At 43.2% G+C, this 288358-nt stretch overlaps 1 protein-coding gene across 4 annotated transcripts; it reads left to right on the top strand.

Annotated features, from left to right (window-relative positions):
- The first annotated feature begins 46731 nt into the window (after positions 1-46731).
- Positions 46732-280458, top strand: MDGA1 (MAM domain containing glycosylphosphatidylinositol anchor 1). 4 transcript variants are annotated; one of them, XM_053382911.1, is made up of 17 exons: positions 46732-48395; positions 126420-126559; positions 130505-130679; positions 138629-138825; positions 146311-146443; positions 153915-154184; positions 155004-155333; positions 157495-157788; positions 191897-192166; positions 194845-194990; positions 226903-227080; positions 228135-228158; positions 237657-237809; positions 239596-239727; positions 272893-273017; positions 279230-279338; positions 279926-280458. In XM_053382911.1, the coding sequence occupies exons 1-17, from the start codon at positions 48254-48256 to the stop codon at positions 280012-280014; spliced, it is 2907 nt and encodes a 968-aa protein (XP_053238886.1). In that variant the 5' UTR covers positions 46732-48253; the 3' UTR covers positions 280015-280458. The 4 variants fall into 4 exon arrangements, with proteins under 4 accessions (XP_053238886.1, XP_053238888.1, XP_053238885.1 ...); XM_053382910.1 differs by having other exon boundaries at positions 46733-48395; positions 279923-280458; XM_053382912.1 differs by lacking the exon at positions 46732-48395 and adding an exon at positions 49401-49584 and having other exon boundaries at positions 279923-280458.
- The last annotated feature ends 7900 nt before the right edge of the window (positions 280459-288358 follow it).

Here is a 288358-nt window from a genome sequence, read left to right as displayed (position 1 = left end):
GAAGGTGAGGCAACCAGGCGATCGTGTTATTTGATTATTTAGGAAGCACCTGATTGAACCAGAATGCCACATAAATACATTGGTTTATTTCTCTGGTTTAGACCAGAGAAAAAGATAAGTGGGCTCCATTGTTGGTCCCACATAATTTTTTCCAGCTGCTATCCATGCTCTCCTCTAAGTATGAGCCATAGAAGCTACAGTATCATCTCCCTCTGAGCTGAGAGTTCAAAGTAGGGGCGGAGCGTGAAGATCTGCCCAGCACTGGCACTATTAAGTCCCAGAAACAAACTTTAGATCAGAAACTGACAAACCTATCTGAAAATTTAACTTTATCATTTTGGTTAAGGCAGGGGGTGGGTATAAAAAGCAAGTAATTGAATTGCATGCAGATTGCGACTCCTATTGCCTTTCTTTGGCTGGATGCTCCAGATTAATTGTTTCATCCTGCCTTTTTCCCTTGCAAGCATGGCATGCATATTAATATTAAGTAAAGCAAAGGATGGCAGCGCCAGGCCATCTGCCCATAATCTTGTTTTCCCCTTACCTCATTGGTACTTTGCCACTTGCCAAACAGATTAGGGTATTGGGCTTGTTCATTCCTGAAATTTCCAGCAGCGCTGAAACTGCAACGGCGCTTTGCCATCCTTACTGCTTTGTTTGTGCAGCAGGCAGGCTGCTTAGGATTGGCAAACGGCTGAGTGCATAGCTTACCCTTCTGTCAGCAGACCAGATGATCCCCTGTTCTGATGTAGCTTGCTCTGGCAATGAAGTGTAGCTGAGCAAGGAACCAGCGGGGATTCAGATCAAGCCACATACAAATTGTTTGGATTAGATGCCATCGTGAAGTGCTTCTGTTCCTGGGAGTGGAGTGTGGGGACCTGAAGACATACCCACTGTGAACTTATCCCTTTTATAAATGCTCCAGTTGCATGTGCTGAGTCTGACACAGACACAGACACAGACAGACACACACACACACACACACACACACACACACACACACACTGCCTCCTTCGAATACCTTACACAATTATCAACAAAGTGGGAAGGGTTGTAGTTCAATGGTAGAGCATCTGCTTTGCATTCAGAAGGTCCCAGGTTCAATGCCTGGCATCTCCAAGTAGACAGGAACTCCTGTCTGAAATCCTGGAGAGGCTTCATCAATCAGTGTAGCCAGTACTGAGTCAGATGGACGAATGGTCTGACTCAATACAAGGCGACTTCCTTGCGTTTAAAAGTGTGCACTCATATATATACCTTGCCTAGATAGTCTTTGTGAATCCAGACCATACAGCAGCCACACACAGTGGTTAACCATTGGCTCATTTTCATTGTTCTTCTTTGAACATAATAATAATAATAATAATAATAATAATAATAATAATAATAATTTCTTACTTATACCCAACCCAACTGGCAAGGCTTCCCCAGCCACTCTGGGTGGCTTCCAGCAGGATATTAAAGACACAATAAAACATCAAACATTTACGGTAAAACCTCCCTAAACAGGGCTGCGCTCAGATGCCTTCTAAATGTCAGATAGTTGTTTATTTCCTTGACATCTGTTCGGAGGGCGTTTCACAGGGCGAGCGCCACTACCGAGAAGGCCCTCTGCCTGGTTCCCTGTAACCTCACTTCTCACAGTGAGGGAACTGCTAGAAGGCCCTCAGAGCTGGATCTCAGTGTCTGGGCTGAACGATGGGGGTGAAGATGCTCCTTCAGGTATACCGGTACTTGGCTGAGGCCACATCTTTCCTTCCAGGTGCTGGCATTAATCAACCAAACGGGGGTCTTGTTTGTTTGTTTGTTTTTATTAGTAAAAACTATTAAAACATTCAAAAAATTTAAACCACCAATAAACTAAAAACACATCCACATTCCAAATATCTGTCTAGCAATAAGGTCTTTAGCAGATGCTGAAAAGTGCACAGTGAAGGTACCCCACACCAAAAGATCAATTTCTTATCAATGTGGCACCTGTAATAGTGCCAGGTGAGAGGGCAGATTTGTAGTAAGGAGATCTTGTGGGTAGACTGGGCTCAAATTATTAAAGTCTTTGTATAGTAATAGCAACACCTTGAACCTGGTTTGCTAGCAAATCAGCAACCAGTGCAGATCTCTGGACACAGGTATTATATGCTGATGAGACCTCACTCCTGTCAGCAATCATGCTGCAGCATTCTGCACTAACTGCAGCTTCTAGCTCAGGCACTACTAGGCTTTCCACACGTCAGGAAAATTCTTGACATGTCCTGGTTTTCGGGTGCAAAAATGTAATGGAAAAAGCAGCAGAAAGGGTTCCAAAAGTTTAAAATCATTATTCTAGGGGGAGACTTTGGGGTCTTCCTAAACGAAAAGCTCAACAATTTGAGGGTGTCAGGAACTACTCCCCCCCAGTGCCTCCATCTTGCCAGGATTCCAAGCTCATCTTGCTATTCCTCATCCGCCTCACCACTGCATCCAGGACCAGAGACTACACAGCCTCAACTGTTTCAGTTATTATTTAGAAATAGAGCTGAGTGTCTTCAGCAACTGGCAACTTTATCAAGTACGTTAAGAAGGTTGAGAAAAAGATGTGCGTAGCTACACAGGAGTGGACGTACAGTGAAGGATGGCCGCCTTAGACAGGCCTTAGACCTTTTGCTATAGTGAAGCTGTTACATTGCTGAATTCTAGCTTCAGTTTATGCTCAGCCCCTCCCTCGCTTGCTTGCTCATTCCCTCTCTGTCTCATGTATGAAAACAAGCTTTCTCCAGAGATCTCAAGTTAGGTAGAACTTGAAGATGAAAGAGAACTTTGTATCCATTTTACTCCCCAGTCAAACCAGGCACACATTCTCTGCAGTCTGTTTCTCTGTGGATTTCATTTCATCTAGCAACTGGGGGGGGGGGGTGTTAGGCTGTCCCCTCCCCCCTGTTTCACTGGTATGCTGTGACTCGGCAGCAAAAACAATTCCAGCCGCTGTTTCTCAAGGGACAACTGCCATGACACACCCCCAGTGTGGTTTTAAGGTTTTCCCTTGAAGTTATATTTGAAGGACTCTTCTCTAAGCTACTTGAGAAAAGACGTTTCCTCCTTATGCCTCCCCCCCCCATCTCATTTCCCCCCACTTTCCCCAACACGTGGACTGGATGAGGCCGGAAAGAGCCAGGTGTCTGCAGCACCAAGAGGCAATTTGAGAACTGCGGGTATTTTGTCTGTTTACTTGAAAGCACAAAAATTGTCACTTGTGTGAGTAATTTGCTGCTAATTATGAGCTTACAATCTGCAGATAGGAAAATCAGAGCCAATGTGCATTTTCAGAGGAAAAGGAAAATTACCCCAAGTACCATATAATTATGCACTTAGCTTAGCTTTGCTCCTGGATCCTTGCTAGCATCTTGTTCCTGCTTTGCATATCAGGACAGCTACTACCACCTATATGCCGATACAGGTAGGTCAGATTTGGTCAGAGATATGTTTCTCTGGCTTCCACCTGCTTTGCCATACCTGTTGCCTGTTGGCATATGAAGTAAACAGATTGCACAGCTCCAAACCAACCATTGCCATCAACCGTACACTCAAGAGGGAGCTGCAAGTGATCCCGTCTCTCTGAAGAGTGTTCCTGTGTGAGGCATGTTTTCAAACACTTATTTGGCACATTTACGTGTTGCATTTTAGGTGCACATAATGCATATTGCATGAGAACGCTAGAAGAGCCCTTGCTGGAGCAGGTCAAAGGCCCATCTAATCCAGCATCCTGTTTTCACAAGGGGCCTTGTACAGTGGTACCTCTGGTTACGAACTTAATTTGTTCCGGAGGTCCATTCTTAACCTGAAACCATTCTTCTTCTTCTTTTTTATAAGATATTTATTAAGATTTTTTAAAGTATTACAATAAAAATGAAAAAAATAACAAAAATACAAAATAAAAATAGTTAAAAACACAGAGATTTTCCATTGCTTATTTTCCTTTAGCTTGTTTCCCAGACCTCCTCATACCTCCCTTTTTTGTATTCCACTTCAAATTGTTGGTTCAGCAAATCCTTACCATTAAGTTTTTACCTATTTATAACCCTTTTTTCATATTCTCTTAAAGCATTACAGCTGGAAACCACTTAATTTCTATCCAACATCATTCTAAAATTCATTAATTTTACAATATTTCTGTAGATAGTCTTTGAATTTCTTCCAATCTTCTTCCACCGACTCTTCTCCCTGGTCTCGGATTCTGCCAGTCATTTCTGCCAATCCCATATAGTCCATCACCTTCATCTGCCATTCTTCCAAAGTGGGTAGATCTTGTGTCTTCCAATACTTTGCAATGAGTATTCTTGCTGCTGTTGTAGCGTACATAAAAAAAGTTCTGTCCTTCTTTGGCACCAATTGGCCGACAATGCCCAGAAGGAAGGCCTCTGGTTTCTTCAGGAAGGTATATTTAAATACCTTTTTCATTTCATTATAAATCATTTCCCAGAAAGCCTTAATTCTTGGGCACATCCACCAAAGGTGAAAGAATGTACCTTCAGTTTCTTTACATTTCCAACATTTATTATCGGGCAAATGATATATTTTTGCAAGCTTGACTGGGGTCATGTACCACCTGTATATAATTTTCATAATATTCTCTCTTAAGGCATTACATGCCGTAAATTTCATACCTGTGGTCCACAACTGTTCCCAGTCAGCAAACATAATGTTATGTCCAACATCTTGTGCCCATTTAATCATAGCAGATTTCACCGTTTCATCCTGAGTGTTCCATTTCAACAGCAAGTTATACATCTTTGACAAAATCTTAGTTTTGGGTTCTAACAGTTCTGTTTCTAATTTTGATTTTTCCACCTGGAAGCCAATTTTCTTGTCCAAATTATATGCCTCCATTATCTGATAATAATGAAGCCAATCTCGCACTTTGTTTTTTAGTTTCTCAAAACTCTGCAGTTTTAGTCTATCTCCCTCTTGTTCCAAAATTTCCCAATATTTCGGCCATTTGGCCTCCATATTGAGCTTTTTCTGGGCTTTTGCTTCCATTGGTGACAGCACCTTGGGGTTTTATTTTCCAATAAATCCTTATATCTTATCCAAACATTGAACAATGCTTTCCTGACAATATGGTTTTTAAATGCTTTATGTGCTTTAACCTTGTCGTACCACAAATATGCATGCCACCCGAAGACATTGTTAAAACCTTCTAAATCCAAAATGTCTGTGTTCTCAAGAAGCAGCCAGTCTTTCAACCAGCAGAATGCTGCTGATTCATAGTAAAGTTTAAAGCCTGGCAGGGCAAATCCACTACTTTCCTTTGTATCAGTTAATATCTTGAATTTTATTCTGGGCTTCTTGCCCTGCCAGACAAATCTAGAGATATCTTTCTGCCACTTCTTGAAACAGTCCATCTTGTCCACAATTTGCAGTGTTTGAAACAAAAACAGCATTCTAGGCAATACATTCATCTTTATAGCTGCAATTCGACCCAACAAGGAAAGCTTCAAATTTGACCAAATTTCTAAGTCTTTTTTCACTTCCGGCCAACATTTTTCATAATTATCTTTAAATAAGTTCCCATTTTTTGCTGTCATGTTAATTCCCAAGTATTTCACTTTCTTAACCACAGTCAGACCTGTCTCATTCGGAAACCTCTCTCTTTCAATCGGTGTTAAATTTTTCTCTAAAACCTTAGTTTTTAACTTGTTCAGTTTGAATCCTGCCACTTGACCAAATTCTTGAATTAGTTCTAAAACCCTTTTGGTACTAGATTCTGGCTCCTGTAACGTCAATACTAAGTCATCTGCAAATGCTCTCAATTTGTACTGTTTGGCTCCGACCTGTATACTTTTAACCAACCGGTCCCTTCTAATCATATTCAGCAGAACCTCCAGGACCGATATAAAAAGCAATGGGGAGATTGGGCACCCCTGTCGTGTCCCTTTTTCTATCTTAAATTCTTCCATCACCACATTATTTACAATTAATTTAGCCTTTTGTTCAGAGTATATTGCACCTATACCATTTTCAAAACCTTGGCCTACCCCCATCCCCTGTAGGTTCTTTTTCATAAAACTCCAAGAGATGTTGTCAAAAGCTTTCTCCACATCCACAAATATCAGAACTGCTTTAGTGTTTATATTCACTTCTAGTTTTTCCAGGATATCAATTGTGTTCCTTAACCTGAAACCATTCTTAACCTGAGGTACCACTTTAGCTAATGGGGCCTCCCGTTGCTGTCGCACCATTTCTGTTCTCATCCTGAGGTAAAGTTCTTAACCCGAGGTACTACTTCCAGGTTAGCGGAGTCTGTAACCTGAAGTGTTTGTAACCCGAGGTGTTTGTAAACTGAGGTACCACTGTACTGAGGATGAGCTGTGTGAATGTGGTTCTCCCATGAATCATAGATCTTAAGAACTCTGTCCGGGACAGTTTGTCTAGTCTGTGGAAATGACCTTTTACATTTAGAAAGAGTAAGGGCTAGAGAGCCTTTTTTAGGCTCATACATATTGACATCTATTTATGGGGCCACCACAGAACGAAAATAAGCCAAGAGTAAGTTCCCATTGCACATGTGAGGATGAAAGTCACAGGAGCCCATTATTTACCAAAGATTGTCAATACTTTGAGTGTGCAAAACAGGCCTGCCCACTCAGAACCTGGAGGATGGGCTGTAGCTCAGTGGTAGACCTCCTTCTCTGCTAGCAGAAGGTCCCAGGTCCAACCCCTGGTATCTTCAGGTAAGACTGGAATAAACCCTTGTCTGAACTCCTGGAGAGCAACTTCCAGTAAATGCAGACAACACTGAGCAGGATGGACCAATGGCCTGAAAGAGTGTATGGCGGGTATGTTCCTAACCTGCTTCCTAACTGTCTTCCTCACTATATTTCATCAGTGCCACCACTGACTGAAAAGGGGATAGGAGTTCTTTCCATCCCTTGCAGCAGCAAAAACATACTGCTCAACATACTGCTCTAGGCAGCCACCTAGAGTTGCCGGCATGTAACACAAGCTGTCAGTTCTGGCTAGGTAAGTGTTTGGATTTGGCTCTCCAAGTAGTACCATTGTGACTCTCAGGCTGATGCTGCAGCACTCAGTGTCTTGGAATTCATATGAATAAACCATGACTGACTCTAAAATATGCTTTTCCCTACAGAAGAATAAATCGACCACATTCATTCTTATTGTTGCCCTAATCTGAACGAAGGTCTCCAGAGGTCAAAGGGCCCGGCACCAAATTGCCTTGTGTGCAGGCTAAAAACCAAGCATTAGCAAGGCTAATATGCAGCATTACAAGTTTCCCATAAAGAGAAAACCCAAAACATTTGAGAGAATTAAATCATACAATTACTGGGATAATAGCACAGGGGGAGTGAAACATGAGTCAGAGAGAAAAGAGAGAGTCAGCTGAGATTTGAAATGAGATGAAGAGTTGATGAGGCGGAGAGCTACAGGAAGGAAAACGTTAAATACTTAATTAAATTTGCATGTGATTCCTTAATGGTAAACTTAGGGTAGGTTGAGAGACTTTGGAAATGGAAAAGACGTATTAGGTCATCTTGCCCATAAACTGCTTTGGTTAAAATAACTTTTTGCTCCCCCCCCCAACCCACATTAAATATTTTTAATTATATACCCTTCCTCCAGCCCCCAGGAATGTGAATATTATGTGGACTTTACTTCCTTTTACCGCCTCATTCAAGGCATTGGTACACCAGCATGAGCATGGGATCAGCAATGCACTGCAACTTTCACAGGATGTCACAAGTCGCCATGGTCTTCCATCAATGTCAGCTGAGTCCAAATATTGTAATCACATGGCAACACTGGTGCACTGGAGCTGCTATCTACCATCAACAGGGCTGGCACAGCAGAAGTGCAAGAAGTCATTATGCAGCACAGAAAGTGGTAGAATCATAGAATTCTAAGCTGAAAGGGGTCTTGGAGATCAGCTTGTTTTCTCCTGCTCCAGAAGGCAGAACCTAAACCAATGGCTTCAAGTTACAAGAAACGAGATTCTGACTAAACACCAGGAATAATTTTCTGGTGTTAAAAGCTGTTTGACAGTGGAACGCTCTCCCTCGGAAGGTAGTGGACTTTTAAGCAGAGGTTGGATGGTTATCTGTCATGGATGCTTTAGTTGATGTTCCTGCATTTCAGGAGACTGGACGAGATGACCCTTCCAACTCTACAATTCTGTGATTCCATGATCTAGTCCAATCCCTGGAATAAAGAATCCCCAGTAGATGGCTGCTCACTTTCTGTCTGAAGATTTCCAATGGGAGAAAGCCACTCTATGAAGCTGGTTTCATGTTGTTGACCTGCTCTTACTGTCAATAACTTTCTCCTAAAGTTTAGCCTGCAACGTAAGCCCACTAGATCTAGTCCTCTTGTCTGGGGCAGTAGAGAACAGATCTTTACCTTCTTCATTGTGGCAGTCTTTCGGGTATTTGCAGAATACTAACATGTTCTCATTTTCTTCACCAGTCTAAACATACTCAGCTTCTTTCACTTGTTTTCCATACTGCAAGCCACCTTCATTGCCCCCCTCTGAACCTATTCCAGTTTGCCTGTATCCTTCTGAAACTGTGGTGCCCAGAACGGAACACAGTGCACTGTATGTCATCTGACTAGTGCATATATGTATAGATAGATACAGAGATCGTTATCCAGCTGACCTCTCTGTTTCAGCTGCTTTTATGTGCTGCATCCTTTTCATGCCTTTGCTGTTTTATATTTATTATGTTTTATGCATGGATTTTATAGTTGTTTAATGTTTGTTATTAGCCTCCCTGAGAATCATGCATGCAATAAAAAGGCGGACTATAACTCTGCTTGAATAAAGAAATAAAATGGATTATGAAGCCAGCTTGAGCATATATAAATGTGTGAAGCAGACTTCTACTGAGTCAGATCATTGGTCTGTCTAGTCCAGTTAAGCAGTGCATCCTCTGTCAGCAGCCATCAACAGGAGCCTGTTGGACTCCAGCTGTAGTCAGTATGTTCACTGAGCAGGGATGATGGGAGTTGGTGGCCAACAACAACTGGAGGACCACGATTTCTCCACCCCTGCCCTCTAGGATTGTAGGTAGAAACCACTTTCCCACGATGATGTCACTGAAGTTTGCGATTCCTTGATTCAGAATGTGTTTCCCAGTGGCTTGTAATGCTCCGCTTCAGTTCACAATCGCTATCATCAGCATCATTTATTTGCATGCCACCTTTCCATAGTTAAACCCTCCTAAGAAGGCTTACAATGCAATTTGTATTTACTTACAAAATTAAATTAGGATGTCCATGCGTCTTACTTCCAGAAAGCAGAAGGTGACAGTACTTGTTATAGGTTGTGTCCCCTTGCCTGATTTCTATGTAACCCATCACTTTTTAGAAGTATAATTGATTGGGATGAGAGAAAGGGGATTTTCTGTTGTTTCACTCAGGTTGTGGAACTTCCTCTCAGGGTTGGTTGCTTTCAACTAAAATCCACTGAAACTAACAAACATGGCTAAGGGCTTATTCACACTTACCTTTCCTCCTGGCTTTCCAGGCATGGTCCACACTTTAAAGCTCTGTCGTCGTCTTCTTCTTCTTCTTCTTCTTCTTCTTCTTCTTCTTCTTCTTCTTCTTCTCCTCCTCCTCCTCCTCCTCTGACACTTTCCCCACAAAAACCCACTCTTTACCACTGAATCAAAGCAAATGGCAGTTCCCAGAAAACCTGATTTGCCATTTGTTGTGTTTCAGCTTTAAAGAGCAGGTTTTTGCGGGGAAAGCTCCAGGGCTAAAAAAAGGGGGGGGGCTCTCAGCAGTGCTATTTTTCTAGGGAAAGAAGTGCTGGAATTCACCATGAACACTGCCCTTGTTCTCTTATAATGGCAATGGGGCCCACCTGAGAGGTGCCAGAACTGAGTTCCGGCAAGTTCTGGCTGAAAAAAGCCCTGGCGCTCAAACACTGAACTTTAAAGTGTGGACCTATGCCCAGAAAGCACAAGGCAAAAGGTAAGTATGGATAAGTTAGGTCCATTAACATCAATGGATCTATTCTGAGCAAAGCTTAGTGGAACCACATCCTCTACCTTTTAAGCTTCAATATAGGTACTAACACCTTTTTATTTGCAGAGCTTTTGGTTTAAAGGTCTGTCTCCCTGTTTTATACTGAATTGTTTTGCCTTGGTTTTTTGCCTCCTCTTGGTTTTAATATATGAATCTGATTTTAGTAACTTGAACTGTCTTGTAATTTGAACTATTTCAGTGCATTTTACTGGAGGGAGGTGCTTGCAAGCTATTTATTTTACAAAGAAAAGAAGGCTACAGTGTGTGTTTTTTTAAATAAATCAGCTTTGTGGAGATGTGCTCTTGAGAGTGTTCCATCCATCTGAAAATATGCTTAATAACACTATAAAAGATGTGGGTTTTACCGCTGGCTACAGAGAACCTAAAGAAAATGGCACAGCTGTCACTTCTCTTATTGAGCTATTAATAGATTCTTTTCTTAACCCCCACACTGTCTGTACAGCTGAGCTAATACAGCAAAATAACCTTTCATGAATAATTGTTTGAATTTGTAAACAATTTTATTTTGCTTGCATTCACTCTCCCACTTGGCGTGCTCGGCAAATTCTTCCCCAAATGGATTTTTAATAGAACCCACACCCTTGCACACAGTGTGCAATGAGCTCCTCTGATAACTTTGCTTAATGCTCAACTCTGGCTGCCAAATTATAAAATGAAAACAAAATAAGACCTCCTATCCCATTGGGTTCTGTTGCTGGGCATCCTTGGATCAGATGGGATACCATGAAACTTGATAACTGACACTTTCAGGTTGGTTAACATGGTCAGTTGAGGTTGCAAGCAGCTGCTGCAAAATACTGGGTTTTGGGGAGTCCACCATCAGCAATGCATCTTGGACCAGACTCCAGGCAGTTCAGGGTCCAATGCAAAAGACATCGAGAATAGGCTTATGGGCAGTGCTGGTCTTGCCTAGAAGCCTCTAGGCCTTGGAACATTGCAAATGGGGATGCAACTACGGTGTGGCATGACCTCCAGGCCCTCCTTGCGCTACTTATTTTGTGCTACTCAGAGCTGGCCCAGCCATGTTGCGAATGAGGCCACTGCTTCGGGTGGCAGAACACCACTGCCCAAGTGGAGAAGCACCACTGTTCCCAACTTAAAGAAGGAGAATACTCTATGGTTTCAAAATTTCCAGCAACTTTGTATCTCTGAGGTATGTGGGAATCCATGTGCCAATTACTAATCCAGGGGTTGTGCACCCACTATACCTTTAATGCAATTGAAGCACATTCTTTACCTCATGGGATCCTGGACACTGCCATTTGTTAAGGATTACTGGGAACCGTAACTCTGCGAGGGGCAAGCTACAGTGCCCAGAATTTTTTAAGAGAAAGAATGTCCTTAGAATGTCCTTTAACAGTGTAGCATATACACAGTCTGGATCAGCGTGGGAAGGAAATTCCTCTTCTGGCTGGCTCTGCCATGCAGTTGGGGGAAGTCCTGCCAGAGGTAACACCATAATGGTGGCGGCTGCACTATATGAAGGAAGTATCTGGTGTCTGAACAGTGCAACATTGGTGGGGTCTTGGAGGGGGAGGAATCGCTTGTGGATGGAACGTATCAGGCCCCTGGGACTGGGGTTACCCACCCCTGCTATATACAGTCACCTGGGATTAAGTCCCATAGCGGGAACATGTATAGCATCATGCTGGAAATGTCCGGATGATTAGACCCAGTGGTTTTTTTTTCTTAAAAAAAAGATAAAAATTTAGGGGTACTCTCATTTTGACTCAAGAAAATCACCATTTCATAGCTCCAATCGGGAAAAATAAATACAGTAAATGGACAAAAGCACAAAGAACATGCATTACCTTATATTACACAGCCGGCTCACAGTAACCTCCCAGCTCACAGTAACCTCCACATTGGCATGAGGTTGGGTTCTGTCTGAAACTCAGGAAACACAAGGAAAGGAAGTTACCATCAGAGGTGGTAACAACGAAACTGACCAATCACTGTGCTAGATTCCAACTCCTACTTCACACATTATACACTCGCTTCTGTCTGAGACTCAGGCAACACTGTGACAGGAAATGAGGCCGCCATCGGGGGTAGCGACGGAACTGATGATTCACCGTGCTAGAGAAGAATTTTTTTTTTTTAAGTTTCTTCTGTTAGAGTCACAAAATGTTTAGGGGTAGATGGGGGTGCAGATGGGGGACTTTCAGCAGGATCTGGCCACCCTCATTATAGACCTCCAACTACGGTAGGATTGCCAATGACTTCACGCCAGCCCCAGCACTGTACACATAACAGCAGTTTCGTCTTTAGATATTAGCGGGGGATAATGTTTGTCTCTATGCTTCACCTGCTAATGCCTGTAAAACCACTGGTGCTGATAAAGAGAGAGAAGCAATGGCCAGTGGAAAAGTGAACATCTCCACTTTATTTCCTTGCAAATTTACCAGAGTCTGAGCATATGTACCTTTTGGAAGCAGAGTTAGAGACCATTTGGTTTATTTAGCCCAGTGTTGTCAACTCTGAGTGGCAAATTCAGCAGTCCAAGGCCCCTGGCAAATGTCTTTCCTGGCTCTGCTGCCTGGCAGGATCAAAACCCTAAAAGGAAGCAGAGAGAAGCAGCTGCCTGAGGTGCAAGATGCGGCAGTGTGTGTGTGTGTGTTGTGGTAGTGGTGGTGACAGCTCCATCTGTACCTTTTGAGCCTCCTAGTCCTTATCTTCTGTTGTAAGACACAGTTGCCCCTAAGCCAGCCTGGTTCTCTTATGTGTCAGGGTGGACACTGTCCATCATGGTCTAAAGTAAGGGGTATCACCAGACTTCACTATTTAGTAGAAGGAATTCAAATCCATGCTGGAAAGTTAGTTGTGCCCTGCAAATAAATCAGAATAAATTCTGAGTGAAGATGGGCTTATGCATTTACCTTTTGCCCCACTCTTTCCGGGCACAGGCCCACACTTTAAAGCTCTGTGTCTGAGCATTAAAACATTTTTATTTTTTGCCTGGAGCTTTTCCTGTGTAAACCCACTCTTTAGTGCTTAATCGGAGGAAACACCAATTTGTTGTTGTTTTTTACAGATTGAAATAGGTCATCTGAAGGAGATCTAGTATCCTTGTCCCTCAGTTCAGGCAGCAAAGGGAGGAATTCAAAATCACACTAAGGCTATTGTTCCAACAGGGCAAGCATTTTGGCTTGCCAGGGTTGGGGGGGATGATCCATTCTCTCCTCCACCTGCACACTGCTCTGGGAGTTCTCCTAACCCCACCCCAAGCAATTAGAGGGTGCAGGGTGAAGGTAGGGAGCCCTGACATGGAAGTGAAGGTCCTTGCACTGATGGGACTCATTAGTGGAATTCCATCCCCAATGTCCTTGGGCCAGCCTTATACCTAAGATCCATTGCACTGGCAATTCCTAGGACCAAACTGGGACAGCTAATACTCAACAAATATGTTCTACCACTCATCCATGATGCTTCCCCCATTTCAAGGAGGGGAAGAACACATGCCTTGCATTTTAATTTAGAAAGAATCAGGCAGTAAGTGTGGAGGTCAGACTCAGACCTAGGGTAAGACAGCTTCCCATGCTTAGTATTGTTATAGGATGGGGGCTACTTTGGGTGCCATCTTTGAAGTCCATCCAGGTCTGTGGTTTTATAGCTGTAAGATGGGATTCTGTAGTAGAAGGTAACTGCTGAAGTGGCCAAACCATTTAATGTCCCTAGCTAAGTCTCTTAGGCATCCTTTTTACATGACTAAAGAGTTATTCAATTACAGGTGTGTTGCCGTAGAAACAACTAGTTAGTGGTTCTCCCTAGCGGTGGGAGAACAACAGGCCAGGGGTTAGTATTGCCTGTTATTGCATGAAGCTAGAAAGACAGAGAGGTTCGACTTGCTCTCTGTGCCAAAACAAAGGTAAGGCTTGTAGCTGGCGGGGAGAAATGACTTGGAAACCTAATGGGGCAGTAAGATCCATTGGAGTGTCAATGTGGTGAGCCCTTCCATTTTATGCTCAGGTTGTTCTATATATGTAAATAAAACCATCTATCACAAAGACACCACAGTCTCTGGCAACCTTCATTCCAAGTAATCCCAACATGAAGTATATGCTGGCTCCCCTAAAGCATATCATTGCTCAAAGATTGGGGTGCACATAGGAGAATGTTTGTTAGCTTTTAAACCCATTTTACAACAAAGCAAGGCCCTTGGGTACAAGCAGCTTGTGACCTAAGCTTATGCATGTTTACCCAGAAGTCATTCTAATTGAAAGCAGTTGGATTTGCTTCCAGATAAATGTGCACTGGATTAAAATCTTTAATGAAGGATAGAGGGGTTCCGAATGATATTCCAGTTTAGAGCATTGAGGCTCCAGGGATCTTACCTAGCAACTTTGCTTCATGTAAATTAATTGTGAGTGAGGTTAACTCAGGATAACAAGCCTGAATTATCAGGCTTAGAAACTTGGGGAACTCAATTATGTGAGCTTGTTGAAAGATCTCACCCAAATTTCAGGAGCTGGACTTTTACAGTACGATACTTGAGTCCTTCAGAAATCCATCTGGAGGTCACAGGCCTTTGTCACAAGCTGTGCCAGCTTCAATTCTGCAGAACAATAATTAAAAATAACAAGAAGTGGTGTCATTTCTATGACGAGAAACCAACAAACGGAAAGAGGCTGTATACAGTTTCTCTGAATACAGTTTCTCTGAATACAGACAAGTTGCAAGATTAAGGGCACAATATTCCAGTTACTTTCCCCATGCCCAATCACTGGTGGTAGCACTAATTTTTCCTTCTCCAAATCCTCTTTCTTGATAGAATCTACCCCACCCCCGCTTTCTGTAAATCTTAATATTTTTGTTTGCCAGAATTATTCATATATTGAACTAAAAGTATTGGCTGTGGGACTCATCCCATCTGCTTCTCCCTCTATGGAAAAAATATTATTTAACTTAAGGTGGCAGTTATGTAATTTAGTTCTTATGTTCCATTATTAATGAATTTTATCATGAAATATTTAGACTCTTCCCCTGTTCTGCCTTTTGGAGCCTTGGTCGTAATTATGTCAGATCAAATTTTCTTCTTTTTTGAAGAGGTATTTATTAACAAATCTGTCCTCTGTGGCCCTGACACAAGACGTTTAAAGCTGCAATCCTATGCTCACTTACCTGGAATGAGCCCAGTTTAACTCAGTTTGATTTACTTCTGAGTAGATGTACCCTGGATTGTGCTTTAAATGGAGCAGCAATCTGTTCTATTTTTCCTGGAGCTCTTTCGATATTCCAGGTTTTGAGAAATTGACACACACACCCTTCCACACATACACTTTGATGACTCCACACTTGCTCAGCTCAAAAATTAATTCGGAGAACCCTGGAGTTGAAAGGTACCTCAAATATAATCTAGTCCAACTCATGATGCAAGAAACTCACTAATACATCAATCTTGCTGGGTAGCCATCCAGCCTCTGCTGAAAGACCTCTAATAAGGGAGAGCCCACCACTGTCCAGTTCAGCCAGTTCCACTGCCAAATGGGTTGTACCATCTGGAATTTCTTCCGAATGTTTAGTTTAAATTCTTCTTCTTCTACATTAAATCCCTTGGGTCCAAGGATTGCTTGAACCCTCTGGAGTAACAGAAAACTGATGCTGCCCATCTTACTTACCAGTTCCCCCTTTCCCAAAGTTACTCTCTTTCCCCGCTGTCCAAAGAGTACAGTAGACAGCTTTACAAAGCCCAGAAAGTGCCACCTAAGACCTCGCCCTGGCTATGCAGAGCTGTCGAACATTTGCAGCCGGAGACTGTGAGCGTTGCCACCTGGAAATATTTGTGGAGTCAGGAAAAGCACCCATTTGGTACTGAGCATGTGCAAAGGGGAACTGTGCTTCACAGCCGGGGCAAGACATTTCGCGACCTGAGACAGAGTGGCTGGCTCACACGCTGCTGCCTCTTCCTCTTCCTCTTCCTCTTCCTCCATCTTTTGATTTTGCCACTGCTTAGGTGGCTGCAGTGCAGGTGGGGTGAGCATCTTTAGGGTCTGGGAAACTACCATCTTGGAAGGATCCTTCCAGAGTGAGGCATTGTCATAGCTGTCAACTTTTCCCTTTACTTGCGAGGAATCCTATTTGGAATAAGGGAATTTCCCTTTAAAAAAGGAAAAAGTTGACAGCTATGGGCATTGTAGATGAGGTAGCCATGAAGAATACCTGCATTGCTGCTGCTTTGCCCCAGTACCAGCAAGTCTAAAGTATTAGACTGTGAAGGTTTTATTCATTCATTCATTCATTCATTCATTCATTTTATGATTTTCAGTTTTTATACATTTCAATAGTTTTACAATCTTTTTAACATTTCAAAACTTGACTTCCTTCCCCCTCTTTCTGCGGTTCCTTAAGTTTATTTTTAATATTTTATCCATATCCAAATTAACTTAATCTGCTCATTTATCCATCTGCTTTAAATAAAACTGCAGGTTATTACAATAATCCTGCCAGTGTTCTTACCTGTTTACAGTTTGTTTGTAAATATTCCATAAGCCATTTCCATTCTTTTATTAAAAGTTTATCTTGATTTCTTATTTTCCCAGTAAGTATCGCCATTTCTGCGTATTCCATAAGTTTTTGTATCCAGTCTTCTTCTGCTTCTTTCCATTTTGGGGTAAGTAACATTCTTGCCGCTGTAGTTGCATAAATGAATAAATTTCTATACAGTTTGTGTAGTTCTGTCCCTATAATTCCCAAAAGTTTTAACCCTGTGCTGCTTTTAAACTGTAAAGAGTACTTGCTGTAGAAAAGGGGTCCTAGTCCCATGTTTTGTCAGCCCAAAAATGGAAAACGAGCGAGGTCTCAACCAAAGATGAATGGCAACTTAAACTGATGGAATATTCACAGCTTGCGGATCTAACTTATAGAACAAGAGAACAAGAAGAACATTTGTTTAAAGAAGATTGGAAAATGTTTATTGAATATATGAGGGGAAATTGTGTACACTTGAAAACGTTGGCAGCATTAAGATAAATTATACAGTGTAAATAAGTTTCGATAGAAGTAATAATGGAATACTGAATTGTTTAGTTTATATAAAATATGCAGGGATTTATGCTATGCAAAATGAACCATGGAAAGAGAAGCAGCGAAGTCATTGGTATTTTAAGGTTGTCTAAATGAATATTCTAGATTGTAAAAAAGAAAATTTAATATTATATATAACAGAGAGAGAGGAATTGGGGAAGGAAAAGGGTCCTAGTCCAACCTTTGCCTTAACATAATTGCTTTTGATATGCTGGCAATTTATTTTGTGGAAAAACGTTCTCATCAAGTGAGCCCCTGTCTTCCTCTCCCTGGCAGTCCAAAGTGGGACGGTTTAGGCAGGTGGAGATTTTACTATCTGGTGCATAGCTGTCAACTTTCAGATTTGAAAATAAGGGATCAGCAGCCTCAAAAATAAGGGATCAGCAGCCTCACCTGTCCCAGGGACAGTCTATGGGATATCTAACAATCTGGGATAGCAGCGGGAAGCAGCGGGAAACGGCGCTGGAATAAGGGAATTTCCCGCAAAAAAGGGGAAGGTTGACAGCTATGATCTGGTTTGGTGGGAAGGGAACATGGACTCAGCTCAGAGAGCTTCATGCTGATGACCTCAGCTCTAACGCTTCCTGTGATGCAGCCCCTCTAGCCGTGCCATTGCCTGTCTCTCCCTTGGTTTTCTTCTGGTGTGATTATTCTCACTCCTGTTTGCCCACACAGATGGAGCTCAATGGATCCCTAATAGCGTACTTTACTTAATTAACGTGCAATTAGCTTAATGAATATTTTAACCTCATTATGTAGTTACTCATCTTTATCTGTTGCATAAGCCTGGTGCCCAGCCCTGGCCCATTACAAAGACAAGCCAAATTAGGTTTTCATTCAGCAATCGCTTCCAAAGAGGAACCTGCTTGAACGGTTGCTTCTCTTGGTTTGGTGAGGATGCAGTGAAGGGACAGGGGGAATATAAAGAGAAGGGAAGCTACACAGAGAGGGCGGGGAAAATATCAAGATACTCGCTGCCCTGGTCTCTCTCCACCCCAAAAATGCAGTCCAACGTATTTTTTAATGCTCGTGAAAGTGAGTAAATCACCTCAACACCAAACCATGTGTTGGCTGTTATTATATCATTACAAACAAACAAACCAGGCACAAGGATGGGAGAATTTTCATTGGGATCTAATTTGTTGAGTGAAACCACTGAGTGGGGTCATCTGGAGTATGTTGTCAGCAATATTCTGATGGCACACAGCTCTACTTATTGGCCTGATTTAAAACCCTGCAGGCAAAAATGGGCAACCTTTGTTTCCTTACTTTTGCTACACCTGAGAATCAATCAAATATTATTATTATTTTAAGGGGGGTATATAATTGATACCATTATGATTTTATGTGACTGGCAGGTGTGTGGCCTTCTCTACCTGTCAAAGGTGGCTTGTGAGCAGGAGGGAGAAAATGATCCAGCCCACTGCCTGCATCACATTCCCCACTGCTGCTGTAAATATCGTCACTTTCCTTCTGAGAACCTGCCGTTCCTTAACATAGATTTGGGGCATCTTTGAGAACACAGCAATGAACTCGCTTTAAACAGCAATACAACATTTGTCTTTGTCTTCCGTTCTGTTAAAGTTGAGTAAAAGGACCAAAAGAGAGAGAATTTCAAATCAAAGCTTTTCAATCACTTTCAGCCTCTGAGGTAGGTTTGAATTTGTTCTCCTCTTGCTGCTAATTTTCTTTTTCTCATAAGGTCACTTGTTGATGCTGTCTGTACATGTTGTGTTATGCTTCAAGGAATGTGGGTTGCCGTTGTGTAGGGCTCCATCCAACAAAAAACACCACACACAAAAACACCACAGAAAGTATTTCTGGCACAGTTAATTCTGGTCCCCTCTGCACCTTAGCTCTATTTGGGTTGTGGATGGATGGCTGGTTGGACCTGAAATTTAGAGGAGGGTACAATTCTTTATCTTCAACTATTTAGTATTTAAATTACAGTATTGATCCACCTTTTTTTTTTTTTTTACAAAAGTGATTTACAAACAAAAATAAACAACACACACATTAAAACCAGCATAAGAAACAGAACTGTGGGGAAGGGATATAAAACTCTTTCATATTTTTAAAAGACAGGACTGAAACATCCCACCTACAGAAAGATGCCACAGGTATTTAAAAGCCAAATGGCCTGGTGGAAAATGTTTTTGCCTGGTGCAATGATGGTGCTAGATGAGGTTCCCTGAGGAGAGCATTTCTCGTGTGGGGAGCCACCACTGAAAAGGCCCATTATTGTGTTGCCAGGACCTCTCATGGAAGACGTGCACAGAGAAGGCCTCAGATGACGGTTGCAATTCCCTCCCCCCCCAAAAAAAAACATGTTTCAGAGCCCAATGCTATGGAAGTCCCCCTAAGTTCAAGAGGCCATTTCCCTAGGTTAGTGTTGTCAAGGAGCTGGAAAAGTGCCTGTGAGGCAGTGTGGAGTAAGGGGGAAAGTTTCCAGATCAGAAGAAGGGGTTTTTTTTCCTAGATAAGCTTGAACCTCAGTATAACTTTTTCTTGCTATAATGCAAGCTTCAGTTTGAATGCTTTGTGGGATACTGGTAATTGCATGGAAGCCAGGACATTAATTCTGGAAACATTTTCATTCCCAAAACCTGTCCTCCTTGTCACAGCATTAATGCTATTTTACACAGTGGGAAATGTTCTTTCTTTGTTTCACAGCGAGCATACTAAGTTTAATGTACCAATAAGGTGGGATAAATCTATGCCCAGATATGATTCTCAAGAAGATATTTTGCCCTTCTCCAAACAAGCTACAATTTATGCTAAATTGGGTGGCAGTAGTCTTTCTATGAAGGAGAGAGAGAGAGATTCATTTGGTTGGTTGGTTTTCAATAGCATATTCAGGAGTCCATAGAGTTTTGCTGGCCTTAATGTTTTTTTAAACAGTCAGAACTCACGTCTTCATTATATTAGTATCTATATATTGCACACAGCTAGCAATCATTAACATGCAAGTGAAAAAATTAAAACTGCATATTCAAATGGCAAAGTAGAAACCAGAAGAAATGCATGAAACAAAAAAAGAAACTTCCAGCAGCAATGAATATGACTCTAACTAGAGCACTATACAAATCTACAGATATGACAGAGAAACCCTGCCTTAGCCAGCCACTTAAAAGTCAACAGGGTGCTGCTGCTGCTGGGACTATCCTGCCCTACAGAGCAACCCCCTGCATTTCTCTTGGAATGGACACATGAAGCATCTGCTTTGTGTGCAAAACATCTCATGTTCAATCCCTGGTTTCACTAGGTAGGGCTGGGAAATATTCCCTGTCTAAAATCTTGGAGAGCCGCTGCCAGTCAGTGTAGACATTACTGAGCCAGATGGACTCAGTAGAAGGTGGCTTCTTTATTTCCTATGTGGCCTATGTAAAGGTAAAGGTAAAGGGACCCCTGACCATTAGGTCCAGTCGTGGCCGACTCTGGGGTTGCGGTGCTCATCTCGCTTTATTGGCCGAGGGAGCCGGCGTACAGCTTCCAGGTCATGTGGCCAGCATGACTAAGCCGCTTCTGGCGAACCAGAGCAGCGCACGGAAACACCATTTACCTTCCCACCGGAGCGGTACCTATTTATCTACTTGCACTTTGACATGCTTTCGAACTGCTAGGTTGGCAGAAGCAGGGACCGAGCAACGGGAGCTCACCCCGTCACAGGGATTCAAACCACCGACCTTCTGATCGGCAAGTCCTAGGCTTTGTGGTTTAACCCACAGCGCCACCTGCGTCCCTGTGGCCTATGTAAGTTGACTGCAAATCAACTTTAAAATCTACTTTATATTTTGGAAAGTTGTTTATCTGTTCTCTATGCACTTCGACAACACTTAAGATGTTGTAACCAAATTTTGCATGGTGGTTTTTGAGATCAATGAGCAGGTTTTTGTCTACATCTGGGTACAATCGGATGCCACTTTGAATCATGATAGTGGGCTTTCTAAGCTGCACTGTTTTTATCTGATGATCTCAGAACTGCACTGATTGTTTTGGTTTCTTCGAATTCTCAAGCAATACTTTCCAAAAGCAAATGATGAAACCAACTAAGAGTAAAGAGAATTTCCAATCACCACCACCAACGCTGATCTCAGACTTGCAGCAGTGAAGAAAATTGGAGGCTATTTTTTGCCATTTACAAACCTAGATTTGACCTGAATTTATTGAATTTAAGGTCAAACTAATGATGATCCTAAATGGGATCTACAGTACAATCCCATGCATGACCACTCAGACATAATACCTATTCAGTTCAATAAGTTTTTCTCCCAGGTTAGATTGCAGCCATAACATTTTAGATCGGATGCAGAAGTAATGCTGTATTGATGCTGCTTTCGTTCATAGAAGAAATGTAGGCAGATCTTCATAAATACACACACACAGAGAGAGAGAGAGACAGACAGAGAGAGAGAGAGAGAGAATATCTTTTGGCATCTTATTAGCCCCTTGCCACTGCCTCTCTGATGGTTTGAATGTGGAGGAGGCCGTCAGGCTTCCCACCTTTCTGTCTGTGGAAACTCACTTGTGTGAGCTCTTCCCTGTCTCTATGGGAATCCTTGCAGAGGAAGAGCAACGGACATCAAAGATCTGTACAGAAAATCTCCAGTAAATATGCCACAGGAAAGTGAAGAAAGCAGCTAGCACTGTTTCCTTCAGGCTACATTTTTTGTTTTTTGTTATTGTTGTTTTGAGTCAGCAAGGTTAACCAGAGAAATAGAGCAGAAAGTTGAGATTATTGGGAACAGCTGCAGCCAGATTTTCAAAGCCTTCCCAAATACTTCAAAAGAAGAACAAACTTTATTTACACAATGCACACTGTTGCCTTGTCAACCCAGAAATGGCACGGCCAAGAAGGAAGAGAAATGACATAATATAGGAGAACAAGCAATATACGTTTGTGTGTGTGTGTGTGTATTCTGAGATGGGGACTTCTGTAAGATAAAAAGTAAAATAAAATAAAGATTGCACCTTTCCCTCTCCACCCTGTGGCAAATAACAATAATAAAAAGTCATCCTGTAAGGTGAAAAGTGCATGCTGTTATCTTAGTATAGGCTTGGGTTTTGACATTTTTACAAATCATAAATTCAGCTCTGGATTGACCCAGGACTCGGACTTCCAGGGCCAGTTTCATGAGTTGTGAAAGGTTTCCTTTGACAGTGTTTAGCTCCACTTCGGAGCGTGCCCAAAGTTCTCTAGTGAGTGGTCATCGCCAATTAATTCCACTGTGCCTACCTGTTTAGAAGCATTTTTCTTTCAATGAACACTCAGTGCCCCCCTAAATTAAGAGATAGTTGCTTGCGCATGCCTCGGGACCTGACCCTTGCAAAGCCAGCCTGCTGCTGCTCTGCTTGTCAGAACAGGGCCTTTCAAGCAGACAAAAAAAGCAAGAGAATCCGGGGGCCACAAACAAAGCCTATGAGGAGGCCTTCCCCATCATTCCTGGCCCTCCCTCTCTTGCCTCTCACATGTCCCTCTCTTTCTCCTCTCTCCACTGGTTGAAAAGTTTTTATTTCTGGCAAATGAGGAATAGGAGGTATGAGACATAGAATCACTTAGGTTGGAATGGATATTGTTTTCCCCTGCCCTCATAGGGAAAAAGTATTTTTTTCTTCCTGCATCACAATCATGAATCCAGGGATGGATGGTGTGCAGCTGCTATTTAGTGAGCAGAAAGCAAACAGGCAAAGACCAGCCACATGATTAACATCACACCTAATTTGGCACCATGTCTTAAGGAAAATCATGCAACAGTTTCTCCTGGCTTTCCCCCAGTACTCTCTCAGACTGAAGCTGCTGTACCAACAATAATTTTCAATGTAGAATTGCACCTCACTGAGACTGTACCACATGAGGGGAAGAGCCATGGCTGAGGGGTGGAGCCTTTGCATGCAGAAGGTCCCATGGTATCTTCAGGTTGGGCTGGGGGAGACTTCCTGTCTGAAACCCCAGAGAGTCCCTGCCAGTATAGACAACACTGAGCTCGATGGACCAACCGTCTGACTCAGTAAAACAGCAGCTTCCTACGTAAAACAAATCTCCTTATGCAACACAGTGTCTCTTGGTTCAAGATAGAAGATGGTGCAATCCAGTGCCTTCATAGTTTGCTCCTTTGTCAGTTGAGCTGCTTTGAGCCTGTGGTTATTTGCCAGCAACTCTCTGAGCCATGAATTGTCAGGAGTAGGTCAGCAATAAAAAACACCTGTGTCTGTGAAGTTAACTCTTTATTCAAAGAAACCAAAACAGCACAGGCCTAGTGATCACAGCAACTCTTCCTGGTAGGTCTTGCCCCAATAAGGCAGTTGTGAGGACTAAAGGTCCCTGCCTTCTCACCGCTCTCAAAGGCTCATTTCCCAGTTCCTTCCCTAGCAGCCTAAGGCTCTGTCACCTTGTATCTCATTGTTCTACTCTCTTCATACCTCTGTGTGTTCTGGGAGACCAGCATGGAGGGGAGCTGGTCACAGCAGGAGGGGGAGACTCCCTAGATTCTTCAGCAGCCTGCCTCATCTCTGCCTCTTGGGCCCTCTCCTCTCCAGCCTCCTCTTCTGCTTTTGAGCCTGGACTGCTCTCTGTCACAGGCTCTTCCTGCTCATTAAACCCTGTTGCCTCTTCACCTTCCAACACCTACTCCTCCCAGTCTGCTCCCTCTTCTCCCTCCAACCGCTTATTGTCATCCCACCACCAGTTCCCTGACTCTGAGCCTTCTTCCCTTGGGGGTTCCCCAGCTGGTGCTTCCCACCACTCTTCTGCATCCAGCCAGTCCATGACATGAATCATTGTCATATTCACATTCACACTTCCCCCAAAACTAAGACATTAAGGGCACATTTTTGCAGGATCAGTTACTTATCAAGATTACAGGGAGTACAAGAGAATTATGGTGTTTGGGTATTTGTTGTTGAACCCCAGCTTCCATTAGCCCCAGCCAGCATAGCCAATGACCAGGCAGGATGGATGTTGTAGTCCAGTAATATCTGATGGGCAACCGGTTCAACCGTGCCCCCTCCCAAGGCACTGAGAAGTGGCACAGTATGGCTTCACCACTCATGTCAGTCTTGTCCCTAACACATCACACTTCTGCCTATCAGATCTCAGGTTCACACTACACTGTGATGCCGCCATGCAAGCATATATTACTGTTGGCATGTTCCAAATGTGTAGTTCACCTCGTTGGGTCAGCATCGCCATAACACATTCTCAAACAACATGATAACACTTATTTCTGTCTGCAACTTGAGTTCTTTAAAGGGTATGGAAAGAGCAAAGGAATGCTTGAATCAAAGGTGGAAAGCTGCTCACTTTGAACCTGGCATGAAGTAAGTAAAAGAAGCAACTGGGTTTCTCCCTAGGCACGGAAGCAATGCATGTGAAACTGACTCATCTCTCCTGGCACAGACGGAGACCCTGCTGCTGTCAGATGCAGAGGGAGCAGAGTTACAGCGGTTATGGCAGCAGAGGACAGAACGGCGGCAGCAGAGAAGCAGCCTGTGTCCTCTTTACACACTACCATCTGGCTCTCTCTAATCATGGTCCACAGCTTGTTATTTTCCCTGGCCAATAAATAAAAAATAAAAATGCCCTGCTGTTATTCTCTGAGTGCTGCTTTACAGTGGTACCTCGGGTTACAGACGCTTCAGGTTACGGACACTTCAGGTTACAGACTCCGCTAACCCAGAAATAGTACCTCGGTTTAAGAACTTTGCTTCAGGATGAGAACAGAAATCGTGTGGCAGCACAGCAGCAATGGGAGGCCCCATTAGCAAATTGGTACCTCAGGTTAAGAACAGTTTCAGGTTAAGAATGGACCTCCGGAATTAATTAAGTTCTTAACCCGAGGTACCACTGTGTCTCTAACAGATCTGACTCAAGTGCAACTGTGGCCAACAAAGACTTGACTCCCTTTCTCTCCCCTACCTTCCCATCTACTTTGTTCCATGAAGAGTGATTCATTCATGTGACCTTGTGGAAGCCACATGAGAGAGAGACCTGGTCCACAGGGGGTATTACTGTTGTCCAGAAGACATTAATGTACACAGCAAAGGAACACTGTAGTTTCTGGAGGAAGAGGGTCATAGAACTTTAGCACAGCATTTCCCTTTGGCCAGTGGTTGATGGTCTCAAAAGATTTTTGGAAAGAGTAGAGGAAGAACTGCAAGGTTCCTATCCTTACAAAGCAATGTGCTTGCTTGTAACATAAAAACAGGCCAAAGCAGGCTCCTTGTCAGCACACTTTATGATGTGGTTTCTCATATAGGTTTATATTATTACATATTATGGGATAAATACAATCCACAGTGATGCCTCCTGACCCCTTTCATTATTTTTCAGATTAGCAGTGATTACATTTCGCAAAAACCTGCCCGGGGCACGGCAACCCCCATTCTATTTTACTTTCATACAACAAATCTCCTTACAGTATTTTCTGTCAGCCAAGCAGAACGAAATATGCAGTTAAAAATAGTGCATATATTCATGTGTATTTATTACATATCGTGGAAGATATTCTTGGTGCTATAAGGAACCTTAGGATATACTAAATACAACGATCCTGCTCTCTAGGGAGCTTGCCTTGTTTGTTTCCCTTGTAAAATCCAATGTCTGTAACCTGGTGCGTGTACAGTTTAAACCAGGATTGCCCAAATTTATTTTCACATAGCCTAGGTGGATCTTTCTGTACATCACTATGATTTACTTGACACCTGCTGATCTGAATGATTTACCTCTTCCTTTCCCTCAGATTAAATACATGAATATGCAATGGCGGTAGATGCATAGATGGCAGGTGTCAGGGCATTTGAGGACCACATAATCTGAAATTAGGGCCTGCTCTAGTAAGCAGGGCAGGAAGACGTGACCTGCTTGAGGTAGCTCCATTGGAGCACCTGTACTACCCCAGCCTTGCAGCTCTCCTGCCTCACCCTACCCAAGCTCCATCTTGGCACAGAGCAGTGATGCTGCTAATGGAGGCCAGGTCCACCTCAGCACCCTTCTAGGCTGTCTGCTCCTGCTCTCAAGTCTAGCCTACCTAACAAAGAGAACATGTGCCAGATTGATCTGTTCTCCAAAGTGGATAGAGAAAAGTTTTTCTCCCTACATTCAGTGAAGCTGGAAGCTGGAAGATTCGGGACAGATGAAAGTGCTTTCCCATGAAGATCATAGTTAAACTATGGAATTCGTTCTCACAGTGATGGCTTTAAAATATTAGACAAACTCATGGAGGACAAAGCTGCTAGCCACAATGTAGGGGTTACGCCTTACCCTTTCTTCTCCCGAAAATGTCCCGCAAGGTAGTGGGTACGGATTGTTCATTGGGGTTTACTCCTGAAGAGTTTCTCATGAATGTGTATAGTCAAAAGGGAGCAGAGGTTTAGGATCAGAGTTTTCCTTCTCCTGAATGGGCTACTTTCCCAGGTTGACAAGTCCCGTCTGTCCCTCAGTTCCCTCTGTAGCACATGCAAAAACTTGACCGTTGGTCCCACTATCAGTCTTGTCCACTCAATCTGCTGAAGCCTGTCTTTGCATGTCGGGGAAGTCCCTAACTCACCAAGGGTTTGCGACTCATTGGCTACCCTCATTGGCTGGTTTGGCCAGCCAGTCGAAGCTGTTTCCAGGGGGTGGCCGCACTCTTATGCTGACAGCTTCTAGAAGCCACAGGTGAGAGCGGAGTGTAGGGTGGGGACCAAAGGTGGACAGACAACCCCAGAAGGAGCACAATGTGTGCCCCACCAGAAGTACTACCCCTGCCCTAACACCCCACACACCCCATACAAAGTTTATGGAGAAGCTTTAAACATTGTTTTTTCTGTTATAGCTCTGTGTTAAAAAAACACAGAAACCAACCAAAACAACTGCTGCTTAGAATTCTGCCTCGCATTTCTTCAAACCTATCCAGCATGTAAACATCTTGCTAGTTGCATCTCATTGACAACAGAACATTTCCTGACACTTCTGAATAAATTGCGTAGGCATGTTTTGAAATTAAAATAATTTTAATGGTCTCCTTTTCAAAATGTTGGCAAAGTGTCTAGTGTTTCTTTTGTGTCTTCCTGCCTGTTCAATGAAAATAAATAAAATCCGTTTAGTTTGTGGGCATTTATTTATTTATTTTTACAATTTAAGGCATTAAAATAGGAGTAAACAAGAAGACTCTGAAGACATTTATGCTATTTGCTATGTGACCCAAAAATTTGTGCACAAGACATCACATCATTTACTACAGTGGTACCTCGGGTTATGAACTTAATTCGTTCCAGAGGTCCGTTCTTAACCTGAAACTGTTCTTAACCTGAGATACCACTTTAGCTAATGGGGCCTCCCGCTGCCGCCACACCTCTGCTGCACGATTTCTGTTCTCATCCTGAAACAAAGTTCTTAACCTGAGGCACTATTTCTGGGTTAGCGGAGTCTGTAACCTGAAGCGTCCGTAACCTGAAGCGTCTGTAACCCGAGGTACCACTGTATAGGCAGGGAGCAGGGTAAGATCAGCAACCTTTTTTTCTGTAGAAAGGGTAATCCGTGGGGGAGGGATCATGCTGGTAGGGGGCGTGGCCAATGTCAATAGTGGGTGGAGCCAGAGTTAACAGTGGGCATGGCCACCCCTGCCTCCCCACCCCTCTTCATCTGTATCCTTTGCCCCTGCCTAGTAGACTGCTATCAGATTATCATGTCAGTTATTGGACCAGGCCACTGTTGAAATTAGACCAACCCAGTATGGTCAAATATACTGTTTTGCTGGACTTGTAACAACTACACATTTCATTGGCATGCAGGGTCTTTGGAAATGAGTTAAAGCTGATGGCTGAACAAAGGAAGGTTATTTACCGTTTCCACAGTGGTAAAAAGTATACACTGGAGTCTGCTGAAAAGACCTGAACTGAGACCAGTAGTTGTTAAATTCCGCCATGAGTGATCTGCAGTCAGTATTAACAGTGAGGTAGTCAAGTGGTGAGGACATCTCATTATTTGGACTGATAAAATGCTAATCCTATGGAAAGCTGCAAATAAATACCTTCAAACTGAGCGACTAGGTAACAGAACAGCAGACGAAATTCACAGTTAAGTGATGTGCATTGGGACAAAAGAACCTACGTCTGACTTTATATACTTGTCCCAACAGGGTTTAAATTAGAAGTAATTACTCAAGAAGGAGATATGGGGATCATAATAGAAAACTCATTTGAAATGTCAGTTCGATGCAGTGAAGCGGAAGGGGGGGAAAGGCACATTCAGTGTTAGGAATTACTAGGAAGAGGACTGGAAATGAAATGGGGAGCACTGTAATGCTGTTCTATAAATCTATCATGCATCTGCATTTACAATATGTGCTCATTTCTGTTTATTCCCTCTTTAAAAGGATACTGCGGAGTTGGAAAAGATATATATGTATAAAAAGGGGCAACTAAATTGAACAAAGGGTTTGGAACACCATATAAAGAAAGGTTGAAGGGGCTGGAGAATTTTCACTTCGAGAAGAACATCTGAGTGGGAACATGACAGAGGTTTATAAAATTATGCATAGTGTGGAAAGAAAAAGAGAGAAGAGAGAATGGAGCACATTCTCTCTAAAACAATAGATTTCAAGGTCATCCAATAAAACTGGGTTCTGAACAGCAGGAACAAATGGTACTCCTTTTTTCACAGGACCATAATCAACTTCGATACTTCATTGCCATGGGTTCCGTTTACAGCATTAGCTTCGATGACTTTTAAAGAGCATCTCATCCCTTTTCAAGTCACCCAAGCGAATGCAGTAACCAGATCTATGAGTTAGGTGAATTCATGTAATTCACAGACTTGGATCCTAAAAATCCTTTTGGTGGCTCCGGGGTTCCCTTCTGAATCTTGTGCCGTGGGGTTGCAGTGGGAAGGAAGCGAAACTTTCCTTCTGTGAACTTTCTTAGGTTTTCCTCTACCAGTCTCCTTGTTGTGCCCCATCTGACATTGTCCAGGAGGGACCCCTTACTAGCCAGAGAGGCTTTTTATGGGGCACAATGGTTGCAGAGGAAAGGAGGAAATAAGAAAGTTTTCTTGCCTGAACTTCCTTAGGTTAATTTGTCTTAAGCTCCAAGAGAACTGTTCTTTCACTAGGCTGATAGCTAAGCAGAGCCTCCATGTTAAGAACAGTGTACCTCAGAGTAGCAGATGCTGGGAACAGGGAAGAGTTGAAAGCACAGGAAGGGGGGGTATTGCACTTACCAATCCCTAAATTGGGGAGGTGGAAGTTTCCATGGCACCTGCCTAGGAATGTGCTCCCCGCTTCCTTGAGCAGCAAGTTCTAGGGAACTGCTACAAAAGTTAGTTTGCTTTTGATGAAAGCAAACCCTGCATACTTTGTATAAAGGTAAAGGGACCCCTGACCGTTAGGTCCAGTCGCGAACAACTCTGGGGTTGCGGCGCTCATCCCGCCTTACTGGCCCAGGGAGCCGGCATACAGCTTCCAGGTCATGTGGCCAGCATGACTAAGCGACTTCTGGAGAACCAGAGCAGTGCACAGAAACACTGTTTACCTTCCTGCTGGAGTGGTACCTATTTATCTACTTGCACTTTGATGTGCTTTCAAACTGCTGGGTTGACAGGAGCAGGGACCGAGCAACGGGAGCTCACCCCATCACGGAGATTCGAACCACCAACCTTCTGATCGGCAAGCCCTAGGCTCTGTGGTTTAGACCACCGCGCCACCCGTGTCCCATACTTTGTATAGTGGCTTTGTAATATCAGCTTGTCAGGCACTATAAAGACAGATCACTATGGGAGCAGATTTCTAAGGCTAACAGCACAGCTTCTATTTCTGCATCAGGGTCCCACCGAGGCCAAAGGAACACCATACAGGTGTTTCACCTTATCCAGCTACTCTCCTGGCTCAGTGGCTCAGGCATAGAGAATTTGCTCTGCATGTAGAAGGTCCCAGATTCCAACCCTCGCATCTCCACTAGGACTGCCTGGAACAGATTGAAATCCTGGCTGAAAAGCAGTGGCCAGTGGGACAATACTGATGAACTAATGGGCCACTTTCACTGGTCCAAAGACATATCATGTGCATCTTTTCCTAAACATCTTTTTAAACCAATAAGCGGCTTTCAGAGCAAAGGAGGAGTAGGGGAAGGGTTGAATACTCCTTTTCCTCTTGGCTTGCTTTCCAGTCCCCTAGCTGTTTTCCCATCCAGAAGAGGAGTGGTCGTGTTAGTACATTGCAGCAATGAACAGGCTTGTGGCATTGTGAAGACTTAACTGTGGCACAAACTTTTATCCACCCAAGTTCACTCCATCAGATACCTATGAGAATGGCTGTGAAATAGTTTGTCTTGAAGCATTAACAGAGTGCTCTTTTGCATTTCAAGGTTATGTAGGGATTTCTTCCCATTGTCCAAAAATGGGAAATTCATACACATTTAAAGCACTTTTATGTCACTCTTAACAACCATGACTTCCTCGAAAGAATCCTTGGAACTGTGGTTAGTTCAGGATGCTGAGGAGGAGAAGGCACAGCCCCTGCTAGAGAAGAATGGCAGATTAAACTGATGGACAATGCAGAAATGGCAAAACTGACCGGAAGAATTAGGAATCAGGAAGACCAAAATTTCAGTAAGGAATGGGGAAAATATATAATTTATTTTTAAAAATCATCATAAACAATTAAAATTATTAGTAGGATTGGAATGACGCTTGTAGTTAGTTAAAAGTTGAACTATGGTTTTATTGGAGATTTAATAGAATTGGATTAACAGAGAAGATGCAGGAGAAAAAGTTAACATAAGGACCCACAAAAGGGGAGGAGGGCAGTCCAAAGGAATTTATGGAAATTGTTTTATTTGTTTGTAAATCCGAAAATCTAATTTTAAAAAAAAGGATGCTGAGGACACCCCCATATAGAACTACAATTCCCAGCACCTTCAACAAACTACAGTTCCTGGGCTTGTATTCAAGTAAGATTTACTCAGAGCTGACCCACTGAAATTAAGGCCCATTAATTTCTGAGTAAAATTTATTCCACTTCAGGCTTCTTTGGGGAAAGCCATGCCTGTTAAAGTGGTATGAGAGTGTTTTAAATTATGCTGTGGATGTAGCCTAGAGTGGGATGCTTGGCATAGATAGCTCTGCCTGCTCCTCTCCCTGCCCTCAGCATCTTTCTCCTGAGGTAACAGGCTCCCTCTCCTTAATGGTAGGGCTGGCCCCAGTTGCTGTGACAGCTGCTGTCCTTGCACAAGGCCTGGCTAAAAGTGCACATCTTCATTATACTTCCTTGCATATTAAACCACAGCATAACCATCTAAACTCTGACCTCCCCCTCCCCCCCAAAAAATGAATAACATTCTTATAGAGTGGAGGACAGTGAGTTGTTGTGATGAAATATGCATCACTTTATTAAACTTGCTGGGGATAATTGGGATGGTATGTAGGGAGTGTGAAATCCGTCACATCCTTGACTATTAATATCTGTGCATTATAGAACTTGAATTTTATGTGTGGTCTGACAGATTACTAATGTTCGTTGTCAATCAGAAATTGGAAATCATTTTGAAAATGAATGCGTGGTGGAGGTGGGGTTTTCCTTCTCTCTCTCTCTCTCTTTTAGTGTATTGTAATAAGAACTGTATCCGTCTTCAAAGGTTTTGGTTCCCCTTAGGGCATAATAGGGCAATAGCATAAAAATGTGCAGGAATAAAGCTTAGTGATTTAATGTGGGACCGTATGTGCATTAAAAGAGACCTTAGCCACTACAGACTTGTAGGGCTGGAGCAACGTGATCTCCCACATGGAAAACTATGTAGGATACCCTCAATGCCTCCACTGGGAGACTGTGTTCTGAAACAATCTACACCACTATTATGAGTGCATTATAAATATTGTTAAATAGCTTGTAACCGTGTCTCACAGGACTACCACCCAAGAAGACAGCTCCATTGTGTATAGACGGAAAGTAATTGCCTACCAAGGAAAACAAGCCTCTGCTATGTGAACAATAGGATATCAAGAACAACTGAAACAGAGGAGAAAATGCACATACTTGCTGGGGAGAACCACTGATGCTACAACTACAAGGAATTAAAAGCAGGTCCTTGCTGTGGATAAGGTCACACACTAAACGTGGGGCAGTTGCAGAGTTTTGTACCCTTGGATCCAGCACTGTCGTGGGAGGTGCAAGTGTCCTTAGCGGCTAGGACTGCCTTTTACCAAATTTGGTTGGTTACAGCTCAGGACTGCAATGCCTCAAGAACCACCTCTCTCCATATGAACCGCCCTAGAACATGCAACTATCATCTGAGGCCTTTCTTTGTGTGCCTCCTTCATGAGAGTCCGGAGGGTGGCAACATGAGAACGGGCCTTTTCTGAGGTGGCCCCCCATTTGTGAGATGCTCTCCCCAGAGAGCTTTGGCTGGCCCTTTCATTATATACCTTTAGGTGCCAGGCAAAAACGTTCCTCTTCAACCAGGCTGATTAACATCCGATGCCCTTTTAAATATGTTGTGGGAGGAGGGCTCATTGGTTAGATGTTCTTATTTTTGCTATGCATATTGTGGTTTTTATATTGTAAGTTTATGTTGTGAACCACTCTGAGACTGGTGGATGAAGGACGGTATAATACTAATACTAATACTAATACTAATACTAATACTAATAATACTAATACTAATACTAATACTAATAATATGCCTATTCCCAGATCAGGAAAACTTGGTCATCATTGTCCATGCATTAGTCACCTCAAGGCTGGACTACTGCAGTGTGTTGTACATGGGGACACCCTTGAGGTTGGCCTAGAGACTACAACTGGTTCAGAATGTGGTGGCTAAGTTGCTTGTGGGAGCAAACTACCAAGAGCAGATAACACCTTGCTTGCAGAATGTGCATTGGCTGCCAATCTGCTACCAGGCCGAGTTCAAGGTGTTGAGGCTAAAATATATGGCCCTATGCATCTCAGGACCAGGGGACTTGAGAAGCTGCCTTACTGCTTACATGCCCAGGAGGCCACTGGGGTCTGTGGAGGAGCTTCTCCTGCAAGTTCTTGCATGAAATCAAGAAGATCTCAGGAGTCAGTATGAGACTTGGGTGGTGGACAACTAGATGTCTCTGCTTGCATAGCAGACAAATATACACCTTAGCTGCTAACCCGCTAATCATTACCATGCTAATTTTGCACTTAAGAAATTAACCCTGGGAGCGCCCACACAAAGCAGATATGTAAAAGGACTTAAAGACAGCAACCTTCTTCAAAGGTCCCGCCCTGCACTACAACCTGCATTTCTTTCCTTCTGCCCAACACCCTTTTTTTCTTGGCTCTTTATTTTCTCTCATCAAGATAGCTGCTCAGTCAACCAATTTGTATTCCAGTTACACAGGTGCGCTTCTGTGCACTAGCTGCACTGAGTGCTTCTTATAAGAACATGAGAATCAGACTATGTACTTATAAGAACATGAGAATCAGCTATCTGGTCCAGCACTTTTATTCTAGTCGCCTTTCCCCCCAAGGCACAGCAGGGCCTAGGATCACGGCTGCCCATCTTTAGCATGTAGCTTCCACAAGCGTTTGGAATGCATTACCACCTGAGTCTGTTGGGCTTGCAGGATTGCAGACAGGGCGGGTTGGGGTGGAAAGACCTGTCGATTTTAATTCTTTCCACTTCTCATTTTTCCAGTCTTAAATTCAGCTCTCAACATTTTGCAGCAAAATCCTCATGGAAATTTGTCAGCGTCTTAGTGCGGATTTCTCTTAATAAACAAATTTTTGTATCCAAGTTTGCCTCATGCACACATTTTTTGCAAAGTAATTTTCCCTAATCTAATGCATTTTTGTATATTGTTTTCAATAATATCTTCATTTTTAATGCACACTTTCCCCTAGTCAAGCATTTCTGCAAGCATCGGTTGGTTGGAGAACTTCACTGCGCAGTTCAGGTAAGTGTGAATTCTGAAGGATAGCTGTGTTGCATTTTACACTTTGTTTTCGAACGTGTCAATTTGATAAGATTCTGCTTTAAATGTGTACAGAATTGGATTTTTCCTCCATCTGCAGGGGGGGGGGCATTTGATTTCTTTGGCTTTATCTTAGTGCTTATGGCTTCTACTTGCATTTATGTATTTGATTTTGGCATTTTTGAGCCAGGGGTTTTCTTTCATTGGGATTGCTGGCTTTCACTAATTGTAGGGGTGGTTCTACTTTATTTTTTCCAGTAAGTTATCTTGAGAGGGTTTGCACCCTTAAAAGTGATTCAAAGATAATATAATATAAAATAAAGATCAGTGGAGGGTGACCCATTAGGCTGAATGAGGCACTGCCCTACCAAGCTCAGTTTGCCCTCAGCCAGTCCGCCTTGTTACTTGCAACCTGTCCAGGGGGTGGCATTGACTGACAGCTTCCTCTTCCCCAGCCTCAGTGTTGCCACGGCAGAACTCAGCAAGGAAGATGAGGGTCAAAATTAGAATCAGCTGGCTCCCCTTCCAGTTGGCCTGTTTTCTGCATTGCCAGCCCCAAAGGGCATCAGCCTTCACTGCAAAAGATGCCCTTCCCTTCCCAGGAACAATATACATTCAGAATGCATGGGTGGCGGCACTACCAGTTCTCCCTTGAAAATATCCATCGTGCACCTGTTGATCCTACTGATTCTTATTCTCGCTCTAGCATTAGAGCTTTAACTCTAGACTCCCCCTCCACTTAGAAGCAGCTTTATAATGTGTGTCTCAAGGATCTCCTTTATCGGGCCAGACTTGAACAGTCGGCACTGCACTGTTCTCCACCGGTGGTCTTTGCACTAGTCGGTGCCACCTGTTTCCTGTTGTGAGGTGGATTCTGGATGCCTTACCAGACACAGCTCAAACTGTGCAGACTTCTTACAGTGATGCCGGTATCAGAGCTTGTAGCTCGGGCTGAAGCCATCTGCTTCAGGAGGCAGCTCTGCTCTGCGCTCCCCAACAAGGCAGCACGCTGGGGGCTCTGATCATTCAGCACACATTGAACAGCATTGCAACTGACGTGCCATCTGCTGACTGTGGCAGGGCTGGGAAAGGAGCAAAGAATCAAGGTCTGTATAGATCAGGAACACCACCAATCTATAAGGCTCACTTTCCAGTGTCACAACAAAAATATCCCTGTTGGTGAAAAATTACTATTATTATCTTCTCTCAGTCCTCGAGACAATGTAGGCCACACATCTAAACCAGACAAAAAGAGGAAGGAGGGATTTGAATTAGTGGTGTGCCAAATATTCATAAGGTTTGCTTTTGAGTGCAAAAGCCCCTGTTGGGAATAAATGAAAGGGTCCAGACAGACACCCCCATGCCTCACATTCCATCTTTCTCACCTACATTTTTTTAGGGTATCTTTCTCTCCTCCCTCTGCATCCCTGTCCCCCCACAGGGACATGGGTGGCGCTGTGGTCTAAACAACTGAGCCTCTTGGGCTTACTAATCAGAAGGTTGTGCAATCTGTGCGATGGGGTGAGCTCCCGTTACTCTGTCCCAGCTCCTGCCAACCTAGCAGTTAGAAAGCATACCAGTGCAAGTAGATAAATAGGTACTGCTGTGGCGGGAAGGTAAACGGCGTTTCTGTGCACTCTGGCACTTGTCACAGTGTCCCGTTGCGCCAGTTGCAGTTTAGTCATGCTGGCCACATGACCCAGAAAGCTGTCTGTGGACAAACGCTGGCTCCCTTGGCCTGAAGTGAGATGAGTGCTGCAACCCCCCAGTTGTCTTTGACTAGAATTGACCATCATGGGGTCATTTAGTTTTATCTTTTACACTGGATCAGATTTTGGGGTTGTGAAGGAGCAAGGAGATACAAGGGTGAGGGAAAATATATCCAGCCAACAGTGTCTAGTCTGCTGACGGTTGGATATTGTTGGATTTCATCCCAATTAATTTTGCAGCAGTTCAACTGTCAAGCCTTACCACCAAAGAATCCCAGAAACTAATGAGATCACTGGAGATATAATAATAATAATAATAATAATAATAATAATAATAATAATAATAATAATAATTTATTATTTATACCCCGCCCATCTGGCTGAGTTTCCCCAGCCACTCTGGGTGGCTCCCAATCAAATGTTTAAAACAAATGTTTAAAAAGTACAGCATTAAATATTAAAAAACATCCCTAAATAGGGCTGCCTTCAGATGTCTTTTAAGGATAGGATAGCTGCTTATTTCCTTCACATCTGAAGGGAGGGTGTTCCACAGGGTGGGTGCCACTACCCAGAAGGCCCTCTGTCTGGTTCCCTGTAACCTCACTTCTCGCAATGAGGGAAATCATGCTAGCAATTTGATTCCCGTTCAGCAACATCCAAGGTACAAGAAAAGCCAGTGAAAAGTAGTTTCCAGGGTGCATGACATCTTTATTCAGGGTCCTGGAAAAGCTATATTTCCTAGGGTCTCTGGTATCACTGCAGTGTGCAAGGTGCCTGTCATAGACTGGCTGAATGCACAGGAGTGGTGGGAGACACCAGCTGGGGAACCCCCAAGGGAACCCCCAGGGAAAGAAGGCTCAGAGCCAGGGAAATGGTGGTGGGATCACGATGAGTGGTCAGAGTGGAAGAGGGGGCAGACTGGGAGGAGGTGGTGTTGGAAGCTGAAGACACAACAGGGTTTAGTGAGCAAGAAGAGGATGTGGCAGAGAGCAGTCCAAACTCAGGGGAAGGTGAGGAGGGGGGGTTACAGAGATGAGACAGGCTGCTAAAGAATCCAGAGAATCTCTCCCTCCTGCTTTGACCAGCTCCCCTCTCCCCCTGAACATGCAGAGAAATGAAGAGGGCAGAGCAAAGAGAGACAAGATGACCGAGCCTTAGTCTGTTGGGGAAGGAACCAGGGGTGGAGCCTTAAAGAGTGGTGGGAAGGTGGGGACTTTCAACAACTGCTTCATTCTAGCAAGACTGGGAAGTGTTGCTGTGACCACCAGAACTGAGCTGTTTTATTTCTTTGAATAAAGAATTAACTTCACGAGAATCGAGCACTTTATTGTTTTATTGCTAACATAGGCCTGACTCCAGTTCCTGACAGTGCCAAAGGTGAAAGCACAGCTTAGATTGCAATCCAATCCAGAGAAGAACTTTTACAGACAATGGTAGCCATCTTGGAATGTCACCAATATGTGCAGGACAGGTTTGCATTACAAAGTAATTATGTATTTCAGAACCACCGTTCTTGCAAGAAGTCAAGGCAAAAAGTGGCTTCTTCAACCACATTCTACACTTCATATTTGGAATACTCATTTTTAGTATCAATATTAATATTAATATTGGTACAGTGTTCTATAAAAACTAAACAGCTTTTAACTGGAAATAATTAAAAACAATCTTTATTTTGAGCTGCCTGCCTTCCATGATGGAACGTAAACAGCACTGCAGCATTAAGCTAGTTACTAAGAACTGAAAAACAAAAATGGCTCTCTCCTTTTCAGCATGGCTACATCCCTGCGCCACACACTTCAGGTTCTGATCTCGCTAGTTAATTGTGACTAAAACCCATTCAAACTGTCAGAACAAGTTTGTCATGACTAACTCCCACTGCTTTCTGTGGAACCGAACTTAGTCACAACTCACTTTAACTGGGTCAGGACTCTATGACATGCAGATGGGATACGGCACTATAGATGGTGGACTGGTTTTTGCACGTATGTAGTGCTAAAAACAAAAATCCAGGGGTTTTTCTTTGGGGGAGGTCAGCTGGAAAGCTCCCCCTCTCACTGAGAGGTAATAAGTAATGAGAATATGAGGAGCGAACAATGTAGGGTAGGGTGATGAAGCAGGCCCATTCTTCTTAGGTTATTTCCAAAGCAAACACGCTGTGTACTGAAGAAGCATTAACCAGAGGCAGAAAATACAGATGAAACACAGATGATGCTGTAAAATGCATTTGCAAAAGTTACAGAAACAGATGCACGGCATTCTCCCAAGACAGCAAGGTGAGAACCTGTGAGACAAATCTAGCTCTTCTCAGTCTTAATATTCCACTGCTGCCCTTCGCTGGGAAAAACATGGGGAGAGCTAAAGGGCTAACACCCAATGTGCTCTCGCTCAGCAGAGAGCGAGATATTCCAGGAGGAATTCAGCTTGATTTATATATTCATTTGACAACAGTTGCTGATTCCAGCACTTCGGAATGGTACACTACTATTATCGGCCTATTATTATCAGTCTTTCACTGGAAGACGTATATGGAACAGAGTGCTGAAGGACAAAAAGCAAACCATGGTCCTGGTTAGTCCTGCGCTTCAAGGACTTGATTGATGAATCTTCCCAGTGCATTTTGCTTCCTTGGTGCCTCTAGTTCAGGATGAGCTTTCTGCTTTTCTCTTTCCTCAACTATTCTGTGACCTTTCAGAATTCTCACACATTACTGGCACCTTAGTTCAGAGCTGTGCTGCAGCATTATAGGAGCACATATATAGACACTTTCCCCCCGTCCTCTCCCTAGTGTGCGGACTCAATACATGTCCCTCTGATGCTTGGTTAAGTGCTTCTGATTTTGTTTTGAACTGTGCTTGGGTTCTTGCAAAAGAAAAAAAGAAATCAGATTTAAGAGCCATTTGATAGAATCTTGGGAATTATGCTGAGAGTGAAATATACTAGAGACAGGTGATGGAAATGTCAGATGAAGAGATGGCTGGGGCACATAGATAGCAGCTTCATCCAACTGTCACCGAGAAAGAAAAGAGAGTGATGGAGTGCCCTTGGTTATAGCTTGGAAACATCAGCACAAGAAAATTAATAGTATAGTAACTGGACCTTGGCATCTCCCAGTTCATCAGTCGTCTTTCCCACAGTGACACTGTGAAATATCTATGAACGATTTCCCCTTTGAACACCACATCTGTTCCAGAGGCTGTAACAACATCATGCAAAAATGTGCTGAAAAGTAATTATAAATATTTAAAATAAAGAAGTGGCTTTAAACTTGCGAAATGGGTTTGGGTTTAAACCAAAGTAAGCACAAGTAAGCACTTGTTCCCAACCAGAGGTTGGCTTGACTATGTTCTTTGTATATAAATTAGCAGCAGAAAAAGCAACAACCTTCCTTTTTTTAGTTTATAACATGTGGAAACTGGCATGATAACGGTTTCTTTATAAACGTGTAAGAAAAATTATAAGAAATGTCTCACTTTGCAATTGGAATACTGAAAGATAATATTTAACAAGTGCTACAAAGTGATAGACCAGAGCAAATAATTCATAACTTACCAGCAAATGTAGTCATTTTTACACCTCCCAGAATATCTGCAAACAGACCAGAGCCCTCTACATTTTTTATCATTCCATTAATGTTTTGTTAAAACTTACAGGTGGATTATGAACAGTGCACTCCCAGTCTGCTTTTTACAAGACACAGTTGAGTAATAAAGAAACCTAAGTCCACATGATATTTCCATTTCCTTTCTGGGTGACTACACAGATACTTCTCACACAAATATTCATGTGATTGAATATAATGGGTTGGTTGCTGCAAGTGTGTATAGCCTTTAAATTTCTTTTCTGCTGTCATTTTTGTCCTTGAAACCAAAACATGTAGATAGTCATGAAGTTATGTACAAATGCTGTCAAAACAAATTACTTTTAAAACACTTCAGTTAATACCGGTGCATCCCCTCCTCCTTTTTCTATCATTCACCCCGGTTAGTAAGCTTGTTACTAGCAGCCAATCCACAGGTAAGTATTGAAGACCAGAGCAATAGTTTCTATGGCAAAATCTATCCAGCAAGCATCATGAAAATTAATCCCCATGTTATTGGTTATCACATTGCATATAGTAAATTAATACCTGCCACCCTGCTCCTTAGAAAACAGTCAAACACCGAGTGCCTGTTTTTGGATAGAAAGGGGGATTCTAATGCTTTGTGCCACTTCCCCACTTCAGTAAGTTTTGTGGACATGTTGTTTCACTTTCCATTCCTTCCTTCTGTCCTTTTCTGCTTAGCATATTATAGCATATCTTGTCTCTCTGAGGCCAACCAGACACTCATGGGGAACTCACAAGCAGGGCACGAGGCTAACAACTCCCCACCACCACCACTGTGGCATTCAGTGCCTCTGATCCTGCTATCCATCCTTCTGTCCTTCAAGGCTATGGGGCAGCAGCCTGGCAAAGGGCATTATCTGTGGAGGGCCCTAAGCTGTGGGCTGTGCCTCTGGCACCTTCATTATACAGTTACCAGAGAATGCTGAAGACCCTCCATTTTACCCTGACTTTTAAAATACTCAAGGTGTATGTGTTTTAAAACCAGCTTATTTTTTTATTGTAAGTTGTTTTTAAGGTGAAGGGCAGGAAATAAATTCCCTTTAAAAACCATCCAAACTGGTGACCATTGCCATATATTGCAGAAGTGAATTTCATAGTTATAACCATGTGCTGTATGAAGAAGTCCTTTCTGTTTTGTGTCCTGAATCTCCCACTTTTAAGTTTCATGGGATGAGTCCGTGTTCTGGTATTCACAAGACAAAACACAAAATACAAACCGTATTTGCTTGAGTCTGATGCACCATCAAATCTAATGCGCACCTCAATTTTCAGAACCTTGAAACCAAAAACATAATGGCAAATGTAAATGTGCCATCGAATCTAATGTGCACCTTAATTTTTGCAACGTAATTTGGCCAAAAAAGGTGAGCATTAGATTCAAGTAAATATGGGAATCAAAATAGAAACAGTCAAATGCCACCCCCCCCCCAAAATAACACATAAAAACCATCAAAAACAATTTTATCTTTTTTTAAAAAAACCAACACACAATTAAAAAGCAGTTTAAAAGAATGTAAACCAGGCATAGGCAAACTCGGTCCTCCAGAAGTTTTGGGACTACAACTCCCATCATCCCTAACAGGACCAGTGGTCAGGGATGATGGGAATTGTAGTCCCAAAACATCTGGAGGGCCGAGTTTGCCTATGCCTGATGTAAACAGTACTCTCTGCTGGGTAGCAGCAGTCCTCCCCGCTAGGCCTGGTGGAGAAAGGCTGGAGCAGGACCCTTAGACTCTCAGCAGGTGTCTCCCCTTTTTTTTGCTAAACTAAATTTCCTTGTAAGGGTGTTGCTCCAGCCTCTTGATCATTATGGCTGCCCTTTTTGCGCATGTCCTTTCAAAACCTTCTAGTTACAATGTGGAATGCCTATCACTATTATCAAACATGCTATTATTTTTTAGGCAAACACAATGGACCCATTCTTGTATCACAAGCTGTGTACTAGTGCACACTACTAAATTTCTCCTATTCTATTCTGTTCCTCTTCTTTCTGGAACCAGGCGCAACAAGCCACAACCCTTGGTTTACTGTGCTGCATGAACCAGCAATCATGGTTTGTTTTCTTCACAGAAGTCATGACTGGTAATCCAACAACAAACCTTGGAAACAACCACAGGAGTTGGTTTGCATATCGCAGACTGCAAAGGCAAAAAGGGATTTTAGAAGTACATTAGAATTTAAATCCCCCCCTCCTGTGCAAAAACAAAAAAAACCCCACCCTTTATCAAGCAGTACCTGTAAGTGTAGTGCATTAAAATATTTAAGATGTGGGCTTTTGCAAATCATTTAAGCCTTCTGTCAGCTTAAAGAATGAAAGCGGTCTCAGCTACAAACCCTATGTGCTCCACCTCCTCCATTGAAGGGAAATTGGTCATTTTGTGAGAGCTATTCAGTCAACTCTTGCTCGCCCGTTGCTGATGCAAGCTAACTGCTCCTTTCCACGACTGAATGCCATTTATAATAGAAATAACTGCTTACTAATTAGCAGCTATATCTGTTAACTGCTTATTTGTTAGAGCATGAATTAGTAACCAGCCTTTGGCTGGGCTATAACGCTCCATAACCCTGGGAATAATTCTCGTTCATAGAGTAAATCAATACCTGCCAGCCTACCTTTTACAAATACATCCCCCCCCCAGGGCATCACATCTCTTTTGCAGCATGCTTTCTGATTCCAGCGAGACGAAGCAGAGCGATGGTGGCGACACCTCATAGCTGATGGTCCATGTTTTTGGTACTACAATTCCCATCATCCCTGACCACTGGTCCTGTTAGCTAAGGATGATGGGAATTGTAGTCCCAAAACAGCTAGAGGGCCAAGTTTGGTCATCACTGGTATAGGTACTGCTGCTCTGTGTAGACCATAGATGAATTAGTCAGTGAGGGGTACCCAGTGGCACTTTTGAACATGACGGATGCCAAGATGTTATTTCCAATTTCTGTAACTGATAAGGCAACCTAATGTGGTATGGTCCAATGGGCAGTGTGCTGAGCTTGGACAGCCAGTTACTTACCAAGCGGCTGAGGGCACAGTAATATTGCGTCCTTGTAAACAGGTAAGTCAAAGGCTGTAAAAAATTGGGCATGTTCTGGCATTACATGATGCAGACACTTTGCTTCCTAGATCTGGCCCAGAGACCACATTTGCTCTGAGTCCTGCTCCTCTCTTTGCTGCAAGTCCTACAAGACCGGCTCTTCTGGCCTATTTCCACCAGATTTGGAAGGGCAGGGCCCTGTCTGACTCCAGCTGCAAAAGCTGCTTCCCTGTGAGCCCTGCTTCTCAAGATGCCTATAGACCTCTGGGGTAGAGTACAGCTTAGGTGTTTTTTGTTGGGGTCAAGATTTACTTTTTGAAGATGCTTTTTTATGCTCTTAGTCATTATATTTGCATATTTACTGATAAATCTTACTATGAATTATGTGTGGATTGTTTAATTTTACCATATACTTACTGATAAGTTTCCATGTATTGCTTCTGATTACTTAACTTCTGTTATATTTCTGGAAATACATAAAATCTTTTGATCTTGTATGCTGCCTTGAGTATGGTTTGACTAAGGAATGGCAGCATACAAATGAACTGTGCCACCCCTGCCTCCTCATTCCACATGCCGTAGATGACCAGAAGAAAGCAGCAGACCGGGTGATGGGGTGGAGGGCAGACCACATGGCACATTCAGCTCCATCTTCCAACGCCTTGCCACCTCCACCATCTGATGGAGTCTGCCTAATGAGACATCTGGCTCTGTGTGTTTGCTAAGCAGCTCTGAGTCTGGTCTGTGGATGCATTTGGGACTACATAGTCTTAGGAACCTCATGGCTTGAGTTCCACAGAAGACAGCTATAAATGAAATCAAGAACTAAATTCAAACTGCCATACAAATGAGTAAAAAGTGTGTCTCGAGTCTCTTACATTAAATCAGAAATAGTCTTTGGTGAAATAAATCTGTTGGGCCTCACTGAAAGCCAATGTTTTGCTGACACTCAAGTGCTTAGAGTGTAAGGTAAAGGGGACCCCTGACCATTAGGTCCAGTCGTGGCCAACTCTGGGGTTGTGGCGCTCATCTCGCTTTATTTGTTAAGGGAGCCGGCGTTTGTCCGGAGACAGCTTCCGGGTCATGTGGCCAGCATGACTAAGCCGCTTCTGGTGAACCAGAGCAGCACATGGAAGTGCCGTTTACCTTCCCGCCAGAGCGGTGCTTATTTATCTACTTGCACTTTGACGTGCTTTCGAACTGCTAGGTTGGCAGGAGCAGGGACTGAGCAACGGGAGCTCACCCCGTCGCGGGGATTCAAACCACTGACCTTCTGATCGGCAAGTCCTAGGCTCTGTGGTTTAACCCCCAGCGCCACCCGCGTCCCGCAGAGTGCTTAGAGTGTAGAGATGCACTATCCTGCAGGCCTGCTCAAAAGCTTTTGATGCCTGAGGCAGAAAATCCAAAAACGCACTGGGCACCTGGAAATTTGATCCCTTTCAACAGTGCCCAATAACTGGTGCATGTGACCCGCAGGGCTTGCCGCTTTGGAAAACCCCAATGTTCAGCTACTGTTGGTTCCAACCAGCTTGCTTGTGTTCACATGTCCTGGCAGCTGCACTTCTTCCTCGTGGAATGAGAAAAGATTATTAGGAATTCAGCTGTGGAAGTTGGGATTCTTGGCAAAAGTGAAACTGAAGACAAACAAGAGGTTGGGCTGAATGCTGCTTCAGGCCCTCCAGACATCCTTTTCGTCGCACGTTCATAATGAGTTGTGCTCATGAGGTTACCAGGGCAGTTACCCAGGGCCATGACTTTCAGTGCTATTTTTGACAGCAAATGTTTTTGGGCGGTCATGCAGCTTTGTTTGCAAGAGGTGCAGAAATCTGCTAAAATCCTGTAGCTTTCTATACCACAAATTTCCTGGTTGTTTTTTGTTCTGCTGTAGAGTAAGAGTGCTCCTACAGACAGCAATTAAGTGTTAACATTAGCACTGCAGAACAAATAAAAGTGGGATGGTGTGTAGATGGTCCAATACAAATCCACCATGAATGCACTATTATTACATCAATGACAAGTCTGCAGGGGCCCCTTATTTGGATCCCCACCAGCAGATCTCACTACAGATGAGATTGCATTAGATAGGTAAAAATGAAACAGAGACAAACATATGGGGGCGGCGGAATCAAGAAGCACACGCTCCCTCCTTCTCAACCCCAGATGTCTTGTGACTTATTTATTTGTGCAAAAAACAAGAACAACAAACCCAGGTGGACTGATGCTGCTTGTTACAGAAAAAGTGTAAAATAATCAGTGTATCTATAACACACCTCCAGATACTCAGTTGCACAATGATCAAAAATATCTATTTCCTCACTGCTAGGAGTTCAGTAGAAAGAATAAACGTCTGCAATAACAGCCCCATTTCCTCACCATCACAAGGTCTCATGCTGAAATATATATTCCCCATTACTTGCAGGTAGCTCAAATCCGTTTATTGTGATGGGAGAAAATAATGCTTTACAGCGCTATTTTAAGACAGGGACTGGCTGATGGGAGTTCAATTATTTCAGGAAATGCATTTGGGCTGGGTAGAGAGTAAAACTTAACAGAACTATTTCTGCATCATCAGTTTCTATAAAGCAAGTAGGCACTTCTTGATTAATATTTTAACAGCCTCGCTTACATTGTCTGCACATCTTCACCCCATCATTCTAAAATGGGATCATTTAAAATGGGATCTTGGTGTAATTTGAAAATTAAGGGTTTGTTCCTTGAGGAAATTTTGATTTAACACTTCCCTCATCTCGGATGTGGAATATAAAACGTTCATTTATAAAAAGATTAAAATAGGATTGTGGGGAGGAGAATCCTCTTGACCTAATGAACAGGAGAAGGGGGAATCGCTGGAAGCAGGAAAGTTGCAAAATAAAATCTTGAAAAATGGAAACCAAACCTAGAGAGTCTGAAGGAATGGACCAGCCAGACGGCGTTCCAGGAGTTTTGCTCTGCTCTGTTCACCCGGGACACGACATCTTGCATAATCCTGCCCAGACGCCCACCTGCGAGGAAGGCGGGTGACTCTGGCTACAGAGCCTTTTGGAAGGACTTGCTCCACTGCCAGAATTGCCTACTGAGAGAAGTCCTCCCCCGACGGCCTCGAACGGCAAATTGGTCGCCTCGGATCTTCGCCTGTGGAGAAAGATTTGCAGCAAAGTGGGGTGGGGGTGGGGAAATAAAGGGGAAAAAGCAGACACACCGGCACCGCTGCTTGGGATTCTCCAGCACGCAAGCCGAGGGTGCATGCATGCATGCATCACGGGCCAGGCGTCTCCCCCGGGCGCAAAAGCCTCGCAGGAGCGCTACAGCGGCGTAACGCGCAGACACACAGACACGTACAAAGCGGAGTGGACGAACGTGCACCAGTACAGCAGCAGCAGCAGCAGCAGCAGCGCAAGCGGGTTGCAGACGCCCCTTGCATCGCTGATGGGCTTGCAAGCGCGGCGGGCCTTCGCGCTCTCGCAGCGCGAAATGAGCAGCCACACAACAGGTGCAAGCGCGCGCGCAAGGGGAATGTGCAGAGCGCACCGTGCGGATCCTTCCTCCCCGGCTGGATCCGCGTGCCCCTCGCGACACCCCCTGCAAGACAAACCTATAGATCGCGGTGGCTGGGGAGCCCAGACGCCCACAGTCGCCGCCGCCGCGGTCTGTTCCTCCCGGCTGGCTCTCCGCCCGCGACGCTCTTCCAGAGAACGAGGCCGGGCGCCGAACCAGTGCGCCCGACCGCGCTGTGCGCTTTAGCGTGGACGGCTGAAACCTCGGCCGATTCCTGGCATTTCCTTGCAGAAGGGGAAAGGAATGAAAAAGCGGGGGGGGGGTATAACCAGATAGATCCGTTTTCTGTCAGCCTTGTTTTGTTTTCTCTAATTGGCCCTGGGGGAGGCCGGGAGAATTGGATAGGAGGCAGGACTCCGCTGGAGCAGGGTTGATTTAATTGGCTCTCTTTCTTTTTCAAAACTAGAAGGGACTCGCAAAGATGGGAGAACGAGCGAAAGTGGAGGGGTGGGGAGGGTAGACGGAGGGAGGCAGCCGGCTTAACAGGCAGATCCTGGAGGATTGCAGGCTTACTTCAGGATAGGGACTGCGATTAGAAGAGGGCGCCTACTTCGTGCTCGAGCTGAGCAAAAGGCTCAGGAGATCGGACTTTCCTCCTGAGTCATCTTGGCGATCTGGGGGAAAGGTGACTGCTAGTACGAGAAGAGAGCGAGTTCTCCCGGCCGAGAGACCCGTAAGTTTCTGGAAGGCTGAGCTGCCTTCTAGAGCAGATCACGGCGAAGCAGGTATAGAGTTACACCGCGCAGAGCCGCCTTCTATAAGCGGAACAGAACTGGGGGTGCAGTATTGTAGTTGTGCGCTTGCTATATATACACACGTTCTTCTAGAAGGGGGAGGAGCCAAGGCTTGCCACTCCCCTATTACAGTCCGTCCTTTGCAGTGAAAAGCCGCTTTCTGCAAGTTTCTCAGTCCTCTTGCCCTAATTCACTCCCCTCCCCTCTTTCAGAAGTTACATCCAAGATGGAACGTTTCTGTCTCCCATCTGTAGAGAACAAAGAGAAAACAACACATTAGGAAAAAAGAGATTTTATAAATTGCAAAAGGAGAGGGAAGAGGGAGGGAGCTTTCCAGCTGCCAAAACGTCAGTCCAACGCGCTTTAAAACTTTGGATAAATCTGACCCGCTGATTCGGGCAAAAACGAGAGCAAGGGGGCAGAGAGGTCGAAGGAGGGGAGGGAAAGCGCGACAAGCGGAGCGAGTGTTGTGTCTGGCCCTCGTTCCTCCTCCTCCACTATCAGGCCGGCATGCGATGCACTGCAACTGAGCAACTTCGGCCTGGAGAGAGCGGAGCTCGGCAGCTTTGAAGGAGCTGGGAACGAGAGATGCTTCTTTGGAGGGGGGAAAACAGCACACACAAAACCACCACACGCAGCAAAAGTCATCCCTGCATTTAATTAATTCCAAAATCGGGGGGAAAGGGAGAGAAAGCAGCTGGAGGCAAGAAGAGGAAGATTACCTATTGCCCCAGCAGCTGCCTCTCGGTTTCCTTCTCCGCACCTCCCTCCCCATCTCTCACACACGCGCGCACCCGCCTCCCCTCCCTCCTCGCGCCCCCTTGTTCGCTCCTGGGGTTGCAGCCAGAGGCTCATTAGTAGGAGGGAGGGCGAGGAGTCCGTGTGTCTCCCTCGCTCTCCGTCGTCGTCGCATCTCAAGTTGGCCCCAGTTGGCAGGCGATTGAGTTTGGGAAGCTGGGGAGTTCAGAAAGCACTTGACGTCTCTCTCCCTCCGCCCCCCCAACAAATACGACTCTCTCTGCTTGAAAGGAATCGGAGCACAGCCAGAAAAGGGGGGAAACCCGCGGAAGTTCTCTGTGGATTTTGCGTCGCCACTGGATCGCTTCGTCTTGTGCCTTCTGGTTTTGAATCGCCTTGTTATTTCGTCGCCGTTGCACGTCTGGGCGTGAAGTTCTGTTTGTTTTCTTCTGGGAGGACTCCGGGATCCGGCGAAAGGCAAGACGGGGAGCGAGGAGAGGGGGGAGGAGAGGGGGGGAGAAACCAGATCCCTCGCTGGCTTTTCCTCTCCTCCCTTCCTCGCACCTTTTACACTTGCAATTACTGCTCCCCGTTTGGGGAGGGCGGATATTTCTTTTCGTTCAAATTGACTCGCTCCCTCGCTCTGTTGTGTGTGCGTGCGTGGAGGAGATCGCGAGCTTCCCGAGAAGCACTGGCTGGAGTTGACTTGGCTAAGCCGGGCTGAGGCGCCCTGTGCCCGGCCAAGGCTCCCTTCCTTTCGCTGGATCCCTCTCTTCCTGCTTCGAGCCCCAGGAAGTGGTGGGCATTTTTCATGTACAGTATATCTATATATCTACAAAAGCGCAAAATAGCAGAGCCGGTTCAGGAAAAGCCTCCTCGCCTGCCTCTCTCGAATCCACCGCCTGATGCTGTCTGGGCTTTTTTTGGAGGTGGTGCTTGGGCTGTTCTTCTTCGCAGGCTATGAAGCTTCTGCCTTGAAGATGGAGACTATTTGGGTTTTATTCCTCTCTCTGGTCCCGGTGTACACCAGGGGACAAGGGGTCTACGGTAAGTGACGCGGGGTCCGTGTGTGTGTTGCACGATTTCCTGCTTTGGGGGCGTGCAGGGAGGGGGCTTAGCTAGGCTCAAAGTTTTTTTTCCCCAAAAGCACCTGCAGCAGCAAGAGAAAGTAAATGGTGCCCACAGAGCGCAGGAAGGAGCGAGAGGATGGATGTAGCAATAGGTTCCCCCACCAGCCCGGTTCGCGACTTCGTAATTCCTTGCCTGTGTGCTGTTGCTGTCGCCGCCGCCGCCTCTCTCCCCCCCCCCGCTCCCTTTTCCAGATTTACGAGGCGAGAGAGACGCCGCCGATTAACCCTTTCAGAGGTTCGTCCTGGGCAAAACAGGGGAGGCGGTGGGTTGGGGATGGCACCAGGATACCCGTGCCCACATGGCTCGGCTCCCTTCAACTTGTTGTTGGTAAAGAGAGAGATGCACTTTTCGGTTTGCGTGCGTAATGTGTACAAAACTATGTCCTCCTCCTCCTCCTCCTCTTGGGAGACGAAGCTGCTTTCCATTTCGTTGGGCTGCTCAATATTGCCCTCCTCCTCCCGCTTTGAGTCGCCCATTCCTCTCGGGCGAAGCACCCGCTGCCGCCGCCGCCGGTGCGAGCTGTTGCGCCCTCCCTCCCGCTTCGGTTACTTGTTGACGCTGTGCCCGCACAGAAGCGGGGTTGCAAGCCAAGCGCGGGCCTGAAGCGCCGCCGCTGCTGCTGTTGGAGACCGGCCGCCAGACGGGCTTTCCTAAACGGTTATTAGAACCACATTGCCAAAGTCTAATATGGTTGCAATCCGGTTTATGCTTCTAGACAACCCCCAGCGACTTCTCTCGCGCGCTCTGCCTGCACCCACGGCGCCCGGGGAAGGGGAATCCCACCCACGCACCCCACTCCCTTTCTTGTCTGGGGGAGGGGGGGCGGGGGCGGCTGGGGAAGTATATTCAGGGGCCCGATTTCCCCTCCAGCTCTTTCGTGGAGGCCGGATCGCCAGAAGGGAAGGCAGCGCGACCCAGTCGCCATGGAGCTCCCGCGATTTTGAAATGAAGCGGGATGCGAGCGGGCTCTGCAAAGCGGCAACGCGCATGCACGGCCGCTGTTGCTGTTGGGAGAGCCCCTCGGGAGTTGCGAGGGCCGTTTGGGGAGCCGGCGTGGAGGTGTAGAGATGGATGCTCGCTGCGCAAGGCGGCGAGGGCCGTGGGGGTAAGAGAAAGCGCGCCCCTTCCATCCGCCAGCGTTCCCAGCCCCTACCCCTTTTCCACGATCCCACTACAGCTGCCCCCCCCCCGTTTGCAAATGGATGCACTCGCGCGCGCTCACACGTGCACTTGGCCGGGCAGCTGGCGCGCACCGCCGTGGTCCCAAACAAGCGCAAGAGTCGTTTCCTGTCGGCCTCATCTAGGACCGGCCAGTGAGGGACTTACCCGGCGCAAGAGATGCGGCGCTTCCGCCAAGGCTTGCGTGTGCAGGTGCGCTCACGCTGCCCCGGCTTCTGCATCTCAGAAACTCCTATTTTACTATATTTGTTGCTTATGGGTTTTGTGTGTTGTTTTTAAAAAGAAGAACTTGCCAGACTTATCGAAGTCCTGTTTTGCCTTACCATTTCATCGTAATAAAGTCAACCTTCAGAAGAAGCGTGTCTCTCATTTCCCCACAGGGGAGAGGGAGAGTTAAAACAATAACAGCTGAACCAGCATTTAGCTGGAACTTACCTATGTGTAAACACCACCAAGGCTGAGTTCGGTGCAGCCTATTCCCCACTGCCGCTAAATGTCTTTGTAGGTCACTTTAATTATGCTTTTCTTTTCTTTTTAAAGGGAATTTATTCTCCTCCCTTAGGGCTGGGGTTGTTAGTTGGAGTCTAGTTCTGTTTTGTGAAATTACTGCTTTAAATAGATGCTGTTTTGCTCCAGCTTCCTCCTCAGCCCCCTATCTCTGTGTCTGTCAAGGGGAAGGGAGAATGGGGGGATTTAAGGTCCAGAGGGAAATTAGGAGAAGCACCCGAGAGCGGTGAGACGGGGTGTATAATGTCTTTGTGGCGAGAGAACCATTGTGTGCGCAGGTTTTTACATCCCCATGGGTGTTTTATATGCTCCCAGGCAAACTTTTTATTTTTAATTAGCCTGGCTGCTGCAGTCCAAGCAGAACTACTGGTGGGCTTGCTTTCAAAGGCCTCTTCAGGCCCTTTAAGATTGTCAATCTTCCTACACCTCTGGCTTCTTTTTAATACTAGACCCTGGGTTTCGCTCCTCAGACTCAGGGCTTCTTTCTTTTCTAGTTGATTCCTTCTTTCTTTCAACCCTCTCCATGTTTAAATCAACACCCTGATGGTATTTTTTAGGGAGAAAGAGAATGCAGGGTGGGGGGAAACAAGCTTTGCTGTAATGGAGGCATTCTCTAAAGCTTGCACTATACACAAGACTTTCATTTATTCTGCAGGGTTTCTCTGGCTCCCCCAAACCCTGGTTGTACAAACACGAACAAAAATCTATCAGCTTTCTCTCTCCCTCTTTCAACTATCTATTGAGTGAATGCTGGTTTTAATATAGAACAGAATTTTCTGTGTGTATGGCTCAGGCTATTCTATCGGCACACTGCAAACTTTCAGTATTTTGTCTTTTCACAAGCCTTTCCTTTCCAGGAGCTTTCTCCGATCACAGCTGCTTGTTTAGAAGGTGAAGCACCAGCTATTAATGGCGCTTTGGCGGTGCTGTATCAAAGCTGTTACACTTGCAAAGAAACTTAAAGCAGGATTAGAGACTCTGCAACCCCCTGCCCACCCCACAATCCTCCTTCCCTTTGCCCTAAATGCTGGTCTTGAGCTGGAGCCTCAAGCTATATATAGTTGGAGTATTTCATGTTCTGAATGTTTGCCTCTTGTGGCACTAAATGTGGAAGGGTTGGGAATTCAAATGTTGTATTTCAGTACGCTTACACACACACACACACACACACACACACACACACACACACACACCCCTTGAATGTTAGGCAAGGAAGGCAGACGGTGAGGAGGGGGGGTCACATGCGCTGGTATGAAGGCTATAAATACATTCTATCAATCTGAATGTAGTAAGTTTAAATCCGATTAAACCAGATAAAATATCCATTTGACGTACCCTTTAAATAATAGGCCACGTGGGCCTTTCTGAAAGCCTCTGCCAAGGTTTATTGCAAAGGGTGGAATAAATAAAATATATGTTACAGGCAGACACTTGGAGTGGAGACATGGAATAATTGGGAGTCCAAAGTACATCTAGCTTGCTCACTGCCTGAAGAGGCTTGTTACACAAATTGGTGTTTGATACGATGACTGAAGGGTGTCTGAGTCCCAATAATCTTCCTTTCCCTCGTTATCCGATTCCTTCCATTCAGCTTAAGCTGGCCACAGAAAATTGCATGTGCGCACACCCCTCTCCTATTAAAAGCTGTATAGCTGTTTAAAGAAGGGCTGGCAAATGTCAAATCTTACATGAGCTGCTGGTGATGCAATAGAATCCCTGTGCCGTCTTTGACCACGTTCACACATCTATAGAAAGCCAGTTTCCTCTCCCTTTAACCATCCTCTTGTATGATCTGACTCCTACTACACATTTGTCGTTGTGAGTTGGTTTATACTTTGTGGGGGCCACTGAAAATTGCTGTGTGTGGAGAGGGGGATTGCTGCCGTGTATCCCAAGAGAGATTTGTGCTGCCATAAAGGAAATCACCCCGAACCCATAGTGAAGTACGCTGTATGAATGGCTTGCCATACCATAGCCACTTGCATATGACAAGATTTAGAGGGGCATCCATGTGAGGCAGCCACCTTAGGAAGCTGGTTTTTTGGCTGTACACTTAATTTATTTTTATTGTCTTTTTAATCTCAGGGTGTGGCGCTTGTGTGGAGTTTTCTTTCTCAGGTGTCAAAGTAACTTGTCCAGCCTTGGATACTTTGTACTTGGGGGCAAGGGGAGGGGGAGAATGCCATATGTTATTGTGCCTCGGGTAACAAAATACCTTGACCAACAATGGTGGAGGTTGTAATATATAAATGGGTCCTGAAAGAGAAGTTGAAATGAGATAAGAGCAGCAGTCTGACCTTTCTACTCTTTAACTAGTCGGAAAAGACTCTTATAAAACTTATTCCCACCACAAGTAGGGCAGATGAGAATTCTAGATTGTTTTCACTGAGCATTATCTCCTAGTGTTGTTTGAGGTAGACAGTGACTCTTCACAAACAATGCCAAGCCATGGTTTTGTTTTAACCATGTCTGTTCAGCAAACCCCAAGCCAAAAAGCCACATGTTGTTTCTCCAAAGTTTTTCAGCAGCTCTTGCTTTGTGCCGCTGTTGCTTGGCAGGTTTCTTGAGTGGGGAGGCCATAAAAGACATGGTTAAGCAAGTTGGGTTATGTCCAAACACCATACCTTAGTTAAAACAAGTCATGGTTTGTAAGTCAACATGGCTTCACGTCATGACTTGTCACCGGAAAACAAGCCTTAGTTAGTCTGCTGAACTGAGCTTGGACATTCAAACATGCCACACTCTGGCTAAACAAACAAAACTAAGTCAGTTTTGTGCAAACCAGACAAATGACAGGATCAGGGAAGAACTTGGTGGAACCTGTTGTAAAGTCCATGGTGAAAAAATTAGATCAGGTGGACATTGAATTTTCATGCCATTGTTATGTTTGCCTGGTCAAACACGGTGGTATTGGGTGTGCAAATAAGACAACAACTGGTTGACAATTCTAATTCCTCTTTGTCAGGCTATACTGCTCTACGTTGTGAAAATGATAAAGAAATACCCTAAATAATTCCCTGGTTGTACGCTTTTGTTCATGTGAATGCAGCCACAGCTTCTGGGCGTAGAAAGTGTCTATAGTGCAATCTCGTAGGTTTCCTAAGGGAAACACTGTTTTAATAAAGCATTTAGCAACAAATGTCTCAAATAGGGTGAAAAATACATTAGAGGTGGGTGGAAAGGAGATAGTCATTGAGAAAAAGAAATGGGTTTGTCTCTTTTCCTCTACAAATAGTTGGTGGCAAATATTTTCTCTCTCTTTAAGTATGTATACAGAGAAAGACGGGGGAGTTTTGTTTTTTGTTTTTCAATACTTATTTTAAAGCCCATCTTATAAAGTCTACAGTCTTTTGAGAGCAGGCTTTTTTGAGTAGCTTTGTTTTGGCCGGTGGAAACTGGGCTCCTGCTTTGTTTACTTTAGAAACAGGATTTAACAAGCCTTGATAGGAGTGTTTTATTGCTAACATGGAGCAGCTGACAGCCCAACTTTCTCTTCCCTTGCTGAGGAAAAGGCCCTGTGAGTTGGCAGCCCCTCATCATTGTCTGCTTGCAGAAAACAAATCAACACCTTCAAGGAAACATTCCAGGGTGGAAGATGGAAGGTGAAGCGATGAGCTTCAAAGGAGTACATAGGCTGAGCATCAGGGAAAATATCCTTCATGTGCAATCGGACAGAAATGTTGTGGGGAGATCTCCATCACCAGAGACAAGGAAAAGTAGACAGAATATGCACAGGAAGGAGCAATTCTTCCCTCACGACAAAAAAAGAAATAAAAAAGGACCTGGCTGAGTGAATGATTTCCCATTTTCTAAGATTATGGGGTCAACTCTATATTTCTGATGCTGGCAGGGTGCCTAGTGGAATAATCTGCCTGTATATTACTGCCTTGTGAGTAGCATAGGGGAACATGTGCTAGGTTTGTTTTTGCCGTAGTCTTTTTGCTAGCTTATTTCCTGTACCTTTTAATAGTAGATTGATGTGCGTACATTAGTAGGTGACAATACTTTTCTCTAGACCCTGTGTAGCTCTCCAGATGTTGGACTCCTGTCAGAGTCAGTATGGCCCAGTTAGGGGTGGTGGGAGCAACATCTGGAAGGCCACAGATTCCCCACTTCTGTTTATGCCATGGAAAGCTTCACTTGCTAAATCCAGTATACTCAGTGGCGTAGGAAGGGGGGCAGGGGGCAGTCTGCCCCGGGTTTCATCCCTGAGGGGGGTTGACATCGCCGCAGGCGGCACCCCTATTGGGATGCTCGCGCAGTTGTGCCACGTCCCTGCTCAAGGTGCCAAAGCCCCTAGCTCCACCACTGATATGCTAAGCTGAAGTTGAAGGCACAAAAGCAGGCAGGGCCAGACCGTTTTTTTCTGGCAGTTGAGAGCCCTGCTTTAGTGAGACCCAGTGAGTCCTATATGTAAAAAGTACACTGTGTCGGTATCCTATGATGTACACATGCCCAGAGTGAATAGCATTCCCAAATCTGGTGATCTAAACTCCTTTTCCATTGTTCAGATGTCCCACCAGCTGTGAAACAAGATCAAAATGTGTATTCCAGAAGTGTATATCTGTTAGCTGAGGCCTTACGATCTGCAAGAAAGGTCCTCCTTACAATCTCACTGACAAACTCAGCTTGCTGTGTGGTGATGTGAGGTAGGGCCTACTTGGTTGTGGCACCCATTTATTATGGACTCCCCTCTCTTGAAGTCTGCTTGTCTTCCTCACTGTTATGTTTCAGGAGTTGTCTCAAGACATACCTATTTCTTCAGGGCCTTGGAACAGTTTCACCAGTTCATGATCAGTGGAATTAGATTCCTCACTGTGGTGTTTGTTTTGCAGTTCTGGCATATTTGTGGTTTTAAATTTAATTGTTTTACTTGTACACACACTATCCCGGAATTGCTTGTGATGAAGGGCAATTTAAAAATCACAACAAGCAAACCGTTTATTGCATCCCTCATAGATCTTTCTTCCATTTTCATCCTAGCCGATAGAATCAATTTTTTTAGCCTAGAGAAATCTCATGGCTAGGTTTTGGAGTCTACTAAGTAGTCAAATAAGTATAATACTCCTTGTGGTAATATATAACTTTCCTTATTCCTGTGTTCAGTCAGCCTTCCTTGTCTGTTTGATTTTGGTTATGCCTGTTCTAGGGATGCCATCCTTATCTTACAGCAGGAATGCTCAGTGCTGCATAAATGTATAATTCTTCCCCAAGATCTTCTTTCCTCTTTTCAATCAGATTTTCATTTTCTATGCACCAAACATGCTCAGCATCAAACATGGATTTTAGCTTGTGTAGTATTGCTATGAATGCCTTCTCCTGCCTGTTTGTGGTGTTGTTGTACAGCCTAATCACCTATGCCCTTTGTATAGCCCAAACCCAGCATTAGGTCGGTCGGGTTTTGCTCTGAAAAACCCCAAACAACCTGCAGAGCCATCTTTTAATACAGTATGCAGTACTTGGAAGCTGACATTATCCACCCGACAGGTTGTTTGCAACTTACTGGTACAAGTCAAAATATTTCACTAGAGGTGTCATCAGAAACCACTATCTTATGCTAATTTTTGTGAGCACGAAGACAGATGTTGAATAATTTGACATGAGCAACATAGCTTAGAAAATTATCACCGTGTCAGGTTTTTGTCAGGTTTTTGAGGAAATGCATATTTCAGACAACTTGAAAAGGCAGAGTGAGTGAGGGTAGTGTGTGTGTGTGTGTGTGTGTGTGTGTGAGAGAGAGAGAGAGAGAGAGAGAGAGAGAGAGAGAGAGAGAGATGAGTAGTACCAAAGAAAAACTTGTAAGTCGTTTGCAGCTAGCAGCTTGGGCAGTTCAGAAAGGATGCTCTTTCCCGCAAGTAGTCTTTATATATAGCTTCTCCAGATGGAGTTAGGACATGTTTAGACAACTGAAAATTGCTATGGCATTTTGGAGGTTGCTTCAGGATTGTTAACTTGCACCGTAGGGTGTTCCTCGGTCTCCTGCTTACTATTTCAGCTCACTCTTGGATCACGGTGTGCTTGTGTTAAGTTGCCTGTTCTCCTTGCATACCTAAAGATAATGTCCATACTGCTGTTTGAATGGTCACTTATCCTGAGACAAATGCAAGAGCCCCCATATGACGCAGAGGTGGTTGATCTCTCTTCCAGCCTTTAACTCCTTAGCTGGAAAAACAAATCTGAAACCGAAGTGAGTTCAGATTTGGTTTAAGAAAACAAAGAAAAACAAACAAAGCAAAACAAAAACTATTTGTATAGAGGAGCTCGTAGGAAGCCGTTTGTTGCACATCAAATGAAACAGGGCATGGGTTGGTGAGTGACAGCAACTTCAGAGAGTGTTGATAATGTGGCAAATGCCTATGCTATTCTTCATTGGAACCTGAGCTGCAAGTCATAGTTCAACCTCAGGCCCTGATAAAGAACATGTTCATGCTTCAAGCACCTCATTAGTTTTGTGGCATTCCACACAAGCTACTTGATGGCATCCTCTCGAAGCATATTATTAAACATGCTGAAGATGAATAAACTCAGTTGTCATATCAGTGTGATATTACTAGAATCCAATTTGGGAACTGAATAAATGGTGACAGAAGATTACTGCTTGTGAGATAAGTTGCCTTCAAATAACCACTGATGAAGCAAAAATGCATAAAAATAATAAAATAGAAAAAAAGATCCTAGGGAAGTAGTTGGAATTATAATATGGGAGTAAGAACAAATTTGGGCTAGAGCTTAAACTTCTGAGATGGTCTGCCTTGAGCCAGGAGCTTCAATAACTAGAAAACCAAGTTAGAGAAATCTGTGGATTTTGTATGAGTTTTATGTGACATGTTAGCAGTGATCTTCTGGACAAAGTATTTCTCCCTTACCTACATACAGTATCATCAGAATGGGATGTTAGAATGATGGTCTGAGAATGGAGTTTGCTTTTATCCTTGGGCTATACAAAATCACCATAGATGAAATTGGGAAGGAATTTAGGTGAGTCTCATTGGTTGCTGCTAAGACCCCCCCCCCCCGTGCGTGCAATTTTCCTGTAGAATAGGCCTGATTCGCACAAAGGACTAAGCTATACAGGCAACACCTGATTTGTTTGGGGTTGCATTCTGGGTCATCACATGTGATGGCAGAGCACATGTAAGCCCATCCCGTTATGCCTCCATTATGCCCTCTCCCAGGTCTGAACATGGCGCACATGTGCCTGGTTACATGTACCTTAAACATGTGCAAACTGGTCTTCTGTAGTCCGTTTAGCCAAACTATGGTTTGTTTGGACACATGAAGCAAGCTCAGCAGACTAACCATGGTTTATTATGTCTAAATTGAACAATTCTGTTCTGCCTGCCCACCACAAACATTTGCCAAGCTACAAAGATGCAAGGCAAGAGCAGCTGGAAAACCAACCAAATTTTGACGAAGCAAGCTGTTGCTTGTTTACTTGTTTTGTTGAATGGCTTGTGGTTTGTCGAACCTTTTGCCAGTAATTCCTGACTAGCTGAACAATACAGTGGAACCTCTACTCACAACCACAATCTTTTCCGGAGGCTCGTCCGGAAATTGAAACGGGTCGCTGGGAGTGGTGCTGTTGTACGCAGGCATGAGCGACGATTGCCCGCTTCTGCGCATGTGTGAATGGTGATTGCTGCTTCTGCACATGCGCAAATGGCAATCGCTGCACACACAGTGCCTAGTTTCTAAAGATGACATCAGAAAGCAATGCTGAACTTTAATAGAATTGGGATCCCAAAGGACCTCTAGTCTAACCTCCCGCCAGTGTAGGAAATCCCCTGCTACTGTGTCCTTGATAGGTGACCACCTGGCTTCTGTTCAAAAGCAGCTAAAGAGGAAACCCCAGCATCTTGTGAAACAGTCTGTGTCAGTGTCGAACTGGAATATAGGAAGCTGCCTTTCACAGAGTTAGAATGTTAGTCCTTTCTTAGCATTGTTCACACTGCTGGCCAGCTGCTCTTGTGGATTTGAGGCAGGGTTCTCTCGTAACCATACCTGGAGACGCTGGGGATTGAACCTGGGACCTTCTGCATGCAAAGCCAATGCTTTGCCATTGAGCTACAACCCTTCCCCAACTGCTAGTACCACCAGAAAGCCCTTCCTAAGGTTTTTTCCTGATCCAACCCCTTCCTTGTTGTTTGGACCCCTCTTGGTCCTGCTGACTGGAGCAAAGGAGAACAACTTTGCTCCATCACCTATGTGGCAGCTCTTCAAATACTAGACGACGGCTGCTGCCTCTTAATTGTCTCTTCTCCAGGTTTTAAATGTTCCTGTTTAAATTTCTCTCTCAATGTTTGTCTCATCCAGGCCACCACTCCTCCCCAGCCACTGTCTCAAGGTAGCTGCAGTGATGTATCTGTTTTGTAAAGTGCTCCTCTGTCCCAATGCAAAACAGCACAGCGGTTATTAAAAGCAGAGATCCAGTCACTCGACTGCCTCTGGAATTGCATGTCTGCATTTGACATTTGTCTGCATTCGGCAGCACTTGGCACTCGTGGTGGATCATGTTTCACAAGAGGGACCTATGAAGCTGTGCACTGGAGAGCTGCAAGAGAAAACTCCCATTTGCTCAAGTGGTGACTGGCAGAAATCTTATTATAATGATGATTGTGCTGGGAGTATATAGAACTGGAGTCTTGAAGCAGGTCATGTACCCAGCAGGATCCTCTGAGTATTGCTGGACTTCGGCTCCTGTCATCCATTGATGGGACCATTGGCCATGCGGGCTGTGATTCATGGGAGCCACATCAGGAAAGCCTCCATCTTTGCTCCGAGATCCAGGGGTGTGAGAGTGCTTACGAGTACAATGTAACATTTAGCAAAGTTTAATTAGAATGAACTATTAAGGATCCTGAAAAAAACCTGCTTTAGTCCTCCTTTTATTGAAGATTCTTGCAGATTTATGTTTCTCCCAAGCAGAAAATTAGCATAGTGGAGATTTTCATTTTAGTTACTGTATGTGTTGCTCTGCAGAGATCATATCAAAATCACATTGGAAATGAGTTATGAAGGGAATCAATAGCTGGAGCAGAGGAGGAGGAACCCAGAGCAGAAGTTGATGCCATTCTAATAATACTTAAAACTATGGAAGGAAAGCTACCGAAAGAGCAATAGATTGGGAGACTTGTAGGGCTTAGGCACACTGGTGTCTCGACTGCACAACATCAAGCAGCGAATGGGAGTTCACACAATTGCCATTGCTCTTCTGTAGGAACATTAAATCTCTTCCCCTTTGCGTACAAAACTAGCATGCCAAAAATAAGGGTTCTAGTGCCAGCCTTCTCCTTGGCATGCTTGTTTTCTGTGGAGAGGAGCATGCAAACCCATGAATCTTCATTTGTTATCTGAAGTGGTACAGCTCAGACACAGATGTCCCGACCTCGTGGAAATTGCTCTTGTTCTTCCTGCAAGTCTAGTTTTGAGGCAAAGACCAGAAAATGCACCGGTGAGGATGATACAAATCGCCTGGTTTGCATCACTCATTCCTCCCACTTTCACACTGCTGTAGTTCCACCAACTCCAGTTGCATCAAGTTTCTTGACTTTGCATTGAAAAGTGGGTTTTTGTTCTGCACCTGTTGCAGTTCCCCTGATGCCACTGCCACCACGTCATGCATGAAGTAGGTGAACAACAGACCTCTCACCACTGGGTCTGAGCACCTGGTCTGGAGACAGCTTCTGCAACCCTTCTGAGTCCTGCTTTGCTGCCTGACGTGCTCTGCTGCTATGCTTTCAAAGTGCTTTGCTGTCCACAAGTAGGCGGCACACGTGGACGTGGAGTTGGACATGCTGCCCGTACTCTGGCCAGCAGGGGGAGCGCCTGTCCATCTTATTCTTCAGTGAATGCTTTTATTGAATTCTGGAGGCCAGCTAAGTGCACCAGTCACTAAAAGGCCACCTTCCAATAGGCAGCCATGTCAGTCTCCGGTGCTGCCTCCTGTTTGACTCACCTTGAACTTAATTTGCATGCTTCTGGATTTAAACTCCCACAAATAACACTTCTGCACAAGCATGCACGTGCATCATAATTATATTGTTTCAAGGAACTGTCAACAAAGTCTCGGGGTATGATGGTGGTTATAGACCATGCAGTACAAAACGGACCAAAAACCAAAGTAAAAACATCCTTTCTGGAGAGGCAGTGGCAACCTGTATAGTTTAGTCGTTCTGTTCTTTTGTTTTCAGGGCCGAGAAATCCTTTCTAGGACAAGATAGGGAAGTACTGTAATTGCAAAGCCATGTCAGAACTTCGAAGGGTGCATGGCAGTGGGAAAGAAGGGATGTCAAGAAAGAAGGTTGGGGCAATATTTTTGAAGGGTTGAGCCCAGACACTGAGGTCCAGTTCTGAGGGCCTTCAGGGAGTTCCCTCACTTCGAGAAATGAAGGGAACCAGGCAGAGGGCTTTCTCGGCAGTGGTGCCCATCAAGATGTCAAGGAAATAAACATCTTTTAGAAGACATCTGAAGGCTGCCCTGTTCAGGAAAGTTTTTAATATTTGATGCATAGTTGCTTTATACTATGTTGGAAGCTGCCCAGAGGGCAACCCAGTCACATGGATGAGGTATTATTATTATTATTATTATTATTATTATTATTATTATTTATTATTTACTGAAGCTCACCAACAAAAAGCACATGCTTTGCATGCAGAAGATCCCAGGTTCAATTTCTGGCATCACCAGTTAAACAGGATCTAAAAGAGCAAAGCTGAGGAAGATCCCCTGCCTAAGATCATAGAGAACTGCCATTTGTGAGAGCAAAGAGGATTAGTTTAGATGCGCCTGGGCCAGGGGCCAAAGAGCACTTTGAACATTCTGGAGGTTGAATCCAGAGTTGTCCTTCCATGCTCAGTCGGTAGAGCATGAGACTCTTAAACTCAGTGTTGTGGGTTCGAGCCCCGTGTTGGGCAAATGATTCCTGCAACGCAGGGGGTTGGACTAGATGGCCCTTGTGGTCCCTTCCTACTCTCTAATTCTATGATTCTGTCTCCTGGGGTATTCAAGCGGTTTTTGCAGGGCTGCCATTCTTCTCCGCATTCACTTTGGTCACTGGAATATACTGCTGGATTATGCAATTTGGTTGTGATTAGGAGCGGATGTTTTATTTAAAGCTAGTCTAATTTTCAAATCAACTTTTATGTGTACTTGAAAACGCACTTATGCCTATTGCCAGAGAAATAAAAACATACTCAAACTAATGGGTTTTCATTAAAGACAGTATTAAATTACTTTCAGCCTTCTCTTTAATAATGTATTAGGAACCCCCTCATATGTTCCATCTCAGGTACCGGTGTATGACTCTACTCCTCCAAGTGTTGGAATCTCAACTCAGGAGAGGCCCAGTGTCGTACCTTAGGGAAAAGACACAGTGAGTGTAGGCAGACTTTTGGGTCAAGGAAGTTGCAACCAGGGGCAGACTGGGGTAATATGGCACCCTGAGCGAGGACAAAATTTGTTGCCCTCCCCTCTCTCACCTTTTGCTTTGTGCATGCGCTCAAGGGCACTATGTCATAGTTGCAGCAATTCAATCACCTGTCTGACTGGGGCCTAAACACTGGCTCACTTGGCCTGAAAAGCGAGATGAGCGCTGCACCCCATAGTTGCCTTTGACTGGACTTAACCATCCAGTGGTCCTTTACCTTTTTACCTTAACTTTGAGTAGGTAACTGCATAAATATAGGTGGTAATAATGATGATTATAATAGTAATAATATTGCACCCCATTGGCTTTGTGCCCTGTGCTGGGGAACTACCCTAAATCCACTGGTGCTTCAACAGCCTGGCAGGTAGATGGAGCTTTTTTCACATGGTCCAAAGTTTCACGGGTACAGTGGAGAATCCTAGCTGTTTCCTGTATTTGGATCGTTCTTTACGGCAGGGGTAGGCAGATGTTGGATGCCGCTTCCTGTCAACCTCAGGTAGTATGATCAAATGTTTAGGGATGACTGGAATTGCAGTCCGACAGCGTTTGGAGGGCACCATGTTGAGGTACCCCTGATTTATGGAGTGTTGTGCCGGCTCGCTGAAGTTGAGCTGTCAGTGGTTCTAATCTGAGGGTGCCGTGCTGAGCACTTAGGTTCCCATGAAAATAGAGAGATGAGGACAGTTGGCTTGCTGTCTGCTCATCTTGCTGGGGATTCTTTTTGTGATTAGAAGGAGCTTTGGTGGCAAACCATATTACTGCCAGGCTTACAGGATACCTGAGAGGGGCTTCAGATCAAATAGGTGTTCTCCTTGGAGCAGCAAGAATTGCTTTCCACCTTCTGCTGTAAGGTAAATGAGACAGCAGCAAGCTTCACCTGTCACATGTCATGTTGGCAAGGATTCTTCCCATACCATGAAGATCAGGTATTGGGCCATGCCCACATCGCCCCATTTATCAGAAGGTAAATTTCCCAACCATTACTGGAGAATGGGTTATAACATGATCAGCTCCCATGTGGGCCCTTGATGTTGTGCAGGAGGGAGCCATGTTCTGGTAGGGTGGGGTGGCTAGAAGATGATTACCCCAAGGAGAGACACTTGGTTACTTAAAGGCATTAAAATCCCATCTTTCACCCTTGAGAAGCACTTTGAGGATGACAATTGAATGTGTTGTTCAAGATGAGGGTTAGTGGCTCACACATTTTGGAGAAGGTAAGAGCTCTGTGTGCAACTATGACACCTCAGTTTGATACTGGGAAGAATGGGTCGTATACAGTGGTGTCTTGGCACTATTGGAAAGCACTTCTACTTGTGCAAGTCTGAACATACTAGAGACCTGAAAGCCTTACTAGACGGCCAGGTGGCAGGTGAAATGGATTTTTTTGTGGTGTGGGGAACCTGCTTCCTGCTCATTTCTCCCCTGGGCCTTCACATCTCTACATCCTACTATAGCCCTTTGTGCTATATCCAATACTGTTTCCATCACTCAGGAGTTGCTTTTCAGGAGATGCAAGGGAAACTGGGATGCCCTGAAAGGAGTAGAAGTGTACTATGCCAGCGCCAGGCCACCAGGACACAATGGTTGCCATCCGTCTGGCCTTGGTGGACAATGGAGCAGTGCAGAGAGAAGAAACACCCTGGTGCATTTGCAGCAGGACAACCAAACGCCTTCATCCACCTCAGCTGCAACAAAGCATGTCTCTTCCATATCCGTCTCTACAACCACAGCAGGTGCTGCTGTTGAGAACTACATGAGTGAAAGCTTTCCCCACGGTACTCGGCAGGGAGATCGCACCGTAGTTGTTGCAGTCTTGGAGGTCACCTTTGTCCTTGCAGAGGGTCATAATCCTGGCGTCATGCATGTCTTGTGGCATGGATCCTTGTTCCCAACACTGCAAGAGGAGGCCGTGGAGGTGTGTCACGAGAGGAGAATTTAAGCCAGCTTTCATCACTTCTCTTGGGATTCCATCCTGTCCTGGGGCTTTACCACATTTCTGAGAGTTGATGGCATTCTTCAGCTCACTGAAGGAGGAAGGGATATCCAGCTCTTCCAAGGAACCTAAAACCTCACTATTCGAAAAATGCTAGACTGTACTGTGTTTTATGGCAGAGGGAAGCAAGGGATGTTAGCTTTGTCCCTGACATGGTGAGCCCCATAATTTCTCCTGAGGACCAATTTCAGACATAGTTGTTGTCCCCACTGCAGAAGCTGTCTGTAATACAGCCCCCACATGAGTATGGAGGGCAGTCCTGGTGAGTCGACCTGTGTGCCTGTACTACATGGAAAATGGAGCAGGGCACTGTCTTCTGTTTATATGTACACACAGTTGATTGGGGAGGGAATAATCCTTACATTAGCACACACCTTAAACTTCAGACCTCATAAAAAGATTTTTCCGCTGGCAAAAGCTGGCAGGAGATATAAAAATACATTTTTCTCCCTCAGCTCCTTTTGCCAAGGAGGCTTTGAATAAAGTGTTTTCCTTCCCATATCTGGCTCCTCTGCTTCCCCATCCCTTTACTGCCCTTCTGAAACCTTTTCATCAGTGTTCTGCTGTGTTACATAAGCGCAGCAGGATTTCCTGATCTCCACGGAGGTTGGGAGGCTAAGTGCTGAGAATGGAGAATCCCAGTACTTTCATCAGTACATTGAATGTGTTTGTTTATGGAGTGCACCAGTGTTTGGCAGTGCTATGAGTTTTTTTGTGTGTGTTTGTGTGTGTTAGTTAAATTGTATGCCAGACCCTTCTAATACCTGGATCCAGCAAGTGCTAAAATCTAATCAAGGCTTCTAATTCTTGGAATAGACAGACTAGCCTCCTGGTGAGGTGTCAGGAGAACAAAGGAAGGGGCTCTGTGGGAGATGACAAATGGGTGGAGCTCCTTCCTCAACTCGCATGTAGAGCTTGTTATAAACTAAAAGGTATAAACTAAAGGGAGGGGAAGCAGCTTGTCTCTGGCAGGAGCCCTCCTGGCTTAGCCCTCTAAGGCCTGTGGCAAGTGTACCCACCTATCCCTGACCTCTCTGCACGTACCTGGTGAGAAGGACAAAAAGCCAGAGTTGAGAGTTTAGGAGTGATGTGACCTAATAGTAATCTGGAGAGAGAGTCAAAGCAATGGCTGAGAGCAATGTTTGATTTTTGTTTGACTCCAAGGCTGTGGCTATGGGAGAAAGAAGACATTTTTGGGGTGCTGATGTTGTGAACCCCTCCATTGCCGGCTCAGGTTGTGTAGATGTGTAAATAAATCCTATGTCATAAAGACACCTCGGTCTCCACTGTGCCTGAGTCCAAGAAGGAAACATGAACCCTGGGTAATCGCCTAGAACTCCTGGAATCTTGCACTTCTCAGAGACTGGGGTGGCATGCAGCAATATTATAGCAACAAACAACAGCATCCTGCTGCAGATTAAAGCCACACAGGCAAATGGTTCAAAATTAGGAACCTAAATATATTGATCACAACCAAATCCCCCTTAAAGTAGTTCCATACTGAAATGGAAATTGCCCCAGCGGCAGCAGTCCCTGCAATTTCGGGAAGGAAAAGTTGCTGATGTTACGTTAACAGAAATTGATGTAATATTGAAAATTATAGTCAAGAAGATGCAGGATGAAGGTCTTGGAATGTTTGCAGATGAAGGCAGAATGCAAAGGTAGCAGTTTGCTGTCACTGTTCATTGTTACAGAAGGAAATGGTCCATCACTAATTGGCAGAAATTGACTTAACAAGATAAATTTGGATTGGAGTATTGGACTTCATTTTTTTGGAAGTGTTGAGGAAACGTAAAACGAAACACAAATCTGTTTCCACTGTAGACATGAGTTCAGTGAACTGCAAAAATGACTTTTACTCAAAATGCCATTCCATGTTTTCTTAAAATCCATTCTGTGTCTCTTAAGCAAAAAAGGCGCAGAAATCACAATGAAGACACGGTGAAATTCTCTGTGGAGAGCTTAATGAATGGAATGCAGGAAGTATGAGTGTTCATAACATTAGAAGCCTGTGGGGCCAAAGGGAACTCTTGGTTGTAGGTGTATGTTCAAAGAAATATTTAGCGTAGCTTCCTAGTCTCTGGATTTTGTATGCTAGTTTAAAAGTTCCTAGAATAAACTACAGTATAGAGACACCTTAACAGAGTCTAAAAGCATTACAGTGGTACTTCGGGTTACATACGCTTCAGGTTACATACGCTTCAGGTTACAGACTCCGCTAACCCAGAAATAGTACCTCAGGTAAAGAACTTTGCTTCAGGATGAGAACAGAAATTGTGAGGCGATGGCGCGGCGGCAGTGGGAGGCCCCATTAGCTGAAGTGGTGCTTCAGGTTAAGAACAGTTTCAGGTTAAGCACGGACCTCCGGAACGAATTAAGTACGTAACCAGAGGTACCACTGTACATCACTCTAGTATTGAAACCATGAAATAAAAATGTTTCTTTTTAATTACTTCTGTGTGCATGGCACATATAGATCGTGAGCACTTCGGCTATGGGACTCACTTGTATATGGTGCTCTACCAAGTGGCATATATATTGTTTGCTGTTCAATTGCGGGGTGGGGAGACTCAGGCCCAGAGGCTATGTGCAGCTGTCTGGCCTTTGGGACTCCCTCCCAACCCTGTCCACCAGCAGACTGGCTCCGCACATACTGTTACCTGGCTGGAATGTGTCTCTGAATTGAGCTAATGACTTGTGCTTGCCTGGATGGAGGACAGAGAGCTGTGTCGGGGTGTAGAAACCTCTGACTTGTGTGTGTGTGAAGTATAGTCTACCCTGCAAAGTTAAGAAGAAGAAGAAGAAGAGTTTGGATTTGATATCCTGCTTTATCACTACCCGAAGGAGTCTCAAAGTGGCTAACATTCTCCTTTCCCTTCCTCCCCCACAACAAACACTCTGTGAGGTAAGTGAGGCTGAGAAACTTCAAAGAAATGTGACTAGCCCAAGGTCACCCAGCAGCTGCATGTGGAGGAGCGGGGAAGCGAACCCGGTTCACCAGATTACGAGTCTACTGCTCTTAACCACTACACCACACTGGCTCTCATATTTGGCTTACTTTTGCCTCTGGCCCCACCTGCTCTTGCCTTTGTTCCTTTTCAGATCCTTGAACGGATGCTTTCAAACTACTTTGAGTATTTAACCCACACAATACAAGTGAAGCAAAGGCTGGAACAAGACTTTATGAATTTTTCTGACTTCAGGCTCACAAGCTTGGACTTCCTATTACTTCTGGTTACATGGACCACGCTGCTCCAGCAGCTAAAAAATCCCAAATCTAACTTCTTCCTTTTAAATGGTTTCCATTAAAGCAGGCTTCCTCAAACTCAGCCCTACAGATGTTTTTGAAACTACAATTCCCTTCATCCCTGACTACTGGTCCTGCTAGCTAGGGATCATGGGAGTTGTAGGCCAAAAACATCTGGAGGGCCGAGTTTGAGGAAGCCTACATTAAAGGAATCCTCTGTTATTTTCATGGAAATGAAATACTTAAGTCATGCAACCATAGAAATTGATAACATCTGTTCCACCTTGGTTGTGTGACCCGCACTGTGTTCTGTATTATTAAGCACTCAGTTTTGTCCAGTGACTAATAATTTTGATCGTTGTGTTTTGAATACAGTGCTGTTAAGATTCCTACATTGCAGGGGGTTGGAATAGATGACTCTGGGAGTCCCATTCAATTCTATACAGTGGTACCTCAGGTTAAGTATTTAATTCATTCCGGAGGTCTGTTCTTAACTTGAAACTGTTCTTAACCTGAAGCACCACTTTAGCTAATGGGGCCTCCTGCTGCCACTGCACTGCCGCTGCACGATTTCTGTTCTCATCCTGAAGCAAAGTTTGTAACCCGAGGTACTATTTCTGGGTTAGCAGAGTCTGTAACCTGAAGCTTATGTAACCTGAAGCGTATGTAACCCGAGGTACTATTTCTGGGTTAGCGGAGTCTGTAACCTGAAGTTTATGTAACCTGAAGCGTATGTAACCCGAGGTACCACTGTACTATGCAGCCCCTGAAAGCTTGCCCATGAGGAAATGTGGCCCTAGGACTGGGAAAGAGTACAAATAATAAAAATGGTAGATAAAGTATGCCTTACCTGAAATTAAGGATCTCTCAGCATCCTAGAATGTTTATTTGAGGAGCATATTTTTAGGTAAGCTGTTCTAAGACACACAGTTTCATTCCCAGCTCGCCTTCTTTAATAAGTGTAAACACTGCCTTGAGCTGTTAAGATTGGCAGGATGGCAATTATATAATAAAACTAGTTTGATGCACAGGAGCTTGGTGAATAGATGCTCCTTTCCCCCTTTTTTTCTATTTTTGAACGTTGTATTGCAAACCTTTTAAGATTTCATTTACAACACAACAAAGCAAGTCTTTATTATCTAAGGCTGTGAGTTGAAGCAGCAGCATCTGCTTGGATCTGCTGTTGCTGCTGCCGCTGCTCTAAAAACTAATTCCAAGAGAAACAAATACTGCGAAGTGGGGCAGGGCCTTGGCTGACTTGGTTAACTCTTTTGCAGTAGATCCAAACTGATCAGGAGTGCCAAGCTCTAGTTTGAAGAGCCAGCTTTATAAACGGAAGGAGGGTTGCTTGAACTCTCAAAGCTTCAAGTAAGAAGGGAGGGCGAAAAACACAAAAGAGAAGCATTACTGAGATTTGATGTCGTGTGGGACAGGAGAAATGAATGCTCACTGAATTCAAGCAAAGGATGTCATTGGAACAAAGGTGGGTGGGTTACATGGTGGTGTTGGTGATGGTGGTCCAAAGTATGGGCTGCATCCAATCTGGCACCAAGAAACACACTCTGTCAGCACAAGGATTTCTGCTTGCACAATGGAACTTAAAAATGGAACTTAATTGCAATGGAACTTCCTCTGCTTTCTTCCCCTCAGATCCTTAAATCTATTTTGAAGCTTCCTCCAATCCTACAGAGCAGATTTAGGGAAGCTGCAAGGGGCACATGGGGAGGCAGGGAAGTGTTTGAGTGGACAAGTGGAGATTCTTGGACTGACAGAACCTGTTAGCTGGATAGTGCCCTATGGCTTAAGAATGTGCAGGCAACTCCCCACTTATGTGGGGGCTGTGTTCTGCCCCCCCCCAAAAGTGAAATGTGTGTAAATAGGGAGTCTGGGTGGGAGTTGATCATGGTGAGGGTTTGCCAAGCATACCTTCCTCTTAGCACGTTTATCCTTTTAGTTCTGAGTTTGAGTGTCTTCAAAGTCCATGACACCTTTGGTGAAGGCTGTTCTCCAATTGGAATGCTTGGAGGCCAGTGTTTCCCAATTGTCGGTATTTATACTACATTTTTAAAGATTTGCCCTGAGTTAGTCTTTAAAACTCTTTTGTTGACCGCCAGCATTACACTTTCCATTTTTAAGTTCGGAATAGTAGCTTTGGAAGACGATAAAACAGGCATCCGAACAACATCACCAGTCCAACAAAGTTGATGTTGAAGAATCATTACTTCGACACTAGTGATCTTTGTTTCTTCGAGTACACTGACAGTAGTTCACCTGTCTTCCCAAGTGATATGTATTATTTTTTTCCGGGGACATCGTTCATGGAATCTTTAGAGGAGTTGGAGATGGCGCGTATAAGTGGTCCATGTTTCACAAGCATACAGTAAGGTTGATAGCACAATAGCTTTGTACACAAGCATTTTGGTTTCCCTGTGAATGTCCCGGTCCTCAGACACATTGTGCTTCAATTGGGAGAAAGCTGCGCTCACCAAGCTCAGGCGATGCTGGATTTTGGCATCAATGTCATTCCACATTCCCTTGTGGAAAGATAACTGCCCAGGTAGGAGAAGTGAAAGACACTTTAGAATGTTACACCATTGAGTTGGATTTGTGGTGCTGCAGAGGGGTTGTTTTGTGCATGTTGGTGCAGCACTTTGGTTTTTTGGATGTTGAGTGACAGGCCAAGCTTTTCGTAAGCTTCTGCGAAGATATTTAGGAAGGTTTGTAGGTCATCCTCTATGTACACACTACATTGTCATCAGCATATTGAAGCTCCATGATGGAAGTTATGGTAACCTTACTCTTTGCTTTCAGCCTACTCAAGTTAAAGAGCTTTCCATCTGTTCAGTATATGATTTCTACCCCGATGGGGTGTTTCCCTTTGACAATGTGTAGGATCATGGCAATGAAAATAATAAATAGGGCGATAACACAACCCTGTTTAACACCTGATCCTACTGTGAATGGTTCACTTTGAGAGCCATTGTTATCTGTGATTGTTGCTATCAACAATTCATTCTGTCACTTTTCACTGAATGACAATGGCTCTTCAAGGTTTCAGACAAGGGACATGCCCAGCCCTACGTGGAGATGCTGGGGGTTGAACCTAAGACTTTCTGCAGGTAAAGCAGATGGTCTACCAATGAGCTTTGGCCCTTCTCTGATCTCTGCTCTCAGGGGCAGAAAACAGAATCTGGGAAGGAAAGTGACAGTTGTAGCAACAATAGCAGCTGTCCAGTCTGTGGGATCTTTATGTTTGAGAAGGAATAGTGTAGGGTCACTGAGGAAGAAGGAAACAGCAACTGCTATGGTTAAGACAAAGTCCTAGTGTTTGAGGCTTCGAGGTAATCCCTTTAAGGTAATATATGTAAAGGTAAAGGGACCCCTGACCATTAGGTCCAGTCGTGGCCGACTCTGGGGTTGTGGCGCTCATCTCGCTTTATTGGCCGAGGGAGACGGCGTACAGCTTCCGGGTCATGTGGCCAGCATGACTAAGCCGCTTCTGGCGAACCAGAGCAGCGCACAGAAACGCCGTTTACCTTCCCGCCGGAGCGGTACCTATTTATCTACTTGCACTTTGACATGCTTTCGAACTGCTAGGTTGGCAGGAGCAGGGACCGAGCAATGGGAGCTCACCCCGTCATGTGGATTCGAACCGCCAACCTTCTTCTCAGCAAGTCCTAGGCTCTGTGGTTTAACCCACAGCGCCACCTGTGTAATATATGTATCACACCCTTAATTCAAGAACTTGGGGTATTCTCTCCACACACCCTTGCCCTTGGGTGGCAATGCAACAGGGAGGGCCAAATCTGCAAAGGGAGGTTCAGACAGGACAGGTTCAGAAGCATCTAGTCCTCACCATCTTCTCAATGATGTCATCTGGAATCTATCAGGATGCACGGGCCTTGCTGGCTTGGAACAGATCTATTAAAAGAAAAACAACACCAATTAATTTCAGCTGTCCAGTGGATGTCCCCTTAAATTAATCCATTTTTAACAGATCAATTCCAAATTGGATAGAGCTGAGAGGAGACCACCCACTGCTAAATTTAGCGGTGTTCGCATGTGATTTTCAGATCCCCAAATCATTGTCATTTCGTGTACCAGCTTTAATGGCAGGTGGCAATACTAATTTGCTATCCAAATAGAGTGTAAAAGGAAAATGTGCAACTGGAAACAGAATCTGGGGATTCTCACTCTGTTGCTTGAAAGAGAAATGCAGAAATGAATAATTTCTCTCAAGGCTGAGTAACATCAGGTCTTGCTTTTGGCTAATCACAATCTATAGAAGGCCCAAAGTTTTGTTCTTGTTCCTGGTAGGAGCCTTGTGGATTTGATAGTAACAGTGACTATCGGTGACAAAATCTATAGTGAAACCAGAGATCCTTTTATGTACAAAACATGAGATCAACTAAATGACCATTAACAAGAATAGTAATTATTAGAAGCCAGTTTTTAAATGGTTTTTTAATGGGTAGAGTTTTGTTGAGATGAGATGGATCATTTAGTCATTGTGAGCTCTATAGTAGTTTATTAAAATGTGCAGCCATTGGTTATTGAGCATAGGCCATGGCAGCACACTGATTTTGCATCAGACCCTTAAAATATGTACTTTATTTTCTTCATTCCTTATTCCAGGTGGCCAGCAGTGATACATAGCTGAACACTTGACTTGCTCATGTTGCTGAGGCATTGCAGACTCTGTCCACAGCATATGCCTTTGCTTAAGAGATTGCTTAGGATAAGGAAAACATATTGCATCAGTTGCTTATCTCTACTTAACATAGGGCCACAGAAAGGTTTTTGCAGAAGCTACAATGCTACAGGGAAAGTGAAGTAGAGGTAACAGGCCATTCTCTATACTAACATTTCTGGCATATTTTTTTGAAGACCTTTGACCAATGTTCCTGAATTCTGAACTGAAAATGTCATACACCCTGAACAGGAACAATATATATCCTAGTTCCATTATGGAACAATACAAATGTGTTCATCTCTCGATTTAAACCAGTTCTCAACATTCTGTTGCAGAGGTGGGGAACCTGTCGCCCTCCAGATTTGACTACAATTCCCACGAGTTCCCTGGGAAAGAGGGGATTGATTGTTAAATGACTCTGGGAATGGTAGCTCAGTGAGAAGAAATAGGGTCTCTTAACAACTCACAGCTCTCTTAACAAACTAGAACTCCCAGAATCCTTTTGGGGAAGCCAAGACAGTTTAAAGTGGTATCCTAGTGCTTTAGATTTATGGTGTCTGTGTGGCCTAGGGGGACATTCCCTTCTGGGCAACCACCTGGCTTCCAGAGGAGAAACTGGACAAAGAAACAATTGTGAAATGTACTTTTTGCACAGTTTCTATGTACACACTCACACATCTACATCCAGACAAGCAAGAACTGAAGGGCACACTCCAGCTAGGCAGAAATGTTCAAGGAGGTCCAGGAAGGGGTGTGCCCTGGGCTGAAGGCATGGCCTGGAAGAAGCCCTGAGGCCAGGTGGAGAAGCTGGAGGGGAGGCTGAGATTCCCTATCCCTGGCTAGGTGAAGGAAACATTCTGGCTACTGAGGCCAAAAGATTATGGCTTATGGGAAAGGGTTGATTTTCAACCTTGCTTAGCAAAATGAGTAGTGGGGCTAGGCTGCGTTGAGGGGCAAAAACAAAAGATAGATATGATACAGATTGTATGCAATGTTTTCAATGCTTAGACCAAACCAGTTAATTGCAGGTGAGGAAGCCTCTCTGAGAAACTGCTTTTCAGACAAGTGCTTGGGCCAATGACACACCTAGAGAGGTAAAACTGCAAAATGATGAAGGAATATCATCTGGCTGTTGCTATTAGACAGCGGCCTGGAAAAATAAAGAAGGAATTGATGGCGACGGTGTAATTACCGCGAGAGGATGTTTATCCTTTTTACGAGCTGAGTGGTGATATCCATGACAGTGTTACGGTGGAAAATGAATTTGAAAATTAAGGAACGGAGCAGCAAGTATTCTTCTTGGCAGGAATGTTTCACCAAAACAATTCCAGGCCCACACACAGATTCATCTGTAACCTTAAAAATGACATGGGAGGAGTGTGGTATATGAGAACTCTGAAGGCCAGATGCGATGCCAGTATGTTTTTTAAGGGGCTGTACCGTTCTTTGTGGGTGAGTTTTAAAATCTGCACATTTATAAGCAGTGCTCACCGACAAACCTTGAGGCAGGAAGCTGAACTCAGGAAGGGAGAGAGGGGGTTGGGGGACTATAGATTTCAACCCCCTTACTGTGCTAACTCGTCTTATTCTGCTCTCTTTTGTTCTGATCCAATTAAGGTTACTCTAATTAGTTTGCAAGGCATATTTGACTTATTGGATTTCCCAAGATATAATGGCTTGCTACTTGCAAGTCTTGAAGTTGCACCTGCTCACTTTAACTGACACAAACAAGTTCTTTGAAACATTTTTTATTATTATTCTCATTAGCCCTGCAGGAACTGAAATAGCTATTGCAGAGTGAGCTGGTGACTGCTAGATTGGCCATCAACAAGGAAAGCAGCAGCTTCATCCTGACTATGTGACAGGAGATGATGGCAGGGGCAGGAAGAATGGTTAGGTGTTCCGATCAGATCCTGGCTTGAGTTTGCAGAAATGAATGTTGTTTTTTATTATCTATCTATCATCTATCTATCTATCATCTATCTGTCTATCTATCTATCTATCTATCTATCTATCATCTATCTATCTATCATCTCCAAGAAACATATTCCAGAAAAAAGAGCTGTCTTGTTTATAGGAGAGAGAGAGAGAGAAGACTTCTGTGGCACCTTTAGAGAATAACTCATTCATTAGGTGCAAGCTTTGAAGGCAATGGCAAATTCTTCCGGCACTTGAAGTAGATTGAGAAGGAAGTAGGTTAGGTATATGTACAATGAGGTTGAACTTTGCGGGAGGATAACCTGAGTTAACAAGTCCTGGAGCAGTTCCGAATGTTGCACTGAAGCTTGAGTGATGCAGTCTTCAGTCCTATACTAGCTCACTTGGGATTCTTATTATTATTACGCATTGAACGCATTGGGACATAACTTCTGAGAAGATGTGTATAGCGTTGTACTGTGAGGATTCCTTGGTCTGTAAGACCAACAGGGAGGTGGTTGGGAAAACTTGTGCCACCCAATTTATGTGGGATTCCTCTCTCTATGGGAGTTGTGTGTGTATGTATCTTTCAGAGGCTGCCCAGGATGTGGGGTCAAATAAGTCACTTGTGGATCCTGTGATAGTGCTTCCATGTAAAAGGCCTAAAGGCCAAATCCACTCTTATTCCATTTAACCACTCAAAAGTGGTGAACACCACATCAAAGAGGCTGCTCCACCTGAACTTTTCCTCTCCAGCTGCTCCCCCCCCCCCGACAGCTCAAGTCATCTACCACCATTTGACTTGTGGGAAGGGCACAGAACTGAACTGTTATATTTTAATATGGCTATTGTCATTTATTTTATTTATTTTTGGTTACTTGTAAGCTGCCTTAGAAGGGTTTTCGTGTGGTAAAGGCAGGATAAAGATAACTGTAATAAACAAACACATGGTACAATCCATTAGTACAGTGGACTGCCAAATGAGACGTAAATGGAACCATGTTCATTGGAAGTAGAATTCAACAGATTTGAGCCTTGGAGCATATTTTGTTTTGGGGTCAAACCAGAGCATGTGGGGGACGGGAGTGAAACCTCTAATTGCCTTGCCTTGCTGCACTCTGTTTTAAGCTATTTCCTTCCAGCCTGGTCTCCAGATCTACTTACTCCTATCCAGAAGCAGCTCCTAATGCAGGGTGTAGACAAGGAGCAAAACATGCTTTGTATTCGTTCGGCTCCCCCCTCTTTTTTCCTTTGTCTGGCGGGAAATTTGTGCTTTTAAACCCCCTCCCCCCCTTCTGCAATATGGGAGATAATATTGACTTGGCTTAAAGGACTATTGTAAAGTGTTGCAATAATGTGAAGTGCTTTGAACATTTGGACGTTCTCTACAAATGTCAAGTATATGCTGTATTTTGCCTGTGTCCTGGTTAGAAATTCTTTGAATGTACATCTGTATGCACTCATGCCTTCATTGAGAGTCTGGTTGTACATTTCAGTAGTGCTATATCTTTTAGATCAACCTCCCCCCACCCTCGGTCTCCTCCAGCTGCTGTTGGACTGCAACTTATATATTTATTTATAAAACGATATACTGTCCTCTCGCGAAACATCAGATGGGGGAGTACAGCAAGATTTTAAAAAGCATTTAAAAGCAATACAGAACAATCATTAAATGACTCAATAAAATTTTAAATAACTGCATAAGCCTGGTGACGTTAAAAAAAAAATCTTCACAGAGCACCTGAAAGCAAGAGTCAGCAACCTCTGACCAATGGCTGATGGGAGTTGTAGTCAAAACATCTGGAGGGCACCGGGTTGAAGAAGGCTATTTCAGATGGATAGGCAAAGAGGGAAACCTCTGTTGAAACATTTTCTTGGGCTCCATGTGACTAAAATACTGTATATCTCCATGCAGTTGCACTGCTTCTATTTATCAGGGACAGATCCTATTTTCCTCTCCTTGCCCCTGTTTTGTCTTTTGGAGAGCGTTATGGAGATGTCTTATTAAATACCCTGTTGATTTAAGTTGCTGTTCTGCCCCCACCCCATCCCACCCCAGTCATGTTCTCTTAATAAAATATATGAGTAGAGGGCAAAGGCATCTCGCCTTTACTGCACATGCCTCTAAATGGGTCCACATGAATCCAAAAAGCCACCACACTGCTTCCTTTCCATTCACTGAGGGAAAGAGAGAGAGATGTTGATGAAAACGATTTTCAGTTGCAACTGTTCTGCAATCACATCCATGGTATGTATTTTGTTAAACAATAGCAGCCTCGTATGTAGCATTGCTTGGGGCGTGTAAGAAACAAAAACAAAATCAGTGCAATTTTAAAATCAGGGATTGAAATCAGTGCAGTTATGAAAGTCTTCCAACTTGATTCAAAATGGTGTCCAAACATAGACAAAAATCTGCTGCTTGATCTCAGGAATCATATTTTAGGGTTGTCATATTTCAAGAAGTACAAATCTGGACACAGTTGCTCAAAAAGTTGTTGAGCGTTACCATTAAATTTAACCCCCCTCGGTGCCAAGTTAGCCCCCACCCACCCCCAGACATTACCGGAATTTTCCAGTATATATGGAGACCCTATCATATTTAGAAAAAGCTTCCTTCTCACAGTAGAAGTTACACCAGACCACCTGGGCAAACGGGATGAGCCTCATGGTGATGGAGATGGGGCTAAAAGTGGGAAACTTCTGAATAAGGTTCAAATTTCTCACATATTTCTTTTAAAGAGATGGGCCCACGTAATTGTGTGTGACACTACTTGATCCAGCATAATAATGTGTCTCTGGAGAAACGCCTGTTTCCCACAGCAGTTAATGTGTAAAGCTGCCTTTAGGATTGGAGAAGAGACAAGCAATGAAGTGTTGAGGGTGAGGAAAAGTTTCATTTCTATGACTAACAGTAGCAGAGGAGTCAACAAAAACAGCATTTTCATTCATGTGAGTCATTACTAAGATGTTACAGTGCAACTATATTTGATCATATGTGATAGCCCATTCCCTTCTTAAAGCTCTCTTTTATTACCTAGTGCATTAGACCTCAAAAGGGTGTGTGTTGTTATTTTTACAATTTAACCAGTAAACTTATAAATGGATCATTACTTTGATATCAGACCATAAACCTGCTTTGCATGTCATACTGATTTGCAGCTCACTTGCATCTTGTGGCAAAATATGACAGATTGGAAACGGTGTTCTTATAATTGCTATTGATATCTTGAAAATTTGTGAGACAATTAATCTTCCTGGCTAATAAGGAGACAAAGGACCTGTTTTGGAGGGTCTTAATATCACTTCTGCCTTTGAGGCACTTATTCCAGCAAGATGAATAATAAATGTCTTGGAAATGCTGTGTTATGTCAAGAAGATCAGAGATTTCTCTTCAGAACTGAAGGCCTTCTCAGATTTTCAAGGGCAAGGCACACATTGCCATGTATTATCTTCTCTGGGTCAGATTGCATTAATTGAAGGGGATGTCCTCCCCCCCCCCATTGGAGCCAAAGAGATGCCACTGGCACAAGAGAGGGCCCCCCCCCACCAATGTTTTGTCTCTAAATAGCCTTGTTCTGGGATGTGATGGAAAACCTCCTGTATTAATGAACATATGCACATATGAATTGAGGGCATACAGGTGCCACCAGGGATTTTATTTTCTGCCGGAACTGAGTTCTGGCACCTCTCAGGTGGGCGCCATTGCCATTATAAAAGAACAAGGGTGGAATTCATGCTGAGTTCCAGCACCTCTTTTTTTTTAAAATTAGCACAGGGTGCCACCCTTAGTAAGATAACTTTGAATAAGAGAAAGAAGCTAATAATACCTTACTGGGTGAAATGAATAAAAAGCAGCACATTATTATTATTATTATTATTATTATTATTATTATTATTACTATTATTATTACTATTATTATTATCATTATCACTTATTAATACCACACACATCTTACCGGATTGCCCTAGCCGCTCTGGGCGGCTTACAACATAAAAAACAAAGCAAATGTCAAACATTAAAAAACTTCCTGATACAGGGTTGCTTTCAGATGTCTTCGGAAAGTTTTCTAGTTGTTTATCTCCTTGACATCTGATGGGAGGGTGTTTCACAGGGTGGGTGCCACTACCAAGAAGGCCCCCTGCCTGGTCCCCTGTAACTTCACTTCTGGCAATGAGGGAACTGCCAGAAGGCCCTTGGAGCTGGACCTCAGTGTACAGGCTGAACAATGGGGGTGGAGACACTCCTTCAGGTATCAGGACCAAACATGACATACACATAATATTTAAAGGAATAAACATAGAAATGCTTCTTATTATTTCAGGCCTTGTTGAGACAGCAGGGAGACATTTAATAACTGCATATACAGGCAGAAAGGTGTCTGCAGAACAACACAGTGAATCAGAGCCCAAGTTACCTCAGTAAGCATCATGCCACTCTGGTTGCTGGGCATCCCCACCACCCCACTTGTTTGACCAGCTGTAAACAGAATTAACATTTAGGCTACTAACTGAATGGCCTCTACTGCTGCATTTCCGACACTACTATCGTCAGAATTGTGATTGTCATTTGCTACATGCAATGTCCTTTCTGTGGTGACCCTGTGGAGTCCAACCTCTCCGGGAATTTTCTCAAATCCATGCTATCTTATCTCTTGCTGATTTACTATAGTTATCATATTTGATTTAAATCATTTTGATTGTTATTTATGTATTCTTATTGCTGACCATTAGCCACTTTAGGTGATGTTAGGTCAAAATGCAGCATACTGATGTAAATAAGTAAGTAAAACAACTGCTGCGCTGAGGCATCAATTCCTAGGATTGACCAGTTGGGCCTTAACATTTCATTTGAAATCACCTCCGGAGCTTGCAAAGAAACTAGAGCTGTGCTCAGGTGTTCTTTTTGAAATTCTCCACTCTATTTTTCAGGAGAGAAACTGGGGAAAACATTTCATTTCATTTCTTCAGGCAGAGGAGAAATTATTCTAGGAGCTGGGGTTCACTATTAGCAATTGCACTAGTCCAGTTTCTTTCTTTCTTTCTTTCTTTCTCTCCTGTTCCTAAGGGTCGTGTGTGTGTGTGTGTGTGTGTGTGTGTGTGTGTACGCACACTGCCTCTACAAGTGGAAGTTCAACAACATCTAGAGGGCCACAGGTTTCTAGTCCCTACTTTAAAGGTCAACAGACATGGCCAGAATGTGATTTATAATTGGAGAATGAAAATAAAGGGAGGGGTTAAGTACAGCTGTGTCAATTCCCCCCACCCCAGCATACATGCATGTTTTGTTTATAGCTGTACTGCATCATGGGGTTTGTGGTATTTAGGCTGCGTAAGATATTGTTTACTGTTGTGCATGCTTATTTTACACATGAGAATAAAGATTGCTTTTACATCTTATGAAACTGTAAAACCTTTTCACGTTAGACATGTAAAAGAGTTAAATATTGCAAGGATGAAAAATGGTTTGGTGCAAAGAGTTGAAAATGTCAAGATAATGCAGAGACATGATTCTAATTCATGTAAGCATGACTCACAAGCAGATTTATCAAAAACATGGCAAATTTCAAAATGACTGCCAGAATTTTTGGCTCATGTTTATGCTACTATTCAGACCAAATTAGATTATTTTTAAAATGAAAGAAAGTTCTAACATTAATGGGATGTTTAAAATCTATTCCATACCTCAACTAAAGTATAGGGCATCTTGGACAGAGCCCACAATTTCTGAACAGGTTTTAGTCTTAGCATATACCTGTTTCGAGATTCAGCTGGATGTCTATGTGTGTATTCACATATGTCATCTATAAATTTAACAAAATGGTTTGTCTATTTGCTATGCATTTGAGCTATGATATTTTAATCAAATTTTGCATGATGGTTCCTGAGACCCCCATAGCAATTTTTTCTCTGTCTTTGGTTACAGTTGAACGTTGTTCTAAATCAAGATGGCAGATTAAACCTTTCAAAACTGCACTTTAACCAAGTTTGGCATGGTGGTTCCTGAGATTGGGCAACTGCCTTTGAATCAAGATGGGAGACTGAATCTTTCAAAACACTAATTTCATGTAATCACTGATTTCATGGGAAATCATGTGATCACTGATTCACATAACCACTAATCACTGATTTCAAAACTGGAATTTTTTTTGTTTCCTAGAATTCCTGAGCAATGTCGGATGCGAGGCTGCTGGTTTGGTTATAATTCAGCTTCCGTCTGAAGTTTCTCTCCTTGTGCCTTACTAATGAGCCCTTTTGTGATATGGCCACGTCTCTGCCATAATGGTCTCCTTTGTTTTATAATAATTGAAATACTTCTTGCTTCTATGGTGTTCTTTGAGGAAAGAGAGAAAAGGCAAGCTATTTTCCTTCCGTTGCCGTATGGATAACTGCCTCTGCACACTGACTTTATGTCTAGCTGCTCGGGGGCAATGCAGATATGTGTGGCAAATCCCGGGTCTCTCTCTGCTCCTTAGGGAAATGGCAACCCTGCCTCTTCGCCAGGAAATATTAATGCATGTAAACACTTTTCAAAAGGCATTACATCTTCTGGTGTGTATTTTTTTATTATGCTCCCACAAATCTGACTCCGTTTGAAAGATAGGTGCACAGGGAGCAAGGAGGGAGAGGAGCTGGAAAGAAATGGAGAGAATGAAATAGGCCCACCAAGCTGCTGTAATTTAAAGCAAGGCAAAATCAGATTGTGTGCTTTGGCTAATTTTCTTATTCAGCTATTGATCCAATGGCTGCTCCAGAGTCTATTAGCAGTCAGCCAGTGAAAATATTTCCCATCGGGGGCTCTGACCTGAGACGGGGGTGAATCTATAGCAATTTGTTCAAACAGGGGAAAGCTTTTTCCTCTGATTTGTATTCCAATTTGCACCATGTTCAGTGGGGGCATTTGATGGGGTTTATGCTGGGTGATGCTCGTCATGCTTGAGCCAGGTAAACCAGCTGAACAAAGCCCAGCTAATACTCGGTGCTTTGCACCCTCTATTCATCCCTCTTAATTACCGGGCCTCTGCATCCGAAAGCCCGTTATCTCCCAGCAAAACATCAAAACTCTTGGCCCGGAGCTGGCCGTGGGAAGGTATAAAGCATTATCTCTATTCAATCTGCCAAGTGAGGTGACACTGCAGAGAACTCATTCATCTAAAAAAGCCTGGTAGTGTCTTTTAATGATGCACACCCTTCCCCTGGTTTTTGTGCTGGTGTAAGTTGCCAGCTTGACAGATGTCACTTTATTTTTACAGCCCTGGCTGCCAAGGTTTGCCAGCCCTGCAGGAGAAATGCCACAGGAGAACGCTGAGACACATTCCAGCTTACAGACGGCATTGCCTGGTTGTAGAAAAGACAGGTTTGTAAGGGGCTGACATGATAGAGGAGGGACAACAGTGTGCTGACCTTGGTGGCACTTCTCCTAGTTGTTGTTGTTGTTTTTTAAAAAATAAATCAATAGAAACACAGGCTTTTGTGTGTTTCTCAAGAGCTGAACCTCTCAGGACAAAAAAAGAGACTTCACTAGCTGACTGCCAGGTTTCTTCAGATCTGACCAAGCTCTGCTAATGCATGTTTGATCATGCTCTGCTCTGAAGAACATGAGAAAGATGCTAATGCCAGAGTGTTTTGTGAGTTTTGCTGGAGCTCAAAGAAGCACTCACGGGGAAGTGTGTTGGAAGGAGAGCAGTGAAAGCACGTGGCCGTGATGAAGGCTGAGGGATTTTAACCATTCCAGTCATGCTCTCAGCCATCATGCTAAACCGGTTCCAGCTGTAGAGCTTGTATTTCAGCGAGGTGGCATTCCAATGTGTGTTACCAAAATGTCCCCACTTGCATGTGCAAAACAAGAGAAAAGTTATGGTGGAAGAGAACAGAGTGTGTTTGGGAAATATGGGAAGGGGTAGGTAGACACCAGTAATTCCTGCAATAAGGGAGGAAGGGCATTGCCTTGTCCATAGCACTTGGCTTTAGTTTTGCTCTGGACCTGTGACGAGAGAAAGAAGGATTGCCACAGCAAGGGGAGGGGAAATAAATAAGAACCTTAAATCCTAAGTCCATTCAGTTTCTTAAATAACAAGTTTATATTTTTGACTTAGCCGTAACTTCCAGGGAACCGGCCAGAATTCCAGGGAGAGCTGTAACTCTACTTCAGGAAAGAGTGTGTGAGTTTACGAGGTTTTAAAGCAGTCAAACAGAGGTCCCTACAGGGGCCGATGTGAGGAGAGTAGTGGGAGAGCTGACATTTTGTAATATTTAAGGGAAGTATTTAACAGTGTCAGGTCTGGGGATTGTGCTGCTGCTGATTTTATAGGTCACTGAAGGGGTGGGTGGGTGGGTGTGTTTGAAAAAGCTGGAAAAGGTAGATTGCCAAGAGAAGCTGCATTCCCTCTGCTCAGCCAGAAGGGATGTTACACGGCTGGATACCGAGGAGATAGATTTTTCTCTTCATTTTTTTTGCTCACTCACACAGTTTGGGGAATATGGCATAACTGCAACGTAGACTTGGTACTCTGAAAGCAATAGGGAACAATGAAACTCCAAGTTGATACTTGCTTTGTAAGTGCCATTGATTACATCCCACCAGGAGTACAGGCTTATGCATTGCTCGCCGTGTAATTGATCCAATAACTCTTAGAATCTTGCTTTGAGAATGACCAGTCCCTAAAGTTTTAATGGGGACTAGAATGACTTAAGAGCTGCAATAGAGAACAAAGGTATCAAGCCATCTTTGTATTCTATTTCTGCTTTCATTTGAAAGCACTTTCTTTATTTCTATGCTGGGAGGGAGGACTAAACACTTCCTTCTCGTTTCTTAATAGTCCGATTCCTGACTAGAAAACATGAATCCATCAGCATTCAGAAAGACAGCTATTGTTTGTGGCTCCCTGCTTCCCCAAGTTGTAGGATGTTCTGGGGGTGGATTTTTACAGGCTCATTTTCCTTGCGGTGGAGAATTGTGGTTTTGAAATATATGTTCATTTGCAAATATACAAGATAGGCGTATGGGGAACAGGCATGCACCTTGTGAGACAGTACTAGTCTTCAGGAAAGCATCAACTCCCCCACAAAGCAAATGGCATATGCTCAGAGACCCCAGCCAGCTGCAAAACACAGCCAGCTGTCTCCTTTGCTGGCTGAATAACTATATCACTATGTTCGATCTACCAACTGTTTTTCTCCTGCACTAATCCAAGGAAGCTGGGTTCCTCTTGAACCAATCTCAAGACATTGAGCAAGCATCTTTTAGCCATTTAATGTTCTTTAGGGACATAGTAAGCTGTTTTATGCCATGTCAGACTAGCTGTTCATCTAGACTAGTATTGTCTATTCTGACTGGCAGCATCCCTCTGGAGTCTTAGGCAGAGGTTTTCACATCACCTGCCTCTTAAGTGAACATATGATACCAATTCTGGTGCAGCTGCATTGGCTACCAGTTAGCTTCTGGGCCAAGTTCAAAGTTCTGTTTCTGACGTATAAAACCTTATGTGGCTCAGAACCTCAGTACTTCAAGGACCATCAACCTGAATTTCTGTATGCCACCTCTGACGGAGGCGAGAAGAGCAGTGGCACAAGAACAGGCATCTCAGTGACAGCTCCTTGGTTGTAGAATGCTCTGCCCAGGAAGGCCTGCCTGGTGACCCTGCTATCTGTTTTTAGGTGCCAGGTAAAACCATTTTTCTTCATCCATGCTTTGGGGTTTAATTCTCTGCAAAAAAAATGGGGGTGGGGAATTGGGTTGGATTTGCAGTTTTATGTACTTTACTGTGACTATTGTGGGTTGTTTTTGTTCTATTTTTAATCTTTGTTTTTGTAAGTTGCTTTGAATTCATTTTTTGAAGAAGAAAAATATCAAATCATAACTATAATTACTGGAAATGCTAGGAATTGAACTTGAGGATTTTGTGGAAGCAAAACATAAACTCCAAGACTCCTCCCCATTAATATCTATACACAAAGCTAGAGAACGTTATTGTTGCTTGACAACATACAGTGGCATTCACATTATTCCATTGTTCCGGGCCAAGGGTAGGGAGCCTATGACCCTCTAGATGTTGCTGGATTTCATCTCCCATCAACCCTAACCCTTGGCCAAGGAGATGGGAGTCAAACAACATCTGGAGGACCATACATTATTTGTTTGTTTGCTTGTTTGTTTGTTGTTCATCATTCATTCATTCATTCATTCATTCATTCATTCATTGCATTTATACCCCACCTTTCCTCCAAGGCGTTCAGGGTGGTGTACATCGTTCTCCCCCATTTTATCCTTGCAATAACCGTGTGCCATAGGTTAGTCTGAAAGACTGTGACTGTGACAAGGTCACCCAGGGAGCTTCATGGCTGAGTGGGGATTTGAACCCCCATCTCCCAGGTTCTAGTCCAACACTTCAACCACCCACCACATGTTGGGGAGATTCAGGACACACAGAAGAAAGTACTACTTCAGACAGCACATGGAAGTTACAGAATTCATTATCCTAAGATGTTGTAGCATCGACCAGCTTGCATGGCTTTAAAGGGGGATCAAAGAAATTCATTGAGGATAAGGCTGTCATTGTCTTCTAGCCATGATGGCTATAGTACTTAAAGGATCAGAGGCAGTATGTCACTGAATACCAGTTTATGAGAACGAGTAGGACAATACTGTTGTGCTACTGTCTTGCTTATGGGCTTTCCATTGGCATCTGGTCGGTCAGTGTGGGAGCTAAATGATGTACTAGATATTGATGATGATGATGATGATTAAATTTCTATACCGCCCTTCATCTGAGTATCACAGGATGGTTTACAATATATAGATGGGCCTTTGTTCTGACCCAGCAGGGCTGCTCTCACGTTCCACACAACAAAACTACCAAAACCCTCATGAATAATTTTGTGTTCAAGTGAAGACATTTTTTTAAAGGGAAAACAACAACATAGTAAGGCAGTATAGAAGTTATTCCATCCTCTGTAGGCTTATTTTATTTTTTATTTATTTATATTTATTTATCTGTAGGCTTATCATTTTATTTATTTATTTATACATACATACATACATACATACATACATACATACATATACCACCTTTTCTCCTGACATGACTCAAGGCTGCTTACAGATTGAAAACAAGAACTGCTAAAAACAGAGAATAGACAACCATTAAAATACAATTAAAAATTGATAGAACTAAAACAATATACATATATAAAATCTGTTTAAAACATATCAACAATTACAATGAAAACAGTGTGACACCAGCCCTTTAATTAAAAGCAGTTCGATTCTTAAAAGACTGTTGGAACAATAATGTTTTCACCTACTGGAGTGAGGACAGCAAAGAGGGAGCCAGTCTAGCTTCTCTAGGGAGAGAGTTCCAAAGTCTGGGAGCAGACACCAAGAAGGCCCTCTCCCACATCCCCACTGAACATGCCTATTGCGCTCAAGTCAATTTACGACCATGGACAGTGTTTCTTTATTTTTTTAAAAAAAGCTTCATGGTTTCTGTCAATTGGCTTTTTGCTCTCCATGGGAACTGCTGGATAGAGAGCTCATTCTGGTAGCTATCCTGAAATACCGGGTAGGGTAAGGTAAGGGAGTTTTGTCTGCATGGTGTTTTGTGATTTTTAGTTGTTTACTGTGCACCTTATTGAGGGTCCCATTCAAACTATAAGGAACCTTAGAAAGTTAATAAATACATGTTATCTATGCAAAAGTTCTGAGGATCAAGTCATCCATTACTTTAATGTGCAGCTCCCTTCAGAAGTTGTTGGATTACTGCTCCAGTCATCCCTCTCGGTTGGCCATGTTGGTTGGGACTGATGGGGATTAGAATCCAAGAATAATATCTCTATGTTTACTTTCCCTACTTTAATTCATGGTAATGGTCTATTCAAGTTCATGGATGTAAACCAAGGCAACTTTCATAATCTAAGAGGTACATTTTCTGCTTCAGAAATTGGAAATGTTACTGCGACTGTTACTCTGGAGCTTCTGACTCACATGATACTCTGTTCTGGCAAATAGATCATAGAACGTCACTTGTGAATTGGCCCCCTTGTTTCAGTTGAAATGAGTATGAATTAGGAATGCCTGGGAGACACTAATCAGGAGAATAAAAATGACAACCCTGCTTAGCCTCTGAAACCTTTTGTTCACTTTAACACAACGCACACAAACAAATTGTGTCTTCATTTTCTTTGTAAGGTCAACGAGAAAACTTGGAGGTCCATAGCCAGTTAGGTGTATTCAGGCCAGAGCAGTTCTTGACTGATCTGATCCTCTGCCCTAGGGTCGTTTTTGGCCAGAAGAAAATGAAGTGCTAAGACTACATGTTTGTCTGCTCTCTGAACTGTGACTTTTATTATGTGTGCAGCTACAGTTACCAAGAGATTTGAGAGGCAAGCTAGAAAAGTAAGCTGCTTTTTAATGAGCTTAAGCCAAAGAAACACCTTGAGGCAGATTCTGAAGTTATAAGCAGAGAGCAGCTCTTCTGTTCAATCCTTATCCTTGCTGAATAGGCTCTCTGGCTCACCACTGTCAAGAACTTTGTGCTCTTCCCAGTTCTGTGTGTCCTCACCTTCCTGCTCTGCCTTCTCTTCCCATCTATATTGTGCTCAGTTATGAAAGATTTCCACCATGCAGCTAAAAATGACTGCAATTGTTTTCTCACCACACGTAACCCTACTTGCCATCAAGGAGCTATACTGATTTATACGTGTCCCTAACCTGCATTGTTCTGTCTGAGTCCCACTTTCCACCCCAAATGCAGTTTTGTAAGCAGAAATTTGGAAACCTATTCTGGTAAATATATATATTCAATATATATATATTGGGGGGGAGGGGACTTCCAAGTCTTTGAGTGTCTCCAGGAACCAGTACAGCCATGGAATCCAGTTAAAAGCAGTTTATTTAAGAGGAGAATAAAAATATGGAGAGAGGGGGAGTATGCACAAACAAAAGTGAAATAAAACACAAAACCAGATTATTGGACTTAGCTGATCCTGTGCTAGGCAAGCTAACATAGCAATACTTGACTTTTTTGTTGGTTACAGGTTGATGGACAAAGGCGTGTTGGCATTATTCCAATTATAAGGGCTTTTAACCCAGGTGGAATCTGATTGACAGGTGGCTCCAAGCAGCCTATCAGAGAGGCTAGGCATAGCCAGGAAGGTACTGTTAACATAGTTTTGGAAGCCAGGAGATAGGGCTTCTACAGCATTAATTACAGCTTTCCTGCTAGATTGTAAGATTTCTGCAGCATGAGTCTTGGAGAAGAGACATGACAGCGTTGATTGGACATGATGGAGGACTAGAGAAGAGCAAGGCTAAGGCAAGGCAGAATCACGACACAGTTGGGTTCACTGGTGCTAATATGCCTTTTCAGCAAGATGGGCTGCAAGTGAAAGGCCCACAGCTGGAGTTAGTGCAAGAGGAGCTGTCAGTACATTCAGAAGCTCTTCTGGAGACGAGTCACCCACAGCTTGTGTGATCTAATAAGGTGTCGGTTCTTTTCTTGAAGGGCTGAATTGCTTTTGTGAAGGTTCCTTGTTATACGAAGAATGCCACCAAGGATTCTCAGTATGTGATTGCTACAAGACTCTGTCTGTATTAATGACACTTTCCCCACTCCTGCCTGTCTCTTGTCTTTTGGTTCTTAGGTCGCATCATCTATCAGGGAAGTTGGGGATGAAAAATAGTACCTAGCATCTTTCTCTTAGCAGTATTTTATGCACTATTGCGAACCAATGTACACAGTCTGTGATAAGATAAATGGACTATGTTGCAGTGGGATGTCTCATAGTCATTTCCTAATCTGCTTTTAGGAAAGGTTTGAACCAAGGCCCCTCTGGAGAGCTTGTTTTGTTGCAATTTGATGTGTGTGTGTGTGTGTGTGTGTGTGTCCCTACTTTGGTCTTACTTGTCCCTCATTTGTTCCTCTGTATCTCCATGTGTGTTTAAAGCACATATGTGCAAAAAGCATCAGTGATGGATAAAGTGATTCCCAACAGCTTATTTATTTATTGCATTTATATCCCATCTTTTCTTCAAGGAACTCAAGGTGGCATACATGGTTCCCCCCCCCATTTAATCTCAAAAACAACCTTGTGAGGTAGGTTAGGCTGAGAAGCAGTGACTGAGCCCAAGGTCACTCTGTGAGCTTTGTGGCTGAATGTTGATTTGAACCCTGGTCTTCCAGGGCCTAGTTGGACATGCCAGTCACTACATCACACTGGCTGTTGTGTGGTGGTGTGCCAGATTGCTGCTTCTGATGCCGAATTAGTATGTGTATGTGAAAGCAGTACCCCTTTCAGATTGGCTTTCCCTTTTACCACTTGAAATGACTACCCTAAACATTCAGGACAAAGCAGCTTTTAGTTCTCATTTTGTTCCTTACATTAACACTATCTAGGTGTTCAATACCTGTGAGAACCCAACATGCGAAGGAGGTTGGTGGGAATACACGTACGTGTGTGTGTGTGTGTGTGTGTGTGTGTGTGTACTAGCCTAGCCCCCTTGCCATTGATCTGTGATCTGAAGGAGGCTGCTTCTATCCGCATAAGATTTCATCCAAGGGCCAGTCAGGGTTTCCTTGTGGGATGAAATCCTGTGCCCAATGAAGCAGCCCCCCTTCAGACTGCCAGTGATGCTGAATGCTTGAATAGAGCTACAGGAGAATGGGACTAGATCAGGGCCCTTTCTTCACAAGGAAGCAGATATCTTTACATTTCAAAAGGTATTCTGTCGGCTCACAGTTACAGACCCACATTAAAGAGAAAGCAAATGAGACTCGGGCAGTGAACAAGAACAGATGGGAATTTTGGACTGGAAAGGAAGATTAATCTTGTTCCCTAATTGCACATAGTCTGGATCATCCAATGCAGGTTGGATTAACGCATGATCACCCCTTAATGCCCCATAACTTGTCTTTCTGCTATAACGTTTTCCGTAATAACAGAAGGTGGCTAAAGCTGGATAAAACAATGAGACTTTACCATTTCTCCCCAGTGCAGTGGACGGAGTGTGCTGTTCAACAGTGTCAGGGACTGAGAAGTGGAACAAGGCTGGTAATTTTCAGTCCTCATGAGCGGGAAAGGCTATGTCTCTGTGCATGTGCCAAGGTCATGCAAGACTCTTTTTTCCACTTGGGTACCTCTGCTGGATTCCCTTCCAGGAAGACAGATCGGCCTGTTCTTTGAAACTCTCCTTTTCTCTCTCTCTCTTTCTTTTTCCCTTCTTCTCTCTCGCTCTCTCCTTTATTTTTTTCCTCTTGATAGTCTACCGTCATCATTGCTGACAGCTAATAAAATTATGCTGTTTGGCTAACATGTCCACTAAACAATGTAATCTCCGCGCAGTGAGAACAATGCATCACGCGAGTCCGCAGGGCCCAGTGATATTGAGTTACTGTTAGTCAGCAGAGGAGGGACGCTGAATTGAATGCAATAACATTCACTCAGCACTCTCTGGGGAGAAGAGAATGGAGATTCGGGCCCTGTAAGGAGGGACATGAATTATATGCAGAATCTCGCTCAAATGCTCTTAATTCATCCTTAGAATTCCTGGCCTGCTTCCTGCCCGGAGGCCTCCCTCGCTGTAAAGGATGCTTAGCAGCATGACTGAGCCTGTTCTGCGGCAGCCCACTCCCCTTTGCTGCTTGGGCCTCCTATTTCCTTTCCTCGCTCATGCTGGGAGGCAATTGCAGTTGTCACAAATGGTGCTTTCCAAACTTGTGAGTCATGTGAATTCAAGTGTTTGGTTCCTTTGATGGAGACTTTGAATACGTGTATGCACATCCCTTGATAACACAGGTTTTTGTTTGCTCTGCTGAAAAGTGGAGAGCCCTTCTTTTCCTTCCTTCCTTCCTTCCTTCCTTCCTTCCTTCCTTCCTTCCTTCCTTTCTGTGGCACAATCTGTAAATCACCAGTTGCAAGAATGTAATCTGCAATCCCCTAGTAATATAAATAGGTAATTGTACGTGTTTATTTCCCTTATGTGTAAATTGTGAGTTCTTTTGATAAGAAGCATTTGTGAAGGATGTTTATTATTTAGAGTGGGGTGGGGACAACAGGGATGGTGATTTTGATGCCAAAATATGTTAACTCATCATTTGTGGGAAAGCAGTAACACTGGGGAGAGGTTTATTAATGTGGATTGTGAACACATTTCTGAAATAATGAACAGCACAATAACTCTATGCATTGATTTAATGATGGGAGGGGCGGGGTAGCCAACTTCCTGACTTGCCACCTGTGTGGTTGTCACCTTCCCCCTATGTCTGGTTTTGCAGGAGCTGCTGGCACTCCACACCTAGACATCATGATTCCTGTACCCTAGAGTTATCCCCCACCCAGTCTCATTTCCTGCTGTGGGCCTGCTGAGATCTAACTCAGGACAGAGGCCACTATACATTTGAAGCCATATCATACTACTTTAATCAATCAGTCATTTTATTTGTATGCCACCTTTCCAAGCAAAGTTAAAAACATTTTCAAGGACGCTTACAGTATATAAACAATTGCATAACTATAAACATAACAAGAGCAAGTCATAGATAAAATATCAAAAAGCACACAACCAGATTGAACAATTTCCACATAAATCATAATATCCCAAATGAAAAATAAAAAAAATTAGCATAAACAACAGCAACAACCCCCCCAACAACCCCCCTAAACAGTACCCCAATGTTCCCTGGGAAGATGGTTTGATTGTTAAACCACTCGGATGTAAGCAGAGTTTGATTCATTTCATTCTATGCAATCCTGTAGAAATTGCTATTTTCTCATTGAGAAAACTCCCACTAATCTCTGAAGCAAGCGGGGGTGCCTGCTGTCAAGTGTAGCCTCCCCACAATCCAATGTATTTCTGCTAATATAGCATCCCTGTGACTCTTTAAAATATACCTAAATAGTCTGTTTTGTTTTGCTTTTGTGTTGTGAAAGATTGCATTACGGCAAAGAGCATTTTTAAGGAATCTCCAAGTGGGAGCGCTCTCTGGGTCCTATTAACAATCTTTCAATTGCTTCTCGTCAGCTACATTCCGTATCAGCAAAGCTATTATCAAGTACAGCTCAGCAAATAATCTGTATTGAATAATATCATCAGGGCTTCTCCACCCCCCAGCCTTTATTCTGTTTATAATCCCTTCTGTTCAGATGGGATTTTCAATCCAAATGCTCTTTCAGGCTTCCGTTCGGCCAGGTTACTTAAACACGTGGGTACTGTATCTTTCGACACACAGATAGCCTCAGTGACAGCCATAGGACTGTGCTTTGCTTAAATTCCTTTCTCAAATATTCTACAATCATAGCTGAGATTGTGCCCATAGTGCTGCTTCCTTCTGCCCCCAATTGTGTGTGACACCAAATAATCTGGAAGCGGTCCAGTGGCGCAGAAAGCAGGATGATTTAAAGAGGCTTCATTCCAGAAGGATTCTTTGGTTCCCCACCCCGCAACAGTTCCTCTGACTCCCTGCCTTATTTTATTAGGATGTTACGCTGCCTGTGCCGCTAGAATGGAATGGGGAAGGCTGCCGAGGTGAGGAAGGGAGAGCTGTAGCTACACAGGATAGCAGTGGTGCAGAAGAAGGGTTTCTGGCAGGTACAGCTTGCCATGCAAGGCTGGGAAAAGCAGCTCTTTTGGAAATGCCCTTATCTGCACCACCCTTACAGGTACAGATGTCCTGCCCTCCTTAGCTTAGCATCAGTCCAACATTGGAGTGGGTAGGTCAGGATCTGCTGTTAGATCTCTGGGTGATTTGCAGTGGAACGGCAAGGATTCTGACCCCTCTTCTATACTGAGCTGCTGTGATGAATAAAGCTTGGTGGAGTAGGGACCAGGGGAGGATTTTTTTGTGGGACAGAACTAAAAGCTCAGTTTTGGTACAGAAAACAAATTCCTGGTCTAGGATTATGCTCATTTCTTAAATCCAATGGTATACTGCCCTCCCTGGTTATATTTTGCACCTGCCTTCACTTGCTGGATTTTTGAGTGGGGGGGTTGGAAGGAGAACAAAGTAGATATTTAGACTACAGGTGTATGAAATCAAAAATTGCATAGATTGGTGGGTCAGGGTGTTACATCTTGGGCAACTTGAAATGGGTGGCCACCAGGGGTGGCTCCTGTTCCAAAGTGCCACTTCTGCCTACCATTGAAAAAGCACCTGGGGGAGGACCGTGAAAGGTGTCACGTCCAGGTCAAGCTGTTGAGGGGCCCTTTTCCAACCCGTTGTTAACCAGGGCCCAACCTGGCTGACTGCTGTTGATGTTTAGTGCAGTGAAGTTATTTATAATCAGGTTGATGTTTCTTAGAACCTTGAATTGCCTGTGTTCCAATTTTCATGCAGATGTACATTGGGAACATGTAGGAACCCAGTAAATAAAAGGGGAATGCAATAATAGCTGCATTCATATCATGCTGCCAAAGAAATATTTCTACCTAGTTCAGAAAAACGAATGGATGATTCTGAGCAGCTCCTACAATAATATGCCAGTGCCAGAAAAACAGCCCACAAAAATTCCTACTGGGATTTGGGGGGAAACAGTAGATCATAATGGCATTGTTGTGCCATTGCATTACGATGCATGCATGTGCTTTAACATTGATTCTTCATTTTATTGGTTAATTTTTCTAGTAGGGCTGTTTCCCATACTATTTGGCATCATTGGTCCATGCTTACTCCTGACAGATGTCCGCCCTCTACCTCTTTCCCCCTTTTCTTCCTAATGTAACACTAATGTCTCAACAAATGAAACTGATCTGTAAAAATGTTACTTGGAAAAGAAAAAAAGAGAGACACTGCTCATATTTTTGTAAACCAAGAAATCTTTTAATAAAAATACATTAAAAAAATAATAATATTGATTCTTCATAGTGTAACCTTGTAAGAGTTATAAAGGAAAGAGGAAGGCATCTTGCGAGGGGTATCTAAATGGAAGAACTGATGGACAGAGGGAGGGAAAATGGCACAGAATACAACACCAGCATATTTTTTTTCTTCCCCCAAAGCATAGAAACAAGTAAAAACATCTGGTGTGATAGGGGGAAAGTCTGATTTGGTGATGGCAATTGAATCTACACTGTGAATGATCACTAGACCAGCCTTCCCCAACTTGGTGCCCTCCAGATGCTTTGGATTCCAACATTCACCCTTGACATGCTGCCTGGGTCTAATGGAAGCTGTAGTCCAACCTGAGCGCCTCTCCCCTATGTTCAGCCTAGGAATCCTTGTTGCAGACATGACGTGCAGCCACTGCCCAGTTGGATATAACACAGTATTGAGCCTTCAGCTGAGCCACCATTTTATGGGACCCCCATTCCTGTGTGCATAAGGCAAACACCAAATCTGTATACATTGTGGTGCACAATAAAAGCGTGGGTTTTTTTTAAACCCAGGAATAACTATTTTATCTCTGCACACACTGGTTTTAGTATTACCCATCTGTATATGTGGTAAGTGGGATTTATGATCTGTAGTTTAACCTCATTTGCGTTTTACGTTTTTATTTTACTGTACAGTGGAGTGGGATATTAATAATTAAATAAATTAACTATTAACAACAACATCTGGATGGCTCCAGGTTTGGGAGGAGGTGCACTAGCCTATTCCCCTGTGGTGAATAATAAGAAGTGCCTTCAGGCGACTACGCAGGGACGTTTCCGACAGCTGCTAGAGGGTTGGGTCTCTCATAAGGCTGTCAGCATGCCTTTAAAGGGCTGCACTGTAATGTGCAGGCAGATGCACTAGGGAACATTCTTGAGGGCTAGTAACTTTTGTCAGCTTATTTGTGGCACTGCTTGGATGTTGATCGGGCATTCAGGCTTCTGACTGAAATATGCAGCAATTCCATGCTGATGACTGTGGGCTTTGGAAAATCCTCCTCTAGAAACACCTTTTAGAAGGTGGAGTGCAAAACATCAGCTCCTGTTCATGCCGAATGCCTTGAGAATCAGATTGTCCTCAGCAAACCAAACCTGCCACAGCCTTGTGTCTGTCTCCTCGGCAGCCTGCCAGGAAGGGTTGGCACCAGAAGGAATTATGAGCAGGCACAGCAAGAGCAAAGCAACTCATGTTTTGTAATAGGTTTTGGAACTCTGCTCTCATTTAGATGACCTGTTGATGTGTGGCTATATAACTAGGATTCATCATGACGGCTTCTTGAAATGCAGACTTGGTACGGCACATTCCGTATCTCCTTCCCCGGTGAGCACGGAGGGTGTTATTGATGATTCGTGGCATTACGCGTCCAGAGGGCTATTTTGTTTAGTGTGTGCAGTGAGATTGTTCAGCTTTGCAGCATCTGCCATGTGTGTGGGGGGAGGCAGCTGGTACTTGAGTAGCTAATGGAATTGCCAGTGATTTCCTTTCTCTGATAAGAATAATTCTCTTAGAGCCTGCCAATGGCTTTGCCCTCCTACACCTCCACTCCCTCCCCCTTCTCATCTCTCTCGCTCCTTCCCCCAGCTTTCCTGCCTGGAATATTTTTTTTAGCTACCTTTCAGCTACATGCAGCAGTGACCAGTGCCCCAACCTGGGTTCACAGAAACTCTGCCTAACAACCCAGCCCCAGTTGCACCCATCGATCCACCACTCTAAGTTGTGGTTGGAGGCCCAACATTTGCCCACTCCCCATCACAAAACCTCAGCAGAAAGACAGATGCTGTCACCTGCATGCTATTGCTTCTGTAGCCTAACCTCAGACACCCACTGGCTTTTGCAATTCAGTACATAAGAAGAACCCTGCTTGATCCGACCAAAGGCCAATTTAGTCCATCTCCCTCTCCTTGTAGGGGTCAACAGTGGACCTGAGTGCAACACCTCTCTTCCCCACTTGTGCTCCCCCGTAAAGGTAAATGTAAAAGGGTAAAGGACCCATGGACGGTTCAGTCCAGTCAAAGGCGACTACGGGGTTGTGGCACTCATTTCCGCTTTTCAGGCTGAGGGAGCTGGTGTTTGTCTGCGGACAGCTTTCCAGGTCATGTGTCCAGCATGACTAAACCACTTCTTGCGCAACGGGAACCGTAACAGAAGCCAGAGCTCACAGAAACGCATTTACCTTCCCACCACAGTGGTACCTATTTATCAACTTGCACTGGTGTGTTTTCGAACTGATAGGTTGGCAGGAGCTGGGACAGAGCAACGGGAGCTCACCCTGTCGTGTGGATTCGAACCGCTAACCTTCCGATCGGCAAGCCCAAGAGGCTTAGTGGTTTAGACCACAACGCCACCCACTCCCTCACTCCTCAGTAAGCAGTATGGAGAGGTATACTGCTTTTGGTTCTAGCACCCAGTGATAGCATTTCCCCGCCATGGATCCATTTGACCCTTTAAAGCTGTCTAAGTAGGTGGCAACCCACTATCCTGTGGGAGCAAATAGTTTATCTGTGTGCATTGTAAACATAGTGCTTTTTCCTCCTGTTGGTATTTCACATCTGATTATATTTCAGTTCAACATTTAATATTTGATCATGGCTATTAATTGGTACTCTGTAGTGGTCAATATTTTACAGTAAGAATGCAACAGCAATTGCTTTCTTAAAAACTTTTAATAGCTGGTATGAAGGCTACATTGCCAACTTGTGCTTATGGCACCTGGAGAGATGGATACCGGTAAGTATGAAGTTCTTAATTTTTTTACTCAAGAATCCAAACTGTAATCCAAGTACAATGTCACTTTAGCTCAGTGGCCCTCTGGATGTTGCTGGATTCCTGCTTCCATCATCCCTGATCCCTTGAGAGCCAACATTATCTGGAGAGCCACAGGTTTCCCATTCCTGCTGTATGGGAAAGTCATCCGTTTTAACTCTTGCAGTGAGAACCAGCTCTCCCTGGTGCCTAACACCTATGAAACAAACTCTAAAATGGAACAGATACTTGCCCCTTGCAGGCGTTCAATCAGCATGCATGGGATAGAGTATTTATGTTACGAAAAAGGAGCAATGCAGAAGCAAGCTCCAGGTGGCTGGAATGCCAAACAGGATGTTGACGTTATGGGACTATACCGTGGGAACAAGGGACAGTCTATTCTGTGCACTGAGCACCGGATGTTAGCTCAGAGTATCACATGACCCTGTACTGGAAGTACATGGGAGGAGTTGTTCTCTCTCTGCTGTTGGTGATGAGAGAGTGCAGTCACGTTTTCTCTGTACTGCTGGAAGGACAGAAATAAAGGCATGTAAATACATTTCTGTCTGTCTCTATCCCCTCCCTGGGAATGGGAGGGGTGAAGTGGTGTGTTCTTCTTCACGTTGAGAAGGATCACCGATAAAGACCTCGCCTGATCTTGCCGGGAGTCGCTGACAGGGAGGTCAACAAGGTTTCAAGCCGGGCACCTGGAGGGTGGCCAATTCCTCTGACTTTTGGCGTGAAAAACCAACATCTTATTCATTTGTTTATTTAATATTACCCCCATCCTTCTCTTCCCAAAGGAGCCCAGGGTGACAATCACATAGACATGTGATTCTCTTTCCATCATATGGAGAGAGCCTTGTGTATTTCATGGTCCTCAGATCTATTCTGACTTTGAAGTGAAGGTGCGTAGTCAGGAGCAGAATTGCTTGGAGCTGCAATCCTGGTTTTCCCTCCCCACTCACACGCCCCAACCTTCCACTCATGTATTCAGTCTACGCAGTTGGATTGTCTGAAAAAGGCTTGCTTTATCCAGATAACAGAGAGAAGGATTGTCGAGAGGAGGGTGCTAACTTCAGAAACACTTGTAAGCCAATAAGTTTATTTAAAGACATCCCATTGTCCAGCAGGCTTGCATTAACTGATAGGCTAAGAACTTGACAGCATGGAGCTCCAACAAGCCTGGAGCTCTATGATTCATTCATTGGGGAATTTGGGTGGAAAGGGTGAGAATTGCTTACAATGCTCTTTAATGCAGATGGATGGTGGTTGTCATTGAAAGGGCTGAAGTTCTCAGTCTCAAACAAAATTAGAATACTGCGAGACTGGTCATAAAAAAGAGTGGCTGGGTTCCATCTACTACCAAATATTCTGTGGGCAAGTCCCTCTGGAATGAATAGTAGCATGGGAGGCTTCCTTGCGTCCAACCATTTATTAATGTGGACGCTGACAGATAACGCCATGAAAATTAACTGATACATATTGTGAGCTGCTTTGAGGGACTTGATGGGCTTACAGTCAGCTTATATGAAAAATGACTCTGGTCTGTAGAGTAGCCATGTGTGTTTTCCTGACTGCCATATCCTCCAACCATTCCTATATGCAGTGGTGCCATAAGGCACAATTTGAGGGGAGATTTCCAGGACATCACTTGCCAGAATGAGAAGGAGGGCCCCCAAATGCAGGAGGGCGAGCCTGCGGTATTTTAAAGTAAGTGATACAACGCACAATACTATCCCTGCCTCCCGGTAAGATCATGACATTCAGAGTCTTCGATTACCCAATTGCACCACTCGCTAGATGGGAAGAAAGTGATACCCATATTTGCCGGCCAACTAGACCTGGAAGAAAATTTCTTTCTTCTCCCCCTCCAATAAGGATTGTCTACAGTCTTGGCGTGTTAGACAAAAAACATATTCTCATATATCCCAATCTCCTAAATTGACCAGCAGCATGTTAGAGCTGAAGCAGATCCCAAAATCCTTTTGAGCCGATCATATGTCCTCAGCTGACATTTATTCACATTGGCCTTGTATCATGTTCTACTAAATGGAAAGGGAAAAGAAAAGGAGGGTGCCAGGCTCCAGCACTGTTAAATTTATATTGCTCTGGAGACCTGACCTTGCACCTTGTGTTACCCCTAAAGCTGCTCCACTTTCATAGTTCACTAGCTTGAAATTGGGGCCTTGAACGATAGCTAAAAGTCAGGATGCTCTGAAGCCATCTTTGGGTGTGTTAATAACTGAGAGTTACCTCCAGCTCAAAACCTTGTGTAGTGGTTGTGGCACAATTTGGTTTGCTTATTTAATCTGTACTATTTATATGCAATTTGAGCGGGGGCGGGGGATCCTCAAAGTGGTTTACAAAAAGAAGAAAGCAATTATCAATTAAAAAAAACTGCTATGAAAAACATTCAAAGAATAAATGCAATCAGGAAAAAGATAAAAGCAGATTAAAATACCTGTAAACATCCTACATACCTTGATAGGCTTGCCTAAACAAAAATGTTGTTAGCAGCTTTCTTTGTCTTGGAAGCCCATTCCAGGCCTCTAAACCTCACATGATGGGGAGGGAGGAGGGAGCAGGACCGTTTCACCCTGTCTTAATTTCAGACAGCTTCTTTTGGGGAAACTTAGATGCCTCAAATGTCATTAATGCTGCTGCACCTTCATTGCCTGAAGCCAGAAATCACTCTGCTGTGGTTTTGGAGAAGGGCGGTATCCCTCTTAGTGAAGTCTATGCACTAGTCCACCCCCTCTCCCTTTTTTGTTGTGGAGGCCACCATCTCAGATTTGCTTTTAATTTCCCTCCTTTTCAATTAAGTGTTGCACAGAGAATTAAAGCCCACATCGGATTACAGAAGGCTTTTAATCCTTTGCACTTCTCCAGCCCATTCCATTTGATGATCTGGGATTGTTTTACAAACATTAATTATGAAGCTGCATAATCCCCTTGTGAGGAAGTTAATAACGGCAATAATACAGAGCAATTTATACAACACTTTGCATGTTCAACAAAAGCCGTTCCAACAATGAGCTTTTAAATATAAAATGAGAGAGAGGGGTAGTGCTATTATTTCCCATGACTCACCTGGGGAAACTGAGAAGTAAGGGAGTGGAAAAGGTTTGCCCAATGATGGAAATTGAAGACAACAACAACTAGAAATGGAACTCTGCAGATCTCCAATGAAACCTGTGGCTTTAATCCATGGCTGACTTAATTTGTTCTTGTTACATGATCTGGACACATATACGCTGGATGTGTGGAAGGAGAGAGGGATTATGCACACCTTTCCTTTTCCAGCCTCCAGGTACATGTTGTTGTTTTGTGTGTGTGAACAGAGTCTGTGTATGTACAAGTTGCATGTGCTTAGGCTCTGCTTGTGCAAGCAGGAAACGTGCAAAGTGCATACTAGTTGTATATGTGTAAGTTCTGTTCACAGTGAGCTCACAGAGGTCAGGGCAGGAGTAGAAGGTGCATTCAGAGTAAGTACTTCCAGACCATGTATGCATGTGTAGGCATTTCCAGATTATTGCAAAACTCAAGTTTCACTGTTTCTCTCCCTCACAGGGTGTTTCCAGTTACCTTTATTACTGGGTGAAGACTTTAGTTCTGTTGTGACTTTGGTACTATTTTGCTTTTCATCTCTTTGCTTGTTATTGTCCTTTGGAGACCATTTGTGGCTTTCCTGCAGAGAGGGACCATAGCTCAGTGCGAGAGCATGTGCTTTGCATGCAACAGGTTTCTAGATTAATCCCTGGCATTGCCAGTAGGAGGGTTAAAGAGCAGGTGATGGGAAAGACCTCTGCCTAAAAATTTCATTCATTTCTATCCAAGTTTCTTAATAAGGAGAACCCTCTTCTACTTACCAGAAGTAGGGGTGTGTGTGTGTGTGTGTGTGTGAGTGTGTGTGTGAGTGAGTGAGAGAGAGAGAGAGAGAGAGAGAGAGAGAGAGAGATCTACATATGTAAAGATGTTTCTTAAATACATGTGCTAGTTTGCACTTCAGGATCTTAGCTCAGTTTCCTTGGTGTCAGACAGTGATAAACTTCCTTTCTTTGCACACCTGTCAAACACACTCTGGATGGAGCTAACTTAGTCCCTTAGTCCCATTTGTTGTGAGAGTCTTGACAATAATGTTTGCAGAAGCGAAATGTCTTGGGGCAAGTGTTAATCTGTGGCCTCTTTCTTCATTCAATAAGTTATGTGAGAAATACCTTCCTATTTATATCTTCTTTCCCTGCCTTTCTCCATGTAAAACTTCTCCAGCTTCCTGTTGAAGTTTCCAGCCTTTAAACAACACCAGTAAGCCTAGTATAAATAGCACCAAACACTCTCATCCCTTTGTATAGAAGTCTTGTTTATGTGAGGGTCTCTGCAGTATTTGCCTATGTAAGCATCAGAACTGTGCTAGATTTGATTTCATTGTGAGTCATTCCCACCCCCCACCCCAATTCCCTTTTACTCAGTTCACATCAAAAATGTTTCCAAAAATGGTTGATGTGTCATTTTATGTTAAGAGACAGCCGAATCTTTTGAGCTTCTCTGATCACTCTTGATATCCTGACCAACATACCTAACTCTGTTCTGCTTGCTGTTTGTTTTGTGGGCTGCAGAATGCAGCAGCTGGAAATGCTGTGTGGAGCAAGTCTGTCACATCAGGGAATGGCCCAAAGCAATTTCCAGTTACAAAATAGATACTACAGTGTTTTGATGGTTAATGGTATATACTCAGTCAGCAGGTCCAGTTGCACCAAGCACTAGCCCTAGGTACAGGTAATGACTGCAGAAGACCAATTCTGATAAACAGATATTTAAGAAATTGCAAGCTGGCCATTGCTTCTGACATCTCTTAGAAGAGCTGCTTACCCACAGGGTATTGCGCTCTCTTTGGGGGTTGAATGTTGACAAGCAGGAATACAAGAATGACTAGCATTTGCACAGTTATTGCAGCTTGGCCAGCTGTCCTGCACAGCTGGAGGAGCATATGGAAAAATCTATTAATGGGACACAATGCAAACTGTTATGGTGCTGAGAATGTTTTGTTGCATGATCATGCAGCTGATAATGATGTGGTACAGGATATGGGAGTTTTATGCAGGAATGTCAACTTTGTTTTTTTGGATCTTTTGTGCCACTTCAGAATGATTGGTTCAGACTTTTAACGCATTGGCTTGTTTGCATGTAGCATTATCGTGAGTGGAACAAAATGCAACAGATGATTTTCACGTGATAGGTGTCAGTGCCGTAGACCTTTTTAGTATCCAACTAGGCAGCCCTCATTTAGGGGATCAGATGCATTGTTCCAAAGTATCCAGCTACCTCAGAGCACATGGGCAGGGAGCTGTAGGCTCAGTGTGAGCTGCTCAGTCCATAGAGCTAGACTTCCATGAGTCCCATGGTCTACCTTTCATGCGAGAAAAGTTATCTGCCTCTTTCCTGGAAGAAAAATTCAGGCAATCATGATGGCTGTGTTCTTCTTCCATTGTCATAAGTAGTCTGCATCTGTACCCATTTCTGAGAATCTCAAGTAGGGAGAGTGTTGTTGCACTTTAGCCCGAATTGCTTAAGTATAAATAAGAAATTGTTGTTGTTGTTGGCTTCCCATAGGCATCTGCTTGACCAGTGTGAGAACAGGATGCTGGACTAGATGGACCTTTGATTTGATCCAGCAGATCTTCTGTTCTTATGCTTCTGAACTCCCATTTGGAAACTGGACCCCCAAGAGCCACTTTCAGTGCATGTCATTATATTGCTATTGAGATAAATTCTTGCTTTCAATTTGGAATGCATGCTGGAAATGTAAAAAGCAAAAACTTTCCGAGGGGAATGGGTATAATTTCTTTCTTTCTTTGCAGGCTTTTAGCATGAGTTTTGCCTTACCGGGTACTCTGATCTCATCATGGCCGCCATTTGCAATATGGACAGATATGGGAGCAGGATGGGTTGAAGCCCCAACTGGCTGTGGACCACAGCAGATGATTATCTTCCTTCTTTGAAAAAAGCTACCTGAATTTATACCCCTTAGCTGAAAACCCCATCAGGTCCAACAGGATGTCTGTTTGGTTCACCATCACAGTGCCTAAAGAGCAAAGGATGGTTGGGACTGAGGCATGTACACATAACCTTAAAATGCAGCTTATGGGTTGCGTAGCGAGTTCCCGCCCCCCACCAGGGAGAAATAAAGACACAGGACACCAAGCATTAAGATTAATGGGCGAATTAGGCCACAACTTTATTGATTTCAGGAATGAGAGGTATTGGCTTAGGCATTGGTCCTATCCACTAACCGGCTCCAGCCTGATTGCATGAAAACCGGCATGGGTTAACACCATAAGGGGGAGTCCTGCTGAGGCACGTCAACTAGGATCTCCCCCGGGTCACCGCTCGGGGGCGTGCCTTAGGCCCACACCTCCATAGGTTTCGGACAGGGCCACGCCCCCCGGAATCCTTTATCAGACTACCCTTAGCTTTTGGGGGGAGGTGATGGCGTTTCCTCCCCCCCCCCACATCTCTTAACCCCTTCTTACCAATGCATAACCGCCACTCGAGCAAACGCTTGGTAGCTATCTCCAAAACTCAGTCAGATAAAACACGATGACTCCAGCAAAGGAAGATTTCTCATACCTGTTCTTAGGCATCTGTTAAAATTGAATAGTCATAAGAGGACTGAAAGGGGTTACTTGGAGTAGCAATGGGCAGGGACAGGGTTAGGCATCCCATACCCTGCCCCTCTTCTCTGCCCAGAACTTCCCCCTTCAGAAGCAGCTTTTCCCAGGGGTCAGGGTGAAGCATCAGAGTTCCCTTACACAAGTGCTAGTAAGGGGTTTGGTAACTGATAGTCAGTAAATGATTAGTTGGCTTGCAGCATTTCAAGTGAGCAACTTTCGTATACAAGCAATCACCATTATTCTTCGAGGAAGGATCTGCAAAGGTTTCATTGCAAGTGTAAATTGAAATACAAATGCAAAATGTTTGAATGTTGTTTTCCAGGAGTGTTTACATGTAGAGTGAAATATTCTATGTGAAGATTGTCTCAGAAATAGCTGTGACTCATAACTCAGGGCTTGTTTACAGGAATACTAGGCAACTTCCTACCTTGCTTCCAGTCTTGGTTAAATGATAACACTTAGCATTTATATAGTGCACTGCAAGTGCTCAAGGTATGGCATATATGTTATCTTGGTAATTCCTCCAACAATCCAACCCCATATTTCAGATTAGAGGGCTGAGTGGGAGAGAATAGTAGTTTTCCGAAAGTCACCTAAGAAATTTCTTACTGAGGTAAAAAATAAACGGGGTGTGGTATTTAACTAAGTTTTACTTAGAGTAGATCCATTACCATATTTTTCCGTGTATTAGACGAGTTCTTTTGACTCAAAAATTGTGTCAAAAAACTGGGGTCATCCAATACATGGATAGTGGCATGGGGGGGGGAGCGGCGCGCCCACCCACCAGCCGGTAGGTGGGAGCACAACTTCCCCCAATGCCGCAGCGAGCTTGAAACGATTTAGGGAGTATTTCCTGCCTGCAGCTGCGGAGGGGAGAAGCTGTGCACTGCCAGCCATCTGGCTGGTGGGAGCGCAACCTCCCCCGATGCCGCTGTGAGCGGGAAACACCTGCCCACAGCTGCATGGGGTGGGTGCGGGGGAGAAGCTCAACAACCTTGGTCCATCTCCCCTCATTTTCTTAAAATTGAGTCCCCCAAAATAGGGGGTGTCTTATACATGGGGGTGTCTTATAGACGGATAAATATGGCAATGAAACTCAGTCATGTTAATTAATTTCAGTGGCCTTCCCTGAGAAAAACTTAGCTGAATGCCACCCCAGAAATATCCTAGCTGGCATGTTCATACCATAATGATAACAATAGTCATAGTCATAGTAAATAGTAAAAATAATAATGAAACTAAACCACTTCTCTGCTACTGTTGCGTCTGCATTCTACTGTGTAGCAGAGCTTTTCTGAGTTAAGAGGGAAGAATTTATTTTGCCACAATTATCCATACTTTGGTATCATCCAGGCTCAATTGCTGCAGTGTGTTGTTGGTGCCTCTCTGAAAAGCCTCAGAAACTTCAGCTTGTTCGAGAACACAGCAGCTAGGTTGTTGACTGGCATTTATTGTATTGATCCTATCTCTCCAGTGCTTAAAGATGTATGTACTGACTACTAGTTCGTGCCAAAGAACAGCCCAAGGTGCTAGACGTGGGGTGAGAAGCTCAAGTCTTGGGGCTGAAATGTACCCCATAAGGCCTTGGGGCTCTTCCCAGGCCAGTTTCCTTCCCACATGGCCCCTCATCTCCCTAGGCCACGCTTTTCTTTGACCCTGCTGCATGCCCCACTCAAGTGCTTTTGCTTGACAGGAATGTCTCCTTGAAAGGTGATAAAAACTTCTTGCTCACCTGGATTGAGGATGAAGCTGGTGTGTGTTGAAACCTCTGGCTATTGTGTGGCCGGAATGTAGTCTATACTGTACATACAAAAGTAGGAGTCACATACATTGTCCCATCCACTTTTTTTCCTTTGGCTCTGTGTACCACTGGCATGCGGCTCCTAAAAGGTTGCCCATGATGCTGAGAAAGGTTCCCTTCAAAGGTTGTAGGTGAGCATCAGTGAGAGAGCCTTTTTGGTGATGGTGTCCCATTTGTGGAATTTACTCTTTGGAAAACTATGTCATTGCCATGATCTTAGAGGCATCAAGCTGTCCTTTGAAACCTCTTCTCATTGCTGCTGGAAACACCATTTGGACCTGAGTCAGAAGCCACAGACTAAGAAAGGGAGATGGGACCAAGGAGCCAACAGCAATTGGAACTAAGAAGCAAACTGAGTTTGATGCTAAAAAGCAAGTGGGGTTTAGAGCTAAGGGAGAAGGTAGGAGCCAGAGCAGTGAGACAAAGAGAAACCAGAACCAAAGGGCAAAGTATCAGACATCAGAGTGATGGGCAAAGTACCAGATGTCAGAGCCAAGGTCAAATAAGGAGTAAAGACCAGGAACAAAGGGCAAGCTAGAGTAGGGATGCAGGAGAATTCTGACTGAAACATGAGCCACACAATGAGTCCGAACTGTCCAGGGTTGTAAAGACTGCGGAGAGAATAACTGGGTGCACTCTTCCCACCTTGGATCAAATCTATGCTTCCAGGTGCTATAAGAAAGCTGCAGAGATAGCACAGGATAGTGCACACCCCGGAAATGATCTCTTTCAGCTTCTGCCTTCTGGAAGAAGGTACAGGGTTATAAAGACTAGGACTAGCCGTCTGAGAAGCAGTTTCTATCCAAATGCGATTTTGGTTTTAAACGCAGTGTAAGGAGTCTCTATGGGAGTATATTGTATTTTAAAAATGGGGTATCAGAGTTTTTAGGGGGCTAACCACGTTGGGATAGCTGGGATAGCAGGCTTGCTGGTTTTGAATGTCTTATGTAGATTTTTATTTTTTTTTCAATTTCGCTGTTCTGTATGGGACAATGACAATAAAGATTATCGTATCATATCGAACAAAAATCAATCCAGGGAGTTCAGTCTGTAAACAATATACAATTGATGACATTTCTCCCCCCCCCCATTTACATTGTGTTTCCTTTGCATTGAAATGAATGGTGTGGAATAACGTAATTAATTACATAATTACGTAACATTATGCCACAGCAGACAGCAAGACAAATCATGTAGTTTTTGACAGAAGCTGAACTGCAGCGGAACAGACACAGCAGCTAGGTTGTTGTATTGATCATATCTCTCCGGTGCTTAAAGATGTACATATGGACTGCTAGTGCTTGTCAGATAACATGGGTTGGAACAGAAATCAGTGCCTTCTTATACCTCTAAACTGGAGTTAGGATCAAAAAGCTGACTGAATGACTAAGAGGACAGTCCAAACTTAAGATCCATTGGGATGAGCGAGATCTTCAGCTCAGCTTGCCTAGCTTCCTAGACTTCAGATTGCTCTGTAAAGCTTGAAGAAACATATTGTCACAGTTCTGCTTGATGTTTCACATGTAAGTCCCTTTCCCCAGAACTAAATCTATGTAGAGTGGAACCGTTGTGGTAATGGGAATAGTTCAAGTGGCCATTTTAGCTCAATCTATGTGCCCTTGACAATCACTTTTGCTTTTCTTTGCTACATAAAACATGTAAGGCTTTCCTGGAAGACACCCAGTGCTACAGGTGGGAACAGCATGTTTATTTTTCAGCTGGCCATGTTAAATGCTGAAAACTGAGCTTTGGAAAGGCAGCTGTGTGTGTTCAATGTTTATTGGATTCTTGGAACAATCAGTGCTTGGGACTGCACTCTTTGCTGCCTTCTATTTATTATACCTTTACATCCTGGAAGCAGGTAAATAAACAGAGGCTAACAACAGCCTCGTATGAAGTTCTTACTGTTCTCTTCTGCCAAAACCTCCAAATGAACTGAGAGAGATATTTCAAAAACTGATCCATCAAGTTCAACAAAGAAAAAGGGCTTGAGAGTGGAATAGATGGATTTGTAGGTGTTTTCGGTAAATGGTACCTTTTCATAGCAGATTGTTACAAAAACATGTCTGTTCTAAGGAAACCCTAAAAACAAAGGCAGTTTCCTCTGAAAAGGCAACGGACAGAGAAAAGCTTTCCTCATCCTTCTAATAATTACAGAAAGGGCTGTGTGTGTGTGTGTGTGTGTGTGTGTGTTTTGGGATATAGATATTCCAATAGATTCTACCTGTTTGCCTAGAAGGCAGGTTTAGGCCCTGCACAAAAAAACTGTGTGAGCCCCTTATTCCGCGTCCCTTTTGATTTTAAAGAACAACTTATTTTTCCACAAAGAATACAAAAGAGTTGACAAAAATGAATCCGCTCAACGAGGCCAATAGCCCTTGGAAAGGTTTCATTCTGTTCAGCGGCTTAGTACTGAGCCAGGCACTGTTTTTCGCCTTCAGCAGAATCCCCTTGGACGAAAGCCGCAACAGGATTCTGGAGACAGCCCCTTTGAGCAAATAGCTGCCTTGCATTCCTTTGTTGCCTCTTTTGCTGCAGCTAATTAAAAGAGAAAAGCCCTTTAATATTTAAGCACCATTAACTTGGCTGAATTATTAAATGTCAATTTGCATTATGTGCATAAAAGGATCAATAAACATAAAGGGGAATAAAACAATGAAGATGGCCAGGGTTAGGGAGGTGTCAGCTCCTCTTATTGATGGGAGAAGGAATCTTTCTTTCCCTGCTTTCCTGGCTATGGTTATTTAAATTTTGGCAAGTGAGAGTGAAGGAATGGGATACTGCATGGACCTTCAACATTCCAGAGGTTTTTACGGATCTTTAAAGGGATGATGTGAAGATGAACATTATTTGGCAGAATACGCAGAGGTGCAGAGCACAAGCTATCTTCAGCCACTCCTGATATTCTACATCTCTCTCCCTCCTCCGTTTTCCTGTGTTATATTTCGAACACAGCTTGGCTGATGAAACTCGGCTGGGATATTTGACTTTGCCAGTTTCCCAAGCTGCCAGACGCTGCTGGCTCTTTAGGTTTAACTGTACTGCAGAGGAAAGCAGCAGAAATCCAGAGACAACCAGTGTTTGTGTCCACAGGCACATTTCCCCATTTTGTGAGCATGAACTGAGCTCTGGATTGAACAGTCCTTAAGCACTAATAAAAGAGGGCCATTAGAATATGATAGCAGCTGTCACTCAAGTTCCAGAAGTTTAGAATTTGGATTATTTTCAATGGTACATAGAGATGTTTTCATGTTTATGTCTGTATCTGAGTGTTAGAGATATGATCAATGGAACTCTTTCCCTCAAAAAAGTAGGGCTTAAAAATTATCTTAACTTTGGCTGGATTGTGTCCATTGTTTTTAATTACTCCCCAAACAGCTTAAGCAACAAAAGGCAGCATTCACAATGGACAACTGTATTTGAGTAGGAAATACGAGTATAAAAATGCATTATATTAGGGAAATTGTTTTCAAAAAATGCATATATTCTGCAAAATTGTGTACACAAATGTGTATACAATGGTACCTCGGGTTAAGTACTTAATTCGTTCCAGAGGTCCGTTCTTAACCTGAAGCTGTTCTTAACCTGAAGCACCACTTTAGCTAATGGGGCCTCCTGCTGCTGCCGCACCATCAGAGCACGATTTCTGTTCTCATCCTGAAGCAAAGTACTTAACCAGAGGTACTATTTCTGGGTTAGTGGAGTATGTAACCTGAAGTGTATGTAACCTGAAGCGTATGTAACCCGAGGTACCACTGTATGAAGAGAAATGCTCACAAAAATGCATACAATTTTACATGCAGACTTTTTTTAATAAAAAATGCATACACATGTTGAAATGTGGCAAATTGAGGTTAAGATTTGAAAAATGAAGAAGCCAAAACTAGCAGATTTGTCTAACCCTGGCATTCATATCTACCCCTTTGACTACACCTAGATCCCTTTTTCATCAGATACTTGAGAAATCAAATGATGCCCACAAGTCTGAATGCTCAAAGGTTTTGGCACAAACACCAGTATCCATGTCTTTTCAGGCAAAGGAATACTGCTTTGCAATGAGCTGTATTTCTAGCTACAGCAGACTGAGAATTGTTCCATAATCTATTTATTTGCAACCAAATATGTCTCCAGTCCACTTGCCCCTCCGCGCGCGCGCGTGCACACACACACGTGCACACACACACACACACTCTTCATCCTTGAATCTGCTTAATCCCATGCGTTCAAAAAGAATGCTGATCTGTGTGGTACCTTATCACCCTGGGATGTTCTGTCCCTCTGAGAGTAGTGCATTCTAGGGATTCTATGACAGACTGTATTAGGAGCTTAAGTGCAAGGCATTGAAACATGAACTGTTTGGTGACTGCAGTCCACCAGCTGCTTAGCTGCTTCTTATGTAAACAAGGCTGTTACAGAGAGGAGACCGCTTGGAATTCTGGAACTTCTTTTTGAAATTTGGGAGCTATCTGGACCCCTAAAAGTCACAAGCCATGTTAGAACAGAAGTTTATTTCGGCCTTGACACTCCTGCGGAAATCTGACAGTGGAAAGACAAGATCATTTGCAAGCGGTTCCGTCTATGTGCTCTAAAAGTTAATATGAGACAATCTAATTCATTTTATGCAGGCAGTTAAGTAATTGCTAATTTAGGCTTTGAATGTTACAGAGCCCCTTCTCTGTATTATTTAACGTACTTTACAGTTTGCTAAGGTAGCCCCACTGTGTTTCGCAGCCCCCTTCCTCATGCTATTGGGTTGGGTCTCAGTCTTCTGCCATAAAGCCCATAGGAACAAGTTATGCTTCATTCCATTGCAAACATAAAATATACATTAACATTGTTTCTTTGTCACACGTGGTAAGGAAATCATGAAAGCCCACTTTGAATACATGAATTCACGGAAGAATTGTTCCTTCCATCCTTCTCCTACTGCACTGAAGATAAGCTTGGCTTTCTGCCAAAGCATTTTATAGTACAAGAGCAATGAAATATTTCTGTTCATTGAGATTTTCTCACTGAGACTTAATGTGCCAAGTATTTTAGGTAATACCCATCCTCACACAGTGGAAATTATAGGTTCTTTACTCACTTTTCTCTCTTTGACCTCTCAGTACAGTCTATGAATGAATATATTTTCATGTGCCCCTTTGCCCAGTCCTCTGACTGCCTGTCTTCTTTTTTAAAATACCATTGTGCTTTAATATTTTTAAATGTTTTTTTAATTACCTGTCTAATTCAGATATAATGGCTAATTAGTCGCCCACAAGGCACACCCTGCACCCATCCTTATACCATATTAGGGGCTGCTTCTCCCTTAGCAGACATCCCTCCTAGCAGGCACATGAGAGACACAATCATAGCCTACTGCAATGGGGCACCAACCGATGGGGAAAACCAGTACTTTGCATTGCTTGGGGATTTCTAGCACCACCAACCCCAAATTCACTTGAGAAGCAGTGCTGGCTGGAGCAAAAGCTGCTTTTAGGTTTAATGCTCCAATTGAGGACCTGTTGAGAAAGGGGAGGTCACCTAAGATGTCATTACAGATGGCTCAGGGTGATCATCCATTTTCCCACTGGGAGGGACACCTGCAGATTAGGTGGACAGCAGCTAGTTTGCCATTGGAGCAACTTGCTCAGAGAATGGGGTTAGCTAGTTCTGAAGGCAGCAGAATATTGGATTCCGTTTCTCATCAGCTACCTACGGGTGTTCCCCACATCGGGGAAATGGAAGACAGCCCCAGGGACCTCTGTGTAGTTTTCAGCCTGTGGGTTCTGCATTGCTTAAGTTGATTTGCTGGTGGTAGGTGATTGGGATTTCTTGGAGACAGGTGTTGGACCAGGCCTGTGCAGGGGTGGGGCAGCCAAGTACATTTGCCCTGAGTCTTGGAGGGCTAAGCCAGTGGTGGGGGCTGCCAGGGACCTGTTGGACTTAAACTGTCATGCCAGGAATGCCCCCTGCCTCTTGCAGACCAGGGACTTCATGGGCAAAATCGTCATGGATGAAACACCCATGCCCGTCCGTTTGCACTGCAAGGCTTTGAAAGTGAAATCAGGACCTGTGTTCCTATGTACCAACAAGACTGCCACCCCGGGCCTCAGACAAGCTCTGCATGGGGCCTGTGCTGAATAACAACAACAACAACAACAACAACAACAACTTATTATTTATACCCCGCCCAGCCACTCTGGGTGGCTTCCAACAAAACACTAAAATACAATAACCTATGAAACATTAAAAACTTCCCTAAACAGGGCTGCCTTTAGATGTCTTCCAAAAGTTCGGTAGTTATTTTTCTCTTTGAGATCTGGTGGGAGGGCGTTCCATACGGCGGGTGCCACTACCGAGAAGGCCCTCTACCTGGTTCCCTGTAACTTGGCTTCTCACAGCGAGGGAACCGCCAGAAGACCCTCGGTGCTGGAACTATACACTTTTGTCCTCCAACTTCACTAGTTTTGGAAATGGCAGCTGAAAGCGGAGGGAGCAGACACAGAGCTGGGGTGATTTAAACCCTCAGTGCCCTGACTGGGATACAGTTTCCCCCTTCTTGGTCATTGGATTGATCATTTGATAACCCTTCTTCTCAACTTACCTGCATGCATCAGCTGAAGAGGAGAGCTGTGAAATGTCCTCTGTGCATTTGTGTGCCTTGCATGCCAGAGTGGGGGGGGGGTTACGCCCTCATTGCTGGCATGTGGCCTTCAGAGGGTTGGCCAAGGGTGAATGGGGGCCACAGGCCAAAAGAGGATAGCTGTTCCTGCTTTAAGGAAGGTGTGAAAGTGTGTGCAGCAGAAGCAGATTCCGTATGTACTCTGCTTTCTCTTAGCCCAGTCCTATGCATGTTTACTCAGAAGTCAAGGGACTTACTCCCAAGTAAATATAGATAGGATTTCAACCTTAATACCTGCAGCTGGCAAATGTTGGACGATACAACAGAGTAGCTAGCTTTTAATTTTGATGCTGAAGCTTTTGTTTATCTTTAGCAAAGTCCTGAATGTTTTCTGTCCTGCCTGCCAGGGACTGCCGTATGGCACTCCTCGCTCTGCCTTTTGTGTCTCTTTTCCAGCACAGACGCCACAGCTGTTGCCCAATGACTTTTGATTTGGGGGGGGGGGGAAGGCCTCGTCGGCCCTCATTGATCAGGGTACACATATGTACCTTTGCAACTAATCCAGCTGACAGATGATTAGCAAACTGACATTTCCCTTTCCCTTTTGAAAGGATAAAGCCAGAGTGTCTGGGCTCCTCTTTCATGTCCTCTGTGGAATAGTCCAGCAATAAGACAGCAGCTGAGTTTCAAAGCGCTCCTGTTTCTGGATCCATAGACACAAACATCTTTGTAGAAGGGGAGGAGGAGTTGCTGTTTGCTGCGCCAAAGGAAGTAAAAAAGAAAAAGGGGAAATAAAACAAATGGTGCCAACATTGACCTTGGGAATTATCTGATCTCAGACAGAGGCATGAGACAAGACGGAGTGACAAAGCACATGGGACAGAGGCAGTAAAAATGTTTGCTTATAAAAAGGTTATTAGCAACCGGTGAACTTTTCCAATGAGTAGCCAGTTTGAGCGGCTAGCATTGGATTTACAATGTGTGTGCTGTCCAGAAATCCAAGGAAAAGAACAGCTAGAAGTCTCTATGCAGCTGTCAGAAATCCTAATATCTTTTCCGTATTTGTGAGATTCTCTCCCTCTCCCACCCCATCTCTTATCCCGCTGCAATCCTCTTAATATATGGACACTTGATAACTGCATAATGCATTTATCTTTGCAACATCTGTATCAGAGACTCACATAAGGATGAGCTAGTGCTGGGAGGGTAAGGGATATGGCTTGGATTTTTAATTTAGCCAGATTAATATCTCTTTACAACATTCGTAGATCGAGCTACATGCATATATATAAACTAGCCATGAAATATAGGGAAAGGACAGGAATGAAAATTTCATAAACAGAGTGTCATTTCATTCCTGATTTTACAGATGAGAGACTGTAGCAGAGAGAACTAACATTTGCTGCATGACACACTCACCCTTGTGTTGTGTTGGCACTGTTTGACCACTATTAATGTAATGCCCTCCATTTAAAAGGAGTACGTATTGAGAAAGGATTGTTGTTGTATTACATATGCATTGTTTTTGCAATATTTAGCATAGTTATCTCCAGTGAGCTTCAGCCTTGTGGCCCACCCCTTTGTAGAAACTGCTGCTCAGAATATTGGACTGATTCTTTTTAGAGAAACCTCATGATAGGCTTTTGAAAAGGATTTTGAAAATTCTCAGAGATTTAATGCAGTTTCAACTTTCTTGGGAGTGTGTGCCAGGCGGGGTTGCCAAATACAGTTGTACCTCTGCTTAAGTATCCCTCTGGATACGTAAACTTTGGGATGTGAACGCAGCAAACCCGGAAGTATTTTTCTGGCTTTCGCCATGCAGGAATGCGCAGAAGCGTTAAACCGTGCCATGCGCATTCGCAGAAGCGGCCCTCTGGTTACGAATTCCTCAGGATGCAGCTGGACCTCCAGAACGGATCCTGTTCGCAACCGGAGGTACCTCTGTATTCTGACTCAAGAAGCCTTTCTTGTCAGGACATTGAAATGCCCTGCATATGTAAGGCATGCATGGAAAAGCAAAGGCAATGTGGTAAAATACATTTGAAATAGATACTGCATATGTCTAAGGTACATATAGTCCTCATTCACACGTAGCAGAAAGTTGCTAGATACATACGCACACACATCAGCCATCCCTCACCTGCTACATTCTTTGTTCTAAAACAACTGGAGATTATGAGGAAGGTGGCAGTCATTTTAATAAAGTGATTGTAGAGAATAACTTAAGTAAGGTGCTGATATGGTCCAAGCAGGATTGGGCCTGAAATAGGCAAGTTTCAGTGTTTGGGTCCAGCTGTTATTCTGTGAGGCCAGAGACAGGGAGTGTAATCCAAGGGAGCCAAGGGTCAAATTCATTGAGCGTCAACTGCCTGGCCAAAAGGGCTAGAAGCTGGTAACACAGTCTTAAGTCAGGCAGAAAGCCAGTGCTCAAAAGCAGCAGCTTAAGACCATAAGAGCCAGAGGCAAATAGAACAATTCAGGGCAGGCAGGAGGCCAAATTCCAAAGACTGCAATCCATTATGGCAGGTTGCTCAGAATCAAGGAGCAAACATGGAGGCTGCGGCTTCTTAGGGCCTGGTGCAGTGGGAGACCTTGCGGTCTCAAATTTCAGCAGCACCCTGAGCAATGCCAAAACTGGGCGCCTCTTACTCTCCATGCCCAGTGCGACCGAACCAGTCGTGCTCCCCTAAATCCACCTCTGCCTGGTGGAAAGTGATGTATTTGTCATATCAACTGACTCAGGGCTCAGATGGGTGGTGGGACTTGGCGCTGCAGCCTATGTGGTCGTAAGGCTTAAGTCAGAAAAACAACTCTGGGATCACAGGAGGATAAACCACTGGAGCTTGGCTTCTGACAGCCCCAGTTTGACACTGGCACAAGTATAGTGACTGCCTCCAATTCTAAACAATTGGCACATGACTACTGGGAATTGCAACATGAGTAGGGGGTTGTGGGACCCCCACCCCAGTGCCCCTGCCTCTTCCTCTGTCTCTGTGTTGTAGAGGATGTTGGGGACACAGCTGTTGTACATGGCCCCACGTTCCCTACATATGGTAATTTGGCGTCAGCATTGCTCTTCTTCGTAATGTCTGCCTCAGCCTCCCTCTCTCAGCCTCCCTCAACTAAAAATGTATTGAGTTGACTGAACTGAGATTCTAGAAGCACCAAATGCCAGGACTCATTCTGAAAATTGTGCATAATGATGATAAACAGTATGGCCTGTCAGTATCAAAATATCAGCAGTCTTGGTCATTTACATGCTGCCTGTTGCCTCCTCCCTCTTCCCCTATTTGTGTTGTGGTGTTAACTGTATTGATGGGCACAGAATGGTCTTTCTTCAGCCATTAATACATTATTGATCCCCACCCCTCATGATGGAGTTAATGGACACTGATCGTGTATTATTATTTCCATAATCAGCCTGAAGCCGGAGTGAATTTCCCATTGCAAATGCTCCATCAATATTGTGCTTGGCTTTCCAAGGCTGAAGGGGAAGAAACCTGATTATTTGTTTTTGTTTAAAATTTCGGTGGTGCCTGCAGCCTTCATCCTTGATAGGGTAATGAATGTCACTAGTGGAATAATGAAAGAAGATCTCCTTAGAGATGCAGCCACCAACCTTTCCTAGAAAGAAATTAACTATGTCATCTTTAGGCAGTCAGAAAAAGTCACTATGCAAAACTGCTCCCTTTGTAACCGAGATGCATCTTCACTCTATTAGCCCATTATACTTTGGTGTCTGAGGTTAGTGTGTTACCTCATGTAAGATGGAGAAAGAAAATTTCCAGGGTGCATAGCACACTTATGTCGAAGCAAGTTCTATTGAAAACAGTGAATGTATATAGCCTGACTAGAGACATATGGGCAGTATGTGACAGGTCAAGAAAATTTAGAGTGGAGACAGACTTTTATAAGTATCCCCACAAAGCCATCATTCCCCATGATATGCACACTTGTCTATCATCTTTGGCCAACAGGTATTGGAAGGTTCTGTAGTGCTTTGCAAACATATATACCATTTGACTATAGACAGTAATTGGACTAATAGGACTGCAGCAAATGTTTGCCCTTTTGAAAATTCTGATCATGATTTCTGTCTCCTCCCTAAAGTGGTCCCAGCCAGTCACAACAGCGTGATACCACATGACCAATCAGATATGGCTAAATTGCTAAACTGAAGGGACTTCTTATTGCTGACTAAAATGTTTGCAACCCCATTCTTTTTTATCTTTTGTGATCTTTGGATGAAGGGTGGTGGTATAATAATAATAATAATAATAATAATAATAATAATAATAATAATAATGTGAGTTTGTACACCACAGGCAAAGGTGGCTCTTCCATTTTTCATCTCTTTTAAAAACTGTTGTTTGTAGCCTATAAAAGCATGAAGCTGCTTTACCCATAGGGATGGGTGAATCTGTCAATTTCAGTTTCTCTGTTTCTCATTTTACTATCTTTAGTTCTCCGCATTTCCACATCAGTCTGCAGAATTCTTTTTTAAAGTCCCCATGAAAATTCATCAGTGCTTTTGTGTAAATTTCTTCTAATATACACAGTTTTTGTCCAATATACACATAAACATTTACCCTGTTATAATGCCTTCTTATTTGCTAATTTCTCTGATACATGCATTTCTACGCACACTTTACCTCAGTATTTACATTTTTGTAGACATTAGTTGTGTGGAGAAATGCACTGCAAAATTTGGAGAAGTCTGAATTTTGAAGGATGAATGTGTTTTGATTCCTGTATTGTTTTGGAAAGTATAAATTAGGAAAGCTCACATTTAAAATGCAAACCGAATTAACTTACTATTTAGGCTGAAACCTCTGTGCTCACCCCAATGCTGAATCTACTTTACAGTGGTACCTTGGGTTAAGTACTTAATTCGTTCTGGAGGTCCGTTCTTAACCTGAAACTGTTCTTAACCTGAAGCACCACTGTTCTTAACCTGAAGCAAACCAGGATTCGAGCACAAGAGCACTCTCCTCAAGCAACTGGTGTTCAGAAACATTGCTGCCTTCAACTGTGGAAGCAGAGCACAGCCATTGTGGCTACTAGCTATCAATAGATAGAGAGTATAGAATCACAGAATTGTGGAGCTGGAAGGGAACCAGAGGATCATCCAGTCTAATGCCCTGCAATCTCAACTAAAGCATCCATGACATTTGGTCACCCAGTCTCTGCTTAAAAACCTCCAATGAAGCAGAGTCCACAACCTCCCGAGGGAGTCTGTCAAACCAGAAAGTTCTTCCTGATGATTAGTTGGAATCTCCTTTCTTGTAACTTGAAGCCATTGGTTTGAGTCCTAGCCTCTGGAGCAGTAGAAAACAAGCTTCCATGTGACAGCCCTTGAGATATTTCAAGATGGCTATCATATCTCCTCTCCGTCTCCTCTTTTCCAGACTAAACATACCCAATTCCTCAGCCGTTCCTCATAAGTTTGGGTTTCCAGACCCTTCGTCATCTTGGTTGTCCTCCTCTGCACACATTCTAGCTTGTCAATACAGTGGTACCTCGGGTTATGAACTTAATTCGTTCCGGAGGTCTGTTCTTAACCTGAAACTGTTCTTAACCTGAAGCACCACTTTAGCTAATGGGGCCTCCTGCTGCCGCCACGCCGCCGGAGCACAATTTCTGTTCTCATCCTATAGCAAAGTTCTTAACCAGAGGTAAAATTTCTGGGTTAGCAGAGTCTGTAACCTGAAGCGTATGTAACCTGAAGTGTATGTAACCCGAGGTACCACTGTATTCATTTTTGTTTTTGCCTCAAAATGGTGGCGTCTTCAAGGGGCATAATTTTTTTGAGGGGTGGGGGTTCAGATTAGGCCATAGGCCGGGCATTCAAAACCATGTTAACCATAGTTACAAGCCTATCTGCATTGATTTTTTTTTTTACCCACTTCTTTCAATTTTTGGAAAATGGCAAACTCGATACAGAGCCTACTTATTTATGTTCCTTGGGAGACAGTAGAGGCCTTTTATGGCACATTATGGAATGTGGCTCAGGAATCTTTTTGATGGCAGAGACATCCCCCCATGAGTTACTTTCATATTACCAACCCAATAACAAGCACATGCATATGGAATGCTGGGGAACTGCTACCAGGTTATGATTTATTACTACTTTGCCGTGAGATTACAAGACACCTGAAAGCAGCCTAAAATAGCAACTCGGGTTGGGAGGAAACAGAGTGGATTTATTATTATATGCCAAAATCCCCAGGCTTTAGGATTTACTCCTTTCCTGGCGCCAGGTGCAAAGCTTGTGCACTGGCTGCCTCTTGCTTCGGATCAGAGCTGTAGGAGAACCGGCAGACGAACTCTTGAGGGCCTGAGCAGATGGTTCCAGTACAGCCTGTGCGGCAAGTTCACTCTCTTCTTTGCAATGCTCACCGGGCTTGTCTGCTCCACAGGGTCCTGCTGCTCAGACTTGTATGGCATGGCTTTCTGAGTCTTTGTTATTTGGCTATTCTTTCAAAAGCTGCCAAATTATAAAGTGAATCCTGCGTTTGCACAGCAACAGGCTTAGCCTTGAAATAAGGCTGTCCTACTAAGCTTTGTCATTTCTTCGAGACTGCTGGCAGCTGCCTTGCTTGTCTGTTCCCTTCATAGATTGTACTACTACTACCTTCTTTTAAAACGTGGGCATTTGCAAGAAACTTACAGAGAACTCTTGCAGAAGAATGAGCACTTGTACAAAACAGCCCCCTGTGCTCCTCCGTTCCATTAACAGGATGAAGAATAGACTTCCCTGGAGTTTGCCAGCTGGAATGGATAAGGGCAGTAGGATGAAAGGGAAGAGAAGAACCTTCATTTAGACTGGGCTCACCTGGCCTAGACAGTGGGGTAGTGGAGCAGGAACAGGGGGAGTGCAGCTCTGGAGGGAGAAATTGTGTATAGATGCTTACATACTAATACGAGAAGCCTCCGAGCTAAGACAGGCCAGCAGGGGTGCTGCTTATTAAAGGAGAGAGTAAATATAGTAGGCATAATGGAATGGAGAGGACCATTCTTGATACATACTCTAGGAAGGGCAGGGAACAGCATATACACAATTTAAGAAGGATACTGACAAGACAGTTTAACTGGGCACCACAATTTAATATGGATACAGTGGTACCTCAGGTTACATACGCTTCAGGTTACATACGCTTCAGGTTACAGACTCTGCTAACCCAGAAATTTTACCTCTGGTTAAGAACTTTGCTATAGGATGAGAACAGAAATTGTGCTCCGGCGGCGTGGCGGCAGCAGGAGGCCCCATTAGCTAAAGTGGTGCTTCAGGTTAAGAACAGTTTCAGGTTAAGAACAGACCTCCGGAACGAATTAAGTTCATAACCCGAGGTACCACTGTATTGACAAGCTAGAATGTGTGCAGAGGAGGACAACCAAGATGACGAAGGGTCTGGAAACCCAAACTTATGAGGAACGGCTGAGGAATTGGGTATGTTTAGTCTGGAAAAGAGGAGACGGAGAGGAGATATGATAGCCATCTTGAAATATCTCAAGGGCTGTCACATGGAAGCTTGTTTTCTACTGCTCCAGAGGCTAGGACTCAAACCAATGGCTTCAAGTTACAAGAAAGGAGATTCCAACTAATCATCAGGAAGAACTTTCTGGTTTGACAGACTCCCTCGGGAGGTTGTGGACTCTGCTTCATTGGAGGTTTTTAAGCAGAGACTGGGTGACCAAATGTCATGGATGCTTTAGTTGAGATTGCAGGGCATTAGACTGGATGATCCTCTGGTTCCCTTCCAGCTCCACAATTCTGTGATTCTATACTCTCTATCTATTGATAGCTAGTAGCCACAATGGCTGTGCTCTGCTTCCACAGTTGAAGGCAGCAATGTTTCTGAACACCAGTTGCTTGAGGAGAGTGCTCTTGTGCTCGAATCCTGGTTTGCTGGTTTCCCACCGGCATCTGGTCAGCCACTGTGAGAACAGGATGCTGGACTAGATGGGCCTTTGGCCTGATTCAGCAGGCTCTTCTTAAGTTCTTAGCAAAGACAATATGGTGTGCAAGAAGCTAGAAATTGCAACAGGTGGTGCTAGTGTGGCCCAAGAGTACTATGGCTGTTCTGCTGTCCCTTTGACCAAATTGCCCAGAGTGAGAACAGACCACAGTGAACCTCAGGTATATGAGCTCTCCCACACCTGTCTCTGGAGTGGCCGTGAGGCATACTTAGGAATCTTTTGCTTCCATTTTCCATTAGCTATAGCTTTTTGTGTTGTGCAAATTGACAAACTGTGGTTGCTGTTTTGTTGTTGTTGTTTAGTTGTGTCCAGCTCTTTGTGACCCCATGGACCAGAGCACGCCAGGCACTCCTGTCTTCCACTGCCTCCCGCAGTTTGGTCAAACTCATGCTGGTAGCTTCAAGAACACTTCCTCTGTCGTCCCCTTCTCCTTGTGCCCTCAATCTTGGTTTCTGTTTACTATGCTTCTAAAACTGGCTTGTTTTAACAGACCATTGTTAACATTAACCACAGTTTAAGGTTCAGCTGAAACACTAAACAATGGTTAATGGAAAAAAAGAAGTGAAAGCTCCCAAACTTCTTGTGTCTTTACTCCCTTGTAGGGAGTGCCCATGTATCAGGCTTGTTGTCATGCGCTAGCATGACATATGAACGCAACCAGACTGCTGATCTTCTTACTTAGCACAAAGCAACCATGACAGTCAAGCATGGGGCTGTGTTAGATTACTTCCTTTGCTGATTTTTTTCTGATTAAGTTTTAGCAGGAACATTTGTTCCTCCTGAAAGCACAACAACTTGAATATTGCAAAAGGAACATCTGTTAGTGCCTACATCTGACTACCAGATGTTATGAGCATAGTCATTGAATTTCACTCTAGTGCTATTCCACAGGAATATCTCACAGTGTGAACAAGCTCTGTATCTCAGAAGTGATTCTCTGACAGTTTACATGTTATTGCACCAGTGTTAGCAGAAGTTGGATACCTCCTTGAGTATCTCATTTCTACCTATGCTTCTGGATAATGTAGAGCAATAAGATATTGTTATGGATTTGTGGGTGCCTTGACTCCACTAAATTCTTGGGTCTAGTGGGTGTTGGAGTTTAAGCAACTAGGTTGCAGTATTAAGATGGGCTGCCAAATGCTGAATTTAGCAGGGTCAAAATGCAGGCCAAACCAGTTTTTCCATGCTCAGGAAATTGCCTGGGAGAAGAGCCATCATGGAGAACAAAAGGAAGGTAATTCAACAGACCGTGTATTTGTTTTTGTCCCAGATTAGGTCTCAAACATTTTATGTTTTTATTTTTCTTTATTGTTTCATTTATTATTATCTCATTTTGCTTTTTTCTGTATTCCGTTAATATTATTATCTACATTTTCAAGCATCCCTTTTTATGTTGTTTAATGTTCTTTGCTTTTCTGTTAATCAATTTCAGGTTTCTTATGTTTATATTTTCACTTAATTCTTTAATACTTTCAATTATTACTGTTGTTACTTGTTCATTAATTTGTTCTATGTTTATAGGAAGTTGTTCGTGAATTTGTAGTACTTCTAATTTACTTTCTATGGTTGCTTTAGCATCATTGTGATTCCTAACCAATCATAAACACATTATTCAATGCTACAGTACTAAACTTGTTTGAGGCAGGAAGTGATTGCAGGCTGCTTAGATCAAAAGTGGTCAGGGATAAAAAGCTACAGAGGCAGCAGCCACGCAGAAAGAAAAATTTGCGGAAAGCACATAACAAATTAGAACAAATAAGCAATATTTTTGTATAGTTATAATAAAATATAAAAATGAACCACAGTGAGGGAATTAGTACATTGTATGTTTTGAATAATGGACAATACTAGACGCTCACATCCCTGCTCTACATTTAAAGCACCCTTGTACCACTTTAACAGTCATGGCTTTCTCCAAAGAATCCTGGGACTTGTAGTTTACCCCTTCATAGAGAGCTATAATTCCCAGCATCCTTAGTTCCCCTACAGTTCCCCCCAAAGAATCCTGGGAAATGTGATCTGTTAAGCATCTCCTAAAAACTCTCAGCTTCCTTAACCACTGTTTCCAAGATTCTTTGGTGGAGGAAAACAATGACTCTTAAAATGGAATAACAGTTCTTTAAAGAAACACAGAGGTGCCAGCACCCACCAGATGTTTTGGTCTATATTTACTGTCCTCTCTGACCATTGGCTATGCTGGCTGTTGGGGAAGGCTGTGTTAAACAAAGTAAAAATGTTGGAAGCAAAAGTATGAGTTACAAATATGTGGAGATACAGCTTTTAAGGAAACATAAAGCCTTTCAAGGTTCCAAACATTCTAGTACGTCCCAGCTTTTTGCTTCTGCCAAGCCAGCATAGGAGATGCCTGGCCGTCACATGCACTTGACCTCCACAGTGAGGTTTCTAACAAGCCCTTCCTTTGATGTATATATACATTAAAATGAAAGGAAACTGAAGCGAATAAAATACCTTTATGCCTAAAGCAATGTACTGTACAATACTATTATTGCCGTAATATGTGAGGTTTATGAGACTTCTGCTACTGAAAGGATGGTCATGTTCATAAAAAGCAGCATTGGGGAAAGAAGTGCTTTTTTGGCAATGATCAAACCAACATTTTAACTATTATAAGTTAGAATTAAAACATTCAGTTCAACATAACAGCCGGACTAAACGCAATAACGGGCCATCAGAATGCAGGCACTTTCCTGATTAAAGTAAAGCAGAGAGGGAAATCCAGGATTAATGGCATAGAAAGGAGCTTGGGTGGTACCAAAAAAACAACAGCAACAAACCAACCTCACAACTATTTAGTGTTCACTTATTACTGAGCCACATCCTGGGTGACATAGCCCAGTGGAAATGGTTTTCTTGCAGCCCAGATACCAACCACTTCTCCTTAAATCTCTCGGTGCAGCAGGGGGAAAACAACTGCAGCTCTTCCCTGTTGTTCCTTCCCTTCTCCCATCAGCCACCCTTTCCTGCATCTGCCCTGGCCAGCAGATCTGCTGCACAACAGTTAAGGGAGGAGGCAAACAGAACAGGGGAGAGAATGGACAGGAGGAGTTAGAGCTACATTACCTCCCACTGCACAGAGGGATTTTGAGGGATTAATGCAGTGTCAGGTGTGTGAGTATGTTCTTAAAGAGAGTTGAGTCTTCCATTCACATAGCCAATATGGGGAGTTGTGGGCTGGGCACATGTCAAAGAATGCACACATGGAGCGCTGTTGGTGCACAGAAGTCCCCTACCATACTGTATTTGTTTCTCTGCCTTCCATATGTTCTGTTGTATGCTGAAGCACAAAACTGAAAAAGTAGGAGTCTATTGCATGCACAAGCCCTTTGTTTTGAGTTGCCACATTAATAAATATATAGACATTGGCTCTGTGCCTTTAGCAGTTGCATTACAAAGCAGAAATCAACAGGTGAAGCTTTCCCCATCAGCATCAGCTCCACGCTGTGGAAAGCTCTGGTTGTCAAGCTCTGGCTGTCATGACTCTCGCAGTCAATAACAAGACACAAAGGCTCTATCCCCTGAGAGCTGTTATGCCTTGCTGCCTATGTTTCCACAACCTAACCCCAGCACCTCTGCATCCCTGCCCATAGGTCTTTGCTAAAAAATCCATTCTCCTGAAGAGAATTTCAGAGCATCTCTATTTCTTTTTTGTGGCGAGACTTTGGCAAGTCTACTTGCCTCTCAGCCAAGACCAGTTCAGAGTAGATTTATTTTAAAATCACTTTGCTCTAAGCTAAGCTAGTCAGATTCTCTGTGAGCTGCTCTTAGCTTTAAGCTGATTATTTCTTAATTTTATTTTCATAAAAAAAAAAATACACCAGATCCCCATACAGTGACATTGGCCAGTCATCTGATGAGTTTGTTTACTAATGCTTCAGGCACCAGCCTCTGTACAGTACAATCCCCTATATCCCATAGCTTGTATGTAAAAGGTTGTGAGAATCAGTAGCAGTAGCCACAAGCCTCTTAGACTGGGGCTGGGATACCAGTCTCTTGAACTGCCAGATATCTTGTGAATGTGCGCTGATGAATAAATATGGAGAAATGATAACAAGTAGAGAGCAAATGTTAGAGACTGTGGAAGGATTCTATGCAGGTGTGCTATGAATCCCAAGCTACAGAAGAGACCATGAACAGAACCCCCCCGACAAAAGGTAATACAAGAAGTTAGAAACGAAAGAGGAGATAGCTGAGAGATTGGCAAAATTATTAAATGAATGCCTGCAGCAAGGTAAGGCCCCAAATGTATGGAATAATTCCAAGGACGTAATAGTGTTCAAAAAAGGAAATAAGCAAAAGAAAAATTGGGAATTATCAGCTGATAAGCCTCTTGTTGCATATGTACAAACTATTAAATAAAATAATTGGTAAACGCTTAACTAAGAAAATGGCTGATTATTAACCTAGTGGGGTTTAAGAAAGGATATGCCCCATCTGTTAACTATGAAAATATTAATAAAAAATTGCTGGGGTTCTTTCACCGAAGAGTCCTTGCCCCAAACCTGGATCTTGGCATCCAGGGAATTCTCCTTTCTATATGCATTTTTTTCCCTTGACACCAACAAGCTGGATGCTAGCAAGGAAGCAGCCACTGATTTATTTAACTATGATCCCATAGAGCCTGAAGGTGGAATGATGTGGCAGCGTTGTCGTGGAGCTATTTTATAGTGTCCTTTTGACTTTTTTTGCCTTGTAGTTTTATTCTCACAAGCCCCAAATCCCCCTTTCTAGGTTTATATAAATGTTTCATCCTCGCAATACTGGTGTACTTAGTAAACATTAATCCCTCGTCCTCCTGGGAAGGGCAGGCCTCCCATCTGCTCAGCTTTGCATTCTGTCTTGGGCATGTTTGTTTTTTAATGACAGCCGAGGTTCTTGTGAGCATAATAGCAGGAGGTCTCTGCAGATGTTGAAGGCAGGGAAAGGAGGGGCAGCTATGAGCTCCAGCGTATTTGCTGTAAAGGCGTTCTAGTAAACACATTGAATCTATTAATCCACAATTGTTTGGATAGTACTTGTGGAATAATCCTGCCAATAAATCACCAGTCATCTGGAAAGAGAAACAGAGGAGAAGAGGGAGGGAAGAGAGCTCCTGTGTAGCAGTTGTGGTGGTGATGCATAGAGAACTGCTACCCATTCATAAATATCCACCAGTTAGAACAAGTTAATTCACAACAAGTTTACTAGCAGTTAAAATGCCACGCAGGTTTCATTTGTCATCTGACAGATACCAGGGTTTGCAATTGATCCAGTCTGTTTTTGAAGAGCTTGTTAGCAAATTTCATACAGTGGGTGGGTAGCTTGTATAGATCTAATGTCTGTTCTCAAAGTGTGACTCAGTTGGCCCCAATCCAGGCGTAGAACTGGCTTTCCCAATTTGCATCCTGGTGTGATGAAAATATAGCATTCTTTTCAGTTACAAAGCCTCTCCCCCACTCTGAAATTGAAATTTGTTTATGTAGGTTGGAGGAGAAATGCATGTGTTGGAAGAAAAGTGTGGTGTAAGTTCAATTCCCAGCTATTCATTTGTGCTGCAGTCATAGGACCAGCTCTTCTTGAGTCAGGGCTTAGAGGAAACTAAGAGAGAGTGCTTATATGATGTGCAAGTAGTTAGTGGGAAATTGCCCACCATCTTCTGGCCTGTACATGGTACTGGAAACTAAGCACACCTTTTCAAGGAGCACAGAAGGACTCAACTCTTGAGTACCTTGTTTCTGAATGAAACCAGCAACTGTATCTAAACATGGTCCTCCAATGCCTTCGCCTATGGAAGGTGAAGAGGGCTAAGCTCCAATCATACTGAAATCATTCATGGCAGGACTGGAGCTGAGTCTCTATTCTGGCACTATAATTTTAGTCAGAGGCTCCTGCATCACATGTGTAATGAATCTTCCAGTATCCACACCATAATCCAAAATCATCTGAACTTACCATATGTCATTCATCTTAAGGTTACCTTAATTTTATTCAAGATTCTGAATGCCTTGGAGCTATTATATGAGACTGTGCTTGCTGCATTTGCTTATTTGGGAATATGAGTGTTGTATCTTCCAGCAGCCTTAGAGGATTCTGCCATACATCACACTTACAAGATTTCATCATAGTCATCTCTTTGTAGTCTTGTCACCAGGCCTCCTGAGACATTTATCCTTCTGTTTTCCTTCTGGATTTACTTTGTTTCATTAACAAACAGATGCCACACAATATTAAGAAAGCAAAGTCTGCAGTGGATGTTTGGAATGTGATGTAGATAAGAATTCTTCCAAACAAACACTTTTGAGGATGATTATCTCTCATTTTGTCTCCAGGTGCTGGTAGTTGACTCACACCATAAATGCATAATCTTAATAATAATAATAATAATAATAATAATAATAATAATAAATTTTATTTATATCCCGCCCTCCCCAGCCGAAGCTGGGCTCAGGGCAGCTAACAACAATAAAACAATACAAAAGTACAACACAAACAACACTCTAAAATCATTCATTATAAAATTAATTAAATTCAAGCCACTGGCCACCATTGGGCCAGAGCTCCGCGAAGATTGCCGAGGGAGGGAGTCAGGCTGTGCCCTGGCCAAAGGCCTGGCAGAACAGCTCTGTCTTGCAGGCCCTGCGGAAAGATGTCAAGTCCCGCAGGGCCCTAGTCTCTTGTGACAGAGTGTTCCACCAGGTCGGAGCCACAGCCGAAAAAGCCCTGGCTCTAGTTGAGGCCAGCCTAACTTCTCTGTGGCCTGGGACCTTCAAGATGTTTTTATTTGAAGACCGTAAGTTTCTCTGTGGGGCATACCAGGAGAGGCGGTCCCGTAGGTACGAGGGTCCTAGGCCGTATAGGGCTTTAAAGGTTAAAACCAGCACCTTAAACCTGATCCTGTACTCCACCGGGAGCCAGTGCAGTTGATATAGCACTGGATGAATGTGATCTCGCAGCGAAGACCCCATAAGGAGTCTCGCTGCAGCATTCTGCACCCGCTGGAGTTTCTGGGTCAGTCTTATAACAATGAATAGTGGATGTCAATAGTTGTGTCAACTCCATCATTCTTTCCCACAACCAATGTGAAATAAAGAGTACCTAGTTACACTTGCAGCTATATTTTGGTTATCTAAGGCTGGTCCTCTGAATCCCTTCAGTGATTCAGTTGTACCAACTATTCTAGTCTATTCAGTTGTACCAACTATTCTAGTCTATTCCAGGCTCAGTTCAAAGTGTTGGGTACTACCTTTAAAGCTGTAAATGGTTTAGAAGCACAGTATCTAAGGACTCTATAATCCTGCTCACCCAGGGAAGTTTTGCATCTGAGGTTCATCTGGCGGGGGCTTTATCTGTGGTTGCATCCAGGTTATGAAACTCTGCCCAGAGAAATCCGTTTGACTTCTTCAATGTCTTTTTGATACTTCTTCAAGACAGTTTTATTCAAGCAGGCATTTAATTTGTCTAGTTGACTGCTATTTGGTGGATATTTAATTTTTTAAAATTTTCTGTCCCGTCTGTAATTAAACCTTTTAGCAATTTTAAAATAATGAAGTAGTTAATATTGATTGTTTAGATTGCAAAGGATCTCAGGTCAGGGAACATTTCTTCTCAAGAGCTTGTACAGCTAGACAGCTCTGGGTACAACGGTCTGACTCATAGAAGGTGGGTTCATGTGTTGCAAAGTTGCATGAATGTTTGTACCCTTGGAAATGTAATGTCTCTGAACAAAGGAAGTTGAATACCTATGGAGATTTGCTTTTTTGTGTTTTAAAATGCATACAAAAGGGAGCAAATTTAGAGATAGCAGTGGTGGTTGAACAGGCTTGAGCTGTGGTGGTTCTTGCAGCTATTTGTGCTGTTCAGTCTGGTGTTCTTTTCTTTTAGAGATTCCTATAGCCTTTGCAGTGTTTGCAATAAAAGCCCAGGGCCAGATAGCTTAGCCGCTGTAGCAGTTTCTCACTAAAGTTAAATGCTCCAACAGCAGAATGCTCATCCATTTGCTGAGTAGTTCAACATGAACACCTACTCACAAGTGGGAGCTCTGCATGATGAGGATACATGGTTGTGTTAGTTTTCCAATTGCACAGAGCCCATAACCATGAGTATGGGCTCCCATGTTTGCAGAGAAGTCCATATAGCCACAGGTGCTACAGAAAGAAGACCTGGCTGTTGGGGTTAGGGGCTGAAAGTATAGCCCTGCTCCACATCAACATGGATATGCCACATGTGTTAGTAATGCATCAATAGAGCTTAATTGAGTGGGCATGGGTTGCACTGGATATTAGCATCCCTAATTCTTTCTTTTTCCTCATAGCTCCTGCTCAGGCCCAAATCATCCATGCTGGGCAAGCATGTGTTGTAAAAGAAGATAACATCAGTGAACGAGTGTACACGATTCGGGAGGGTGACACCCTTGTTCTGCAGTGTTTGGTTACGGGGCACCCACGGCCACAGGTAACCTTTCTGTCCCTTTTGCCGCCTGCATCGCTTTCACTCTTTATCTGCTGTTTTGCCAAATGCCAGGAATTCCCCTCTATGTTAGTGTAGATGTTCTGTAGAACATCCGTGTGTGAGGAGCTCAGAAATAGCCTGAGCTCCTGATTAATGAAATGCTTTGCAGAAATCATTGTTCTGCTTCCACAGCTGGATACTGTAGTGTTCCATCTTCAGTTCAAGCATTCCCTTTTGCAGAAATACTGAGCCCACCTCTGCCCATTTGTATTTGGAGATTGCCAGCTCAGGTACTTGACCATGCTAAGTCAACTCATTTCCCAGAGGGATATGATTTTGAAGCGTTACTGACCTTTACTGGAGTCCCACAATACGAGGGTGAGAGACGCTCCCAACATAGTAGACAATGATGTGTGCAGACAAGACTCTCATCCTAGGGACACCATCACTAAAAGCCAGCCAGTGACTGCCTAAATGGACCCGGGAGAACCTGACATGAATTGGATAGGGGCCTCCAGGGAGGAAGGTACATTAAGAGCAGAAGAAAACACAGCACTTCCCTCCTGCTCTTGCATAGCCTTACTAGTCACAGAAGCTGAATCACTGTGACTGCCAGTCATCTTCTCTGTGGATTCACAAGCAAGTAGCTATTTGCAAAATAGGATGTAAGACACAATGAACCTAAGAGGGCAAACTAGTTAAAAGAATTCAAGCTGGGAGAGCTATTCACTGGGCAAGCACCCATTTCCCTCAGGAACGGCCCTACTATTAGGCAAAGTGAGGAAAGAAGCAGTGCTGTGGCACATGGCCTGACCTGCACCTCCTAAGCTAGCCTGCTGCCCTCAGGCATTATGGAGAAAGCTGCTCTATCTCCAGCATTTAATGTGGAATGTACTTCATCTCAGGCAGCAAAATGTCTTGGACCAGCCCTGTATGGTGTTCTTAAGATGTGTCTTTCTGATTCCTTACTAATCTGGGATTAATATCCTCTCCATGTTCTGTTGTCACAAAAATGATAAAAGATTAGAATCCCACCTGTTTGCATTAGACTTAAAACAGACTCAAAAGGTAGTTTATAATCCCACTGTGGAGGCGGGGAGGGAAGGTAGAAATCATTTTGAAGTACAAGTGGACCTTCCTGGGGAAACACCACTACAGAGAAAGCCTTGTTCCTTGTAACCACAAATGCAGCTTCAAAAGACAACAGCACCAGATGACATTAGCCTGAGTGCATGGGAAAGTGGTGCTTGAAAGATTTCACCGTGTGAATCAATCCTTAGCTATAGCCATTGCAGAGGGCAGTTGATCTATAGTAACAAATATGGATGATTATACAGACTATTTTCTTTCTGTAGACATAAATAAGGATTATAAAGATTACATGAGAATCACAGCTATGCAGAGTTAACACCTACATTCTGCTTAGAGCATGGTTTACCAGACCTAGATACCATCAAGGCAGAGAGCTTAGAAATATAAACGATTCCATTTATTATAGAAGAGCAGAGAGAAACTGAAGATTCAGGAGGAATCTGGGTATTGCAGAATGTGGGATGCTTAACGTATAAATAAACAACTTGGCATATCCGTAGAAGAATGATTTACACACTTGACTTTTGAATTTTTGAACATGAGTATGTTTGCCACCAATTCCTGCCTTCTACTCTCTTTTATCCCCCCCCCATACACCTCTGTCACTTTACTCATCTGGTTTCCTCCACACAAGCCAGCAGACAATTTTTAAATCTGCATACATTTAAATGAATTAACATAAGCAAATGGTCAATGACCACTGTGAATGGAACAGCCGCCCCCTTCCCCTCATTCACTCTCTCTGTTGACACCCCCTGCATATCCCAATCAAAGCTTTCTTTTTCTTAACCTTTGTTTTATCCTCTCCTTTCTCTTTTCTCAGTTAGTCATTAAAACTCCAAAATGTGGTCAAACTAAATAAATGAGGCTGAAATGAAAAAAGCTGAGGAAAGATTAAAGAACTGACTGAAGCAGCCAAGCAAACAGAATGCACTTTGAGAGGCTTCAGGCCTCTAATGAGAGGACAAAGGCTAAATAAATCCCTCATGGGCAGCCATTAGCAGAGAAACACTAAACAATGTGGGGCGCTGGGCGGAGGCCATAGAACCCTATCATCTGCAAGCTGAATTTCCCTAGTACATAGGTCTGTAGGCAAGGAGGGGAGTCAGATTAAAGTCAGGACTGTGGGGTGCTATTGATATTGTTGTTCTCCTTTGTAGTATACAGTATGAACCCACGCTCAGTTCTCCACCGCCCTTCTTAGGCTTTGCATGGCCCTTAGCAAATCACTATGTTTGATCTTTGCTTCATCCTCTGCAAAATGGGGATAATTGTGCCCTAACTCTCAGTGTTATTCTACTAAGAAAGAACAAGTGATAAGCAATTACGTATAGCCTGAGGTAGAAATGGCATCCCCCTCCACTCTCTCACACAAATGTTTGCAATTTTTTCTTCCAGAATTTCCCAAATATTTTGGGTTACGTATTTTTGTGGAAATGCATGAAGATGTTACAGTATTGTTTACCTGAGTCTTCCCGCCTACTTCTTTCCCCCTCACCTTCCTGGCTTGGTTTGTATGCCAGCCTGGGTGGCATGGTCTCCACAAGGAACCCGAAGCATTGTTCGCACAGCTGTGTGGGTAGTTGAATTTATCTAGCCTGTTCACATAGTTCACACTAGCCATAATCTTGCTGGTGAAGCCCGCAGGTATCTGGGGTGAAGGTATGGCTATTGTTGGCTAAACCACCTGCTCAGAACATAGTAAGCTACCTTATGCTGAGTCAGACAATTGATCCATCTATCTCAGTTCTGTCTACTTTGGCCGTGGCTTTTAAGCGTTTTAGACTCTTGCACAGCCCTGCCAGGAGATGCTCAGGATTGAACCTAGGGCATTCTGCTTGCAAAGGTTATGCTTTGTCACTAAGCAACAGCGCTTCATACAAGCCATGGTCCTTCATATGCTTCTCACCAGCAGCCTAATAATAATAATAATAATAATAATAATAATAATAAAATAATTTTTTTATACCCTGCCCTCCCTGGCTAGGACCAGGCTCAGGGCAGCTAACATCAAAATATATAATACGTTAAAAACATAAAGTCAAACAATCAATTAAAATACAGCTTAAAATCAGATTAAGATCAAAATAAAATCAGATGACAACCCACAAATTATAACTATAGGTGTTGGGGACATTAAGTGCTCACCAGGGTCAACTATTTGTGTTAGTCTTATACGGGCCGGTGGGAAGAGTTAGGGAGGCCACTTATAAAAGGAGGGGGGTCAGACTGGGCCCCAACCAAAGGCATGACAGAACAGCTCCATCTTGCAGGCCCTGTGGAAAGATGTTAAATCCTGCAGGGCCCTGGTTTCTTGCGGCAGAGCGTTCCACCAGTGAAACTGCATATAAAAAAGACTTGCTCAAGCTTCAATTAGAACACTAACAGATGGGAAATAAACTGTATCCAGAGCTGCTCAAAGTTTTAAAGAGATGAGTTTTCGTTTGAAAGACCCTCTGCCAAGCATTTTGTTTTCTTGCGGTGGCTGGGTCAAAGCAACACATATTTTAGATAGATGACGATAGATAGATGATAGATAGATAGATAGATGATAGATAGATAGATAGATAGATAGATAGATGATAGATAGAAGATAGATAGATAGATAGATAGATAGATAGATAGATAGATAGATAGATAGATGATGATAGATAGATAGATAGATAGATAGATAGATAGATATAGATAGATATAGATAGATGATAGATAGATAGATAGATAGATAGATAGATAGATAGCAAGCACAAGATGTGAGAGCTGGTAATGATCTGCTGTGTTAGGCCCCAATGCTTAGTTTGTCTGTGTCCTATAGCTGTGCTTTCTCTCTTTCTCTGTCTTTCTCATTCCCTCTTTTAGGTGAGGTGGACCAAAACTGCTGGCAGCGCCTCGGACAAATTCCAAGAGACATCGGTGTTTAATGAGACCCTTCGGATTGAGAAGATCCAGAGGCTGCAGGGGGGTCGCTATTATTGTAAAGCAGAGAATGGGGTTGGGGTCCCTGCCATCAAGTCCATTCGAGTAGATGTGCAGTGTAAGTCATTTTGTGGCCATCCAAAGCTTCCCACAGTTCTACTGCGTGCCGGTATCTGATCGCTTGGCTAGTGAAATTCTGCATTGACCTAGAAGCATCCTCATACCTCAGAGGCAAAGGGACAGGCACTGCTACTGCCACACTCACTTACCTGAAGGTGCTGATCTTGGAATACCAGACCATTTTTTTTAATGTGGTTAACTGGAGACTAAATTATTTATGAATGGCTATATGAATGAGAAAGAGAGTGGTGTCTTGAGTAGAGTGCTGGACTTGGATCAGGTAGGTTTGGGTGTCCTTGAAGAAGAATGCTAAACTATGGTTTGATGTGACATGAATTAAGAGAAGTGAACCTCAGGCTCATATGCTTCCATCCAATACCTTCATGAGCACAAGGAAAAGATTAACCAGCTTATGTCTGAATGGAGGAAACTCTCATTAGTTTAGACTATGTTTTATTGAATGAAGCAAAGATCAAACCATAGTTTATGATCCTGTCCTACATAGGTATACTTAACTGTTTAAACTACCCAACGTTCCCTGAGTTGAGATGTAATTCTTAACTTAAACCAGTGATTGGATGCTTCAAATCCCTTCCTCAAGGCTGTAAGATGGAGAGTATATGCATCTGATACTTGGTTTGGCTCATTCATGTCATGCTAAACCATGGTTTAGCATTATGCCTGAAACAGGACATCGTATACCAGCCTAATCACTGTATGAGGTCACCATGATTAAAAAAACAATAATCTTGTATTGCCCTATTTCAGCCTAACCCACTTCACATGTTTATCACCCTCAACTCACATAGTCACACAAATGTGACAAATAAATAATATAATAAATGTAAGACTACAGTAAGAAGGAAGCTCACTATCCCTTTAATTTAAAAGGACCCTCCATTCAGACATTTTCAAAGCCTCTTGCTTCTTAGCTTGGGTGCCTCATATTTCAGACTTGTTATTCAACACACCCTCCCCTCCCCATTTTTATATCCCTTCAAGTTGATGCTTTGAGGGGATGTTTGGTATAGTCTCCTCCTCACATGCTTTTAGTGGTGATTGATCCCATCTGCATGGGATGCAATACTTTTATTTGGTCTACAAATACTTATTGCTTCCTTTTGTAGGTGCCTAGTGGCAATCACAGCAGCCTGGGAGGGGAGTTTTATAGGGCTCTAAAAGCCACTGCTGCCTCCTCCCAGCCAATCAGCCTCAGAGCAGCTTTTGAAAAACAATGTTGTAACTTGCTAGGTTTCAAAATACGATAGATAGGGAAATTATTTAAAACCCCACATTTCACTTCAAAATCCACTCCCCCCTGGCCCTCCTAGAAGTCCACCTGAGCCCTATTTATTTCTTTTAGGCAATTTTTATATTGCTTAATCTATAAAAATATCTATAAATGATTGGTGGCAAACTAACAAGTGCTCCAAAAATAATCAATTAAAACCCTCAATATCAATTCAGAGTTTATATCAGTATTTATATATTGGTAGATACTTCTCTACTCAACACCTCCCGGCTCTTACTTGGTCGACCCCAGTTCTCACTCAGGGCCCAAACAAGTGCATATATTACACACACACACACCCCAATCTTGCACCAAAGATAATTCCTGGAGCCTGCTGATATGCCATCACCCTAGTCTCTAACTCTAGGATTTATGGACAGGCATCAAAGTCTGATGGAGCTTTCTCAGGCTGCCTACAGCTTTGTCTCATCCAGCACTCAAATCAGCTGCACTGTACACACCCAAATTTGATTCGGTGAGTTTCTCATGGGGTCCCACTGGTTGCAAGTAGGACACCCCCCCTATTCAGAGTTGTTTATCTTCCCTCCTCTTCCAAAAGCTTTGCTGTCCTACGGCAGGGCTTGCTTTCATTAGCCCTGATAATGACGTTTCAAAACAGATGTGTCGCCAACATTCAGATCTAAGTGCAAGCGATCCATTTTGCTGTTGTTGCCACTATAGATGGGGTGACAGAATCCCAATAGACACCAGCTGTGGTCCTTCTTGAAAATTCATGAGCTTCTCTTAGAAAGGTTAGGCTCTCCCCTCCCCTCCCCTCCCCTCCTCTGTGCTTCTCCTTTCTTATCTGAACTTAGTAACTCATGCCAGGCACTTTAGTTGAGAACTAAAGTGGGGCTATATCCTTGTGGGGTTTCCCTTTGCTTCTAGGATGCTGTTTGGATCTAAGCTGATGCAGATTCCTGTTGTTCTTCATGCATCTCTGACCTTTAGAGCTATGGGGTAAATTGGGTGGCCAAGGGCTTTCTGATACTAACATCTACTCTGCAGATGGACTTGGTAATATGCTGCCTCCTTTCTACTTTTTCTTTTCCTGCCCTGCGGAAAAGCCTGTATTTTATGAGTGCTTCATAGATGCATGAATGAGAGGACTGGGAAGGTCTCAGTTAGTCCTTTACATAGATGACCTTTAACTGCATGCTCTACTGTTTGGCACAATGTCTTTCCCTCCTGCCATTAGTGTGTAACTCTTGATTGTAGATTTTCAGCTGTTAGTGGCCAGACCCAAGGCTAACATATGGTGTCTTCTGAACCACATAGTGTAATGTAGTGCAAAAGCACAGAGATCCATTTTTATACTGTTGACCTGGAGAAGGACCCTGCAGATTACCTTGCAGAACATGACCCCACTGCCTAACAGATGAGAATATAAGATGAGTGTGGGATCATACTGAAGACCTGTCTTCTCCATTATCCTGTTTCCCCCAGTGGCCCACCAGATGCCTTTAGCAAACTCACAAGTAGGACATGAGCCTTTACCCACTGTTGTTCCCCAGCAATTGGTATTCAGACTCATGGTGCCCCTAATCCTGGAGATAGACACTGGACATCGATTCTATTTAGCCAGAATTGAGATGACAGTAGTGTGTGTCTCTCACTTTGACATGGCCAAATGTGTCCGTTTCAGTTTCTTTCAGTTTTAAGTTTGGTTCTCCACATTTCCACCTCAGTCCATTAATTGTTTTTGCAAGTCCTCCTGAAAGTTCATCAGTATTTTATTGAAATTTTCTCCTAATATAAACATTTTTGGCAAACATATGCTCTATAATCTAATGCATTGTTGCATGTGATTTTCACATGCATTTGTATGCACACTTTAGCTAAGTATATGCAGTTTTGTACACGTTGCTTGGCTAGAGAACCGCGCTGGAAAATTCAGAGAAGTTCAGGTTTCAAAGGATGTCTACGTTTCGGTTGGCTGTTGTTTCTGAAAGTACAAATCAGGCCTCAGATGTGAACTGTACCAAATTTCTCTCCTGTCCGAACTTGGGACCGAGACCAAATCACTGCTAGCAAAGAAAGACTAAAACACAAGTAGACAACAGGCCACAGATTCCTAAGGTGGCTCCACTGAATGAATAGCAATGGCACCAGCCGTGAGCATCGTCTTGCTTGTTGACCATCCTCGTTCTGAAGATGGTGCCCTTCCAGAAGAGCCAAAGTTGTTTGTAGACTGAATTCCAAAGCAGCTCTCAGTTTGCAGGAGAGCCTTGGGTCATGTGCTGCCATTTCCCCACCCAGATCTGTTTTCAAAGCTTCCCATAAACCCCTGCAGGAGAAAGCCAGGCGGCTTGCTGCTGTGTTTCAATTAATGCCAGCAAGGCAGGTGTGCTGGGGATGTAGGAAACTGCTGTCACTAGCACAAAGTCCCCAGTTATCAGCATTAATCAGGGAAGCTGCTGCTTGGAGCCTTTCCATGTTGGGAGAAAGAAAAAGGGAAGCCAGATGGAAGGAAGGGACATTTAAAAGTTATGTTGGTATTGAAACATCCCACATGGTTGTATCAATTGGCAAGTCACCAACCCGTGAGTTGAATTAATTTGTAACATAGCTTAGATGAAATCTTTATTCTACTAGATAGGCCATTTTAGCAGGGGCTGTTGTGAAGTGCCTTGAACTCTCAAAAGCGCTATGTAAACGTTAGTTGTTAGTAATATTTTTTATCTTTGCTAAGATTTGAGCCTTTGGATTATTCTACCTATTGTAGGGAGATGTTGAGACTTAGCTGGAGTGGAATGGAGTCTTGCAGAGAAGCAAGAAGAGTTTGTGGTGCCAGATTTCAGGGTGCACACAAACTTCCTGGGGCTCTAATCCTTTTCCTATAGGAGATCGCTCCCCAATTTAATGGAAGATGAAAGGAGCCAAGAAAGTGTGGAGGGGTTATTTTTGGCCCATCTTTAGTATGACGTCATCCTTTTGTGCCCCACCCACACTGATCCCACCATGCCACTTGCAGCTCTGTTCATGTGGCTGTCAAATGCTCCTGATACCATGTAGCCACCTCCCTCCCTACATTTCACTGAAACAGCTCCACTCCCAGAGCTCTAACATTGCTTGATGCTGGCAACAGCATTGTTGACTCAAGCAAATTGGAGTTATCCTGCCCTTTCAGGGGCATTTTTGTTACAAACCCATCAGTGCACAAGGCAAGATTCCGCCCCCCCACAACAAAAAATGTTTGGCCCACCATTACATCATCATAGGGTAATGTTAACTGCTTTATCCAAGGATAGAGCCCACAAAGCCCTCTTAATTTCAAACCAGCCCATTGAATCACAAAGACATGAATTTGGATAAATGGGAGGTTCATGCTCTGTTCTTACTTTTATTTTTGACACGATTGAGCCACTACAGCTATACTTTCCTCTGCCACTTTGGCACAGCAAGGTCTTTCCTGAATGCTCCCCAGCATGGCCAGAGATGATAGTTTTCACATCCTGGAGACTGATAGAGAATTCAGATTTTCCAGCAGAGGATAAAGATGAGGACTCGCCACACTAAGGAGCATTTGGAAGAAAAACTTGCCTGGCAAAATTGGGAAGGAAAAGTCACCTTGTTATAGCTACTTTATCATGTCAAAAAATGAATGAGGGAATCAGGCCTGGAGATAATTGAGATTTACATCAGGTGAGTTATACTGTAGCCCAATTTGCGTTATCGTCTCTTGAAGCCCAGTAATGCTATTTCAGCTGTTTCATTGTCACTGATTCTTATTTTTATATTTTAGCTCGTGGAACAAGGAAGAGGGCAGGCCCCGAAGCCCCATCCGAGTAGGAAATGCAGCAAGGAAGGGAATAGAAAGAGCAAAATGCAGAGGCTGCTCAGGGACAGAAATAGTGATGAGTCCAATGGGAAGCATATTTTCTCACTTGAATGGTGGATATGATCTCAAGGCACGGGGAAAATAAAATAACTGAAAGTTTAGCTACCGCACAAAGGTCTCGTTCCTCCATTAATATAAATGAGAGTCCCTCTGCACATTGTAGGGAATGTGTAGTTCTGAGCCATAACCATTCTGGGGAATTTAATCATCTTTCCAAATGAGTCTGCCGCCTCTATCTGGGGTCACAACAGGTTCTCACAAAAAGATTTGTAGAGGGAAGAGGGAGCCTTGGCACTTAGAACGAAAATAGGAGAGTGATATTAAAGGGTTTGGCACAGAATAAGGAATTGGGGCAGTGCGGAAAGTTAGTATATATCGGCCAAATCTCCTAACCAAGTGTTTCAGAAGGGGCTTTAATCTGGCTGTACATCTCTTTATGTCTCTCCTCTCCCTCTTTGTCTCTGTTGCCACCCAGCTAACAACTCCGTCCGTGTGTCTGAACTGCAGACCCATATTATCAGGCTAACGAATCTCAGCCTCCATTATAAACACTGTCTCTTCAAAACACGCGCCTCATTAAAATATGCAAATAGCTTGGTCCAAGCAAGTGTCTTGATGGGAAATGTCTGCTTTTAGCAGAAAGTCATCTCTCCCCTTGAAACCAGATTTTCCAGGCTTGTATATATCTAAATCAATTTCTTTGAAACCCAGTATCATAAAGGAGCTTGGTGGAAACGTAGGGGCGGGGGAAAAGGAAAGCAGGCTCTGCTTTAATGGGCTCCATAACTCCAGGATGCGAGCAATTTTTTTCTAACTAGTTTAATTTTGTAGATCCTTCACTTTAAAACAAAGGGACTGATTTTGGTCCACATCAGTGTAAGACTGGGATCCACCAACTGAGTTCAATGGCTATCCCCTTCCCCCATTGGCGTTTGCAACTGTCTGGGAGAAGCAGCATATGAAACATGATGACAAGTTTCATTAATCTGATTTAGCCCTGTCTCTCCATATTAGTAGATCATTAAATGGAGCAGTAACATAGATGGATGGTAAGAATGATGGTGTTTGATTCAAGGGCTCCTTGGTTCTCTGCCTGCTTGATCTTGGAGATACCTTGGAAGAAGGAGGCTCATTAAACAAACTAGTGCCTTTAGTGGTATCACATTGTAGAGTTCTTCCTGCATGGTACCATTTCACAGTACAAGTGGGCAGGGTTGCAATTTTGAATGTTTACCCTGCAATGATTTCCCCAGAAATCTTACGCATGTAGAAAACTAACACATCAAGGAGAAAGGATCTTGCTCCTAAACTCTTCTCTGATTTTTGGATGCAAGAAGGTTTTTTTAAAAAGAAAGAAATTGGGAGGTCATTTAGAAATTTAATTCCCTACCTGCAGTTGAACTACAAGCTACTTAAATTCTGTCAACTGGCACAAGTATAGGTATGGTGCTTAAAATATCAGAACACAGTTAAAAATACTACATGTGCAGGTTTCTTTTGCCATATGGTTTGTTAACAGTGAGGAAGCAGAATGCAAAATTTATTTAAGGGGTTTGTGTGGCATGTCCCACCCCCCTTCCAGCTTACTGGGGCCAGGTTGTCTTGTATTAATTAATGATCAATCTGCCACATGCAGATGGAAGATAGGAGGCAATCTAGAGAAAAGGAGGAGGAGCCCTAATCTGAACGGGAGGCACTATCAGAGGAAGGGGTGGGGGAGTTAGAGAGGTGCTGGTGGAATGGCAGGGGAGAGAGAAAATGTGAGCACACCTGGCCACATGGAGCTGCGGGGAGTGGTCTTTGTCCCCTTTAGAGAAGACACTGGACAGGCAGGGAGGGAAGATACAGTTAAGGAAGAAATGAAGTGTTGTTGCCTTAAGTTTATTTTTCCAGGGAAGGCAGGTTAAGCACAGAAAAATAAAAATGCCATTCATTGCAAAATGTTCTGTGTCTATATGTGAATTTTTCAAATCCCAAATTTAAAAATTGGCCCATAAGTTTAATGAGTGGGGCAAAAAACTATTTAACGGGGAACAAGAAAGAGGAGCATAAGGCAGGCAATTTGTGTGCTTCCTTATGTTTTGCTTCTCATATTTTACATGATCAGTATTGTATCACGTTCCTCTTTTCTGCCTGTAAAATGACTCTCCATCTCAGCAGTTTATTCTTCTCTTTCTCTGTCTCTCCCTCCTTCTTTCCACTCACTCTTTAAGTTTAACCCATTCCTGAAATCAGCATTTTTAGGTACTACATAGTTGTCTAGCAGATACCTAAGCTTCCTTAGGGAGGGCGCTAATTTGAGAATCCCAGGTATCCTGTGACGAGGGAGGCTAGTCCATTCTTACCAGGTCACCTGTGCTTCTCCTTACCACTGGAAAACTGGATTGTCTCCGGTATTATGTGGATTGTTATTTATTTATTTAAAATATAATTTATATACCACTTGGTTGCAATAAAAGCTCTAAGTGGTAATTTTTTGTATTGTAACCTGCCCTGGGATCTGTTACAATGACCAGAAGCTTATATATTTGCCAAATAAATGATTAAACTTATTCCTCCCCCCCCCCAATGCAGTAGCATTGAGCGATGGGTCACTGGTGTACCTGCCTTCAGGTACCTATCAGGACAATCTTCTGTAGGAGCACCTGGAAGCCTACCAGCTGTTGTTGTTAGAGGAGTGAATTGTGGTGGGGCTCTACAGGCCTTTCCCTTGTCCTCCCCGTTCTTCTTGGAGTTCTGGCTGACCAGCAGACCTTGGTGCATCCTGGCCTAAGCTGCGCTAATAGCTGCTGTGGGCTCCTTCCCTTCCTTGCAGATTTGGACGAGCCCATCCTCACTGTTCACCAGACCATCAGCGACGTACGCGGCAGTTTCTATCAGGAGAAAACAGTCTTCCTTCGCTGCACAGTCAACTCCAACCCACCTGCTCGCTTCATCTGGAGGCGGGGCTCCGAGACCCTTTCCCACAGCCAGGATAACGGAGTGGATATCTATGAGCCGTTATATACACAGGTGAGAGGGATGCTACCTGTAAAAAACAACAACACTTTGTGTTCTTGTTGAGACTTCTGTTTGCTTTGGGCGGCCACCCTAGAGCCTGAGAGGAGGAGAGGTTTTATTATATTCCCAGACCTCTCTCCCACTTCTACCTCCTCAGCGGACAACTGTTGACACCAAAGAGAGAAAAAGGTCTTGCCATGTTCTCTTCTTTCATCTGAAGGGTGGTGAAAGTGTACTAGAGATAGTGACTAGAAATATGAATACTGGGGGGGGGGGGAGTAGTGTTCCTCTCATCTCCCCCCCCAAGGACTTGTTTACAATTTTTCCAAGAAACTGGAAATTTTGGGGAACACTGAAAAGCCTCCCAATGACATATTTTCTCCTTTAGATTGAGTGAAATGCCTCTGAATATTTTTGTGTGAGAGTCAGTCTACAGCATAATAATCCTGGCACATACAATACTCAAATCCAAGATGTGTTTCTGTGCTTAGAAGGTGCTGCCACCTTTGCCGAGAGAAACGTGTGGGGCTTCTGTTGCTTGTAAAATGCTGCTTCCCTTCTGGCGACTTTTGGTCAAGTTTGGAGATACCAGAAGAAAGTATACTGCTTCTGCTGTCCTTTGGGCCTGGCCTCCCCCTTGCAGTTGACATCTTCACCTTTTCTCTCAAAAAAGAGTAACACAGACATTGTGGTACATCCTGGGGAAAACAGCAGGCTTACTTCCCTGCCCCGCTGGATGATAAGAAGCTCAGAAGGAGATAGAAACCTATCTCTGTGTAAATGCTTGTGATGATGATGATAATGATGATGATGATAAGTTCCTGTTTCCACCTGGAAAGTTAAGAGCTCCATGAAGAAGGGCAAATCTTGCTGAGGACTGAAAAAGCACTTGGTTTGTAAGTGATCAGACCATGTTATGAGACCTATAGCACCATATAGCAGTAAGCTGCTTTTTCCTAGGTTGCCTGTGCTTCATGAATGCACTGCCTCTTTTGTTTTTTAAAAATGTTTGTCATTGCTTGAAAATGCTGAAACATCTGGTGAGGAAGTACAATTTGAGAAGAGTTTGCAGGGTGAATGTGGTGTTTCTTTTGTGCTCAACAAAGAAAGGATCAAAACTCTCGAGATTTCCTGTGTGCTTTCTTTCCTTAAATCATTTATTAGTGGCTCTCTCTTCCTCTGAATTCCTGGATAGTTTTAGGGAGCTGTGCTGCCGAAAGCAGTCTGGGAAATGGTGCCTCCAGCCTTTCCTTTGTATGCACTACTATAGTTAATTTCAGAGCTTCTGCCGGGGAAACGACGTAAGAAGCACAAGGAAAATAACCTAGAAGGGAGAAAGGAAAGGGCAGTTCTTTTGGGAAAGCTTCATCCCACACATCTATCTGCCAACCTCAGGCTGGACTCTTGTGTGGATTCTGGCTGAGTTTGATTTTTCTGGTGTGCCCCAGGCAGCTTCTCAGTTAATATAGCCCAGTACATGGCTTATTAAAACTATCCTTCCTTGCATGCAGAGGAAACAGGCAGCTAGATGAGAGACTTGATTGCATTTGGATGTCAGTAAGAATGGATGCACAATGGATTCATCCCTATGGTTTTTTAAAAATATATACTTCCAGCACAGTATCCAGACAGGGAAGGCTTAAACCAGTCCTTGCAGTGAGATATGTGTGCCTCAGATGTGAATCTTTGGGGACACGCACGAGTTCTTTGCAGTTGCTACACAGGAAGCAAGGGAAATAGATGTGCATAACACACATTCATTCTCACATTTGCCCTATGAAATCTGAAGATACCCTAAGCAGACAACTCTGTTGATCTATTCTGGTAGATAAAAAATATGCTGTGGGTGAGTACTGGTGTTCTGAATAAGAGACTGTGGCAGTGTTTGGTAAGAAAACAAGTCATTAAAATATAATATCATTTATTGTGTGTGTGTGTGCATTGAGTGTGGGACTTTCATATCAGGGCTGGTTATTCTTAAATGTGCTCAGAGCCTGACTAGCTCGTCATGTGAAGACCTCCAGGTATAGAGCGGTATATCAATTCAATAAATAATAATAATAAATAATGTGAAACTCCTCTGTTTGGATCATCAAACTCTTGGCAATGATTCTGTTGTTGGATTAAACAAGAAACAAAAAACTTCTGGGGGAGGTGGGCCATTTTAGTAAAGGAACCACAAACTAGAAGGACAGCGATGTGCCGTTATTCTTTTCGTACACTCATTTCTTGGTGATTCCACTTGCACTGGTCTAAAAAAAGTTTTAAAGGTGTGTTTTTTTAGGTGGCTCTGAGCATGGATTATACTGATGCTCAAAATGGGACATCTGGGAGTTGTTCTCCCCTATGCTATCTTCTGGCTGTTGCTTGAAACTTGGCTTGCTTGCTTGCTCTGTAAACACTTCCCTGCCCTTCATCTGTTTCTTCGTAAGGCATATTGTGGAGAGAGAGTGTGTTTGTTTTTAAATTGCTATTTTCATCCAAATAGACAAAAAAGAAGTATTAGTATGGATATAGATATGCACACATACATACACAATTCTTTCTTTCTTTCTTTCTTTCTTTCTTTCTTTCTTTCTTTCCTTCCTTCCTTCCTTCCTTCCTTCCTTCCTTCCTTCCTTCCTTCCTTCTTTCACCCTGAGGTACCTTTAGTCATATCTTTGTAAAAGTGTCATGGATACCAGCACAAAATTTTAAAAAGAGCTGACGGTTCTCTATACTGTCAACAAAAAAGCACTGTGCATACATATATAAAATCCATATTCCCATTCCATGGTGTAGCTTACATAGCCAAATCGAATGTAACAGTTATAACTGTATATAAGGGAGCAACTGTAGCCCCCAATCTGTGTTCCTGGAGAGAGTAAGGATTGGACGGAGGTTTCCCTTTGCCAGTGATGGTGTTGGGTCTTCCACTGCTGTGGCCACTGGAAGCTCAGGCAGTTGTGAAGTTACCAGTGGTGGGATTCCTGCCAGCATTAAGTCAGCCCAAACCCCTATAATAGGGTGTTAAAAGGGCAGGGTAGGGGTGGAGCAGGTCTAGCACTGGAACTCCCAGATCCTCAGCCATTCTCAGAAGAGGGCTTTTTGCTGTGCCAGCCTGGAGCTGTTAGAACAAAAAACCAGGAAAACAACAAACTAAACCAGAGATTAATCCATTTATAACATGAATCAATCAACAGTCTCTCATCTCTAATAATAATAATAATAATAATAATAATAATAATAATAGTACCCCACCCAACTGACTGAGTTGCCCCAGCCACTCTGGGTGGCTTCCAACAAATCAATATAATAGGCTCATAACAACTCATCTCTCTGCTTTATCATATAGCCTCTAACACCTGCTCGTTTATACCATAATAGTTATTTTTTGCACTTCCAATATTGAACAAAACTTATCCCACTGTTCCAGTGACTCATTTTTGCATAATCCATCCTTCCCAAATTATTTTAAAACAGGAACTCTTTAACGTCACTGTTGTATGCCAGGTATTACTTTCACATTCTTTTACAGATGGTAATTATAATTTTTTTCTTCCATAAAAAATTAAAATTAAAATTGATTTTGGCAATATTTTTCTCCTTTAAAACTTCATACTGAAACTTCCAGTTTTGCCAACTGAAGAATCATTGGCTCATAGTTACCTTATACCCATTATATTCTGGATAGTTATAACTGACCAATTTTTTTAATATATTTGCACAACCACCAAATACGTCAAAAGCCTGCAAAGACTTGACAACCCCATCCTCACCATGCATTTGAACCATTATTCTACCACTTTATAAGTCATGATTCTGCCAAAGAGTTCAGGAAAATGTAGTTTGTTAAGGCTGTTGAGGGTTGTTAGGAGACCCCCATTCCCCTCACAGAGCTACAGTCCCCAGAATATTTGAACAGTCAATTCCTTTTCCTAAGGACCTCTGGGACTTGTAGCTTGGCAAGGGGAATAGGAGTATCCTAAAACTCTCACCACTCTAAAAAACTACATTTTTTTCAGGACTCTTTAGGGGAAATCATGACTGTTAAAGTGGTATAATTGTGATGTAAATGTATGGAGCAGATGTGGCCATCTTGCCCAACATGATACCCAGGGCTTTTTTGCAGCCAGAACTCGCTGGAACTCAGTTCTGGCTCAGTTCTGGTGGGTGCCATTGCCAGTATAGGAGAAAAAGGAAGGTGTTCATGGTGATTTCTAGCACCTCTTTTTCTAGAAAAAGAGCACTGATGCATTTGATAATGTATTCATTTTGTTTGTAATCTCAAAGGTGCAAAATACAATAAGTACAACAACTTACAGGTATTTTCTCTTGCAGCTACACCCCAAGAATGCATAGGATCATTCCTACAAACCTTTTTACATATTATTAATTACAATTATCTTGTTTGGACATATTTCTCTTTACAACGATTCACAAATGGGCATCTGGATACCATACACAATTAAATCTGTTGCTTCAGCCACCTTTTACAAAAATAAATTCTGCTTAGTACTTTCTGCTTCCAGAAATTACAGTACACTCTACCTTTCTCAAAACAGTTCATAGAATAGAAGGATGGATTCACTGATCCTATTTGCAACAAGAGGAAGTCTGGATGATCTTCTGGTTAGTTCCTGTCCTAGAAACCTTATTTCACATAACCACTATAAATACCTGTATGATAGGATAGCAACCATCACATTCCATTGACTAGCTAAGTTTGGTGACCTATGATAGGAGCATATCTGAACCAGCAGTTTCATAGGATCAGGTAACTAGGAAATACAAACACTGTGTTAAGTTTATACTATTGTATGGCTAAGATGAGACAGAAAAGTTTGTGTGCACAATGTCACACTCATCTGTATGCCTTCTGCCATCTCAGCTTCGTGACTGCATATGGGTCTTTAAAATGAAGCTTAGACAGTTGGTTACATTAACAAGTGGAGTAAAGTGAATTGCAGACTTAATAGTTTAGGCTTTACACTCCCTGGTTCTACACATTTACTCAACGTTTACTGATCAATAAATCGGACGCATACAAACCCTGCATAAATCACTTGTTGACAGGCAGGCTGTAAATGCCATTGTTCATGCCGCTTAGCAACCATTCTCCAGGGAGGTGTTTTTCACAGGGGTATTGGTCTCCTAGGTATTTATTTTACTCATCCAGTTCATATATTACACATTCCATTGCATACTGTTATGTGAACATCATGTTCTGAGCTGTATAGTCAGCTCCAGTGAATTTGTAGTAGAATCATAGAACATCTAGTCCAACCTTCTGCAATGCAGGAATCTTTTGCCCAGTGTGGGGCTCAATCCAATGACCCTGAGATTAAGAGTCTCATACACTTACCAACTGAGCTATCCTAAGTGGCTTTATATGTGATCGGTCTCATGAAAGACATTCTCTGAAACAGATTTTCTTGAAGCAAAAAGGCAAGTGGAACCTAACACAAGAAGTGCAACATTGCTGAGAGCTCCCAATTAGTATGCTGCTTGACCAAAATGTTGACATGTCCAATGCTACATGCCTAACTTGGCATGGCAGCCTCAAAAAGTTAGTCTGGAAAGTCCTTTGGAAAGATATTTTAAATGGAAACAGGAGGTCAAGGGGACTGATAAGTTATGGAAAACCATACCTTGCAGGAGGAAAGAAAGAAAGAATCATTATAAACTAGTGGGGCATTTTTTTAATGATCCAAAAATCAAAATGGAAACTTCGGCAAGATAGCACTAAGTGCAGATTATTAAGAAGGACTCTATTGGTGGTGCAGAAGAGTAAGGGCAAGAAATAAGGAACTCATTTTGTAGACTAATGGAATTCATTTCATATGATATAGGTGGGCCTTAGCAATATAGTTTATCGTCCCTCAGCTGTCAATTGACGTGAAGAAAAAGATAGCCTGGCTCAGTTTTCTGCTTAAAGCAAAAGGGAAAGTCTGTTCTCCCCAGCCCTGTCAAAGGCCCTATTTAAAGCTGCTATGTCCTAAATGAATCATCCTAGAATTCTGTATCTGCTTTTCTAGGAGTAAGTTCCATTGCACTCAGACTTACATCAGAGCACACATATATAGGATTCCAATTTTGTTCTGGGCTTCACCTGTGGACCCACCTCAAACTGCTGGTTTGTGGTGGTTTTTTTACCCACCAGATCAGAATAGTTTCCTGGTAAAGACTGGTGGGGGGAAAATGTTATCCCTTCCCAGCAAGGGTCGTTGGTAGGGAGTTGGCTTTTGCCCCACACACCGGGGATTTTGAGGGACAAAACCTATTCTCTCTGGGAGAGAATTGTTTCAACTGACTGCCTAGGGGAAGACACAGATCTGCATAAATAACCGTTTGTAATATTCACCTCAACATTCTTCCAAATCACTGTGATTGGAGAGAACTCAGGGTGTTTCCCTAGTCAGCTTGGTTTCACTTTAAAAAAAATGCAATAGTTGCTTTAATCAGGGGAGAAAAATAGGGTTGTTTTTAAATGCAGCGTTTTTGGTGCCCCTGAATCCACAGAATGATTCGGAGCTTTAAGGGAATCCCTGATATAATGTAAAGACCTCAGGAGAATAACTCCTGTTCACCTAGTAATTTGTGAAGTACGCTGAGCTAATGTACACTCCTACTATTTGCATATTCAAGGTTTTGTTGAAGTAGTGGATTATCAAATATGGGAATGAAACATTTTGGAAACCTTTTAGAGTGTAAGTTCAAAAGGCAGAATATGCTGGCCATTTCCAAATATTCAAAGGCATTCCAGGAAAATGAGAGGAACAGCTGTTTGCCCTAGCTGGTGAATAAAGGACAAGAAGCACTGATATTTAAACTACAGGGCAGCTGAGCATTTGGAATAAGCTGCCTGGAGAGTGAAATCTCCTTCCTTGGAAGACTGGGCACACATCTGTCAATGATATTCTGCATATAAGATCAATTGTTTCAGGAAAGGGAGTTGCAAGAGATGTATTGATTCATAATATTGCCATCCCATCTTCCTTCTGTGGAACTCAGTGTAGTGTACATAGGATTCCCATGTGATTTCCCTCTTGGCCATGCCCTGACCAGATCCAAAGTTGTATAAGTTGCAGCAATGTTATGGCATCATATATCTTCAAGTTGTGCCCTGTACTTTGTAGGTTTATGGCCCAGCAGTTAGGGTTTGGGGAGGGGAAGGGTTTGGGGGATTTCCATTGGTGAAATTGGGAGGTTTGTTTTTATGCCTGGCTGCTGCACAGGGTGGTGGGTGTATGGGGTCCAGAACTGGAGAGGGAAGGAAGGGTTAAATGTTGTCACTCTGTGTGCTGTGATTCTCCCCTCCGCCTCAAAAATAATCATCTCCTGTGTTGCACTTAAGCATAGAGGAAATTGGACAGAACTGTTTGCATGTACGAACCAATCCTAACATTCTTTGATGGAAACACTGGGTCATATTAAAGTCTGACAATTTCTCTCCCTCTCTCCCTCCCTCTTTCCCTTCCCCTTCCCCTTCCGCTTCCTGTTTCCTTCCAAATCCAGGGAGAAACCAAAGTCCTGAAGCTGAAAAATCTGCGACCCCAAGACTATGCCAGTTACACATGTCAGGTGTCTGTTAGAAATGTTTGTGGCATTCCTGACAAGTCAATCACCTTTGAACTTACGAACACAACAGGTAAGTGAGAGACCTCCAATGGGTGGTGTCAGTAGGAAATGTGTCAGCATATGAGCCCCACCCATTAAGATCAGCAGCAGAGGCTTTGCTGGCAGGAGGGAAGGAGGGATATTTGAGCAGGAACTTACATTTTTTACTGTGAATTGGGGGAATCTTCCTACAACTCATTCTAAGTTCACATTTCCACATGTTTGCCCTTATAAGACTTCTTTAAAGTTTGTTTATGAGACAAAATGTTACACCAGAAGGGGCTGTGGGACAGATCAAATCATACACAATATTGCTTTTCCTTCAGCTCTGCTCCAATATGGGAAATGAGTCTGTTTGGGAGGAAAGTGCTGGGGGATTGCAGGGAAATAAGCTTTTCAGGGAGCTAATACTTTGGGCCAACATCTCCTTCCCACTTGTCCAACACTTTTGCTCTTAAAGCCCAACCATCCTTCTGCTGCTCTATATATGTTTGGTGTATGACTAAGGTTCTGCCACTGTCATTGAGGACTTTCTTAATGTTAGAAACTTCAGTCCCTTTTGCAAGGATGTCTGACTGGAGAATGGAGAATAGGCAGTGCAACTCTAAAGGCACACATGACTGATTTGAAACAGAGAGAATCCTGTTTGACTTGAACATTGCTATTATTCTTAAGAAGTATATGTAAATACACGATTAAAAAATTGTCTTTAAATATCTACTTCCTCCACCTCTACCACCACTGCAATGTCACATGACTGCATTCAGGAAAGGTCCTTTTGTCCTTACGGAATCTTTCCCCTCATGAATTTTGTAATGGTGCCTATGACCTGTAAGTAGGAGCCAGGAAGAAAAAATAAATTCAGTTCACATTGAAAGGCAAACATTCCTAATTCGTGCTTTCCGAAACAATACACAAACAAAACTTGGTCATCTTTTGAAATTCCCACTTCTCCGAATTTTAAAATGTCTACTTCTCCAGTGAAGTTATGCGTAAAAAATATATATACTGGGATTAAGGAAAAGCACATTACAAAAGCACATAATATTACAGGAAATTGCCTTAGAAAAAACTTGTTATTAGGAAAATTACATGCAAACATGTACATTAAGAGAAATTCACACTAAAATGCTGGTGACTTTTCATGAGGACTTTTTGAAAAACAATTTGCAAAGTGGTGTGGAGTACTGACTTTGACTGTCATGGTTGTCACTCAGACTATGATGATAGATGCTCTTACTTGATACTAAGGAAGAGAACTTTACTGAGGCCGATCTAACAGGCAAAGAGTCACAGCAGCCTCAAAACTCGGACTAGGCAATGGGAACAGCATGACTAGCTGGGCTAGAAGAAGAAGCCCATTTTGAAGGAGTCCAAGATCAGAAGCAACAGAGTTGTTTAAATAGATTGACACACTCACCTGCCAAGTTTCAAAGGTGAGATAAGCTTCCTTGGAAGACTCCTCTGCCTTGAGGAAATGTCAAGTGTGCACTGCATCAAGGATGATGGGTCTATTACTAGTGGTGGTCCTGGGTGACCAGGCTGTGCCCATCTGATGCCCTGGACCCCATTGATGTTGTCCCTTCCCCAGGAGGGAGGAAGAGGTAAGGAGGGATTCCCACCTCTCCATCCAGAACTGCAGATTCTGGGAGAAGGGAGTACTTGCCTTCTGCAGCCTCTGTTCTCTGGTCTCAGCCCCCCCCCAAAAAAATTGCATCCTCTTCTTTGTCCCCCCTTGTTTGTCACAGCCTGCCAATCCAAGCCTGAACCCAATGATACCTTGAGTCTCTTTACATTAAGAAGAGAAATATAAGAAACCAAAATGAACGTATTTGGCCATCCCTAGTGGGATGATCTTATGTATGCAAAACATGTGTTCTACCAGTGAACTATGGCCCTTGAGGAATAAATTATTAGCATAAGTCTTTAGGATAGCTAACAAGACTTTAGGAGCAATACTAGATAACAAATTGAGCATGACTTAACGAGACAATGATTTAGCCAGAGAGTTGAAAAGCCTAATTCCAGCACGTACAGTGGTACCTCGGGTTACATATGCTTCAGGTTACATACACTTCAGGTCACACACTCTGCTAACCCAGAAATAGTGCTTCAGGTTAAGAACTTTGCTTCAGGATAAGAACAGAAATTTGGCTCTGGCGGCAAGGTGGCAGCAGGAGACCCCATTAGCTAAAGTGGTGTTTCAGGTTAAGAACAGTTTCAGGTTAAGAACGGACCTCCGGAATGAATTAAGTACCTAACCTGACATACCACTGTATATATTTTTAAGACATTCTATCTAAGACATAGATGGTAGTCATGATACTACTCTGCCCAGTAATGGTTAGACCCCCCCCCCCCATGCATCATGTTCGCTCCCAAGTCTTTTTGTCCAGAAGAGTGTTAACAGAAAGTAAAGGATTTGTAGGAGTGCTACAAAGATGGGGAGTGGAAAGGCAGGAAAGAGACTTAGAAAGCAAGCCAGGGAAGCTAGTGCAGAGTAATGGCTAAGAGATTGAACTGTGAACCTGGCACTTCCTAGGCAGCTCTAATAGCTGAACATTAGAAAGATCTTCCTAGCTGTAAGAGTACTTCGCTGGGGAATGAGCCGCCTGGGAAGTTTCTTCCTCAAAGGGGTCAAGCTAAGCTTGGCCAGACGTTGTAACTTCAAGGCTACAGGACTCCTTTTCATAGCATACATTTATCTAGAGAAACCACCACCTTTTTGTTCTGTACTTTCACTCACTAAACCATTAGAATCAGTGTTGCCTCCATAACCTGGGGGTGGGGGGAGAGAGACGTGGAAATCACCTGTTAATGCCCTTCTTGGGAATACGAAAGAGAGTCTGTTAAGGGGTGACTGAGCTCTAAAAGAAGTTTGCCCCTTCATCCTTCCCCCTTGTATTCTTTTATAAATGGCTTTACAATTATGAGGCGTCAAGGGCCAGCTACAGGACTGTTGTCAGCCCAGAACCTTGCATTTTAGGTACCGTGGCTGAGGGTGGAGGAAATTAAGGGTGCTGTGCCCCCCCTTGATTTCAGATAGGATAAGCAGCACAGCTAGTGAATTCTCCCGCAGTTAGACTGCAGCAAATTGGACTTCAAAGGGAATTGAAAGTGACTCTTGCTTGTGTTGCCCCCCTCCCTTTCCACGACAGACTTCGCCAGCAAGTTTTCTGAGCCGAGAACAAAAGGAATCGCCACAGGTTACAAATAAATGAGATTCATCTGCTGCATAACAATGACTGCATATTGTTAGCCTCCATCCGCTAGCAAGGGAAGGATGTGAATGGAGGTGGGCCCCAAAGCTGGTTTTGGATTTTGCGCTGTCTAGCCAGAGCTCTTTTGCCTGAAGAGGTGCTGCTGGCACTTTTACAAGGTGCAGGTGGCAGTTTTACAGGCACTTTCCCTCCCAGTCATACATATAAACAAGCTGCCCCAAGGCACCACCGGTACCATCAGGTCACATTTTCTGACATTACCGAGAAAGATAAAATAAAATGTTGTTGCTCAGCAGGATTCTAGCTATTAAGGCTGAGAAACCGACATAAAATAAAAAGTATAATTTTGAATTGTTGTCTAAACCAGAGCTTCAGAGACATTCCCCCCCCCCACTCCATTGCAGGGCACAGTATGTTGAGAAAAATGCTACTTGGAGCCTCTTCAAGGGTAACAACTTACGTCTTTTCCCACAGGATGAACTGCATCCTGATTGATCCATGTTGGTTTTCAGAAATGAAGACTATCTGTAGCCCATAGGTGTGAAAGAATTATTTTATTTGCAATGAGGAAAATAAGAGAACTATCAATTCAGCGAAAAGCAGGAGAAATCCCACACTTGTGATTATTGCAGGTTATTTATTATTTAATTATATGTATTCCGACCTTCATCCAAAGATCACAAGGAAACTCACAACATAGAAATACAAAAGGAAAAGATGCTGGGGCCAACAAGAAGAGAAAATGCTCGGTTTAAGATGCCATCATTTGGTCATGAATTTGGGTAGATGTTCTCCCTATACTTTATGAAGGCTTTTAGAAAATATTAATAACACACCAGTTATATTCTCACATTCCAGAGTTGTTTCACATGTCCATCTGTCACACGCAAAGATGCAGATGGTACTGGTTGTTCAGTGTCATACAAATTGATAAACGAAGGGCATTTTCGTTTACATGTAAAATCAATGCACAGCTGAAAGATAAATCTGTGAGTCTCTTCTAAGTGGTCCATTATCCTCTGATCACTATTCAGAAAAGTCATATCTGAACAGGAGTTCGTAGAAACGGTGCTTTGTACCACACCAAACAAAAACCATCCATAATTTCAAATGAGGTACAGATGTGTTCAAAGCCCCATTATAACCACCTTCTTTTCCACAACCAAAACAGATCCTGTTCATTCAGCTTCTTCTCTTAGAATTTTATTTCTAGACTCTTTAGCATCCTTGAAGCTCTCCTAGGTTCATCCAGGTCTATCTCTGAGGTGCTGATTTGAGGACGTCTTTGTCATTGCATGGACCAATGACATATGAGTTCACACCATCTTTTAAAATCTAAAAACTTTAACAAGATTGGAAAACAAAAGAACTAAGCACAATTCAGCTATGGTGTAGCATGGCACCATAACTTATTTATTCTTTGACATAAATATTGTGTTAATACAACATAAAGTGATGTTGGCCTTTCAAACTACAAGGCCACCTGGTTGCTTCATGTCCAGTTTGTTATCCACAATAATCCCTAGATATTCCTGAGAAATGCTGCTGCTACCTAAGATTCTACATACCCAAGCCTTAGGGCCCTCTTCTTGTGTAGAAAGGAATAGGGGCCTTTGTAAGCAGAAGAGACTATGAAGTTCACTGTTGGCCAAGTATGGTATAAATATCAGGAGCCTCCTCAACAGAGGCATCTAAGACTCTTATGGCCCCATCAAAGATGAACAAATTGGATATGGCATAAGCTTTTGTAAACCACAGTCCACTTCATCAGATACATGGTAATTGTAAGTTGGCAGGCTTTTATACACTTGGTGGTGGGAAAATGTTCAAGAGTAGGGTCAGAGTAAAACAAAATGCAAAAAGAACAGCTTCAATGGCAATTACCTAAAAGCAAAATAATTAGTGAATCGTTTACAAGGTAGTGCCTTCTGTGTTTTGGACTTGAGCCTTCTCCTGCTTCTAGCTTCACACACATCCCCATCCGAGATTTGAGTACATCTAGGAGTGAGCAAATCCCCACCCCATTTTGCTCCCCCACCTGTGAGCAACAAAATGAGAGGCATCTCTGCAAATTTACACACAGAGGGCAGAATCTGCATGTGCTCGTTGCTGGAGCGCCTCTCAGTTGCCACTGAATGAAAGTCATAATTCCCCTACCTCTTTTCCTCCAAAAATTTGGCTGTTGGGAGTGGAGTTACAGTGGTGGTGAGTGCATGTACATTTCACATTACTCTTCAGATATATCAGGGCCCCACTGGAGCTCAGCTTGGAGTGGTTCTCAAATGATAACATTTGTCTCACTACTAGGTACATCCAGTTTTAATATAATGCCTTGAGCACTAAGTGAGTTGAAAGAAATTGGGGGCACTTCACTTGAGTGAATCTGCATATTTGGCCAGTAAATGGGGAGCACTGCTTTCTGAAGCACTGAGGTAGAACAATCAGTCTGGATGTGGAAAAAGCGAGCAGCTCTGAAATATATATGTTGCTGCCCTTTTATTGAGAGAACAACCCTCTCACTTTCTGTTTGCATGAGCTGTAACTCAGAAATTCAAGGCAGTCTCAGCACAGCTCATTAACACAGGGTCCAAGGAGAAGAGATTGCAGAAATAATGATGTCGTTAAATCAAGCTTTATGAATATGTAACAACACCTTATTTTGCATTATTACGATTGTTACTTAAAACATGCTCTCAGCCTTTGTACCTCTGACTGGTGCTTTCTGAGCTCTGTTTGGAGTCTCTGATGGTGCTGACAAGCTTTAAAGGGGCTTTAAAGGGCCTTTGAGAGATTAGACAGAAAAAACATAGAGAAATGTCTTTTGGATCTGTGTCTGGGGATGTGGGAGGGGGGAATTAATCAGAAGGGTCTAGGTTAAGCATTCTAAAGGAAAGGAGCTGCCCATTCATAATGTGACTCCTTGCATAAAGGGGAAGGCTCAAGGATTTGTGAATGAGGTTGGAGTTGAGTGTTTGATATGTACACAGGGCAAGGAAATGGGTTAGCACCAATTGCTAGGGTGGAGAGAGGGGTGGCATTAACAAGCTAAAGGAGTTTTGCTCTTTGTTGTTAAGGCCTGAGCTTGTGGGAATTAAATCCAGAAGGAAAAATCTTTTGATATCAGGAGTCTGCTTTGAGAAATAAAATGAGATGTGGGGATTTGGAAAAGACCGTTTTGCCACAAAATGTGATGGGATGCTTCTAATGTCCTCCCTTCGCCCAGAAAGGGCAGAAACATGACAGCAGAGGCAGCCATGGTTTAGCATGTGCGGCCTTTGTCTGTCCAGCAGAAAAGAACTGCTACTTTACTTGACAAACCATTTGCACTGTCTCTGTCATACATCCCCGAGACGCCAGCAGTGAATTACTGTTGGATATTCTAGCAGTAATTTAACACTGAACTACTGCTGGATTGGTGTGAATTCTACAGTGGAATTCTGTATTAAGGAATAGTGCCGGGTGAGATTTCTGGGGCTTCCCACAGATAGATTTAACCAGCAAGGAGTGTTTCTAGGAGGTGGGCAGGGGACATTCTTCTCCAGCTCAGCAGGCTTTCCAAGCCCCCGAAGTTTGTTTCCCTGCTTTGCTTGGGTGAACTTGTCCAGCATCCTGGGGCAAACCAGCAGTACCCCAGGGGAAATCGTAGAAGCTACACCAAGTGCCTAGAAAGCACCATGGTCCCGTCCTAAAGTTGTAGCCTTGAGATGTAGTGATGGCTGCTAACCTGGCTGGATTTAAAAGAGGATTAGATAAATTCATGGAGGATAAGGCAATGAACAGCAGCTAGCCCTTTCCAAGAATGCCTCTGAATGCCACTTGTTGGAAATCACAAGTGGGAATAGTACTGTTGTGCTCAGGTCCTGCTTGTGGAATTCCTATAGGCATCCGGTGATAACAGGATTCTAGCCCAGATGGACAATTAACCTGATACAGCAGCTTCTTACGTTACTAAGGAGAGACAAGAGAAGCTGGAAGCTGTCCTGCAGTTACAAGACGGTGATCTACCTGTTCTGGAAACTGATTGCATAAATATAATTGAATCTTTTGGGATAAGATATACCTTCATATTTAATACAGATAAGATGGAACTGCATTCTTAGAATCACATATTTGAGAAGTACTGCCTTCTGACATGTCATCTTTAGCCCAGATTTTCCCTATAAAGGCAAGAGGAAAAAACCCCAAGTGTCCTCCTTTGGTAAATAAAGCAAATTCCCCCCACACAAGCTAACCTTCGCCTCTCTCTCTCTCTCTCTCTCTCTCTCTCTCTCTCTCTCCCAGCTCCACCAGCCCTGAAGTTGTCTGTCAATGAGACCTTGGTGGTGAACCCGGGAGATAATGTCACCATTCAGTGTCTGTTGACTGGTGGGGACCCTTTGCCCCAGGTCGTCTGGTCCCACTCACCTGGCCCTATGCCCCGCAACAGCCTTATCCAAGGGGGAAACCTCACCATCTGGAGCATCCGTGCAGAAGATTCAGGGTATTACAATTGCACGGCCATCAACAACGTGGGGAATCCAGCCAAGAAGACAGTGAACCTTTTGGTGCGATGTACGTGTTTCAGTGGGCTTAGCTGAAGACTGGCTCTGGACCCCCAGTGCACACACACACACATGCACATACTGCTTGATTGTAAAAATAAACAAACAAACAAACCTCAAAATGGTTACAAAAAGATAAAACAAGAAAATCAAGAAAAATTCACAACCACACTTAAAATCTTGCAAAAGTTAAAATACTAAATCAGATTAAAATTACCTCAACTTTCTAAACATAATACGAGCACTATGGGCTAGAGAATAATATTAAATATATTATTCTATTTCAATTTATTGTCTGCCCTTCACCAATTTAATGTTCAATATTAAAAGCAATTATGCCCAGCACATATTCCAACTTGCCCACAAAGCTGTTTCCCCCCACCAAACCATGCCCACTCCCCCCTCACCTCGTGTCATATGAGATGTCAGGTGTGGATAAGTAAGGACATGGCGAGTAATGAACAAACTGCAGCTTAAAGTGAGCTCCCAGTTGTTCCTTTCCAAGTGGAGCTTACTAACAGTGAGCCCCACTAGAATCAGCTGCACTAAGGAATTAAGTTGGACAGTATAGTCAGCAAACCCCGCTATGTCCTTTTCCCGCTCTATGCCCCTTTTCAGGTGCAGGTTGAATGTAAATCATGCCTGCAACCAGACTTCTCAGGGGCTCAGCTGCCAAGCACTTAAATTGAACCCTTTGAGCTTTGGCAGGTGGTCCACGGGTGTGTGAGAATTATGGGCTGGTTCCAGTTCCCCACCCCTGCCTTAGAAGGTACAAGGTGCCGTTGCATTAAGTGACTATTCACCAGCTTGGCATTTGTGTCTCTTACAGCCATGAGGAATGTTACATTCCAGATCACTCCTGATGTGATTAAAGAGAGCGAGACCATCCAGCTAGGGCAGGACCTGAAGCTCTCATGCCATGTGGATGCTGTCCCCCAAGAGAAGGTTTTCTACTTCTGGTACAAAAATGGGAAGCTGGCCAAGATCTCAGACCGGCTAGTTGTCATCAGGAATGATCCAGAACTTCCTCCGGTGACTAGCAGCCTGGAGATAATTGACCTACGCTTCACTGACTATGGCACGTACCTGTGCGTTGCTTCTTTTCAAGGAGCACCCATTCCTGACCTCAGTGTTGAGGTGAACATTTCTTCAGAAACAGGTGAGCCTTCCACATGGGCCTTCTTGGACTATTAAGGAGGTTGAACTAAGTTAAAGAACTTCATATACCTCAGCAAAATCTTTGTAGGAAATTTTGAAAAAGCAACCCAAGAATAGGAGTGCAAAGTTTAATCAACTGGTACATTTGCTTTAATCGCATGGCACGTGCATAGGCACACAGAAACAAATGAATATATCTTCCATTGGAGGAGCTGCGATTGATAAGTGCACCGCAGTGAAGTTCTTCCTCCCCTTTCCAAATTTGATTAAAAAGGTCCTTAAAGAAGGCTTTCCACCCAGTCTGTGTCCAAAGGTAGCAGGTGGGTCTAGTCACTTCAAATTTCTGACTGAAACCATTGTGGAATAAGCATGTGTGCAGTACACATTCCTGTATAAGATCATCTTGGTAAATTGTGGCCTCACTTGTGGGATTGTACTTCTTCAAATAAAAAGTGAGGTACCACCTGTCTTGATGCTTCCGCGTGTTTTGAGTTGTTGTTTTTTAAGTCTGCATATAGAACAATAACATCTCAAGGAGAAGACTTTTAGACTAGGCTAAATTTTGCCTAAAAACCTAAAAAGACCTAAAAAGAGAGAATCTGATTGCATTCTTCCTCGGGGTTATATCTCTCAATGTTGTAGCTGAGAGGGGCAAAGCATTTGGGCAGCTAGAGTGCAGGGCATTTTGAAGCATCTTTGCTACCAAGGCCATCATTTGCACATTATGGAAATTTGAGCTGCATGCTCCAGAGAGAATTTCCATATCAGGATCCTTGGCAGTCCTTTCCTTCTCTCTAACACAGGGAAACGAAGAGTTGGCCTTAAATTCTCCTTTATGTGCTCTTTAAGAAACGTTGAATGATTGCATTGAATGGCAGCTCTTTCCTCTCATCGCCAGTGGACCACAATGGTGGGCTAGGAAGAGGGAAGTAGTTCTGTGTTCCCTGTCTCTCTGGCTTCATCCCACAAGTGAGGCCACAGCTTAGCAAGATGGCCATCCACAGTAGGAGGCCCTGGAGAGACAGCTTTAATTAAAAACTCCACAAATGTAATTTACACGTTTTTCCCTTGGAGAAAATTGTCTCCTGCCAGGTGAGCGTGTGCCAGCGGTGCTGAGCTGGAAGGGTGCAGCTCCGTCTTCGCACCGTAGAGAAGAGGATCTGATGAGATTCCTCAACCCACGGGAGACCTGCAAATTGAAAATTCACCTCCTTATTGCCTGGCAAAGTTGCCGCTGGAGATACTGGCGGCTGGAGCCAGCCTAAATATACTCTTAAGGCAGCTATGTACTCCTTTTGTGTGTTATTAAAATAATCACACTCTCCCTTGCCCTATTATACGTGGGTCACACTGAGTCATCACTGGGCAGTGCAGGTTAAAATGACTTCAGGACTTCTGAGTTTCATCTAAGGAGGAATAATACAAGCCCTCTGGCACATGAAAGCATCAGTGTACTTCATATGGAAACAAAAGAGGCAGCTGGAGGAAGGAAATTTTAGAGAAGGAGGAGACATTTCTTTCTGTGATCTTCAGGTGTTCCATCCCTGGGCTTGGCAAAACTTGGCTTTTACAGAGGTAGAGGACTCAGGCAGCAGAGATGAATCCCAAGTTTCATCTTGATGGCAGGGGTCAGAAATCTGTAGCCCCACCCCCCATCCCACCCCCAAATGTTGCTGGACTACCTGTCCCACTAACCCTGACCTTTGGCCATGCTGGCTACTGCTGATGGCAGTTGAGTTCCAACAACATCTGGAACCTCCAAGGTTCCTTCAAACTCTGTGATTCTGTGAAAGCAGTATATAAGTACAGCAAGTACTGATTTTTAAGAACATTTCCAAACTAATTGGAAAGGAGGATTCTGAGTAGAACCTAGCAGAAAAAGGAAAGCTCCTCCCTATGACTGGCAAAAGCCAGATATTTGCAAAATAAGGAATTGTGTTCATTTACTAGATAATTTAGTCAGGTTAAAGGATTTAAATTCTACTCTTCTGGGAGCTCAGATTTCAGCGACCCTTAACAAAGGATTTGGATTTTATTTTTTATTACCACCACCTTATTGCAATACACCCATTTAACCAACTCCTAAGTATTTTTGTTGTGCTAAGCAAGCGAGGTGCAGCGCAGTGTGTGAATGGTCCTTTCTTGTCGTCTTCTCCCATTAGTGCCTCCATCCATCATGGTGCCCAAAGGTCAGTCCACCATCACTGTGCGCGAAGGCTCTAGGGCAGAGTTGCAGTGCGAAGTCCGGGGGAAGCCCAAGCCTCCCATCCTTTGGTCCAGAGTAGATAAGGAGGCTCCTATGCCCTCAGGTGCCATGACAGTGGAGACAAGCGACGGGAAGCTGCATTTGGAGAAAGTCACCCGAGAACTGAGTGGGACTTACAAGTGCCAGACAGCCAGGTACAATGGCTTCAACATTAGACCCCGGGAAGCCCTGGTGCAGCTCAATGTACAGTGTGAGTACAGCTGTAGAATTTCATTGCTCTTTGCTTCTATGCTAGTGTGCATCAGTGTTCTAGTTGCCTCTAAGAAGAGCATCTCTTGTTGGACCTAGTTGTTCCCTGTTTTCCCTTGGAATAACAAAATCCACATGCATGAAGAGTGCAGTTGAGATACTACAACTTGAAAGAACCTACATATTTGAAAGAACCTCAGTATGGTGAAATGATGTGCTTTCCATCATTTCACCAATGATTGAATTAACTCTTCCAGAACTGAAGCTGTCTGCCAGTTCCAATCTCCTTGCTTGGACTCTTTTGGCAAGAAAGAATTGCTGTCTCTTCCCACCTCCATTTCTTTTTTTACTCCTTGGGTTCATCGGTGTGTCACAAATGACTGACTTAAGCATTAGATGTGAGCAGGTGGCTTTTGTTATTAATATTGTTGGCTAGGATTGCTGTGGACTTATTTGCAGTTGGATGTGCAACTCTGACTTTCTTTTTTCTTGTTGGCCTTGTGATGCCCTCTTGCTCCATAATAAGATTCTAAACAGAAACCCTTGAAAACCATGACTACCTAGGTGAAGTTTCGCTTTACTTCACTTAAATAGGGAGAACATATGAAGTGATTTTATTTTGTAAACCCAGATAAGAAGTTGGGTTCACCCTGTTTCTGTGGTCCTTCTCATGTGCATCTTCACACTACAGTGAACATGACAAACTGCAAACCATGTGCTCTGTTTACATTCACAAGTCATGGATGTTTTAATTTCAGGACTGTTTCAAAAATAAGACTTCCTTTTATATTTTGGTATATTATGAGGCAGCAAGCAGATAACTTAGACTCTCATCTGGGAGCATAATTTTAGCAGCATTCCAATGTTGGGTCAATGGCAGAGTCTGAAAGGCGTTTATTGGAGTCTGGTCAGATGCAGTGTAAGGCCAGTTTGCCCATGATGAGAGAAGATATTTAATCTCTGTGCTCTGGAAAGATGCCACTCAGTTACTCTCTGTGACCTTGGATGACCCAAGTTATTTGGGAGTCAGCCAGAAGGCAATGTGATTCCAAATATGTTGCCTTCTGGCTGGCCCAGAACCAACTCATATCGGACATAGATCAGTCACAGCTGTAGCAAAGCAATATGTTTGGTGTGTGTGTATTTTAAGGATGGATCTTTCCCTAGCGTTCATAGTGTAGCAGCTTTCTTGGTAGCATATGTGAATAATGCGCTCTTTGCAGGTGATCAAATGCTGAACCGGGCAGAATTTTTAATACCTGAGACAGGATGAAAGCAATTTGGCTCTTTCACTCTCCAGGTCTGGGATGAAGTCATTGCTTGATGTTATTAATGGGAGTGGTGAATTGAAGGCATGTGGTGATAACTCTTTTTGCAAAGGTAGCCTCCCATCAGGAGAATTTCAGGACCATATTTCCTGTGGAATGTAGGTGGCTTTGGGAATGAGAAGCTGGCAGGTGTGGGATTAAGAGAGAGAATGTTAATTTGCACCATCAGGCACCATCCCTGGGCTGCTGTCACCAAATAGCATGCTTACAGCACACACAGCATCGCTTATTAGAAACCAGCCGTTCTTTCTAGGCACTCCCCCCTTTCTCCTGCAGAAATAAAGAAATCTGTACTGAAAACCTGGACAGAGCTGAGCAAATGCCCTCAATTTTGTTGTCTAAATCTCCCTGAAAAGCAATATCACAGAGCAAACAACTGAAGGTGCAGTTTAAAGATGCTAGGTTCAAATTACAATTGGATCCTGATGAACATATCTCCATCCCCCGCCCTCCACACACAAATATAATATTACCCGAGTGAATCAAGAAGAAGGAGAAGAAGAAAGCATACACAAAATGCAACACAGGCCTTGAGCTATCATAACCCTTGCTCCCTGCAAGCCATGCTTTTCAACTCAGGACCCAGCCTTTGAAAACAGACCCGTGTTCCCCTTCCCTTCTCCTCTCTTTCATGTGATACTCGCTGACTGTTGTTAAGCATGGTTTCGCAACAAGAACAGAAGAAGAGCCTGCTGGATAAGGCCAATGGCCCATCTAGTCCAGCATCCTGTTCTCACAGTGGCCAACCAGGAAACCCCACAAGCAGGACCCAAGCACAACAAGAGCACTCTGCCCTTCAGTTGTCAGCAACTGGAGGAGCAGCCATTGATTGCCTTATCCTCCGTGAATTTGTATAATCCTCCTTAAAAGCCACCCAAGTTGGTGGTCATCACTGCCTTGTGTGCTTCACTGGGTGTCCATGAGTCCCATGAGGGAACTTTGCCCATGCCATGTATAAATTAATTAACTTAAATCATGCCACTTCTTTTGCAAACTTTTATTTAAACTGAAAAGTCCCAAATGCTGCAACCTTTCCTCATAGGGCAGTCACTCTGTCCCCTTGATTGACCTTTTCTGAAACTCTTCCAACTCTACAGTGTCCTTTTTGAGGTCAGGTGACCAGAACTGTACACAGCATTCCAAACGTGGTTGCACCATAGATTTGCATGGTAGCATTATGATATCAGCAGTCTTATTTACAACCCCTAGGATGGGATTTCAAAGCTGTCACACATTGTACGAAGAGGGAAGATGAAAGGGGTGTGTGTTCTCAAGGCTGGTTTCCAATCTACAAACAGGGAAACCAACATTGTGTTTCTACCAGATCACAGAATCGAGGCACCCTTAATAAGGGATGGTTCAAATTATCGTTTTAAGGTTCATTTTGGTGAAACTGTCATAAACAGAATTTATCAGCTCATGAGTGGATTGTACAGTGCAGTGTTTTCAATGGGCCTTTGAACTGCAGCTTATTATACCCCTACTCAAAACTTGTTCCAGAAAGTTTCCAGGGATCTCGTGGCGAGTTGTGATTCAAAGATGTATTTATTGAAAGCATCCCAGGATAGGTTTGCCATACCTTTGATCTCATTGCATTGCAAACGAACTGAAATGGCTGTATGAACTCGCATGCAGATTTTGGTGATTTAAGGGAAGGGCAAGCCATCGTACCCCTGCACAGTCTTGGTCAAGAGACCTTGCAGTTCCTTCTTTAGGACCATCTGCTGGATCGTTTTCAGAATCTTTCTGATCTTTAAAAGAGAGCCTCATTATTTGGAAAGCACCGCAACACTCGGGGTCACCTCCATGCCCTCGTTGCTGGTCCCTCTCCTTCTCCTGTGGGGAGTGAGGCGTTATAGACGGGTGCGTGCATGTGCTCCACTTAATTGAGCCACTGCTCTCCAGCACGAGCAGCTCATTAGCTTTATGACTTGCCCTGGAATTCTAATCTTGTCGGAAATGGGAATCGTGTGGTTGCTGAAGGCTCTCTGATGAGAGCGCAAATTTTTCCTCCGCTTGTTCTTTCCAACTGAGAATCTGCTCTGATGATGAGTGTGTGTTATAGGTATATATTTGTGCCTGTGCACGCTTGCGACTTGCTTTTGAACTGGCTCTCTTGGGGGAAAGTGAATTCTGGGTGATAATTTGGTTGTTTTGCTGATTTGTTCCAAAGCTAAAGTTGCAAAAAAAGAGAGAGGGAGAAAAAAATCAATACGGCAGATCTGATTAGATGTCAGAACCTGTTTCTCTGTTTGTTTTTTCTTCTTCTTTTCCTTTTCCTTTCCACCCACCAATATATAGTTTTGTATCGTGGCACACAAAGCTCTGAAATTAGCTTTGCTAGCGATACTGCTGCACTGGGAAGTGGGAGTGGGGCAGAGGCTTACAAACTTTTAATCTCTTGGAGATGGTTATTTGTCATCCATGTGTTTTGAAAATATGAATAAATCACTGCACGCTACTTACAGGAATGAGCTAATGGTAAAATGTTCAGACTTTAGTTATGGTGGGGGTTTTTAGGTGCACATCTAGGAATTTTTATTTTAATGTGTCTGCCTAACAGTGGAAAATCCAAATGGGGCAAATGTGTTTCCAAGTATTTTTTAATATTCTTGTATTCATCAGAGGTATAATGAGGAATGATTAAGGGAGTTGGGTATATTTAGCCTGGAAAAGAAAAGACTTGGATGTGATGTGATAGCCACCTTCAAATTTCTGAAAGGCTGTCACATGGAAGATGGAGCAAGCTTGTTTTCTGCTGCTCTGGAGGGTAGGGCCCAAGCCAATGGATTCAAATTACAAAGAGGGAGAGAGAGTAGGAAGAACTTTCTGACAGTAAAAGCTGTTCAGCCATGGAACAAATTACCTCAGAAAGTTGTTTTTAAACAGAGGTTGGATGGTGCTCTGTCAGGGATGCTTTAGCTGCGATTCCTGCATTGCAGGAGACTGGACTAGATGACCCTTGGGATCCCTTCTAACTCTGCAGGCCCTGCTCCTGCCTCTAACCAGCTGACCCAGGGCAGGGCCTGACAAGTTTTATAAGAACTTCTGCTCCTGCTGCTGCTGCTCAGCAGAGAGGGCTTCTTCTTTTAAATTGTTTTTTATATCCTTTTAAATTCTTTTTTTAAAGTGTTTTAACAGTTTTTAAATGAGTTGTAAGGGCATTGTGTGGGATGTGCCTGGGAGGAGGGGAGTGCCAGGCAAAAACCAGTTCCTTTTTAACCAGGCCTTTGATTGACATCCTATGCCCTTTTAAAATGTGGCCTTTTTGGAGGGGGTGTTATTGGGTTGTTGTTTTCATTTTGATTATATATTTTGTGGTTTGATTTTGTTCTGCAAACCGCCCTGAGACCTCTGGGTATAGAATGGTATATAAATTCAGTAATAATAATAATAATACATATTATTATTATAATACTTTATAATAAATTCTAATTTTAATAAATTATATATTTATAAATTATAAAAAGAATTATTATTCTAAAACTAATTATAAAAAGAATTATAATAAATTCTTTTTAAAATATCTTTATTAATTTAAAATAAATACATTTATGAAGAAACAGACATACATACAAGTAAACAAACATACAATCAAACAAACAAATAACAGAAAAATCAAACAAACCACCACACTATAAGATACAAGAAGATTAATATAATTATCATCATATATACTCCTGATACTGAACACAATTATAAAACTTATAGAGAAGAAATTTAAAACTGACTTCCAATTAATCTCACTGTACCACTGCACATTTTCTGTTCTCATCCTGAAACAACGTTCTTAACCAGAGGTACTATTTCTGGGTTAGCGGAGTCTGTAACCTGAAGCGTCTGTAACCCGAGATACCACAGTAGGCATAAGGTGATCCTTTTAAGTAGACAGGTTCTTTCTTTAGGGCAGGTTTCTGATGCCTGCATTTTGCAGCTTGGATTCCCAACTCTAGAAAAGCTCTTCCCCTATAGCAGCACCATGCATCTTTCAAAACCATGCTTCTTTCCATCCTGGCTTGCCTCAGGGACTCTCAGATAAAAGATTTCCTGAATTTCATGGGGCTGGCTCAGAGTACCCAACATCTGCAAACCGCACAGAGGAAAAGGTCCTCCCCAATCTTTGCAATCCTAATGATAAATTAGGATCAGCATGGCTATCACAATCCAAATTAAATATATAATGTTGTTTCCTTTATTCTTCATAATATATACACAACTCCATGAGTGGTGGTATCGAAAACTGTTGCCATTAGTTTGGGATGCATTTTCCTTCATTCTAGAATAACTTATTTGGATTACTTTCCCCCCTGATTTGTGTACCTGCTATAAAACTTTAAGGATGGGGGTATACGTTGTTATAGGGTTTTGGGTGGATCCAGACTAAAATAGTTGAACTGACGTCCTGTTGAAATCAGTGGGATGAGTCATGACTTAATTTAAGTTGCATTGATTTTAGTGGAAGACAAGTACAACTAACTTAGTTTGGTTCTCATCCAATCCTCTTAATCCACTAGTTAATTTTAATAACTTTTTAAGGCCGCAATCCAATAACACACTTACCTGGGAGTAAGACCTATTGTACAACAGGATTCACCTATGAACAAGCAGATATAGGAATGTGCTATGACTCTCTTTTATTTATTTGGAATTCATTAAACTCAGTGATATTGCTTTTCTGAAGGGGAAACTGGGGGGGGGGGGAATTCCCATGCAAGTTAGGGTAATTTACGGAAGGTATTTTACATCTGGTAATTTTCAGTTTGTATCAGAAATTTTTCGGATGTCTTGGAAAGTGATCCAATTTAGCATGTTTATTTTTCTTATATTTAGGAAGCTGCTAAAAACATTGAAATTGCGAAACTTGCCTAATATTTCTTTGCAGTTGGCATCCATTCATTGTTACTTATGAAGTTTTGGGAACTTTTATCCAAAATAATTATGCACTGGAAAACCCACTAATTCCCACTTCGCTGATTAAACGTCATAAGATTATTCTAGTTCAAGTTTTTACTACTTCCCTTTTTTTTTAAGTGTATAAAGAAAGCGCAAAGCAGTTTACAGTTGGAGGGAAAGAGAAGTCTCAATCCACATTTTAATCCTCATTTTAAATTTAACCTACTTTGCTGCTTTGTGTCTCACAAACTACAAGCAACTGGGTGGGGGGAGGCAAAATCCAGGGCAACCCCATACCCTCCCTTGTCTGTCTGTCTGTGTCTGCTATACAGTTTTCTGTAATCTCCTTTACACAGTAGATCACACAATCATCAGCAATACATGAAATTGCTGTATAGATTCAGCTTGAGTGTAGGCCTCTGAGATGACATGCCTGAGTCAGCATCTTGACCGAAAACAGAGTAGCATATCTTCCAGTCTAAAGCATTTCCTCTCCCTGCATTGAGACAGGGAGTTGCATACATCCAGTCTCTTCTAAGTTCCTGGATCAGAGCAGTCATCTTCTTCCCACTTTCTAACTTATAACAGCAATCAGGGTGAGAAGAAACAGAAACCAAACATTAGGCAAAATTGAAATTTCTCTTATATCAAAACATCTTTAGGAGTTTTGAGAGACGTTAAAAAAATTAAAGGGCATCTTCAGACATCCTTTGTATTGCACATTCATAATTATTTGTGCTCATAATGTTATTGGGGCAGTGACATATGATCCCACTTTCTGCTTGTGCCTGCAAAGTTTGGGGGGCGGTCATACTGCTTCATTTCCAACCAGTGCATATCCTGTAAATTCCTACTGAAATCCTGCAACTTTTCACACCACATATGTTCTGCTTTACATTTGCTCTGCTTTTCTTGTGCTATAGCTACTCCGGACAGCAATACAGTAGTAGCATCAGGGAAGCACCCCAGAACAAAACAAAGCAGCATAAGTCTACCACCAATGCGCTATCATCAACAACATGGTGCAAAAAACACCCACAATAAAACACCAGTTGTGGGGAGGGGGCTTGGTAAGATTAACAAGATGGCTTGGGGTGTGTATGCGAGATGGCATTCTCTTATCTCTGAGTGAACATTTGTGCAGTCTGACAAATATCTCTACAGCTGCATATGGTAAGGTTACCAGATTTTTTTCAATAAATCTGGGGACAATTATTGTTTGCTGTGTACGTGTGAATGCTGAGAAAGCTGTAAATCCGGGGACTGTCCCCGGGAAACGGGGGCGTCTGGTAACCTTAGTATATGCTGTTCTCTGGGTTCCTGGGAGAAAAGCGGAGTGGTTAGTGTCCAAGTAGAACTGGGGAGAGATCTATGTTCAAATCCCCACTCAGCCACGAAGCTCAGGGGATGACTTTGGGCTTCTCCAGCCCAACCCAATTCACAGGGTTGTTATTGTGTTGGGCAGGGGAAGAAAACTAGGTGTGCCTACTTGAGTTCCTTAGAGGGAAAGGTAGGACATACTGTAAATACAATAAATAAATACAACTTATAGCAGAAAAGGCATCAGAGAAGTACTATGGTCTCTTTCTTCTGTTGCTTAAATGAAGGAGGGGATGGATAATAACAAGTAGCTGAACAAGGAAAGACCTGTGAATGTTGAACCCAGCTTGATATGCTTGAAGATGCATTGCACTCCCTGTGCTATAATTTCCCCATCTTTAAAGTGGAGATAAGTCTGACCCTTCCCACCAGAGGTTTCTGAGACTTAATTAGTGGTTTCAGAGCACTTTGAAATCCTTTAATAAAAGGCACACTAGATGAGGCAAGGTTTATTATTATTATAAACACCATCTACCAGACGCCTCAGGTCATGGAGTCACAAGTGAAATTAAACGCATCAGCCACCATGATGCATATTAAAACTTGTGGCAGGCAGGTGAGATTAGAAAGGTTTTTGAGGCCAGCCTGCAACGTTTCAGTATTGGAAATCGTCCCCCTGGAAGGAGGCGAGAGGCCGACAGATGGCAGATAAACAGGATCTGGACTAGTCTATGCAGTGCATTTTATAGCCCATGAGATACTAACTGCGAACAACATCCCTGCCTGGCATCCATTGTTCGAGTTGCTGAGCTCCTGCAGGGCCACGTCTGCAAAAACGGCTCACAAGTGCACGGTAACGTAATTCCAGTATGCATTATACATGGTCAGATGTTAATGGGTTTGTCCGTTTATTTGAACAATTTGCTTATATACCGCCTTTCTGCCAAGGCACTCAAGGAGGCTGTAAAATAATGTCTTGCAATTTAATTTAAATGATACAAAAGAGAAAAGCAAGGCAGGAGAGGAAAACAAACACATTTGGGTGACCATTGCATGAGACAGGTTAAGAAAGGGAGGAGCCAGAGGGCTTTTGGTCCTAGCCAAGGAGAAGCAGAGTAGCTCTCAAACCTCTCCTTTTGAGGTGATTATGGAATGATGATTATGGGGAGAATCCAAACTGGTCCCAGTTAAAGAAGTTCTGGCTCATGGTTTCATTTCTCCCTCATATACAGCTGGTTGGAATGTTCAGGTTGCCATGTCCATGATTTCATAATACAGCCAAGGACACATTCTGGTGGGGGGTGCAATCAGAGTGCTGTGTAATCCTGAGCCAAAATATACCAATTAGTCACTTAATAAAGAACGTTTTAAAGACCTAGACCACTGTTCATCTGAATTTAAAAATAGCTACTTCCCTTATTGGACACAAATACATTATATGAGAACGGCCAAATTCTTCAAAGATCCATAGAACTGTAGAGCCGCAAACAGCCTAGAGATCATTTATTCCAAGGATGACAACGTGGTTCCCCCCTGGATGTTGCTGGACTATAATTCCCATCAGCCCCAGCCAGTATAGCAAGTGGCACAGATGATGGGAGTTGTAGCCCAAGGGCATCACATTGGGTCCTCCCATTTATTCCACCTCTGTACTTAACTGTGTGTCAGAAACAGAGAGCAAAAGCAAGATACCTCAGGCTAGTGGCAGTTGTGTGATACAGGATATGTTTGATAAATACACACCCAAATAATTTAAGCCTGCACTTATTGCAGAAAACGTTGAGAAAAATACTGACTTCAAAGGGGTTTCCCCACCCCCATTCATCTGCAAAACAAATGTTAAATAGCTTTGCGTAGTTAAATAATTGTACTGTACTAACAAATTGAAAGTCTCTTTCTCAGCCAGTGAATGCTTTACAATTCCAAATATGTGACCACACTAGTTAAACTTTGAAGACTTTTCCGCATAACCTCTGACAGCATACTACAATTTCATTTTAGCCATTATGCATTTTCCCCCCAGTGACAACAGCATGATAGCCCATATCACAGCAGAGGCGAATAGCCTTCTACCCAGAGGAAACCGACATGATGCTGCTTGCATTTTTGGGAAGGAAAAGGCTAGATTTGCACTCCTCCACAGGAGCAGCAGTGTGTGTTCAGAAAGCTTTTTCAAACCCCTAATAAAAGGTTCACATTATGGCTCTGGCATTGCTGAGGTGAAAACACTGCTGGTTTTTCAGAGATGAAGTAAACTCTGGTCTGTCACCTCAGTGCCAAAACAGACCTTCCTCTATTTTTATTCCAAGGTCCCTCAAAGCTGCATAGGAAGAGTCCTTACAGGAACTGGTAAGGAGAAAGACTGATTTATATCTATGAACTTTTGAGAGAGTGATTGCATCATAAGTAAAGAAGATTTTACCCCATACCTGAATTATGGTGCAGCACTGTGATGCAAATGTCATCGGAATCAATTCTGATGCCAGTTTTGTGCCTATTTATCCTTTTGCATAGAGGCTAACCTGTTTGCTCCTCTGCAGAGGGGCACTGCTAGCAGATGATATCACATGGGACGATGATGTGAGAGTCATTCACTTTTTCTCAATTTCCAACTTGTTTCAGCCCAAATTATCCTTCCTTGGGGACTTTTCTATTAAAAAAAATAAAAGGACAATTAATAAGCCATGCTTAAAACATATAAAAGGGACGCGGGTGGCGCTGTGGGTTAAACCACAGAGCCTAGGACTTGCCGATCGGAAGGTCGGCGGTTGGAATCCCCGCGACGGGGTGAGCTCCCGTTGCTCAGTCCCAGCTCCTGCCAACCTAGCAGTTCGAAAGCACGTCAAAGTGCAAGTAGATAAATAGGTACCGCTCCGGCGGGAAGGTAAATGGCGTTTCTGTGCGCTGCTCTGGTTCGCCAGAAGCGGCTTAGTCATGCTGGCCACATGACCCAGAAGCTGTATGCCGGCTCCCTTGGCCTATAGAGCGAGATGAGCACCGCAATCCCAGAGTCGGTCACGACTGGACCTAATGGTCAGGGGTTCCTTTACCTTTTTAAAACATATAAATACATATCAAAATCATGCATTTGCTCTGTTTCCAGTCTTTTTCTGTAGATAAAACAGTTTGGGGGAGTGATCACAGTAATATGTGTCGGAAAGGAAGAAGTCAAAGGACTGGAGGAGAAATAGTAAGGCCCAGAAGAAGCAACAGGTGGAGATCAGCGATGTCTGTGTCTGTTAAAAAAAGAAAGCAATGCATGTCTGCCTGGCTCTTGGCATATGAAAAGTTTTTGGTATGTGCCTTCATGGCTTAAAGGCTTTGGCCATCCCTGCTGTAGGTCACTAGTGCATGAAGGTTGATCTTCCTTTGCAGCAGATAAGTCTCTTTAGAAGACCATTCCTCTGCAAATGTTATTCTGGCTGGCGAACAAATGTTTAATCTCCTTTGGTATCTGGCTGAGCAGTTTGCAGTGTTGTACGTCAGGCAAATAATAGTCTCCATCAATTTAACCTGTTATCTGTGCAGCAAACATAAGACCAGGAATGGCGTATGTGGAAGGGACAGTAAATAAGCATGACGGATCAGTGGATCTACATCACTGGAAATGGAAATGCACTAAATTCTGCTTTGGCTTGCAATTGAAGCCATCTCTCAACCGCCGGAGTTTTACGGGTGCTCTGTCTCTTTTGAAAGCAAGAGTGTAGCTATTAATTGCTCTGTTAATATTCTCATGAGTCTTTCTGGCAGAGAGCCTTGCCACAACACTTAAGTTGATGCTGCCTAGGAAATTTCAAACTTTTATTGATTCTAGTTTGGGAGGAAGGAGACCACTGCTGTGCTCCGGGATGTACTGTGAGTGCTGAACAGTTGAGACATATATCCAGTGCAGAGGTGGCTCCTTTTGCTCACTAGTCTTGTCAAAGGGAGCGTTTGGAACAGGAGGCTTAAGAATTTAGACTTAGGAGGAATTTAGATAGATGGGTAGATATTTATTTTCATCTTGTCTCCCTTCCTTGGGCTATTAAGGATAGATTCAGAAGATCGGGAGTTGCACAAGAAGCTAGCTGCTTAATAACTGTCTGCATGGGAAGGGGATTGTCTGTAGCCCAGTATTATCTTCTGCAGACTCTCACAAATTAGGTAAGTAAAAGGGTAGTAACGCTGAATGGAGTGGTAATGAGAACTGCAGGCCACTGGTGCTGTTAACGGCACAGGGAAGCAGGCTATGCACTTTCAAGTGTCTGCTCTGTGACTGACGGTTGTTTGAATCCATGCAGGAGATGTGTGGCAGGGCTTGATTTAGCCATCAGAGAAAGTCAGCTATACAATGGATCCCCCGCGAGAATGAAATGATTTGGGCGCTCTCTAGCATAGTGGATAGGCTCATTTTGCTAGCTACAGTGGACTCGTTTAAAATCTCCCAAGAACATGGTGGTCATTCCCTACCTATAAGACAAGGGACTATGGGGAATTTGAATATACTGGTTGCCCATCATGAAAAACGGAATGTTTTTCGCAGATGATTGTGAATCTATAAGCAGAATATGACTCTTGAGATGACAGGGTTGCATCTTAGACTGTGGTTTGGAATTGGGTCATTATGCTCATTAATCTGTCGCTGGGAGTGAAATGAAACACTTTCTTTCTGTTCTTTTCTTCAGGTCTTTGTTCCGTAGGAACATTGGTTCCCAAGGGCCTTAAAACACCCCCATAATAGGCCACAAGTGATGGCCACCTTAAAATACACCTCATTTCTGCCTATTTTCAGTAATTACATTGTGCCCATTTTAAAGCAGAAGGTGTACTTTCCAGCTTATATAATTAAAGATTTGTTAACTGTTTCCTTTCAGAACCCTGGAAAACTAGTGTGTGTGTGTGTGTGTGTGTGTGTGTGTGTGTGTGTGTGTGTATAAACACATGTTCTTAGTGCGATAATGGATCAAGGTGCAGCCAGAGGTCGCAGCCCACAAGGGCTAATTCACCACCCACTTACATGGACGGAAACATAAGCAAAGCTGTTTGTGGTTTAGTTTTGTAACTATGACTCTCACTGAGAACAGTGTGGGACCAAATTCACCAAAACAAGTTGACTCATAGTAGCTGCTTGAAATCCAATTTGTGTATAGGCTGTTCCATCTGGCAAGCTATTTGTGCGTAGCTGCTCATCACAATGCATTTTACCACACCAAAGCTATTTTAATTGTGGTTATGAGTTTAAATTTTTAGAACAGATTTTTCTAAATATGTGGCTTACATATATATAATATGCGGCAGCGGGGGCTGTACAATGAAGCTATGCAAATGCTCACATTCCTACCAAAGTCTGGCACACATCTCCACCTGTATTTCCCCTGGTTCCATACCTTGAACTTCTACAGTTCCTCCACCTCCTCCAAACTCGGCTCAGTTTGACAGGGCTCATGAATTCTCAACAAGTTCTGGCGGGATTCCAGAACTGCCTTTTTTCCTCTTAGAGAAGGGGGCAGTGTCACAGAAGCCCTTTCCTTCAGATAACCCCCATAATGGATCAAGGGTAAGGTGATTGAGAGAGCGGTTGCTGAACAGCTTGGTAGGTTTCTGGATGAAACATCGGCTCTCGATCCATTCCAGTCCGGCTTCCGCGCTGGTTATGGGACCGAGACGGCTCTGGTCGCCCTAACAGATGATCTCCGCAGGCAGCTGGATCGAGGCGGGTCAGGGCTGCTGATTCTTCTAGACCTGTCAGCAGCCTTCGACATGGTCGATCACGAACTCCTAGACCACCGCCTTGCCGACGTGGGGATCCAGGGCACAGTCCTCCAATGGCTGCGCTCGTTTCTCTCTGGTCGGGGACAGAGGGTGGCGCTTGGGGGGGAATTGTCATCGCGCCACTCCTTGGTGTGTGGAGTGCCTCAGGGTGCGATTCTCTCCCCGATGCTTTTTAACATCTTTATGCGCCCCCTCGCCCAGCTTGTTCGGAGTTTTGGGCTGGGCTGCCATCAGTATGCCGATGACACCCAACTCTATCTGTTGATGGATGGCCATCCTGACTCGGCCCCAGACACACTGACCAGATGCCTGGAGGCTGTGGCTGGATGGTTACGTGGGAGCCGGTTGAAGTTAAATCCTTCGAAGACAGAGGTCCTCTGGCTGGGACGGGACGATATGGGATTGAGGGGGCAACTCCCATCTCTTGCGGGGGTGCAGTTAGTGCCAGCACCGTCCGTTAAGAGTTTGGGTGTAATCTTCGATACCTCCCTCTCTATGGAGGCGCAGATTACAGCTATAACAAAGGCGGCATTTTTTCATCTCCGCCAAGCTAAGCAGTTGGCCCCTTATCTCTCTCGCCCTGACCTAGCCACTGTGATCCATGCGACGGTCACCTCCAGACTGGATTATTGTAACTCACTCTACGTGGGGCTGCCCTTGAGACTGACCCAGAAACTCCAGCGGGTGCAGAATGCCGCGGCGAGACTCCTTATGGGGTCTTCGCTGCGAGACCACATTCATCCGGTGCTATATCAGCTGCACTGGCTCCCGGTGGAGTACAGGATCAGGTTTAAGGTGCTGGTTTTAACCTTTAAAGCCCTATACGGCCTAGGACCCTCGTACCTACGGGACCGCCTCTCCTGGTATGCCCCACAAAGAAACCTACGGTCTGCAAATAAAAACATCCTGAAGGTCCCAGGCCTCAGAGAGGTTAGGCTGGCCTCAACTAGAGCCAGGGCCTTCTCGGCTGCGGCTCCAATCTGGTGGAACGCTCTGTCAGAAGAGACTAGGGCCCTGCGGGACTTGACATCTTTCCGCAGGGCCTGCAAGACAGAGTTGTTCCACCAGGCCTTTGGTCAGGGTGCAGCCTGACTCCCTCCTCTGGCAACCTGCACAGAGTTTTGCTTAATGGTTGCCATTAACTTGATTTTAATTAATTTTTATAATGAAATATTTTTAGAATGTTGGTTTATTTGATTGTTTGATTATTTGATTGTTGTTAGCCGCCCTGAGCCCGGCTTCGGCTGGGGAGGGCGGGATATAAATAAAATTTATTATTATTATTTATTATTATTATTATAATGACTCACACCTACCTCCAAGATACATCTTTAGAATATTAACGAAAATTATTGGAAGGGTATACATGATGAGATTTTATTCAGGGAAACACCTCTTGGGACAATCCTTGTGATGAACAGAAACCCTAATAGGAAGCTACAAATGCAGAGTTATTTTTGAATTCTAATGAGCCATGACCGCTTGTGACCCACAGTTCTGGAGCTTCACCAATTACTGTTGCCCAAAGGGAGATTGTTTGCATAAGAATTATATTGCAGAATGTTTATGGATTCTCTTACATGTACAATATTCTGAATCTCTCTCCTCTGAGTCCTGGCTATTGTGCAAGGAAGCTAAGAATTTCAGCTGTTCTCAGAGAACCCAACTTAGAAAAGTTTATAGGAATTCCTTTCAAGTTCCATTTTGAAAGGAATGCAGTACTTTTCCTTTGATGGTATGTGTGTGTGTGTGTGTCTATAAATATTGACACCCGGTGAACTTCTTTGTTTGTTTTCTGCCATGAATGGGCTACCATTGAAAATGTTCCGATTATATTATCTGATTTGTTGACTGGATACCTGTTTGCCCTCTTTTGCAAATTCTCCTCCTCCTTTCATATTGTTGGGATGCACTGGTGTCCACATTGAATGATGGGCATATAATTTTTTTGTGAGGGTGGGTATAGTTTTCTGTTTGTGACAAGGTCTGAGGCTCTAGGTCTGTAGCATGCCTCCAGATTATTCCAACAGTAAAAGGGTAGAGGACACTGCAAAATTGTTTTACTGTTAATTGCAATACTCTGTAACTCTAATATTCCAAAATGCACTAACCACTTGCATTCCATTCTTTTCAGCTGTAGGTAGTTTGAGAAAGGGGAATCACCTTAACCACGTTCTTCCTATTACTTGTGTAAAAATAGGTACATTCAAGTATATCAAGTATATCCTTCCAGAATTCTGTCTCAGGGCAAGCTGCACCATTAGACAGATACCACAGGGGGCGTTACCTTATTTTATGGGGCAGATGCTGTAGGGAGAGGCAGGGAACAGCTGCAGTGTGTTGGTAGACAGAGCTGTGTGCCCCACAGACCCAGCCCTCTGCCTCCTATGTTAGCTTGCTGTTCTCAAGTACTCACAGGGTTGGAGTAAAATTCCAATGCCTCTCCAATCTGCCACCTCGTAATGTTGCATGTGTAGACCAGCCCTGGATCTTAATACTTTAAAAGAGAAATCACATCTCTGTATCCACTCTGAAATCTTTTTTCATGTCGTTCTTCACATGTCTTTGTTTTATGCTAAAACTGAAAACAAGAACTAAAGGAAACAGCCACATGTGTTCACTTTGCATTAAATAAGAAAGCACCTCATCAACACAGAGAAATGTCAAATAAGTTGTGCAGTGAGCCACTAGCAAACTAGCTGGACATCCCACTGTGTTGATCTACTTCTATTTTCTTTGGGCCTGACCTTCCACATCAGAGAAATAATAGAAACCTTAACTTCAAAGAAGACTTTCCTCTTTCTTCCAATAAATGCACATGGATATGAGCTTTTCCATTGCAAGGCAACACCTCCATGCAGATGCTGAGGGATCAATATAGAGCTCAAGGGGCCCCTCTTTCTTCACCCCATCTTTCCCTGGGCATGCTTACCACATGTCCCTCCCCCCAGCTATCCAGCACCACCACCCCTTGATAAAGTTCACATAATTTCCCCTTTCCCTCTGGAGCTTGCACAGCTGAGTGGTGGGAAAGCTGAATAGAAATGTGAGAGCCAACACAGACCTTCTCTGATCCCCAGCACAGTCTATCACATGGCCAGACCTTGTGTATGAGCCCAGGGGGAGCAGGGGAGTGGAGAAATAGACAGTGGTCTCTCCTGAACCCTATGAGAGTATTTCCATATGCACTGTCTCTATGAAAGATGGATCCTGTTCTGAAAATACACATATACACATATACATACACACACACACACACCATAAATTTGCCTATTTGCAAAGGTATCATAGAAATCTACTTGTTGTGTATTATGATTTTGAGAAATATTTTGAGTAATATCAAAGCAACAAGATGTGAAAGTTGGCCTTCCTAACACCTGGAGGATACACACCAAATGTTTAATAAGACATACCAGGAACTGGTGCACATGAGGAAAAAATTGATATTTTACTCATTTCAGGAAGTTACCGTATTTTTCGCCCTATAGAACACACTTTTCCCCCTCCAAAAATGAAGGGGAAATGTGTGTGCGTCCTATGGGGTGAATGCAGGCTTTCGCTGAAGCCTGGAGAGCGAGAGGCGTCGGTGTGCACCGACCCCTCTCGCTCTCCAGGCTTCAGGAAGCTATCCGAAAGCCTTGCAAGCCCAGCGGGAGTTCCCGCGGGCTCGCAAGGCTTGCGGGCGGCAGCCTGTTCTGGGGGCTGGGGTCGGGGGAAGCTCGGGCTTCCCCCGCCCCAGCCCCGCGGCTGGGGGGGGGAATAAATTTTTTTAATTCATTTCCCCCCAAAAAAACCAGGTGCGTCCTATGGGCCAGTGTGTCCTATAGGGCGAAAAATACGATAAATGGAGAATATTCAAATTGTCTAAAGCTTTGGAAAGAAAACTCCTCCTCCCTGTGGCTTTTATCACTCATAAGTCATTTGTGGGCATATGACGTATGACGTTCTTCAAAAACATTCCCTCTCCCCTAACTTTGCTTAGACAACTTTGGACAAAGGAAGGATCCTTCTAATACCCAGGAAAGCAACAAGGTTCTTCCTCAGAATTATGCAAATCTTCATCTTTCATATTATTTTTGCTGCAAGGCCATCAATCCAGTCAGGGGACTCACTACCATCAATCATTACAGAGAACTTCATATTTATAAGGGAACCTGTTATATTTTATATGGATTCCAATGTGATTGTGAATATACATAATTTGTCTAGCTGAGATCTGTCAGATTGAGCTTTAAGTTGAGACCATTTCCTGCTGGAATTTCCTGTTCCTGGTTGGCCTTCTTTCCTCCTAAATTGTTTGGACTGTGTCATGGGAACACCTCATTCCTCTGCAGAGGGAACCATCTAGCTGGGCTGATCACTAGGGAAATTTAGGCTTCTGCTAAGGCCAAATACTTTCACTGCAGAGAGTAGCCTGGTTTTTCCATCTGAACTGCACTTTAGTTTGTTCAGGGACAGCAGCTGGGGGTGTGGCGTGGCGGCAGCAAAATAAGACTGAGCAAGTGACACTATATGGTAGAAAGAGGAAACAAATTGATTGCTAAGGAGCCCTGTGGGCTTGAGGCTGAATTGAAGGCAGCCCCAATTTACTGAAGGTCATGGAGATAAAGATTAGTGAGTTGGGGGGTGAAAGAGGGGTTTGAGAGACCATGAGGTCAGAATCCAAGACCACCTCATCATCATCAAGGTTGTCTTTGAAATTGCACATTTAGTTTGCAAGGTGTCTTGATACAGCCTCACACCATTTTCTCCCATATTGTAGTGACAGCTGAGATATAGTTCCTTGCCCAAGAAATCCTTGGCAGAATTAGGATTTGATCTTTAGCACCTTAGTTCCAAGTCCTTCTCCTCAGACGTTATCTTCAATGCTCTTTCTTCTCCACTACACTTTGCATCAGCTTGAAGCAAGGGCCAGCACAAGGCATTTTCTGCCTGGAGTGAAGAACAAGATGGTGCCCCTTCTTCCTTCTATGTGCAGAAGTTGATTGACTTGGCAGTTGAATCTTACTTCATCACCAGTGATAGAATAGTTTCCAGCAATGCACACGAAGTCAGCAGGCTAGCTTAGCAGGTGCAGCGCAGACTGTGTCTCAACACCTTGCCACTGCTTGATTTCCCACTTTGGTGCCTGCTGCAATGCCCACTCAGACAAATGTTGCAATGCAACAGTGGCAGTGCTGGCATGTGTGATCTTGGCTTGGCCATCTCTCAGCCAGCGTCTTTGGTTAGAGACCTTTCTCAATGGCTCCGTATGCAACATTTTGAGGAAAGGCAACAAGGTGAGATAGCTAGCCAGCCCTGGTGAGCAACAAGCAAGCATCACCACTGCCAGGGCTCTAGTTCAAGGGGTTGGGAACGGCCAGGAAAGAGTGGCTCAGGAGGAACCGCCAACAGGGGGTCTGCTGCCACCCTCCAGCAATCACCACCTGAGGCATCTGCCTCACTCTGCCTAATGGTAGGACCAGCCCCAGCACAATTATCCCTAAAAGCGTTCCCTGACCTTGTTCTATGATAATCCAAGGTGGAACCGTATTGGCAGAAAATGTAAAGGAATTCCTCTTAATCCTCTAGAGAAAATGCTGCTTCTACAGAACATTTTAGAGCTAGGCAAAGCCAATATATCTTGTATTTTCCAAACATGTAGTCATTTTGGCTCCAGTCAGAGCTAGTCTTCTGACCACCAATACAGCCATAACCACAGTTGAAGGCCAAGTCATGGGACAGTAAATGAAAATCACATTTGTGCTGATTAGGAAATTCCATATTGGACATTTATAATGAAGATGTATTTGGCCAGCTTAATTGTGAGCCAGAATATAGCAGCTAATAAGAGTTTAATGCAATATAGATGGATTTAATGGTAACAATTCTGCTGGGATTTCCTTGAACAGTTCATAGCATATGCATAATACACGACCTCCTGGCCAATTGCTTGCTGTGCCGTGAAATGGGAGACTGGGGCTTTGGGGGAAGATGCATTCATTGTAGAAGACATTGCTGGAGAGAAATGTGCAAGAACTGGGGGAAAGATGAAAAATCGCAGCCACTAATTGGCTCTAAAGAAAAGGATGACATCTTGAGGCAAAGTTTTCAGCAGGTTTGCACTGATAACTATATCACTCACCTCTCCCCCCCCCCTTTTCTTGTATGCATACCTTTATGTATGCAAAACCTGAGATTTATACCTTGGGGTAAGCAATCTTGTGATTTAATCTGCTTCCTTAGCAACAGCCACATCACTTCTCTGCGCAACAGAAGAGCTAGCTTTAAAAATAAAGCTGAGTGAAATTTTTAAATCATTTATTCAAGACATCACTCCCTGTTCAAGCTGTTCTGGGCGGCAGCAAATCCTGGGATCTTGCTTTCTCCCCACCACACCAGACCTTCTCTTATACGGTGGCGGAATCTCTGAGCTTTTCACACATGGGCCTTAGCTGTGGTTAAAACTAACACATTTTGGATCCAAACCATACGTTTAAAGCATGTGGTTTCCCTCAAGAATCCTGGGAACTGCAGTTTGCTAAGGATGCTGGGAATTGTAGCTCTGTGAGGGATAAATTGACAGTTCCCTGGGTTCTTTGCAGGGAAAGTCAAGTGCTTTCAATACGCTTTAAATTTATGGTGTGGATGTAAATTTTGTAGCTTCCGGCATTGATTTTAAAGTTTTGAATGGTGAACCTTGCTTCAGAGTAAGTGTAGTTAATAATGCAAAGAGAGAGGGGAGGGGCTGGAGGGCCAACTATGCAGTCCAGCAACATGGGCCCTTACCTATGTCCACATTAACCCCTGTGTTGTCTCCTAGTCAAAAGACCTCTCAAACTCTATGGGCTAGGGAAGACTTTGGGGAGAAAAAGAGGTGCTCCAATTTGATGCTGGGAATTGCGTTTCTTGCCACTGGCCTAAAATGGCCCCCTCTTCTGCAGATAAAATCTTCCCCACTTGACATTAAAAGGGTGAAGGTGCTGCTGTGTCTGCGATAAGTGGACTTGGCTGCTCTGAGAGGCTCCTTTGATGCCAGCCGGCCTGATTGAAGTCTGTCGCCAAAGGAGCCCGAGACATCAAATGTCAGAATATGTTTATCTGCCGTGTGGGCGAGATCATAAATCCCTCTCTCTGGATGAGAGTCCAGATGAAACAGGGACCAAACTGTTGTCCAGGTGGGGCAGCTGTGGAAGGCGGGGCCAGGCAGGAGTAGCAGACTGCAGAGCTTGAATGGATGCCAGTCTAGTCTCTGGCCTCTTTCCTCATCCCCTCTGCTGTAGAAGGGAGCCTGGCAATTCAGGAGAATGATTTCCCTGAGCAAATGTTAGAATAGAATGCATACCAAAAAGCGTGCCTTGGCAAAATTCATTCAAAATGCATATTGGATGGGAAATAAGTTCAAAAATAACACGAATTCATGCTTTAAAAAAAGCCACCTGTGGGTTGAAGCAGAAATGGGACTTATGAATGAACACATGTGACACTGGCATAGACTGGGAATAGGACTGATAAATCTACCCCTATTCCTTAAGCAAAATACTTAATAGTAGTGGTATGTATAACAATGTGAATGAAAAAAACCACAGTAGCAGTAGTAGTTGTTCTTTTAATAATAATGAATTATATTGTTTTCATTCATCCTGCTTGGTAGTTGACACTTGAGTTACTCCCTTGATGTGATAAATGGTGTCACAATTTTACACAAAACGTATGTACCCCCTCCCCGAGTTTCATCTCAGTGGGGCCTCTCCCACATGCACCTGGTTCTTCTTTTTAATTTGATGCAACCTCTGTTGCTAGCACAGTAGTTGTGTCAGCATCTGGCTGTAGGCCTTCCTTCCCCCATCTATTAGGGAAGCAGCTGTGAAGGGAATGCCTAGTGCTCCCAATTTAGCCTTTGAGCTGGAAACAGACGGCAAGGTAACTCTCCAGCCCAGCTGCAAGACAGAAGGCCCTGGCCACCTGTGGCTCTGCTGATCACTGTGTCACACAGCTGAGCATCTCCTCCTCCCCACTGAAGGGCTCTGCTGTCTTCAGCCTCACTTTACCTGCAGCATTAGCTGCTTTTAACTTTCAATTACTGTATGAAAAGAGAAGCAACTGTACAGGCAGCGACTGGATTGCTCAGACAGCTGGTAGGTAGCCAGCTACGAAGTCTTTCTTCTTCCGAATGTTTCTTTGAATTCCAGCCAGTGCCGTAATGACCGAAAGTCATTCCAAGTGGATGGCTGTTCAGTGGAATGTGTGAAAATGAGTGCTCAGGGAGCAAAGGTCTGTGTGCAATTCCTTATTGGGCAGCGGTGTGCCTTGCAGAGATCAAAGGCAGAAATGGCACTTTGGGGGCAGTCTGGGCAGACAGGTTTTGTAATTTGGCTCATCTTGCACAAGTACCTATGCCACCATCCATCTTCTGAGCCCTTCCGAATCATTTGCAGTGTAGTGTCAGGAAGAAGGTGAGGAAGAATTGTGCAGAGGAGACTATTCTGCAATATTAAACGGCAAGGAACAATAGCATTTATTGATGATTATTTATGAAACCAAAGCGCCCCAGTTGGACTCCATATGACTTGCATTAGTCATAGTCAACAATTGCATTCATTATTTGTTGGCAACAGCAATTAATCTTTAAAATGCATGGTGATCAAGGGCTTGTGTGCACAAGTAGTTTACTGTACAGGAAGCATCTGTTATGTTCATTGGATCCCAAGTTACCTTCAGTCAGGGCCACTTCATTTATGTCTATGAAGAATCCCTAGAATGAGCAGCACCGAGCCCCTCATTTCTGGCTCCCTCCCGGTCACTCAGACCTACTTATCAGCAGGGTTGTGATGCCAGGGCCTCAGTCTATTCCCTACCACCCTCGGTTATTGTTGAGGGGAGCTGTGTTAAAGGTATGGGGCAGATCCAACCATGCCAACACATGATGCCAGCCCTGGTGAGGTATTAGTGGGCATTTACATCCACTGCATGCCAGGCTAATCTTTCCTTGCCAGTGCCTCCCTTCTGTGATTGTATTGCTATATTCCTTTTCTAATTTTGTCTCCTGACATCATTCCTGCTATTGGTATCCATCTGGCTTGAGAGACACTGGAGGGCCCCTCCGAGGGTGAAATCAAACTGCTGCATTAGCAGCACTTAAGTGACCTTCCAGAGCACAAGTCTGGGCAGTGTGTATGGAGGTCCTGGGCTGCCTAGATGACAACACACACAGAGCCTCGCTGGTATGGTCTAAAGGAAAGCAGAGCAATCTGTTTGGCACTAGCTTGGCTGCCGGAGATGCTGGAAGGAGGCATACAAGGTGCCATCCAACCATCTTAGGGACTCTACTCAGGATGTATGTAAGGTTTGCTCCTTCACCTTTTCTTTTCCTGAAGGTGTCCAGCAAGGCAGCAGAGGTTTAGGATCAGAGTTTTCCTTCTCCTAGATGGGCTGCCTTTCCAGGTTGATGAGGCCTATCTGCCCTTCACTTCCCTCTACAGCGCATGCAGTAACCGTGTTCTTGATCATTGAAGCTACTAATGGTCTCGTCCACTCAGGCCACTGGAGTCTGTCTTTGCATGCAGGGGAAGCCCCTATCTCACTGAGGGTTTGATACCCATCAGCTATGCTCACCTGTTTTAGCCAGCCAGTCAAAGCCATTCCTAGAGTATGGTCACTGTCACATCTTGACACCTTCTAGGAGGAGGGAGCTGAGTGCAGGGTGGGGTCACAGTTTTATCATTCTTACTAGTTGCATTATATTTTATATATCATTTACAGGGTGGCATTTACTTGATGTTTGTCTTGTGGGGCAAGGGGACACAAACCCTAGCCAATGGCAGAGGCCAGAGTATGCTTCATCCCATGTACACTGATCAGAGTCCTCTGTAGGAAGGATGGAACACAGTTGTGTAAAATAAGTGAATACATGTGATACTTCCTTTCATTTAGCACTCTTTATGGCAATTCCACCTGTATTGTATGCTGACATGGGGCTGCTTCGTCTGGCATTAGTAAAAGGCTGCATACACACTATATTTTGGAAGCACATTCAAAACACATTTTCCCCCTCAAAGAATTCTGGGGACAGTAGTTATCGCTTCACATAGTTACAATTCCCAGCAATCCTGAACAAACTACATTGCCCCGAATTATTAGAAGGGGAAGAATGCACTTCATTATACCTTTAAAGGTATAATGTGTACACAGCAAAAGTTCACGCATAGATTCTAGCTCCTTTTAAAACTCTGCATGAAATTCAGACACAGTGAATAAAATTGCCCGGTTGTTTGGTTCTTTTGTATACCTCCTGCCTTTGTGCCCTGGTCTTTCTTCAGCCCCCATCTATGTTGCTTGGGATAAGTGATAAGAGCCAAGGATGCAGTTTTGATTGTGTGTGACTGGCATTTAGAACCTTAGGCACCATTTCTCCCCAGAGGAAATTAAACCTAAATGCAAAATAAAACGTTGTACTCTTGGGTGCTTAAGATCAGAGAAAGAAGACAGGAATGGGAAATGTTAAGAGCTAGAATAAATGCCAGTGTGATCTTGTCAAGGGCTTCTTTAGAGAGTGAAATGTGGCCTAAAGCTCCTTTTGTACTTCTTGTTAATGCAGAAAAGCTACTTGCTTTCCATTGGCGTAACATTACCTGCTAGTTTAGTTTTGCCCGTGGTAAAATGGAGAGGTGTGAATTCACTTGGGTGTTGACTAGCGAGGCTCAGACATTAAAAAAATATTCAGAATGTTTGCTTGTTTGTGATGTGCAGGTATTTCTGAAGGAATGTTATGCACTGTAGGTTATGTTAAGGCCAAACCTAGATATTGCATTATATACTTGGCTGGTGCCAAAAATGACAGCCACACACCTAGTTTTCCCTCTGGAACATCTGATACAACTTGTTGAAAGACTGTGCATTTCCCCACCCCTGATCTGGTATATTGGCTGCCACAAGAAGTGGGGGAATATACACAAACAATTATCTCAGACAAAGGTAGGTAAGTATTAGCAGATGTTGAAGAGAGGAGATGGGAACAAGGTATGGAGCAGCCATTTTTGGTGGCAACTGTGTGCATGGGTGGGATTTTTTTCTGTCCACTAGGAAGAAAGGCAATCATTCTGTCTGGCAAGCCAAAATGCTTAGCCTGACAGAACAATTGCCTTAGCACGACACTAAACTCCTCCCTCTCATTTTCTCATTCTCCCAGTCTTTCGTTCTCCAAATTTCCACATCATAGTGCTATTTTTGAAGAAAGATTCCTCCTGAAAATTCATTAACATTTTATTGCAAATTTCTCCTATTATACACAATTTTGTTTACAATTTTGCTTAATGTATATATTTTTGTAAAACAATTTCCCTGAATACAGTGCTTTTTTGTATGTTATTTTCATGAATATATGCATATTATACACAGTTTACCCCACAATATGCATTTTTGTACGCAATGCTTGACTAGAGAATTGCATTTCAAAAACTGGAGAATTGTGAATTACAAAGAATGTCTGTGTTTCGGTTCGCAGATTGTTTTGGAAAGTGCAAAATTAAATAAATTTGCCTTTAGATGCAAACTGAATTAGATTTATCCCCAATCCAAGTGTAGTTACACACATTCCCCCCCCCTCTTTTTTTATTTGTACCACCAGCATGCATGGTGCTTTACTGGCCAAAGTTCTACATAGGAAGACAGTAGAGGAAGAAGAGGGCAGGGAAAGAACATGCATTACTTAAGCTACACAATCTTAAACTGCAGGGTTTGATACAGGCTTGGGAATTAGGAGGTTGTACATTCCTTTCCTAACCCAATAATTGCCAAACAGCATGCTCAGACACCGTGATCTGGTTCACATGATACAGTAAACCAAATTATGGCTCAGCTGAGACTACATGAATGTGTGGGCTCCCAGAGAGGAGCCTACAGCTGCTTTTTACAAAAGATTTCATAACCATAGCTTGCATCCACCTTGCTCCTCCCTTGTCCTTTTTATTATCACGCCAACCCCATGCCAAGCTAGGGCAAAGTTTGGCTTAACATGCCGTCTGAACCAGGATTCACGCTTAAGCTCTCTCCTCACTAACCATGAGCTGTAGACAAAACAAACCTTGGATACACTCACACAGTCCTGGTAAACCATCGTGTGGCTTACCATGTCATGTGAACCAGGTCAGTAGCGTGCTATCAGAGAGAAATTGGTACCGCGCCAAAATAAACAAAGAGGCTTCTGCTCCTGCCTACGCAGGAGGTCACACGATTTACTGCTCTGTCGTTCTGACCCTCAGCTGATAGCAAGTAATTCTGCTGATTCTCTAAAGCAAGGCTCTATGCCTCACCCAATTACGCCTAATACATATGGTACAATGACTTCCTGCAGATCCAGCCCTACCACTTGGCAGAGTGAGCCAACCACTTCAGGCAGTGGATTCTGGGTGTCATAAAATGGCAGCAGATTATTGGTAATTGAACTTACTGTTGTGCTTTTGCTACCAGCAATTTGTGGTTTTTTCTTCCTCGTGTGCCAAAAATACGTGACCAGTCTTGGGTGCTATGCACTTTGTCTTACCCGGGGAAACACAACACTCATCAAATGATGGGTAGGAGGGTCTTGTTTGACTTCACTTATTTTGTCTTCCTCTGTACGTGTTCCATTTCCCCCTCCCCAACACATCCTTTTCAGTTAATGAAACGGTGTTCAGAAACCCAGACTTCAAGGGTGCTGAGCCATAGGAATGCTTTGGCTGCAAGGGAGTATTTCTCTTTGTAGTGCCTTGTAAGCATGCTTTAATTGGGCATGGAGTCTAAGCGTGAGATTCAGCATGCCTGGCTCTCAGCTGCTTCGAGGAGAGGTGATCGGGGGAGAGGGGCACAAAGGTCAGCATAATCCCACCCAGGGTGAAATATCTTCCAACAGTTGTGAAGCAGAAACTGTAGTGTGATATATTAACCGTCCGCAGAAAATCACTGAGTGTCTCTAACCTTCTTTCTTGAAGAAGATTTGGCTAGTTGTGTTAATTGGCTCAGGCGGGTGTAAGGGAACTGAGCTCTAAAGTCAAGGGCTGTTCACCATCCTCAGTCACTTCTCTGGAAAAGGCTAATTAAATTGAGGCTTGGATCTTTTTCTGTGAAGCTCAAAATTCACACATGCACAATTCTGTGCAGACCTTAGAGAGACCCACTGAACAGTCTCTGTTTCGTAACTTATAATTTTTGGTGTCAAACTCACCCCCCACCCTTGATGAACACAATCCAGAGCCAAATTGAAATGCTTCAAGTCTCATTAATTTCAATGACAGAAGGATGTAGCTTGATACAGTGACTGATCCCAAGTACAGAATACCTTGGTTGGTTCAATAGGCTTATAAGAGGCCTGGGGCTGCCACTGAAAGTAGTTGTCTGTTATGATTGTTCTCCTCTCCTATCATTTAAAAATATGCTACTTGATGTCATTGCTTTAGTCCTGGTTTGGGCAAACTGTAGCCCTCCAGATATTGCTTAACTACAACTCCCATCATCCCTGACCATTGGCTGTGCTAGCTGAGGCTGATGGGGGATTGCTATCCAACACCTGGAGGGCAATAGTTTCCCCATCCCTGCCTTAGATTTTCCTGGAGCTTTTTATGTGGCAGCCAGTGAAGTGGAGTAGAAGGGGAAAATTGAAACCATAATGATGGCTTGTCCTGCCTTTTACCTGCTTGAAGCTATTGTGAAGAGGGGCTGTGGCGACTGTTTTTTAGTTCCTTGCCATTAACTCCTAATTGGAGCCTCAAGCACCAGCTCAACTCTCTAGTTTAAAAAACGAGGACTTAAAATGTGTTTAACTTTGACAGGATTGTCCCCAAAGTCCCTTGAGCCCCCTTTACTGCAGGAAAGCCAGTGTGCCTTAATGGTTTAGAGTTAGAATGGTTGGATTGGGGGAATCCAGGTTCTAACCTCCACCCAGCCATGAAGATCACTGGATGACTTTAAGACCAGCACTTCCAACCTAACCTTTCCCATAAGATTGTTATGGCAATAAAAGGGTGGGTGAAAAACCATAGGATGCTGCCTTCAGTTCTTTGGAGGGAAGGCAGTATAGAAATGGATGATAATCTCAATGTTAACACATTCTGCATATGAAATGTCAGGAAATCAGGTTGCCTGTGAAATCTCCTGCCTCGGCAAAGGAGTTAATGGGAATAAGTCCCACTGAACTTGATGCAACTTGCTTCTGGTCAACATGCATAGGAGCACGCTGCACATTTCTGTTGTATGAAAGGCAAGAGTCATTATTATATTCTTTCTGCTACAGAGTGCGAGTGTGTCTGACCCATGCCATCACTGGCAACTTAAAGATCTGTGAGTTTTGGTTCTCTCGGTTTCTCATTTTTCTAATCTTAAATTCAGCTCTCCACATTTTGTAGCAGTTTGCAAATTCTGTTTTAAAAGGTCCATGTGAAAATCTGCCAGCATTTTAGTGAGAATTTCCCCTAAGAAACATGTGTGAATGTAGTTTTGACTACGCATTTTTGCAACCAATTCTCCTAATATAAAAGGCATTATATATATGTTATTTCACTGGTATATTAATGGTAATGCACACTTCCCCCTGATCTAGGCATTTTTGTAGACATTGGCTGGAAAATTGCAACGCAAAATTCAGAGAAGTGTGAATTTTGAAGGATGGCTGTGTTTTGGTCTCACATTGTTTCAGAAAGTGAAACTAAGGGCTCATCCACCCTTTCTCTTGTCCTGCTGCTTTTCCCCGGGGAAAACTCCTTTTTAGTGCTCCATCTGAGCAAATGGCCATTTGGGGTTTTCTCTAGATTGACATTTGCTCCGATTTAGCACTAAATAGCAGGTTTCCCTGGGAAAGAAGCATACTTTCTAGGCATGGGACAAACAGAAGTGTAGACAATCCCTATGCTAGACTCAGCTTTCAGTGTGAACTGAATCAAGTTTCTCTCCCACCCCTAGCCCTCAAATCGTTACATTCCTTTCTGTCCCTTGCTGTCCCAGAAAGGCCATTTCCCCTTTTCTTCTTTCTGGAAATGAGCTCGTTAATAATCACTGAATTTGTGCAATTACACCTGTGCTTCTTTAGCCCCACAGCTAATCTGCTGCGTATGTAAAGTTTCTGCTTCAGTTAGAAGAAATGAGCGGGTAAAATTAGCAAGTTGTCTCCTACTATTTGAATACGTGCCTTGGTGTTGTGGCACAAACTCACCCCTTTTTTCAACCTCTGACAATGAATGAAGAGGGAAGGAGCAATGACCAGGAAGAGAAAAAGTGTGCCATTTTCAAGTAGACCCATTGTAGGATGGCTTGTAGACTTTTTCCAGGGTCTAGAAAACCCTCAGGTGATTGTGTGAAGCAGAATTGCAAAGACTTGACAGACTGCTATCAGTTGTTGGACCGTTCCTTTATTTCATAGTTCTTTCGTTTGCATCTGACTCGAGTTGGGACAAGCTGTAACATAACACTTTAGATATCCAGAGCCTCTTAGAAAGATCTCCTGTGATATGTTAGCACAACATTCTTAAAAGCTACTTTTGGAACACGGGTTCATTCGAGGGCATGCAAAAGTCAACATGGCTGGGAACCTGTTTCTTCTGGATGACTAGGAATGAATGGGTTTCAGGTGTGACCTCTAAGAACATCATTTTGCTATGCTGCAGAATCCCTCTCTGAATACGTCCCCCGCATGTAAAAAAAAAATTAGCTTGCAATCTGCACCAAGTTAATTAAGAAAACTCAAGTGAATGAGTATGTATATCTATCTATAAATAAAATTCCCATTATTTAGGAGACAGATTTCTCTATGCTTGCCCAACAAAAGACTGTAAAACTGTTTTTGATTTATCCTCGTCAGTGTTTTTATACTGCCCTTAAATCATATTCCCAGAATGCTTTACAAAAAGAAGAAAACTATTAAAACGTACAAACAACATAATATACTAAAAGCCACAAAATCACAGAAGTCACAGAAAAACAGTCTGGATTAAAATGGCATCTAAAAAGCTCAAGATAATAAAAAAAAGGCCTTTGTCTGGAATTAAAAGGGTAATAAGGCAGGTGCCAAGTGAACTTTTCAGGAGAGGGTATCTCAGAGCTAGAGAGTCACCTGTGGTGGCCAAATACATAAAGAAGACAGGGTTTCTGGCATTGTATGATAGTCATGGTGGGCTACACCTTTGGAAATTCCCTTTTCTACAGAACTATTAAAGGTGTAGGAACCCTAGCCTCTTTTTCAGCTGCCTCCTTGAAGCCACCATCTAGAAAGCCTTGTCTCTGGTAGCCACTCACTTCTGCAGATGGCGCAGAAGCCCTGGCATCCAATTTCTAGGTGCTTGGGCAACCAGCCACTCAGGTTTTCTGAGTAAACTTTGGGAGGAGCCAAATGCCAGTCATGGACTGAGCCAGAAACAAAGGTGAGTGGATCAGCGGGTGTAAATTTTACCTTTGAACAGTGGACTGGTTTCTACACAGACTTGCACAATTTCTGTTCTCCATCCAGACAAGCAAGAGCATTGTCAGAGTTCACATAAACATCTCAGCCAAGGAGAGTGCAAACCAGGGCTGATAATGCGGTCTGCGGGGAGGGGTGTGTGGCTAGGAAGGAGGTGTGGACTGGAGAGAGGTCCAGGGACTTGATAGAAAGTTATTGAAGGCCACATTCAGCTTCCAGGCCTGAGGTTCCCTGGCCTGCAGTGCAATGTAATTTATTTTACTTGCGTTTAGAAAACAAAGCTCAAAACTTTCAAATTGCCTGGGTTGTCTAATACTTCGTTTGGAATTGGCACCCATTCATTGTTACTAATGAACTTATGAAACCCATTTATTTATTTATTTTTCACAGAAAAGAAAGCACTGGGGAAATTTCCAGAAAATCTTTTGCAGGGAAATTCCCACCCCACACCACTAGCTTTGGTATATCCCATAGAATCTCTCCGCAGGAGTCTGTCTGCTTGGTGCAAAGCAAGACTTCTCCTTTCCCTGAAGCAAAAGTAAAAATAGATTTTTAAAATGGGTTTTAGAACTCGGTCATGCTCCAGTGACCCTTATGTTTCGGAGCATCATTCCTGCTGAAGAATAAATCCAGAACTTGCTAATCTTGTAAAAGTGGGAAAGTGAAAGGTTATTTGAGGCACAGCGATACATGTCTCACACTTGACAAATCCTGCCCTTGTTTGCTTGGCGCTTGCCCCTCATTGCCACATGCTCCATATTTTCCTGAACCTAGAGCTGGTGTGTTTTTTTGTGTTGCAAAGTTCTGGGTCCTTCTCTAGTCAGGGTGATGTGTAAATCAAGGCACTCTGGTTCCTGCGCAAGACTGAGCAGGCCACATCAGTTTCGTTCATCTTTTTATTCATTCCCGAAGAGCAGGAGGATTATTACGGTTTGTGTTATTGCAAAGTTGTTTTGCTGCCCTTTGTTTTTGGAGTAGCAGAATATTAACAAGTCTGAGGAAGAAGCACGGCTTACAGGCTGCTGGCTGATGCTCTGGCCTCCTCACCCCTTTCATATTACCACTCACCACATTAGCTGCTTTTGCGGTTTAATTTTTGAACGAGGGAAGACGAGCGAGAAGAGTCACTGACACTTGAATAGTTCAAGGTCCCATATCTGAGCTTCACAATACCCAGGCTGCAATATTTGCATATTGTGGCACATTATTTGTGGGAAATGCAAAACAAGCAGGCGGAAGCATTGTGTAATTTCTGATGGGAACCTGCCAAGAGCAATCTGGAAGTTTTTGTAGCTGAGCATTTCTTGCCGAGTCTGCCAGGATTCGCACACTAGCTGGGACAGCGACAGGGGCTGCTCATCGTTTTCAGAGGCCAAATGGGTGTTGCGCTAAAGCAGGGGGTGGGGAACCTGTGGCCCTCCAGATATTGCTGGAGTCCATCTCCCATCATCCTTGACCAATGAGCACTCTAGGGCATTGACCATGCTGCCACAGCGCCCTTGCCCCCACCGCTAATGTTGTACCCTTGACAACTGTGTTGTTGTGACAGTGTGGGTGCTGGTGAGGGTGCAGCGACAGGGTAGCAACAATGGGGGTAGGAAAGGGCCCAGATCAGCAGGTGGGGGGGCGCGTTTTGCCTATAGCAGCAAAACATCCCTTCCTACCCCTGCTCACCTCTGTGTCGTGAAAAGCTTGACCTACTAATCCAGGGGTCAGCAAACGTTTTCAGCAGGGGGCTGGTCCACTGTCCCTCAGACCTTGTGGGGGGCCAGACTATATTTTGAAGGGGGGGGATGAACGAATTCCTATGCCCCACAAATAACCCAGAGAAGCATTTTAAATAAAAGCACACATTCTACTCATGTAAAAACACGCTGATTCCTGGACCATCCACAGGCCGGATTTAGAAGGCGATTGGGCCAGATTCGGCCCCCGGGCCTTAGTTTGCCTACCCATGTACTAATCCTTCCAAGTCAAGCTTCTGTTAAAGGCCGAAGCGTGGCCAGGCCATGTTTTTGTGGTCAGTTGACAACTTTATGAGATGGCATTAAAACAGGAAAAACCTCTCTGCATACAGGTTACTAGTTCTTAATGCCAACCCCTATATGCAGTTGAGGGTTTTTCCTTTTTAAGGTCTACTTTTGAAGGATTGCCCTATTCTGAACCTGTTGAAATGAGCACTGACTGGGGGGCGAGGGGAGGGGTGGTGCTGGTCAATTTGTTTAGCCAACCTTTTGTTCTTGGGACTCAGTTAATGAACTGTTGAGTCATATGCTAAGATGAAGAGCCTGAAGGTCAACTCCCTCAAAAGTGCCTCCTTTTTAAAGAGTCCAAAGCAGGTTAGGAGGATAGAATTGATTTTCACCTTTCCGCTTCTTTTGATTAATATCTTTGCAAGGAAAGAGCCTTCAGCAAAGGCACCTGTTGTTTGCTGAATACCCAGAAAGCTTTGCATCTGCTTCCCCTGTCCTTGGGAATCCATGGCACAGGAATACCGGCAGTGCATTTATCACACTTAAGAGGTTTCCTTACATTTAAGGGGAGTGTGAGTGTCTTCCTCTGCTCTTGGTTTAGCAACAAGTGCAGGTACAATTGCACAAGTATATTTCTAGCACGCCTTGTCATTTCTTTTTAAAAGGTCTTTCCAGAAACAGGTGTTCCAACCCCCAGGTTTACTTCTTTACTCAGAGCATTTCTTGGCCACCAAATCAACAAAATCCTCAGGACGATTCACACAAAGTTCAGTTAAAACCTTAAAATATCAGTCACTTCAATATCCTGCCTGAAAACTAGCATAAACAGTATAATGGCATTTAAAGCTCAACGGAAAGAAATCTTTCTCTTAAAAATGGGTTATTTTACTAAGAATAGTTTTTTGGGTTGGGTGGTAATTTATATCTGTGTTTGTAAACTTTTTTAAAAATGGTTTAGGTTTCTAAAGAATTGTTAATACTGTTGTTTGTTGTATTTCATATATGTACTGTTTTCTGATGCTGTGAACTGCTCTGGGCCACCTATGCTGAGAAGGCCAGCACACAAATGATTTTCTAAATGAATAACAAAATCATAGTGTGGTGCCTCTTGGTACCTTCCGATTCCTGTATATGACATAGTCTAATTTGATTGGTATCTGAGTATAATGAAACTCTGATTTAGTACATCTCTCCAGCTAGAACAAATGCCCTCCAACCCGTATAATTCTGTGCTTTGTGCCAAATTACTAGTTTTCAGATTTAGTCCAGTTATGATATCTAGAAACAATATGCAAACAATGTAGAGGCATCCCCGCCCCCACACACACATATGTACGATTGACTTGCATGAGACTAGGTATACATGCAATACTGGGAAATAAATAGATTCACATTAGGTAATGGTGGGGAGAAGCTGGAGAGTCTTCGTGGCTCATAAGAAGACCCTGGAGCCTGAAAAGGACGTATGTGAAGGTGGAGGAAGAGACCTGAGGCACAGTGGGGCTTTGTTTATGCTACTTAGCCCCACTACCTAACGGCAGATGTGCAGAGTAGTGAAGCAGCAACACCTGCTGCTTTTCCATACAGTACATCCTCCTGCTGGCTCCAGAGCTTCAGAGTTGTGTGGGAACAGCGGGACAGGGGGCTGGGAAGCAGGGGGGAAACAGGTGTTTAGAGGGTGCTCCCCACTTACGCAATTTGAGCTTATGCACATGGGGGCTGGAGCGTAACCCTCACATAAGTCGGAGGATGCCTGTCTCGCCACATTACTGCAGACTGCAGAAAATGAGCCCTGTTCTTTCAGGACCTCCTCCTGGAATTTTACTCATCATTACACTTCAAATTGAGCGAATGGACTTCTGCAGGGTCTGGACCTTCAGGGTCCAACATGATTCCTCTGTATGTTTGTATTTCTCGTCGTAATATTGTACCTCTATATGTTTCTATTTTATCAGCTAGAATTGGAGTCCCTCTCATAGCAGTCTTATTAAGGGGCTAAACGTACAATTTTTTTTTAAAAAAAGTCATGGGTCAAGGTAACTTTCAGGTATATTATTACTCTATATTTCTATTTGTAGTCTGAAAATCAGAGCAGACAATAAATGACATTTCCTCAAATGTGTTGCATATGAGAGCTGTATTTGACACAAAAGAAAGCTACAGGAGTAAGGAAATGTTAGGGTGGGAATGAAGGTTGTTTCACTTTTTTATTATTCTGTCCTATTTTAGTTTCTCTTAAAGCTTCTACACTCATTACATTGCGAGCCCTTTGTGAGTCACTATGGATCCGTCTTTGATAAAATAACTGTTGACTACTCCAGATCCACAGAATAGGGTGGGCTATTCAAAATGAGAAATAAATGCTTTTGTCATTATCACTGAGGCTTGCATTTGGTACTGCTATTCTAATTGAAAGTTTTTGTTTTGTCATTTGTCCTCTAGTCCCTCCAGTGGTGGAGCCCATTTTCCAGGATATCCGGCAAGCTATAGGGCGCAGTGTCACCCTTCGCTGCACCATGCTCAAGGGAAGCCCCATGAAAGTGGCTACAGCTGTCTGGCGATTCAATGGGAGTCTCCTGACAGTGCCTCTGACAGAGCAGCAGGACTTCTCCGAGTACAAGGTGGACAGTGTGAGCCGGGAGACGAGTGGCAACTACGAATGTAGCATCTCCAATGACGTTGGGGTGGCAACCTGCCTCTTCCAGGTGTCTGGTAAGTCCTGCAAAGAGCATCCAACTTCTTTCCTTTTTAGTAGATTTCACTGTGGTTAGAATTGGCTAATAGCTTGCAAAAGGAGGTGAGAGAAGTCACCACGCCTAAGAGGCCTGTTATTGTAGTTGGACCTACTTGTCCTGTGCTGTACCACGCTCCATGAATGCCATTCTCTTCATGGTGCACAACCCAGGCCCAATTCCTATGCTTGCTTTTGCTGTGTGAGGAGGTGCCATCACAAAGGGAACTGCACAGGAAGCCATTATCCTCCATGTGGCTCTAGTGACATCAGCCACAACAATGCAATGCCTGGAAAATGGGATTGCGACTGGAACGGTTTCAACCCTTATAGGGAGCCACTTCTCACAGATGGCTTCCTGCATTCCACGGCACCCATACAATTCCATTTGCATTAGGAACCCCCATCTAAGATGAATCCTTGAATCCAGCTCATATTAGATGATTGTGTCACCCACTGTGCTTTAAACATCAGCCCAACAAATGTGCCATACTCACAAATGTGTCATACTGCAAACACACTCCATTGGTGACAGGTAGAAAATTGCAAAGGACCCAGTGGTGTACTTGATTATTAAATCACTGGATCTTCCATTTTGGGAATCAATTAATTTTTTTAAAAAAAATGCAAGTTAATGATAATCATCCATTCTAATTTCATTTCTGAATCTGTTATGAGACTTGACTTCACAGTCAATACAAGTTGAATAAGCAACAATTAGTCTCCAAGGTGGCTCTGAATCTCTGGCATACACACAAAAATTGTGTCAATAAAAATAATAAGAAAAAAGGGGCTCAGAAGTAAACATCAATATTGCCATTGTAAGTTAATAAAAATAAGCATTGAATCATTTCCATTTAATTATAGCAGAGAAGAATAGCTGAGCCATTCTGATTGGAGTGGGATGTAATAGAATGGAAAAAGATAGCACTTTGGAAATGAGGAATGGCAGTGGGGAATATTGGGTATCTTGGACTCTTTCCAGTAATACAGCTTCTGTGGCTTTTGGTTGGGCAAATCCTAGGAAATGACAACAGCATGTAATCAAGGACATCTATTGATGGAAATATTTCAGTACAGTGACATACCATGGACTTATGGGTCTAAAGATGTCTACATTATGTACCCTTAATTTCTTCTAATCTGAAAGTGGCTGTGTATTTATTTAATGCTACATCTTTTGGCTTATCTGGTTTGAGCAGGTTTATTAAATGTAGCCTACATTACTGAAGGCAGTTGTTTGGAACAGGAGCTATATACCGTATTTTTTGCTCTATAGGACTCACTTTTCCCCTCCTAAAAAGTAAGGGGAAATGTGTGTGCATCTTATGGGACAAATGCAGGCTGTGCAACTATCACAGAAGCCAGAACAGCAAGAGGGATTGCTGCTTTCACTGCACAGCGATCCTTCTTGCTGTTCTGGCTTCTGAGATTCAGAATATTTTTTTTCTTGTTTTCCTCCTCCAAAAACTAGGTGCGTCTTGTGGTCTGGTGCGTCTTATAGAGCGAAAAATCGGGCAATTCAATAGACTTTTGTTTTTGGGATTAAATTTGTAGAACTGTAAATAACTTTTATCAATGCCAGGTGCAACCACTACCTTAACAAGAATCATAAAACCAAAATAATTATGGGCATGTTCTTTCAGATTCTCCTTAAAACCAGCAATAAAAAATATTCCAATATCTGATGGTAGCACATTCCATTGCTCAACATTAATTGCAAATGGCATCCTCTTCTCTGATAGTCAATGCCCCTTCTGTATACCTTCACTATATACTGCCTCCGCATGCTCCTGTCTTGCACTTTATGAGCAATTTGTCCTACCCCTCCTTTGTACATTTGAAAATCGAGTTCCTTCCTCCTGACTACTCCAACTTCTTCCACCACATTCTCTTCAACGGGAAGCTTCCATTCCAAAAATGTTGTTATCATTTGATGCACTTTCCTCTCTATATAGATAGATACACACACATGATTAAAGACAGCATCATTTATGCTTCTATCATAATTAATGCTGTAAGAAATGGGTTCTTTGCTGAGCATCAAGTATACAAAGACATGCCCAAAGTGCATGCTTTGGGTGATTTCCAGCAACATCATTTCAGCTTCCACCACAAGGAGCAGTGCTAAAATATGGGTATTTCTTTGAATGTAAGGATTGTATGGCTCCTCTTCGCTGGCTGCTTCCTCTTCCCTTTCTTTTATTTATTTTGTCATGCAAAGCCAGATTCTTCTGTGTTGGGTACCTTTGAGATAAATTGTTATGTTGCAAAGGACAGCTTTAACATAAAATGAGCAGTATGCCACATGGGAGGCAAAGGTAATGACAAAGTCACTACCATTTTAGTCTTGTCTCAGTCACTGTTTTAAGCAGCAGAGAGATTAAAGCTGGTTCAACTGTAGTTCTACACACGTTCTTGAGAGATTCATTGTCCTTTGGTGCTGCCTTGTTCAAGTCCATGTCAACCACCCACTTCAGATAGTAGAAATTAAGGCAAATAAGAGCCTGCTCAGTGTGATCACATGTGACTATGGAATATCAGAACATTTGATGAGTTGGGGACATGGATTCTTGTGATCCTCACTACATAGTTTTATAACAAGTTTCCTCCCCATTTTCTCTCTCCCTTTTCTCCCCTACCCCTTTCCACTTCTCAGCTAAAGCTTACAATCCTGAGTTTTATTATGATACCCCTAATCCTACCAGAAAGCAATCCAAGAACTACTCCTATGTTTTGCAGTGGACACAGAAGGAGCCTGATGCAGTTGACCCCATCCTTAGTTACCGGCTAGATGTCCGTCAGGTAAGACCACCATCTTAAGTGCCAAAATCCATTTCTATTCTTTTTAGTTTGAGAGTACATCAGTGCACCACCTCACTTAGAGAGTGGGAACTGCTGTTTGCAAAACAAACTGGAACTGAGGGCATGGCTCTTCTTTTCCCATTTTACAGAGCAGAGAAGACAGGTGTGTGGTTTGGCCCTCAATTTCAAGATAGATGCTGTCGATGATTGAGAGCTTAAAAAATAAGTCTGCTTGGAATTCTCAGACACAGTGCTTTGAATACGGCTCTGATAGGAAGAAAATTTTGTACTCGTTAGTCAGCACTGTAGATTTCATAGGCTAACAATTCAGATGAGTGGAATTTCAGACTCTTCACTTTGAACAAATAAAGGATTGTAAATTGGAGGGCTCTCCAGGCTGGAATTGCAGGGGGAAGTCACTGACTGTTCATATTGCACAAAGGCCTTCATCAAGTTGTCATAATAATACTGGAATGTTATTAAACTCTGCTGGAGCAAGGTGTGGAACAAAAAGGCTATTGAGCATAAAAGGGAATAATAAAGGATACTACCAGGAGAGGGAAAATGGTACCATACGTCGTAGCTATAGAAAAGTGCTTTGTGCTGGAAGGGTTGCATTCTGAGCATGGATTTGTGAATCAGGGAATCATCTTCAGTCAAACTAAAGTTCTTGGATATAAGACATTTGCTACCCATAAAAGCCAATGAAATGACTTTAGGTAAAATATAAGAAACTGGGCTTAATTGGATTGTTTCATATTTGCTAAAAAAAAAAAGACATCCAGACACTTTTTTATTTTATTTTATTTTATTTTATTTTGGCATTTGATGCATCAGTCCAAAATGTGACACACTGTTTCAGTTTAGAGCTACAAATTTAAGCAAAGAAGAGACATGATCTGGGAAAAGCCTTTTTTAAATTTTCATGTATCGTCATATTTCATTTTTATCATGGCTAGGAACCTAAAAATTTGAAAGTGGCCTGAGCCTCTCTGGACCAGAGCCCACTGTCTACATACCTTACTGCTCCCTGTGGTCACTGGGATTGCATTTCTTGCCTCAGTGAGACAGCCATCTTAGAATTCAGAAGAGTTAACTATGTTTGGGGGTTGTGCCTTTGGCTTTGTCAGTGGAGATAATTCTGTACTTAGAAGTGAACTTTTAAGTTTTGTTGTTGGACAAGTTAACTTGCCCTCAAAGGGAGTGGTGTTTGACCTGTGTTCATAAAGACCACATGTAAGTTCAGATATGACCGGTTCCAAGATGAGGGTAGAAACGGATGTCACCAAGTTCACAGTGCTCTTCTGGTATTAATGCCCCCATGCTATATAACATTGGAACAGGGACATATAACGTAGCTCCACCCCTTAGTCTTCACAGAAGCAGTGTTGCTGTCTGTACTGGCAGAGCTTTCACACATACAGCTGTACATGCAAAATTGCACTGGTTGTGCAAAGGGTAAAGACAGGGCTACTTTTGACGACTAATGTTAGAAATGTTTTTCACCTCTCAGTTATAAGATGCCTCAGGAGCTGCTGCGACATGCTTCCAAAACCAGTCCCAGCTTATTTAGGACAGATTTTGTGGTTTAGCCTTTAATATGCTAAAATGTAGGGGTTTGCCTATGAATTGACTCCCTGGCAAAAAAGAAATACAGCTAAAATCTGAATATTGGAACCAGTCATTGCGTTCTAATTGTATTTGGCCTTGGGTCTGACGAAACCAAAGTAGGATATGTTTTGGTCTTTATCTTTAAATTAGGAACCTTGTTCATATTAATTCAAATTTAACTTCTAAATTCTTATCTGGTAATTGCTAGCAACTTTCATTAAGATATTTTCTAGCTATTGGATTCATATATTTCACATTATACTTGTCTGCCTTTGACCATTTGAACTTAATCAATCTCACCGTATACTACACTTCTATTTATAAGAAATCAATGGACCTTTAAGGCTTATTCTGATATTGCTATTGGCATCCTTAGAATTTTAGTAAAAAATAAATTGATCGGTTTGGTATTATTGACTGGCATGTTGCGATACCTGTGGCTAGGGATGGATGGATCTGTCAACTTCAGTTTCTCATTTTTCCAATCCAGTTCTCCACATTTCTGCATTAGTATGCCAGTTCTTGTGAGAACTTAATAGCATTTTAGAGTGCATGTTTCTAATATATTCATTTTTGCAAGCAATTTCCCCTAAAACAATGGGTTTGTGTACATTATTTTCATTAACATATGCATTTTTATGCTCACTTTCCTCTACTATATATATTTTTGTACACCTCGTTGGGCTGAAGAACGTCATCCCAAAATTCAGAGAATTTTGAAGGATAGCTGCACTTCCATTCATGCATTGTTTTGGGAAGACCCTGCCACTTTTCCCCAGGAAAACACTCTCTTTTGGAGGTCAGTCAGGTTTTCTGTAGATTGGTGTTTGCTCTGATTTAGTAGTAAAGAGTGGGTTTTACCAGGGAAAGCAGTGGGGCAGATGGTAGACCATTTGGACGTGTGCCTAGAAAGCATAGGACAAATGGAACGCCTCTCAGACCCATGCTTTCTAGGCATGAAATAAGCGGAAGTGTGGACAAGCCCTTAGTTTTGCATTAAAATGCAAACAAGCCAAAGTTCTCTGTAATTCCTTCTTGAGACCAGGTTTTTGGGTATGTACTTTGGACCTAGACATCAGAAAACTATTATTAACACATTCCTAGCTGCCATATTGTACATGTGACAGCAGCTGCCTTGGGTTGTGGAGCCCCATCCCCTCCACTGGTGGTGGAGAAGCAGCAGCAGTGGCTTCCAGTGAAATGTCATGGAAATCCCGTGAGATCTCACATGAGATCTCCTAGGACCTTGCCGTACGACCTAGGTAAAGGGGGTCTTCAGTGGAGGGGGGGCAGGGGGTTTCATTGGCAGCAGGATGGCACTTTCCCGTGTTGTCTCAGGTAGTGAAACAAGATACGCTGCCACTGACAGGTAAGCACAGCAAATACAATGATCAAATATGCTGGAGCCCACAACTGCAGGGACAACATCCTATGGAAGTGTGACATCTTGAACTGGGTTACTGATCACCGAAGGTAGCAGGTGCATTGGACAACTTTGTGTTCTTGGAGCTATGCTGTGAGGTGTTAGGTTGGGTTGTATTGCAGGTGGATTGATACTAAATTGGAAATTTACAGTGTGACACCATTGGAATCCTACTTATAGTCTTAGCGTCATGGAGGGGGGCCTTTCAAATAATCTAGTGCAACCTACTGCTCAGTGCACAAAATCCAGAAGTAGAGCATCTCCATAGATGGCTGCTCAGCCTCTGTTTGAAGACAGTACAGTAAAAGGAAACCCGCTCCCTTCTAGTTAATTGCTCTCATTGCTGAATTGCTGTGTCAAACACTTTATCCTAATGTTCAACTGAAATCTTCCCTCCTGCAATGTAAGCCTTGCCCTGTATGACAGCAGAAAACAAGTCTTTGCCCTCTTCTATGTGACAGCCCTTCAGATAGTTAAAGAACAATATCAAAATGAGCCTTCCTCAAATCCAAGGTACACTTTTGGCTTCCCTTGCCTTTGGCTTTTCGAAAAATCCACTTCCAACATTATATAGTCACTTTCCCGCAAAGGTTTGGCTACTTCGATGCTGTTAAGATCAAGTCAAGGATAACCTATTCCTTCCTTCACCTCCTGAAAGAGAGAGTTGTCACCATGACATGTTAGGCATTTGTTGGAGATTCCATGTTTATCAGAGTTCATCTTCTAGGAAATAATCAGGGTAGCTTGAAGTCCCCTGTTATTTATTATATAAAATACAACCCCGTCTTTCTAGTGTCAGCACATCACTCTTCACCCCTACTAACTCTTGTTTTTCCCCTGAAACCTCGGTAATTTGTTACAGAAAAGCATCATCCCCATATTTCGGCACTCGGTAGTATTCTGACCACAGTGTTGTTTTTATTTATTTCTGTTTATTTTTAACCAGGTGAGCTCCCCAGGGCTACCTTGTTTAACTTTCTCTTGTATGGATTTTTTTTAGCATATAACACCACTTCCCCTTCTGTTGCATCTACTTTCTTTGAGCAAGTAAATATATTCCAATTGTTACTTTCTGGTCCATAGAAGTTGGCTAGTCAAGTGTCAGTTATACCTGTCAAGTGTCAGTTATCTTCTGCTAGGAGTTCAAGCTCATCTTGTTCCACCATCACCCCTCTGCTCTGACAATTAGTGTGTAGACATAAAATCCTTGAGTATTCATCTCCAGTGTTTTTTCCTGGTATTTCATGGGGGGTTTGAGAAGTTCCCCCTGCCCTAGGCACCCTAAAAAGAGCCTTCTTTTTTTCCTTTCTTTTTTCCTTATTTACTGGGGATCATGAAAACTTGACTAAAGCATGGATTTTAAGGCTGGTGCTTTTAAAGGAGCCAGAGCACATCATGACATTTAATAGGTTAAGCTGATGCTTGGAAGTGAAATACAGTATTATTTACTATATGTACAAGGCAGAACCATTTCAGAAGATCAGAGAATGTCTATTCACTGGTTCACACAGAATATCATCCTTTGTGCCTTTCTTCCACTAGCTTGGTCTCCCGGGAAGGGTCTGCCTCTATATTAGTTTCTCATACAGCGCAGAGCACATCATCAGTACTTAACAAATAATAACAATTTTACCAGTATAGTACACAAGGGAGCCTCTTATAATGAAGGTGCTTTGTCAAAGAGCATCTTTGCTATATGTTGAAATTCGCTGTTGCAATTTCCAACTAACAATGTGTGAAGATAAAAGAAGATTGCATCCTTACTGGGGCAGCTTGGAATTGGGACTCCAGACAAATGAAGTTCAACATCTTGATGCAGTCCTCTTGCTGAGAAAGAGTCCATCCCACTTAGGGAGCTAAGAGGTAGTATTCAGGATAGATGTAGTGAATAACATAAATGTAATTCCATTTTCTCACTCATAGCTGGGCCAAATATCGCTTTGTGTTCTATCTGCACCTTATTCTACAGCAAAGCCTCCAATGATTCCTATTTCTTTGGAAGAATCACAGTTTATTCTTGCTCTAATTTAGTCTTCTATCTCCACGCTTGACAATACAAAGCTTTCTGGTACATTCCAAAGTTCTTCAGTAAATTACCATATTGTAAGAAAGGTGCTTTATAGAATCATAGAATTGTAGAGTTGGAAGCGAGAGTCCATAACCTTCTGGGGGAAGTCCATTCCGCTGTTGAACAGTTCTTACTTTCAGAAGGTTCTTCCTGGTGTTTAGTCAGAATCTCCTTTCTTGTAACTTGAGTCCATTGGTTTGAGTCCTAGCCTCTGGAGCAAGAGAAAGCAAGCTTGCTCCATCTTCCACGTGGCAGCTCTTTAGATATTTCAAGATGTCTATCCTGTCTCCTCTTTTCCAGGCTAAACATACCCAGCTCCCTCAACTGTTCCTCATAAAACTTGGTTTCCAGACCCTTGATCATCTTGGTTGCCCTTCTCAGCACACCTTCCAGCTTGTCCATATCCTCCTTCTTGTTAATATTGCTTGCTCTTTGTCCCACTATGCTATTTTTAATTTTTTAGATTTTTGTCATGCATATTTGCAAGGCTACAATAATATTTTATATGCTCTGCATAAGCCAGACAACATTCCTTCGGCTGCTTCATCTCTTACAAGATAAATTTGTATTTCTAACACTCTGACCACTTTATACACTCTTCCTCACCAGTATTGCAGTGGTTTACCACTCTGTTCAATGGCGTTTTCTCCCTAGTAAGTCTGTTTTGGATTGCGGCCTTAATTGTCTGGAAAATCCATTGTTCAGCATTAAAAAAAACCCAACCTTTTTCTTGCAGTGAGCTGTCAAGAGATTTAAATGTTTTGTGGTGACGTCATTATGAAACTGTAAAGCTTTTTGATTTGCTTCATGGGACCTTAATGGATTACACCTTGGAAATCAAGCCCTGTAGTCCGTCATTCAGATGAAAATTTCTCTATTTCTGCCTGATATTAAAAGCCATTTCTTAGGTCAGGGTAGTCAATGTAGTGCCCTCCAGATGTTGTTGGGTGATAACTTTCATTGTCTCTGACCATCGGCCATGCTAGGTGGGCTGAGAGGAGTTGTAGCCCAAAAACAAGCTAGGGCCTACCATGTTGGCTACTCCTGTCTTAAACTGATCCCAAAAGGGATGCTTCTAGGTAATGTTGCTGAATTCTTTGATAGCACAAGTGATAGGGTGGGATGCAGGAAGGTAGTACATTTTCTAAATTAATGTAATTCTGTATTGGGTACTGGTGAATCCTTACTGTTCCTAATATAGCTCTTTTCATTCCATTTCATCTCTGGTCTCTCACCATGAGCTCAACAAGGCCAAAACAGAACTACTGACCTTTTCCTTCTGAACGAAACCCTTTCCATTTCTCAAAGTATAACCACCTTTCATGTTGCAGGTGCTTGTAACATAGTCCTTGAACTCTCCATGTTTCATTTCTCTTTTTCTTGTGGTAAGGTAACAAACTGCCTCTTCATGATCTCGGTTTTTATTTATCCCCTGAGTGCCTCTCTTCTGGAAGAACATAAGGATGCTTGAGAATCCAACTGGGAAAAGCACAAAAAAAGTTCGAAGAATGCTTACATAGAAGATTTGTATGGGTAAATGACAAGTGTGTATTGGTATGTGGATGGTTATTGCCAGTGACTAGAATAGCTTCAAACCTCTACTTCAGGTAGGCATAAGCTGCCATTGCCATAGCCATAGCAGAACATGCAACCATAAAACAATCATGGATCATTTATTCTCTTTATTGGAGATGGCCTTACACCAATCAAAATTAAAAACTAGATAACTATGGGTCACTACATTAATATTTTGTAGATAAAAGGAGAAACCTATTTTAAGGGGAAACAGTTGAAAACTTACTCTGCTAATCTGGAATTGCAGTAAATTGAGAACCTATCTTGTGAACATTTCTAGGATTCATTTCACTCCTTAAATTAAAACTTCTTGTCATATATGCTGTCAGGTATCCTAAACTGAAGATTCCACCGTCAGCTGTGGCAACTCTGTGTGTGATAAGAGTTCTATTGTTACATTTTGTGATGTGCTTTTGCCCCCTTTACACTTTGTGGGGCCAGGTTCAGTGAAGCCGCAGGCAGAGGGTGAAGTCATGGGGAGTTGCAATAAACACAGTACAACCATTTTGGGATTAAACAGACCACAACTATATTGATTACAGGTGTCAGAAAGTTTTGCCACAGGCATTGGGTGTATATCCAGTATCAATTCAACCTGTCTGCTTGTTTTATTATTTGGCAGGGTTAACCAAGGTTAAGCCCCCCCGCCGATTCGCCACCAAACCACTCACATCTGCAACCTGGGCCTGACTGGCTTTTATAGCCAGATAGCAGACCAGAGGGAAGAAGTTTTCCCTCTGGTCTGCTTCCCAAACCATCCACCCTAGCTCGCCCATGCTTAGCTGCAACCATGGGTGATCTCCAGCAGCCAGTGGAGGAGGAAGTGACTTCCTCCTCCAGCTCACTGAGTCTGGAAGACCACTTGGTACTGCTGCAACCATGCTGGACCTCAACCACTGCTTCCCTCCAGCTGGCAGTAGGCGGTCCTTCCATGGAACAGTTTAGCAGGTCTTGAGTGGAGTCTAGACATTTCATGACATAAGATTCTCCTAGACCATATACATAATGTTTCACTCTTTACTACAAATGACTGATCCACAATGATTAAAGCTGTCTGACTCAAACTGTCAGCATGCACTTTGAAATAAAGCAACCTCTTTACTACCCTAAATGTGGCTACAAGGAGTGTGAGCAGAGCTGTCCTAACTTAAGGCTGGGGAGGAGTGGAGCAGCAAATGCACAGCACATGCCAGCTCATGTTAACTAGGGTAGACAGAAAGTGGTGGCATCTTCTGCCTCCTTGCTGTCACAGCTCTTGACCATGTCAATGGATCAATGTGGCTTTGGATTCACCAGATCCAAAGCCGCCAGCACTCCACCCACAAAATGCCCCTGAAACACCTGTTTGGGGTTTTCTGTGTGTTACCACCAAGAATCGAGCTGCCGACAGGAGCTCTCTGCCTGCTAGGGCACAGCTGGGTGGCAGAGCCTCCAACTGGTCTAAATTCTTCAGGTAGCTCAGTTATTGGCTTGAATGTTGATTTTTCCATCCCGCTTCTTGGGTGAATGTACAGGCCAACTTTGACAGCTAGGGGCATTAAACAAATAACACTCTGGTTGAAGTAGTTGTTCAAGCTCCTTGAAAAGCCTTAAGCATTATGTCTAATCTAAATGATGGTGTGCCCTTTTTCACCACACACTGGGATCAGTATTGATTGAGGGGAAAGAACATACTCCACTGAAGAACTGCTAAACCCCTGCAGCACCCTGCTTTGAAATATCTCGCCCAAATTCGGGCCATGCTTGTTAGCTTGTGAGAGCTCATGACTTGCAGCCATTGGGTGGTTTGGGGTTTTCTTTGGCGCTTCGCAGGTCATGGGGTATTTGCATTTGTTCTCTTCAGCATAGAAAAAGCGCTTGGCAGAATTCTTAAAGCCCTCTGATTCTGAATATCCCAATAAAACCAAACCTTGATTGAAAATACAATGCTTAAAATAAAAGGGGGGGTTGAAAACCCGAACAAGCTTTTGAGACACTTCTTTCTCTCTGAGGGTGCTATGCCTTGCTGGAGATCTGTTTGAAAAGGAAATGGAAAGCTTTCTGCTGTTTTCAGGTCGAGGCAAAGTGAATAAAGAGCAAGCTAAGCTGGCTGCTGCAATGGAAGGGACAGGGCAGAATCACTGTACATTCAATAGACAGAACCCATCTGTGACCTGAGGCTGTGGCAGGAAAAGGTAGCAGAAGGTACTAGAACTGTGGTAAGGCTGGATATATGCATTCCTGATGTGCCTCCCAAGTTGGCAAGGATTCTGTTTATCCCATTAAGATGTCCCTCAAAGCCGCACCAGGCTGGAGTATAAACTGAATATCTCCACTTTATTAAAACTAGAAATGTCTCCATTTGGGGGGCCCCTCGCTGAACCAGATTGCCATTTCAGATTAATTTCTACTAGACGACCTGGTGTGTCTTTAATGAGAGAGACACCAGAGTGATTTTGGGAGCAGGAGGGAGGCGAGCGATTCACTTTGCTTTTGCCGTTTCATCCCCTCCATATTTGATAAACATTCCCTGCTGCCTACAAAACAGGTCTGGGGGTCTGATGCTGGCTGCTGTTTGCCTCATCAGACAAACAGTCTAGCGTTAATGAGGCCTGAGACAGTGAGGGTCCAGGCTGGCCACATAGGGAGGTGTGAGACAACAGAGCTGTTGGGACTTGCGTGGGACAAGGCTGGTGTCAACAGAGATGTACCAGCGATAATTAGAGCAGTGGCTGAGTGGCCAGTGAAAGACATTAAAATGTATTCTTTCATATTGGTCAAAATTTGCCCTGTGTTTAAATACATTAATGTGTATTTAATAGGTATATACTCCTTGTTTTCTAACTGTTCATATAGGGTGCTACTCTGTATTGAATGTGTTGCTTATGTTTACATGCACTCTGTGTGGGGCTGCCTTTTAAAGATGGCTCAGAAACTTCAACTTACACAGAGTGTGGCCTCCACAAAGCTTGTGGGCTCATCTCTGTAGGGCCAGTTTGTTTCTACACCCAATTTAAAGTGCTAGTACATTAATCATTTGTGAATAGGTTATTTGAAGGGCTGCCTGTTTCCGTAGAAACCTGACTGGGCCTGTAAAGATCAGCCTTGGAGGCCCTGCTTACCGTCTGCCATCAAGTTCTATTAGGTTAGCAAGCACTAGAGACAGGGCCTTTTCTGTGATGGTCCCACATTTGCAAGGATGGATGGCACAGTTTGTTTCCAGTCCATGTCAATTTTGCATGTGTTCGTTCAACTGTTCCATCCTGCTTCCACAAGATGTTAGCAGCTCTGAGTTTTGGCCAGGGAGGGCGGGGTATAAATAAAATAAATAATTATTATTATTATTATTATTATTATTATTATTATCATCATCATCATCATCATCATCATGTTAAAAAAATCAACATGAAAATGTTTACAGTATTTACCCATTTCATCTCTGTATGCATTTCTAAATATGTTTTATCCTCAAGTATGCATTTTTAAGACATTTTGTTGTAAATTTTGAGCCAAGAACTTAATTGCGAAATTCCATGATGTGCATAATTATGCTCTGATCTGCATCTTCCTTTAGCGGGTGCAGATCAGGTAAGTTTGTATCCAGATTCAGCAAAATCAAATTTCTCCAGCACCTCTACGTATCTGTGAAACTGCCCTACAAGGCATATGTGTCTAGCCTAGCTCCAATCTATATTAGATTTTAAACAGACCATAAAAACTTATGTGTTTCAATCTTCTTTTAACTAAGATGTTGGGATGGATATTGGTTAAACTGTTCCTGTTTTTGTTTTTAATTGGTTTTATCTGAATTGCTGTGCTGTGCTGCATATCGTTTTTAGGGTGCTGCTTTTAGTGTCGTAATCACTTTTGGATTGCTTTAATTGCATTTTATGTTTTTAATTGTTTGTGTGAGTCACCTTGGGAGGGCTTTGCACATAAATATTAGAAATAAATAAATAACAAGCCCTGTGTTTTCGAATGCTACCGTACAGCTTGCCCATGTCAGCCCAACTTTGTAAGCATGCCCTATCTGTTCCCTAAAGTCTTTTGGAAGTGAGACATTGCTTGAGTCCAACAGAAAATATGTACATGTCAATGTGAAAAGGATTGTAAGGGAACATATTTCGAAGTTAACATTCATAAATATTTTGTGGCATGCAGCAACACCCTATGAAAGTGGCTTATGTGGCACCGTATTGTGGACTGTGGATTGACTGCATTGAATAATATTGAATATTCACTAATATTGTACATTGCTTTAAAAGTGACATATTCAGTTATGGAAAAGCCACTGTCCATGTCAAAACACTGCAAGTTTTCTAACGCCCTTTTGCTCTCCTGCTGTTTTCAAGAGTCTTCTTTTCTTTTCCTTGTTTCCTTTGATATTCCTCAGCTTTGTTCTCCCTCATTGCCATTTAATCTGAATGTCAATGGCAGGGGTAGTCAACGTGGTGCCCTGCACATGTTGTTGAGCAGGCCAGGGATGATGGGAGCTGGAGTCCTGGGCTCCTGGTGGGGAAAGGGCAGAATATAAATTGAAGAAACAATAAACAGTCCAACAGCATCTGCCTCTGGTCTATGGGGAAATGCCATCATTTAACCATATCTCATGGTTGGTGATGGCTGGTTCCCATTGTGAGTGGTAGGGCAGAAGGCAGAGAGCCAGTGACAGTTGCAGGCAGAACCAACTTAATCCAGTCTTATCTCCCTCTTCCTCTGACTGAGTCATACAAGGGCAATACTGAAGTGGAGGAGAAGGAAGCTGACAGAAAGTGCCATCCCATGGACTAGTTGCAAGTACGGAAGTGTGCAGGTGAAGGCTGGCTGAAGGCAACCTGATGTTGGGGTGGCAGTGCCCCCTTCACCCTAAAAGAGCAACCATCACTGTTCCAAAAAATAAGTTTGAAATGCACCAAACTAGTTGTGCTGTTTTCCCTCTTCCGCACTTCATTTGAAACAAGTGGACCTATATTTTGGAACATAGATGAACATAATAAGCTGCCTTTTACTGGTCCATTTTACTGTCTGCATTGGCTGTTACTGGCTTTCCAGAGTTTCAGACAGACGTCTTATTTGGCCAAACTGAAAGATGTCAGGGATTAAAGCTGGGACCATTTACTTTCAAAGCATGTGCACTGCCACTGAGTTGTGGCTCTTCCATAAATATATAAATATTGATATATAAAATGTACTTAGTAGGAAAAATTCGCATTACAATGTTGAAGGATGTTCATGAGGATATTTCTTTTTTTAAAAAAAAAAGCAAATTGCTGCTGAATTGTGGAAAACTGAATTTAAAATTGGAAAAATGAGAAACAGAGAGAACTCAAAATGACAGATTCTTTCATCCATATCTACAAGTTCTTTCATCAATATCTACAAGAATCACAAAGTCAAGTGTGTGAGCTAGAGTTCATGCTTAGATGGCTCAATGCTTAGAAATAGAAGACACACTGTTTTCATTAATGAGAGGTTATTTTTATATGCCTTGATATACCAGGAATTACTAAAAAAATTTTTTTTACTATAAACCCACAGAAGATGGGAAAGCTTCTCAGAGTGGGGCGTGTGAATCTGCCTGATGTAGGAGTGTTTGGCTCTTCAAGCAGGAAAATGAATCAGTCCCCCATATTTTCTCCCAACACAGACATAGCTTCAGGCAAAAAAACTGTGGAAATTGCTGCCACTGAAGCCAAGGTGGTGGTGTTGTTTTTTTAGTTTTTTAGTTTTTTGCCTGAGGGCAATGAAAAACCTGAAATGCTCCTTGGGAAAGACTCAGGTGATTGAATTTGCTTTGCAAACAAATAGGTTAACATTTTGTCAGCTCAAGGGGATTACATGCTGTCTGCATGACTCCATGATCACCAAGGAAACAGCACCACATGGGACTGCTATGACAGACCTGTGTCCATAACAGAGTTATTTTGAGGTTCATTGCTTGTGCTCATATTGAGCTAGACTTTACTGGCAGATAACTGGGATTTTCAGAGGTTTTTAAGGCTGAAGATCACTCCCAAGTTCCTCTAGTCTGGTTCTGTACAGAATGAGAGAACTCACAAGCATATATATGAACTCACAAGCATATATATATGAAGTATATACTTCACAAGCATGGCCTGCCTGCCTATGAGGCAGCTGCCTCAGGCAGCAGGATCAACAGGGACGGTAGGGCAGTGGCAGTGGCAGTGTGGCCAAATCTACTGCCTCCTCCTCAGTCCCCCCTGCCGCCACCATACTCAAGCACACCAGCTCTATGGTGGCCAGCCCAAAGCATTACCAATGTCACAATGCTTGTGCCGTTATGAAGTAAATTATAGGAAGACAGTGCAGGAAGGCCCAGATGAGCTGAGACCAGAATGCAAGCAATGTGCTGCTGAGAGGGATGTGGAGGCAGCTGGAGCCAAGTTGGAGGGGGGCTGTGAATGAGGAGCTACTGGTACTGAGAAGTGGCATTTTCCGTTTTGCCTCAGGCGGCAAAACCTTCCAGGCTGGCCCTCTTCATAAGCACAAGTCCTGATTATCATAGATCTAGATAACATATGAAGTAGCCCTAATAAACTCCTATGGTACAAACACCAAATCTCATTACAGTGGTACCTCGGGTTACATACACTTCAGGTTACAGACTCCGCTAACCCAGAAATATTACCTCAGGTTAAGAACTTTGCTTCAGGATGAGAACAGAAATCGTGCTCCGGCAGAGCGGCAGCATCTTCAGGTTAAGAACAGTTTCAGGTTAAGTACGGACCTCCGGAACGAATTAAGTACTTAACCTGAGGTACCACTGTACTTGAAGGAGCTACCTTGGTCAAAATGAATAGAATTGGATCCCTCCCACCACCCCCTGGCCACTCTGAGGTGGCATGCAAATAATTCCTGTGCATCTCATGATCATAGTGTTGTCAGTTCAATATTTCAAGAGTAGGGGAACTTAGGTATCAGAATATATGAAAACAAGATTGACCACGGTGGTTTATCGAAATGTGAAGTATGGAAATTGAAAGCATCTATTATGTTTGATAGGATTGTGACATACAGGAATGAAGACAAGCCTTTAATACAGGGGGACTCTCTTAAAATGAGGGCTATCTGGCAGTCTACATGAATGTTTCCAGCTTACCCAGGTTTGAAATATCTCCAAATATGTTACTGTTTCTCTGTGTAAATTTCTAGCTGAAGTGCATAAAACAAGGAATATTTCAGCAGCAGTAAAATGGGCAGGGCTCTAAAATGTTGCTTGATGCCCACAAGTAACAATCTGCTTATTATTAGTTGTCAGTAGCACCTACACTTTGGGGTGTAAGTCAGTTGCAGAGCTTCAGCAAGAAAGTAAAATATATGGGCAGTCTTGACTGTAGCCCACCCTATAATTTGGCATTCCAAGAAGCTGATTATACTGAAAGGGGACTCGCTCTAACTGCTGATCTGCCAAGCCCTTTTGACAGAAGTGGATGAAATTTGCAGTCATACTGGCCCCTTCAGAGTGCATAAAGACTTCCAAATTACAGGCAAATAGTCCCAGCAGCTTTTTTTCAGGGTGACTTTAATGTTTGATTTTTAAAGGAGAAAAGGAAGAATAAGAAAATGTCTATGACCTTTTTGCGCGAGAGGGATTGAATGACATTTGAGAGCAAAGGTTGCCCATTCTGAGGAAGTGAGTCCTCAAGATAGCTGCAGTGTTTTTCTTACAAGGACAGACGTTACAGTTTTACAGTGGGTAAAAAAGAAACAGCTTAATATTCCTTAGTGTTTTGTGGGCAGTTGGTCTGAAAATTGCAGACATAAAAGAGGTGCCCCAGGGTAAGAAACATGCCAAATTGCAGGCAAATAGGTCCAGAGGCTTTTGCACTGGTCATATTTAAAGTTTATTTTGTAGTGAGAAGAAGTCAAAGGGATTCACTTGTGGGTAAAATCATTCCTTCTGATTACAAGCTTAACCTGTCAGTCACAAGAGATTCTCCCTGCCCACTCTGATGTGTCCTTTCTGCTCCTCTGTTACTCCACTCTGGTGTTAATGGTAGTATGACAGAGGTAGAAAACAAACAAAACCCAGATGGCAGACGAGATTCTTACCTCTCCCACTAGCCACAGACCACCTTGGACAGGTATGAAGCATGTCCACCGGTAAATCACCTGACCTCATTATGACATCAGGCATAGGAGCCAACTCCTAGGGGCCTAGGTCCCTTCGCCCCCCCCATTAAATATTTAAGGGGGCCAACCCCCATCCCAAGTTGATGGGCTTTGCCATTTAAATGGTATGTGTGCACTTTTAGCACTCTGCCTTGCTTCAAGATCACATGAGTTATCTCCTGCTCTCCTTCTGCATCTTGGGGCTCAGATGGCCTTCTGGCAAATATTCACTTGTACTTCCTTCTTGACAAACTGAAGATTAGGCCTGGTCTTCTCTTACATGGGGGAAACATATGCTAATATAATACATACTGCTTTCTTATCATCCCCTAATGAAAGACATTATTGAAGTGTGTAGAACAAGCAGTTACAGTAATTCATGACAGCACCAATTTGGCTTCTCGGAGAAGCTATAAACTGCTGTTCCCTGAGCCTAATGAGGATGGGCAGCTGATTTTGTGTGTCTGTGAGGTGGGAGAGAGAAAAAGCGACTTCTCTGTGGCCAAGAATGTGCTAGAATGCCCTGACTGCCCGGCTGAAGGAAATGGGAGTTTCCTACTCCTCTGTAAGGAAAATCCTTTAATATTAACAATAGCAATGTATTCCTGGAAAATAAAGCCCACACAAATGTTCAGGGAGTAGCTGTTGAACAGGAGAATATGCCTCACTTGTAATAAACAAATAAATGAAATAAAGATCATCACATTTTTGCTACCACTAGAGTTTGTAGAATGCGAGCACATGAATTTCAAGCTCACCTGTGTGCCTGGCCACAGTAAGCAGATTTTATATTTGCAAGTGAGGCTGTTCACCCTGGAAACTTGTCATTAATCATCCTCTTCCAGTGGATGAGAGGGTACATAATTGGACAGAACATTTCATTAAAACCCACAGTCATTATCTCCTGACATATCTCATCCTGAGACCGTGAGCATGCAGCAAAAAATGCAGGGTTGTTTGTGAGAGGCTTCACCGCCCACCCTTGTGGATATGAGGAGTTAGATCAGAACTCTCTGTGAAGCATCCCAGAGAAGCTGGTTTCATATCTAAGCCAAATCAGCCATCCCTGGCCACTGGGCATGTCCTTCTGGATTCCTTTCCCAGATTAGACCTCACATGAAGCCCAGAGGAAACAATAAACTCTGCACAGAAGCCTTCAGTGTGGCACAATTTCAGGCTAGCAAATCAAGCTTCTTCGTCAACCCCAGGGAGGTTTCCATCACAGAGCGAATGTTTTTCTTCTCACAAAACTGCACTGTGATCAGAGGCTGGGAGAGGGAGGTTTGTTTGGCAGCTTGCAAAGAAATCAGATCAAAGCTTTACGTAGGCAGCATTTTGGAGATGAACTTTTCTCTGGTGCCCCTATCATGTTCGCTCCATTAACAGTGGGGCCTAGGGGAACAGAGATTCAGCCATTCAAATCTAGTCCATTGAAGGGAGGGTTTTGCTTTGCTGCTGTTGTTTCCTTTCTGAATGAGGGCACTGCAAAATCCACAGTAGGAAGTATGGAAATAGTTCAGCTTATGGCAAGGTATCCGCACAATGGTCCCTTACTTTAAGAGAAAGCTCATCTTTCAAAGGGTTTTCTTTTCTCTAGGGTATCCTAAGCAAAAGAAAATTGACAAACTGATTCTGAACACCAATTGTTCCTAGCTGATCTCTGTAGAAGAGAAGTTATTACTGCAATGTCCACTGTTGTCATTCATGACCCCAGGATTCTCTAACTGAACCCCATATTTCCTTCCTGTTCCCAATTCAACTGAGCAAACTCGTCACCATCTCTCAGAATGTTGTATTGATTCAACCTCTTTCCCCCATGCTCAATGGTTTGCATTTCAAATTCAATATGCAAACAATATTTGCCGGGTGAAAATAAGCGCACTGACGTATGAGAGTAACTCATAATATCAAGGTTACAAAAAAGCACCCTGAACAAGTCACTTCCATGGGGTCCAGAGAATATACACAACAAATATCTGTGGGGGGTTTACACTTCCAGAAAACAAATTACATATTTGTGGCTATGGTTGTGTCCTATTTAAAGCTATTGGTTTCTCAACAGTTATAGTAGAGCAATGGGGGAAATGCAAAGCAAACAAAAAACAGTGTTGCATGAGATGTTATGCAATTAGTGTAATTGTGTAAAATGAAGAGCAAAAGCACAATCACCTGGCTTTTGAGGAAAAAGCCTTTCAGTTTTTACAATAGCATGCTGGCCAGCACTTGGAATAAAAAACAGGAGATAAATAATACAGTACAAACTAGCATGTAAGCTGTACTTGACTGGAGAAGGGGCTTACAAATCTACTTTTGTCCATAAATGCCTCCAAACTCATGTCACTTTGGGAACATAGAAGTATCTATAGAAATCATAGGGAAAATTTCTCACATCCCTACATTATGCCCCTTGAAAGAGTTTTAAGTTGTGATCTTTGACACATACTTTGGATTGGTTTATTAGGAATCTAAATTTCAAAAAATGTACATTTCCCATTTGCCTAGAAAATGTTTATTAATTTATATCTATCTATCCAACCCTTCAATAAAATTTTCCAGCATGTTAAATCCAGATCCCAAATACCTTTGCTTTCAGTACATGTGTTTATAGATGCCAGGAAAGTGTGGTATTAAAGCAAACATCACAAATTTATTGATTTCTGTTTAACAAAACTTACAGATTGCTTCGTTTAAAAAAATATCTCCACGTGGTTAACGTAATAACAAATTACACATCAGCAGCTGATACACATAGTGCAAGTCTTGATTTGAATGACTGAATGCTCTACACAGTTTCCCGGTGCACATCAGCAATGTAATCTCTCCTGGTCTGAAATCTAGCCAGCCGCTGCTTTGCCGTTGACTTCCAATGCAGCTTTGTGTGAGTCACATTTTGCACAAAACAGCCTGCACATAAATAATGTCTCATCTGTGCCTTCAGTGCTTTTGGATGCCCGAATCAGCATGAGAAAGAACAATTCACATAAACGCACAGATTTCTAGTGCTGGCAGCCATTAAATCTGGCTCCTGTCTGCATTTTATAAATGCATTTAGGTCTGTGAAACATGAAGAGCTGAAGCTGCTAAGGGTATATAGCAACAGAGAAAGACATGGGCTGTCCCTCATGAAAAGAAAGTGCCACGCGTTGGAAGAACTTTCTAAAGCAGTGAGAAGCTGTTCCTCCGTCGCCAGAACCATGTCTTCTGAAACCCCACAAGGCCTGATTCTCTTTCCTGCTTACTTGCCATGAATAACTCAGATGAGAAAGACTTCAGTGTCAATAGTAGGCAGAGAGCATACCCTTCCACTTGCCTGCTAGCACTAGGGACTGAAATCTGCTTTCAGCATAACGTGCTTTGGTAAACTCATCTCAGAAGCAAAATAAACTAATTGAAATAGAATTTGAACAAGTAAAATCATAGAACTGAAAAGGCACCATCCCGGATCAGGACTCTGTTCTTTACTCTCTTTGCAAGTTTGCCAAGCCATGTTTATGCTTATCTCTTAACATTCTCCTTCCTGCCAATTCATCTTAAAGTGCAAAAGGAAAATAAGAAAATGCCTAATTTTCTTTCATTCTTAAGTTGAACCCAGATAGCAGCGGTTGATAGTGCTCAATTGCAAGTTCATGAAATAATACCTGAAAGCAAAGGTATCGACTCAAGTTGGGGGAGTTTGCACTGCCAGTAACTCATCACTGACCATTGGCATGCTGGTTGAGGCTGATGGGAGTTGGTCCAACAACATTTGATGGGCAGTGGTTTCCCCACACCTACCGTAAAGAAACAACCAGCAAGTTGGGATAGGTAACATTCAAGAAATAGAAAACATCTTATGTCAGTATGTATGGAATTTGTGTCTATGGTGGGGTGTGCATTTGAGGGCAGCATGATCACAGAATTGGAAGGGACCCAACTCTCACCTATTCCAAACTCTGCAATGAAGGAATCACAGCTAAACAATCCCTGGCAGATTACCACCCATCCTGTTTAAAAACCTCTAATGAGGGAGAGATCACCACCTTACACAATCACATTGTGGAACTTTGTTGGGCATCCTGTATTGTTGAGCTATGTGAAGAGCCCTTTTTGGCTGAAGGGGTCAATGACTTTCATCAGGTCCATGAAGGCACCTCTGCTCTCATCATTTCTTCTGCAGCTGGCGCAGTGAGAAAATCAGGTTGACTGTTAACCTATGATCTCTAAAGCTGCATTGTGACTTGGGATAGACCTGTCAACGAGTGGCTGTAAACTGTTGAGAACTATTCGGGTGAAGGCTTTCCCCACAGTACTTAGCAGAGAGATTCCATGGTAGTTGTTATAATCATGGCGGCCACCTTTGTTATTATAGAGGGTCACGATGCACATATGGTGGCATGGATGCTTCTAACACTTCAAGAGAAGGCCATGGAGGTGTGTCATGAGGGAGGAATTGAGGCTGGCTTTCAGCACTTCTGTTGGGATTCTGTCCTGTCCTGGGGCTTTACCTCATGACTAAGAATTGATGGCATTCTTCAGCTCACCAAGGGAGGCATTGTCTGGATACTGTAAATTGTTTTGTCAGAGACCATGTTTTCCTGCAAGTACAATTCTTGATAGTGCTCTGCCTATCGCTTCATCTGCATGGGATCATTAAGACCTTAGTTAACCACTGAGGAAGGCTGTACATTGTCAAAGTGCATTTGGCTGCTTGTGACATATGAAACGACCCATGTTTATTTGCCCTTGAGCAAATAGTGGTTCCATGTTTTAGATGAAATGATATTTGTAAAATTGCCCTAGATTGGCCAGGAGGCTGCTTGTGTTTAAATGTCTTGCAGGGATATTTAAAGTGCTGGTGTTACTTGCGGTTTTCTCTTCCTTTCATATTACATGTGCCAACTTGCTGCACCATCAGCTGGTGAGTGCTCAGCACAGCTGACATTTGCTAAGCCCTTGTTATGGTAAAAAAAAGTCCAAATGCAGTGGTAGAGCACATGCTTTGCAAAAAGTCCCAGGTTCAATCCCCAGCAGCTCTATTTTAAAGGATCAGGCAGCAGGTAATGTGAAGGATCTCTGCCTGAGGCCCTTGAGAAATTCTGCTGGTCAAAGTAGTCAGTAGGGCAGGGAGGGCTAAGGACCATTTGGCTCTCTGGATGATTTTGGACTCCAGTTCCCATCAGCCCCAGCTAGAACAGCTAATGGCTAGGAATGATGGGAGTCATAGTCCATCTACATCTGGAAGGACACAGGTTTCCCCTTCCCTATTACACTGGGTTAGACAGACAAATTTGTTGTTGTTTAGTCGTGTCCGACTCTTCGTGACCCCATGGCCAGAGCACGCCAGGCACTCCTGTCTTCCACTACCTCCCGCAGTTTGGTCAAACTCATGCTGGTAGCTTCGAGAACACTGTCCAACCATCTCATCCTCTGTCGTCCCCTTCTCCTTGTGCCCTCCATCTTTCCCAACATCAGGGTCTTTTCCAGGGAGTCTTCTCTTCTCATGAGGTGGCCAAAGTATTGGAGCCTCAGCTTCACGATCTGTCCTTCCAGTGAGCACTCAGGGCTGATTTCCTTAAGAATGAATATGTTTGATCTTCTTGCAGTCCATGGGACTCTCAAGAGTCTCCTCCAGCACCATAATTCAAAAGCATCAATTCTTCGGCGATCAGCCTTCTTTATGGTCCAGCTCTCACTTCCATACATCACTACTGGGAAAAACATGGCTTTAACTATGCGGACCTTTGTTGGTAAGCTGATGTCTCTGCTTTTTAAGATGCTGTCTAGGTTTGCCATCGCCTTTCTCCCAAGGAGCAGGCGTCTTTTAATTTCGTGACTGCTCTCACCATCTGCAGTGATCATGGAGCCCAAGAAGGTAAAATCTCTCACTGCCTCCATTTCTTCCCCTTCTATTTGCCAGGAGGTGATGGGAACAGTGGCCATGATCTTCGTTTTTTTTATGTTGAGCTTCAGACCATATTTTGCGCTTTCCTCTTTCACCCTCATTAAAAGGTTCTTTAATTCCTCCTCACTTTCTGCCATCAAGGTTGTGTCATCTGCATATCTGAGGTTGTTGATGTTTCTTCCGGCGATCTTAATTCCGGCTTGGGAATCATCCAGCCCAGCCTTTCGCATGATGAATTCTGCATATAAGTTAAATAAGCAGGGGGACAATATACAGCCTTGCCGTACTCCTTTCCCAATTTTGAACCAATCAGTTGTTCCATATCCAGTTCTAACTGTAGCTTCTTGTCCCACATAGAGATTTCTCAGGAGACAGATGAGGTGATCAGGCACTCCCATTTCTTTAAGAACTTGCCATAGTTTGCCGTGGTCGACACAGTCAAAGGCTTTTGCATAGCCAATGAAGCAGAAGTAGATGTCTTTCTGGAACTCTCTTGCTTTCTCCATAATCCAGCGCAGACAATTAGTCTACCTATAAAATAGTCAGACAATAGATAGACAAATAGTCTACCTATAAAATACATTTTGTGGGAAAAGTTTGCAAATACATTGTTTGAGAGAATATACATTTAAAAATACATCAGTATTCATGCAGGGTTTTATTTTTTAAGAATTCACAGATTAATACAGGGATGGGATAGCCTTATGGGTGAATACATATGAAAGTGACGTAGACGGTCAGCAGATGGATTTGCTCATTTGTACACTGGGCAACCTGAGAGGAACCGGAGCTCTTTATTCAAGGATGTGTAGAGATTTCTAGACTTTGTTACTTAACTATAGTATGCTGTTGCCCTTAGTGCAAAAATTCCTTCCTACCCCGCTTATTTTTGGGGGGGTCTTAGTGTGGTCTGGTCAAGCAAGGTTTTGCAAATTTGACAAGAGACTATGCAGGACATCAACAATATATAAGCATATTGTAAGCAATAATGACTCTGTCTTACTGCTTTCTAGTCTAGGAAAAACTATAATTACTATACATAGCTAGTGCTACCTCATGTCTTGCTGGGTGTGTTTTTCTTAGAAGGTTCAAATGTAATTGCTACCTCTTGTCGTAATTTCATAGTGAAAGCCATCATTGGTAGTGCTTCTCCCTGTTCAGCCTTTGGTTGTGCTTTATAAGCAGGCTGCTTGGTTGAATCCCATCTTTTTTAGACACTGTTTAATTGGTTGCTGTTTAGCCAGCCTGTCGTATGGGCAGTCATCACTATTGAACATTATTTCCTTAGCCCAGAATCCACTTGCAAAGCTTTTGACATCCCTGTAAGAAACCTGCATCCCAATTAGAGTCTATTCTTGTCGTTAGAGTTTCATCATGTCCCTTGTTCTGAAACTGTGGTGCGCAGGAAGAAGTTTAGGCGAGGTAGCGTGGGTGATTCAACTCATTCTCTCAAACTGCTGATTAGCCAGCATCTCTGCAGCAGGATGGCTGCAATGGCTGCTGGGTCCCAGGTCTTCCTAGGCCTCCAGACCTTCCCAAAGGCTATCTGTCTCAGGACTGAAGATGACATTGATTCCTTGAAATGTTACAGACATTGGAGCACACATCTGCATCCAAGTAAGAGCAATATCTGTAGGCCATGCTAAGCCTTTTAATACATCCACTGAGGTCTCTGTATGGCAAGATAATTGATCCTGCCTTTTTGCGCCATTTGTAGCCATTTTTAAAAAAATTTTACAATCCACTCTAGAGTTTTTGGCAAACGGAAGCATCATTTGTTGACAAATCAGTGCAACCTTGAATCCATCAGTTCTTCATGTTGTTAGGAAAATATGAAGTTGCCTTATACTGCACCAGACCATCAATCCATCTAGCTCAATGTTGTCTATACCAGGCATACCCTCCAGATGTTTTGGGACTACAATTCCCATGATCCCTAGCTAACAGCTAACCAGTGGTCAGGGATGATGGGAATTGTAGTCCCAAAACATCTGGAGGGCCGAGTTTGCCTATGCCTGGTCTATACTGACTGGAAGCAGCTCCCCAGGGTTCCAGACAGGAGTCTTTTCCCAGCCATACCTGGAGATGCTGGAAATTGAACTTGGGACAGATACACGTGCTCTGTGACTGAGATACTACCCTTCTTCTTTGCCTTTGATAACTGCAGTTAGTATACACCTTAGGAAAGAATTCAGCTTTTCAACCGCATTGGCTGCATCCAGTCTTTCAACTGGCCCAGGTCAAGGATGGAGAAATGTGGTCCTCCACATGTTGCAGGCAGTGCCAGATTTACATACAGGCCAAACAGGCTGCAGCCTAGGGCCTCATAATCTAGGGGAACCTCAGCTTCTTGCCATTAAAAAACAAGGAAACAAAAATACAGGTATATTTTACTATCTAGGACCAGTTGTTTAGTAACATTAAATATGTGACGTACGAGGTCTATGACTGTATAACAGTTACACAAGTGCATACCTACTGTTGAATAAAGTTCATGGGTGCTTTAAAGCTACTCAGAATCAAATGATAAAATCAGCTATGAAGCAATGCAAGTGTTCAGATCACTGTCTATCATTATAGCATGCATTTTCAGAACAAGTGAGGATTCTTTTATGTCATTGTGAATCACAATAATATTTAATTTCAACTTTTTGTGAAAATAATGAGTAAGTGATATGAAAGCGGTGCTAGTAAACGAAAGTGACAAAAAGAGCAGAAGGAAATATTCAAAACGTTTAAAGCCAATCGTGTCATATGGTTTTGTACAGCAGGCAGAAGCAGCCTTACATGATCCCTCAGTTGCAGAACATTCGTGTTTACAAACAGAAGAAATCAAGTAGACTACACCGAGCAGTCTGAGCAGACTGAAGAACAATCAGTTTAGATTCAGAACTCAGCTTCCCAATACAAGGAGAACTGTTGTCAGTAACTACCACTACAAGTACAGAAACTTCTGGGAAAAGTAACAATGAAGCGACAGGATCTGCAGCCAAAGAACTAACACAAGGCACTGAGGGAACATGCCACGAGATAGTTACACCAAAAGAAACAGTTCATGCTCTTTACCCTCTAAAAAAATTAGAATACAAAGCAAATGATCTCAGCAAAAACCCTAGCATAACAAACACAAAATACCAACTGTTCATGCTACTTGTGATTTCAGAGTCCATAATGATGTAGTTTTATGGACCTCATTGAATAACAAGGAAATAACATTCTTGGTTGAGAAAGGTCCATCGGAATGTCGGCACAGGGATGGACCTTCTACCACTTTGAAGCGAACATCCAAAAACCAATCCCAGTTCTGCTCAAAAAAATTAATTTATTCCACTAAAGTAAATGGAGAAACCTACCCTCGGGAATAGCTAGTGTACTCTCCCATGAAAGGAAAAGTCTAGTGTTTGGTGTGCAAACTTTTCTCTAACCAAACTTCCTCAACTACAGCTTTAGTTTCTACTAGATTTGATGATTAGCGTCACACTTATCTTGTTCAAACCACAGAAACTCTAAAAATTATATGACCTCTATGCTAACATAGTTAACAAGAAAGCATGGCCAAACACTCACATCAAAACTCAAAGAACAAATCAAAGCAGAGCAGGATTACTGGAGGCATGTACTTCAGTGAGTTACTGCATTGATTTCCCTTTTGGCAGAACGGGAATTGGCATTTACGGGAACAACATATGCTTACTTGATGTTGAGAACGTATGCTTATTTATTTGCTCCCTGTTGGGTCCATCATCTCCCCCACCCCACCCCACCCCAAGCATCCTCTGTACAAATCAATTACCACTGTAGTTTATTGGGACCATTGCTTGAAAATTGCAGAAGCACATATGTGCAAATGTTACATTGGATTTGGCTAGCTATGGAACTTTTTTATGAATTGACAACCAGAACATGCTAAGTTTCTGTCTCCAGTTATTTCTTTTTTAATAATCTGGAACTTCTGCAGCAGTCCCATGCCTGTGAAACAGAAAGAAGCAATATTGCAAGATTGTTGTGTGGATAGGTGATGTCAGGATGCCTGCAAAGGGTTTCACATTTTTAAAGTGCTCTTTGTGAGTAATACATCTAGGGTTTTTTCTTCTCCTATTACAGAAGAGTAAACACACTCATACTCAAATGTTGAAAAACTGTGGCTGACTCTTATTTCTCTCTAAAGGTGGATTTTAACTCTTGAGTTGGTTTTTTCTATTCTATTGATTTATAGATTGGGAAAAACCAAGCTTTTTTGACGAAATTTTGAGGCATGCTACTTAGAAACCTAGATGTGATGATATGTCACATTCATTGCTATTCTTTCATTGCTTTACTCTGAAGCATGCCTCTCTGAAAATTACCTTGGGCTTTGCTGTGTTTCATTTCTTCTTCTTGGCAATCAGCAAGTAGCATAAACATCTAAGCTTATTTTATGAACTACAATAAAACTTCAGGACCTGATCCAGAACTGTGGAAATAGCATATGGAGTACAACTAACTGGTTATGTTGTTTAATGATCTGATTTTGGTGCTCCTCAGTTAAGGAATGTGATATGCTTTTTGGGATAAATACCTTCTAGGACTTCATGTATAAATGGAAGCTCTCTCTGTTGCAACAGCATAGTTGTTAATCCAATTAACTGATTAACATCACAGTTAATTTCCAAAGGTACTGTACTTCCTCAAAACTTCACATTGTAGGAAATGTGACTGAGAAACCCTCTAAGGTACCAGACACCCTTCAATAACAAATGATGTGCTATTTAAATCTTGTATATGCATCTATGATTTCAGAAGGCCAGTGCCCATAGTCCAAAGCTTCTTCACAAAGTATGGCACAATCTGTCCCTAGGGATGGATGGATCAGCCTGTTTCCAGTCAGTGTCAATGTGTTGATTCATAAATCCACTACATTTCCTCATTAATCTACATTTTTTAAAAAGCTGTACAAAAATTGTATTTTAATAACATATTTGAACACAGACACAGCTGTGCAATTTTAAACATATTTTGCCCTAAAATCATTTCATTTTATTTTCACACATTTTGGTGTGGGTTGGTTTTGGGTTTTTTAGATGAGGGCTGCTGTATCACAAAATCCAGAGAAATGCACAGTGTGAAGGATAATTATGTTGCAGTCCATATATTAGTTTGAAAGATGAGAATTAAAAATAGACTGAAATTCTCCCCCATGCCTAGCTGTTCCCAGCTGTTTGTTTTCCACATGAAGCATGACTTGGCTGTGATAGAGAATTCCCTTTCTACATACCTTTTTGATAGCCCAACCAGTAGCAAATGAAAACTGCCCCCAGATTTACATGGAGCAGGCCAAGGAGTCTTTCAATTCACCATGTACTTAATGAAGCAGACTGTAATCCATGAAAGCTTGTGCCATAATAAACGTATTAGTCTTAGAAGTGCCAAAAGGTTTATTGTTTTTTACGCTTAAAAATGCATTTTAAAGTGTATCGACTTTCAAAGTATGCATTTTGAAATGTATTTGGATATCTTTTTTTAGCTTAAAATGTGTGTCGCAACATTTGGGAAGTGTAGATAGCAAAGTTCTGGTTGTATTACCCCGGTAAGTGCCGATCACATCCATTTATCCTGGAATTTGCAAACTGTGATTACCTGAAACATCCTTAGTTGTAAATACTTTGTGGGGGTTACAGTTGACTGGCTGCAGAGAGAGAGAACAGGAAGAGTTAGGACTCAAGGGAGACTAAGAGATCTTTCGACATCATGAAGGACCAGGGTAGGGTTCTGACATTAATTATGAAGTCTGTTTAAGGAGTTGGCTGAGGTAAAAGGAAACATTTCAGCTGGTGCCCATTAGGACTGATAGGGCAGAAGGCAAGGAGGCCAACAGTAGGTGGAGCCAGAGGCAATGTAAGGCAGAGCCAATTCATTCTAATTCTGTCCCTGTCCTCCTTGTTAAGTTCTACAGAAGCAACACTAAGGCTAAAGAGGAGGAAGCTGACAGCTAGTGCCACCCCATGGATTGGATGTAAGTAAGAAGACAGGCAAGGGGGATCCAGCTGAGGGCAGACTGAGGTTGTTGGGACAGTGCCCCCATTTGCCTTAATGGACCAGCCTGCTGGCTTCATACTTGCAGGGTGTGGCTGTAAGTTAGAAGAGGCAGTGTGAAGTAATCTTTGCTCCCTCCTGTAGTGGCCGTTCTCTCAGTTTGCCTTTGGGGTGGTTTCTTAGGCCAGTCTTTGCCAACCACATGCCGGCTGTAGCTAATGGGAGCTACAGTCTAACAATGTCTAGAAGGCATCAGCTTGGGGAAGGCTGGCTTTCTCCTTTTCCTAGATGTGATGTCTGCTGCAAACCATTTGCGGATGTGGAAAACAGTGCTTTCCACCTCCCGCCCCTGCTCTCATTATTCGGAAATGGAAGGAGGTAAAGGCAAAGGGATGAGACTGAGAGCTATGCTGTGCTTCTGCTTCTGCTCCAGCCCCGCTGGCAGCTAACTGCACCCAGTGATGAATGAGCTCATTGCTGGGTCCTGTACAAGCTCCTCCGCCGAGGATTCAGAATCTCTAATAAGGCAGCCCGCATTTCCCCCAGTGTGGGTGCCTGTGTGTGCTTTATTAACTGTACCAGAGTAATATCAGACCGCAGCTCTGGGGCCAGCCTGGCCAGAAAGGGAAAGGGTGTTTCAATCGAGGCAGAGCCGCACAAACCACACACAACAAGGGGGCAAGATCAGAGGTGGTGTCAAGGGGCCTGTATGATGAAAAATCTCCCAAATTGAGACCTTCAGTGGTATTGCTCCATTGTGAAGCTAGCATCATCAATCATGAGGGAAAAACGTGTTTAAGGATCCTGCAGCTGGAGCCAAATTTCAGCCTGAATGTTTTTGCAATATCCCACTGGGTAAAAAAAACACGTCTAGAGTCCTTGTGGATTAAATGGCAGCCAAAAGACAAACAGAAAATGATCCTCTGTCCTTGCTTCTCCTCCTCATCATATTGCACAAATGATTTGTTGCTCGTCTTTGGAGCTCCTGTCTATGCTTATCCTGGAGCTTTGTGTCTCTGATGCTCAGAAATCATATAGAAGACTTACCCTGGGCAGGGTTTTTTGGGGGGGGGTGGAAATGGAATTTGGGGTGTAAAGGAGGTTAGCTGTGAACAGACTGTGAGATCAGTATACAGTGGGACTGTTATGGAGGCCTATATCATTACCATTAATGGGAGAAGACTGGTGAGGGCAGGAGGTTTTGAGTGAACGTAGTAAGATTAACTTAGTCTGAATCCAACCCATTATGTCTCGGCTGCTAGTGTTGCCTCTTCTATATGTAGCTTTTTGCTCTTAAATGATTTTTGTTTAGGTGACAAAATGAATGAGAGACATAGGGGGCTAGTTCACACTGGGACTTTAGCAGGAAACTTTTTATTTATTTATTATTGCATCTATATCTTAACGTTTCTTCGAGGGAGCTCAAAATGGGGTATATACTTCTTCTCCCCATTTTATCCTCTCAGCAACCCCATGAGGTAGATGACTCCAAAAGACAGTGACAGAGAAATTTAGGGCGTATGCTTTTCCAGTGTTTAAATGCTACTGTACTTGGCAGTATTGAGTCTCCTTCTGAACTAGCGTTTCTCTCTCCCTCTTCTAATTATAAAGAACAGCATCAGCTCATGACAGATGCATACTGGGGACGGGGGGCAGGCTAGTTGGGAGAGAGGGCTTTTTGAAAAATAATGTCAATTTAAAAACTGACTTTAGGTTACCAGTTCTTTCCCCACCCGTCCCAATATTGGTTACCATTTTCTTTCATATTAATGGTCCTCTTCAAATTTCCATCCCACCTGTCAGGTGGTGGTGTGGTTGCTCAAGAGCAAACAGGCAAGACTGACCTGTCTTTTCCAGGCTTTATTATTAGTACAAACTATTTACAGTGAAGAGCGTCGCATGTTCATGTCTGGCTCACTTGCTAGCCGAATCTGGGAGTGGGTGGTCCTTATACTTCTTCCAGCATAACAGTTCCAACCTTCTTCTCAACCTTCTCCTCCCTTCCCTGCGCCTAAACCTACTGCGCAGACTAGGAGCTGGCAAAGGGGTACTTCCCTCCTCTCTGGTTTGCTCAGGCTCAGTATTGAGGCTGTCCCTAGCATCCCCTGCTCCCACCACTTCCTCTCCACTGGAGGTGGGGCTTCCCTCCTCACCAGAGGAGGAACTGCTTCGCAAGTTTTTCGGAGGTTCCCTATAACACAACTGCCCTTCCACCTCTCGCCTCTGAGCTGATGGCAGTTCCCTGACACCACCGTATGAAAGAAAATGGTAACCAATATTGGGATGGGTGGATGGCACCCCCCCTGGGACGCTAGCCCCACCTCTGCAGGCAGCTAGCCCTGCACCCAGGTGCACAGCATGTGTGCCACTTCGGTTGCCAGAGCAGCTAGCTCTGCCTCTGAAGATACATTTTGTGTTATCTGGAGGAATATCCTAGATATTAATCATTTCTTGATATCTTGATGCCAGACAATGGGTTTGATAGATGGATACAGATAAATCAGAGGCCTATCTCATGCATGCAGTTTGCTCCCCTACAAGACCCTGAACTGTTGGAGATCACATGATTACTAGAAAGTAAATTCCAACTATACGGGTCCTTTGTACAATGCATTTGCAAACAGAGCAAGCCAAGAGGGAGTTGAAAATATTACAGGAGCCATTCCATGTGTAGTAGTTATGTTATGTGGGTTTCCCCCGAGTTGGCTTGGTGTGTGCTGGACATAATGGAACAGTTCTCCCTAACCTTGGGATAGCTGCCTCACCATCAAAAATCCTGGCTCATAATTGCAAAATAGCCTTCCTTTCCTGCTATCAGACTTCTTCTTGATTCTGCTATCACACTTCACATTGTTTCCACGAAATAGTGTGTTGCATACCGAAATAAATGAAGGGATTTGCCCCTGGAAGTAGGATATTGTCTTGCTTGGCTGAGACTGTGAGAAAGCTGGCAAACAGAACGACTCATCTATAGGGGTTCTGTTCAAATCTGTATCCATTGTGGATATTTGCAGATGAGGCACACACTGATTAAAAATGGATCCTGGCTGGATTCCAGAAACAATATGATTTTCATTTTATTTGGCTCATTCTCTGAGAAGCTGCCTCTGTCCTAGGTCTCAGTCATACCATCTCCACTTACAAGAACAGAAGAGTGTAGGGGAGGAAAAAGGCATCTGGGCATTGTCCAAACTTCCACTTGTTTGAGCAGTTTTCTAGGCACAAGCCTGAGCGGTTCTGTTTGCCACGTCGAACCCACTCTTTAGTGGAGCAAGCATCAATCTTCAGAATACCCAACAGATGTTTGCTCCAATTCAGTGGTAAACATTGGATTTTCCTGTGGGAAGCAGCAGGACAAGCAAAAGTCTGGATGGGTCCTCAAACAAGACAGTGTTCTACTTGAAGATGCATGGAAGACAACCTGAACATACCTGGAGTTTAAACAGATTGTTTAAGTAACAATAGATAAGTGGTAGTATTGATGGGGCATAAATTTGGTTCAGTTTGAATTTTAATGGAAGCCTACCTTATTCGAACTTTCTGAAACAATATGTGAACCGAATCTCAGCTAACCTTCAAAATTCGCACTTCTCTGAATTTGTGGTGCTGTTCTCTAACCCAATAATGTATCGGGAGAAAGTATGCATTGAAATGCACACATTAGTGAAAATAACAATATATCAGGGGAAATCGCATATAAAAACTGTGTAGATTTTGATACATTTGCAGGAAAATGCTGAGAAACTTTCATGAGGATGTCTTTAAGATAAAAAGGAAACTGATGCAGAAATGTGGACAACAGAACTTAAGGCAGGGAAAATGACAACTGGAAAGAAACCAAAATTCACAGATTCATCCATGCCATGGAAGTAGTAATTTTCCATCTGGGAATTATACGTCTGAACTGCAGGTCAGCCAATGAACAGATTAGGGTCATCTGTGGGCTTTGGCTAACACTTAATAGCAGGTCCATGCAGTGCTTCCCAACAATTCTCTCTCTGTTTCCTCTTTATTGCTTGAAGTAGATCAGGTGACCAGGACGCACATCCTGCTTCCTTGTCCATATGCACGGGTCTCTTTCTGCCTCCACCGTCACCACAGAAGCTGAAATAATGCACAGACCTCCCTCCTCTTCATCTGCCTGCACATTTACGGGCAGTGTGACAAAACTTCAACATGCTCCAGAATGGCTTGGTGGAACTAGAGGGGAGGAATTCACAACTTTAGAGGGGAAAGGGGGAGGGAGAAGGCCACAAGTTTTGGCCCAGGACTTGTCAGCTGTCACACCCTCAACCTTCAGCATGAAATAGCAGTAATATATTTCTAAGTGGGCATATTTTGAAGCAGCTGGCAGGAGCTCATTATCAAAATAGTACAATGAAACTAAAGCCAAGTAGCTAGTTTTGATTCAGGCCTAATGCCCTTTTCAGCTGTTAATATACAGAGTTAATGTGCCGGGGCAAGGGGGAATCACAGCCAGCAGTCTCTGCTCATGACCAATGAGTGCTCATTAAAGCGCCTGAGCAGATCCACTGCACATGCATGTTCATTCCATATGCACAATTATGCTTATATGATGTATACCTATAAATGTAAATTGTGACTGTGGCAAACATATGTTTGAAAGGTGAGTCCCGCATAGGCAGTATTAACTGCAGAACCCTGTTGAACATTACACAGTGGCTTTCTTGCTCTGTAATTTGGGGAATTTATTGCTCTGTAATTTGGGAAATGGTTCTGCTGCCCCAAACACAAAATTCTCATATTCTTTCCACTGGAACCATGACTCAGATGCACTTTGGAGTTTTGAGTCTTTAGCATTCCATATTTTAGAAATGTTTTGTTTTTTTAAAAAAACTGTTGAGGATGCAGAATCCTGCTTCATATTTTAAGTTTTAGCACCATGCCACAAGAAGAAGGGGCGACAGAGGACGAGATGGTTGGACAGTGTTCTTGAAGCTACTGACATGAGTTTGACCAAACTGCAGGAGGCGGTAAAAGAAGTGCCTGGCGTGCTCTGGTCCATGAGGTCACGAAGAGTCGGACACGACTAAACAACAAAAATTCATACAGGAATGCATAGAGCACCTGTAGCCTATGTTATAGTTAATAGTCGGCAAGAAGAGAGAAGACAGAACACCCAGACTAGAAAGCTCATTAAGTGCTTTCAGTGTTCAGATTTCAAAACCCTTTTCTTTGTCTAACCAAAACCTGGTTTATGCCTCTTCAGATGAATCACAGGGACCTGCCCCCCAAATCCATTTCTGTGCGGAAGGTGGAAAAGGGCATGCTGCAAGAATACCTCCTGACTGACCTGAAGGTGCCTCTGAGCTATGAAGTTCGCCTCACACCCCTAACCCGCTTTGGGTCTGGGGACATGGCTACCCGCACCATCCACTATATAGAACGTAAGTTTCTTGCTTTCTTACCTTATTGAGTGACCAGCCCCTTTAGAGCGGTATCACGGCCCTGAAGTGGTGTATTTCTCCAGCGAGAACCTTAGTCCTGTCGGCCATTTTTCAGAATAACTTTGAAGGGCTTGGGAGGCCATACACATACCACCATCAGATTGGGTTGTTTCCTTGTTCCACTTGACACACTGTTCTTCTTCTAGAGAGCTTACTAATCTCTGTGTGGTTCCTAGGCCATTTTACATTCAGGCAGAGCTCAGAGTCAGGACTCCTTAGCAAAAGCAGTAGATCTGCAATATGTGCTCTCCAACTCATCCACTGCCATCAGATTCTTCAGACTGTTTGTATCCATGAATCCTTTGCTGATAGGAGGATACATAGGCAGATTTTCAGTGGGGTCCCAAGTACAAAATATTTGGTGAGCCTTAGCTTCAATGGAGCATCAAAGTCCTTTCCATTCACATATGAGCTTCTGGTTCCTTACCATGAATCATAAAACAGTCCCCACTTTTGCATTTTTCTACCACCCACAATTTTGGTGCTATGCACAGGGCCTCAGATTCAAATCTTCCATTTGATACGTGGTTTTCTCTCACAGGAAGCTAAGTCACAATTCAATACAGTTCTCTCCATAAATCCTGTTTCACATTGGGATTTAACCTTATCATATCAGCTGCCACTGTTTTTCCCTCCCAACTGGTTCCCATAAGGCTCCACGAATGAGATATAGTAAAACTACTTCCCTCTTTTTTGAACAATGGAATAATTTCTTGTGGTCAGTCTAGGGTAGCCTTTCTGAAACTTGGGTCTCCAGATGATGTTGGACTACCACTCCCATCAGCCCTAGTGAGAAGGGCCAGAAATCAGGGATGATGGGAGTTGTAGTCCATCAGTGTCTAGGGGAAAAGGCTGGTCAAGAGTAACAGAATGCTAAGGGGCATGAGTACTAATCACATGTGTTGGGAGCAGTTCAAACATTATCTTCCAATGAGTATTTGTGTCTTATACATCTAATAAAAATCTAAACAACCCTTTCTGTTTCCTTTCTCAGCAATCAGCTACCCCAACCCAGTAGGTAAGTGTCAATGACCCAAACTTTATCTATCCTTTTTGTATATCTAATCGAAGGACAGTCAACATGGTGTCCTCCAGCTCTTGTTGGACTATGGCTCCCTTCATCCCTAATTACTGGCCATGCTGACTAATGGGTGTTGGAGTCCGACATCATCAGGAGGACACCATGTTGCCTACTGCTGATCTAATCTTTAGACTCAAAAGTATTAACATTCAAAAAAAGTTTTTCAGATAAGTGGGGTTTTTAAAAAATAAAGGGAAATCAAACATGCTGAAAGTGCCTTAAATATTTAGCTGAATTAAATGTAAGAATGCATATAAAAAAGCTAAAATAATCCCTCATTCATCACAAACTTCTCAATGACTTCTTAAATTTTTGACCCCCTTGCATTTCCTACAGATAATGTTCAGATAGGAACTTTAGCAGAGTTGCAAAAGAGGCATTCAGAGATTACTTCCAGATTGCCCGTTTATTCAGCACTCATCCTGATTTGTTCGCACAAAATTTTCAGGAAGGTTATGCACCATTGACACATTTATTCTAGTTTGCTTGCAGGGAAGCTATACAACATTACACCAAGCAGTTGTTAATCCCACACTTTCTAGTGCATTTTCTCATCACTTTCCTTGCCCCACTGTTTGTTCCTTTCTTCCTTCCTTCCTTCCTTCCATTTTTTATTGCACAACCCGAATTTGCCAGCATGCAATGGATTCCCACCTGTAAAATGGCAGCAGTCTGGAAGCAGCCATAGATAGGTAGCAACCGCTGAGAATGCCTATAATAGATCTAATACATAAGGTAGATACAAACAAAGGATCAGCTGGCACAGATACCATAGACTCACTGGCATATAGGAGGAGCTGGTCTATAACATATGCGTTTCCTAAGCTGTTTAAGGTTTAAGAGATGAAATATAGTGCCTTGGATGGTGCCCAAAGATAAGAGGAAGGCATCAAAGACCCAGGACTAGGGTGCTTGGAGTGATCATTTGAATGCAGAACACAGAACTGTTTTATACCAGGTTAGAATACTAGTCAATCTACCCAGTACAGTTGTACCTTGGGTTAAGAACTTAATTCGTTCTGGAGGTCTGTTCTTAACCTGAGGTACCACTTTAGCTAATGGGGCCTCCCGCTGCCGCCGCCACACGATTTCTGTTCTCATCCTGAAGCAAAGTTCTTAACCCGAGGTACTATTTCTGGGTTAGCGGAGTCTGTAACCTGAAGCGTTTGTAACCTGAGGTACCACTGTATTGTCTATTCTGACTAGCAGTGGTCATTCAGGGTCTCAGGAAGAAGAGTTTCCTATTACTTGCAGCCTGATCATTTGAATGGAACATTCCAGAGACTGATTCTGGGAACTTCTGAATGCAATGCAGGTGCTATACCTCTGAATCATGCCCATTCAGGAGCTAGACCAGTGTGCATTACTGAATCTCTGAATCCTTCATTAACCTAGGAAGAGGCCAATATGCAGCCTTGTCTTAATTTGAGCCAATAATGCACCACATAACACAAAACTGAGTTTTTAATTCTGTTTCTTCAGTGCCCCAGGCAATAGGAAAGAGAGGCACACACACAAAAGTTAAACTTATATGGGAAACAGGAATGTCATGCAGAAATTATAAGGCAGACCCGTCTAAGCAATTTTAATATTCAGCTATGCTTAAATGTGTGGTCTGGTCACTGCCACAGGAATGTAGAAAAATTAGCATCAGCACTTGACCTGAGCCAAGGCTTAATCGGACCACAAATTTATTTCAAACGTTTGTGTCCGACCATGGAAACTGTGTCTCCCTCATAGGGATGGAGGAGGAATCAATTTTAAATGGATTTATACATGGAATTTGGCGGATCCAGCCCGATGCACTTTTTCCAAATCGGACCACCTCTTGCATCAAGCACCTCATGCATTGTAATTTTTCTTTTTAAATCCAACAATTTATCAACAAACACGTATACAAAAAACACTTAGATATGTAATATGGTACCCTGCATTAACACACAATTATTTTATATACAGTTATATGCATTATTTTATATAATTCTTCGTATGTTGGTTACTTTAAGAAAATACAGAAACTTGTATAATAATGCATTTAATATGTTAGAAATGTTTGTTGAAATGAAGGCAAAAAATCTGCAGTTAAGCTCAACATCGAAATTTTCAGAAAATTGCATCACTACTCCCACACTGTATTCTTTCTTACATTCTCTTACTTGTATTTGATGCTTGTCTGGTGAAGTTTTTGTTTCCTGGCCCTGTCCAGGTGACTGTTTCTCACCTCTGAGTCACCACTGCCAGGCCACATATATGTGGAATCAAGGAGAACACCAGCAACCACCAATCAACAGTACCTTTTGTTATCAGGACTCATATTCAGTTTATTGGCCCTCATTCAAGCCATTTTGCCTCCAGACCAGACACTGGTCCAGCACCTGCCACACCTTGTCTAAATTAGACTATATGGAAAAATAGAGCTGAGTGCTACCTGCATATTGATGAAACCTAGAAGCAGTTGCTTGCCATGCACAGAGACAGTATACAGGGCAAATAACTTTAGATTCAGGGGATTTTGGAGGCTCCATTTTCATCACCTTCACCATTAACATTTAATATTAATAAAGTCCCTAATACATGCTAGGCACTGTGCACAAATAAACAAACCAAGTCATTGCCTTCAGGCTCACAATTTAAGCAACTTGAGAGAGAAAAAGAGGCAAGGGAGGAAATTGTCAAACAGAACTTTGGACAAATTTGCTTTGGATGCTAGAACAATGCGATTATATTTATTACAGCGACTAACAAAAAAAGAGGTATTGAAGCCCTAAAGCAAAATGTTTTGCCGACCACCTTCCCCTGTTGTTCTGATGTGGATCAAAGGTTGCTGTAGCCAAGATGGAATATTCAGAAGTGTGGCATTTACTTTTGTTAGCCGTTGTAATAGATATAAAGAATAATAGACATTGACTTATCATCCATTGAGGCCACCTGAGCTGGAGGCCAAGTTTCTCAAGATTTGGCCCAGGTACTTAATGTTAGAGACTCTATTCTTAATGTTCATATTGACTTTTGTTGAACTATAATAAGCTCGCATTATCTTCAAAATATCAGATCCCAGGTGTGCAAAATGAACAGTGTGATGCTAACAGAAGAAGATTATTTAGGACAGTTGCAGGAAGCTGTGCTGAGTTTAGCCATAGAATTGTGCCATATAGATAAAGTTAGTACTTCTTTGTTCAGAAAAAAAGTAAACTAGGACTGCATAAAGAACTGGGAATATGGTGCAGCTTTTGAATTTTGCATCCTCTTAAGTTACTGAGCAAGGGGTCCCGCAAAAGCAGGTGGGTTTGTTTGGTCCAACTTTCCTTTAAACCTCAGCATGATTGGATCCTGCATATCTTACAAGCTGCTTTATGCCATTGAGCCCTCTGTGACTGCTGAGCCCAGCACAGAAGGCCCTGCCTTGGATTCCTTGATTTCCAGAGTTTAGGTTGTTGAGGTGCAAGAGCTGTTGGCAGCTTGACTGTAGACTCTCTATCATGCTGCGAACAGAATTTTTTTGGGACCCTACAGATCAGTTTAGTAAGTTGCATTTTACTTTCAGTTTATTTTACTGTGTACATGTTTGGTATTCATTACCAAGTATTTATCTAGAAACCTTAAGGTGGTTGCTTGAATATCTTCACACACGAAGAGGAAATGTGTCATCAAAAAAGCATGCATATGTATAGATATGATTTGGAAATAATTGCTGCAACAGTGCATCTTACTAGAGTAAGGAAAACCACTGGTGGCCACTGGAGACAGGTGTGTGTGCTTAGTCTGCTCTCCAGGTGCTCACCATCAATGGGCATCTAAAAGATCTTCCCTTCTTGCTGTTCTTTATCTTTAAACTGAACATGGACTAGGCAGCCCTTCAAATAAGAGGACTATCCTCTGTTAAGAAAACACATGCCAACCCCAAGAAACCACCAGCTTGAAAGCTCATACCTAACCTATTTCATTATGAGGAATATTTTGTATCTTTGAGTGTCTGCAACAGCTTTTCTTTTCTTAATTGACTTGGCAAAGGCTCGTCTATTCACACATCTCAGCCATACCACGCTTGCAAAGCAGAGAGGATTCTTGCCAAATGTGAGATGCCCCTCACAATTAGTTATGTATCTGTTACATTTGTATCCTGTGATGAGCTCAGGGCAGCATACATGGAGCCGGCAGCCAGCCTCCCAGCCAGACATTGTGCATAGCCGTGATGCGCCATGTGCACCGTGATTTTTGTATATCACATTGATTTTATTGTTGTGAAACTGCCCTGAAAGCCTATCTGGCTATTATTTATAATATTATTTAATAATAAATAAATAAGCAAGCCAGCACTGAGATCATACTCTGGAATATGCTGCTTTGGTGGTTTTCTTTTTCAAACAAGCTGCTCCGTTTCAGTGTATTTAAAATGTCCACATGTAAAATCAGACTTCCCAGGAGAAGATCCCTCCTTCCCAGGAGGTGCATTTTAAAGCACATTGCTTTTCTTTTCCCATTCTCCACGTTTACCAAAAATAGCCTCAGGAGACTGCTAATTTCAGAGGAGGGAGGAGGGGAGGGATTCTAGTTAAAATCCTGCCCCAAAATTGAATGCATATATGTGTACATATGTGTGTGGGTGTGCGCACACACACATGCACAAGCTGCCCCCCCTTCAGTGTATTTGGAGCTGGGCCTCCCTAAGATTAAGACACAAGGCCTCTCAGTCTGTTATTACACCCAAACTGGCAAGAGCCCTATGTGGAGGCAGCTATATATCAACCCAGTGCTCTTTGGCCATTCTGGTGCCATGAAGTGGGATCATTTCTCTTGTGTCTGTTTTAAAAGCAAAAGGAAGCCATGAATGATATGTGCCATCTTCAGCTCTCTCTTTCTCCTCCCACACTGAATTCCACAACTGCTCTTCATGGTGAATTTGGGAGGTGGGCTTATTAGAGCGAAAGAACCATTACACATGGTTGCCTACATACAATCTTAGGTGTGAATGTCTCGCACTCTTGAATGAAAGGCAAAGATTATATGATTAATGTCCATGGCAGCCTGATCAAGGGGTACATAATGTTGATTAATTTACAGGCTCAGAGAATCGCTTAATGTAATTATTTCTTCATCCATTTTCTCTTTGGTTAATATGATGTTCATGCTTAATGTTGTTAGGGCAAGTACGTGGAGTGAGTAAAGAGCTAGGCATTGGGTATCATCTACCCAAAGAGACTGAGACAGGGTGGTGGGGAGAACATTTATTTCCCAGGCCCCTTGAGATTATACATCCACAAGCCTGACCAGAACAAAACAAAATCTAATTCTCAGAAATTACTCCCAGTTTGACTGTTTGACTGTTAGGATCCCTAACAAAGTTCCCAGAATTCACTTATTTATCTTTCTTTCAACTTGTAAATGGATTTAGAATGCCCTACGCTAATAACCTGACCATATTCCAGTCCTGTTGATTACATTCTGCCTCCTTAATTTTCCCCTTCCACAATTTTAATGAGTTGTTCCTGTGTGTTGCTAAACAGATGCTATGTTATGGCCCAGAAGGTTCAAGTGAAGGGATTTGTAAATTGCACCCGTCTTCTTTCTTGCAGTTCGGCTAATTCAAGACCATGTGCTGTAAAGCAAAGATGATGGGTTGCGTGCAACACAGTGCTAAGGTGAATGTTCCATCCATGCAAGGATTTCTCCTTGTGCAATGCAACATTCTCCTCTCTGACCAATAAGGGCTCACACTCAGCAGCACAGTAAGCATTGGGTCGGTTCCTTAGTCTGGCAGATGCGGTGGCTCATAATAGCACCCCCAGTACATCAGTGAGATTTTCAGGGTGCCCTGTTAAAGGGGTCCAGGGGGACGTATTTTGTACAAACGCCAAAACGGGGGCTAATGGGCTATATAACACCCTAAGATGGCACCCTCGAAAAAATTCCTGGAATTGATTCACATCATAGGATGATCCTAAAACCCAGGATCAACCCTGAAGGAATAATCACCCAGCAGATGAGCTGGGTGATTCAGGATACACACCCAATGCCTGTGCCAAAACCTACTGACATCTGTAATCGATAAAGTCATGGCCATTTGATCCCCAAGCTATTTTGTCTTGCCCTTAGTACTCCTTTGCACACTCCATCCCCCAGTGACCCGGACTCACTGGTCCCGCAAGAGAAAAACCTGTTGTGCTAGTACTAATCCTTCAGCTAGCCCATCCTCTGAAGATACACAGCAGACCTCTGCCCTAAGATGCAGATCAGAATGAAACAGCTGGCTGTATGAAGTGCATAAATGCTCAGTTCAAAGATACAACAATGGGCTGTTGGGATGTATCTCTGCTCCTCTAGCCAAGCAACAGACAGTGGGAACTATCAGCTTTTAACAGTGCTGGCAGCTTGTTTGGGAAGAGTGGGACCAAATTAGAACTTCCTCCCCTTCCAAATCATAAAGAAGATTTGGTCCCTCGATATTGGTGGTCCCTTTGCTTGTATGGTTCACCATCTGTTCGGTGCTGTGTCCAAGGTTCCTGGTCCAGTTCTAAGAGCACTGTTTTGCCCGTGCAGTCTCTGGTCCGTATTGAGGGTGGCTTAATGTGTGGTGTGGTCAAATGAGGTCATCATGCCTTGTCAAAGGTTCTCCAATGATAATATATTCAAAAATTTGACTGGAGATAGGTGGCCTTAGTAAAAGCTATGGTTTTCCCAGTAGTGATGTATGGAAGTGAGAGCTGGACCATAAAGAAGGCTGATCGCCAAAGAATTGATGGTTTTGAATTATGGTGCTGGAGGAGACTCTTGAGAGTCCCATGGACTGCAAGAAGATCAAACCTATCCATTCTGAAGGAAATCAGCCCTGAGTGCTCCCTGGAAGGACAGATCGTGAAACTGAGGCTCCAATACTTTGGCCACCTCATCAGAAGAGAAGACTCCCTGGAAAAGACCCTGATGTTGGGAAAGATGGAGGGCACAAGGAGAAGGGGGCGACAGAGGACGAGATGGTTGGATAGTGTCTTCGAAGCTACAAACATGAGTCTGACCAAACTGCGGGAGGCAGTGGAAGACAGGAGTGCCTGGCGTGCTCTGGTCCATGGGGTCACGAAGAGTCGAACACGACTAAACAACAACAAGGTGGCCTTAGTTCTGCTCTGCATTAACCTCAACTTTCCTATTTGTTTTAATTTGCTTTAATTTGAATTGAAATCTGTGAAACTGGTGTGGAGGACAGGGAATTAATTTGCATTGAGTGCTAGCTTGCTGGAGATGGGCAGAGTGTAAGTTGTTTGAATTAGATGGCCTTCAAAGGCGTGGTACTGTATGATTATAGGGGTTTCTTTTGAGTTTGCTGGAATTGTGGCTTAGATCTGGAAGCCAAGTGCAACAACCTCTGGCCAGAGTTAAGTAGCTTGCTGAAATGACCAAGCCTTGTGCGACAGCCTTTTCTGTGCTGCAGGACTCCCATGTGTGACTTGATCGGCACTGCTAGAACTGGAGCTCAGCCATCTCATTCACATAACGCCTTGGAAGAGCTGCTAAGCAGCTGCCGTCGCGCCTCAGCTCCTGCCTTTCAGATCTGGACACAGAACAGATCGAATAAACCACAGAGACTGTTATTGCGAATCCCAGAGTCTCAGATCTCCTGCCTCCTTTTCTCCTCTAGCTCCAGATGCTGGGCAGTCCCCGGCACTCAGTATTACAAACGGTGGCTAATTTGGATTAGGATGCTAATTAGAAATGAATGGACCGAGTAGAGAGCACTTAGTCAGGGTTAATTAGCAGTTAAGTGGCCAGCCAAGCTCCCTTTGGCTGTGTTCACTTGCAGGAGCTCTCTAGCCGAGTTTCCATGGGGCCCTCCGTGCTTCAGCAGCCGGCAGAGCTTCACCAGGGGCAACCTTTCAGCCCAGAGCTTCTACAAACCATTCCTTCAGGTACAGAGCATCTCTGGGTGGGCACAGGCTAGACTCCTCATACAAAATCTATAGACATTTTTTTTTTAAATGCTAGGCACACATCCTACTTTGGAGACCCTAATGTGGAATCTGGCCTGGCCTGTACCCTTCAACACTATGTGTCTGAAGTACCCAAAAGAGAGAGAAAGGAGAAAGCTGGAAACGTATATGTTTTCCATGAAGGCTTTCACACATGCACATGTTTAACCTGGCGTTATGGAGTCCAAAGAAAACTGGGAGAGCCAGGATTTGAATTGTATGTGTGCCTGAAGCACTGAAAAGCCAGACCAAGAATGGTCACCTCCAATATTTTTAGCCGTGTATGCTGGAATAGCTCAGTCAGTAGTAGAGAATGACTCTTAATCTCAAGGTTGTGGGTTGGAGCCCCATGTGAACACATGTGCCCATTTGGTATCAAGCTCTGACACTTCTATATTTCAATGTGCTGAGTGTATCCGTAGCTTCAGTGTTGGCAAACCAAAGAATGAACCCTCTTTGGGGACTACTTGGACTCTAGTTCTCTGATCCTTAAAATGATGAAATTATTATTATATTATATTATTAATATTATTATTATGCCGTATACAGATTGCTTCATCACAGAGAGCAAGGGATGTTGGGTGGGGCAGGAGGGGGGTTGTCTCTGTATTTCAGTAGTCATCTGGGGAAATGTCAAAAAGCATTTCTGAAACACAAATGTTACCTGCTTTAATTGGATACATCAATCATACCAATGTGATCACAAAGTGTTCTATCAGCACATATGTACACAAGCAGGGAGTTTCTTGTTGGTATATAGATTTTACTCTCTCCCACATTTACCCATTGATTTAAAAGGAAAGAAGGGATCGTTCAGTTCATTTGTGTACGTTCTTCCTAGTCACTATCTTGTGGAAGGTCAGGTCAGGTTACATGGATGGGTGCATATCATCTCCAGGATCAGAAGTCCAAATACCAGTTGCTCCGGAACATGAGCATGAGAAGGCTATTGTGCTCATGCCCTACCTGCAGACTTCACAAGAGGCAACAGGTTGGCCACACTGAGAAAGAGAACGCTAGACTGTGTGGGCCTTTGGTCTGAGCCAGCAGGGCATTTCTTACATCATTGTGATGAAGATGCTCTTTGTGCTTTATTACCACGTCACTGCAGAACCATAACTATTACAAGGCAGGGGCTCCATATGTTTGTTCGCTTGCTTTTTTCATATTTTAGCATATGGCATTCTGGTTAACCTCCCTTCCTTCAGAAGGTCCACTGAAGGGTCTTTTTGGTAGTGGTGCCCTCCCTGTGGAATACCCTCCCTTCAGATGTTAAGGAGATAAACAACTATCTGATTTTTAGAAGACATCTGAAGGCAGTCCTGTATTGGGAAGTTTTTTTTATGTTTAATGTTTTAGTATGTTTTGATATATGCTGTGAGCTGCCCAGAGTGGCTGAGGAAACCCAGCCAGATGGGTGGGGTATATAATAATAAAGTTGTTGTTTTTGTTGTTGTTGTTACTACTACTACTACAGGGAACACCTGTCATTTTGAGGATGAGAAGATCTGTGGATATACACAAGACACAACTGACAACTTTGACTGGATTCGTCAGAGTGGTCTGACCCACGACCCCAAGCGCTCTGCCAACACGGGCCCAACCATGGATTTCAGTGGGACACCAGAAGGTAATGGAACTTCAAAGATTGGAAGAAATTTAAAGACTATTTACAGAAACATTGTAAAATGAATGTTAGAATGATGTTGGATTGAAATTAAGTGGTTTCCAGCTGTAATGCTTTAAGAGAATATGAAAAAAAAGGATTATAAATAGGTAATAATATAATGGTAAGGATTTGCTGAACCAACAATTTGTGGTGGAATACAAAAAAGGGAGGTACGAGGAGGTCCGGGAAACAAGTTAAAGGAAAATAAGCAATTGAAAATGTATGTGTTTTTAATTATTTTTATTCTGTATTTTTGTTATTTATCTGTTTTTTCTTCTTTTTCACTTTATTGTAATATTTTAAAAAATCTTAATAAATATCTTATTAAAAAAAAACAGAAGGTAATGGAACTTCCAGCTTCCTTTGCAAAGTTGTGCCCCATTCACTCCCCCAATCCTGGCTCCCTAGAGATTTCTAGTGGGAAGAAAGTATGGAAACCTTTTATATTTACCATTCCCTGCTGAACTAGGAAAGAGGGAGGGTGCTCTAGCCATCAGCAGTCCATATTTTCTTCCACTCCCTTTTTATTTACTTCCTCAGAAATAATCCCGTCCAGGTTTTCATCTCTCACGTATCTAAGTACTTCTTCCTCTCATTTTCATGCTGGGAGCTAGAAACATTGCAGCATCTGTTAAGTCCTAACACCCTACAATGCAATCCTTTGTTCACCCCTCCCTCTATTCCATCCCTTCCCCCCCCCACCCCGCCTGCCACCCTCAGATTCTCACATAGCAGAGGTCTCTACGTGACAAGAACTGTTCTGGGAATTTTGTAGAATATAGAAAGGATTGTTGCTTCTAGCCTTTGCCAAGTCCTCTACAAGACAGATTTAGCTCTCAGTATCATACTCCGCCTTGGAACCTGAGGACAAAATAGATTGGTTTTCTACACACACACACACATCTGCTCTGCATTGGGCATGGGGAGCAGGCAGTTAATTTGCATGTTTCTTATTCGCATTAAATACCCAATTAAAACTCCCACAGCTTTGTTTAGGGGAATCAGGAGAGCATTAGTCCTTGTTACTGGCTAATTGCCTGCTGCCAAATGTCCTTGTTCCATTGATAGTTGCTTTGAAGTCACAGAGGAGAAAAGCAAGTGGAGAGGGAGACATGTTTAAACACTCAGAAGTATTCAGGCTGGTTTCTGCAGCAGGAGTCCACTGAAATCTCCAACTCCCGGGGCCAGGTACTTCTGGGATGCAATCCATGTCACCTCTGAGAAGAGATTACAATGTTAAAAACAGTGTTGCTCAATTATCGTTTGGAGGAAAGGGGCTGAGTCAAGCCACCTTTTAAACCTGCCAACTCAAAGGCCATCTCCCATCCTGTGGACATTCTGTTTGGGCCTGCTGTAAGCATCCCATCTCTGGTTACCTGTGTACAATAAGAGAGAGAAAATCAAAGGTGGGAACAAGGGCAGCAAGAAGGCCACCACAAGCCAGCAAGAAAGCAGGAGGGACTGTGGCCATGAGAAGATGCTTAGCTGGACAATTAGAGGAGCTGCTGGCCTCCTGTTGCCTCTTATACTCACCCAGTCTGTGGGGCCTTGCTGTTGCCCAGAGTGAACAGAGAGTGCTATCTAGGCTGCATCCAACAGTGAAGTGTCTTTTGCCATTGCACACTGGTGGGGATTGGTGGAGAGTATGTGGCTGGCTCTCACTCAGCTCCCCAAAGGTAGCTGGTTTTCCTTTCTAAATCCTACTGAGCATTGCATTCCCCACCACCTTTGTTTCCTTGCTCTTCAGGCTACTACATGTTCATCGAGGCGTCTGCACCCCGGGTGAAGAACGACAAGGCTAGGCTGATCAGCCCCATGTACAACATGACTGCCAGATTCTGTGTCTCCTTCTATTATCACATGTATGGGAAGCACATTGGTGAGTGATCTTCTTGGCTAGGATGGGGGAAAGGATGTTTTGAGAAGAAGGGCTTACTGAATATTATGGGGAAACAATCGTCCTCTAAGGTATGCCAGACCTGGTTTCTGCTGGTGCTTAATGGCTCTTGCTTCCTGGCACTGAAGTTCGGTTTTGGCAAATAACACTTTTCATTTTGCCGTTTGGAAAGCAGAGTTGGAGCTCAGCCTCTCTCCTAGGATATGTCTACTCCCCTCACCCTGACACACCCCTTTCCTAGTTTTATGCTGTAGTGCACAGTTGAGATTGTGTAAAGTGTTCTGGGAAGGCAGGGAACCATTCCCTGTGACACCACAATATGGAACATGGGCAGCCAACTGTGCAGATCACTCCTAGTTTCCAAGCATTTAGAACAGGTGTGGGGGATCTTTGGCCCCCAGGTGTAGCTGGGCTACAACTCACATCATCTCTGAACATTGGCCAAGCCTGCTGAGACTGATGCAAGCTGTAGTTCAGAAAGTCTGAAGGGCCAGAGGTTCCCCACACCTGTTTTGCAAGAACATCCTTCACATTTCCAGGCATGTATCTGCATCACGAGTGCTAGAAAACTGATTTTGATTTGAGTTTTTTAAAGGGAGAAGTCATGTTTGCCAAGATTGTGACAGCTGTTGTTTTCTGTGCTGGAGCCGTGATTTTGATGTAATTAATTCCTGCTATCCTCTAATCTTGTACACATATTTATATATTTTTGGTCTTTCCTTAAGATAGTAGAGGGAGTCCTTTTTCATTGCTACCTCTTTTATTGAAACTTTAGAATATGATGTAGGTAGAAACTGATTTATGAAAATAACTGTGGGGTGTGGTTTGGAAAGAGCTTAGACGGAATGTTTAAGCAAGGGCAGTTGTTGCATTAGTAGGGACTCCCTGGTTGCTATTTTAATTTAAGGAAGGTAAATAAGAGACCCAGGAAGATGGCAAAAATAATGTGAAAAAAAGCAATTGGTTTTATGGGGCAAAGTCATTTTGAAGGGCAGCCTCCCGCCCACTGTTTCTCTTTCTCTTGTTTCACCTCCTGTCTCCAGCCACCAAGATGAAGCTGTAGCACTTGGCGTATGCCACAGAAGTGCCTAATGAGTTTCCACATTCAGTCAAGGAGCAATTGCTAATTTGTCACCTCTTGATTATAATTTCATTAATTTGAATAATAAATGCAGTCTTTCTGAAAGCCCACTAAGTTATTAATCACCTGCTGGACTGGAGCCTGACTGAGAAATCGGAACCCAGTCAGGAGGAGTATGTCTGCCTGTTGGTAAACGGGGCTGCTAAAGTGAGTTAATTAACATTTTCCTCTGGCTGAGCACATGAAATTTCATTAAGCTCTGGTTCTCCTCTCACAGGGAAGAGATGAGAATTGTCCTCAGATGCAGGGTCCAGTAAACTGTCTAAATCAGATGTGGGGGATCTTTGGCCTTCCAGGTGTGACTCAACTACAACTCCCATCTGCCCTAGCAGGTGTGGGCAATGACCAGGGATGATTGGAGCTGTAGTCTGGCAACATCTGAAGAACCAACGGTTTCCCCACACTTGCTCTAGATAAATAATTATTTCAGTGTAAGCTGCTTTCCAGCAAGCTGTGCATTCGTCTAGTGATGGAGCCATGGCTCAGCCGCAGAACACTTGCTTTAAATGCAAAAAGCCCCAGGTTTAATCCCCAACATCTCCTGTCACAGCTAGGGGAGACCACATCTGAAATCCCAGAGAACTGCTACCAGTCAGTGCACACCAGGGGTGGCTAATGTGTGTCCCTCCAGGTTCTCCTGAACTGCAACTCCCAACATCCCTGACATTTGGCCATGCTAGAAGGGACTTAGGGGAGATGGATTTGAACAACCTCTGGAGGTCCATAAGTTAACTACCCCTGCTGCAGACTATTCAGAACCAGAGGTACTAGTGATCTGACTGGATAAGGCAGGTTCCCATGTCAATATGATAATTGTTCTCATTACTGAAGTTACATAGTTGATGTTTTGGTGACTAACCTGAACACCCATGTCTGCCTAGTTGATAGATGGCTCATTCTGTCCAGAATCAGAGACAGATGTTTGTGTTGCTCTGACTTTACATTATATCATGGTTGTCTTCTAGGTTTGTTTGATAAAGGTTTGAGCCAGGGCTGGGTATGGTGTATGGCTACCATCCTGTTCACATCTGACTAATTTTGGCTTTCCCTTAGCTAATCCTTAAATTATCCATTGAGTAAACAGTTCCTCCAGCCATTGTGGAAGGGATTTTTTATGTATAGTATTTCTTGTACTGGAAAAGAATGGCTAATATGCAATGCAGCAGAAAAAGAGAGCTGTTTCTACATTTCTTAGCAGAGTTGTGGTGTCACATAAGAGTATATCATAAGAAACCATTAAGGTAGTATACCATTTGCCACCACTGCTGCCCTCAATGGTTCAGAGATTTCTCAGAGGTGTTGAATGTTGAAATTATTAGGGCATGGTCACTGCTGGGGACAGTTTGGGGCTGGCAGTCTATTTAGCTTTGACTTCAACTACTAAGAAACCCAGTGGAACCGCCTCTGACCCCACAAAATCCACCTTTTCTCCTCTTCCACGTTCGCCATCATCATGCCCCCCTTTACAATGTCTTGATTCTCCATTGTGATTTTAGGTAGATTTCTCTATTTTCTGCTTCCATGTAGCAATACCAAGAGTCTGTTTTCGTGCAAGGTGACTGCATTCTTTTGGCTTTACTTTAATGTTGTTTTGAGTTTCCCAGGGTGTGCACTAAGGGAAGCATAAATATATTTTGAATTATTTAGAAACCAGACAGGGTGTACAGTCAGAGAAGAAGAAAATGGAGAGATTTTTATCAGCCCGTTAAAAATTAAGCTTGTAACACAACTGGCAGTATTGGGTCAATCCTAATATCTAAATTCATTTCCTTCGATCCTTCATTCCTTTCTCTCTCTCTCTCTCTCTCTCTCTCTCTCTCTGTTTTGTGTTGTGTTGTGCTATGGCATTCATCATTTCTGTTTCTAATCATTCTTGCTTCCATTTATTTTGTGAGTGTAGCTGGACCAAAGCCAGGATGTTCCTAATAAGCCAGGATGCCCCATGAACTGAGTGAGGTGGCACAAACATGTGATAGCTTGCCTTGATCACTTCTCAGCTTGTCTCTTGTTCGATAATTGCCTGAGGTGATAAGAGATAGATTTGTGATAGCAGTTTCACTTGCTCAAGTAATGGCTTCAATTATCATGAGATAAACATGATTCATGCTAACTCTTCTTATAGTATAGTAAGAGATAATATTTTTTATATTATCTTACGCCAGTAAATATGGTTCTGTGTTGTAGGTGGGAGGGATGGTCATTATTAAGCTCCGTCCTTATTCTTTCTTTCCCTCAGGCATCTGACTGACACATGTTCAAAGGTAGCATTCTCTAGCATTCATTTAGTGTGTTGTTGCTGATTACCACTGCCTAGAGATTCTCACTGTTCATCATCAGTGATTCTCCCATCAAGAAATCACACAGAAGCTCCACTTGCTAAGGGAGCTTTTAAGGGGTACTTGAAACTGGAAGGGTCAAAAGGAGTTTCCAGTGGATGGATTCTGCAAACTTCCTTGGAAGGAGGACAAGGCAATGTACCAGTACAGCCCTGGGTATCTGGCAGTGGCACTGATAGCTTTTGTTCCCTAGCTTCAAACAACTCGTTCATTTCCTTGTTAACACTCCCAAAGGAAAGTGATGGGGCAGCCTCATATAGTAATGGCAAGAATTATTTGAGAACGAGACTTCGTTGGATTTAACTAGTATAGTAACACACGCTGTGTGAATCAGTCAGCACAATTAGCTTAAAACACATGTGGTGTTAACAAGAAGGTGCTTGGTCATCTCATTTCACTTTCCTGTGCAGCGGGAGGTTACTGAGATACATCTCTTACAGGGTCTGTTTCCTTGTCTTGCTCTTTATGGTCTCTTTGAAAAATCTGTTTAGAAATACAGAAGCAGAGCATTTTGGAAGCAAGCAGACTCCTGAAGCAGACAGCATTACTGCTCATCATGCATCAGGTTCCCAAAGCAACAGTGTGAACCCACCACAGTCTTCAACTCACAGTCCTCTTTAAAAACTCACAGCTTCCCTTTATTGCTTCCTGCAAATTTGCTTCTTGCTTTTGCAGTCTCAGACCCCACTCTGCCAGCAGGTTTTCGATTCAAAAAATATCCTCTTCATTCATTCTTAAAGGAATATCGGCTAGTCATTCCTGACAACCAGCAGCCTATCAGTTTAAATTAAAAATAGCCAACTCTTCCTTAAGTTGCCAGGATAGCGTTGTGATCACACAAATAAACAGGCAGAGAAGTGTGATGCTTTCAAATGTGTTTCCTACTTCACCAATCCTTCTGTCACTCAAATATTTAATTTCTACATAACAAAGGGACAAAGCTGATGGCCCTGTGTATTTTCGTCCAACTGTATGTTAAAATGTGGGTTTGGCTGGAGCATATGTAAAGGGAAAGCTGGACCAGAAAAGCCCTCCTGGATTAGATGGCAAGTCAGCAAGCACGACCTGAGTGCAACAACGCTCTCCTCATGTATGAGTCCCAGCAGCTGGCATTCAGGGGTGTACTTTTTCCATCAGTAGAGGTAGAGCATAGCCATATTGGCTACTAGCCACAGGGAGCCTTGTCCCCTATGAATTGGTCTAATCCTCTTTTAATAAAGTCCTCCAAGTTGGTGTCATCACTACATCTTGTGGGAACAAATTCCATAGCTTAACTATGTGCTGTGAAGAAGTACTTGCTTTTTCTGTCCTGAACATTTAGCTTCAGAAAACAGCTCGGGTGACCTGACTGGAGCACTGGAAAGACATGTAACATAGCAGGGAATAGCTCATAAAAAAGGAATGGTCTCCTAGCAATACTATGCAGTTCATTCATTCTTTGACTCTGTTCCAGATACAGAAGCAGCTCGATCTCCCTCTTACATGTCCCTCTTACACACATATGGGGAGGGAGAGAGGCATACAGAGATGCATTATATACTACCATGAGGATTCTTCAGTGTGCTGCTGATGCAGAAGTCCTGCACATCACAGAAAGCCTCACTGCAAAATTTATTTACAGTGATTATTTCAGAAATGGGGCCAGTTTTGTCTCATGTTTTGAGCCAAAGCATACATTGGCCTGTTCAGATTCCCCTCTTATCACCTGTATCACATCCCTTCCTGTTGCTACCTGTCAGAATGTGCCATGACTGTTGCAGGGAAGAGCTATGAGTAGGAAATGAGTCTTCTGCTTGCTTCTGCTTACAGAAGCAAGGCCCACATAGATTCACATAGATTGTGCACCCTATCATACTGTGTTTTATGGGGATGTATTTTTTCTGGGGAGGAAAAATATCCCATCCAAATTAACCCAAGGAAAATCACTGGCTAAAAGCTCCACGTTGTGATCATAGAGAGAAGTCACGCTGCGTAGAGCCTCCTGGGGCTTCCAGGAGGTCCTTTTGCTTCAACCTGCTCAATGGGACTCTAGTGATGGCAGATAATGTGGACAGGATGAAGTTGCCACCTGAAAGAGTGTTGAATTTCATGTTAACGTAAGTATCTTCATGGACCTTTCTACTGTGGATCAAGCTGTGGCTTTTAGATGAGCAAGTTCCACATTTTATTAGTGACTTAAATGTTGTGTGGTATGTTATCACACAGACAACCATTGCAGGCTCAACATAAGCAGAGTTATATGGACCCACAACCCAAATGCCTTGTATTCATTTGCAGTTGTGTGCCATGGCTAGTGTATCAGGCAGGCCATGATGTTCTCTCTCTCTCTCTCTCTCTCTCTCTCTCTCTCTCACACACACACACACACACCACCACCACCACCAATATAGTGTGGATGAGTCTTATTACACTGTGGAATGAAACTACATACAATTTGACATGTATTTATTTTTTAATAACCCGCTTATTATCTTTTTTCCTCTCCCATTCTTTGCTGCCCGACTCAAAAAGCTAGTTTACTCTCCACAATTTGACTATAACATATCCATAGCCATCCAGGCAAATCTTCCCTGGGAGAGTTCCCAGACACTGCTCGTTTATAATAGATATGACGAAAGAGAGAAACAGAATACAAATGGAGCGTTTGTAGCCAGAGTATAAAATATTCAGTAACTAACAGACTAGGGTGATGTTGAATATCTCTCAGCTGAGCGGACAGCCGGGTGGAGGGGAGCTCTCTAGAGGCCATTCCCATTCCTTTTAATTTATTTGGCTGCTGTTCATTCTCTCTCTCTCTCTCTCTCTCTCTCTCTCTCTCTCACACACACACACACACACACACACACATATTGTCTTTTGGGTGTTTCTGCTCGTCCTTTCTGCATCTCTTGCCATCTTTGAATTAAGACTTTCCCCTTTGCTGGTGATCCACAGAGGAATTGAAATAACAGGAAACTAAAGTGGAGGCTTCTTGAAATCTCGGAGTCTGTACCGCAGAGTGGCAGCTACTGAGGGCAACTTGTTTACTGAACGAGAACGGAATTTGTAATAAATCCAAAGTTAGTCAACTTCTGAAGGGCACATCAACTACTGCCACTCAGCATGTATTTGGTGAGCTCAGTGCGTAGCAGTGGAAGTCCAGAAAATGTTTTCAATCACTGGCTTCCCATCCATTTGCAAGCACAATTCAAGGCGTTGGCTTCGACCTTTTTTCTGCTCCAACTACCTCTTAATACATTGATAGGATTTTCCTTTCTTCTTTTTAAAATTAGTAATCATCACATAAGTGATTGTTCCCTCCTGGGTATTTCATTGACTTTAGCAGCTGGGATAGTGACTTGCACATTACACACACACACACACACACCTGCTAACTGCAATGAAGAATGCTGATTGTAAGTCTATCCTTTTTGTACAAAGCTTTATAAACAAGTAAATCTGGGAGAGTGTTGAATTTAATGCCTCCAGCTTAACTAGCTTGCGAAGCAGACTGCACGGCTCTTAAAAAGGCAGCCAAAAGACTGTGAAGAACAGTAACAACAAACCCATAGCTTTAAGTGAGCTTTGCATTTATCATAAACGATAATAGTCATGGGCACAGTCATTATTTTGAAACAGTAGATGTTTTTGTATTGAGGTAATGCTGGGTTGTATTTCTAATAGTGTAAAATAATGATAAAAAAAGATGCACATAGCGGATAACATCCAGTTGTGTCTGCCCAGCAGCAAAACAACTTGTGCAACAGTCCTTCTCCTTCTCTAGCCCCCGCAACCTCCTATACCCCCCAAATCTGCTTCGCAGCATTAGGGAATATCACCTACCATGCTGCTATAATTCTCTGACACAAGCTTCATTGAGAGGAATAGGGAATGCAACTGATTTGAGAATAGTGAATGGTTCTGGGGGAAGGAACAGTCATTGTGTCATCTTTCATAGATCCAACCTTTTCATGCAACATTGCCGCTCACCCTAGAATTACTGAGCTAGTTTAGTGGGTATGGATGAGCAGAGACCAAGAAAACAATGAAACAGAAGCTGAAGTTGTTGAACACAGGCACAAAGAAACAATATATAATGCATCTCCAAGAACAACACATGATATCTATGCCTTATCACTGATACTTGAAATTTGTACATCGTACACCCATGAAGTGATTCTTTTGCAAATATTCATGCTTCCAAATATGTAGCTTTTCAGAGGCATTTCCACTTTCTTTAGGTTATAAACCTGCAGGCAAGATTTGTTCCTTTTCTATGTAATTATAATACAGCGCCCAGTCCTTGAGGCACTTTATACATAATAAATATTATTATTAACTATCCCAGAAAGTCCAGTGCAATAGATTCAGAAGCTGAACGATGAGATATTGGAGGGCTGAAAAGCAGAATGAATAGAATGGAATAGAATAAGTGTTGCACCCCAGTCGCCAAGTGGTGTGATATTCAAGGGGTTCCAGGCTTCAGTTTCCTTGAAATAAAGGGCAGTGGAGACTGTGGTGTCTTTATGATATATATATATGATTTATTTACACATATATACAACCTGAGCCTACAGTGGAGCAGCTCACAGCATTAACATCTCAAGAAGGTCTTGCTTCTCTCATACCCTCAGCCTTGGATGCCATCAGAAATCAAACCACATGGTTTGATCTTGTCACCCATCCTATTTAACATCTATATGAGTCTGCTCAGGGATTTGGGGCAAGCTGCCATTAATATTTTCCCACACCAACCTGTCTGGTCTTTCAGGTCAACCCAAGAGGCCTGTCTGGTGGCCCGTGAGGGATGAGGTTGGCAGTGCAGGGGCCCATAGTAGGGCTTTCTCAGTGGCTCCTCCAGAACTTCAGAACAACCTGACCACTGAGGTACCTCTAGCCTCAATATTAGATGTGAGGAGGTATAATTTGTTGAGTTTAGTTTGTATTGTGCCCATTGCCAACTTAAATTTTGCCATTTTAGTTTATGCACCCACAGAGCACGACAGGGGTCACAAACACTCCACAGCACACAGATACTCCTCCGGCCACACAAACACCCATACAAGTAAACATACACCCTCACATACACAAGGATCCCCCTCCTCCACCATTCCTCCTCTCAGTCACTCTTTTTCTTCCTCTTCTCCCCTGGCTCTTCCTCTTCAGCAGGGACTGATGGCCAGTGGCAGCTGAATCAAATAGCCCAGCTGCTCCCTTCAGGGGTCAGGGGAGTGAGGATTTCAGAGCGTTTAAAATGCTGAAACAGCCTCTTTTTGGACTATATGTCAGACTCTGCCACGCTTCTCCCCTTTTCAGGGAGTCCCACCTCCTGGGCTTCCAACAGCTCATTCATTTAAACAATAGCAGCCATTATCCTCCACTGTGCTGCTTGGCCTGCTTTCAGTGTTGGGTGGTGTGTGTTTTTTAGCACTTAGCATTATCTTTGTTTTTAGTGCACTTCTTATCACAGGGCACTTGGGAGGCAATATCTGTCACACATGGCGATAACCCACTGCCTGCCACTGGCATCCTATTTGCTTTACTTCCCAGCACGGAACACTGAATTTTCTGGAATGTAGCATTTTATGGCAACTGAGATTATAAAACAATGATAGCTTGGATTTAATGGGATAGGAATGTTTTTCCCTATGTTGAACAGGTTTTAATTTTTAATGTTGAAACCCCTCCTTTCCGGACAATATGTAGTGGAATGTGCACTGCAAAAAAAAATAAGCACATTTTTAAAAATGCAAAGTAAGCTTATTTTAACTATGAAAACAAAACATCTCCTCCTGCTTCTCCAGGCCAGTCCTTTTGCTTCTTCAGTGCCTGATAATCTGCCCAACCCTCAGAAGTATTCATCCAGAAAGGCACCGATGCATCACAGCAATCTATGCAAAGCTTTGGATTCTCTGCTCGATACTAAGAAAGCATTGTAATTTTGCATATATTTGCATAATTTATGTGTCTTCTGCTGCTCACGGGGAAGGGCAGAGAGCAATGCAAGGGCAGTGAAGCCTCCTCTGCTTTAGAAGCTACTGGAAATGCCACCAGAACCTCTTTCTGTCATCTGCTGTGTGTGTTTGTTTTGAGTAACATACCAAGGGATTTAGGGTGACGTATCACCCAAACCTCAGTCACCGGAATATCAAGAGATGCTTTTTTATTTTTTTAGGATATTATGTAGGCTATACTAGGATATTGTAGTTTAAGAAGCAAATGCAAGTATCAGTTATTGAAATTAAAAAACACCACCTTTGTTTCCTGACTGGTACCTATGTTTTGCCCCATGCTCTAAATTTTTGTTGACGCTTTTGTATATGGCTTGCCAATGCGTGTCTGAAACCTCTGATATCCCTAACAGTCCTGGCTGCCCAAGATCTTAGGCAGGACGATGCCAGACATGGACTTTGGCAGGACTATTTCAGTCTTGCTTTGGAAAGCAAAGGAGCCAGTTAAGCTGGCGTACAAGAAGCAACCAGTGTGGGAGGCAGAGCATGTGAACAGGCCAGGGAAAGGGATTTAGTTGTTGCTGCCTGCATGCCACGTTCACTCAGTCAAACCAATCCTTTAATCTTCATTTGCTACCATCAGGCCATCTCTCCTTAATTGCCATTCCTGCCTTCCTCCATCCTTATCCCGTGCTAACAGTATGCAGTATGAACAGGGCAACATCTTTGCTGATCTTAGGCATGCTGCTAAAAAAACCTCTTCTTATATATTTAGGCATTTTAAAGTAGCATTTTTTCCACTGATAGTAGACATATTTATAGTTGGTCTGTTATCTTTTGCTTACTTTATTACTTTTTATTACTGTTTATCAGTTGATGATTTGTTGCATATTATCTGCAGAGTCTTTTTAGATAAAAAGGTGATTATGTCTGTGGTTCTGTACCCATTTACCCGGGAATGAGCTCCATCATATTCAGTGAGACTTACTTCTGAGTAGGCATGTATAAATTGTGCTGCTAGGCTGCAATTCTATACACAGGTACCTGGGAGTAAGACCCATTGAATAGAATGGAACTTACATGCACAAGGTTACTACACAGTATTTTAAAACACAGATGACCTCCAGCCTCATGCATCCTCTGGCCTCCTGCTGGCCCCAGAGCTTCAGTTCCAGTTGTGTATATATTTGATGCAGTATTTTTGGGTTTTTGGAGAGCACTATTTTAGAGAGAGAGAAGCAGGTAGGGCATTTAAAGGGTGTTTAGGGGATGCTTCTTGTTCACATGATTTTCACTTATGTGTGGGGGGCACTGGAATGGAACCTCTACATAAGTGGGGAGTCCCTTGAAATAAAAACAGAAGTCATATTTGGCTTGGCTCACCCACTTATATCTCAGAGGAGGAAAATCTCTAACTGCTGAGGTTGGCCTGTGAATTGGCACAAGTCTCATTGACCTCAGTGAAGCCTGTTTCTGTGAGGACATGCATACTATTGCACTGTGACTCGTGTTCATGCAGAGTTTCAAATCTGAGTCAGACGAATATGTCAATTTCAGATTCTCTCAGTTTCTCTTTTTCCCCAGTCTTGAATTCTCAACGTTTCCACATCAGTTCGCATTAAAAGAGAAAAAAGTCCACACGAAAATTCACCAGGATTTTAGTGAAGATTTCTCCCAATATACAAAATTTTGCAAGGTGGTTGTTATTTATTTATTTATTTATTTATTTATTTTATTAAATATTTATACTGCCCTTCATCCAAAGATCTCGGGGCAATTCACAGCATAAAAACACAAAATGTTATTCAAAACAAAAACAACACAAAAAAGAACAACACAAACAACTCTCCCACCCACAAACACATTTGAAAGGTCATAGAATGTTAATTTTGCAAAATATTATGAACATTTGTATTATATCTTCACATTTATAGGCATGCATTACCCCAATATATTCATTTTTATTCATGTTACTTGACTGGAGAACTGCATTGCAAAAATTGGGCAAGTGTGAATGTCAAAGGAGGGCTGTGGCTCAGTTCATGAGTTGTTTCAGCAAGTGTGTGAATTAGGTAACCTGGCCTTCAAATGCAAATTGAATCGCATTTCTCCCCCAACCCTAGTCCCAGAGTATTATCATTTATTTACTTATTCAAATGACTTCTAGCCCACCTTTCAGGGCACAGCCCTCCCAAGGCTGTTCACAAAAACAAACAAAAAATCCATTTAAAAAATCAAATAATTAACGAAGCAATCCCCTCCCCTAAACTGAATGTGCAGCAGCACTGAGTAGTGGCTGTGCTGACAGAGAGAGTGGTCCCTTCCAGAGACGGCAGCTGCTTTTTCAGGAGGTTGAAGAACTGCAAGACTTAATAACTGCTGCCTGGTTGCCCCCCAGGGCTCGAGGCATTTCATTACTTATTCAGTCCTTGAAATCTCTGGATGGAAAACTTATTAGGCACTTTAGGAGATATAAAGAGGAAAATTGGAGTTCTAATTGCATGTCCACTTTCCCTTCCAGTGTTTCTAGGACACCTCGTAGTCTTCTGTGCAGTGTACTAATGGCTTGAACAGCCATATGGGCATCTCCTTTGTATCTCCCAAGCTTGCTGCCTCAACCCAGAAAACAGAAGCCTGACCACTGCATCTCTGCTTATTTTAATCAGTTTCACTATGTGCAAATTATAATTGCCCACCAAGCTTAAGAAACGAATTTCAAGATGCACAGCACACCTGAAGAGCGTGCCAGCCACACGTTCAAGTTGTGCAAGGGGGGAGGGGTTCTTTTTAAACAAACAGAAATTACCATCCAGCTGTGGAGGAAGGAGTAAACCAAAAAGGCAGGTAAATTAGCTGGTTGCGAAGCATGAAATGCCTACATGAAGTGATTTTGCTAACATTTCAAAGGCATTTCACATCCACTGAGAACTGGAAAAAACACCAACACTGCCCTAAAACACCTAAGGGTCCAAGACTACTAAGTCATATTGAGAACTCCCTTTCTTAGTTAGAATCGAGACACCGCTGCCTAGGGTGGCAAGGTGGGAGAAGATGCAGGGATTCTGCATCTTCAATAGTTGTTCAGAAGAGGAAATTTCTGCAGCTGTGGCTTACACTACGAACTCCTCCTCCTGGAATTCACTTGTAAAAGGTGCAGGAACTTTGTCCTCTTTTTCAACTAGCCACTCCAGTGCTGGTGCAGATATCAATCCAGTCTTCCCCAACCTGGTGCCCTCCAGATGTTACTGGACTCCAACTTGATGGTTCCACATCCTTTCTGTGTACCACCTGAATAGAGCTCACGAACTACCAGAGGCTTGCAGACCACTGTTTGCAAAGCTCTGGGTTAGGATATTAAATGCAAGCACCACTACTTTGAATTGTGCTTCGAAAAATGGAGAAGCAGCCAGCCAAATTGTTTTAACACCAACATGAGGTGTTTCTTGAAACTGGTCCCAGTTAGCTGCTTGGCTGTTGTATTTTGAACTAACTGCAGTTTCCAATGAGTCTTCGAACAAAGATCTTTGTATAATGCATTGTCATAATCGAATCCCACTTTGAACTTAATGGTAGAATTATCCTCTCTGGATATAGACTGAGGCGCTTTGCATGACCAGATGAGTTTCTGACAAAAGCTGAAGGTGGGGAGATATACTTGGCTGGCAATACTGGACACATCCTGACATCCCTTCCTTACGCCCAGTGTCAGTTCTCCAGCATGCTTTTCTCCTGCCCAGAGAACTCCCTCTCACTGGTGCCGTTCAACATTGAGCCCTTTCTTTGCCCCACCGTTCTCCTCTGCCTTGATGGCTTTCACCTCTGCTGCAGGAGACAGTCAGGGCAGAGGCCAGCTGCCATTCATATCCCCACCTCTGCATGCAAGAGCCTTGCACTCAACTCTGTGTCTGTCAGACTGAACTAGGAGTCTGCTTCACAGGCCTACGGTAAGGTTCAAAGGAGCAAGGCACACAGAGAGAAAGAGAAAGAAAGAGAAAAGAGGGAGGGAGAACTCAGCTGCTCATTTTCACTTTCATACTGTGTCTTAAGAGTTCCTGAGTCAGAAGGGAAAAAATTGCCACCTGGAGTTAGCTGCAGATAAAAAGACAGGGCCTAGTCTTGTACGAGGGTGGAGGCTTCTAATCAGTGTAATTTTCATGTGTGACATTGCATGCTTTCCCTCTCTTCCATGTGTAGGGTAAAATATCCTGGGACAAGCCATCTTCCTGGCATTATCATTAAAGAGATTAAACTCCTTCCAATGTCTCTGTGCCCTCCTCCTTGCTTGGCTGGCTATCCCCAGAGAGGCACTTGATATTTTTGAAGGAGTTTCTCTAATTTGTGTGGGAATTGAAGATATTAGACTTCAGCTTGGCAACGTCCTGGCCCAACCTTGCAGCCTTGTGTTGCGACCTGCCAGTCACCATTGCTGCCAGGCAGATGGAAAACATCAGAACATTTATTAATTTAATGGAAATAAGTATATGACTGGGTATTGTGTGCTAAAAGTCTGGCATAGACCAAACCTCGCATACATGGATGCATCATGTATAAATTCCCTGCCTTCTCTTCTGTGGTCTTTTTGTTCTCCTACAAACCAGCTGTAGTTTGTCTTTGGCGCATGCAGAGCTGTGAGGGGGATTGCTGCTTCCACCGATTTTGGTTCACTGCAGCCCTCTTAACAATCAAAGCAGTCAGATTTGTTCTTGTGGAATACAAGCTTATGCTGTGAAGTCGTTCTTCAGATCTCATCCAAAATAGCTCTTCAAAGGGAAGGAAGATAGCAGGCATGGGTTGAATGGTTCAAAAGGCTACTGTAACAGATTTCTGTACTGTACTCCTTTCCCCACCCCGATGCCTTTGGGTGCGGGTAAACAAAGGAAGGAGCTCTTCCCCCCACCCCCCGAGATTCCCAATCAAGACATGAAAATCCAGTAATTTGATTACTGACACCCCAAACTTGCAAGTTATGGAAATGGAGGCAGTAGACATACAAGACAAAATTTCTGAGTAGTCCCAGTTTTGGGGACTACAACTTCCATGATCCCTGACCAGTGGCCATGCTGGCTGAGGCTGATGAGAGTTGAACAGCATTGGTTTCCCATCTCTACTTTCCTTTAGCATAGAGGAACAGACTTCTGGCTGTTGGCAAAAAGTTTGTATCACAGGGAGCTGGTTTCAAAAGTGTGTGTGCCATCTCTGCAAGGACAAGCAGAGCTGTGATACATAACTTCTCAGCCTTTCATCACAGGGGGAGGAAAGGCTCTGTGGATTGCAGCTGTTTGCAAATTTGCTTAATTCAAACCACTGTTTGTTTTCCTCACTGCAGGATTCTCAATAAACACACATCCAGCTGAGAGATTTGGCGGGGTGGGGGAGGCAGCCATTCTCATCATTTGCTTTCCATATGTCTGTTAGGGATGTGGGGTGTTCAGAAGAGACTTACAGACCTAGGGCATGTCTACGCTCCAGCCTTCCGCAGTGCAAACCTGTGTGGTGGTGCTTTGTTGGGCTTCTCACTGACACTGTATACTTTTATGCCTGCAGCCAAATGATATGTGGACTTGCTGTTTTACAGCCAAGGCTCCATACGGTGGTCTGTTTTTGTGATGTTTTCCTCCAAGTTCCTTTGCAGTGTTTTCCTTGTCTTTAAAAAAAAAAAATCATCATGGAGAATTCACATTGCAAAATGCACGATAACTGCAAATGTGTGTACATTACCTTTTCCCCCCTCTTACGCTCAGTTTGACCCAGCACTGGTCCAATACATTGTTTTCCCCACTAGTCCCACTATTAGGATGAACATTTCGAAATATCTTGCTGTACCTTTAAGAGACCAATTTCTGCCTCAGTTGTATCACTTGCCACCCAATGGTGCCATTTGAAGCACCACTTTGCTACATGGCAAAGCAAGCCCTGGTTTCATCACATGCCAATTCCAGTTCTCCATGCACTGACTGAGAACTAGCCACTACTGTTAAGTGCAGTTTAGAGAATCATCCAGGAATATCATAGAGATATTTGGCAGCAAAATGGCACAATGCCTTTCCTTTTTTCATGCTTGCTTATTCAAACAGGGCTTGAAAACAAAGCGCTCTCCTCTTCCTCATTCCATGTAAATGGGACCCAGAATGAATTGAAGTTGTTCCCCCCTCCTTTCTATTCCTTATTTCCCAACTAGAATTAAGGCTTCCTCACAAATGGCTCCCAAATAGCCTCTCTGTCTATCTCTCTCTTTCTTCCATGCTGTAATTTCCCTTAATCTCTCTCCAGTCCAAATAGTAGATGACTGTTCTTTTCTACCATTAGTATAGCCATAAGGGAAAGATCTTCATTTTGGGAAGGAGGGAAGTAAAGAGTTCTGCACAGTCACTGGAATCCTTCCTTCAGACATACTTTATGCTGCCATTGCTATGTTCTTCCAAACGCCATGTGGAGTAGCCCTGGAGTTTCTAAACTAGGTGCCAAACTAGTCATGATTACATTCATTCATACAATTAGCAATCGTGTGAACAGCTTGTGGGGGCAAAAAGGCAGGGATGGAGCTGATCCAGATTGGGACTCTATCATAGGGGTAGGCAGGCTTTATATGTTTCCCATTGCTGCACTCCCAAGTCTGGATTGTGGAACGTGCCCCTGCTATTTACATTGAGGAAAAATCCCACATTGGACCATAGCTGGCAAAATGTAACCTTTCCTCCCATGACATGTTCCCAATCTAGAAAGAGTCACACCCACACACCTGTAATTTGGTTTTTAAAAGCCAGTCACTCAATTGCTAGGTGCATGAATGGGTTCTGGTCTACTTTGGGCCTTGGAATTATTTCATACGACACCCTGAGATATACCGTATTTTTTGCACCATAACACTCACTTTTTTCCTCCTAGAAAGTATGGGGAAATGTCTGTGCGTGTTATGGTCGGGGGTATATCATTCATTTATGGTCAGTGGATGGTCTGAGTATGGTGAAATTAACAGAGATGCCAAGGAAATTTTCCGTAGAGTTTGGGTGATTCAGGTAGTGGGTGATAGTCACATGCTTAAGGCAGCTACATAGAACAGAACAAGCAGAAACTTCTATAAGCATTATCCCATATGACAAACGTAAGGGTGACTTATCCAGAGCAATAGTACCTTGACTGTCAAATGTGTCATTGACACAGAATGTTTATGGAAACACCAATATTTGCTGTCTACCTAGCAATGGCCACCCCTTTCACTGTAATATATAAAAAAAATGCAGTCTAGAGAAACAACAACAGAAGTTTTAATTGAGGACCTTTCAAGCCACCTCTCACATGGCAATCATCACATTACAAAGTATATATAGTGGCCCAAATTGAATACATTGTCCATAATAGTGGTTGTAACATAATCAAGTTTAAAACTTGCATTCTGCATGCCTGAAATTAAGGAGCCAGAAATATTAGTGCTGCAACTGTCTTTAGATAACTAGAGGATATATGGAAAGCACCCTGTAAAATAACATGTTGAGATCAGTGATTGCAGAAGATTGATTCCTGTGACCCCCAAATCAACCCTAGGTGTGCAGCGAATCCAATGTGCAGCGAATCCACAGTTGGCTGTGGAAGGGAAGCAATCACATAATTGCTTCATCTTGGACCCAGATCAATTGTCATTGCACAATGAGATGAGTGGAAAAAATCACCTCTTTGTGTACTGAAAACCATTCTGGTCACACGAATAGTAATCAATGACCACTTTGCTACATGTTCGAGCCCTGTTAGGGCGTAATGTGAAACAAGCTTAAATCTCTCCTAAATCCACACAATTGCATTCATGCTGCATTTTGCATTCTGCATGATTCGAGCAAGACATTTTCCCCCATCACAGAATGGTATAGTGGCAGTTTCGAATTTGCCACTGAGCTGCATTCGCAAACGCAGGCACATAGACATGCAATATGTGTCCCAATATAGGATAGGTACATTTTATCCTAAATAGCTTTTGTTATTGTTGTTTAGTCGTTTAGTCGTGTCCGACTCTTCGTGACCCCATGGACTAGAGCACGCCAGGCACTCCTGTCTTCCACTGCCTCCCGCAGTTTGGTCAGACTCATGTTTGTAGCTTCAAGAACACTGTCCAACCATCTTGTCCTCTGTCGTCCCCTTCTTCTTGTGCCCTTCATCTTTCCCAACATCAGGGTCTTTTCCAGGGAATCTTCTCTTCTCATGAGGTGGCCAAAGTATTGGAGCCTCAGCTTCAGGATATGTCCTTCCAGTGAGCACACAGGGCTGATTTCCTTAAGAATGGATCGGTTTGATCTTGTTGCAGTCCATGGGACTCTCAAGAGTCTCCTCCAGCACCATATTTCAAAAGCATCAATTCTTCGGCGATCAGCCTTCTTTATGCTCCAGCTCTTACTTCCATACATCACTACTGGGAAAACCATGGCTTTAACTATACGGACCTTTGTTGGCAAGGTGATGTCTCTGCTTTTTAAGATGCTGTTTAGGTTTGCCATCGCCTTTCTCCCAAGGAGCAGGCATTTTTTAATTTCGTGACTGCTGTCACCATCTGCATTGATCATGGAGCCCAAGAAAATAAAATCTCTCACTGCCTCCATTTCTTCCCCTTCTATTTGCCAGGAGGTGATGGGCCCAGTGGCCATGATCTTCGATTTTTTGATGTTGAGCTTCAGACCATATTTTGCGCTCTCCTCTTTCACCCTCATTAAAAGGTTCTTTAATTCCTCCTCACTTTCTGCTATCAAGGTTGTGTCATCTGCATATCTGAGGTTGTTGATATTTCTTCCGGCGATCTTAATTCCGGCTTGTGATTCATCCAGCCCAGCCTTTCGCATGATGAATTCTGCATATAAGTTAAATAAGCAGGGAGACAATATACAGCCTTGCCGTACTCCTTTCCCTATTTTGAACCAATCAGTTGTTCCATATCCAGTTCTAACTGTAGCTTCTTGTCCCACATAGAGATTTCTCAGGAGACAGATGAGGTGATCAGGCACTCCCATTTCTTTAAGAACTTGCCATAGTTTGCTGTGGTCCACACAGTCAAAGGCTTTTGCATAGTCAATGAAGCAGAAGTAGATGTCTTTCTGGAACTCTCTAGCTTTCTCCATAATCCAGCGCATGTTTGCAATTTGGTCTCTGGTTCCTCTGCCCCTTCGAAATCCAGCTTGTACTTCTGGGAGTTCTCGGTCCACATACTGCTTAAGCCTGCCTTGTAGAATTTTAAGCATAACCTTGCTAGCGTGTGAAATGAGTGCAATTGTGCGGTAGTGGGAGCATGCTTTGGCACTTCCCTTCTTTGGGATTGGGATGTAGACTGATCTTCTCCAATCCTCTGGCCACTGCTGAGTTTTCCAAATTTGCTGGCATATTGAGTGTACCACCTTAAGAGCATCATCTTTTAAAATTTTAAATAGTTCAGCTGGAATATCATCACTTCCACTGGCCTTGTTATTAGCAGTGCTTTCTAAGGCCCATTTGACTTCACTCTCCAGGAGGCCTGGCTCAAGGTCAGCAACCACACTACCTGGGGTATATGAGATATCCATTTCTTTCTGCTATAGTTCCTCTGTGTATTCTTGCCACCTCTTCTTGATGTCTTCTGCTTCTGTTAGGTCCTTTCCACTTTTGTCTTTTATTATGGAAATCTTTGTACGAAATGTTCCTTTCATATCTCCAATTTTCTTGAACAGATCTCTGGTTTTTCCCATTCTATTGTTTTCCTCTATTTCTTTGCATTGCTCGTTTAAGAAGGCCTTCTTGTCTCTCCTTGCTATTTTTTGGAAATCTGCATTCAATTTCCTGTATCTTTCACTATCTCCCTCGCATTTTGCTTGCCTTCTCTCCCCCACTATTTGTAAGGCCTCGTTGGACAGCCACTTTGCTTTCTTGCATTTCCTTTTCATTGGGATGATTTTAGTTGCTGCCTCCTGTATAATGTTATGAGCCTCCATCGATAGTTCTTCAGGCACTCTGTCCACCAAATCTAGATCCTTAAATCTGTTCCTCACTTCCACTGTGTATTCATAAGGGATTTGACTTAGATTGTATCTTACCAGCCCAGTGGTTTTTCCTACTTTCTTCAGTTTAAGCTTGAATTTTGCTATAAGAAGCTGTTGATCTGAGCCACAGTCAGCTCCAGGTCTTGTTTTTGCTGACTGTATAGAGCTTCTCCATCTTTGGCTGCAGAGAATATAATCAATCTGATTTCGATGCTGCCCATCTGGTGATGTCCATGTGTAGAGTCGTCTCTTGTGTTGTTGGAAAAGAGTGTTTGTGATGACCAGCTTGTTATCTTGGCAGAACTCTATTAGCCTTTGCCCTGCTTCGTTTTGAACTCCAAGGCCAAACTTGCCAGTTGTTCCTTTTATCTCTTGACTCCCTACTTTAGCATTCCAATCCCCTATAATGAGAAGAACATCCTTCTTTGGTGTCATTTCTATAAGGTGTTGTAAGTCTTCATAGAATTGCTCAATTTCAGTTTCTTCAGCACCAGTGGTTGGTGCATAAACTTGGATTACTGTGATGTTAAAAGGTCTGCCTTGGATTCGTATCGAGATCATTCTATCATTTTTGAGATTGCATCCCAGTACAGCTTTTGCCACTCTTTTGTTGACTATGAGGGCCACTCTATTTCTTTTACGAGATTCTTGCCCACAGTAGTAGATGTGATGGTCATCCGAACTGAATTCTCCCATTCCCATCCATTTTAGTTCACTGATGCCCAGGATGTCAATATTTATTCTTGCCATCTCATTTTTGACCACATCTAACTTACCAAGGTTCATGGTTCTTACATTCCAGGTTCCTATGCAATATTTTTCTTTACAGCATTGGACTTTCCTTTCGCTTCCAGGCATATCCGCAACTGAGCGTCCTTTCGGCTTTGGCCCAGCCGCTTTATCAGCTCTGAATCTACTTGTACTTGTCCTCCACTGTTCCTCAGTAGCATGTTGGACGCCTGGTGCTAAAACCTCTTTCTTAATTGCTACCTGCTAGTTAACGGAGCTTTTTCTTAATTATGCAGCCTTAACTCACAAAAAAACTTTAAGATCCTGTTTCAAACAGATGCCAAGAGGACACTCTATTATATTCTGCACCATCATGGGGTTGCCATACTGGTGCATGTTACCAGTGGACTGACTTACCAGCATCCATCAGATCATCAAGCAAGACCACTTAGAAAATGGGACCTGAATTGTACTGGTGGGAAATGTCTCTGGTGCTGGTGGGAAATGCTATGTGACTGAACTGGCAGGCAGGACTTGCATCTGGGGAGTCCAGGCGGAATACCAGCTATTAGGAGTCAGCAAAACAAAGCACGGAGTTGGTGGCATTGGGAGGCAGCTGAGAACCTGCAATTGTGCTTATTAAGCACATGTTGCTTTTCAAAGGATCATTAGAGACGAGAGAATAGTAAATACATCTTATCGTGGCATAGAAACAAATTACATTGCTAAAAATTTAAGCTCGGAGCAGCTTGATATTTTTCTTCCTCTAGCGCCAGCAGGGCTGGGTTTTCGCTGTTCTCGCTCGTTTGCTTTCCCCCTTTCAGAGCGGTAACTTGCCATTATTACAGAACCATAATTAAGAACACAAGCTTGCTGCTGATTGCTTTTCATTATCATTCATTTAAACGAGAGGAAAAAGCGGCCCATATTTGTTCTCGGGATTATGAACAGTAATAGATTCTTTTTGAGGGCTTTAGCTTACTCCTGGGATTTTCCTGCAGTGAGCCTTGGACTCCTGCTTCATCGCCAGTTACATTACAATAAGCTTTCTGGGAGATGCAATCAGGGCCACAAGGGCAACAAACAGGGGGAAGCATCCACAAGAGATGCTGTTTGGCCTCCCAGAGGAGACTCTGATGCTTCTGGGTTCTGGATTACACCTAGAAAGTCAGGTTGCTGAGGAGGCCAGGAGGGCTTTTTATCATATCCATTTGGGGAGATAGCTGGATTCATTCTTGTTTTTCAGATCTTGCTTTTCAGAAACATTGCTGAGGGCGCAAATCAGGCCCCCAAACTAGGGATTCGCCATTCATTTATATTAATGAATGTTGCTTTCTGAAGCAGCTGACTATTTAGTCCATATCTAATTTGACTCTTAATGGTTGGGGTCAAGTGAATAATTGTTTCTCTCTCTCTCTCTCTCTCTCTCTCTCTCTCTCTCTCTCTCACACACACACACACACACACACACACACAGTGCTTTAGTATGCTCACATATGTTTGAGTGCATTTTGATTTTAACGCTAATACTGGTCTCAACCCAAGTCCAAGAATATGACTGGCTGAAGCAAAATAAAAAGGAAATAACCACTTTGGGCTGGATTGGAGAGTTGAAGACTCCTTTGGTAATGCTTGGTGTTCCTTTGGGAAGAATGGCAGGATAATAAATAAGCAAAGGCTCTATGTGCTTCAGGAGTTCTCTTCCTGAACAATTGCATATATTTTGAAATCGCTGTCATGCCGCGTTCTCACTGAAGGGGGAATGAGAGAGAGATGTGAGCATGTGTTGACCTCTCCCTTTGTATCACCTCTCTTGTCTTAATGACTAGGATGTCAAGTGGGGGGTTCAAGTCTTCTCTAATTTCCCATTATGCTTCTCCCCACCTGACTGCCATCATCTGTAGACAGTATCAGTATGAAAGTTTCTTCTATTGTCTGAAAAGCAGGATAAGGAGGTGCTTTGTGGAGGTTGTGTAATGGTGTTACGTATGTCATTAGATTGTGTAATGGTGTTAGGAAGAAGTGGAAAGGCTGTACACAGCTTTGTCCTGAAACACTTTAGGAAAGGAATATTGCATTTAGAAAGTATTATGGGCAGAACAACACAATAGAAAACCACACCTCAGAATTAACAGGAACATGTTTATTTATATTTGTTGTCCTCTTATACGAATGTCTATCCCACCTCTCACATAAATGTCAAGACACGCTTCATCTAAGATTAAGCTTGCAAGCTTTTTGCCCAGCCCTGAACCTCTGCCTTGAATTTGCAACCTCACCTGCAGAAAGGAAGTATCAGCACATCCCACTGCTTGCTTGCTTTGCTATTGCATAGACTTTTGCTTTTTGCTGAGAGACGGTCCCTTGCAGCTGTTCTCCCATAGACTTCTATCTGTTACAGATAGACTGAGCATAGCGATGTTGTCTTTGAACAGGAGTTTGCAGAATATTTATATGCAAGGTAAACGGTGGTTAGAACACATATTTTTGCTTTTCTGGGGACATTTTTGGCTTTCTGGGACTCATTGCACATTTCATGTAAATACTTGTTAGTGAGACCCAGTGCCGTTAATTTTTTTATATGAAATAAAATAAAAGTTAGCTTCAGCAGGGAGGAAGTTGAAGCAAAATGAAGCGGTATGTTTTCCCTGCCCACATTTCTCTATTTCAAATCCTCCATGTTTGCCATCACAGCACCTGTTTGAATCCTGCAGAGGGAAAGATAATTGGGGAGACAAGTTGGGCAAGAAGCCTATGGGACGGGAAAATGATTGAGCAAACACATTCAGCACTGCTTCTTCACTTATTGTGTGTGTGTGTGCGTGCACACACACACACACAGAGAGAGAGAAGGTGCTTTTGAAAGAATGGGAGGGAGGGTGCATCTGTAAACAGGTAGTTGAGATATTGCAAATGGATCACTGACAACAGGGTTTGTTGGTTTGTTTGAGTTTTACTGATTGGATTTTCCCTATAAAGGGTAAATCCAGATTAAGTTGAGAGGGGAGGAATGCAGGCTGGCATTTTGATTCCTACACTGTTGTGTGGATGCTGCAAAACAGCTTGTGTCTATGAGGAGGACCCGATCCCACAATAAACACCTGCATGGAATCTCCCAGAGACAGACATGAGAAGCCTCCGATACAGGTTTGCATATACAGTGGTACCTCAGGTTACATACGCTTCAGGTTACAGACTCCGCTAACCCAGAAATAGTGCTTCAGGTAAAGAACTTTGCTTCAGGATGAGAACAAAAATCGTGCTCCGGCGGCGCGGCGGCAGCAGGAGGCCCCATTAGCTAAAGTGGTGCTTCAGGTTAAGAACAGTTTCAGGTTAAGTACGGACCTCCGGAACGAATTAAGTACTTAACCTGAGGTACCACTGTCTAGGTATTGGGCACCTCAGCCTCTCTATTGGGCTAACAGAAAAGTACTAAATGTTTCTACCAGAAGTCATGTCGGAGGTTTTGCAAGTCCTCAGACCTGACCTCTGTGAGACCTCGGAAGTACCGCTACGCCGCTGCTGCTGTGTGACGTCATGACTTTATGTCACGGGCACCATTGGGCACCCATAACCTGGGGCCCAAGTCAGCATCCCTGGCCTGCTAGATCTAATTTAGAATTTCTGGAGTAAGCTATAGAGCTGCTCATCAGTCTCTTCTTTCAGCCTGCCTATGCCAAAGCCTCTTTTAATTGTCTTCCTATGAAATGCCAATCTTGCGTGATTTCTGCCATGAGGGACCGACGCTGCAGTCTGCAGATCATTTCTTCCCATAAATTTCACTCACTGATGCTAACTTGGATTTAAGTGATCTGTGCATTACATTCAGACATCATACGCAAGAGAATTGTAGCAAGACCAAGACACGGAGGAGTCATACTTCCAGAATTAGTCCTACTGATAAGCAGGAACATACAAGAGGAGATAACAGGGTCCTTGTGGGGAGTGAGATTTCCCCATTACCAGCCATTCCTGGAAGTGGGAGTTGTTCTTTCTTTCCTCCCATGCATGTTATTTGGAAAGTGAATTGTCATGTGAGCAGGTTATAAATATTTTAAAATAAATAAAATTTTAAAGGGATGGGGAGGGGGGCAATAGGCTTGATCCCCAAAAATGGCTGGGGGGGGAGAAGCCCCTCTTGCCACATCCCTTTGGGATGACATGGTCCTTGTGGTGATGGGGGATTTCACACAGGTGGTGCACTTTTCCCACCTCATGCATTGAGAGATGATGGGGAGGGAATAGGCAAGATCCCTGAAAAAGGCTATGTGGGGAAAGAAGCCCACTCCCCTCTTTCTCCCAGTGCAAGGTGAATGGGGGGATTGCTCCCTTAAACTGCCTTAACTGCCTGTAGAGGTGTGCCTGTGTGCACTTGTATGGGAAAGGAAAAAGAAAGATGACACAGGACTTAAAACCTTCTCAATTTTTATTGTACTTCACAGTGGCATGTGACACAGACTATTTTTAGGAAGATACATTGTGGTGTAAGGAGGTTTCTGTCCCATCCTGGGTTCGTTGCAGTCAGCACTGCTTCCCACTAGGATTCAGTTTAGCTAAGTTTTTCATCTTGTTATCCCCTTTGGCGGAAATTTGCATAATTATTTACATTTCAGTGGAATGGGAAAGTTTTTAAAAATGCAGTATACATGCAGGTCCCGCTTACCGAACACAATGCATTCCCTGGGAATTGTTTGTTAGGCAAGCGTTCACATAACAAGTCCACAATCTCCATGGATTCTTATGGAAATATTTCTAATCTAATTTGTCCAGTCTCTCTTCCCCCCTCCCTCCCTGGTTTCTTCCAGAAAAGGCTGCAGCCAACCAGCAAAAAAAAAAGATAAATTATTTGTCTTTCTTGCTCCCTGATTTGTCCATTTTCTCCAGCTCTCTGATATATCCTATCTACCCTACTCCCTGCCTGCCTGCCTGCCTGCTGGTTTCTGCTGACCAGCAAACACAAACAAGGAAGGAAGTGGGCAAACTCTGGCTGTTTGGATATCTGAATCTGTGGTGTGTATAGCAAAGTTTGGGTACCAATTCTTTGTGTTTGGATACCTGAATTTTCACATAACAAGCGGGTGAATAGCAGGACCTGTGTATATAACATCATTCTTTACATACTACTTGCAGACAAACAAACAAGTTAATACCACTCGTATTTATTTGCATGAGTTCCATTCCTGACCTCCAGTGAACATGTGAATTGCAGGAATTTCCACTCCCATTTCTGTTTCTGACAGAATTCTCTGGCATCCAAGTTGTGTTCCATGCAGGGTGTCCCATGAGCAGCCATTGCATTTGCAAAAACAACAACACACCAGCTCAGTGAGAACTTCCAAATGAAAGGGGCTTCAGTGTGGAAGGCACCCTGATTGTTATGCAATAGGGGACTGTGAAGAGTGAAAATAGTGAGCTATCTCTATTCCTGCTTTGCTATCCCAAATGTCATTCAGCAGGCTTTAAGCATGTTCCCCTTTGCCTGTATGATCAGCTGCTGCTCACCATTGTTTCTGGCCAGGCTAACTAAGTGAGATTTATATTGAGTGGAAACTGAAATCAGACCTTTTCATCCAGAAACCTCTAGCATTTAAATGCATCCCCCTGGGTTACTGTATCTAGTATCACAGCTGGTGCACTTCTGTGTACCAGGCACTCTTCTAAATGCCAGCTCTGGACTTTAAAAAGAGCCAGAAGCAGCCACTGCTGGCTCATATATTGATTGTTTCCTCACATTTGTTATGAGCCTTTATTTCATTTTCTGATTAATAACAGTTGTTGTTTGTTAAATTTATTACCCACCCTTCAGCCAGCAAGCCACAGGGTGGGTTATTGCAATTTTAAAATCAGCATTAGAAACAATTAAAACAGATTACAGTCACAGGAATAGGGTGGGTCCTAAAAACACTCAGGTGTCAAAGGCCTGGGTGAAGCCGAGAGCCATACAGCGATGGTGCCAGACACACCTCTGTGGAGAAGGAATTCCATAATTTAGTTGTAAGAACCAGACAAATAACAAATGCAAATGTGGGGGGAAATACCAAGGCACTTAGGCATAACTACCATGGTGAGCTTTGATATTTTGCAAGGAGCTGGCAACTGCCGCATGGCAACCAAGCACTTGCATGTGCATTGTGAGCAGTTGCACCCAAGAAAAGCCAGGCTCAAATCAGGTGAGGGGGAAAGTGGCCAAAGAGGAGGAGAAAATAAAAATTGCCAGTGAAGAGGTAAAATCTTGAAAAGGAAATTGCATGATTGCAATTATTCATTCTTTCATTGAATTAATATCTCATCCTTCCTCCCAAAGGAGCCCAAGGCAGCAATCAATAGCTGACTCAGCATCTTCTGTGTTTCAATTGCTTCATAAGTGATGGGGCTGAAGGACAGCTATTTCCACTTCCTTACAGTTCTTACATTAACGTTTAGGAAACATACCTTAGATTCCTGTCTGCCATCAGGCCACTGAGGAATCAGCGCCTCGGTAATAACATTCCAGATGTTTGCGAGTAAGCTCATTCCTCTGCTTCTTCCTTCTGAACTGCTTTTATCAATGAAGGTAGGAGAGTCATCAGAAAGCTGAGAAGGAGGGAAACCCGTGAGATTTCTTAGGGGTGGAGCCTTAGAGTACTCTAATGCTCCATCCCTAGAGGGGGGAAACAATAATGGAAATGCTCTCAAAATGCATGTTTACAGTTGTGACAGTAGCAGCCAGAAGAGCAAATCTTGCCACCTTCATTCTTCTGAATTACTATATTTGAATATCCTGCATATCCCACACTTTCCCACTATTTGGTGAGGGTTTCACCACTATCAGTATTCCATAGTTTTCAATGCAATAAAAAACCCCCTAATATCAGGAATGAGCTACTTCATTCTGTTTACTGGTAGGACCAGCTGTTATCATTGGGTGGAAGGCACTCCACCATAGCTTGGTTTAGCAGTAGAACCTCTTCCACAAGATGTCTGGTTGCAATGCACAAATGATCCAAGCACCAGACATAAGAGCTGACCTCCAAACCAGCATGTCTCTTCAGTATGGCCCCTAGCCATAGTAAAACTGTACATAGTACAGAGAATATATTGTTATCCAAATGTTTTAGGTAACCCCCTGCTATTCAGATGAATGAGGCTGCACAATATTCAAAAAGCATTAATTAATCAGCCTAATCAACAGAACAGCTGGGTCACTTCCCCAATTTACACACTTGCCTCCTCCTTGTGCAGGTCAGTTTCTTCCTCTGGAAAACAGAAGGAGCAATGAGATTAATCTGCTTTCCAGAGACACTCGCCAGCCTTAATTGCTATTTGCAAAGTGCTCTCTGCACCTCCAGCGGAGGCCATGTGGAGGTATTTGACACTTTGTTGGCTCTTGCTCCTTCCCTCTGTTCTGTGGCAGAGCTGAAACTTTCCGCACAGGTATATTGGTTTGCTTAATGGCCGGGAGCTCAAAGCTGGATCACTTTTGCTTTTCTGATACTGCTTCATTTCCTTCTTTACTTTGCCTTCTCCTCCTTCCTGCAGGTGCCAGAGTTCATTTTCTGGATAATTTGACCCACTTCTGTCTGTGCAGCTATGTTCCTTGCCTAGAGGGTTCTAACCAGAGTGTGCTAACATAGGATTCTTCATTGTACTGAGTCAGGATTCTCTACCCTGACTGGCAGAGGCTTTCTGGGTTTTCAAACTCAGGTCTCCCAGTTCTACCTGGAGATGCCAAAGGTTAAACCTGGGACCTTCTGCATGCAAAGCAGATGCTCTACCACAGAGCTACAACCCTTCAAAACACTGTGTAGTTGGATTTTGAACTTACCCGCTGGCACTTTCTTTCTGAAAGTGTTGAGGATGTCAAGGCTTCTGGCTTCATGTAAAAGATTTCCTCCAGGTTTCTGTTATATTTCCTCAGGGCCAGTGCAGTACAACAAGGTTGTTGATTTGTCCAATAACTGTCAGATAGTGTCTACAGTGAAACCATTTGAGAATCAATGTAAGATATTGTTAAAAGTGTATTGCCACAAATCAGATCAGACTGATTTCTGGAGGCATAAATGTCCCTGCTAAAACTTAGCAAAGCAAAACTAGCCTGTGACCAATCCTTATGGTCAAGCCATGCTGTGGCTAAGTCAATCTGATCTCCTTCCACTGGCTGGTGTTTCCACTAGTTCCTTGTGTAATTGTGCAAAGATACAGGTATAAATTCGTGCAATTACACTGCTTCAGTATGGACACTTCCTGGAAGTTTAAAAGATTTTTTAAAACACCAGTTTATGACAATGCCAAACAGTAACACCCCCCTCCTCAGGTGGGGACCAGTAATAACATTTTGAGCAAGACGTAGCTCTATGCCGTGGGTGGGCAAACTAAGACCCGGGGGCTGGATCCAGCCCAATCGCCTTCTAAATCTGGCCTGCGGACGGTCTGGGAATCAGTGTTTTTTTACATGAGTAGAATGTGTCCTTTTATTTAAAATGCATTTCTGGGTTATTTGTGGGGCATAGGAATTCATTTATCCCCCCCCCAAAAAAAATAGTCCGGCCCCCCACAAGGTCTGAGGGACAGTGGCCTTGCCCCTTGCTGAAAAAGTTTGCTGACCCCTGCTCTATGCTGTGTGATGGGGTTTACTTACAATTTGGTAGCTATGCAGGGGGGGGCAGGGGAACACGACCAATTCTGGCCTTGTAAAACCAGCATCGCTGACATCTGAGCAGTAACATAGACAAGAGTCAAAGAGGATATTGCCTGTTTTGCAAATCTGTGCTTCCACTTGTTGATGAAGCAGGAGCATGAGATGAGCATGACAAAATATTCAAATCTTTAAATAGGAACCACAGGATGTGGAGCAATCCTGCACCAGCCTCACATCTTTGACAAATACAGGCATGACCTGTATTTATGCCATGCTCAAAGCTGGCAGTGGTGCAGATGAATTCAGCGCCCAGTGCAAATCAAGTACACATCAGAGTACACACATTGCACTATGCACTATTCATTCCCCCCCCCTCTCTCACACACACACATCTATACATATCTGTCTGTTTCTCGCTCATTAATGTTATAACCTTGGGAGTATATATTTAGGCAATGACCATTGGCATTTATTGGCCAACTTGCAGAGATTTCTTGCTTTTCTACAATTTTCTACAGTTCTTTCTGGCTTATCCGCCCAGAGCCAACACATGCATCATCTTTACTGGACATCTTTGAACTTCTTCCAGTTTATCTAGTCTTCTGACAGCAAAGCAGCCAGAACAGTGTCCAGTGTCCAAATGGACTTCTTCCAGAACTGTGGAGGGACGCATACACCCTTCTTAATAATACAACTCATTTTGATATTTTCCATGTGATTATTTGCCCAGTCCTGATAGTTTTCTATTTGTGTGCTCTGTTGCTTCCTATAGCTAACACACCTAAATAAGTGGGTGGGGGGGAGGCAGAGATGATTTAGGTAAATTTCCCATACACTAGTTAAAGAAATCCACTGGTGGTGTTATTTAAGTGATAGAGCCATCAGTGAAGAGCCACCACATTTAACAGTGACATATGTGTAATTCCAAGCCAGCACTTCACCAAAGATCATCCAAAACATTTCTCAGCATGGTTGAGATTTTTAAGATAAGATGGGGAAAAGCGAGGGCCGAAAGGTACAAGAAAGGATAAACACCTGCTGCTGTGAATAATAAAAGCCTAATTAAAATGTTAAAATTTCCCAAATTGAAATACATCCAATATGTGCTTACAATTAAATCATCTCTTTAAGATATACAAAATGTTTGCAAGACATGTTTTTAATATGGGGAGTTATTCAGTGTCTCAGTGTGTCAATCATTCCATCAAAGCAAGCATATTGGCTGGCCAGGTGAAACAAGCCCCACCCTCCTGTGTACTGTTCTGGGGGTCCCCCTCTACAAAGCAAAATTCAGATGACATGTAGGTGGGTGGAGAACACCCCATTATAGAAGTGGAACTCCACTGGCAGGACTAATTAGCTGAATCCCACTCAAAATATTTTAAATATATTCATTATAATAAAGCACCAAAATAGTGTCTTTGCCTCTTAACCCTAATTTAAAATGACCTTCCCTCCTGCCTCACCTGCAAGAGCCAACCTCCATGGCACTGAAGGTATGTACATATGGAGACTGGGAACCCATCAAATATTGCTCCATGTCATCACAATTTATTTTGCGGTGAACCACCCCAGCAGCAAGAAATTAAATGCAAGTGCAAATAGCAGCTGCCAAAAGGTTACTACTTTCATAGCACAGCAGAATGAAAAATATTGGGAATGGGATTTTGCTGTAGCACAACCTTCTACAGAGACATCCTCTTTTCATAGATTTAAGGTCTTCACTGGTAAAATCAAACACCTGCAGTATTGGGATGTGGAGCTTATGACAGAGGGAGGAGCCAAGAAAAGACAGTGCCCAGCCATATCATCATCATCATCACCACCACCATCACGAAAGGAATCTGCCTAACATGTTCTTGTTGCTTATCTGCCAGTTCTAAGTAGAGGCTCTGTGGATAATGCCTTGTCAAACGAATCTTTCACTTGCTTAGCTGATAGAGACAGCAATTGGTTCCAGTGTGGAACGATTTAAATCTCCAAGCCAGAAAGGCCTGGTTCAAAGCATTAATTTTAATCAAGTTTTCCATTTAAGGAAAAGTCAGCCTATCCATAATGCAAAATGACTAAACTAGTCTGACGGGCTTTGTTAGGCTTCTCCCCAATGTCACAGAGCCAGGGGCAGCTGTTATGGTATGTTACCTTCTCTTCCTCCCTCATTCACAGTACTGTACTGAGGTGAACGAAGCTGGACTAGGTACATCCATTTTAATACTACCACCTTGGTCAACAAGCAAGTGATGCCATTACCAAAACTCAGGTAGAGAATACCTACCCCTCACCCTGCCTCCCACACTTAGGTAGCAAATACCTGGAAACTGCCAAACTGTGTCTGATGCATATTTTCAGACTCACTATCCACATTCCTTAACCATTATTATTTCTCAATAGCTTCAGATTTAAAGTGTGTTGGAGCAATGATCCCCAATTATGTGGACAGTTCTACTAGGCAGAGGGCCTTCTCGGTAGTGGCGCCTGCCCTGTGGAACGCCCTCCCACCAGATGTCAAGGAAATAAACAACTATCTGACTTTTAGAAGACATCTGAAGGCAGCCCTGTTTAGGGACGTTTTTAATGACTGGTGTTTTATTGTGTTTTTAATATCCTGTTGGAAACTGCCCAGAGTGGTTGAGGAGGCCCGGCCAGATGGGTGGGGTATAAGTAATAATTAATAGCAATTAATTAATTAATTAATAACAATCAAGCAGACATGAGTAGAACCCCTTGAAGATCTTCCCCGTTGGTAACTGAGGGGGTGTGAGGATATAGGGTTGGGGTTTGCATGTGCAAATGCCTAAACACACCTCAAATGTTAAGGTGTTTGTGTTTTTCAAGGCAAAGGTCCTGTATTGAACCAAGCCAGAACCATTAACGAGAAACATTTATTTGAGGCAAGTCAGGAAGCATATAAAACATTGGGGGGGGGGGGGTTGAGAGGGAGAAAAACAGATTTCCGAGTAAAACGCAGCCCAGTCATATACATAAGAGCTGAAGACTGAGTGGTTTGTATGGCTCCCCCCCCCTTTCCTTTTCTTTAGTATTTAAATTGTAATACTGACGTCTGTTTTTAAATGTTTTTATTTTATACTGGCAAGCTGCTTTGTGCAGATAGTTATATTTTGAAAGAAGTGTCTCATAAATAAATGTATTTTTATACCACTGCTTCTCTACAGAACTCAAATGGGCTTGCATGTACATGTTCCCCTCCCTTATCTTCACAATGAATGAGAGGCAGGTTAGGCTGGCAGATGGTGACTAGACTAAGGTCACTAGTGAATTCTGGAGCTTGAGTGGAAGTTCGAACCTGGGCCTCTCCAGGGATCCTAGGCCGCAACCTAACGCCTGCAATACATTCAACCATTACCCAACAACAACTGCGAGTCCATTTTCAAAACAGCCTTATTTAGCTACACAGCAGTATAGTCAAACATGCCACAGGGATCACTCAAGTCAATGCATTCACTACCTGACAAATTGAGATTGCTGAATTTTTCCATCTCTCATGACTTGGCCAAACGTAGCACATTTCCCATGAGAACAAGATAGGCACAAGACCTGATGAACAGGTCTTTAAGTCCTAGTGCGTTCAATGAGGCTTACTTCTCAGAAGAAATGCACTGTTTCTGGCCTTAATGCTAGGATGAGGAAGCACCCTTACGCACCCACCCTGAGGCTGTTGGGTCACAATTCCCCTCGTCCCTGAACACTCGCCATGCTGGCTAGGGCTGATGGGAGTGGAACTTTAATTTCTGGAGAGCGGCAGGCACTCCCCTTCTCTGCCTTAATGCATCATTAGCTGCCCTGGGCGCAGCTTGATTCAAGGAAAAGGGGTTGTACAAAGAAGGAGAACTGAGTCTAAATTCACATTTTTGTCGCATCCAGCATGTAGGAAATGGAATGTACCAGCTCTCCCTCTTTAAATGGTTTCAGTTTGGTTCACATGTAATTCAGAAGAATAATGCTTAGTTTTCCTACCAGTTGCTGGAAACTGCAGGAGGGGAGAGTCCTGTTGTACCCAAGTCCTACTTCTGTGTTTCTCACTGTGAGAACAGGATGCCTGACTAGATGGGCCACTGGCCTGGTCTAACGGGCTCTTCTTATGTTCCCAAATCTACATTATGTCTAGTTGGTACTGCAGTGGACTCAGATTGACTGGGAATTAACTAGGTTCCAGGGGGGATTCTGAGGGGAAACACGAACCGTAGGGCAGGAAAACTTTTGAATTGGCATGGCAAACTATGTGTTGGTTTTTGAATAGCTGCCGTTCTGATGCATTTAATTCACTGGGAGAACTAGCGTGCAAGACCTAGTTTAGATGCAGGCATAGAATGGCCCCTAAGAGAAAGGAAGAGGTTGCTGTGGAGAAGCAGTGTGACTCCAGTGTCTGGTTGCCGCTCTCTTACAGGCTCCTTAAACCTCTTGGTTCACGTGAAGAATAAGCAGCCCACTCAAGCCTTGTCACTCAAAGGGGACAAAGGAAATGCCTGGCAACAAGCACATGTACCTATCAACCCTGCAGGACCTTTCCAGGTAAGCAGATCCTTGGGGGCCGAGGCAACAAGTGCCAACTCACATAGATGGGCTAGCGGGACCAGCAGCAAAATAGCCGGAAAACTTGTTTACTCTTAGTTGCTGTGGTTGTAGAAAAGAAGCCAGAGTCAAAGCCCCCCCCCCCCCCCGTGAGCTTATTAACAACCTACTTCTCTCCATGAATGGTCAGTTAGTGTTGTTGCTTGAGCAGCAGGTAGCCATGTAAGTGCATGCCTCAATCTGTCCCCAAATTAATTCACACTTTCATCCGGTATTTTCCAGTCTGCTGCAATTGGTTTATTTTGCACAACTCTGTGCATCTATCTTGTCATCTGCTAATAAAGAAAAATGTTGTTGTTTTTCACATAACGCACAATAGATAAGTATGTCTCAGCCATCAACAGATATTTACAAATCAGTTACCTTTCCTGCCCAATCCTTTTCAAAGTTAATTAGCTTCCATAGGCAAAGTAGCCCTGTTAGTCTTTTGCAGCAAAAACAACAAACAGCCTTGTTACATCTTAAATACAAAGTTAATGAAGTGGCTAATGGCCCATCACAAAGCCATCTATGGCTGTGACCCGTGACCCTAACCATGCCTACTTGGAAGTAAGTCTGACTAAAGAGATTCCTTATTTCCATATCTTATGATGAGCTTTGCATGCCATGGGTTTTAAAATTTCACAGTAGGAAGCTGACTATCACTGAACACAATGGGATTTACTTATGAGTAGACATAGTTAGGATTACACCGTTAGTGTATATAGGCTGCCTTTGGCAACAAATACTTCAGAAGAGAAAAGCAGACAGGTGCTTGAATATGTAATGAATATGTAAATAGCAAACGACATGCATGTTTTTAAAAAAGTTAATTGTGGAGAACTAAGGTAGATATCCTTCACAGCAAGAGTCTGTGTTGCAATGGAGGTTGAATAAGCAGACTGAAGGAAAATTGCTTGTTCAACCAAATTTCTCTGACATCCTTAGCACCAGGCTACTACTTGTAACTGATGCTTGAGTCAAGAGCAATGAATCTGCTATTGGCCTCCTAATTATAGGGCAGTTTGTGAGACCCAGACATGCCTTTATTCCCCATCTGTGGTAATTCATGGTGATACTTACGCATTTGTCTGCTAATACATGGCTTGAGCAGCTGTTGTGTGCCAACTGCCTTGTTATTGCCAAATACAAGGTGACACGAAAGTTTATAAAATTATGCATAGCATGAAGAAAGTGGGTAGAGAGAAGTTTTTATTCCTCTGCCATGACACTAGGGTTGCAGTATTTCAAGAAGTAAAATTCCTGAGATTTTTTTTTTAGGAAGATCCCAAAATTTTTGGGATTTTTTTTGGGAAGCAACTCAAATTGTTCAGCTCTTTTGGGAAAAACTCAACCCAAAATAGTGATTTAAAGCTTTTGGAGCTGTTTCCACTGCTTTCCCCATCACATTGCCATACATCCGGGTTTCCCCTGATATTTTGCCAATCGGCAAAATTCTCCCGATGCCATTTTTACACCCAGAAACCAGGACATGTCAGGAACTTTCCTGATGTATGGCAAGCCTACATGACACTAGAAACTGTAGAAATCCAGTGAAGCTGAATATTGGGAGATTCTGGCCAGATAAAAGAAAATACTTCTTTATGCGTGCAGTTTGACTACAAAACTCGCTCCCACAGAATGCAATGATGGCCACCAATTTACATGGCTTTGAAAAGAGGATTGGGCAGATTCATGGAGGAGAAGGCTATCAATAGCTACTAGCCCTGATGGCTGTGCTCTGCCTCCGAATATCAGTCGCTAGAGACCACAGGAGAGGAGAGTGCTCTTGTGCTCAGATACTGCTTAAGGGTTTCTAACACGCATCTGGTTGGTCATTGTTAGAACAGGATACGGTACTAGGTGGCCCCTGGCTCTTACTACATTTTTATGTGTGACTGTGGGTAGAATTAAATGTTATGGGAGACGTGTGACTGCTACCGGTAACCCTACAATGCAGTAGCACAGCGATACTATGTTATTCAGTTTTATTTCTGGATGTTGTCAGAGAGAAAGGAGGATGAAACTCTGGACCACTAATTTTTGGTGGCAACTACATATTTCCTATAATGTGTATTCCAGCACCGGGACTATCCATGTTAGCAGAATGTTTCTTGTGGCCTTTAAGCCAGGCACGTTATTACTCTTGTTATCTATAATTGGGTATATAGGAGTAAGCTCACACATTTGCTCTAAGCATTGTTTACTTTGCACAAGTTTTTAGAGGCTGTCATCATTTATTTTTTTACTGACCCTGTGTCTTTAACAAGCACTTTAACATGCAGTAATTTAGGCAGGGGAAATTTTTCCTCCTGTGGAGATCCATGGGAAGAAACACTTTGCGAAAACATGCTGCTGGTTAGACTCAATGACCCTTGTGGTCCCTTCCAACTCTAGGGTGCTGGACAAGAATGGGCCATTGGCCTGATCCAGCAGGACTCTTCTTATGTTCTTAGAGTGTGGTGGTGCCATGAGGACACTACTGCTTCCATCGCTGCACTTCATGAGCCACCACTGGGTTTTCTATGGCTGTGTGCTGAGACTAGGGAGAGGTTTGCAGCCCTGTAATTTGTGGTGAATGTGAATACAAGGACAGCTGTCATCTTGCAACTGTAGGACATTCATATATGAATGTTACTCCATTTCTGGGTATCCTTATTATTTCATATACACTTTATTTCTGGAGATATGACACATAATGGATAAACTGCGTTTAGGTTTAATTTCAAGAGCCAAACAAATTTATAAAGGTTCTCTTGTGAATTATATGATGCTCTTTAAATTTAGAGTTGGGATTAGGAAAGGCCCCTCCCCCACCTTTCCTCTGTAACTGGCCCAAACTGAGACAGGATGCTGTAGCAATGCAAAGCTATACTCTGTGACATTTGCTTGTGGTGATTCAGCAACTGGTTTTGCTTGTGCTCAGGATATAACTAAGGTTTTGTGTGCATTTCTTTATTTTGATGTAGTATTTTATTTTGTTACTAAATTCTATATTTTATTAAATTTCTACACCGTCCTTTATCCAAAGCTCACAGTGTAGTTTACAATATAAAAACACAATAATGTACAATAATAATAAACCCACAGTTTAAAAGGCCAGATTGTTCAATGAACTAAAGGCCTAGGGGAGGAGGGATGTTTTTGCCTGGTGCCTAAAGATATGTAACAAAGGTATGAGGCGAGCCTCTCTGTGGAGAGCATTCCACAAAAGGGGAGCCACCACAGAAAAGGCTCATTCTCATGTTGTCACCCTCCAAGACCTCTCATGGAGGGGGCACATGAAGAAGGGCCTCAGGTGATGATCACAGCTTCTGGGTTGGTTAATACTAAGAGAGGTGGTCCTTGAGGTATTGCAGTCCTGAGCCACTTAAGGCTTTATAGGTCAAAACTCACACTTTGAATTGTGCCTGGAAAATAATTGGCAGCCAGTGCAGTTGGGCCAGGATTAGTGTAATATGCTCAAACTGTCTTGCCCTGGTGAGCAACCTGGCTGCCGAGTTCTGCACCAGCTGAAGTTTCCAAACTGTCTTCAGAGGCAGCACCACATGTAACGTGTTGCAGTAATCTAAGGTACAGGTTACCAGAGCATAGACAACAGTAGTTAGCTTATCCCTGTCCAAAGCTGATGGAAGGCACTTGTGAAATGGATTCAGAAAGTACCCCCAAGCTACGTACCTGCTCTTTCAGAGGGAATGTAAACCTATCAAGAGCAGGCAATCACCCATCAATCTGCTCTAGGGAAGCCACTCACTATCAGTGCTTCAAACTTATTTGGATTGCAACCTATATCTTGCAACCTGGACATTGGAAGCATACTTTTAAGTCCCTCAATGTAGAGGCAGCTCCAACTTCCAACTCAGCTGTTTGGTGATTTTGTTGACATATATATTTTTACTGCATGCTTAAGAGACATTTTCTGTCCCCAAGGAATCCTGGGAACTGTAGATCAGGGGCAGGTAGGAGGCAGGGACACATAATTGTGAATATTATTAGCACCCCATGGTGGACCACAGTTCTCAGGAATATTTGTAGAAAGCCGTAAGTGTTGAATAGATAAAAAAACAGATGTTAATTTGTAGTGTAAATAGGTCCTGTGGTCCGAAAGGGTATTATTTATTATTTTGAGCTGCTGCTGCTGCTTCTTGTGAGGGGCAACCCACAGGTGTTTGTTCCTGGAGAGTTCATTGTGATTGTTATGCCCTGCATCTTTATTTTCTTTGTTCAGGGAATGATTCCTTATGAATGCATGTCTGTGTGTTTGCTTTGTTTTACTTAGCTCTGAAGTGCATATCATGCTTTGGGGTGCCATAAAACAATGATCTTGTTACTTGCAAGTGTGCTGTTTATGGCTTGTAGCTCGCTTATTGCTGTGTGCTTAATGACAATGGGGGTGGGCAACTAATTTGTTATCATTCAGTTGCTTATGAGCCTGCTCCAGCATACATTGGTTTAATTCATAGGCTGCTTTGACTCTCATTTCTGTTATAATGTTTCTGGACCATTTACACTTGACAGTGATGAGAGCATAAATAGCAACAATCATGAACCCAGATTTCTAGGCACACAGTAACATTGCCATTTGGTCATATGCCACAAGGCTTATGCAGGGCAACATTATTATTTTTATTCTATCTGGCTCATCAGGGGGTCTTGGCTGGGCCCTCAAAAACTGGTGATGAACCTGGGGCATTTCCAAATGACCGCATCAGGTGTCCTTCATAGGCATTTGAGCTACTGCATCAGTCTCCCAGCTGACTTAATAGGTGGAGGAATAGTTTTACTGTGAAGTATGGTGAAAGAGGAAAGGGCTCTTGCATCTTTCTTTCTTTAATGGTTGTGTAGGAGAGGCAATATCAGCAGGTGTAGCTTGACACAAGGGGAGGTGAAATCTCAAAGAGAGACACATCCCTTCAGACTTTATCCTTTAAATTGAAGCATGTGGGAGGTAAGGAACGTAGTAGAGACGAATATTTTCTTCTCAATACATGGACATTGCTCGTGGCAGGCTTGAGTTGCAGCCATCTCTTGCATAATAGGATATGAACACAGAGGTTGGCTTTGCACCTTAGGGAATGGGAAGCGACTGAGCCTTTGCCCTAAGCTTCCCGTAAAGCCTTGTAACCATAGGAACAGCACGCATGGCATGGGCTAATGAAGCTGTAACTGCCAGGCCTCAAGAATGAAGGAGCCCCCTGTGATTCCAGAGTAAGCAGGACAGAGGCAGGAACAAAGTTGTGGCCTTCACAGTGGTGGGTTTTGAGATATTTTAGCACCAGAGCAAGCATGAATCCTGCCTCAAACAAAAGAAGATGCAGCTTGATTCGTTCCCTCCTTAGCTGGTTGCTTTTGGTGACTCACCTCCTATCCTAAGTCCTGGGGCAGATAACAAAACAAGGATGACCCATTAAAATGAGGAGGACATGCAAGAGTATATGCATACTTAGGTATCTACAACTCCAGTTGTATACCACTGACACACACAAAAACTGCAGTGTTTTACGTTGCCTCTGAAAGACGTTCAAGCTTGGGGGCAGGCGCATTCAGTAAAAGATGACTCGTGCTAAGGGGGTGAGGTAAAGGATAGCAAAGATGTGACGAGACAGGAAAAGATGCTGGTTGAAATGTAATGTTGTACTCATGTGATTGCGTCTCCAGCTCATTTACCACACAATCCCATAATTGTCTGCTCAGAAATAAGAGTCAGTGGATTGATTTACAATAAAGCGTGTTTTCCTATTAAGAGTGTAACTGTTGGGAGTAAGCACCATTGGGCATGGTGGTATTTACTTCAGAGTAGACATGCATAGGATCGCACTGTTCCATTACTCAGCACTAACAGATGAGCTTCCTTCCTTTTCCTAAACCATACCTCTTCTCACATTGCTCATTTGATTCAATCTTCGTATGCGCTGCTCCATTTCCCCTCTTGTCTATGTCCTGGTTATTTTCTGAGTCATCTGCCATTTGAACCCGCTGATAAGCCTAAAAGTGGATTCTACGCTGATGATAGGGCATGGTAAACACAAAATGATCCCAAGAGAATTTAGGCGTTTTTCTTCCTTTTAAAAAACAAACAGTATCTTGGAGAATGGGCACGTGAGAGTTTAAGGGGTTGGGTCCCTGGCCGGCTACCTGAGATCCTTTCCAACTCTGATGTGCTTTGCCTGCAGATCATCTTTGAAGGCGTCCGTGGCACAGGCTCAGAGGGAGATATTGCCATTGATGACGTCACTCTAAAAAAGGGAGATTGTCCAAGGAAGCCTGTTGTCCCAGACAAAGGTAATGGGTTATATTTGGCGTAGTGTTTGAATACTTGTATCCCAAATCAGAAGTAAAGGTTGGGAGAATTCTGCATGTTGACTTGACTGTTTTGCATATTTGCTTATAGCAGCAGGGTCCATTATTGATTAAGGTGTGTGTACCTGCCTCACTTGAATTACTTCGGTGTTCCAAAGTGGAGTCAATGGCACAGAGGAGATTACTGGTGGAACAAGAACTGGGAAACATGCCACACTATCACCCGATGCTTAACCAATTTTCCATATGTTGTTGCAAATGGTTTATTGAGCCTCGTAACCTTTGACATGTTCGTTAACCAAAGTTGCTCTTTAGAACCCTTAATCATCTTCGTTGTCCCCCTCTGCACACATTCCAGCTCGTCAACATCCTTGAACTGGACACCATACTCCAGGTGTGGTCTGACTAAGGCAGAACAGAGTGGTCCTGTTACTTCTCTTGATCAGGATACTATACTTCCTTGAATAGCATGAGCTTTTTCTGTGGCTGCATCACATTGTTGTTGTTTATACTGCAAAAGCAGGAACACTTACCATAACTAACCCTTCTTCTTTCTTGCCCTGCAGCAGTTGTCCTTCCAGAAAACGGTGCCATCACCCAAGACAAATTTCCCCTCTGTGGACCGTTACTTTTCTTCCTTTTTGTCCTGCTCAGATGATAGCAAGCGAGTACGTCCGTCTTCTGAGACTTTCCTCCTCCTTTCCTACTTGGTCACCTCTGCTCCTCTTCCTCCCCCTCCTCACTGGCACACCAAAGTGTCCATACCAAAGACTGATAAGCATGACGACCCAAAGGGGATCCAGCTCAGAACATGGAAGGATTCCTGGAGGAAGTCATAATGTCTAAAAGAAAAAGAAAACAAATCTTGATTATTAAAAAAAAACAAAAACACAAGAAAAAGAGGGAGGAAGCAATGGAAAGAAGAGATGGAAACAATGGAACGAAAGGCAAAGATGAGAATGACAAAGCTATTTAAAAGGATGAATGAAAGCGGGGGAAAGCCACATTTCCTTGGGAATAGTGGACAGGACTTCCTCAGGGAAGTGGGAACTTTTGTTTTAAACAAAAACAAAATATATTAAAGCACAAATTTCTACAAGAACTGTTACCTTCTTTACCACAGAGCCTCAGTTTAGGAGACAGTCTAGCACAGCGCCCCCTTCTGGATCTCTGTGTTATGACCTTTCCCTGGCTGGCTCTGCCTACCATCATCTGTCTGCTGCAGCACCGCCTCACCTTTCCGAAAGAGCATCCCACTCGTCTCCATTGGGGGCTGCTCCTCCCTGCGTGCCGGTGACCACGGAATCTCGCCCCCACTGCATGTGCTTCAGAGTCTCCATATGCATTTTCAAGACTCTCATGTATTTACTTGTCCATGTGCAATTTGCTTTTGACCCATCCGTCACACCTTTGTGCCCCCCAACTTTCGCTCGGCAAAGCAGAGAAAAAGACTCGTTGCGGATGGTGGAGATGGATGGAAAAAATCTGGGGCAGACGTAAGCTGCAGGATCAGCTGTTGATCTCCTCTGCCCCTCCCTCTTTCCCCCCTTCTTAAGCTGCTCAGCTCTCCCTCCCTTTGAACTTGTTCTTTCCACCACCATGGAGGTAGATTGTCAATCTAGCATAGAGAATGAAAGAGGCGGCTTTTTGGTCAGGGGCCTCTTTGGCAAGGTGACTGAATTGTGCTGCTGCACTTGGCAGTGTCAAAAGCATGCGCTGCAGAAGCCTTAAAGCAAGGATCTCCTCTGAGACAAATTGTTTAATAATAACTGTCTCCCATTCCATTTTTTTCCATAATTATCCCACCAAAAACATTTTCATATACTACCTTTCATCTTCTCCTAAGCCCTTTTGACACCTGAATTTGCAATAGTTGTTTGTTAATTGTAGTACCTACCTGTGGCTCAGTACTATTTGCAGGGTGCTGATATCATGGTGCTTGATTTACCACTCAAGGATGAGACTGCTCTATTTCAGTTTGCATGATGAAGTTGGGAGACAGGTGGAGCCCTCAAGCTGGGTGATGAGCAGGGGAAGCAGGAAAAGAAACAGACCAACCCCACAGGAGTTGGGGCAGGTGGATGCACAAGGGTGGAGAAGCTTAAAGGGAATTAGATGGCAGACTTGTGTTTTCAGAGATGCCACACTACCACTATAAGAGACCAAGAGATCTCAGGAAAGCAAGCTTGTTGCTCCCAACTTGAGCTGGGCAGCATTAACCCTTCTAAATCAGTATGGCAAACTATACATTATGAAGTCAGGAGGAGGTGGTCTTCTGAGTAGGGTGCTTTGGATAAATGTTACCCTGTTGCCCCTACTTCCATAAGCAGCTCGCAGAGGGGAGTTTTCAGTACAAAGGTTCACTCTGCACCAGTGCACCCATTACTTTGAGCTTGTGAACTGCATTCGTATTCAAGGAATACCTTGGGTGTAGAAATACCCACCCACCCCCATCTCACCTTCCTCCACCTTCAGTGCTGTCTTGGCAAGTCAGGGCCTTTTTGAATCCAAAATCTATATATTTGAAGGAAGGTTAAAGTAATTTAGGAGCTAGTAATGGTTTTGGTTTCCCCAGTACCCAGTGCTTTCATAGACTTGTAGAGTTGGAAAGGCACTGACAGTTACTTAGTCTAGCTCCCTGCAATGCAAGAATCTCAACTAAAACATCCATGAGAGATGGCTATCCAACCTCTGCTTAAAAACCTGCAGTGAAGGAGAGTCCACCACCTTACGGGGAAGTCTGTTCCACTGTCAAACAGCTCTTGCTGCCAGAAAGTCCTTCCTGGTGTTTAGTCGGAATCTCCTTTCTTGTAACCTGAAGCCATTGGTTTGAGTCCTACCCTCTGGGGCAGGAGAAAACAAGTTTGCTCTATCTTCCATGTGACAGGCCTTTAGATATTTAAAGATGGCTATCATAATTCCTCTCAGTCTCCTCTTATTCAAGCTAAACATGCCCAATTCCCTCAACTGTTCCACCTTGTCAATATCCTTCTTAAATTGTGGCGCCCGGAACCGGACACAGTAGTCCAGGTTTCGTTTGGCCAAGGCAGAATAGGGCAGTACTATTACTTCTCTGGAAACAGTCAGGGCATGTATCCACAGCAGTGACCAGAGGAGGAATGACCACTGAGAGGAGTGCAGAAAGAAGAAACACCATGGTACACCTGCATCAGCACAACCAGATGCCTTTCTCTGCCCCAGCTGCAACAAAACATGTCTCTCCCGTATCAGTCACTTCAGCCACAGCAGGCGCTGTAACTCTCCAGCGGTTTGACTTCTCCCCTCAAGGGACACTCTTCCATTGTCTCCCAAGATGGACTGATGCCAGCAGTATCACGTCCCTTGATCAGGACACTATACTTCTGTTGATTCAGCCTAGCTTTATCCCACGCATGGAAGGAATCGTTTCCTAAATTGGTTTTTGCAGGGCTAGATTTGTAAGGTAGCTACAGAGTAGGATCCCTGCCAAGTTGTGCCTGAATTACCTTGATGGTTCTGAATATGCTGATTCTGCTCCTTCCAAAACTCCTTGCAGGTCAAAGTATACTGGTGCTTGTAATAATCTAAATGTGAAAGGGGATGGAATGGCCACATTCCCTTATGTAGGAAGATTTAAAGCACAATTCTACACATGTCCCATTTAGCTCCATGGGGTTTACTCCCAGATAAACTATGTATAGGTCTGCAGAGATTTTTGTTACCCTGAGCAAATATTATCACTACTGCAGGAGATTTGAGGAGAGCATATGGCATAGATGAAAGACATGCTCTTTCATATGGTGATAGTTGTATAGGTTTGGCTGAAAGTGTGAATGCTGGCAGAGGAGAAACATAGTTTATGGCATCTGAGAAATTCATTAAGCATACAGACCTCATATTGTTTAATCTGGATTGGATTATATATGTTTTTCCTCCCAGATGTCCCAAGTGCTTTCTTCGTTTTCACAGCCTCACAGAGGTAACATTCAGAATTGTCTGCTGTCCATCATTTGCTAGTGGCTCTGATAAAGAATCCTACCCTAGTTATCTCTTACACAAAGGAGGATACTAGATTGCTGTTGTAGAAGAGAAAGGGTCTCAAAATTTCTAAAAGCCTCCATAACTGGCCTTAATTGCCCCCCCTTTTAAAAGAATGGAGGCTGCATCACTCTTCTGATTTTACAGCTCTTAGAGCCATTGGATAGGTAAAATATTGTTTCAGAAAGTGTGGATTAGGTAAGTTTGCCTTTAAATACCAACTGAGTCCAATTTCTCCTCAACCCCTAATCCTGGACGCCATATTGTCTTTGAGACTTAGTAGTCTATGGGTAGAAAGAGTTGTGAGCTACCTTGGAAATTTGGAGAGTTTTATTGCAAATAGGCATTGCTGATATTTGGAAGAACAGGCGTGTGGGATTGGCCATGTAGAGAGGGACGGGGGATAAAATACATATCCTGCGCTGGTATTAGTACCGTCCTCACTGTCCCTTTTTCAGTGCGTCACCTTTATGATTTGAGCATACATCTATATGAGAATGTGTAAGTAAGGACCAATGGTGCCTATCTATTCATAGGGGATATGACTTGCTTGTAGGAACTAATCATGTATTCAGTTGTCATTGGTTCAGGTATCTTACCAGTGATAAAACTGCATTTTAATCATCATATAAGTCTCAGGGAGCCTCATTTACTGATCCCTCCTCCTTCTTTTCATTCTCTTTCCTTTCTTTGGCTTAGAAATAGCAGGTTTCCCTGAGGAAATTGCTACCTCAAGTGCCTTGGCTCGTCAGAAGCATGAAGACTGAAACAACAGGTTTCATGTCATTGTACAAACTGTTGTTAAGAGAAAATATAGAATGTTTTTACAGTAGCGTGGACAGTGCAGCTGCTTAAACCCTAGACCTGGCACCGCAGTTGTTAATACTGGAAACATAAACACTTGCAAGTGAAGCAGAGTTGGGTTGCATTAGTACTTGAACATTTAGACCTCCAAGTAAATGTCAGGTGCTTCCAGAGAAGTGTTATAGTGTCATTAGCTACTTATAGCCTAATGGATGTCAGCTGTGCTGTTATTTAAAGTACATATAAAATTATTGTTCTGCTCTATTCAAGTGGTACTTTTTATGAGTACAAGAAGCTTAGAACCCAATACCCTAGACACCCAAGATTTTATAAATATTCTGCCATCTTAAAGGAGACCTGCAATTTCAACTGGATGTATTAATTCAACTGGATGTATTAATTAATTAACCTTGTGTGTTATGATGAAGCTTTTGCATGAGGCATTTCGTTCATCCAACAGGTGAGTTTCATTGCTGCATAACAGCAATGTGTGCGGAAAGAACTGTGAGCTGCAAACCAGTCCATCATGGAAGGTACTACAAAAATCTGAGATACAGTTTTGTTATTTTCATGGAGGCTTTGGGGGGGCAGAGAATAAAGTAAAGACATGAATGTGAACCAATTAAATATTTAGGTTATGTGTGTGCATATGAGATGGGGGTATATTTGCCATCAGTAAGTCCATTGGTCTCTCTTAGCCATGCCAGATTATTATAACCTCCATATTCAAAGGAAGTATACTTCTAGTTGCCAGGTGCTATGGACAAGCAATAGAGGGTGGCCATTGTCCTCTTGCTTTCTGCTTGGGAGCATTCCAGGGAAAGCTGGTTGGTCAGTTGAGGAGAAGCCTGGAACAGAAGCAGCATACAGTATCTTCTTATTGGATGCAGGAGAGCCTTTGCTTTTCAATGGTGTGCAGCCATTGCATTCTGAACAACAGTTGCTGCTGACTTAAAACCTTCCATGCCTACCTAGTCAAACTAGGGCTAGTATTCCTGCCAGGTGAGTGTTCCTTTTATACTGAAGAGTTAGCTTCACAAAACCAATCAAGGAACAGATACTGTATTATGTGATGTATCTCACCACTGGAGAAGGGTCACAGTGAGTCACTGCAGAATGTTTGAAGAAAGGACTGAATTAAACAGGTGGGGCATGGGGAAATGATTTCAGATTATTAGCTTGCCTGTTGCTTAGGATTCATTATTAGTCAAAAGAAAAAGGGGGGTACATATGAAAGATGATGGATTTGTATGGCTGTATCTCTCTGGCTGTTGTACAAAACTAATTTCCTGCACTTTTGGCAGTTATTACTGGCATTGGGCCAAGTTAGTAAACTTTATGTGAGGTGTGAAGGATTGCAACTGCAGTCCCATGCCAAGTGGTCCATGTTATATTAGAGGATGTGCCTAAATATGCTGTGCAAACTGAGTTTAGCCTTGGGTCTTGATATAAAGGCAACAGGAGTTGCCTTTGTAAAGGTTATGTGTCCTTAGAAAATGCATTTAAATGCAAGTAAGAAAAGTTTGCAGCCTGCAGATGAAAATGATACTTGTACAGGGTCAGTGCCCAAAAAGAAACAAGTCTGCAACCTCCCTCTTTGTGGACTAGCCTAATATTGTTCAGGCCTCACAAGGAGACAGGCTGAGGCAGAGATCCCTTTTCTGCTGGAAGAAGGAAAATATTAGAGCCTTGTCACGGAGCAGTCTTTTGCCTCCACCAGGTGCTTTTCTCTGCTGAGACCAGGCTCCAAGCAGTTGAACGCTTCTTCCCCTTGTAGCCTTGCGCAAAGCTTGCTACATTTCTCTCAGATCTATAGAGGCGGCTTTAGCCACCAGCCGGCATGCCAACAGGAGGACTGGCATTCTTTGCATGAGAGCTGCCAGTTTTTGGAGCGCTGTCTTCTTCACGTCCCAATGTTTTTCATTTGCCCTGATTGGCCTTGGATGATAGTTAATAAATGAGCAAGCCATTTACAGAGGAAGATCTCCCATAGTGCCTTTGAAAATTGCATTTTAACGAGGACCAATTTACACTCCATGGTAATAAACTGCAGTCTAGAGACCATGGTTATCGCAGGAAGCTTACAACCTTAGCCTGCTTGGCAGCTGAAGAAGGAAGCATGGGTAGTTTGAGTGTTTCTAAGTTTTACCCCAAGCAGAGAATTGTGGCAGACTGGTGATAACCTGCCCTCTGTGTGACAATAGCAGAATCAGGAGGAAGCAGCCTACCGTACATGTGAGAATGTGGACGGCATTGCCTTCTTGTTCTCTGATGCCTGGTCTATACGTGCGACAGAATGAGATGGAAATTAGGTGGTGGAAACCTGAGATAGTAGAACAGACTATACCACTTCAGACTGCAAACAGAGGATCACATCAGACCTCAGTTTGACTTATCAAAGAATCTTTTACAAGAGGGAGAATAATAAGCAAGAGAGAAAATCATTTAACAGATAACTTGATAAGAACTTGACTTCATTCAGCCAACATCCATTTGCTTCATTGCTAAGCAGTGCTATAACTAGTGTCTCAGACGGAGCTCCAACTGAGGAAGGAGGGATTTTACACTTTCAAAAGTTATCCAGACACCAGCTTTTCCTGCTTTCGTCTTCATTTCTCCCCACCTCCAGGCACCACCTGATGTAGTCACCTGTTGCATAGAATGGCATCCCTGACTACATTATACATGTCTGTAGGACAATAGCATTCTCTTTTAGATTGCAGCTCTGCCTACAGAACCAGTGTTACAAATATCTCAGGCATCACACTAACAAGTTGCAGATAATGCCTGGTGGAGCACATTGGACAGTGTTATTGGTGTGGCCACTAGCTGAACTTTTTATGATGACACAACCCACTTCCCTAGTATCCAGCCAAATAAATTCCACAAGTGTGTGCTATATCAAACTCCAATAAATTAAATTGTACTATAAACACAAATCATACATTGTCATACAGTTTATGAATGCTCTCTTAGATACTGTCTTGCAGAGTGGCATTTCACTGTGCAGAGCTTTGGAGATGATGCTCTTTGAGACTAATGTTCTCCAAGACAATTGGGGGAACCAACCCCCAGAAGGAATGTTTTTTTAAAGGGGTTTCCAAAATGTAAGTTCTTACAAAAGGGAAATAAGTATGCGTAACCTTTCAGATGAACCTGTCATTAGACAGGGTGAGGTGGTCTTCTCAAGGCAGTGTTTGGGGGGCACTGCTCAAAAATAGCAAATTTACATTTCTTTATTTTATTTTCTCCACCACTGGGGGTGGCATTTAGATTTTTCACCTCAGGCACCAATATTTCTTGTGCAATCTTCTGGCTACTAACTCCACTGGGACTAGGACTGACCCACATCTTTACAGTACTAAGCAAGACATGCATGCCCTCCCTTTACAAGCAGAAGGAGCCAACTGCAACTTCAGGACAGATTCAGGCAATACTACATTTGACAGAAATAATGAAAAGTGGATGAGACTATCTCAGTTGCTACTCTGCCCCCAGGGCTTTTGATAGGGAGTAAGAGTATCATCCACACAGACTGTACCAGTGAGAGGCCTGTGACAATTAAAAAACAATATGTGGCTCAATTCAGAATGGGAACTTCCTTGCTGAGCATTCATAAAAAAGCTCTGTGTCTTTCCAAGAGTTCTCCTGTGGCTCATATTTTTGGTACATGCACATGAGTGGTAGTGCATGCATATGCATTCCTTTATTTTGCCCTGAGAATTTGGCACAATTAGTTTTGTTCGGTACTACCTGCATGGCTGCAGTTATACCATTGTGGATGCTATTCTTTAGTGACTGTTGGCTGGCAGCATGATATTTTGTAAATTACATGTATGGTTTAGAAGTTCAGGGAATTTCACAGCAATCTGTGAGAGTTTTGTTGAGAGTTAGGGATTAACATTAAATACTTTCTGTGCATACACCCACAAAGCATCTGGCTTTGGGCTGAATGCTGATCACACACACACAAAGTATCTTGTTTAACATTCAGAGCCGCAGAAGAACTTTAAGAGGGAAGTGGCACTCGATTCAAAATAGAGCCAAGCATTATGAGCTGGACAAATTAATATATTGAACCAAGTAATTATGAACTTCATCACCATGACTTATTATAACTAAAAAGGGATTCAGAGCTTTAGATTCTGGACAGAGAAGCTCTCTCTTTAACCCTGCTTTCT

Source organism: Podarcis raffonei, chromosome 3 (genome assembly GCF_027172205.1).
Source record: "Podarcis raffonei isolate rPodRaf1 chromosome 3, rPodRaf1.pri, whole genome shotgun sequence".
Classification (NCBI taxonomy): Eukaryota; Metazoa; Chordata; class Lepidosauria; order Squamata; family Lacertidae; genus Podarcis; species Podarcis raffonei.
The sequence above is the reverse complement of the archived record's forward strand: the minus strand, read 5'-3'. Positions and strand labels throughout refer to the sequence as shown.

Coding starts and splice junctions, on each gene's coding strand:
- MDGA1 (XM_053382910.1), top strand. CDS start 48,254: ATGCTGTCTGGGCTTTTTTTGGAGGTGGTGCTTGGGCTGTTCTTCTTC. Junction 157,789..191,896: donor GGTGCAGCTCAATGTACAGT/GTGAGTACAGCT, acceptor TTTGTCCTCTAG/TCCCTCCAGTGGTGGAGCCC. Junction 194,991..226,902: donor ACCGGCTAGATGTCCGTCAG/GTAAGACCACCA, acceptor ATGCCTCTTCAG/ATGAATCACAGGGACCTGCC.